Below are 245,079 nucleotides of genomic sequence, written 5' to 3' on the forward strand. Positions count from 1 at the left end.
TCGGTACCCAAACTAACCCAAACAGTGTGACAGTCGCGGCGCCTAATTGATGCGACCCCACGGGTGTCGATGCACATTTCACCACCAACAACGATAAGGATGTCACTAACTTGGGGACCCCCGGGAACAAACAAGCGAGTATCACATGTGCCGAGTGGGTTGGGTCGATGCTGGAGTCGAGGACGGGCCATCGACCGCACACGGACTGGGGAGCATGAAGGCGAGCAAAGCAATCATGGCATGCGCAGAGTGGTTAGGAGCGGGCGTTTCCTGGCCACAAACCCAGGCGCCACAAGCGAAAGCCGCAGCACCACCACCACCGCGAAAGGAGTCGGTCCCTCGTGGCCATCGTGAGGTGAGAGAGCCGCGGGGAGCTGAAAAATTGCATTAAGAGCGAGCCTAACTCACTCCCAGGTCCGCACGCCACACACTGTCCGCGGTCGTCCCACGCCTACGACCACAGCCACGCGTTCCGTATCGACGACAGAGGTCTTCTTTATGGTCCATTCTAATCCACCGGCCGACGGTGGAGCTGGAGTCGGAACCGGCCTTGACGGCGCCAGCGCCGGCGCCGGCGCCGGTGGCTCCTTCTCGGTCCAGCATCAGGTTAGGGCCCTGGGCATGTCGCTCACGGGCCCGGTGAGCTCCCCTGCCGGGACGTTGTCCGATGAGGCCGCCAAGAAGATCCGGAAGCCCTACACCATCACCAAGTCTAGGGAGAGCTGGACCGAGCAAGAGCACGACAAGTTCCTCGAGGCGCTTCAGCTGTGAGTCGCCTTTCTCTCTCGTCGGAGTTCTTGTTCTTGTGGTTCTTGGTGGAATTTGGTTAATGGACCTTTTCGTCCTTTGGGACGTCGACTTTTCATTTTGCAATTGGGTGGAGTGGATTACGACTGGTTATAAGCTGAGATGTATGTTGGATCTTTCATTTGTTTCTGCTGCCTTGATACTCTTTTTATCGTTCCCTTTTATCTTTTTGTTGATACTGGCGCCTAATAATATAAAGGGGAACAAAACTCTCGAGTAATGGAACATAAATTTAGCTGTACAAGTAGGTAGAATAAGAGCATGCCTTTGGTATCATGTAGACCATGCAGCTATAGATACTCTAGGTGCCTAATTCTCATGCTTTTCTCCTGATTGAAAGGGAAAAAGAGATCAGCCAATTCTTTTCCATTTCAAGATAATCCAATGACATGTATTTCTTCACCCTATCCAATGATAATCTAGGTGCCTTTTTTTTTTTTTTCTTTTTTACTTTGATAAAAAGCAACCGGCAATGGCTGTTATTCACTTTTCTTATTGATCTATAATGGATCTATAATGATTATTACAGCGGCTGTTAATTCAACACTTTTTTGTGGCTGAATAGGACATCTACATTGCTACTTGCAATTAGTTTATTTTCATATGAGAGCAAAAGTTCACTTTACCTTCGAATCTGTAAGTTGAGTGTCTTTTGGACACTAGACAGGAAATGTATTGGAGGATCAAATTCCAACACCTGGATAATATCCAAAATTTTTTGAAAACAAAGAGTCAACTACGCTTCCCCTATGGTTTTTTGTAAGAGATTTCTAGATTGTTAATTATGGCTTCTAAGTGAAATTGAAGTGATCTAATGCAATAATTCTTTGTGACCATGTCTTGACAAAATGAGAGCATATACATAATTGAAAAGTTTCTAGCATGAATTTCTGAGGCAAATAAGCATATGGAACTAACTTCCTTCCTACCCTAATAAGTTATTTGCCTGAGCTTTGATTTATGGAACCATTGGTATGCAAAAAATAAGGAAATATGAAGAATGTTGTTTTTAACTGACATCTTTGTTTGAACAATCACTGGGATCAGGACTGATAAGTATTTTGTATTACTAATGGCATATCATATATGGGGGACGTCGAAGACTCGAAAGTACATGCATGACTTCACAATCTTTCTTGATTCAAGTGCAATGCATGATATTTACCTCTGTCAAGTTGTATACAATATAGCTAAAATGAATGAAACCTACTTCTGTGGGTGCAATCTCTTCTTTCTTGAAGATAGATTGCCCATTTGCAACACAGGGTACTTCTGCTTTCTCAAATGCTGGGAGTTAAATCTTTAAGACTTGTCTTCTGGTCTTCTGATTTTTGCAGTTTTGATCGTGATTGGAAAAAAATAGAAGCTTTTGTTGGCTCAAAGACAGTTATTCAGGTAATTTAAATGTATAACAATTTTTAGGAAATAATTAGAGCTGGAAAATTCAAAAAATGCTACTAATATTAAAAAATGAAGCTTGATATTAGCTTCTCTCAATATGCAGCTTAGATACTTTAGTTCATTAGTGATTCTCCATGGTACAGCTCATGTGGGCTAGAGACAAGAATAATAGTCTTTTCTTTGAAAATTTTTGACTCCTCAAGTTTGATGCTTCTTAAATCCAATATTTCCTGCGTGTTGTTCGATGTGTTTATGTGTGTATACTTCAATATGTTCTTGTAATGGTGTCTTTTGATTACAATCTATGGAGAGATGCTATTTTAGCCTTTAAGGTGTGAAATACATTTCCAGTGATGCTTGAGCTACCATGAAATGAACAAATAAGAGTGATATAATATTTTATAGGGTATCTATATAAAGAGGGATTAATTATCTAAGAATACAAGAGGTTAAATGAGCAGTTTATGAATTGTTCTTAATCATAAATGTGTTTTTTCATATACAGTGAACCTCGCTAGACTTACAAGGCTTGTGCACTTGGCTGCTTTTTTTTAATCGGATGATCAGCCACCTAAAAACTACACAGATCAACTAAGCATTTTTTTTTGTAAATTTATTATCATAAACCTCATAGAGGATTTTTGTCTTATTATAAACACAAAATAGCTTTCGTTATAATTTTTTAAACTCTCCATCTTACAAAGATTTTGTTTTCTTAGGAGAGACTAGTATGGAAGTGGAATATTTGTTCTGAATCAATGCTATGATTTTGATGTTAAAAAATCTCCATCCACTTACTGTCACCAGTTTATGCCTATTATCATCATCATCATAATACACTCTTTGTTGTTAATGCTTTCAACAAAGGTTCGTTGTTTCGGGTATAGGACCCATCTTGATGATCTATTGGACTGGTACGTACTGGTGTATCGACACATAGTACGCCGGTGCATATCAGTATTTCAGTGAGGAAGAAAAAAGGGAGAAGATAAAGGGACGATGGAGGAAGGAAGAAGGAAGAAGAGGAAGCGATGGAGGAGTAAGGAGGAGGAAGAAGAAGAAGAAAGAGGAGGAGCAGATGCAGTGATAGCATACTTGGGAAGCAGTAGCAGTGGTCAGGTAGCGACGGGAGTAGTGGCATTGTACACGAGAAGAGGGCTCACATTTGCGGACCCTAATTTATTTATTTTTCTTTTTTTTAATGCTGAGTTGGATAGGGTCCTATCACTTTTTATTTCTTATTATTTTAATTGGACCGCCCAAAATGGAGGTCGTCCGTGTATCGGCCCATGCTCGGACCGGTACATATTGCCCATACCATACCATGTCAGGCAATACAACAATTGTTTCAACGAACATCTTAATGTGTAAATAATTTCATTATGTCCTTGCTTTTTAACATGTCTTGTACCAAATATTTGACTGCATCTTGTTACACTTTTTTATAACCATCCATTAGTTTGCCTTAAAATTCTTTTAATAACTTTGTCCAACATGAACAGACTAAAAAACTTCATCTATAGTCTTTAACCAAGTGTGGCAACTGGTGAGACCTTTCATGAATCATTTGTAAGTTTAGCATTCCTTGTCACAAATTTTCTTTTATCATCCATGAAGCTGCTCTCTAGTTATGTACTCTATGGAATTAGTTTTGCCACCATCAACTAGTTTATCAATTGTACTTTGTAAATTTGGTTTTAGTAAAATAACATCTTTCATCTAGGCCAAGAAAAGCTATCAGAGCCACCCACAAAATTTTCAATCCCCTGAATGCTCAATCCATGACAATTTTCCTGTATCTTTTAGATCAAATTTTATTATGTTATAGTCCTTAACCAAGTGTGGCAAGAGCTTTCTGAATCATTTGAAAGTTTAGTATTCCTTGCCACAATTTCCCTTTTATCATCCATGAAGTTGCTCTCTAGCTTTTACTTTATGGAATTAGTCTTGCTACCATCAACTAGTTTATCAATTATACTTTGTAAATTTAGTTTTAGTAAAATAACATCTTTCGTCTAGACCAAGTAAACATATCCGAGCTACTTGGAAAATTTTCCTTATGTAAAATAATGGTTAGCACTTTACCCCAAGAAATGGCAATCTTCCTTGTGTATGGATGGCACATGGGACCTGTTAATTTTTTCAGAATTGTTATGACATATGTTATCCATGTTCCATGGTAATACTTTTAGTCACTAAGTTTAACTATGGTTGATTTTTTGGGTATCATACAAAATTTTAATTTAGATCTTGTATATAGTGCTTTTAATTCATTTTATGTGCAGCTCAACTACTAGATGGACTTTGTAAGAAGCTGCAAGATATAATAGGACCTTCAAGATATCCGAATTGATTAGTCCAATTTTGTAAATTTATCATCTTTGTTGTAGGTTCTGGATCAGTGAGATTACACCGAGGCTGTTGTCAAAAGACTCAAAACTAGGCTAAAAGTACATTTTGATTATTTCATTTGTTTGCATCCCCTGTTTTGGTCCTGGAATAGGTTATTTGATCAATGTGAGAAACAAAAAACTGTGTGAAACAATATAACATTGACAAACCTGCTTGTTACTTGTTTTCATGTATGTTGTAGCCTAAAGGCTCAAAAAGCTGGTTCTTAAGTTGATTATTTTGTCCCAGTGTTTTCATTGATATTTGGCATATATATAAGTGGAAATTGTGTTAAAGTTTTTTAGTGTTGCATTTGGGAAAAATCTGAAGTTAATATAAATTTATAATTGAACTTGCATCATCTCAACTAAGATTAGAACCTCTATATGCAGATAAGGAGTCATGCACAAAAGTACTTCTTAAAGGTCCAAAAGAACGGAAACGGTGCACATGTCCCACCCCCTCGGCCCAAGCGTAAAGCAGCACATCCATATCCACAGAAGGCCTCTAAAAATGGTTAGACTTTTGAATCAAGGTCTCTTTCATGTAATAATGGAAATAATCCAATTCCGCATTTTTAGGCATTGCAGCTCCTCCATTAGCTCGACCAATTCCATTGCAAACTTCATTTTTGCTTGAACGAGGCTATGCTCTTGGGACAGATTCATCTTCCAAGCTCAGAAACTCTACTACAGGTGCAAAGTTCTCTTCCTACGTATTAGTAGATACACTGACCAAAGGGTTTAAATTTTGTGGTCTATTTATCTATAAACAAAGGGATCACACACAAGTAATTGTTATTAGTAGTTAGTACCCCTCAAGTCACTACACATTTTAATTGAGGATACTAATATGTAGAAGGTATAAAGTCTGGAGGAGCTATTGTAGTCGACAATTGCTGTTCAAGCAGCACCGGAAGCCCTCGTGGGTCTCTACCAAATTGTGAGAAAAACTGTCAAGGGAATCAAGTGCCATCACTTCGTGGTGAGTACCATTTTGCATGAATTAGATAAACCTATAACAATATTGTGCCTGAATTGATGTCATACTGTCAATTTATTATTGCTAATTTCGTATGAGATCATTTTGTTTGTTGTTTGACATGGTTCTGAAAGGTGTTAGCCTTTATAGCTTTTAACAGTTGAAAAACTTTGCTGTCCTCACTTGGAGAGAATTGAATCCAACATATGATGAGCATAGACCAAGATCCTGAGCTAGTGGTACTCCAGCTTTAAAAGTTCTTTTTTTCCTACTCTTAGCTGTTGCTGGAAAAAGAAATGAAGTGCACAGTGCACAGTGCACAACATTTAACTAGAGGCTGCTGAAAGCTCATACTTCTAACCTTGACACTTGCGATTATTTTGTAACACAAAATAGTCACAAGTGCCATATGTCCAGTAGATTATTTTTGTAACACAAAACAATGTTGCAAGCATCAGTTTGTTGTGTGGTGAGATTGTCTCGTTTGAGTTTGTCATTCTCAAGATACGAAAATTGTTGTCTCTAGACTCTCTACAAACAAAAATATATAGGATCAAGGAAAACAAAAAGTGAAAGGAGAAATAGGCATTTAGACCAAGTATAGACCGGGAAAACAGAATTCTTCCAATGAAGGTAATTATAAAAAAAAAATGTATATGAGGTATGTGTAAAATCATGTATAAGGAATTGAATGCAAGTCAAGTTTTAGCACCATTGCTAACACTGCACTGGGACATGATGCATTGATTTACCTGGTCATTAGCATTATCTTGTGTTACACTTAATTCACCATAATTTTGTTGCTTTTCATGAAGTTGTCAAAGATATTCATTGAGAACCTTTCAGCAATTTTGACTAGGCATTGCAGAATTCCAATCACCAAAGCTTCTTGTATTTTTCTCATTATTTCCTAGAGTGGATTCTGGGACATTCTTGTTGGCATCTAGGTGAGTTACATACATGCCTGTAGAAGACCTGTGGCTTGGGAGCCTACTGATGTAGAAAAATTGTTAGGAGGATATCCTACATGACCTGCCTAGCTCATCAATATTTTAGAGGATATTAGAACTTGATCACTTTTCGGGAAAAATATTATTTGAAGAAGTGAGTACTTGAATTTAAATGTTCACAGAATCACATGAAGCATTTCCTTTTGAGTTCGCTAAAACTTAAATTCTTAAGGGTTATACAAAGCCAGCTTTGAGTAATAGATCATTAAGAGATAACCATAAATTTAGAACTGCCTAACAGCCGAAGTGAACTATGTGGTCAAACTTGTAGCTAAACATTCTAATTGTGGATTTTTCTAAATTAATTTGTAACAGTGTTTTTTGGATATATTAATGGGAGGGTAATATCACACAAACTGGGATACTGGCTGTGTTGATGCTTACCATTCGAATATTTGTCAACTAGGTACCTGTACAGGATCTTGTGCCATGTCAAGGTTGTGTTGACATACACTTGCAATGTGATTGGTTTTTGCCAGTTGATATAGGGCACATGCCAGCTTGTGCTAAACAATAAGTACCAATCTGTTCCAGGACTGGTATTGTAACAGGACATTCAATGGCTGTTCCGACCAGTATGTTCTATCCACCAAAGGAAACGTATAACACCAGTTCATGCAAAGGGAATTCTTGATATCACACTTAACTAGCTTATATAATGGTTTGCTTCTTAATGGCTAGTCAAATAAATTTTCACATCTTATGGGGAATTCAGTCAATCAAATTCTGTATAGTTGCTGTAAAGGCTTGCATAAAAAATGACAATCCAGTGCACATGTTCCCTGCCAATGTAGGGTTTGGGAAGGGTCAACATGCACAATCTTATCCTTCTCATGCACTTTCATATTCTACTTTTTGTCGGTTAGGAGCTCAAAACAGATTTTTCATAACATATTGCAACAACCCCTTTAGACTGTATCGTTGATGGTTCAATTTGCAATACCTAATTTTAAGTTTATAATGAAGCTGTTTAACCATGTTGTATTCAGAAATTTGTTTATGTTACCCTTGTGGCTACTTCTTCTGTTTCTGCATACAATGATATAAACCTTGGCTTTTACTTGTGTTACTTTTTCTCTTTGTATATGAAGTTGTGCCAGACTTCGTTCAGGTATACAACTTTTTAGGCAGTGTTTTTGATCCAAGCACAAGTTGCCATCTACAGAAGCTAAGTGAGATGGATCCTCTTGATGTTGAAACGGTATGGCATTTACTACTGTCAGATTCCATCTGCTATCCCATACTTGTAAGAGTAGAAGCTTCAAAGTGTACCTAGTAATACATATTACCTGATGAACTTAGTATCATAGTTATTCATTGTGATTATCATTAAAATTCTTTAACTCCGGAGTGCAAATTAGAAGTTCATGGTAAATAAATTTCAATCCGAACAGTGTTTCCAAACCTGTGCATTTGGGGAATCTATAAGACCATAACTAAGTGAACTTTGATGATTAATTTGAAGGTTGTGCTTCCTAACTTGAGTTATAGTCTATGTTAATTAAAAATAGAAGTCAAAATATTATGATTCTAAAATTTTAAAGAACTCAAAAAAGATTATAGCTGGGGTCATCTAAATTAAGAGCTTGGACATCTGTTACAATCAAAGTTCCTGTGAAACATGGCAGTTGTTCTTTATTTTGTGCTTATGTAGGTTAAAAGTTAACTATAAACTTGATTACACTTCCTTAAGCTATGATTATGATTTTATCTAGCACTTGATGTTGAATAATCTCTTCTTAGTACAAATTCAGCATGTAGCTAGGCACTATAAATAGCCTCTTAACTCTTGTTAGCTTGCTCATTGTGGTGAATGCACTACCATAACAGAGGGGATCAAATTTTATTTAGGCATTCCTTCTCTCCATTAATGATTAATCATCTTTTACCTAGTAAATGATCTCATGGTCTAAATGTATGAGTTATTGTTAAAAGTGCCACTTATGTTATCTGCTTTTTTCCACATGTTTATTATATATCTAAATTTCTTTTTATTTAGTATCTTCTTTGATATCCTACATTATGCCTTTAAATTTAATCTCAACTTAGATCTGCATTCTTTAATGTTTCCATGCAGAAAAGTCATGTTATATGTTTGCTTCATTTAATGTTCGTCTGTATTTATTTAAATGTTTCTCTGTTGGGGGGATGACTAACTGTTTTATTTCATTTTCTAGGTTTTACTGTTAATGAGAAATCTCTCTATCAACTTGACAAGTCCTGATTTTGAAGACCATGTAAGTCTCTTCTCTATGATCAGTTCATCTGTGTACAGGAAACTAGATTATTTTATTCCTGTTCTTATATCTTTCACTGCCATGCATGTTTGGAATATGTCCTTTATTATTGGGAAGATTTGATGAGAGCAATGATCATGACAGTCACATGTTTATTAAAATGTATAATTTTATATTTGAGCATCACATGCGGGGGACATCTCTTTGTCCATGGCATGAGGCAGTATGACTGGAGGTGCAATCCAAAATGTGCCCAATGATGGTACTCCTTTATGCTCCAACAAACATCATATGACTGAATGAATAGGTCATGCAGGAGTTCCCTGACAAAGTTGTGTCTATTGCTACATAACCTGAAACTGTGTAGTTCATCATATGCAGAATGGTCTGAAATGCTTGACACAAGAATTATTTAATTTCTAAGATTGCGTGGCTGAGTTCATAACTCTTCATATGTGGATACAAGAAAAAGTTTACTTATAATAGAGAGTTGTTACCCGACATAGCGGAAATTTCACATGACGAGGAGGTTGCTGGAGACACATGCTGTATTAGTTTCGTATGGCCATGAAAATTGAAAAAGTAAACTTAAATTTATAGTATTTCTCATAATCTAATAGTTTAAGGCTTTAAGCATGTGTTATAATAGTGTCCAATCACCTATTTTGATTCCTTGTCTTGTTTAGTGTACTTCCCAGAATTCCTTGCAAAATGGTTTACCATTTAGTGTTGTATGGAATGACATAATTTGTATCATGATTAGTTCCTGCTTTGGTACGTATAGAACTGCATTTCAGTGCTTAGAGTTTTTTTCAATGCCATAGAACAACATTATGATATTCAACACGAGGAACAACTATAATTGTAAGCATACCCTGTACTTCCTGGAAATATTGAAGGCTTATATATCTGTTATATGTAAACAAATTTTCATCTCTTACACCATGTGGAGATCCTTATATGTGGGCATTTCTAATCTCAAATTTCGAGGGGCATAGGGATAATCAAGAAAGGATCTTGTGTATTTACACTTTTGCAAAACCTACCTCGTGAATTTACAGTTCATGAGGAATGTCTAGATGCAATCTTGAGTATTCACATTTCTAGAAAGCCCATCACTACATTAACGTACAGTTTGATTCACGCAGATAAAGCTACTCTCTACGCATGGTTCTGATCTGGTGGAACCAAAACCAGCCAGTGTTGACAATCTACTTATCGCAAATTAACCTTTGAATGCCTTATACATGTAAGCTAAACTATAGTTTGTACAGATTGTAATATTCTGATGTTTCTCTATTTCTTAAAAGAAAAGGAAGCTGTGTTTCTCAGTGATAGATATGTATATTGCAGGGTAAAATATGTATGATGGTCTGGCTTCCGTAGCTATCACATAAAAGATGTATTTGACTGTTCTTTAGCATTCAAGGAAAGTTGCCAGCTCTGGAGTTGACAAAGAAGAATATGCCTACATTGTTGCTGTAGGTTTCATCCAAGAAAAAAGCCTTGCTACTGGTGTATATTCACAATCTCACTGTAAGTGGTTATGGTGATGTTGCTCTCCTTTCTACAAATTCCAATCCGTGAAGGAATTGCTAACCACACCTTCGTTCTGAGATCTGCTTACTCCACAAGAGTCGTCTTGCGGAGCCGACATCCCTTGTGCTGCACCCAATGTGCTTGTGAAATAGCCTGCATAGACCATCTGGTTTCAAAGCCCTCCATGGTCGGTCTTCGTGGTGTTTGGTGAATGTAAAGTCGGTCTTCGTGGTGTTTGGTGAATGTAAAAAGTTTTTTTGCACTTTGGATCATGTTGGATTCTCGTTTCTTAGTTTGTGGTGGTAGTTCTTCCTATGGGTGCCACAGCAATATTTGCCTGTGGAAACATCATTAGTTTTCCGGCGGAATATCTGTTTTTTATGTTACCCTAAACTTGCAGCAATGTCCCAACTATAGGCCACAAGAAACAACCTGAATATTCTGACCTCCAATTTATTGTCGGCATCAGTTTTGCAGACTTGTTAAAAACATCATATGCAGAAACTTCATCTCTCTCTACTAAACTTATTTGATTTCGAGTCTGCAATGTAGTAATCATATCGTGGAGTCTTTACAACTGTACCTTATTGCATAGTGACGAGTGAATCAGAGGTGATAGCAAATATATTGATGACTAATCACGCGAGCGAACAAAAGTTCAAGGTAGGTCGTTCGGAGTTATCTTTTCTTTATCGCTTATGTGGATAAAATGCTCAGGAAGGATATTAAAGTAGTTACGGATTATTCCCTCAAAGGTCAAATATAAAAGGTAATCATTGGTGTTACGTCTCGGGGTTCTCTTAAAAAAAAAAAAATCCATACCCACTAAGTCCTCGGTGATTAACTTGATTGTTAGAGGGATCAAGTAGGAAAACTTCTCGTGACATCGATTTTAGTGCAGGCGACATCTTGGGAGCTCGATGCTTCCACCTTAGAGTCATCTCGTAGCTACTTCGGACACTCCTACGTTTTTGAGTTTGGATCACATCGAATTGACTCAAATGTCGACGATGATTTCCCCTCAATATTTTGGTGCTAGGCGGGCTTGATATCACAGGAACGTCCACCTATCAATCACCCCAACAAGCGCTCTAGTGATGAGGCATTGCCTTTGATCCATAACACTTTTTACTCAAGGGGGATAGTTTTCGTCCTTCCCTCACTTGAACACTCCACTTCGATGCAAACACTAGTTCAATGACCTAAACCATTCACCCCCGGGGATGCCCTCAAGCCACCTACATGTCCTCGTCGATGTGTTTCTGAACCTCAACCAGTATGTGCATACGCTAACTGATATGATGTAGGTTATTGCCTTGCTCTTGCCTCTATTAGCCTAGCAAACAACGCCACCATCTCTGCTGCAATCATTACCTCAACCGCCACTAGCTCCGGCACCCATTAGGATTTTCTCGCTTGATGTAGTGCTTGCATCTCAAGATCGTCCAAGGCCTATGGAACTGTCGGTTGAGGGAGCGCCTCGCTCCCCAACCATAAATTCAGTGCACAATCGCACCACCGCCCCATCCTGCCCGAATATGAGGCCTAGTTGGCTTATTCGATGGATGACTTCTTGAGGATCCAACTACGACAAGTAGACTAATATCTAGAAGAGATGCAGCGAGAGTTTTAACAATCCTGAGGGGAAAGGCTGGACAACCCCACCTTCGGTCAATCCCTATTCACTCAAAACATCCAGGAGGAACCAATCGCAATGAACTTCCGCCTCCTATCACTAGAGTCCTTTGATGGTAGTATTAACTTGATAGTGCACACTACCACCTTCCATGCCCAGATGTCGTTGTATAACACTTTGGATGCCCTGATACACTGTGCCCTCTCGACAACGTTAAGAGGCTCGACATGAGAATGATACACTCACTTGAAGCCCCTCTCGATCGGCTCCTTTGCTCAGCTCACAAAAAAGTTCAAGCTTTACTTCCTCGGGAATATATGCCCGAGGCTTTCAATGATGATGCTTCTCAGACTCAGGCAAGGGGAAGGAAGAAATACTTTTTGACTTTATTACTCGATTCACTAATGAGATCCAAGGTATGCAAAAAGCTCATCTATCACTTGTAATATATACTTTCATGATGGGGCTCAAGCCCTATCACTTTTTCTGGTCATTGGTAGAGAGGCCATCGATGATGGTGCTTGTGGTGCTCCAGAGGGCCAACTAATTTATTATCATGTAGGCAATAGTCTCAAGTAAGTGTGAGGAGATACGTAAAAGACCGAGATATGAGCGACTACCATCAACCCCGAGGTTACCACGACGAAGAAAAAATGGTCGACCTGAGCCACCTCACCCAAGTTCCTAGTCGACTCCCTTAAATAAGTCTTTTTTGCAAATAAAGAAAAAAGAGCTTTTAAAATATCCTCAATTGATGAAGACACCACTAGAGAGGAGAAACGAATTCAAGTACTATCGCTTCCATTGTGATTATGACCACGATACAAAGGACTATCGCAATTTGAAGGAGTAGATCAAGGAACTCATTCATCAAGGACACTTTGGGAGGTTTGTTCGAAAGCATTGGGAACCCTCGCCTTGACCTTAAGAGCCGTTAGAGAGACATATCAAAGTTATCATCGGTGGATTTACCTCGGGAGAAGATAGCTCCTTGGATTGCAAAGCCTACACCCAAGATACCATTGGAAAGCACTTGAGGTTCGAAAATAGCTCGAAAAAAACCTTCAAGGAAGAAGAGATTGAGTACCTTGACCTAAACCATGATGATACCCCGAAAGTTTTCGGAAGAATGATTAATGCCCAAATAAAGAGGGTTATAATCGACATAGATAGCTCTATCGATATAGTATACTTTGGCACTTTTTAAAATCTTGGGCTCTCGACTAACGATCTCACCCCTATGACTTCTTTATTGATGAAGTTCACCAGCGACTCCATCTCCCCTCTTGGGACAATGAGCCTGCATATCACGTTCGACGATAAGCCCTACTCCAAAATGGTATAACCAAATTCATGATGGTCAATATCCCCTCAACTTACAATGCGATCATAGATCAACCCACGCTTAACAAGCTAATGGTAATTGACCTATAACATGGTAATGAAATTCACGACAAGGACCGATGTTGGAGAGCTGAGAAGTAACCCGAGAGAGTCGTGCCAGTGCTATCTGATGATGGCCTCTCTACCGAAGAGGGCCCAGCCCGAGGCACTATCGATGGACTTTCGAAATTTTCCCAAGTCCCTCTCACATTCGGAGCTGATAAAGTCATTGATCGAGGCACCCCTAGACAAGGCCTATCCCGATTAGGTTGTCAAGATCAAGGCAACACTTCCCAAGGACAAGTATAACTTACTAATTTTCTCTGGGAAAATACAAAGGTGTTTGCATGGTTGTTGAGAGACATGCTAGGAATCGATCCAGACGTCGCCTAACACCACTTGGACATCTCTCTCAAAGCTCGATTGTTGAAGCAAAAGCCTTGTAAGTTTATTCTTGATCTCCAATAAGCGAATAACATTGAAGTAGACAAGCTGTTTGGAGCAAGATTTATTATCGAGGTATAGCACCCCCAGTGGCTTGCTAATATTATGTTGGTTAAAAAGTCTAACAAAAAATGAAGGATGTGTATTGATTATATTGATCTTAAGAAAGCATGTCTGAAGGACAACTACCCATTCCTTCAAATCGATCAACTAGTTAATGCTACCTCGAGTCATGAGCTCCTCACCTTCGTAGATGCATTTTCAAAATATAATAAGATAAGGTTGGCACTATAGGATAAAAAATATACCTCCTTTATCACCAACCAAGGCATATATTACTATCGAGTCATGCCATTAGGGTTTAAAAATATGTAGATGGTAAATAAAATTTTTAAGCACCAGATTGAGAGGGACATTGAAGTGTATGTAGATGTCATGATTGTTAAAAGCAAAACGATAGACTCACATTTTACAGACTTGGTCGAGACATTTTAAGTTCTAAAAAGGTTCAATATGTGCTTTAACTCATCTAAATATGCTTTCGGAGTTAGCTCGGAAAAATTTCTCTATTTATTATTCACTAGAAAGGAATATATGTCAACCTCGAGAAGGTGCGAGATATATTGGAGATGCACCCACCTTGGTCGATAGTGGAAACACAACAACTAATAGAGCAAATAGCAACACTTAGCCAGTTTCTATCCTGATATAATGATAAGTGCCTACCCTTCTTCTAGGTATTGAAGAATCCAAAGGGCTTCATATGGTCCAACGAGTGTTAGGAGACATTTGAAGAGTTGAAGCACCACCTCACCCAGTTGTTATAGCCCTCTTCCTTCACTTTGGGTGAAACTCTAAGCCTTTATCTCACCACCATCGAGCAAGCTATTAGCTCAGTATTGGTGTAGGACAACTCAGGAATCCAGAAGCCTATTTGTCATGTCAACCATGTCTTAAGCAAGTTAGAGGAGAGATACCGCACCCCACCCCCCCCCCCCCCCCATTGAAAGGTTGACATTTGCGCTAGTACTAGTGACAAGGAAGATCTATCCCTATTTTTAAGTACATGCCATATATGTGATCACCGACCAACCACTTAAGTAGGTTTTTTCTCGATTTGACATCTCGGGACGATTTTTAAGGTAGTCGACAAAGTTGTGCAAGTTTGACATCCGATGTGTCGAGGGTTACCATAAAGGCTTAGACATTGGCATGTTTTATTTCAGAGCTGACTCTCTCACATAGGGTTGAGTCAACAGTCACCCCCCCTTATTGTAGACCTTATTCGTGGATGGTTCTGCCACCTCAAAAAAGGGCGATGCCAAACTTGTCTTGAAGGGTCCAAACAAAAAAGGTGTATGAACAAATTCTCCAATTCAAATTTAAAATCTCTAACAATGGGGCTAAGTACGATGCACTTCTCTTAAGGCTTTGACTACCCCAAAAGCTTCAAGTCTAAGACCCGACGATATATAATAACTCGCAACTACTTGTGAGCTAGCTTGAAGGGAGCTAGAGGTTTGAGATATGACCATGACCAAGTACCTCACTGAGGTATGGAGTCTAACTCATAGCTTCTCCCGACTCAATGTGTTACAGGTCCTTTGTGCAGAAAACGCCCAAGCTGATGCACTTGTCAAATTAGCTTCTACTCGAGCTTTGGGAGAGGGTTGGCCATTGGTTGAGATGCTGCCGACCCAAACCATTAAAGTGTGCGATGTGTCTGCAATCGAGGAGGAATCGAGCTGGATGGACAAGATCTTGCACTACAAAACAGACAGGACACTCCCAACTAACCCTAGAGTGATATGAAGAGTGAAGCATCATCAAGCATGATATTGTATACTCAACAACCATTTGTATTTTAGATCCTTCAGCCAATCATTCCTCTGAAGCTTGACACCCTAAGAGGGTGAGAGGGCGCTCGTCGAGTTGCATGAAGAAATTTACAGGGAGCACATAAGTAGGCAAACTCTTGCATTCAAAGTGCTTCGGCAAGAGTTCTACTAGCCAAGGTTGTGCAAGGATGTAATAGCCTATGCTTGGATACAACACCAACCAGTGGTCCCTTTGAGTTCAATCGATTGCGCATTACCCTTCTCCTAGTGGAGTATGGATCTCCTAGGATATTTTCCCCCTACCTCGGAATAATTGAGGTTCCTTATTATGGGAATAGACTATTTCACAGAATGGGTTAAGGCCAAGAAAACGCAACCCACGTTAAGAGAAATCTGTTACGATGAAAATACGGGTCGAAATGTACTCAAGATGAAATGTGTGAATTAGGAAAACTTGACCCACACCAAGAAAAGTTCATCACAACGGAAGCACAGGATGAAATATACTTGAGGCACGAGTCGAAAAAACCTGACCCATGCTAAAACAAATTCGCCCGACCAAGGTGTGTCCTTTTAACATCATGAAAGGATAGGTTGGCAAGAGACTTAGCAAATAAATAAAATATTACACTCCGAGCCCCCTAACAAGAACCCCAAAGTCACCTTGTAAGGAAAAAGATCGTGAAAGCTACCATGTAAGGAAAAAGATCAAGGTCACCTTGCCCATTTGCCCGTATGGACAAAAGTCTGAGACAGACCCTTCGGGGCTATCTCTCCCCTATCGACCACATGAACAAAACACTTTGAGAAGAATATTAAAACAATTACATATTGTTCCTTCCAAAGCCAAAGAAAAAAGATAATCCCCGATGCTATATTGAGTGGCTCTCTTCTTAAAAAAAACCCATACCTACTAAGTCGTCAGTGACTAACTTACGTCAAAAGGATTGAATCAAAAAACTTCTCCCGACATCGATCTTAGGATAAGCGATGTCTTGAGAACTCAATGCTTCCACCTTGGAGCCACTTCGGATACTCCTGCACCTTTAAATTTGAACCATGTCTAGTTGACTTAGACGTCAACGACGATTTCCCCCAACATGCGATATAGTCATCGCCCCTCGAGTCTAGGAGGTATCTCCAGACTTCATGCATAGCGAGGAGTGAACCAGAGGTATGATCACGTAGCACAAGATGATGCTCCAGTTGAATATCTTTAAGCAAAATGAATGGTGATGAAATGTAGGTGCCAAAACAAATCCGTCAACATGCAAAATTATAAAGCAATCAGTGGAGTTGGAACTGGCACAATTAAGACACTCGGAAAGCTTTAGTGCATGATTAGGTGCAAGGAAACTTGATACAAACTGGGGATATGAATTCCACGCACAAGATCATTCAAAATTGCTTCCAAGTAAACAAACAGAACAAACCAAAAATAAGGATCAGTGGTTTCACTTAATGCGATTCCCACAAGGAGAAAGCATTAATCGAGCCATCTAGTAATACCATCTTCATTCAGCACTGCAATAATCTCGATGCTTACATCCAAGACAGCCTGCATAACGCAAAAACAGTCAAGTCTCACTAAATGATACAACACAGTGTTAACTATTCAAAAAGATGCAACATGGGCCTGCCATTTGCCAAAGATACTATTAGGCCACTGACAAAGCCAGTATCATTCCATCCACCTTATTAGATAAAACTTGCAGTGATTAGCTCATCGCTCATGAAGCTCGATACCCTAATTTTTTTATGAACAAAATATATAAAATGTTCTTGGCTCTGGCATCATCATATTTGTGTACCAGTGTCATGCATATGGTCAAAGCTTAAACACCAGAAAATTTGTTCCACCAGCAATTCCCATGGTAGAACCATATTTATAGCTGACATGCAATTGACAAGCTTGCACAATTGCATCTATCATCCATAATAAAACTTCATTCAAAGATGTAGAAGATCTATTGAATTAGGTTTTTAGGTGTGGTTGAAGTCCAATTTCAATTGGATCCAACCCATGTAGGGTTCTAGGATGTAGAAGATCTTCAGAATTTCGTTTTTGGGTGCCTGTTAACGGCCAACTTCAATTGGATCCAACACAGTTAGGCTGTGGGTCCAATGGGATAAAAACTAATTTGGCTAACATTATATAATCTAATCTGCCCTGTGCAGGTCCTCAACATATGCAAGTCAATTCTTATCAAACTCAAGGTGAACATGCAGACCTATCCTATCACAACCCAACCCAATGGGATTATCTGGCCCTTTAACATGTTGAGTTTGATCCATTAAATCAAATTGTATAGGCCCAAGGACACCTATCACATCGTTAGAAGCAAGTCTTTACTTGCTCCCAATGTGGGATTACATTCTAGGGTATTTCAATCTCCTCTCAACAATTAGACATCCTCATCAAGAGAACCAACAAACAGAACAGTATCATATCCTAACATTCCTTTTGCTTCGTCTACAGGTAATCCTTTACTATTCAAGCCCCTCACCATACCTAAATATCAAACTGGATCAAATACTAATTGTTGCAAGCAAACCTGATGGAATAACAAACTTGTTCCATAATACATAAGCCCACCCATCCAGGACTAAGCTCTACTCTCAATGCAGGACTAAATTCTGAGGTGTTATATTTTCCCCTAAACTCTGTGATGTCACATATTCAGTAAGCACAGTAGCATTAACATTATGCAAGGCTGATAGGAAAATGCAGGAAAAGCAATGCCACCATAATAATGGATCACAGAGGAAGAGAGACATATAGGAGGCAGAACGTTTAAATTGTAGCATGCTTTTAGATGTAGAGAAGTTATAGACTAGGACTTGGTTTAATTGTCGCTTGCCGTGATGAATAAATAACATATTACTTTCAGACAACGCATGAACATTTATAAGAAAGCAACCATCTGAAACTTTTGTATACAACATCATGGATATCTTTCTAAATTCTAAAAAATGGACATGAATCAGAAACCTCTTCAATTGTTACAAAACATCACATGAAAAATAGTTGGTTGTACATTGCTGTCTAAGGCCATGATTACACAAAATAGCATTTGAATTTAGATATCATTAGCATCAATCTAATGCAGTTCAGACAAGAAAAATCATGCAAATTATAGACAACTTTCAAATTGCTCTAGGTGCCTTAGATGAGTCCTAATTATAGATCCAGGCATGCTTCTGAAATATTGAAAGCATGTTTAATTATCGTCTAATACTGAGCACAGTTTATAGCATCAGACCTATTAAAAAATCATTGCAAAAATATTGATCCAGTCCATTTGCACTTTACCTAAGCTGCAGTAGACTCTATGCAGTTTTCTGGCCAAAAGTGGGGTTTAACTCTCATTTTAAAGGAAAAGAAATAATTACATACCAATGGATTTCTGCAATTGACAAACTTGCATTGTTCCAGAACTGAACCTTCCAGCATCCAGCTCTCCCGCACATCGAAACTATGACTTGCAAATATGAATTCCATTTTTCTGTTAATCTAATAACACAGGATACATAAGGTTAAACCTAGCAATAAGCAAAGTAAAGCAAAGGGACAAGCACGGCCAGCATAACAAATATACTAGAAAAACTGACTTAATAAGATATGGGACAAAGAAAAATTAGCAATCATAATTTTTCATAGGAGAAATCACAAAATTCAGCAGTATTAACATATAGATCATTTTCATGAGAATGAAGCTAAAATTAACTTGATTAAATTAACGTATAGGTATATGATTTATAACCTGTTTCAACTTTATTAAATCAGTTCTTTTTTTATTTATAACTTAATCACGAACTTAAATCAGCACAACTGGCTAAAATTACCTAAACTCCCTAAGATTTGAAAAATCTGAGACCCTAAATGAAAGTATCAATAAAATGATTGCACCAAAATGGCTGACCAAGAGTACTGACACTGATAACAGAGTACAAAATGTAAAGTTAGTTGCTCCAACAAGATATGAATGACTTATTGAATTGTATAAACTATAAAAAGAATGTGGAAAAGAAAATGAGTATGGAATTAATGTTCTTGAAAAGACATTTATTTAGGCCCTAGTTGATTGCAGATCAAAGGAAGGATATAATAAAGAAAAAAACACAACGGGAGGATATAATAAAACACAAAAATTCAGAGAAATTATTTTTAAGTTAGATGATGAACTAATTCCGATGAGGGAGAGAGGCATTGGACCGTCCTTTTGATTATCTTAAGTGAGAAGTTGATCAACAAGTCTCCTAACATGGTGGCTTCAAGAACATTAGATTTTCAATAGTTTGATATTTAGATATTAGATGGTACTATTTAGGTTTGGAGAAATATATGACAAAAAATTAGAAAGATCTTAAAACTCACTCCAAGTCCTCCGAATTCACATGAAGGGAAAATCAGGGCCTCACACCATTGGTGGAAAGAAACGTTTCATTCATTCAGATCTTATTACAATCCCTTTGTCCTTTATATAGTCCCCAAGTGCTAATAATAATAATAATAACAACAACAACAACAACATATCAAGACTAATCAAATAAATTATATTTTTTCTAGGAAAGATAAATTTCTATATTCATCTTGACAAATAATCTTTTAAAAGTATTCCATTTTGATAGCTAACTGATATTTTTCCTCTTTTTTCTTCATTAACTAACTTCTCTTCTTCTTGATTAATTTAGGATATAACAAATGTAGAGATGTTGTCATGTGGTGACATGTAAGATTTCCAGTGAACCCTTTATAATACTAAAATTCTTCCATAGTCATAGAATAAGAATTAAATCAAAATTATAAAATATTAGCCAAATCCTGAGTCCATCAATTCTAGGGATTCAGGATGATCCTACTTCTTTCCTCGTCTAGTATAGCCCTGGAAAGTGTCTCCACTAGCATCAACTCTCCACAGCTTCAAGGCATTCATCTCTAATGAATGGATGATGTTGTAGTGTGTCAGATTAATGCCATTCCGCTAAATGCATCAGCAGCTTTGTTCTCATCGCTAAGTTGGTGCGTAAGGATGAAGCTATACTCTTGATGAAATCCAACCTACTGAATATGTTGTGGCCTTAGTTTTCTTTGAGACCGAGATATTGCAAGGCCTTGTGATCAGAATATAGAATAAATTCTTTTGGCAACGAGTAATGTGGTCAATACCTTAATGTTTGTACGACTCCTAAAACTCATTGTTGTAGGTGAATTTATTTAATTGGGCTTCATTTAACTTCTCACTTAAAAAGGTAATGGGGTGACACTTTAGGTTGTGCTATTTCAAAAATAATGCAAAGACAAATAAAGAAAAACTTCATTTAAAAAGAGCACCCAGAAGACTTGAGATTAATTTTGAATCCAATGACATCTTGGTTATCGGTGATGGTATCATTGTGTTCCTAATAGGTTAAGAGCTACTCAATTACCTCTACTTTTCACTTCATGTATCATTTCCTCTCTATCTAACACAGAGTGAACAATAAACATTACAACAAAAAACTAGTAGTAAATGATAAATACAAGAATTGCACTAAACAACAAATGCAATAACAATGTCTTAAATATTGTTACAATGGTCATAGTATATGTCCTTTGTTTTTCACTCCATCTAGACTAATTCTGCTTCCACTCATTCCCTTTCTTTCCATTTTTAGTGGCTGCCAAACTTGCTGGAACTTGCCAAAATCAGTCAACACTAACTGAATTTGATTAATTCAAGTGATTATGACGAATTTCTAACTATAACACTGAGAAATCTACAACAAGAAGTATATTGCACCAGTTACTCTGGCAGTACCGTCCTGATGCAGGGCATTATAGAATATTACTACAGCATCACAGGTACTGTAGAAATTACTGTAGCTGATCCACTATCTTCATTTGATTGGCAGATAGATGTAGTATAATGCCCTGAGACGATCCATTGGGAGATATATGTAGTATGGAAAGGTGTCCATAACCTTCCCCCCCGGACCTACCCCCCAACCTAGAGTAGCTAGGTGCGGAAGTAAATACTATAGAATTAAGTTCAATCCTTGTTCATACATGGGTTTCTCTGGTACGAAATGAGCCACTTCAAATAGGTTCATTGCCCCGGCCCAGAATACGATTAATACTATAGAATTAAGTTGGAACATTTGAACCATTAGTTATAGTATACTATAAAAATAGTGTATTGATGATTGCAATATCCAATAATGCCACTAGTTCTCTATGATATACTAAAAACAAGGTAAACATTCTAACCTGCAACAGTTTACCCCCAGCAGCAAAAGATCGCAATCCGAGTATGTCCTGGATAAATAGCAGTAGAGAAGCTGAGTTCTATTCTATATCCAGAAGGGAAAAAGTTAATACATAGATGAATTAAAAGAACAATGTTAAACATTTCCAGAAACTACCTTGCTTTTAAAAGCAACAACAAACTGCGCAGCAGGATCCCTTTTTGTTACATTGGTGACTGTATCAAGGAACCAACCACCTCCAGGAACCCTTTGTCTAGCCACATGAAATCCTGAATTACCTCTTGCATGCAAGGCTACAATGAATCCATCTTTCAGCCGATCAGGTGATTTACTGTTAAGCTCTGTGCTTAATGCCACTTGCTTCCCTGATTTTGTTTCCATCATTGGTTCAAAAAGGCACATTTGCTTACTTTTTGGATCCTCGGGAGAAGCAAATCTAGAACTGGAACTTAGTAATTGATCCCTGCCACTTACGGCAGTATCATCACCACGATGCGAATTATAATTAGTATCACTTTCAACTGCTGAAAAATCATCTGATTTCTGCTGGGATCTACGTCGAGCAGGTCTCTTCTTACCTTTCCTACCAGATCTACTGCACCTCCCTTCAGATCTAGATCCAGTGTTTTGAGATATACCTGAACCTTGGGATTCCTTGAATTGTTGGATACCTTTTGTCTTAGTATACTCTGAACTCAAATGGCTCTCATCTGTCTGTTGCTCACAATCTTGAACCTGAAAAGGACTTTCTTTTACTCGTTTCTCTGACTGCACATCTTCGTAACCAGCTTCGCTCATGTCATCCTCATCAGAAACAGCAATTTCTGGTACAACTCCTTCAAAGATGAAAGATTGCAATATTGTGATTGCTTTTTCTCTTATTTCCATCCACACTTCTTCACTGTAATCTGCACTTCGAGGAAGAATCAACACGTTTGGCATCTCCCTTACCTGAAATCAGTCAATATATTGTGCTAGTAATTTCTCACCAGAAAACTGATATCCACCTCATCAGTTAGACTCTCGAATTGGAAAAATTACAACAGAAATGAAAGAAAGGGAGGAGTTAGGGTGTCAAGCAATAGGCTTACAGCCCACTACAGTTGAGTACCAATAACCTCCACACTTCCACATCAACCTATTCACACCCTGCCCCAGCCAGCATCAGTGTAGGACCACTGATCTCACTTTCCTGCCATCTCCTCACACCTGCCATCTATTAGTTGCTCATTATTGCCAAAAATACACCCAAAACCATCTACCAAAAGAAAAAACTCATGTTCTTTAATATATTAATTGCAGCTAGTTATTGACAACTTTAATCTGTTTCTAGTGGAATTTCTAGCTCATTCACCAGCTAGCCTTTCACTTTTAATTTGCTATGTTTGCATTTATTTGTTGATGAGATCATATTGTCGTCCATATACCTACCATTAGTACAAATCTTGGGGCCCTCCATAATTGGTTGTTTGCTAAAACACAGTGCCTAAAGTACTTTTAGAAAATTACATTCTGATATTCAAATCCATTTTCATCTGAGTTCTCCAATTATTTAACCATGAAAAACATGCAAAAAAAAGTTTACATATTGAGATTTTAAGAAATTGCAACTGTGATATCAATTTCTCATCTTTCAACTCTTCTCATCAGTGATGGTTATGAGAATGGCAAGTTGGAAACCATATCAGCAGTATAGTGGAAATGGTGATGGCACTAATGGACTATGATAATAGTGGCAGAAATGGTATGGCAATGGTATTGCTGATGAAGGCAGCTGTTGTAATGGAGTCATAGAAGTAGTGGTAACAATAGAGATTGCAGTGGTGGCAGCAGCAATAGCGATTGCAACAATGATGGAGGTGATAGTGATGGAGACCCTTCATGTATTGCCTTTGGAGTCTTGACTCCATTACATGCCATGATGTGAATACCGTCATGGAATATGAGATAAAACTCAGTGAAATCAAAATAGGACAAACTCGAGTATATGCTAGGAATCATTGTAACTCAGAGAAAAGATATTTAAGACTCGAATAATCCAAATATGGTTGACAGATTATTATCAAGTTAGCTCTGGTCACCCATCAGAAACCCTCTATAGCTGCAACCTAGACAAAAAATAGATTAGACTCAACCATTCCAAATATGATTGATGGAATTTGATCAAATTAGCATTTGGTCACACATAGGAAACCCTCTGTGGCTGTGGAGGAAATGAAAAGTAGGTGGAGGAGATGAAGAGAAAGAGAAAAACCTTCACCTTACCGCCACTACTGTCCTGTTGCTACAAATGCCCACTGCTGCAAGGTTACAACCCATGGTTCTTCAATGAGAAAAAAAAAAGGGGGGGAGTGTGAGAGAGAGATGTATTTTTATCAGAGAGGAAATCTGCCTCACTGGATTCAATAATTTTGGTTATCCGAATGTGATCCTCTACCATACTGCCATCCTATTGTCTGCTGAAAAGAAGAAAGAAAAGCGAAAATAAGAAACAAGAAAAATAAAGAAAAGAGGAAATGAAAGAAGAGGAGAAAATTAGATTAAAAAAAGAAAAATAAAAGAGAGAGAAATAAAATGAAATATTGAAGATAGTGTTAACATTTAAAGTCAACAAATTAACTAAAAAAATATTTAAATCAAAATAAAAAATATTAAAATATCATAATTATTTTCAACAACAACAAAAACGTAAGTCTCAACTAAATATCATAATTATTGTAAATGAATTAAAATATGTATCTTTAACTTTTTAACCTAGAAATGATCCATCCTAAATCTGAACCCTCTCAAGTGATAGTGATGGTGGTGGTGCAAAGGCAGCAAAGAATTGCAATGATAGCAATAACGAATGACCACGACTAGCAGTGGCAATGAAGGTGATGGTGATAGAAATGAGTGGTACAACAAAGCAAGGTTTTAGATATTGATTGAATATCGTATATTTATTGGTCGGACCAAGTGCCAAATATCAAAACATGTAGTTTGATATATATATATATATATATATACCATTCGTTTTTATTATTGTATTCAATAAATCTATGCACCCAATATACTTAATTTTACCAGCTCAATATGATACCTGAACTTGCATTGGACTAAAAATCTTACCACTGAGTATAGTAAAGAATAAACTTTTTGAAAAATTACCAAAACCTATTCAAAATCAGAATACTACAGTTTATGATCTTGCTACATAATTTTCAACTTTCCTCTAAAACGTTGTGGAAAGCTGAAATTTTTTCTGACTAAATCTATAAATGCGCCCGTAATATCACTGACATTTCAGCTCACATAATTGCCTCAATATATATATATATATATATATATATATATATATATATATATATATATATATATATATTGCAAGATTGTTGCACCAACTCGAGATCTGATCTATTTCTTTTAACATCAAAGAACCTAATTTTACAGCAAAACACCAAGATACCATGTCAAATTTGTGCTTACACTTATCCTAAAATTCTAACCTATCAGCCAATAGACAATGATACCACATGGTTGAACTAGCTTTCATGCAACATAGGAGCCATGTTCTAGCATTTAAATTCCTATCATGTAAATATAAGATGCCACCAACAAAAACGTTCAAGAGTGGAACAAAAATATCAACTCCTCAGGCACAAGACATCATACATTTTTCTGAAGTTGCAAACCAACCAATCAGTTGAGCACTCAACCCACACAACAAAAAATGAGAGAAACATTACATAGAGTGAAAAGTTAAAAACTCTACTATGAAAAAGATACAATGAGCCATCCTCATCTGGAGTGTATTGTGAAAGATGGTTTGATGTAAGCTAACAAATTTACGATTAAATAATAACAGCTCTAAGGCATAATAGAATTCAATAATAAACAAGAAGCTATACTAAGTAGGTACAATAAAATCTGAAGCTAATCACTGGAAGATACTGTTTTAGTATTCATACCAAGTCAAAAAATTTCTTCAGACCTAAATGCCCTCATGAAATGAGAAAACAATTCATACCCTAAGTGTAATGTTCATACCCATGCTTCCATCCACTGTGGCCCTTCAACACCATCTAATGCACAGCCAGCTATAGTACCATCAATCAAGAGCTGCTTTAGTGCACAATCATCTATTAGTTGACTGCTACCCGTGTTCACTACGAATGCCCCTGTGAAAGCAAATCCCTTTCCTTGAATAAAAAATATTACAAAATGCTACAATATCATTCAAATTACTCCTACTAAATTAAAGGAAGAGATCTGCAAACAACCCCAGAAACCAGCATCATGACAGGAGGAAATGAGAGAAGCATAAAGAATATCACATTTACCTGGCTTTATGTGCTGCAAGCATTCTGCATTTAGAATATGCATGGTATCATCTGATAGCGAGCAATGAAGTGAAACAAGATCACTTGCCGCCAACAGATCATTGAGAGTGTCCATTCTTCGAGCAGCAGCAGGGAATGCAATTGAAGACCGTCTGGATTTTCCATTCACCTATATAAATGTATAACTAAAGATTCAGACAAAGACTCCAGATACTGATTTCAGAAACAAAACCCTCATACAATTCTTAGCAGCAAACTGGAAAAAACATTACTAGTAGTTTAGCTCATATATCTTACCTATGAGGGATCTAGTTTAACTTGCATATACATATATATATATACATATATATATATACATATACATATATATATATACATATACATATATACATATACATATACATATATACATATACATATATATATATACATATACATATATATATATATATATACATATATATATATATACATATATATATATATATACAGCAATTTACAATATGAAAATGGAGACATATAGAATGAACTATAAACAATGGTCAATTGCTACATCAATCTAGTAACAAGTTGAATTAGCAAATAAAATAATCCTTATCGAACCTGCTATCTGTTCCATTTTGAACAGCCGATTCCCTCAGGCAAAAGATACTAATGAAGCCATCCTAGTTTATGATCACCATGGCAGAATCTTTCTAGAAAACAATGCACAAATGTCACGGACAAACTTCGAAACAGGATGTTTGATGTAATGCTTATGTATGTCCGTGTCTTTTGGCATGTTCATGCCTTGTACAGCATGTAGAGGGGCGGCCGAAGGCTTGATAGTCCCATTTTAGTTGGGTTGGTGGCCTCTTTAGACTTGTAAATAAAGATTATGTCATGTGGACACGTGCGAGAGATTTTCGGTCTGTAATGGATCATTTTACCCTTTGTTGTGCCACTGTTCAGAGCTTGTAAAGTCTGTTTGTAATTTGCATTGTCTATGAAGTGTTTTTCGGAGATATTTGCTTGTGGATCCCGATTGAGGCGTTCTCTCTAACCCGTTCTCTCTTTTGGTGGTCCTAAGGGACAATGGGAGGCTTCGGGGAGGCTGACCTTTGCGGACGGACACGCAAGGGTGCCGCACGACTTAGGCAAAACCAGCTAAGTCCGTGACACAAAGGCATGTAATCTCAAAGATTGGAATTCAAGTGCAATCAAACACAAACAAGATACTTTTATAACAATATGGCATATCTCTGCTTATTTTCAAACACGGGAAATATTTCTCAGCTTGACTGCAGATGATCATCACTTATTACAGCTGATTTATTGTGCTTATTGAGAGCAATAAAATGTATTAATAATATTCTAGCATGAGCTTGAAATATGTATTTTGATACATAAAAAGGCTAGTTAAAAGGTACAGAGGAAGCCTAGTCAGAGAACAAATGACCCATGCCTTAGATTGATGAGGTACTCTTTTCACCAGTAACAATGCCAAACTTATATTTCTGCAGTCCAGATTCTTCTTTTCCTATTCATTCACCTAAAATCCAAAACAAGAAAACCACACCCATAAAAGGAATGAAAACATAAAAAAGGAAAGGGAACCCTCAAAACTGGGCTTCTTCTGGATAGAGAAGCAACAATATCTACTTGAACGTCCAATTATTCTGACTTGTTTCCAAGAACTATTGCCATTTGCCCTCTTTTCCTTTTGTATTGGTAATAAACTACACGTTCCAGAATCCTGCATAACAAAACCGACAACTAGATCCTTTGCTATATTACCAATATTTTGTCAGATAAAGAAATATTTCGTCAAAGGGCACAAGGAAATCCTATCACCGGCTAGGGGAGATTAGCAAAATGACAGCTTTATATAAGAAAAGTGACATTGGGAAAATAATTAATTACTAAATCGCAAGACAATCAAAATTAGTCTTGGTACCTCGTGATGGAGATCAAAGTAGAGGACGCTCATCTTGAAGGCCAGGCTCCTAGTGGCCAAGCACCGGGCAGAGGCGGACCTCCCAATGATCCCAAGAACGAGGCCGCGGCATCGGCGCATCCCCCGGCACAGTGGCTGGATGGATCCAAGCCAGCCGGAGGCGGCAGAAGACGAGGAGGAATGGCGGGAGAGGAGGTGGGTTCGCCGCAGGAGGCCGAGGAAGAGGGCCATGACGGTGTCGGCAACCTCCTCCGCGCGGTTGGCGTCGACGTGGACGAGGCGGAGGCCGAGGTCGGCGGCGAGGGCGGAGTCGACGGCGCGGTCCGGAGAGCCGAGGCAGAGGATGAGCTGCCACGGGCGGAGGCGGCGCTGGGCGGCGCGGGGAAGCAGGGCGAGGGAGTGGATGAGGACGGCGGTGGCAGACTCGATCCGGCCACTGGAGAGGCCGGGGAGGCCGACGTACTCCACGGCAGCAGCGCCGGCGAGGGCCTCCCGCTCCAGGGACGGGTCCTCGAGGCAGTTGAGGGAGACCACCAGCGGGAGCTCCGCCGCCATCCGATTCGGATCCGACGGCGATCGGCCCGCGGCCCGGTGGTGCATTCTGTTTCTCTCTCTCTCTCTCTCTCTCTCTCTCTCTCTCTCTCGATCTCTAGATCTCTTCTCCGCTCCATCTACTCATGTACTGCATCTAATAAATGGAGTAAACACCGCCGGCTATTAATGTGGGCCGTTGATTTTTCCATCCATGGTTCATCGTCACTTGAGGCCCGTTTGCTTTCCAGAAACGTGAAACCAAATTACGGCCTTCTCCTTGGCCTTTCGATCTAGAGAGGATCAAATTACACCCATCAAACTTGTTCGTGAAAACGGAGAAATCGATTTTGATGGGTTTTCAATTGGTTCTTCAGCGGCGTGGGGAGGGAGGGGAAGACATCGACGGGGGAACTGCCAGGGAAGGACAGCTGAAGGAGAGTCACGGGTGGATCAGAAGTGGGCTCGACCCAGCAGAAGAACAACGAATGGATCGATTCGCTTAACGCCTGTCTGTGTGGTGGTACTACTGCAGTCAACGGATTGGGTTACGTTCAAGTGAGTGCAAACGATCTGGATGGATAGCTGAGCCAATTTTAGACTCAGGTTTAGATTCGAAGACGATGAAAGGTTGCTCGAACATTCTTCAACTAAATTTGGACGTTTAAACGGTTAGGAAAGGACCCAAAATATGTTTTGACATTCTCTCTTACGAGCAAGTAGGTTCGAAATTGAACCTAAGGGATCAAAAGTTTCGACAAGAATAAAACAGAATTCTGTGCCAACATACACGTAGTTCTTTACACGATACAAACCAAAACAACCGATAAAAGGAATGAATTTGATTTCTCAGACATTAATTGTTGATGATTCACATCTATTGAATCTAAAGTGACAGATCCTTCCAATTATGTTACACTGGTATACTCTCACGAACTCTTTTGGCTGTATGTGGATGTAACAGAGAGAACGATGTTTATTTGGCAAATAATAATCGAGAAGCTCGAAATAGTGGATACATCGAAAGACTAATTCATTCATCGGTTCGGACGTGGAGATAGAGAGGAGAATGGAGAGGAAAAACGCAGACACTACTCATTCTTCTGGTTAATTATTATAGGCTGGGTTTCGCTACGATGCAACACTACTCATAGCTCAAATAGCTCTTTAGTTTCCTCTCCGAGACACAACAAATAAAAAGAAGATGACAGTGACATGGAAGGCAGAGGCAGCAGAGTTATGCATGGAGACGTCATTCCAGAGTGCCAACCAGAAGAAAAGGGCTTGCAGACAAACAGAGGCGGTACTGTCACAAGGTTGAACAGTAGCAGAACATTACTTTCAGAAATCATTGCAGCAGTACCGCACTGGATGCTCACTGATGCTACCAACAAAATTTACAGCTACTCCCACGAATCCTCGTGTCCTTTCTTCGCAACCAAATTCACGGGGTTAGACCACCCACGCTCCCTCCACCTCGACCACTAGCGTACTTTAATGGAATACGGCAGTCTCATCTTTCGAGTTTTGGTGGCTGAGATGTGGATTTACCACTAACAAGAAGTAATCAACACTAAGATCATTCATCGAAGAACAGAGATGATGGATAACAGTGATTAGACGCGCAGTGGTTCTGCTTGTTAGAGGTTCCGACGAACGGCGGCAAGTATGCCGTAGTTGTCGTGGCCGGTGAATACTTCTTCCCATATCTCGGCAAATGCTCGGAGGATGGTATCATGGTGGCGAGGTGAGTTGAGGGCAAGGAAGCGGCGGAGCAGCTCCCGTAGCTCCTCGCCGTCCACGATCTCCTTCTCGACGATCATCTGTAGCATCGATCTCCTGAACTCCCCCAACGGGTCTTCCGTCTCCTTCACCACCGCCACGCTCTCCTCCACTCTCCGTCCTCCAGCTCCTTCGCTGCCGCTCCGCTGATGCCATCTCTTCCTCTCCTCTTCTTTGTCATCGGTGGGTCGGGCAGTGCATCGTCCCCACGACATGACATCCTGCTCCAGCTCGTTGAGCTGGCGCAGGAGACCAGAGAAGCTCGGCGTGCTGGCGGAGCTCCCCAGCTTCGCCTCCTCCTCCCAGTAGGAGGAGGTGGAGGGGGAGGTCAAGGTCATGGTGTCCGCAGACGACAGCTCCCTGGCCCTCCGCGTCGTCAGTGTCCGTGTCGTGGATTTCATGTCGGAGCTCGACGACTGCGACGCAGACACCGACACCGATTTGGAGTCCTTGCAGCCGCAGCGGATGCCCACGAAGGAGCTGCTTCTCCTCTTCTGCGTGCTACTCGTACTCATCATCCTTCTGGTAGCTAGCGATCTCTTCCGATGAACGCGTTGCAGTGTAGGGGGTATTTATGCCGGAGGACAACCTCTCTTCTCTCACCCCTGCGTCACTGCCCTGTGGATGTAATCATCTCAGTGGTATTCCTTCCTCTCATTTGGAAAAATGGTCCCTCCTCAAAGTGTGGTGTTGACATGATGATTTGCTCAGGACATACCGGACGTGTCCGGTTCATGTTTGGTCTGCACACGTACTTAAATGACCGGGAAATGATCAGACCATGGACAACTCGAGGGGAAGGTTTGATGGTTCCTTGGACTCCTCTTCTACACGTTTCTCTAAATATACCCTCTTCGGATTGCTAATTCCGCTTACTGCACGAAGATTTAATTTATGAGAAGGAATAAAGTCTGCAGGGAGAACACTGAAAGGCGAGTATGTAGACGATGAACAACGTGCCACAACAAGATAGAGAATTATCTGATCCAAATTAACTACTCGAGAGCAGTCAAAAAAGGCCGCTTCACTTAGAGAATAAATATGCATTGCGTTGGCTAAAGCAGAAGCTTTGCATAGAAAAACCTGCAATCGAGTATGATGGTTTGCTTGAATCATTATTGATGGAGAGGTGTACGAAATCTAATAATGTTGATCGCATGGGCGATGCTACCTTACAAATCAGCTTTTCAGAATGCACTTGATGAAATGTGCCAACTAGCCAGCCAATGTATCAGAGCGAGATGCTCCTGAAAGGGCAGCATGACAAGTACTCAGGCTCGCTTGCTGCTACAACATGTTCGTGATGTCCTGACAAGAACAGTTGGATTCTCAAGTTGAAATCCTATCTTTGAACACCTCTCACATTGCGGAGATATAGTTCAGATTTATGCAGACGTGGAGCCATCGTCAACACATCATGCATATACTTTGTCCATTGCTCTTGATGCGACCTTGCTGGATCAGTGGCTCATGATACAGCTAAGCTATACACCTATATCGGACTTCGATTTGGTACACTAAACGATGACATTTGCACTATGATAAGGCAGCAGAGGCGGATGCTGTCCCAGTGCCATGTCACCCCTGAATTTGCTTGTCTGCTTGCTAACCTTCAGGGCTGATCTGGCTTGTGAGGTGACATCCATCTTAGATGCACGTAAGTATATTGAGAACCATACCGACGTGACAAAGGTATCTAAAGGAATGACACGATATGTAGGAGAACATAGATACTTATGATATCAATGCTGATGAACCAGGAGCAAGTATAGGGAAAATTATGTGCACTGGACCTACATGATGGCGGCGGGGGCGGCGGCGGCGGCGGCCAGTCTAATTAGGGGTATGCAGCTGAGATTAATTGATTACATTATAGCGGATCCAATCTATCATAATGGACAAGCTAAGTTATGATGCCTGCTTCGACCAACATAAAAGAAATCTTGAGCTGTGTGTCCGACAGTAGGCTCCTTCAGGTGTAGAATGGCCGAGCAATGGTAGGGACAGTGTACTCGTGTTTTCCTGTCTTTGGCCAGCACTGCGATTTCAATCTTTTCCCTTCTTTTCTCGAACATAGTGTCTCTTGACTTTAAAAACGTATAAATAATGTAATTAATTGCACAAACAATTAGAATTTCGCAAAAGATATCCAAATGAAAAAAATTATCAGAGATTTACATCTTAGCGTTGTACAATTGTCCTATTCTTCCATCCTTGTTTTCCTCCTCATTTTTCCAATTTTTATTGCAAAGAGAAGGGTGAGCAACATAATAGTGGCTTTGGTTGATCTAAGCCTGTAGGCAGACTTGACCTAACGTAGATCAACATTCAACCAAGATTAAGCTGCTAATAAATTGTACTTCGATTCAATAACCAAAATCCTCGGTGATAACAAGATCACATAAGGATCAATTGATCAATTTAACTGAGACAATTGAATCCAACAAAGCTCAACCTGAATTCCATCCATTTACCACCAGGTTACAATGCAAAAAAAAATGAAGAAGAAGAAGAAAACATAGGTGCCCTATAATACTTTGGTTCTGTAACCAAGAAGAAAAGAGTATCTTTGGTATTCCATGCAAAGAAAGCTGTTTGCTGAGCAAGAACAAAAAAAAAATCTCAGGAATCAGTTACCGCGATAACTCTTTTGCGACGGACCTACATCTGCCAACATTTGAGATAGAACTGAAAATGTAGAGTTTCTCATACATTTAGCTAGCACAGACTGTAATCTTGAGTAACCTATGATGCATAAAAATGCTGCCTCCTGTCTCCTCAATTCTTTTTTTTTCTTTTTTGGAAATTTAAAGAATCAGATTTATAAACTGATAATTTTAAGCAGTAAAATAAAATTCCAGTCATGATCAAAGATATGGACAATATTATCACATTCTGCCATCAGAAAGGCCCTGTATTTTGATACAAAAGAAACAGGAAACCTACCAACCGCAGCTTTATGCTTGAGGACAAGGCCATCCATTTTCCTGGGAGGATGGATCTCATCGCACAAGGACCAAGTAAACTGTAAGCCACTTTGAAGCCTCCTCAGTTCTAAGAGTTTGTTTCAGTCTTCCAGACAATATCTTTCAGGCCCGAAGAAAAATTCTTGTAGAACTGCACAAAATTGGTCATTTTCATATTGCATACATGGAAACTCAGAAAGCAGAAGAAAAATAATCTACTACACGTTTAACATGCCTTGTGAAACTCCAGTGTGTCACCTCCAGTTTTACGAAGCTCAACCATGTGAAGAGAAGGAGCTACCTCAAAAACCTACAAGTAATTATAAGATCCAGTAGAGAGATGATTTACCAGTATCTCAATAGGTATACCAAATTTCTTATTATATTACAGAAAGGACAATAAAATTGTTCTTTTAGGTGCTTGTTGCAAACATCATCTAAGAAAGCAAGTTATGTCCATGAAATAACTCTAGATCCAATTAATTAGCTAAAACTTTCAGAATAAGAAGTCTGCCAATTTCATACATCATCTCAATGTGCCAAACTTAACCAAAGAGGTAACATTTTCGAATCAATGAATAATAGAATAGGGAATTAGTTTTGCTGGAACAATGTCAACATTAATGATTGCAGACACAACTTGACCTTTAAATATGGAGCTGATAGTCTCAAATTCACAAATATTGAAGTTATCAGGAATTGGAAAGCTAAAATACTGCATACAATAATGTTTTCCAAGACATCTAGAAGTTCCAGAGATACATAAATCAACCATCTGATATAACCTTTGCATCCTCATGTGCATGCATAACGGTACTTAAATTCACAAAGAGAAAACTCAATCTTATTACCTCTGTGGCTACTGATAGGTGGCCTTTCCGTCCCGACTTGTCACCTTGTAATTTCATCTGAACAGAAGCAAAGTGAAAATATGTTAAGCTCTGAACAAAGTTGCATATATTCATGGTATCTGTTGCATGCATAAAACTCGATTATGTGTGCTGATATGTCATCTCACCTTGTAATTGTGTTTGCGCACATTAAAACCTAGAGGTTTAGCAGCTTCCTCTATCTTAGACATAATTTCATTTGGAGGGCACTGAGAAGTAAAGCGTGTTTCCCTTTTGACAAGACCCTGAAAAAGGGCATCATAATGGCCATATTGTTATGCCTTTTAAAAAGGAACTGAACTGATTTGTCAATCATCCACAGAACAATATATCCTACAGACAGGCAAGGTTGTAGTAAAGCATGATAGTTGGAGACAACAACTCAAAAGCTAATCAAACCTTACACGTAAACCAAGCAAATCTCTTCATTTCCATTGGAAGGAAGACACTGAAACAATTAGCTCATCTAGATCTATTTTTGGTGAGAACCACTAGAAGAAGCAACCGAAAGCCATTGTCAAAAAAATGTGTATTTTCTTTTTTTTTCCAAAAATACTTATGCTTCTTTCCCGATTTCTAGACAGCATTTAATTTATTTGTTTGCTGCTTTCATCAGCAGCATTTCGAAATTCACAATAAGTGCTCATCGCAGTACCTACAGTTATAATCAGCTTCTTAAAGGGATAATCAGCATTGACAACAAAACCTAGAACAGAAAGTGTTCCAATAATTACACGACAAATAATAAGGCCATAAGAATGTACCAGCTGCTTTTCAAACAAATTTCCCAGGTTGAAACCTTGTGATCGGGAAATAAGTTCAAATGCATTCATTGATTCTGGCTTCTCTTTCTTTTCTGTTACAAGATGTTCCTGCAAATGGTAAAACAACAAAACGAATGGAGTTAGTGTGAGAATCTATTATGACTTCCACTGTTTGGGATCACAAACAAACACAGAATTACCAAACGGGCCCAAAATGCTGCAACCAAATTTTATGTCCAGGAAAACCTTTAGTTAAACATGTGCATGTGTACGTTGATGTTTAGTGCTATTCTGGTGTACATACTGGGAACATTTTTAGTATTTGATAGCAAACTAAAGCTACTGAACTTTTTAGCAATTACCTCTGAATTATTGAAGACAGCATCAATATCATCAAGGCTCACATCTTCGCCATGTTCAAAATATGGTGGCTTATATCCTTTCTTGAACCATTCATCTGCTAAAATATTTGAAATTGTAATTCTCTGTACCAAAAAGAGAAAACAAATAAATACAACTTAGAATTTACTTGCAAGCAACAAAAAAGATTTGCAATCTTTTATGTGGTCACTAAAAGATTCTGCATTTATAAAATGTAAAAGTAAATAAAATTAACATAATCAGTACTTACAGTATGAGGATTTGGGTCTAGAATACGTGTAATTAATTTCTTTGCACCAGAAGAAAACCAGGCTGGAAATAAAAATTCTGCCTTAGAGATCTGCAGTGTAGGTGGATTAAGATGACGTGATACATTACTTGGAAGAAGGAAATGTTGCTCTTATGATACAACAGTTACCTTCTTGTATAAAGTTACGAGATTTGGCTCATCAAAGGGCAAGTATCCAGCCATAAGGACAAATAGTATTACACCACAAGACCATATATCTGAGGCTGTACCATCATAACCTTTATCATTGAGAACCTAAAAAAATGAAGTCCACCATTAGAAGCTTTATTTTCTGCCGTGCAATAGGGTGCAAATGTGCTCTGTTCAAGGAAGGCAAGGGAACAGATATACCTCAGGTGCAACATAATTAGGGGTTCCACATGTGGTATGTAACAGCCCATCCTCCTAAGACACCAAGAATATTCATTAAAAGGGACCCTCAGGTGCAAAACGAGTAGAACTACTCAAATGACTAATTAACGTATTTCCATGACCATTTAGAATTTAACAGTTCATAATGTTTCGGAAGATTGCTCACAAACACAACACTTACCCGTATCTGTGGTGCAAATGCACTTAATCCAAAGTCGGAAACTTTTAGGGTACCATAAGAATCTAAAAGCAGATTTTCTGGCTGCAAATAAGTGCAAAGGCTCATAGATCTTGCCTTATTAACTCGGTAACTAACAAAACATATTAAAGTTCTAAGATATCCTGAATAAGCAAAAAAAATAGAGCATCAACATAATGAAATAATCAATCAGTAAATATAATCATACCTTTAGATCTCTGTGGTATACACCTCTACTATGGCAATAATCAACTGCATTGATGAGTTGCTGGAAGTATCTTCTTGCCTCATCTTCTTTTAACTTTCCATGATTGGCCTAGAAATTAAAAAACCTGATTTTGTCAACAACAAATAGTAACTTTTATTTGAACAGAAAACATATATGCAAATATCTATTGCAAATACATTCATTTAAAACTTGAAAAGCTCTCAATATCAAGATGCCATTAGATTAATGCATTTGAAATGAAAATGCACATCAAAGCGTAGCCTCTGATTTTTATTTTCAATTTTCCTTCCAGAAAATATTAATATCTGATACAGGAAGTCTCTTACAACTTTGTCAAAGAGCTCGCCTCCATCAACAAATTCAAGAACAATGTATATCTTTGTCTTGCTAGCCATCACCTGGAAAACAAAGGTGTCATAATCAAAGGCATAATATGCTAATGCATTAAAATTAAATGAAGACAATAAACAAGGCTATTGAAATGAATATAATATGAAAAAAAATTAAAAGTGTACAGCCAATAGAAAGATAATCAGAAATGCATACAAACAAACATAGAAATGTATCTAAAGAGTGACAGATATGGACTCCACATATCTGAGATCTTTGTGAAGGAGGAGGTTAAGACTTAATGGGGCAGGTTCATATTTTAGACACACATAATGGGGCATCCACATAAGTGCAATTATCTTGAATTCACAATGGACTAATATGCCAACCTACAGGAATATAAAAAAATTTCAAGCTATCTACCAAGTTATCAAAATTATCTTCTATAAGTTGGTAAAATCAGATTCATAATACCTCATAGATTTGAACAACATTTGGATGCTTGATCAGCTTCATGGTAGAAATTTCTCGTTTTATCTGCAAAAGGCAACAGAACTTTCTTATACACCCTGCACGAAGTGGAGATCAACCCTCGAAAAAGATGGGTAGTGATTTTTGACAAAATAGGTAGTAACTTCCTTCAGAAATATTTTACCAAAAAAAAAATAACTCAGTTTTTGTGTGAAAAACTTCAAAGTTTCTTTTTTCCACAGATGAGATAAGAAAACAATTAAGTTTCTAGATAGTGTTTTCAACTTCGAGCATAGGTTTTTCTCCACTTGCATGATAAACATTAGATATGTTGATACTCTGTGCATCAAGATGCATGTTGAGGAGCTATGGATGGCAGGGATATGCAAGCACAAGCAGAAATACTTGCCAACCCTAACTACCAACTGAAGGCATGGAAAGTGGCATGATATGCATGCAATCTGATGTGGTAAAAGATGCAATCAAGGTTAATTATTAGAAATAACAAGTTGCAATGTTCAATTGTGAAAATGACATATTGAAATAAGGGTGGTTTTAAAATGGTCACTTTGTGTGTTAGTACAAACATGAGTAAGTATATTGGAGACTGTAATACAAAATTCATATCTCGACCTACTGTTGTAGTACAACAATAACTAAAACTTTAGAGGCCTAAGACAAGTCCACAAGTTGAAGGCTTATGTTTCACTAGACCATTCTTGGACCTAGTTTGTTACTGAAAAGATCGGCTAGCTAATATGGAGTGCTATTGGGTTGAGCAATAACATAAATTGGGCAGGCAGGTTAGTGACATTATGCACTTGCATCAGCAGGAATTGCAACCAAAAATAAGGCCGATAAAAAGCAATCACTGGTCAGTTCATTTTAAAAATTCCAAAAATATATCCAGAATCAAACCATCAATGCCTTCTTTGGATTTGGAAACACCGATGCCAAAATGATCTATCAATTAAAGAATGATGACATCTTTAACATGTTTCTTTTTAGAGGTTGATTGAAGAATAATAGAGACTGATGTGTAAGAATTCTTGGGCAATTTAACATTTACAACAGTACAAAATACAGCCAATGATGAATCCTGGACATTGTATTTTGTCTTACATAAAATGAACCAAAGAAAAATGATTCAACAATGCAAAAGAAACTATCAAAATGGCAAATGAATCAAAAGAAAAATAATTAATACAAAAGAAAATTTTAAAAATGGTTTTGAACAAAGAAGAAAAGCATAGATGAGCAATCTAACATACATGTGCAACCGTTTTTGTGCCATAACTGTGGCAAATATGTTAGACTATCTGTCTCTCTAATGTCTATTGGTCTATGCTCCTAGACCTTCACTGTCTAAGATCTTAGCCTTGGTTGTTAATGCTTAAAAAAGTTAGGGAAAACAGAAAGTGATTAAAGACAAAAACTCATGCCTCAGCAGAGCAGCAGCCATCAGTGAGTCTCAAAACAACATCACCTATAATCATAGAAACATAACAGCACTGCACTTGCTTTCGATTGCTTCAAGGTGCTTTTTGTGTATGTTGAGAAGATCAACGGTTCAGGATCCCCTTTCTTTAAAGGAAATATTGAGCCCAAAGCCCCATATGGCATTTCACCATATTCAGGAACATCCTAAATTGGTTATGTAAACACTGGAGTTCTTATAACCATTCTGGTAATTGAATATGGATGGAAGTATCAGAACCTCCAGAGCATAATCATAGATCTCGGGAAGAATAAACATCAAAGAAAACATAATCTGTTCTTCACTTAAATTTTCCCTTACCACATCTAAACAAGATTTTACACATTCCCAGGAACATGAAACTACTAGTAATGAAATGGTTAAGGTTACTAACTGCAACAAAATCAAGAAGTACAAGGACGAGATACCAATAGATGGCATATTTCATGTAATAACTATTAATATTGAGACATTTTGGATGCGGTCTTGCTTGCGATCTTGACATCACATTGATATATGCATTTAACATTTTGCAGGGCTGTAATCCACCTTCCAATATCCACTGCCCTGTTTCCTTTTGATCTCTCCTCGTATTCACTGATTCAATGAGGGGTAATTCCCAACCAATCTAAAAATAATAATAACAAATTCCAATCGGTCGAATAAGCATCGGTTCTAGGCATTAAAATCCACTTACGAATCAATTTTCCATAAATCAAAACACTTGAGAATCTCCAACCCATTCCGCTCCAATAAGAAACACCAAATCCATAAACAAATTGCAAGACACCACGCAACGTCATGAGTAGACGAGATAGGCTACATCACATGTTAAACAACAATCTAATCCGTTCTATACGAAGACAAGAACGAGAAGGGGATCACGGGAATCCACACACGTCGCATGTTAACAAGGAACCGGGAAGCAGAGCGGTTAAACACGAAAGAAGCGGGGTAGCTCGCGAACCTGTTCGACCATCTTGTGTCGGAGGACCTGCTGCTTGTCGAGGATCTTGATGGCGAAGCTGTTGCCGGTCCGCACGTCGCGGGCGTACTTCACCTTGGCGAAACTGCCCTCGCCCAGAGTCCTCCCTAGCTCGTACTTCCCCACCCGGGTCCGCGTGCCCACCCCTCCCCCGCTCATTCTTCCTTCCTTCTTTCCTATTGCTCCTCCTCGTTTCTATCCCTTCTTCTTCTTCTTCCGATCGTGTCCTTCTCTCTATATAAATACCTGTGTTGCGATCGCCTTGGAGCGACGGGGAGGAGCCTGAGGGGAAACCGGAACCAAAGCAAGGCCGGAAAGGAACGGGTGGATACGCAGGAGTTTATAAGCGGAAGGAGGGATGATCGAATGAATCGAGGAGGGCGCATGGGCGGTGGGGTGGGAGAGGGATGGGGTCCACCCCACATGTCCCACCAATAATTTCTCCGCCGCAATTATTCGCTGGAGACTCATCGATTGAAACCGGTCCAACTCGTTGAGTCCGCCTCGCCCCACTCGCCGATCTTGACTCGTTCATTCCACTTCCTTAGTTGATTAAAACACTTATTAATCAGCAAAATTGATTACGTTGTAATATACTAAAATTATGTTTTCTACCCCTTCCAATTAATTAAGTGGTTGGGATTCTCTCGCGAAGCATCTGATTTGGTGTCATATATAAATAATAGATATATAATATTTTGAAATAACTATGAGAAAATACAATTTGGAATTAAATTTCAAGTGTATTTGAGTGCCTAAATTAATTAGATTTGAAAGCTTTAAATAGGTTGACAAATATGTGTACGTTCGAGGCACTGTGTCGATTCAATCATTGCGATTTGAGTAGTCTAAGCCACCCAATAATACGTAAGTTTCAAGAAATTTAAAGATTGGGAACACAGGCCAAATGTGTAAGTCTCAGAAGGTAAGGTTGGTGATGACGTCGGGAGATGTTGGGGAAGAGAGGAAGAACGTGCAATGATTGCAAACTTACAAAGGTATCGGTCACGATCTCAGCTTCCCATTTGCGTCTTTCAATTCACTGCCATCTCTGCTTAGCTTTCCGACGTCGAAGTCGACGCGTCTGTCTAATCCGGTGGGAGCCGCCGCCGAACCGGCAACTGTGACAGGGATGAATCCAAACCCACAGTTTCTTCCCCTATCATTTCGTTCAATTATAGATTTCGAATGGGAATAAATATATTGAAATCAAGTGAAAAGAACTATTTGATTTAACTTCTGCATCGATCTTTTCTTAAAAGATTTATTATTATTTCAAAAGATGAGTATAATAATCCTCTTGAGCATGGAAGATAATTTTATCGAAAAATACTTTCTTCCAATACTCATCCATCTTATTTAGCTCAACAAAATTCACTCGAACGATTCTTACTCTAAAAACATGTGCGGATCTGATCTCCTCGAATAAGACTAATAAATCACTGATATTATGATGAATAAAACCAATTCACATGTTAAAAATTATATTATATATAATCGATTTTTAAAGTATACATCTGCGACCAATACACAAAGGAGAGGAATTAATATCCTTTAATATAAAACCAGCTCCTCCATATTGACCATCACATTGCTTGAATTATGCATATTCAATTTTACTATCCTTATATTTTTGAAGGAGATCAATAGATAATAGTAATTGAAAACTCAATGTTGCCCCCTAAGGAATGATGTTAGCCATATAATCAATCCCACACAACTTTATTAGAACTGGGTCTGCATATTGAGAATTTGGCATCAACTCTAAAAGCTATCATAACACAGTAGTCACCAAAGTTTTCAATATCATGTTATTTTTTAGAAAGATTATTATCTCCATTAATCCAACCCTCAAAACTCAAGAATTACATGACCGAAATTGAACCCTGAAAATGCTCACTTCAATTCATACAGATTTAAACAAGTTACAATAATTTTATCATAAATTATGTTAATTTATGCTTCATATTACTTTTCAGATGATTTATCAAAAAATAATCATAATCATGTTCACGTAAATAGGCAAATATACAAATGATATGAGAATGTCTTGATGCAGATGATCACCAAAAGAAGTGGGCATGAAGACTTTTCAGAAAGAAAAAAAACTCTGCTTTTCTCTGTTCTCGAAGACATTTCGGCTGCTCAAATTGGATGGCAGAAGCCATGTGGAAGTCCACCATAAACTTAGCTTGAGACCCAATACAACAACAACTCCAGTCTTTGCAGGAAGGCAATGCCTCCCTAAACACCAAATGGGATTTCCATCACCTCCCCACCTACATTTCTTGTTAATCCATTTATATTTGCAGAATTTAGCTCACCCAACGATGTACCACTAGGAAACTTACGATCTACCGTGCTATATCTGGATGGAGACCTTAAGGTCCTGAGAAGCTTCTTAAGAGCATAAACTGCACAAACAGCCATGAAAATTCCATACTTTTTATTCACCAACTCGAAGAACGAGAATAGTTGGCAGGAAACAAGGAATGCAGCAAGTCTGCTCGAGTCCAACATGTAGTTACTGATGGCTTCAGTGTTCTCTCATGGGAAACAGCTTCATAAAGGTCTTCAGCATGTGAATCTCTCGACATTTATAGCGCCATTCGATCATTTCTGACATGAAAGACACCACACTGATGTGATGTGATCATCATTTAATGCTTGCAGAAGATGCGTTTGCAGATCAGTTCACGCGGCTGGAGAAGATGCGTTTTCTCTGATCATTAAGTATTTTATATGATAATGTATATAACTACCTTAATACTTATTATTCTTATAGAAGAAAAATTATTGTAATATATCATAAAATATATTTAGTGATTTGATATTTAAGTTTGATTACATCAAGTCCTGAGATAAAATTTTACAATCATAAACCTTGATTAGTAGTCTCAAAATATATTATAAAATCAGTTTCTATAATTAAATATATATAATAATATTTTTTATATTTTTTTCTTCAACTAATAAATATAAAATAGGTTTCCTACTATCGAGATAATTTATAGGAATATGTGAGCATATAATCATTTGTTCTTTTTAAATATTTTATTACTTTTTTATAGTCATTTAGTGCTTCATTCTTATATAACTTTAATGTCTATCTAATATATCAACTGTAAAATTAATATCTGGTCTGATATAGGCTTAAGCATATAATAGACTTTTAACTACTTATACATAATAAATATTTTTTTATCTAATTCTTTTCTAAGTCATTTTAAAAATACTTATTTTGATTTAAATTTTTACCTATGTCATTTGTTGAATAAAGATGTATGATAAATATCTTTAAGACTCAGATAATATACCCCTAAATATCCCTGAATATATATTTAAAATACTTATTATGAGATAGTTCTAGATCATTGAAATCTATCCTTGAATATCTTAATATCAATAACATAAGATACCTCATTTACATCAATTATCTTAAAATTTTTAATGAGAAATTTTTTAGTTTGGTATAATATCACTATTATGAGGTAAAATATTATCCACATATAGACCAATATAATAAATTAACATATACTAACTTTCATATATAAACCTTGATTAATAATTTTTTTAAATCTGAAAAAAAAATAATGATATTATAAAACTTTATATATCATTGTCTGGATACTTGTTTAAGATTATAAATGGATTTCCTAAATTTACATACCAAAATTTTCTTTCATTTTCAATAGAAATCATATAGGCTAATCCATATAAATCTAGATCCCTATCTAGTAATTTTTTTTTCACATCCTGTAACTCAATTATAATGAGCCACTAATATCATGATGATTCTTAATAAGTTTATTTCAAAATATATATATTTTATTATGATCGATATATTCTTTATAAGTAAAACCTTTGACCATAAATTTGATTGTTATTTTGTTCAATATTATCATTTGAGTCATGTTTATATAATAGTCTCCTTTATAATTATTGTCTCAAACAACACTAGCACATTAATCTCAACTTTTTTTTATTATATTATATCACTTTTCAATTATTACTTTCTGTAACTTATGAAAATAATAAGAGATCCTTTTGATTTATATGTTATAAAAAATGACAGATTTCCTTTCGCTTTGAGATTTCTTAAAACTATCAATTATAATTATTTAATAAGATAATTAACAATGACATCAACATGATAACTATAATTATGATAAATCATAAATCATATCTTTTATGTAAAAGATAAATATTATTTTATAATTTTTAAGCATATACATGTGAATGATCAAATAAGCATCCACGAATAATAATTAGATTTTTAATTATCATATGAAAAATTATAAAATAAAATTATAATTAATATTTTTAATTTCTTGTGGAACCCTTAAACTAGTCAACTCTATTTAATTAGGCAAACTCAGAATTGGGTTACTCAAATTAGACTCATAGATTTAGACTAACTATCCAGTCAATTAGGCCTGTCAAAATAAGTCGATCAAAGTAAAAAATTAATCAAAATTTGACTTTCCCTGAATTCGATCAAAACTTGATCAAAATTTGACTTTCCCCGAATTCGATCAAAACTTGATTAAGCGAATCTAAATCTAGTCAATTAGTCAAAATATAATCATGATAAAGTTTGATTAAAATATTTGATTAAAATAAATCAAATTAGTAAAAAATTATTAATTTCTAAACTCTTCTTCTCTCTTTCTAGAGATAGCAATGAATTAAGAACAAATTGGGGATGAAAAAATACATGTAATCTTTTAATAACTAGTTATTTGTCTCTAGAAAATCATGTCTTTATAGATGAGAATAAAAAAATCTAAAATGATAACTAAGAAAGTCCTTATGATAATCTTCTAAGAAAGCTTTTCATATCTAAATATATCTCAGTGGATGTCTGGAGTTAGTTCTCCACCGTATGCAGCCAACTAAGAGGAATAGAAGAAGCGGGGAAAAGGGTGGCCTGAGGAGGAAGCTGCCATATGTGCGGAGGAAGAGAATGGTGGGGGCAGAGAGAAATGATGTTGAATTGATGGCGGTCATAAAACTCGCTTGTTGAACAGAGGAGGGGTAGTTGGGTGGTTCAACTCCCTGACTGCCGCTTCTCCTTCAGCTCAACGCCAGGCTTGCCTGGTTCTATGCACAGGATGGAGAGTATCAGGGCACACGAAAGGCACAGTACCTAATAATCATTATGGAAATAAAAAACAATTACATAAACCAATTTCCATAGATTCTCAAAGTAATTTTGTGTGTGAAAATTTTCTAGTAAACAAATGGAATGATAGCTCGACGGGTCTTCGGATAGTTCTCAAATTTGTGATGGTACCATCTATGCGTTTCGGCAGCTGCAAATGTCAGATTGGATACCTGTCATCAAATAAAAATTGAATGCAGTGGTCAAAGACAGGAAAAACAATCTTTCTGAGATTTGCATACAATAAAACGCACTTTTATGCACGCCAAGCATACTCAGGTTTGGCTTGGACACACACAAACATGAAGAGAAACCATACTGTAATATCAAACACACTCAGATTCAGCTGACATACCACAAACATGAAAAGAAGCCAAATTGTAATATCCGATCCTCCGCTTGCAACCAGGATTCCAAAATATATGATCTGCAAGGCACAGAAGAATAAGGAAGGTCCATGAAAAGGAAGAATATTGGACCACCGAAAGAACTTTATACTTCCTATGAGACTCAACATATAGACACTTGTCTTCCAACATACCAAACAAAATGGCCAAGTACTTGCATCTTAATCCAGAGCAATGATATTATGGTTTCCATCTCGGTTCACTCATTTTATCACCGCTGTTATAGCAAAAGTCACATTGGCTGAGACCGATGCAGACGTAAATACCATGTCATGTTTAGATATAATCAGTACCATTCATTACGACAAAAAATGAGGCACTGCATCCAGCATCTAGTTCTATATAATGGAAGTTCAGTTTGATCAAGCTATTAATACATAATAGCCAATGATAGCCTTCTTCTCTAGCACAAACAATTATGCATCCAAATCTCAACTTCCCTCCCAAAAACATTCTATTAGTCTCTCAAAACTCTCTCAGAAAACTTTGAACTTGTTCCCACATGGAAAATCTGTGACAGGACAGCCAAAAGGTGAAAGTACTTTTACGAAGACGTCTTCAAATGTGAAATATTAATTCATAGCTATTCAAAAGTCATCGTGTTCAAAACATCCAATTATTTTTTTTTTAAAAGGCATCAATTCAATTCACAATCAACTACTTGGTTGTGAAGGCAGTTCCATGACACACGTCTACAGAATACATGTACTTGAACTAAAACCTAAAACAACATAAATGATTGCAGAAGCCAAGATATGAAATATTCAATATACATGACACTAATTTGAGTTGTATGCACTATCACTACATGTTTATTTGAGGAAAATATGGTTAATAATCCCACCATTGTAACGAGAGGAAAACATAACGCACCAGGAGGACCAGACGAGATCAAGATGTCCATACATGTTTTCTGTAAATTCAACCAAACCATCCTCATATTAAGACTGTCTGTTAGCACAGGAGGCATTTGTGGAAAGATTACTATTCAAAAGGTATCGAGATGATGACACTATGAGGGGGAAAATATGCAATTTGAGGCTTCTAGGGATATGTATGAAGAAAAAAGATCCTATATATCACCATCCTAATCTCTTTTATTATTTTTTTCCAATAACTACATTATAACATTTTCTTAAAACTTCCATTCCTAGAGACATTCACTGTATGTATACACTTGTTAAGAATTAATATGTCAAGAGGTTAAACAGGATTAAAAACAACTGATGTCAGTAAGAAATCTTGACTAGTTACAGGACAAGAAGCACGAGAATTACTATTTCAGCAAGGTAATGCGGGCATGAAACATATCTGAACCAGTCACCATAAGGGATCACATACTCATCGGCTCCTTTGTTTTCACGCAATGAACCCTGTCAAAAATTGAGATATCAGCAGCATTTCTTATAGAATTCATATTATGCATGATATTGGGACTTTTCAAAGACTCGGAATTAGTGGGAGCCTTATGCACTTGGTCATCTTTTTTTTATGCATGATATTAAGACTGAAGAAAAGACAAGCAGATAAAGTCAATTATAAGTGAAGAATGATGGCATAATGGAAGATAAAATAGATCTACAATATAAAGCATGATACTATTAATTTAATACTTGATAATTTATCTATGATCACAAAATAAAATAAAATAAAATAAAATATAAGTGGTACTGCAGAGATAAAAACAGCTTATTGATCTGTCCCTACTTCATATAGCAGCAAATATGCGCGCCAAGTTTATAATCAATATTTCATAAGTTACTTAATAGTTAGTCGTAGACAAGAAAAAAGAAAACAAAAAATCAACAAAGTTGGGCCCTGCAGCAACAGTTATCCACTAATACTTTCCTTTTCCTCTAAAAATATAGTAATTACTAGCCGACTATAAATTGATTATATAGTTGTTTCTAAGCATGTTATATGCATTATGCCAAACACAATAATTAATTTGACAAAAAATGATCTAGAAACTCATTCAAAGTGGCTGGGTTGAGGGACACCAAGGTAGTAGCAAAGGCAAGCCATTGCGGCACAGCAAGGCAAGTGGCAATTGCCATTACTCGTGGAACTGGTAATCTTTCCATGTGCATTAAGTAATCCATCCATGATCCATTTTGGCATGGTATGACAAGCCTCATAACTATCAGCATCAGAGTGTTGGCACATCCTAAACATGGATGATATATGGCAGACTGGCAGTAACCCTAAGCATGAGCAATTACTGTACACAATGTTATTTTAATTTCATACAATCAAGAACAATCATTTAAAGATTGAAGAGAACAAACATTTCAAATTTTAGAGTTACAAAATTAGCTTAAGAATATGAAGCTTAAAGAGAGCTGTTTTATCGATGAATAAAGGCATCTTTAGAGTACAAAAAACATAAGAGTTTACGACCAGGCTGATTAACTAAGTCCTCATCTGAATGCTGCATGCATTGACATATATATATGAATTAATGAGATTTTTGACAAACATTCCAAGTAAAAATAAGATGATGAGTCTAAATGCCAAAATCATATATGAAATCAAATACTATCAATACAGGCAAACTATAAGCATAATAAATCCCACATACAAGAATTGCATGACAACGAAGCTGATGTAGCCAACCCCAAAGAAAGATAACAGCACCTATCCATTGACACCATCCTAGATAAAGAAGAGGCTTCAATAATTCCAACCAGTCAATTTGAAGATCTGGCATTCTATCACGGCCTTTTACGATAAACTCAGCTATCTGATCACGTGCATAACTTAATGCCTCAGAAGCACAAGAGATACCAAGCGACAATGGTGCCCCTGTATAATACCTAGCATAAAAATTATATAAATAAACACATTTTAATTTTTTGTATTATCTTAGTTTACTACTTTCACCCTAGAAAAGCACAACAACTTAATTTGTTGAATGGAAATCTGATATTAATGTTGGGAAATTGCAAACATCATCGATTATAAAAAAATAATCATAGAAAAATATATACATTTTTACAACAACAACAACAAAGTCAAAAGTCTCAACTATTTGAGGTTGACTACATGGATCTTTTGCCGCCATTGAGATTCGTAAAGAATCATATATTTAGTTAAGTTCAGAATACTTAAATATTTATTTATAGTTTCTAGTTTCTATTAAAGTCCTTAATAGAAACTATAAATAAAGATTCAAGTATTCAAAACTTAATTAAAATCTAAACTCTAAAAAAAATACACTTTTTTAATATTTAAAATCACCAACTAGGTCTTAGGCATAAGAACCCAATAAATGTTGAAAGAAATAAAAAATAAACATCAGTTAAAATATCACAAATTAAACATTTCCTTATTTTCTGGAATCAGATACTTCTGAATATTTTATCCTATAGAACTACTGTATTATTCAATATTAGATGAAGATAGAACAAATTTTTAGGCATCATCAGCACTCTTTCATATATCCCAGGAAATTCTTTTCATCAGGAAAACATAAAGGTCTAAAAATTGGAGGACAAGAAGAGAAAACAACAAAAGTAGATTAAACAGAATTGTATTCAACTGAAATGCAATACATGGATATTCTAAATGCTAGTTGCACTTTGGCAACAAAAATTGCCAACCAATTAATCATGCACAAAATGTAAATTTGTTTGACACCCATCCAAGATACAGCAATTGGCATAATCCGAATTGATAGGTTTTAAAAAACAATCTATATCTAGAGAAATAAGAACTCAAGAGAATAATATCCAAATAACAGTGACAACTGAGCATAACCCAAGAGATAATTATTTTTATATATGGTAGTTTGCAACCATTAACAAAACAAAAAATCCATAAAGAGCAAACTTAACTATCATAAAGTACATCAAGGGATTAAGATGCACCGAGCTATTTTATAAAGGAGTCGTAATAATTAAAATAGCATCGTTTAATTGATTAGAAGTATCCAGTTAACTAACCCAAAAAAAGAAGCAACCGAAGAGATGAACAAGGTACACATAAGAAACTTAAACTCTTGACCAGATAAGAGGCAAGATGAAGCTATTACAGATATAATCTTTATGGGTATCCTACCTGCATAGGTAAGTGTACATTAACCCTCCTTGGGCTCCACACTTGAGGGAACTTTGTGCACTTGGCTGCCCTTTCTATCATGGTTCATTTTATCGGTTTGTACCGATGTATCGATCAATTATCGGTGCGGTATGTATTAAGTTATACCAAGCATACTGACACATGGTACACAGGGGGTGTGCTAATGTACCACCCATACCGGTCCCATGTCAGAGTGGTACATACCGTCCATACCGAGCGGTACGCCACAGTATGATGAACCTTGCTTTTTATCTTTATGAGTATCCTAAAAGACCTAGATATGCAGGCATAGTATTTGTCATATTTAGATTATGTACTCTGCTCCAAAACCAAATATGCACTTGATTGTTGCTACTTAGTTACTCATCCTTACTTCTAGTGTCCTTTTCCAACACAGAACAGGATTTCACTAAGAATTTCTAAAAGAACCCTCCTAATTTTCTCTCTTAGAAATAATCTACAAGAATCTTACAATCCATAAGGATATTAAACAAACAACAAAGAACAAGGGTTCATAGTACTTACAAAAGCCCGGTTAAATAGCCAAGAAAGTGCATTCTGGCTGATGGACTATAGTGGAACACATTTAGTGTCTCGTACAAACGTCTGAAGACCTGAACCTCCATCAATAAAAGCACAAAGACTGTCCTCCAGACTTGGTACTTATGCTCCATGGGGGTAGATGAAACTTTGTGAGAAGAAAAGATATGTGATCCTCCGATCAAGTGACTGGCAACTGTCGAGTAGCTTAATGATTCAGATGCTAATGGTACCATTTTTCTATAGGCATAGAACCATGTAGAAAGTGCCAAGGATGTTGTCAATGCTAGAGACCACCAATAAAAATGCAAGAAGTATCGCTGTGGGACGGTGAATTTCTGCTGTTCATTAAAAAGGAAAACTTTGAGATAACTAAAAGCATACAGGACTAAAAATCTTCTGAATTCAAGATCCACCAAAGTTAGATGCATCAAGTGTCTCTAGAGAAAGTGTACCTGTACAATTCACTAAAAAGAATGAAGCTTACTATTCATAATTCCTTTTTTTACTATTGACTATCCCTTTAAAAAATAATAAAATATTATTTTACTATTTGCATAACCGATTTTATCTTTTTTTTATTTTTTTTTTCTTCCCCGCACCCTCTTATTTCATCCTCGTTGTCGATGCCGCTCGTCCCCAATGCCGTCCGACCCTGCTCGTCACCCCTTGATGCCGTCCTCCACGGAGGAAGAGGAAGAGGAGGAGGAAAGTTCATAGTTTAGAAATATTAAAAACAAAATAAAATTATAAATAGTAAAAAGGGACTGTAAATAATAATTTTCAAGATATTTGACATAAGCACACAATGCAAAACTGAAAACGTTCACATCCAAAAGCTTCGCAAGGATGGAACGCGATAATTATGATTAAGCATGTCAAATTGACATTTGAAATCGAATCTTGCTTTTCCTAAGAAGCCCTTATTATCTCAGTGCTAATTGGTAGCGTAGACTTTTGACAGCCTAATCTGTATTTTAAAGGTCACAAATTTCCCTCCTTCATCAACGACCGACATCGAAAAGAGGACAAAACCAAATAAACATCCAACCTAAGAAACAAGGCTTACGGTGGAAGAATTCATCATCGTCTTTCCTCTGGCGGCAAACCCCATAATCATCCGATGTAGGAAACCCACTGGCCGTATCGGGAGGGAGACCACGAGTATGGGCACAGTCGCCGCGAGCCACGCGAGCCGCAGCAAGGCCGTGAAGCCCAACCCCAGCATGGCGGCGGCGAGCGGAGAGCGGCGAGAGGGGCTACGGGAGACCGGGGAAACCGATCTAGTGGTAAGTACTCCGACAGGACAAAAACCGGGTACGGATCCTCCACTTTTCGCGAAGATCCGATCCGTAACTGATGTATTAAAAAATGTGTTACGATCTACAAATATCACGTGCTACTTACGTACCCGTTTCTTGATTGTTGCTTGTGATAGCCTATGGGATCCACACGGTGGATCCAATCAGTTATCAGGTAGCTGTGAGAGCACAGTGTCTCCACAGGAAAAAGCTTGTCGGGTCTGCTGGGGTTGGGGTCCAAGACCCGTCAAAGTGGACGGAGACAGCGAGCGGAGGAAGGAGAGTTACGTGGTGTGGCGTGTGAGTCGAATAATCCCATGCGTGCACGGGGAACAGCATATCACAAGGGAAAGTGAAAAGGGCAAAAGAAAAAGGAAGGCAAGAGTGGGAAGCAAGAGATTGAATTGGAATGGGCATTTTATCTTTTTAAAAAATTATTACCATTGAACTTTTAGTCAGTGACATTTCCTAATTGATTTTTATTTAGTTTTTTTTTTTCTTTCATCACCCTCCATCACCACCATTGCCCATTGCCCTCGATCGTCACTACATTATGATCATCATTCTTCCTCATTCTCGTCTCTATGTCATCACGAGATAACATCGATTACCCTTTTTTGTTAATTCCTTCCGCTTCTCTTTCTCTATTTATCTTATGATATGTTGGGTGGATGAGTGGGAGAGGAACGAGGAAAAAAAGGAAGAGAAGAATGTCACAAATGGTTATTGTATTCCTGTAATACTTTTGTCGATTAATCTTTTATTGCTTTTAAATGTTTGTACATATGTTTGGCAGTGTGTTTTGCTTTATTTTTTATGTTTTTGTTTCAAAAGTATAAGTAGGAATAGTTTGCAAGGTTGTAAAGTGATTAATCATCAGAATAGATAAAATTATCTCAAAATAATCTAATTTTCATGTGCAATAGCCAGTTTTCTATAGGTTAATGTGAAGCAAAATATCACTATCTCAACACCCTAGAATCTCTTGGGTAGCATGAGACTGGATGAGGGTTTTGGATTGTATTAGGTGTTGATTGGATTCACATGGTTTTGGATAGTGTTGGGTGGTTAATACGTCTGACACCTAATGACCAGTCATTTGTGGACTTCTGATTATTCGTTTACCTTCTAAAGTCATTATTTTTTTCTTCATTTCTCATATATCAAGTATTCGCTAGATTTCTTCATAAGATGTTGGGATTTATTTATCATTCATTTTCGAATTAATCAATTTATTCTTTTACAGGTCCTTTGGGACTTGAGTGAGATTGTAACTAGAGTGACCCTTTGTAGATGGATAACATAAAGACATCTCACGAACTAAGTAATTCAAACTAAGTTTATAATAGGAGGAGAAAAAGATAATGTACAAGAAAAAAAGAGAGGATGAAAGAGACAAGAGGATGAGAGAGAAAGAGAAAAGGAGAAGACCCTGAGCAGAAGGAAGGATATGGCAAGAGAGGAGGAGGAGACGATAGGTACATGGAGGGATAAGTGGTAAGAGAGAAGTGGGAGGTAGAGGGAAAGAGAGAAATAAAGATATCACGGGGAAGGATTATCCACGAGGAAGATTAAGGGTGGTGTTAGTCGTGTTAGCGGCTACTAGCGATCGAGGGTGATGGTGGACATAAAGGGGTATTTCTCATAAAAGTGACGAAAGAAAATATCCTAAATAAAAATCAATTTTAAGGTAAAATGTCCCATTGAAATTACTATGAGGCATATTTATTAGGCTGTCGACAAATAACAATATGCTTAGATCTTTAACGAGGATTTCGTTTTCTTCTTAATGGTCACTACTTTCGTTATAATGAGATAAATAAAGAAGCAATCAGGGACTTGTCAAAAAAATATTCCGTGATTAAGATTGATAATGCCACATTAGTTGAAATAAATGGCAACAAATGTAAACACTAATTAATAATTTAAACTTAAACCACATATCTTGCATCTATAATCACAAGAAATGACAACAATTGTAAACACGAATTAATAATCTAATAATGTACTAATCATTAGAATTGAATCACTATCTCTACGAACTAAAAAAACAAATACTTTTTTGAAGTGTCCTTATGGAAAATGAAAACTATATCTTCTATAGGCTCCTCCTCCTCCTACTCCTACTTGTCCAACTTAAACCATTCAAGAGTGCATTAACTAATCGAGATTAAACCATTATGCAATCAAATTAGGTACACTATTTAATGTCTTTTCGTCATCATCAATTATCACTGGTCAAAAATATTTAAGCAATGTATAATTCGATTGATAATTGCTTTTTGTTTAGTAGATATAGAATTCGAAAGTTTGAAAACAACCTGATAAAGCAGAATATGATGTTTTACTGTTCAGTATAGTTGTGGAAGTAATCATTTACGAACGGCAAATGTTTAATATTACTATTAACAAAACATTGTGATTTATAAAAGTGAAGAGGATAACTTTCTTTTTTGCTCTAATTATGTTTCCTTATAAAGGGACTCAGTTGTGAGAATACAAAGACGTGTATGTTTTCTAAACGAGTATACGGTGATAATTATTAGGAAAGATATTATCGAAAAAATAAATATCTTAATAATATGTTATAATAATTTTAAATTATATAAATTATGATAATATATTATCATGATCCTCTCAATATTTTGATAATATACTATAATAATTTTAAATCATATAAATTATGATAATAATGATGATCATGATCTCACATGATATCCTATATTATGAAATGATTTAGATGAATATTTTATATTTATTATTGATTGAGAAAATCATATAATTATTATGTTTTATAATATATTGTGGATATAAACTTATATACGCTATTAATAGATATTCAAGCTAGCCATTTCTTTCAATAATATGATTAAAATTAAATTATTTAAAAAAAAAAAGATAATAGCATAATTATACTTGAGAATCACATCTTTGCGGCCTCTAATCATTGTTTTAGATTTGGCATGCCAGTTAGAAAAACCAATGATTTGAGATTTGAGTTTTGGTAATACTCCTTACATTAAGAAATAAAATATAACTATATATATATGTATGTATATAATAGAAATAAAATAATAATAAATAAGACGACGATAGGAAAACAAAAAGAACAAAAAGAATGGGTGACGATGAGAATTCATTTTTCAGTGGAATTCAAGATTTATAGCTATGATTGATTATAAGTAAACCGAGAGCTTTAATTGATTATAAGTCGACTACACAAACATTTTTAATTAGACATTGGAAAAAAAAAAAAATAGATTCGCGATTCTCACTCATAATAATAATATGGATTCGATAATTGTGGTAGATTAAGACTAGTGGTTTAAAATAATAAAGGAGTGTATATTATCGGAAATGATGCAACAACATTCGATTTGGGCTAAAACCATCCAACTCGATTCTTCTCGAGTTGTTCTTTCTAATTTTATTTCAATTAGAAGATTAAGACAGTGTTTCTTCCTACTTAATAGACTCTGCATCGGCGAGCAAAAGGATGCACAGTATCTCATGTTCAGGTGAGAGTGACACTTGCATGACTCGATGCTGTGTGTTTAATGGCAAATGCAGAGGTTCCGATAGACGATGATGTAATATTGGGAATGGTACTCCAATGAGAGAGGTCCACTACGCCCTCAGCTTATTAAATGTATACCTAACATGTTGTTTTGTATTAAGAGCAGTGTACACCTCTCAACCTGTCAAGTTGGTTTCTGACATTTATGTAATGTGACCATTTGTTAATTTGATGGATATCTTAAAGAATCTAAATGGGTCTTCAGTCATTAATTTAAGAACAATGGACGTAATGGCAACTTATCCCCATATTCCTACCACTTTTATAAATTATCTAATGAAATGATTTTGAAGGATCATAGTATGGTTCTGAATTCGAATCCTGTTATTATTATTTATTTATTTTTAAATATAAAAAATAATTTTTATGACCAATGTAATAGAGTGAAAGTATTTAATCCATTCTCACTTCAACACCAACAAGCAATTTCCAATTAGAAGAGTTCAGTTTTACGCGTGATACGAAGATTTTTACTAATGTTAACTCATTTACCATCGAGGTCGACACCTAAGTTGGTTCTAGGTCACCAACCCCAAAATAACGTCGCGGGACCTTTTGATGTGCACCACATCAATAACTGATGGCAATCGTTCTGTCTTATCAAGATCAAAGAATGATCGTATGGTTTATCTAATCTCATTTTGAACTCGTCAGTAAGAAATCCTAGGGATTAAGTATGAAAAAGAATCAATCAGCTCACGCTAAGGAGGAGATAATTCTCTACACACTTACTAAATCTTACTGTTTACATTATTGTCTTCTCCTCTTTATTGACTTTTAAGCATCGGAGGGAATCATAACATGATCACGTAATCGTGAGACAGACAATCTCTCGGAGACACTCAGACGACTCACTCCCAAGAAGGAATCTTACCATCAAGAAAATACCTCAAATCGCATATTCAGTCATCTTGAACGAGATGCTCATCGATGGGATTGTCTCCGACTAGATCGACTATATAATTTTATCTTACTAAATCTCTCGTAGAAGAGACACTTGAATGAAGAGCAAACTGGATTCATCTACTTCAAACGAAAGAAGAAAATATAACCAAAATATCTGCATCTTAAATGGGACTTTAAGAAGTTTTGGTTGTGAGGTGGAAGAAATAAAACCTGCAGGAACTCTTTTCAGGCCACAGTTTTTGGTGGGTCATTATTCCAGAAATGAAACCCCAGTAACAATAATCCATCTTTTGCTGAAATAGACTTCCTTGATCGTTGTTCCGGAAAGACATGTCCTTTTTCCCCTCTTTAAGTTCTGGGTTTGTTTTGCTTCTCTGTAACCTGAAATGTTGTCTCTGTTTGATAAACAAACAGCATTTACTTTTCTCTCTCTCTCGCTCCGTCACTTTTTTTCTCTGCTTGAGAATAGCATGATTATTTTTTATAGATAAAGCCACTGAGTCCTTCTGGCTGTCATCTGTCATGTTGGGTGCTTGATAGCAGTTTACCGAGGCTAACCAGTCATGATTAGAGACTGCATCATGGAACAACCTCAAAATCACTACACCGTAAGGAGCTATACACTATTCTAATGAATGAAGGTGAGATAGATGCCAGGAAATCTATTGGAAAACGTCGTATCTAAGGTGCATAGAAAAGTAAAGATAGAATGAAATATAGGGAGCTCGACATGGTTTATCTACGGAGGAGATGGTGGACAGATAATGCGACAAATCACCCCCAAAGTTGGCTCCTTTTCTAGCGTTTTAATCTGGCTTACGCCCTGCCATTTTCTTCCGTCATGCACAGCTTGTCCACAACGGAGCCACCCAACGTTGTCTTTGTTTTCTTCTCCACCCACGAGGACGAAGGACCACAGGCATTTAAGCTGTCACTGCACTTCTATACACTGTGCATTCTCCCTTTTGTTTCATTCTTTTCTTCTGCTCCTAACTCGGGTTGGTGATGGTGGGCATGAAACATTCAATGCTCCCACCAAGCACAAGCAGCAATGTCTGGTCGTCACCACCACCACCACCAATTCCACCCACCCACGCATTGAGTTCTGACGCCCGGAAAGAGAAGTAATATGGATGGAAAGCCAGACAGAGAGACAAAGCCTGGGCCTGTACCACGTGCTTCCTCTTCCTATTTATTACCTCTTCACCGGCGGAACTCCCCACCAATTCAATACCCCTTACCCACTCGCTGTTGTTCATGCTACTGCTCGCGTTATGCTACTACCCAACGGCCACGCCGAGGGCGGTGACCGCACCCCTCCCCGTCGTCGTCGCCGTTAGTGGAGTCTTCTGGCCTCGCGGATGGACTGACCGCCGTCTAAAATGAGAATCTGCCGTTATCTATTTTCCCTCGTTGTCGTTGTCGTCGTCTTCAGCGGGTCGGCGCCGCCGGTGGCGGAGGCATCGACGTCGGAGAAGGAGATACTTCTCGAGTTCAAGAGCAACGTGACGTCCGACCCCGGCGGCGCGCTCGCATCGTGGGTCGCCGCCGGCGACCCCTGCCGCGACTTCGCCGGCGTGTTCTGCAACGACGCCGGGTCCGTGGTGAAGATCCTTGTCCACGGGGCCAACCTCGCCGGGGCTATCCCGGCCTCTCTGTCCGGCCTCGGGTCCCTTCAGATCATCTCCCTCTTCGGCAACCGCTTCTCCGGCGGAGTGCCGCCGGAGTTCGCCGCGATCCAGACGCTCCACAAGCTCAATGTCAGCCGCAACGCCCTATCCGGCGGCGTCCCGGGGTTCCTCGGCGGCCTTCCCGGCCTCCGCCTCCTCGACCTCTCCTACAACGTCTTCTCCGGCGAGATTCCGGCCGCTCTCTTCAGCCAATGCGTCAAGACGCGGTTCGTGTCGCTCTCCCACAATGCCCTCTCCGGCCCGATCCCCGCTGACATCGCCAATTGTTCGAGGCTGGTCGGCATCGACTTGTCCTTCAACAATCTTACCGGAGAACTGATCCCTCAGATCTGCGAGCCGCCTGACATCAACTACATCTCCGTGAGGGACAATTCGCTGTCGGGAACCGTCACCGATAAGATCTCAATGTGCCAAAGCCTCGAACTTTTCGATCTCGGCAGCAATTCCTTCTCCGGAACGGTGCCTTTCAATCTTCTTAGCCTCCAAAATCTTAGCTACTTCAACATGTCATCTAATAAATTTCAAGGGGAAATACCAGAGGTTAGTGTTTGTAGTGAGAAATTAGGGTTCTTTGACGTCTCCGGCAATGAATTGAGCGGTGGAATTCCACCGAGCATAGCAAATTGTGGAGCGCTCAGGTTTCTTGACTTAGGGCTTAACAATCTCAGCGGAAGCATTCCGCTGGAAATTGGGAGCTTGAAGTCGCTCTCTGTTCTTAGGCTAGGGAACAATGCTGGAATCGGGGGTTCGATTCCTGCCGAGCTCGGAGGGATCGAGTTACTTCAGATTCTGGACATTCAAAATCTTCAGCTCTTCGGGGAGATTCCAATCACCCTGAGCCAATGCAGATTCCTCCTTGAGCTGTGAGTTATCGCTGGGAAATTTCTCCTAAATCGTGAATTCTTTTTATGATCATTTCTTTAGACAATCAATGAGTTCCAGTGCTGTGATTTTGCAGGGATGCATCGGGCAATCGCTTGGCCGGAGGAATCCCAGACACCCTCTATAACATGACCTATCTCAAACACCTCGATCTGCACCGGAACCAGCTCAATGGGATCATCCCCCCAACCCTGGGCCAGCTCTCAAAGCTTGAGTACCTCGATCTTTCGGAGAATTTGCTCACTGGAGTGATACCTGACTCTCTTGGAGGTCTGACGTTGTTAACTTTCTTCAATGTGTCTTACAACAACCTCTCCGGGGCGATTCCTTCTGCAACCACGATCCAACAGTTTGGACCTTCGGCGTTCTTGAACAACTCATTACTCTGTGGGCCTCCGCTGACTACCCCTTGTTCTTCGGGCAACGTCTCTCGAAGAACAAGACTATTGACTGTCCCTGCTATTATAGCCATCGTTGCTGCTGCTATCATACTTATCGGCGTCTGCATTGTCACGGTCATGAACATCCGGGCATATGGGAAGAAGGTAGTGGAGGAAGAGATTTTGGTTTCTGAGAGCACTCCTCCTGCTTCAACAGGCTCGAACGTGATCATTGGAAAGCTGGTTCTTTTCAGCAAGACTTTGCCGTCTAGGTATGAAGACTGGGAGGCAGGAACCAAGGCATTGCTCGATAAGGACTGCATGGTTGGTGGTGGATCCATCGGCACTGTGTACAAAGCCACATTCGAGGGTGGAGTTTCAATCGCGGTGAAGAAGCTCGAGAGCCTAGGCAGGATACGGAACCAGGAAGAGTTTGAGCAGGAGATTGGCCGACTTGGTAGCCTCGGGCACCCCAATTTAGTTGCATTCCATGGTTACTATTGGTCATCCACTATGCAGTTAATTCTATCAGAATTTGTTCCTAACGGAAACCTATATGATCACCTCCATGTTTCTCGTCGTCTATACTCGGGCAGCGGTAGTAGCAGTGGCAGAGGTGAGTTGTTGTGGTCTAGGAGGTTCAATATAGCTATTGGAACAGCAAGGGCTCTTGCATATCTGCATCATGACTGCAGGCCCCAAGTCCTGCATCTTAATGTCAAGTCTACTAACATACTTTTAGATGAAGGGTATGAAGCAAAGCTATCGGATTACGGGTTGGGGAAACTGCTACCGATCCTGGGTAGCAATGCTTTAACCAAGTTTCATACAGCAGTGGGTTATGTTGCTCCAGAACTGGCTTCTCAGAGCTTGAGATATAGCGATAAGTGTGATGTCTATAGCTTTGGGGTAGTTCTACTGGAGATTGTGACGGGGAGGAAGCCGGTGGAAAGCCCAGGGGCAGCTAAGGTGGTGGTATTGCAGGATTATGTTAGGGGAGTGCTGGAGGATGGAACAGCATCTGATTGCTTTGATCGGAATATGAGGGGTTTTCTAGAGACCGAATTGATTCAGGTACTTAAGTTAGGGTTAATTTGCACTTCCGAAGCCCCATCGAGGAGGCCAAGAATGGCAGAAGTTGTGCAGTTTCTGGAGTCGATCAGACCCAGTTCATGATCGGACTTTGCAGGGTAATCATGAATTGGGTATTTGATGACTAATTGATGAAACAGGAGACTGGATAAAAATCCCTCAAAGCCATTAGAAAAAATTACATTCTTTTTTATTTCTGATTTTTTTTCTCTGATCACAATTGTCATTGTATTTCCATGTGAAACTTCAGATTTTTCTCGGAGTAAAAAATATTTTTTCATTCGTCGCAATCTATTCAATAGATTCTGCAGATAGGAGTAAGCATGGTGTTCAAACATTCATTTCCACTAGTTGTTATTGGTGGAATGAGCAAGTACATTTTGATGAAGGTACAGCTTAATCCCCATCTTGTCTCTGAGCCTCATTTAGTTTCCATGTGGAATCAACTCTGAAAGTTAATACTGTAGCCAATGGCAAGAGGCAACTTAAGTTGGCATCGATTAATCTGCTGTGCTGGTTCCTTCAAGGCTCACTGTTTTGCTTGCTTTTACGGTACACTGTAGTAATAGAGCATGACACTGCCTGATTGATTTCAACCAATGCAAGGACACATCATGCATGGTGGTGATCAGTCTGCTTTCAGGCATTCGATTCAGAACCTGTAGTGAAGCAATAAGAACAAGATCAATGTTCACTCTTATTCAGGTGTGCATCTATCCGCAGCCTTGGCATGTTCTCTTCCCAGCTCGTGCCATCAAAGTGAGGAGCAGCCGCCTAATCGGGCATCGCTTGGAAAGCTTCTTTAGGAAGGCATGGCCATCTTTCCCAGCTTTGGCAGCAGAGCCATGGTTTTGGGAGGAGGTAAAGCATTGGGGCATTTGGACCAGTAATCCGCGTCGTTCTCCAGTATCCGCAGTTCCGGGCCACGGATGGTTTCCTCCGTGTGCCTCAGCCATGGATGGTCCAGTGCACACAGCTCATCCACGCGCAGAATCCAGGCGCTAGATCGAGTCCGTATCCTTGGCCACATAATCCAATCGACGTGAGCTGGGAAATTTATTGGCACAATCTTGTCGTTTAATCCGTATTCTCGGATTCCATACTCCCCAACGGTTTTGTTTTGTGTGCTTACAATCAAAAAATCATTTAGTGAGGTAAAACGTTGAAGACGATCGATGTTGGTTCCACTGATGGTTCCACTACAAACGTAAAAGTATGAAGCTGAATTTGTTCAATCAGACTCGATCGTTTTCCAGTATATTAGCATAAGTGCTGGGATGAAGGAGTAAAGAAATAAAAAATAATAATATAATTAAAAGAGAATATTTTTAATAAAAAAAATCAATGTATTAAACAAGAGGTAAGATACAGAACATTTATAAAATATTCTTAAGTACATATATTCTTTTATACTTCGATACTTCATGAATTATAGTCCTATTTATAGGACCTAGTGATAACTATCTTATCCTATTATTTCATCCATGATTGAGTTATGTGTAGGAACTACTATATGACTTTAAGATCCTGAGCCACTATTTAGAATATATCTATAACTATCTAGAACATGACAATTATCTATATAACTACTATGAATCAATTCTTAATGTTCGCCCTTGATTCTTAGTTACATATACTGATTTGAGACGTAAGATAAACATGCCTCTGAATTGGAAACGACTTTGTGAGAATATCTATAACTTCTTTATATGTTCTATAATACTTCGTTGCTATGGCTTCACTTGCTATAAGATCCCAAATGAAATGATAGTATATCTCTATATACTTCGTTTTTCTATGAAATGATGAATTCTTTATATTACAATTGTGGCTTTGTTATTACGAAATATTTATGTTACTTCTTTTTTTTTCTTGATAAAAATTTTAAAAAAATCTTCTAAGTGATATTGCTTGACAGATTGCTAATATTAAAATTACATATTCTGCTTTCGATGTCGATAATACAGTTGTTGTTTGCTTTTTTAAATTATAAGATATAGCTCTTAATCCGAGACTAAAAATACTGTCAAAAGTACTTATTCTATTATCTAAAGCTCATGTCCAATCACTATAAGTGAAACTAAATAATCTATATTTAAAATTATGAGAATACCAAATTTCATAATATTTAGTTCTAACAATATAATGCAGAATTCGTTTAACTCCAATATAATGTTTGCTTAGGCTATACATAAACTTGGATACTACAGTAATAGATAAGGTAATATCTAGTCGAGTATGAGTTAGATAAATCAAATCTCTAACCAAACTTTTGTAGTATCTTATATTTGTCAAATATGTAATATCTTCAAGTTTTAATTTCTTATTTACATTTATGAGTGTTACTGTAGCTTTATAATTAATCACATTAGATTTTTTGAGTAGATCCATTGTATAATTTCTTTGTGAAATAAATTTTTTATATAATCATTGCTTCACTTCCAACTCAAGAAAATAGTGCAATAGACCTATATATCTGATATTTCAAACTTATTCATCAAGCATTTTTTAAATTCTACAGGTGAACTCATGTATATAGTATCATCAACATAAAGGCAAACCATAAGAATATTATATTCACCTTCCTTCTTGAAATAAAGAGTAGGTTCATTATTGCTTCTCTTAAATTTATTTTAATAAAAATAATAATTAATTTTACTATACCATGCTCTTAAAACTTGTTTAAAGCCATAAAGAGTTTTTTTTAGTTTATACATATTTTTTTCATGTCCTTTAACCAAAAAAAACTTTCGGGTTTAACAAAAACCTCTTCTTGTAAATCTCCATTTAAAAACATAAATTTTATATTAAATTGATAAATAGGTCAACTCAAGTGAGCAATTAAAACTAAGAAAATTTTCACGATTTTAAATTTAGCAACCGGAGTTAAAGTATTATTAAAATTAATACTTTGTTGTTGCTTTTACTATAAGTCGAGTTTTATATTTTTAGATACTTCGATCTGTTTTATATTTTGCTTTGAACACCTATTTTAATCTAATAATTTTATTTTCTTTTGGTAGATCTATTAGCTTCCGGGTTTTATTCTTCTCAAATGACTTGATTTTCTCTTTGATTACCTTTTGTTATTCTTCTTTTACAACTGTTTCCTTAAAACTTATATGATCTAAAATAAACAAAACAAATATTGAATCATAATTGGTGATCTAAATTTTCTTAGAGGGGTTTTATCTAAGGAATCATTTGATGAATTTGAATTGTTATTAGGTGAGGTAGACGATGAACTTGTTGGAGCAGGTTTTATCACTTGATTTTGTAGAGTGTTTAGTTCTGTTGGAATCTGAATTTATATTTCATCTTCGTTAGTCTCACAATTCCAACTTGCCCTTTCATCAAATATAATATTTCTGTTAATAATAACTTTATCACTAATAGGATTATACAATCGATATGCTTTGGATTATAATGAATAACTAATTAAGATATATTTTTTAGATTTTTCATCAAGCTTGTGATGATTTTATGAATTTACCAAAGTATTATCAATGTAACAAAAAAATTCTTAGATGGCTTATACTTGGCTTCATATCATACTAAGTCTCAAAAGGAATTTGTTTCATAATAGTCTTTGTTAGTGAAATATTCAACAAATAAACTACTGTTATAACTGCTTTTGCCCTAAACTGATTTGGAAGATAGCTTATCATTTTATTATGATGTATGTGATATTGTTAATTCTTTATGAATATTATTTTCTTCATAAAAATAATTAAACTCATTAAATAAAAATTCATCACCTCTATCTATTTGATTTAATAATTTTAAACCCTTAATGTTAATATGTCCATATCTTAAATGTCACAAATTAGAGTCATTCTTTTGAATTGTAATAACATACTTTTTAAAACATCAATTTGAAAATCTTATTTTATGTCATTTTAATCAAACTAGATTTTTTTTTATTCAATAAACTATCATCAAATATAATTGAATATCTATAATATATCAATTGTCTAATGCTCAACAAGTTATGTGATAAATTAGGAACAAAAAAATATTATTAAGGTGTTTTACCTTCCTTTGACTTGTCTTCACATCAATTATTCTTTTTCCTTCCACTTAGATTTGTTTATTATATTTAAATCTAAATTTTAACTTGTGAGTTTTATATGTAACATATGATTAGAATATTTACTATAAAAAACGAAATATTATTTAAGATATCATTAACTTATGAATGAGTAAACTTATTACTTTCTTTATTTTCCTCCACATAGCTTGTTGCTTTTCTGTTTTTCAGCAATCTACCTTCATGTGATCAAACTTTTTATAACAGTGACATTCAATTCCACTCATGTAGTTTTTCTTTATCATAATTTGATTATTTTTATTCATTATGCCCATCAAAATGTCATCTTCCACTTCCTTTTTCATTTCTTTTACCATGAAATCCTCCTTTGCCACATCCTCTTCCTATAGATTTTTTGTCTTTCTTTAAAGTAGAAGACTCCCCCTCGACTTAAAATACTTTTTCTTTACTTTTCTTAATTGACCTGTTGAACCTAACTAACTTAATGTGCTTACAAGGAACATATTAGTTCATTAAATAAAAATGTAGATAAACCTTTTGACTCCTCAATTACGGTAATTATATGATCAAATTTTAGAGTTAAACTTCTCAAAACTTTTACAATGATTATAATCATAAAGGTATTCACCATAAGATTTCATTTTACTAACAATTTTAGTTACTTGAGAAAGAAAATCTTGTACTGATTCATTACTTTTCATGAATAAAATTTTAAACTCATGATGAAGGGTATGAAGTTTTAGCATAACCACTCTTGATGAGTCTTGAAATTCATTTCGAAGTATCACCTAAGTTTGCTTTGAGATTGTCATTATTATAATTCTTGAGAAGATTATCTCATGTATTTGAATCTTTCCTTTTATTCTCTCTCGACCTAGTTTTTTTTATCTAGATCTACTTATCTATTCTCTATTAAGTCCCAAAAATCTCGAGACTTGAATATATTCTTTATCTTGATATTCTAAAATTCCTAACATTTGCCTAAGAAGATAAGAATAAAGGGTTAAGATATGGAATTGTCATTGAAAGTCATAATGCTCCATTAAGATTGAAACTTATCTTTGATACTATAAATGTTAGGGATGGAGGAGTAAGAAAACGAAAAAAATAGAATACTATGATGTAATAAAAGAGAATGATTTCAATCAAAAAAACTAATGTAGTGTTAAAAAAAAATATAAGACATAAAATACTTATAAGATATTTTCAAGTATATTGTTTTATAAATTATACTCATATTTATAGGACCTAATGGTAACTACCTCATCTCATCATATCATCTATGATTAAGCTAACTGTAGAAACTACCTTATAACTTTTAGATCATCAGTCACTACTTATAACATGTCTATAATTATTTATAATATAATAATTATCTAAATAATTAATATTTAAAATATGATTATTATTTAAATAACTAATATGAATTAATTCTCAATTAGATTTAATAATAACAATAACAACAACAACACTAACGAGGACGAGGAGTAGATGATACCGATGAGATCGAGCCATTTCTCTGTTTCTCGTTTCCAGTACAGTCGATATAATCAAACTTTGGGTTCTCGTGTCAAACTTCGTCGAGTGTGAGGTTAGCAGTGGCGTCATCAAGTCATCAAACTTTGGGTTGCCGTGTCAAACTTCGTCGAATGTGTGGTTAGCAGTGAGTCTCCGACTTCCGATCTCCATCCTCTGCTAGTTTTAGGCTCACCCACCGCAGAGTTATCGGCAATCGACACAGAACAATGGCAGCAGTGTCGGCGACAACAGGGGAGGTGAAGCTGTTGGGACTTTGGAGGAGTCCCTACGTGACCAGGGTGGGGATCGCTTTGAACCTCAAGAAAGTAGGGTACGAGTTCGTGCAGGAGGAGGTACAAGGGCAGAAGAGCGAGATCCTGCTGAAGTCCAACCCTGTGTACAAGAAGATCCCCGTCCTCATCCACCAGGGAAAGCCCGTCTGCGAGTCCGCCATCATCGTGGAGTACATCGACGAGATTTGGACCAGCGAGCCTCCCATCCTGCCCTCCCACCCCTTCGACCGCGCCGTCGCTCGCTTTTGGGTCACCTACATTGATGACAAGGTTGGTCTCCACGCCTTCCCTTATGGCATCCATTTCAACGTGCTTAAATATTGAATTTGATGTGGCACTTAATTCCTTCGTTTTCTGGCAGTTGCTTGCGCTGGTTAGGACTCTCGTTTTCGGAGCAACCGAAGGGACGTCCAAGGCAGAAGTAGCAGACGGAGGGGCAGAAGCTTTTCAGCTGCTGGAAGAGGCTTTCGCCAAGTGCAGCCACGGGAAGGAGTACTTTGGTGGTGACACCATTGGCTACTTGGATATCGCCCTGGGGTGCTGGCTGGGGTGGATCAAGGCGGTGGAGGAGGTGAGCAACATCAAGTTCTTGGACGAGAAGAAGGTTCCGCTACTGGTGGGATGGGCGGAGCGCTTCTTGCAGAACGAGGCAGTGAAGGGAACCATGCTGGAGGCAGACGAATACGTACAACGTGTTAAAAACCTTTCAGCGTCTGCTCGTTAACAGAAGTCGATGGTTCTTCGTGAGCATGATAGCGAGCTGCTAAATTTCTGCAAAGGACGTTTAATTGGCTGCGAGAATTGCAATCTGCTTTCTTCTGGCTTGTTGGCATCAACAGTTCACTGTAACTCGCAAATAAAAGACATTTGGTCGATAACTATTTCGCTCTCCCAAGCGCAGTTGGGTTTATGAATCTTCCTTGAGAAAAGTCTGAAATAATAAAGGAAATGGAACCATTATTTTCCTTATTTTCTTCTTTCTTTCTTGAGCTGGCTTTCTGCTTATAATTGAGTTAGTAGATGGGATTGTCTAAGACACATCTTTATTAGGTGTAGAAAACTATATGCAAATCCAAGTTCTCAATTTAAAGCATGAATCAATATTCTCATAAATCAATCTAAATATTAGTTTATTTTCGATGTAAAATTAAATTGAGATGTTACGATCACATAATCTTTTGCTCAAAATTTTGTTCTCTTTTGCAGCAGCAACTTTTGAGCCATACCTTTTACAAAAGTATTGCATGACTAAGGCAAAATCAATTAAATCATTAATATCCTTCTTGGTGACACTTGTCTCAGTTGATCATGTTGCATGGTACTGTTACAAAAGCATCAGCTGTCTTGCAAACATTATCATCTTGTAGGAAAGGAGATGTTCGATCTTCTCCACCAACACGATTACAGAGAAGTAGGCAGAAATGATAGAACTTCCCCTTCGCTCTAATCCAATGATCCATGATGGAGTATCCGTGGCAGAACCCACGGTTGCGGTGTCAAATCAAACCAGATTAAAGGCTCGCAGTGGTTTGTCACACTCCTACCGACCTCAGAATAGATATCATTTCACGGCACAAACTTCCCGATTTCCATCCACCCATAAATATTATATTTAGGTCATGACGGCCAGAAATCAACCACAGGAGTAGATAGATTAAAATAGTCATCTCGAGTTGAACATCCGTACGAAACCGACAAGATGGAAATACGGTAGTCATTCGTATATATGCATAGCCATCGCAGTGTTATTGGCAATCGGCACAAGCTTGTGCTCTGATCTATCGCTGAGGCAAAATGGCAGCAGCTGCAACAGGGGAGGTGAAATTGTTGGGGCATAAGATGAGCCTCTTCGTGACGAGGGTGGAGATCGCTTTGAACCTAAAGAAAGTAGGGTACGAGTTCGTGCAGGTGGAGGTACACGGGCAGAAGAGATCCTGGTGAAGTCCAACCCTGTGTACAAGAAGATCCCCGTCCTCATCCACCAGGGAAAGCCCATCTGCGAGTCCGCCATCATCGTGGAGTACATCGACGAGATGTGGACCAGCGAGCCTCCCATCCTCCCCTCCCACCACTTCGACCGCGCCGTCGCTCGCTTTTGGGCCACCTACATCGATGACAAGGTTGGTCTCCACGCCTTCCCTTATGGCATCCATTTCTACGTGCTTAAAGATTGAATTTGATGTGGCACTTAATTCCTTCGTTTTCTGGCAGTTGCTTGCGCTGGTTAGGGCTCTCGCTTTCGGAGCAACCGAAGGGACGTCCAAGGCAGAAGCAGCAGACGGAGGGGCAGAAGCTTTTCAGCTGCTGGAAGAGGCTTTCACCAAGTGCAGCCACGGGAAGGAGTACTTTGGTGGTGACACCATTGGCTACTTGGATATCGCCCTGGGGTGCTGGCTGGGGTGGATCAAGGCGGTGGAGGAGGTGAGCAGCATCAAGTTCTTGGACGAGAAGAAGGTTCCGCTGCTGGTGGGATGGGCGGAGCGCTTCTTGCAGGACAAGGCTGTGAAGGAAGTCACGCCGGAGATTGACGAATTCGTACAATATGCTAAAATGATTTTAGCATCTGCTCGTTAAAATTCTATATGACTTGGGTTTCAGTTTGTGATCATTGTGGGTGAGATTTGGGTTTATGTTTTCTGCTGGTTTGTAGGAATTGCGCTATGTTGTTGGCGTCCGTGTTATTTAACCAAATAAGTTATTGCCATATGGATGATTTTGACCAAATGAAATATTATATTGCATGGCGACCAGAAATTAACACGAAAAGAAGAGAATGGGCAGATTAAAGTCGCCATCCTCGAGTTGAATGTCAAACATTTCTTGGCGTATACGCAACGACAATATCCTTGGAATATATATATATATATATATATATATATATATATATATATTATATGTGTGTGTGTGTGTGTGTGTTGGACCAACACAGGCTTGTCCTCCAGTCTATGACGGGAGCAGATGGCAGCAGCGTTGGACCTTCGCCCCTTCGTCATGAGGGTGGAGATCGCTTTGAAGCCAAAGAAAGCAGCGTACGAGTTCGAAGAGGTGGAAATATTTGGGCAGAAGAGCGAGATCGATAGAAGATCGGAGATATATATGATATGATAATTTTATATTTTTATATATTTCATTTTTTAATGAATTTATTATTTAAAAATCAATTATAGATTTAAATATATGATTTGATTGAGTAATATTAGTGATTGATGGAGAGTAATATCTCCCTTTAAACCTATATAAATATGTAATACTGTAATGAGCTTTCATAATAAATTTCTCACTTTTTCATATTATCAAAATTTCTTTTATCTTTTCTCTCTTCTCTCTCTTCTTTTATCATACTCGGAGATCGAGAGTTATTGTCGTCTCCTCTGCCCCCTCACATCACTTGTATATTGTAAATAGTGATCCCTTAATGATCTGCAATAAACCAACCTCCCCTCTTGCTCCATTAAACCCTTCTTCAAGCATGAAGTCTTCTCCTCACATCACAGTAGATCTATCAGCCTCAGTTTGATCTGTTGCCCTCTTGCGTCTTGTTATCACCGTCGACAATTTGCCTCTTCTATAATCTACAAATTTGACTTACCTCTTGCACCTTGCTATCACCATTACCAATCGATAGATTTACCACTACCATCAACCACAGGTGACAGCAATCGACTAATCATTCTCCTCCATTGATCGTTCTTTTACTCCTTGCTCACTAGATAGCAAATACTCACAGAAATACTGATCAGCAACTACTGATCCACAGTGCTCAACTAATTGTCTTCTGATTTGATCTACTCTAACTCAATGGTACTAGACCTCCTGTTCGTGCCGGGTGCCAACTACTTATTCAATGATAAATTGTGCAGCATCCAATTCAACTACATATCTGTCATCTTCCTCCCTCAGCTCTACTATTCAAAATTATTATTGTTTTTCTCGTGAAACAATAGTTCATCTTAATTTATAGGACTCATATTTGTTAATGCAACAACTTTAATCCCTTTCAAATTCTTCAAAGGTGATAACTATATATTTTGACGAGCATAATTTACTAACTTCCTCTTTGGATATGATCTGTTAAACTACTTAGTTATCTACCAAAAAAGATCCAAATACTTTGGAAAACTCATCATAACGACAAATTCTAATCACCTTATTATATAATTCATCTAAGCCTTAATCATTGATTCCATAGCACCACTAATATCTTTGTGTATTACTACAGTAGATAGTCCAAGTTATGAATCACCCTCGCCAATCGCTCTTGTGCTCTCATGCTAAATCTTTTATCTACTTTGATTGAAAATAAGAAGAAAGTACTATTGTTATTTATATATAAAATCTAAAAGTTATTAAGGATGACTTGATTTAATATGTTATTTTCTGAATGACGAAGAAATCATTGTTCATATGCTCAATAACCTAGGAGACGAATATAAAGAATTCACCGTAGCAATTTGGGCATGTGACTTATTAATGTCATTTGAATAACTGTATGGCAATTCGATTGGTTATGAAACATATCTGATATAAGAAGAGAGGATGACGGGATCAACATCACAGTTTAATTCAATCAAAAAAAAAAAAAGATAATATAAGTAACAAAAACTTCATAAAGAACTAAACAAAATGCCTCATGGACAAATGATAACACATGGAGCTATCATCCTCCATTATACTATCAAAGCAACAACCATCGTAGCAAATCCAAATTAATCAACTCAGTAAATAATTTTAACTATAACCATTAGTAGTTATAGCATCCTAATAATGATAATTAATAAAAAATCATCTACTAGCTCTATGATAAAATTGGATACATAACAAAAGTTTGTTGGTCTCGACCCAAGTCTGTTGTTATATTTAATTAGTCTTGAGCAAACATCATAATTACTCAAACTGTTCATCCAAGTAATTGAATTGTTAACTCCGATACTTCCTATTATATCACTTCTGATTTATAAAAATCTATAATAAATATAGAAGTAATGAAGATATCATCATTGATGATAGTAATGAAATTTTTATTACTCACATTAGTTCCATAATACTTAATTTATGTATAAATATTTGTATACCTGATGATGTTGTATGTACATCTCATATTAAAAAGAATTTTATTTTTATTTTTTAATTTTATAAATCAAATAACATATCTATTGAGTTTTTTCTTGACTTATTTTTTATCAATGATCTTAGCATAGGGGCATCTTTAGTCTAATGTCAAAAAAAAGATAACATCAGTGATCGTCAGCTTCATAAATCACCCAATCAGTAACTCTTACTTCAGTTATTGCTTCAATCAATATGTGGCATTATCACATTGGTCATCCATCATCCTTTATTCAATAATATCTAATTTCTCGTTACTTCAATCGAACTTTCAAATCAAATTGAATTGCAACTCATTATGATGCTTGCCTTAGTAATAAAAGACATAAACTAAATTATCTATACTAATGTTTAAGGTTTTATCTTAACCATTTTCTTTGATAATTTTAGATTTTATGTCATTTTTATAAATTACTTTACTAAATATACATGGTTATATCCTTTTAAACATTTATCTGAGTCACCATAGTCTTTACTCGGTCTAAAAAGGTGGTCGAGAATATCTTTTAGACTATCGTTAAAATAGTTTACTCTAATAGAGGAGGTGAATATTAAACTCTAATAATTTATATTTTGTTATGTTGTATACAACATCTTAAGTCACTATCACACACATCTCAACTAGCTGAGTCTACCAAACGAAAATATCGGTTGAAACTAATTTCACCCTTCTACACTAAGCCTAAATATTACTGACCTTTTGGTCAGTAGTTTTTTAAACTATAATCTATCTCATTAATCGAATGCATACCCTAATCCTATAATACTAATCATCATTTGAAAAACTATTTTATAATTTTATAAAAATCTTGAACTTTTAAAACCTCAAAGTATATTGTTATTTATGTTATTTCTGACTATATTTCTATGCTTCATACAAGTTAACATCAAGATCCAAGCCTTGCATCTTTATTAGGTACTCCACCGAGCATAATATTTTTCGGTGCTATGATCCTCAAATTCAAAAGGTCTTTGTGTTATGTCAAATTATTTTTGTTGAGTCTATCTTTTCATATTAAAATCTTACTTCTTTAGTAGTACAAGTCACGATAATAACCATTCATCATTATGTTCATACGAGTACACTTTAAATCTCATCAAGCATATCTCCCACCATATCAACCAATAGTTCTCTAGACCTATATTTCTTTATTACTCCTGTTCAACGGCACCTCACCCCCTTTGAAAATTCTTTATCTACTTTTCAACCAACTTATTTTGCAATGCCCAATGAAGCAACACCCTCATCATCATAAATGATGTCTTTGTCCTCTCCTAGGCTAAGTGACACAGAAGTGCATGAGCCTGATCAACTACGTGTCACTAACTCTTCATCAATTTTTATACTTTCAACACAACCCAATAATATTATCGAGCTTAGACATTACATGGCAACATGCTCCAAATATAATATTTTTAAACTACATCAAATCCTTGATCTCTATGCTGCCACTAGTTCTCCACTCGAGCCTACTAAACTTAATCATTACTCAAGCCTAAAAATCTCTACACTAACATAAAATCATGTGTGAGGAATGTGATATCCTATTCTATAATGACATATCATCACATATAAAATATCATCGGGTGTTAATGAATATTTCAAATTAATCATAACCCAGATGGATTTATTGCTAAATATAAAGCATATCTAGTAGTCAAAGGCTTTACCAACGATCTATTTCAAAGGGATCTTCAATCCAATTACTAAATTAATGATAATTTGACTTATTCTGAATTTGGCTATTACTCAATGCTAGCGTATACGCTAACTAGATATTAACACTTTATCCATTCTCAATATCCAACCTATATTTATAAACTATGAAAAACTATTTATGGACTTTACGAAGCTTTAACAGCCTACTATACTTAACTTGATTTATTTTTTTATGTTAATCGATTTTGTCAATTTTACATTTGACACCTCTTTATTCCTAAGACAATAAAAAGGATGTACTATATATCTACTAATATATATCGATGACATTATTATCATAGATACTAGTTTCATGAAAATCAAATAATTCCTTAAGTAATTAATAGATCTTTTCTCTATTAAGGACCTAAGAATTTTAAGTTATTTTTTTTTGGAGTGGAAGCAATGCATATATCTTTTAAACTTTTATATCTTAAAAGAAGTATATTTGAAATCTTTTATTAAAGATGAACATGCGAATTGTCAAAGAAATCGCCACCTCACTTTCCACCACTCAAATTATATAATGACAGTTCTACTACGGATCCCATACAATAACAATAATTGCTTGGTTTCTTGTAGTATTTATCTTTTATACATCTAGATATTTTATTTATAATTAATAAATTATCATAATTCATACATCGACCATCGATTATGCATTGGTCTATACTAAAATGTGTCTTATGGTATCTTAAAGAGACTCTCAATCATATACTTTTTTTTTTGTAAATACTTATAACTTCATCTTTATACTTTTGTCGATGCTAATAGATAACACTGATGATAAAACATTTACGTTAGCTTACATTAACTTCATTGGAGCAAATATGATTAGCTAGAGTTTTAAGAAATGAAACATAATTGAAATATCCATCACTGAAGTTGAATACCGAGCCATCATCATCTTCGCGAGTCACCAATGAGCTACATGAACTCGGTATCACCTCTAAATCCATTCCTATAATATACTATGATAATATTAGTGCCACTTACTTAAGCGCTAACCTGATATTCGATTCACGCATGAAATGCATTGCTATCAATTTTTACTTTGTCAAAAATCAAGTTATCAGACATCAACTACGTATTTCTTACGTTGACACTTTTGACCAACTAGTAGATTCCCTTACAAAGCTTTTTGCTCGTAGGATATTTCAATTACATCAGTCCAAGATTGACATCCATTACGGGAGCTCAATCTTACAAGAACATGATAGAAGATAATAACAAAGACAAATATGAAATGATAACTTTATATTCTTTATATGATATAATCATTAATTAATCTATGATTTAAGGATTAAACATATTACTCTAATGAATAAAATTAATTATATTATTTTAAAATTTATATAAATACATATTATTTCAATAAATAAAATAAATTATTTTTATAATAAATTTCTGCGCATAAGATCACAGGCCTCATCCACCCGGGCAAGCCCATCTCCGAGTCCATGGTCATCGTCGAGTACGTCGACGAGGACAGGACGTGCGAGCCCCCCATCCTCCCCTCCCACCCCTTCAACCGCGTCGTGGCTCGCTTCGGGGGAACCTACATCAGCGACAAGGTATATTTAAGCCTACTCGATGGATGCACGAATTTGTACGTGACGTAGAACTGCCTCTTGTCTTCTTTCTACAGTTTCCTCATCTGGTACAAGGATCTTGAAAGGAATCTCGGAAGGGACGCTCAAGGCAGCAACATCAGCTGCTGGAACAACCTTTCGCCAAGTAAAGCCGAGGGAAGGACTTCTGTATGCCCATAAATATTCTGCTCGTTGAGGCTCTTCTATATGCTTCCCTAATTCGAATATCCAAATCTCATGGCTTAGGATCGTGTAAGCACTACGACAAACACTACAGCATCAGAATATCTATGGGCATACAGTAAAAGAAAAGACAACACGGCAGTTTCTATGTTTGTCTTCTTATGGACGACATTGGTTCGTTCGTCGGAATTTTTAGCTGAAACATTGAAGCTCACATGTTTCTCATGAAGTTTGCAATGACAAAATTAGCTCGACTCGGTTGACTGATTCCCCCTCCGTGAAACACACCGCAAAAGAACAATATAGTGGACTAAGAAAACGACAGTGCGGCGGGGGGATTTCCAAAGCAACAGGAAAGAGCCACACGAATCCTCCTTTTTCTTGTACACCTATTGCTTTGTTGTGTCCGACTGTCCGTCAAACACCTGTCCCGCACAAGACACTTCAATCCTTATTTATCGTTGCATTCTCTACAAGCAACATCTTCACTTGAAGCCCCCATGGATTTCTTCTCTAGTTTCGTCTCTCTCGCTGCTGCAGTAGTAGGCCTTTTGTTGCTGGCGACCCGCACCTGGAGAGCCCTCAACAGCAACAGGAAGAGATACCCTCCGGTGGTCGGCACCATCTTCCATCAATTCCTCAATTTCCGAAGGCTTCATGACTACCACACGCAGCTTTCTGTCAAGCACAAGATCTTCAGGTTGTTCTCACCCCTCTGCCACCAGATCTACACCACCGATCCCGCCGTCGTCGAGTACATCCTCAAGACCAACTTTGATAACTACGGCAAGGTATTATTGTAATCTCCCGACTTCAATGACTAGTTCTCATCGGAAACTTAAGCAATTATATTCCATTTTAGTTCAATAATTAATAAAAATTTAATTTCTTATTGAGATTTTTATTATAAATTTTAGGATATCTCTATTGGCAACTGTTTTATTATTTACAATCTCATCTTAATAACTTTTCATATTTCTAAGATATCCTGTGCATGAAAAACATGAATAATCAAATTCAATGATATGAAGATCGAATAGGAGGAAGTGAAAAACAGTTTTTTATATTTTTAGGATTTAAGATATTAAGTTATATACCCAAAAGATGATATTTGTTTTATTAGTTTTTTAATGGTTATACGAAGTAAGGGGTTACCAAAGGGCAATCTCATAAGTTCTATTAATTAAGATAATGACAGCATAAGACTTGGTAGATTAATAATCATGTTTATCCTAATTCGATTCAGGGATGGTATAACTACGGAAACATGAAGGATTTGTTCGGAGATGGTATATTTGCAGTAGACGGTGACAAGTGGCGCCACCAACGAAAACTTGCCAGCTTTGGCTTCTCTACAAAAGTCTTGCGAGAATTTAGTGGTGCTATTTTTAAGCGTAACGCAGTCAAGCTTGCTCACGCCCTTTCTTCCTATGCCACTTCCGATGAGAAGTTTGACATGCAAGTAAGTATCAGATCCCTTCTTGTTCTCAGAGGATCCACATGTATGCTTCTCCCGTTAATCAACAAGTCAACGTAAGTGCTTGTGATCTGCAAACGTCAACAGGACCTGTTGATGAAATCCACCATGGATTCCATATTCAAAATCGGATTCGGAATGGAGTTGAACTGCTTGGATGATTCTGATAACCGCGGAAGTGAATTTGCCAAGGCATTTGATGTTTCGAACGAGTTCATCATGATGCGATACGTAAACGCCTTTTGGAAGGTCATGAGATTTCTCAACATCGGCAGTGAGAAGACTCTCAAGTCAAAAGTCAAATTGGTCGACGATTTTATATACAAACTGCTACGCATCAGGGTGGAAGAAATGTCAAACGAAGGAAGTGATTCAGTGAGTGAATCCTTCAAGTACACCCTTCCTTTTGTGGATGATCTGAGAGATGATTAATCACTCTTTTTGTCATAATTACAGGAAGGGAAAGATGATATCTTGTCGAGATTTTTGGAGGAGAGCAGAAAGGATCCACAAAATATAGATTTAAAATATCTGAGGGACATAATTCTTAACTTCGTGATTGCTGGAAAAGACACCACGGCAGGCACACTGTCGTGGTTCTTCTACTCGATCTGCAAGAACCCACCGGTGCAAGAGAAGATCTATCAGGAAATCAAGGAAGTGATCGAAGCCAGTGAAGATGCAGGTTTTGATGCATTCGCGGAGAGCATAGATGACGAGTCACTCAACAACTTGCACTATCTTCATGCCGCCCTCTCTGAGACACTAAGACTATATCCTGCAGTTCCCCTGGTAAGTCAAAATGATAGAGAACGTTGACTGTTGAAGCACACTAAGTATGTATGAAATGCAGGAAAACAAGGTGTGCTTTGCTGATGACATTCTACCTGGAGGCTACAATGTGAGGAAAGGTGATATTGTGTTCTACCAACCTTACGCGATGGGAAGAATGGAATACCTGTGGGGAAAGGATGCCGAGATATTTCGCCCGGAGAGGTGGCTGGATGATGGTGGTGTATTCCAGCCCGAGAGCCCCTACAAGTTCTCAGCCTTTCAGGTGAGGAAACATCAGGATATTAGGGTTGGGCCTTCTCGAGAAAGCAGCTTGCATGCGTGCTGATCCAAATCTAAATGGCTATGTTTCATCGCAGGCTGGTCCAAGAATTTGCTTGGGGAAAGAGTTTGCCTATAGACAGATGAAAATATTTGCAGCGGTGCTCCTACGCTTCTTCAAGTTCAAGCTTGGTGACGAGAAGAAGGATGTTGAATACAGAACCATGACGACTCTCCACATCGATCAAGGCCTATACCTCCAAGTACTCCACAGATAGAATACGTGTAGCATACTTTCTCCAGAAGTATATTTAAGCCATGTATCTGCTGTAGGGATGTATTTGGAAATCTAACATCGACGAGCAGTATCTAAGGTTTCCCTTAATTTTTCTTGGGTTGACATGGATTTTGTGATTTGTGATAAAGATTTTGATCTTCCATTAAATCACTTTAATTTGTGCTGATTTTTTGATATATTCATTCTGATCTTACTATTTTTTAAAGTTGAAAGGTCTTTCCCCAACATTTATATTTCAAGAAGGCCAATTTGTGGATCCTAAAGCACAATTATAAGCAGCTGACTTTGACTCCGAGTCTACTGGTCGTTTACGAAGGTGATGGCATCACAAAAGCTGGAGGACTAAAGCAAACATTATGAAAGCTGACCCTACTTTTTCTCAGCCAGTCATTGATATCTTTTGTTTTATTTGGGGGATTCGGGCATCAAATAAGTGTTTAGAGTTTTGATCATCTTAAACAGTGATAAAAAAGTTTCTGATCAACGAATCCATATAAACCAACTCACGTCGAGTAATCATAAAGTTTTCTTCTTCCTGCGTGACTAAGCCGTCACATGATGGGTTTTAACACCATTATTACACAATTCACCCACATTAAATCTTTCTGTAACATCTCGACCAATGACTTTACCAATGACTTTTGGGCAAATGTTGGGCAAATGTCTAAAAAAAAAATCTTAAATATTTATTTGGTTTTTCGTAGAGAATCCTCCTTTCAGTTTATTCTCATCGTACCTTTTTTTTTTTTTTTAATTTTAAATAAAATAAAATTATTCCTAAGTTTCGACCTTCAACTCCACCTCATTGACCACTATTGTCATACCCACATTTATCGATTGTGCCCTCGTCTATTATTAGCAATTGTAATTTCTTTCTCGTCTATTATTTGACGAGGGTAAGAGCGACGAATCGTAAGTGGCCACAATCGGATAGTAAGATAAAGGTGAGATTAATTTATTTTTTATAAAATAAAGATTATTATGTGACAATAAAAAATATATATTATGCAAGAGAAAAAACAAAAACTTGTGATTTTTTTTTTATTTTTATTGGTGGCTCCGCTTATCACACTCGGATATCATATGCAGGCTAAATTCCCAACCGACACAGTAGTAGCCGGCTTCTTCACCATGGATTTCTGCCTTGGTTTTATCTCTCTTGCTGCTGCAGTACTGGCCGGCCTTTTGTTGCTGGCTGCCTGCACCTGCGCAGTCCTCTTCCGAATCAGCAGCAGCAGATACCCTCCGGTGGCCGGCACCGTCTTCCATCAAGCTCTATACTTTAGGAGGCTCCATGACTACCACACGCAGCTTTCTCGCAAGCACAAGACCTTCCGGTTGCTCTCTCCCCTCTGCCACCACATCTTCACCGTTGATCCGACTGTCGTCGAGCACATCCTCAAGGGCAACTTCGAGAACTACGGCAAGGTACGCAGCTCGGTCGACAACAAACAATTAGCGGTGCTTCGATCGTAAATCGCAAATCAATGTTTTGAAGAAACTGTTCTTCTTTTCTGTGTTTAATCATAAATCAATTCATTAAAATTTAGTTCTTCAAAGATCTTTGTATCTTTCATCCTCCGTGAACCCTTTTTCCCATCCTTAGTGTCTAATTTAACACAGAAATCAAATCATCGAGACCTTTTTCCTTCTCGTTTACTAAGATAGCAACATGATATAAGAACTCTGTATTAGTAAATATCTACTAATTCTGGTTCAGGGATGGTATAACTACACAAATTTGAAGGATTTGTTTGGAGATGGTATCTTTGTAGTGGATGGTGATAAGTGGCGTCACCAACGCAAGCTTGCTAGCTTTGGGTTCTCCACCAAAGCCATCAAAGATTTCAGTGGTGCTGTTTTCAGAAGTAACGCAGCCAAGCTTGCTCATATTATTGCTTCCTATGCCAACTCCAACGAGAAGTTTGAGATTCAAGTAAGTACCCAAGTCAATTGTGTTCGTCTCCGCAGTGAACTGCTTGTGATCCGTAAACGTCTACAGGGCTTGTTCATGAAATCCACAATGGACTCCATATTCAGGACTGCGTTTGGGGTGGAGTTGAATTGCTTGGGTGGTTCCGATCATGCCGGCAGCGAGTTCGCCAAGGCATTTGATGCTTCAGGTGAGATCATCACGCTGCGGTACATCAATGTCTTTTGGAAGATCATGAGATTTCTGAACATTGGCTCTGAGGAAACTCTCAAGAAAAAGATCAAAGTGGTGGACGACTTCGTGTACAAACTGATACATCTCAGGATTCAGCAAATTTCAAGCACAGCAAATGATTCAGTACGTGAATACATACTTCTATGCACACTCCGATCTCTCTGTTTCGTTTGGACGAATCCACCTTGTTAATCTCTGTTATGACAACAGGCAAAGAATGAAGACATTTTGTCAAGATTTTTGGAGGAGAGCAAAATGGATCCACAAAATATGAGCCTCAAGTATTTGAGGGACATAATGCTTAACCTTGTGCTTGCCGGAAAAGATAGCACCGCAAGTACGCTTTCATGGTTCTTCTACTTGATCTGCAAGAACCCCTCGGTGCAAGAAAAGATTTACCGGGAAGTCATGGAAGTGATTGAATCTAGCGAAGTTGATGCATTTTCGAGAAATATAAACGATGAGTCCCTCAACAACATGCACTACCTTCATGCCGCCCTTTCAGAGACACTAAGATTGTATCCTGTAGCTCCAATAGTAAGTCGATCGAAATAATGTTGATATCTAAATGGTATTGTTCCAAATTAAGCGTGCATGAATGGTGATTGCTGAATCATACACAATGCAGGACAATAAGGTTTGCTTTTCCGATGACATTCTACCTGGTGGCTATAATGTCAGAAAAGGTGACATTGTGTTCTATCAACCTTATGCGATGGGTAGAATGGAATTCCTGTGGGGTGAAGATGCAGAAATCTTTCGCCCAGAGAGGTGGCTGGATGATGATGGCATCTTCCAGCCTCAAAGCCCCTACAAGTTCTCAGCCTTTCAGGTGAGGAAACAGATGAGTACTACAGGACCTTATGCTTAATTTCCATTCTTCTCAAAAGACAAGAGTAGCATATATGCTGGTGTATCGATCATTAACTTCTTCAGGAGAAGGAAGGAAAATTTTAGTAGACTCAAAGCTCAATACTGCATGTTCTACACGGTGTTTAAGCCCTTATATGCCATAACAGTTAGAATGACAGATAATTTTCTCTGGTGATCGAGCTGGTTCATGAGTTCTCTTTGTGTTGTTTCATTCAAGGCTGGTCCGAGAATCTGCGTGGGGAAGGAGGTGGCCTATAGACAAATGAAAACATTTGCAGCGGTGCTTCTGCGCTTCTTCGAGTTCAAGCTCAGTGACAAGAAGAAGGTCGTCCATTACAAAACTTCCACAACCCTTCTCGTAGATGAAGGTCTCAACCTTGAAGCACTCCATAGATAAAACTTATATAGCTACCAATTTGGGCAATGTCATATGGCTCACATTGAACTTGTTGTATGTGAGAATACGCATAGAGTTTCACTCTTCTCTTGCCTATAACAATGTTTTACAATGACTTTGTATTGGATAAATATATTATCTCTGCATCGATACATTTGGTATATCATTTGTGCAATACTTTGTTGCAAGATTAGGTCCACATATAAAAGTTTAATCAGCAAGCATACATTGTAGTTCTTAGGGGAAACGTCATACATCTTTGGCGTCAAAGCAGTTTTTGCTTACCATTTGCTTATGATTTCAGAATTACTATTATAAATAGAGTAATGGCTTTATCTTACCTTTATTATAGAGTTTATCCTATGCTAATTAGTACTGCTAAAGTTTTTTTTTATATGTGGACTTCCATTTATATTTTATGTCTATATTTTTGATATTATAATTATTCTTCTTATGATTGATCGAAGAATTTATACATCCAAAACATTGATTGATGTATCAAAAGATTATCCAATAATCAATATCACCGATAAAATTTTACCAGTGATATTAATAATTAATATCACCTATAAAAGATTATCCAATAATTTTTTTACCGGTGGTTAAAAAAATAATAATTAATAATAGGATATTAGGATCAAATTTCGCTTTCACCCCTCTATTTATTGTGATCGAAGAAATCCTTGCGGAGAAAAAAGAAAGGCAAGTTTATAAGATTCGTGCCGTGCACGGAGACTAAAGTCTCTGATTGCATCTGCCGTTCGATTTGGGGCCAAAAAGGTAATAACGCATAATACTGGGAACATCGGCTAAAAATAGTTGCAACCGCAGACATTAAGCGCAGCATCCGAAAGTGGAATTGGGCGTAATCTGTAATTAGATCCTTATTGGATTTAGATCCTCCAATTTGGAGAGGTGGGAGGACGCAAGGAAATGGCGACTCCCGGCGAGAACGATCAACAGTCGAGGAAGAGGAAGAAGAAGACGGCGGTCGGCAAGGAGATCGGCGGGAGGTGGCCGCCCGTCAAGCCCAAGAGGGATCTCCAGATCAACCGCCTTAAGGGCACCAACCTATTCACGGTTTGATTTCCCTTCACCACCCACGATGAATCTTCCTTTATCTTCTCATGCTCTTAATTGCTTTTTTTTTCCCCTTTGTGCTGTCTTGATTTGTGTTTTGATACTCTTTTTTATTTATTTGCCATGTTTCTTGGATTGTGGAGGGTATTATTAATTGTCTTGAGAAATAATGAATATCAAAAGAAGCCATATATGTGTAGTGATTGTTGTGAATCCTTTACCCAGTGTATTCTACATGAAGAATATCATGTTGTCTAGGTGTACTTGGAGCACTTCACCTACTTTGATTACATGGGACATTGCCAATCTAATACATATTGGTTAATCATGCACCGAACTGAACCATTTAACTATTGAATTACATTCGAGTGGGCATTTGTTGTTTGTCTTAAGAAGTTTTTGGTAACATGAAGAGATGTTCTTTAAAGCACTATCATCAATTGAATCTCCTTTTGCAAATACTTTTCAGATACCAAACTTCTTCACTAGTTCTGAATCAAAGGCCTTCGTTCGAGCTGCGGAGTCTATTGGCTTTATCCACCAAGGAAGCCTGGGTCCAGCCAAAGGTGAAGCCTATAGGGATAATGATCGGATATCAGTCACTGATCAAGGACTTGCTGAAAGCATATGGCAGTCAGGCCTTAAAAGAATATTTGATGATATTAAACTTCAGGGAAAAGTTGCTATTGGTTTGAATCCAAACATTCGTTTCTACAGGTTATGACCGAATCTTTTTTTATGTTTCTTCTATCTTTACATTATTCTGTGCTCTTGATTCTACATTCATTCAACATTAAAAGAAATAAAATGATCTTTCCGTAACCTTAGTAAAGGGTTCCTTGATGTCTGGACTGCCACATTTTGTTTGAAAGAAAAAATGTCATTCATGTCAAAAAAAAAAAAAAAGTCGCAAGAGAGATTAGGCAAAAAGCTTACTGTTGCAGCTTAACAAAAAAAAAGGAGAATCCATTACTTCTACCAAAATTTACCAAGTCACAAGCTTCAGAATTAGCGTTCCTAGGCAGGTGGTCAATTTGAACAACAGATAATTTGGCTAATAGAACTCTAGCATCAGGTAAATAGCTAAAAGATGCCAAGTGATTTCAGCAGTACCGTTTACAAAATTGATAATGTTCAGTGCATCAAGTCGGATCCATAAATTACTCCAGCTTACCCTCTCTGCATGTTTGAGGGCTGCTAAAAGAGAGAGTGCTTCCACAATTATGGGAGTGCAAGCACTACAGTGGACACAACCAACAGGACTGTGTTGCCGGTTGTCGTGAAGATGAGTTCCAATAGCTGTATGGAAGCCAGGCGAAACCATCAGATTCCAGAACGCAGTCATAGTAAGCGTAGTTTGGGTCATAAATGTTAGGATTAGTATCCCTAAACCCCTCAGAAAAATGACTGTCATGAAGTCATTCATAAGAGCCAGTGCTTTGTGTACTAAAAGTAGAGGTTTGGACTGGCAGTTGTGAGATATGACTTTTTGTATTAAGCCATAGACACCAAAGGAGTACGAAATAAGTGAAAGAGTCCGTCTGGAGGTTGTTCTGTCAGTTCCCCTTTTTAACGGAATCCACTTCATGAGAATGTGATTGATGGTGTTAAGCTTTTGATGAAGGATAAGCATGGGATTAGGTTTGGAGAAAGTAGACTGGAATCCCACATTTTGTTCCAACTAGACTTGCAAACATAATTATTCCACAGGATAGAGAGTGATTTGTAGTGTTTGCTATTGCCGTTCAGTTGGATGGTCCAGGATTTGCCTCTTTGGGGGTCTTTGTTTGAAGGAAAATTGTTGATAAAACAAATTAATAGTGAAATACAATGAATGTAGACGTATTGGAGAATTTACATATGAAACCACGAGCATTAGGATATGGTTAAGGTTCTTTACTGGATGTACATAATGCATTTATCATGGCAGAACTATTAGTTATTATGCAAAATGTGTAACTTGTTTTACATTCTTCAGATATAAGGTGGGCCAGCGGTTTGGTCGACATATTGATGAGAGTGTTGACCTTGGAGGAGGACACGTAACACAGTACACCTTATTAGTATATCTCACTGGCAAGGGCAGCAACCACGACACGTCCATGCAATCTCTAGTCGGAGGGGAGACCGTCTTTTATGATCGAGGAATCGTAGAGGAGGTATATATCAACCATGGACTGGAGACAGTAACCTTTCCTATTTCCTTACCACAATGGCATTTACATTTCCTTTGCGATTTCTTGTTCTTAGTGTCATAAATGTCCAGAAATTTAAGAGTGATGTTCTTTATTGTGTTCCATGCTGATTGTTCTTCATTGCAGGTTGCTCCAGAAGAGGGAATGGCTCTGCTCCACATTCATGGAAGCAAATGCATGCTACATGAAGCCCGTGTTGTTACAAAAAACGTCAAATATGTGTTGCGTTCCGATGTGGTTTTTGCCTGATGCATCCAAAACTAGTCCCTTTGGGTAAGGCACAGGCTTACAAAGCTGATCTTTCTCTTTTCTATTGGCTCGAGAGTTAATTTGTTGACCTTCTCCTTTCTATTTACTTCATAGAAGAGTGGTGAAACTGAGTCTTTTGAAGCTTCGGCATGGTTTGCAGGAACAAACTCAAGTTGCTGTTATATTTATTGATCATGCTTATATTGCCTACTGCAAGCGAGAGGATCATAACCTACCTACTGTCTATCAGGCATTGAGACCTGCGGCCAGGGGATCTTTTTAAGAGTGGTGATGTGGAATGCAGATTTAGAGAAATGAAATCTAAGCTGCCATCATGCGATTGTACCCAACGAGACTTATGCCCTTGGCATTACGATTGATGTTTCTCTTGCACAACTTGAGTTTTACACTGTGTAACCTTGCATGGATAAGGATTTTTTTTTATCCCAATCTCTGCCTCTGCTGTCTCGTGTCCTCTTAATCGAAGGCATTTCCCACCCACCTGCTTGGTTGCAGGTCATCTTATGTCACACTTATCCCTCTCCAGATTCCAGATCCAAAGCTTACTCCCAGTACTACAGGATTTCACATCTATTTGATGTGCAAATGTCTCCCATCTCTGATATTCCACATGCAAGCTGAAATGGGGGTACAGCTCATGCTAAGAAGAACATGGTCAAGATCTAGTTCCTGCTCATAAGCTATTTGATAAGGCTTTTCCCTCTTTTTGTTCTTGAAACTGCTGTTCCGACACGAAAATAATATAACTGCAATTTGTGGTAGGAGAAACTTCTGATATAGGGAAATGTGGGATAATATGAAGAGTTAAAACGAAAAAAAAAAAATACTAGAAAATTGTCAAGAAGTTTGGGAGAAAAGAATGGGCTCCAAAAAGAATACCGAGGTTGTGAAACAAAATTAAATTGCTACTAGAGCGAAATTGACAGCCCTGCCAGCGTATGTTATCTAAAACAAGCTCAACTGTTCTTTCGAGTCATGTCTCATAGTTCAAAGCAGCAGAAGCTTGGTAAAAGAATGAAACTCCTATCGACAGGGCTGCAGTCGGATATTACAATTTTATGCATGCCTTCTTTTTTTTTTTGAGAAGATGTGAATGACTAATAACCCATAGAAAAGAGAAGTACAAGAATTTGCAATGTCTCTTCACTGAAAACATGAAGGGAATCATCCATCAATCCAAATTGGTGACATGTAGCTTCTCCTGTAGAATTAAGGATACCTAATCAGCACATTAGCATATCAACAAGGATCACCTTCTTGTGCCTGCTATGTAGATAATTTTTGTACATCCAATTTCCAGATATAACTCATACCTATGATGTCACAGGTCAAACATTGATGACAGAACAATAATAACACCGAACAAGTATTACTTAACGAGAATCAAATACATGTTCCGGAAATACAAAGAGTAGAAAACCAGCATCCGTCCTCCCTTCCAGGATAAATGAAGAAAAAAAAAACATACGATGTGCAGAGGGAGGGTAAAAATAATAATTTAAGTGCAAAGATTTGTGAGCTACAAAGCGGTTTCTATGAAAAACACCGAACATATTAGACGTTCAAGGATTGATATGGTCTGCTGCACATACCGTACATGTACTGAGGCAAACAAGTAGGACATCCATTTAAACAAGACATTTATCCACTGGCACAATCATCAAAGTGCCCAATATCCACATGACATCCACCTGCAAAAGGCAAGGACATCCCGAGCAAACTCTTCAATGGTCAAAAAGCTAGTTAGATGCTTCTAAACATCAACACTAGTTTGTCTGCAGACTCAGAAAAGCCATCTCGTCATTTAGAAAAGCCATTTGCCTGACCATTATTTCAAGATTTTCGAAGCTCCTTGTTACTTAAAAAGCTGGAAAAAATGTAGAAAATATTTTTTTGGACAGAAAATAGAACCTATTCTGGAGGGTCCCAAGTCCGATTAGTGTATCATGCCTAAACTGAAAGCAGGAAGGTCATCGTCTTCTACTTACCAGAATTGTTTATCTTGCACGACTACCTGATGCTGTCATCTGTTTAGTGGTGGAGAGTGACATTACTACTCTACAAGAATTTGCAAGATTTCTCCACAGTTTGGAAGGTTTTAGGCTGTTTCCATGGTTTCAAACTTGGGATCACCTGTTGGACTCTAAATAGAACCTTAGACTGAGACTTTTTTTTATGTGGCACAAAGGAGGAATTTGTTTCTTCTGTATGTTGAATGGGTATGTCAGTACTTTGTTTATTGCAGTATCAGAACCTGGCAGGCACGTTAGATTCATGTGACATCAAAAAGCATGTTGATTGCTAAAATAGGAGAATGCTGGAAGTAGGTGTTTTAATGTACCATTGTTCTATAGGATGTTCATCCACAGTAAATAAGAAATGGTTACTGGAAAAATTATTTGGAAGGTCTTGCAGCAAATAAAGTACAGATCTGTCTCCAGTTGGTCTTAGTGAATTACAAGACAATTTCTCAAAAGAAAAGTTTGGATTACTGATGATAGATGTATCATGTGCAATAGTGAAATGAAATCATGTGACCATCTGTTAATAAGGGGTGAAGTGGCAGATGAGGGTTTGGAGTTTCTTTAAAATCTGTACCAGTGCACCTCCTATGTTCTCACTGGTTGAACAACAGACAACCTAGAGAAAAGCTTCTATTTAATGTGTTCTCTTGTTGGCTGGGATTCTTTATCTTTGACATAACGTGGGTGTTACCCATGAAAGTCAACAGGTGCTTCTGAGGAAATGTTCAAGGCCAGCCAAGCTGAAAGACATGGGTTTAAGCTACTGGTAAAGATGCTTGGCTTTGGGTTCCAGAGATGGTTGCCTGCTGTTGTAGGGTTCTCTATTTTGTTGGAGTTTTGTTGTTTCATCTCTTTTTTCTTTCTCTCTCTCTCTTTTAGTTCCCTTATTTTCACTTTCTTTCTTGTTTCTACCTCCATCTCATTCTTTTTTAAAAAAATTGATAGGGTAATTATCCCATCCTTCAAAAAAAGAAAATTTGAACAGTAGCTTTAAAATATTCTTTTATCAACATTTCCTTTCCCAAGTTACAACCACAACTTGAGTTTCTACCTTCTCATGTCACTGAACACATCAAATAAAAAAGGTCTAAAAGCAGTTGCAAAGTTCATGCAGCTAGGAGGTCAAATAATGCTGAGAGTACAAGCATAGCACATACAAAGAAATTACAATTTTTGAAATTACAAGTCATAATTGTCAAATAGCTAAGCTAGATGACTTCTTGTCATGACCCAACCAATGGGCAAATTGATCCATGACCCGACCCAATAGGATAACTAATTCATAATTTGATTAAACCTAATATATTGGTCCAAGATGTTAAACACAAGTTAATACTAGTATATGTATTAGACTTTTAAAGTCAATCTAAATCTTTGTCCATTTCTGATGTAGGATTAAATCAAGTGCTGGATTTCTCATAGAAACTAAAAGAATAGTGTAGGTAAAAACCAACATAACAAATTCAAGAAAGTTCACTTTGTCATTTTTTAGTTAGCATATTGAATGTTTCATATAATTCTCAGAACTAAGCATTCAATTTCCTTGACTTTCTAGGCCAGAGGCATATTAATATTCAAAAGTACTTCGAAAACATATTAAAAAGATAAAAGTATTACTCATGTTATTATTTTGTCAACACGTAGGTTTTTAATTTCAATGTGTACCGCTCAATAAGGGTGGTACATACCGGTCTAAGAGCTTCTCGACATGCAAATTGCCCGTTACTAGGCGGTACCAAAGTTTTGAACTCGATACAAGGCTGTATCGGGTGAAAGCGAAAAGATCAGTCTTCCAACCTACAGACACAGACACAGGGAACATTGGTGCAAGCAGAGTCCCATCGTCAAATTCCCAACCCAAATCACAGCGACGGAGAATATTAGTTGCAAGAAGAAGAAGGGGATTAAATCCAAGGTAAAGAAAGAAGACCGAGATCGAGGAGAGATCGTCGTGGCGACGCCGAAAGGAGTCCCATCAATCGACTGTAGGGTGAGGAGATGTTGCCGCACTGTCACGCACTTAGCTAGTTTTGCCTAAGTCGTGTGGCACCCTTGCGTGTCCATCCGCAAAGGTCAGCCTCTCTGAAACCTCCTATGGTCCCTTAGGACCTACAAAATAGAAAGCGAGTTAGAGAAAGCGTCTCACTCGGGATCCACAAGCAATCATTTCATTAAACACTTCATAGCCAATGCAAATTACAAACAGACTTTACAAGCTCTGAACGGTCGCACAACAAAGGGTCCAAAATGGTCCACTACAGACCGAAATCCCCACAAGTGCCCACATGACACAACCTTTATTTGCAAGCCTAGGACAACCACCAAAACTAAAGAAAATGGGACTGTTAATCCTACTACAAGCTCTTTATATGTTGTGCAAAGCATAAACAAAACCGAAAGACATGGACATACATAAACATTACATCGAACACCCCATTTACAATTTTGTTCGTGACAGCACGACAACGACGAGGTGAAGTGGCTGGTGGAGGGCATCATCAGCATCCAACACAACGCCTTTTACATGCACTGTGCCTTCCTTGGAACCCAATCCCATTATGATGCACTAATTGCTAAACCTAACCTTCACCAGTCGCCCAATGTTGTTCTGCTTCTCGTTTGACCCTAATCTCCTATCCTTTGTTAGGATTCCAATGACTTGAAGGATGCGCTCAGGTACTTGATGCAGATGCTATCGGAGTTGCAGACCTCTCTGCTCTCCCCGCACCCCCGCACAAATACTACGAACTCTGTGAGTTGGGATATCTATTTGATCTTGCTTGTAGTGAATGCTACTTGTGTAGAAGCTGGATCTTAATGTTTTTCTTTTCCAGGGACTAGGAAGATATGCGAGCGAGGGTTTTTAGTTATTTTAGGCGTACCATCGGTACACCTCGACACGTACTGTACCAAGTAAGGCTCAATACGTTGGTACGAACCGAAATTGTGAACCTTGATCAATACTATGTATATATAAAAGTAAACACGAGTCACAATCAAGAATATGCTCAATGCACATATGATGGTTGAGGCAAGAATAGCTAGTATTGTGAGACTTATTTACTACCTAAACACCAAGGTAATCAACTGTGACAATGGTGACACTGAGAGATACAGAGGAAAAGAAAAGAAACACAAAAAGAACTTTGTGAGACTAAATAAAAACAAGGCAACATTCGATATTAGAGATAAGCACACAACAAACAATATCCCAATTTGAGTCCAAAAGGATGCAGGCAAAGTAAAGAAACTACTTCTATAAATTGATAAAAGTCATACTAGATAATCAATAATAGAGAAAAAAAATCTAGGATGGCAAGTTATAGGTATGTTTAATACAGGAGTGAGGATAGAGAGAAGTTACTTGAAAAACAAAAGCAAGTAATAGGAACTCATGATTTTGTTACTTTTATTAGCATTCGAGAAATCATATTATCACAGGGTCACGTTTCACAATTTAATGAATTTTATACTTATTTGATGGGACGGTTAAGAGATCCTACTAAGATTTGGAAAAAATTTGGAAACAAAATTAAATATGTCAAACTAGCTCATTCAGCAAACTTTACAAAACAAAAGTTTGATAAATGGTGAAAAACATTTTGGTTATTTACACAAGAATGAAGAAGATATTAAAAGATTTGGTTATTTACACAACAATGAAGTAGATATTAAAAGCTAGAAAGATAGAAGAGAGACTTGCAATAGAAAACACTCAGCATATGCTAACAATAAGTTTCTGTAATGTACATATTTAGTGATACTATTGTCTTAATTAATAAGAAGAACCAGATATTACCTTAAATCAGCATTAGAGTAAGAAGCTCTATGTAATCTGCAGCAGAATAAGTTAGAATAAGATGAAAAGTATGGAACACAATTCGATTTATATGCCATGAACTAAGACAATTTGAGATAAATTCATAAATACCAAAAAAGTAAAAAGTTTCATATCTGTAACTGAATCTTCAACAAGGGAGATTAAAAAAGACAGTGCACATTGGATGAAAGTAGTTGGTCAACATGGAGTCATGTACCTTGTGTTATGTGCTCACAAATGTCATTTAGGAAACCAGATAAATTTTTTAAACAACCTATGAATCAACAAAAATTGGACGTGTAGTAATGACTACGGATCTTTGAAATACTACACTTACAGATCTAAGATGAGTTCTTAAAATTGATTACTTTGATGTAAGTTCCCTTTTTATTGTGTTTAAGGAGTCTTAGACAACCTAATACATTAGATAATTTACTGAGAGAATTTTTTATCATAAAAAAATTGTAAGCCAAACGATCATAAAATGAAAACCGAACTATGTGCTTCCCCATAATTTCCATAATAATTTTGATATTAAATTATAATTACAAATTTTCTTCCCTCACCACCAAAAGATAAAAACAAAAACATCTAGGTTTCTTTATGATGTTTCACATTGGTGTTGGAATAAAAATATTCCACCTTTCAACAACCTATAAAGCCACTACCAAGCCCTACCAGTCCTAAATTATGAGTTCAAGCTAGTGCTAGCTACAACATGCAGGCTAGTTTATCCTCTGCTAGTCAGCTCCTTTTGATCTCCAAAATAGCAAGTGATTCTGTTACAGAATGACGAAGGCCTTCTAAGCCCATTTCTAGTCAAGTTAGAACGCAGAGGGCTAATCAAACATCCTCTCTAAATCTTATCAATAATATATTTAAAATTTTCATTTTTCTTGTATATTTTCCTATATGCTCATGCATCACTTGTTGACTCCAGCAACTTTTATGATTTTCTGATATTGCCAATGACAACATTATCCTCATAGAAAGGATGTTTATTAGCTTTCCAAGGGGAGCTGACCATTTTGTAAAATTTCTCAAGTACAGCCACACAACAATACCTTCGAGCAATCTAGTATTTTCACGGGTGTCTTTAATAGTATGACAACATCTCCTATTGTCCAGTATGCACTTCTCTCTTATTCACATTAATCTGATCATTATGATGTTCATAAACAATCCACGATGACAGAATCCTCTGTTTCATAAATCTAATCTGATCATGATGATGTTCATAAACAATCCATGATGATAGAATCCTCTGTTGCACTAATAGACCACAAACCAATTTCGTGCACACCTTTTGAAAACATGATTGTGGACATGCACAAGCATGTGGCAGAAAGACATCAACGAACCAATGTCACCATAGCACAATCTTCATCAGATCCAACTAACAAGAGTGCTACCATTTTATATCATCAAAGAAGCCTTGATGCCTCTACCTACTTCATAACCTGAAGAATTTTCTGGAGGTTCAAATAAGTCCTTAAATCATCCTGGAAAATTCACAGGCCTGCTGAGATTAACAATGGAGCACCAGCCTAGCAACTATCAAACTCGTACATAATCTGTTAGGAGCTGTTCAGCTGTTGGAAAAAGTGCTATCCATTTTATATCATCAGTTAAGCCTTGGTGCCTTTACCTTATTTATAACCTGAAGGCAAGGTTTGCAATTTTGTCCGGTACAATACAGTTTGGTAAGGATGGTATTTACTGGTCCGATGACTTACTGATATTACAAACCAGGGTAAACTGGATGGTATGCCTGGTTCAAAGCCTATACTACCCGCTACACTCAATACAGGACCTATATTGGACAGTTTATTTGTTTTTTCAGCCATTTTTTCAGGATTTTCTTGAGGCTCGATATGTCCTGGTGTGTCGACACTGAATACACACGGATCGGTATGGTACCGCTGTGAATCCTGACCTATACACTATCGGTACACGAAATTGCAAACCTTGCATGAAGGATTTTTTAGAAGCCCAAATAAGCCCTCTAATCATCTTGGAAAACTCACAATAGGTTGAAATATTTTAACCAGTACGTGGTTAACCCTACACATAATTTGCCGGGAGCTATTCAGCTATTAGAAAGCATGCTAGGGGTAGGTTGCTCAAGCATCTAATATCTCCTCAAGTTCTAAAGCAACGGAAGTCAATTTTGCCCACCATATAAAATTTGGCTTCAGTAAGTGGTGATAAACAAGGGCAACATATAAATTCAATCAATTCCTAATTGTTGAATGTACAAATCATAACGGTGACTAAACTTATTTTTTATGACGTAACATCTTTCCAGAACATGTTAAAATAATGGACAGCAAATTCAAAGACATATATGAACAATAAGATCCCCACCCTTCACCTCAGAGTTAGGATGGATGCAAGGAACAGAGAATTGTTGAGCAAACAGGTGAGGGTTAGTCTGGCCTCCTCACTAAATGATATTCTACTTTTCATCTTTAGTTGAATATACATTTTCATCGTTATATTTTAGCTTGTGTTTCCAGGAATCCCTAGAGTCCGATTATGAGCCTATCTAGCATCTAAGATTCTTAATATGATTATAACATAGGGTAGCCATGTTGTTTAACTCCTAATATTAATATTTGGAGAGTTCTAGTTGTCTCTTTTTGATAGGATATTGGAAGAGACAGCATCAAGAGACAGGATTATCAAAAGAACATCATTTCTCACATAAGACCTCATATTATAAGCTAGCTATATATGTGGTTGTAGGCCCTTGAGATATGGTTTAGAATTTATTTATTTTCTTTACACAAATAGTAAATTAGTTTAGAGTGGTTAATTCTATTCTCGTGTTTTATCATGGGAAGCCGTTTCTCCACCTCAAACTAAAGAAATACTTGATAATAAAAGGGTTAGATCCTGTCAATTTATACCCCAACTGCTGCTAGACAGCACCAAATACATCCCATTACTCCCACAACTCTCCCTATCCCACAATGCCACTGCTTCCCAAAACCATTTCAACAACACATTGTCCTAAATTTTCTAACAATAGAAGTCCTATAAATCAGCCTAAAACATAATCCAAAAGCCACAAAATCCAAATGCCTGAATCTAATTGTCAGTAAGATTGAAAGAACAATTGGAAACAAGCTGAATCCATTACTCGGTTGTATTATATATGTTCTGTACATATCCTCTAAGCTTGTTTGTGTGATACTATTGTTGTAAGCATAAAATCTGTAATATGCTATATTAAATACGGAAATAATCTTTTATGCTAGGATTGAAATCAAATAATTAGATTTGGTTTAACGATGCATACCTTTTGATGTTATCTGAAAAGATATCTCTGTTTGATCTGCAAAGCACCGTCTTTAATCTAAGATCGTTATGAATCTGTAAAAGGAACTAGATCCTTCTCCTCTCTTCCTATCTTGTCACAGGACTACCTAGATTGATGGTTAGGGAGAAGAGTTGAGGGAAAGGCTGTAATCCCTCAACTGAAATAACCTTTCTATTCCTCTCGTTTCTTTATTGTCTTATTGCTCAGTCCCTAGAGGTTCTATCTATTTATAGGCGAGAGCAGAGAGTCTAGGATAAGTCATTAAAAGAGTTTCTCCCATCAAGGTTATCTCCTAAGGAATCCTACTTTAAGTTGACTTCTTTTCTATTGACCAATATATTCCATCAGAATTCAATTAGTTATATTATATATATCTTATCCAATTATAAATGACCACAAAATCTAACAATTGTTACTTAGCATTATGCTTATAACTTTACAATCTGGTAATCAGTATTTGTGTTTTTGTTCTCTCTCCATTTCTCAGCTTTATAGAGCAAACTTCATGCTTGCCATCCACATCGTATGTACTTAAACTCGTTACATAACTAAATTTACTTTTACCTACAAAGAAACCCAAATGTCTTAATCATTGCAAGAGGGAAAACATGTTGACCAAGCTCATAAGCTTTGTCAAAGCTACAGTTTTAAGGAATTCCTAATTTGCCATTAGTAACTAAGAAAGCCAAGTAAAACAAAAGATGGAAATTTTCCCTTCCCAAGACCTATATTTCAACAAGATCCACTTTGAAGGCTCTTCTTTTGCTAATTCTATCATCACTAAAATATACATCAAAAAGACAAATAGGAAGTATTGCTCTAGATCACACAGCAATATGTATTGATTGATATTTATCAGGCTGATGAAAAATTGACGTCAAGTCATATTATTTATCTTCTTTTCCATGATGCTGCATGCTATATACAAATGTATACTATAACCATTGTATGAAAGAGCACAACATATGTTAGATAAAAATATAAAATTATCATGCTATACAAATAACTATATATATAGCAAAATCATATCAATTTATAGAGAAAAAAGTATATCAACATATCATGGCAACGAAAGATAAGAAGTATGAAAATGTTAAGCTTCCTTTTGATTGGTGAATCTTCACACTGATAATACTGGTTATACTAATATTTATACATGTATTGTATGATGGAGTTGCAAATGAAAACAAAATAATTACAATGACTTAAGATTATATATCATACATATAAAATTTCAGAATTGACAGGCTGCAACACACCAAATAAGAAGAAAGAAAATCACTTGATGAAATTGATTCATTGATTTCTCCTCGGTTTATCCAGCCGATTAGCATCATGAATTCAATTTGTAGAAGAATTACCTGATGAAGCATTTACAATCTTTTGACGTTTACTTTCCTGGTCAACTTCCACTCTTAGTCCCATTCGAGAAATTTCAGGTGTAATAACTGGTTCCTTCTGCTCAAGTTCAGCTACTTTGTACTGGTTTTCTAGATTTCCATCCAGCAAGTATCGCACTGACAATGTTGCCCATTCTCTCAATAAAGGCCAACATCCATCAATAACACACCGTCGCAAGAGCAAAGAGATTCCATCTTGCTTTCTGATATCATCTTGAACCTGCTTCCTTCCATGTAGGAAATTGCAAATGACAGAAACTACATCTGTCTGAAACCCTACGTAAGGACAAACTTTCAAATATGTGGATGTCTGTATTGCCCAGTTCTTAGTAATATATGTGGGATCCAGTTCTCGAAGAAATCTTAAAAGAAGTTGTAGGAGGCCTGCAGATAGCAGTGAGTTAGCAGGGTCCTCTGCAGCTGGCAAGGAATGAACCTTCCAGCAACATATATTCCTCAGAATTACAAATGAGTACTTTAGAATATCAGTTACAAGCCAACAAGTGGGAGAAACAGAATGGCTTTGGGACCTAGCATCAACAACTGAAGAAGCTTCTTCCAAAACTTGCAGAACACTTAGAGCAAAATGTTTGGAAATGCTGTCAAGATATCCAGGCCAGCCAGTCAAGTAGTCTGATAGTGTTTCAAGTAGGAACACTTGCGCATTAGAAAATTTCTTATATGTGCAGTCAACACCACCGGAACCATCCAATATAATTGTTGAACTTAATCCCTGAAACACTCTGGTGAAATATGTTCCCTCCATACATGCTTTACCTAAGAGCCAATAGAAGTACTCCTCTTTATGACAACCTGCAAACCAGAACAAATCATGGAGCCAATATTTTAAATAAACAACTACCACTTCACCAACCTTGTAGGTATCTTTCACGATGCTGGAAAGAGAGATGCCAGAAAACATAATTTGAGATGTGTCAAAAAGTCCATGATTTGAGGAATATAGGCAACAACGAAAAAATAATTGGGTCTGGCAGCATCTACTTCTAAGCAATTTGAAGCTTCATACATTCTGGACCTAACAGCATTAGAACAAAAATCAAGCACAGAGATGATTTTAACTCGTACTCAGAAAGCCACTGCACTGTATTGAACTCCTCCTCATGCAAATTCTTTGCCCAAGATCAGTAAGATTTAGAAGTTAAGTTTCGATTCTTGAATAATAGACTTGAAATTATGCAAAACAAATGAAACGGACCAAAGAAAAAAAAAAAACAGAAAAGGTAATACCTTGTTTGTTTCAGACAACAACCTAGAAACAAGTTTAAAGAAGATAAGAATAAGACATATCTAGGGTTCAGCGCTTAATGCCAGCAAGATTTTAACATCTTTAAGAAAGATAATATGGTTTAGAAAGATTTTAAATTTGTGAGAAAGAAAAGGCAGAAACTGACCTCGGGACATGGTGTAGACGATGTTCAAGACGATCGGCAAGCCTCGCCCGGCATCACAAAGCTCTCCCAATCTCCGGCGCCCTCCCGTGGCAGAACAGCACGTATCCAAGACCATGCAGAGGCTATTGCACACCGCAGGGTCGGACATCGCAGCAATTTTGCGGAACCAGACGGGAAAGAACCGGGCCCAGACGGCGGCGCGGTGCGCCTCGCCGGCCGAGGCGACATTGCCCAGCACCTGAAACACCGTTCGCACTACCTCAGTCGACACGGGGAGGCCGGTGAGAAAGACGGAGGCCAACCTATCGACGCCGCCCGACTCGACGAAGGCGTCCTGGTTAACTGTCTCGTCGGCGCAGAGGTTTCGGACGAGGCGGAGGCGGGAGATGAGGACGGGCGCGGTGGAGGAGGAGAGGCGGCAGAGGACAGCCGCGAGGGCTCCGTCGGCGTTGAGCCGAGCGCGGCCAGCCGCGGTCCTTGATAAATTCACCAGTGATTCCACGAATTCCACACGATCGTAGTCGTCAGCCGGGTGCTCCATGGCGAGGGTATCCCCTGACCCCTGGGCTCCGTGCCGTGCTGCCGTGAAGCCCTTCTCGTCGCGCGCTTTTGCTTGGTTGTCTCGGAATCCCTCGCCCGAGTTCGAATCCGAAAAACGGCAATTTCTTCAGAAGAGAATAAAAAAATGCTCATACAATAAAATAAAATAAAATGGTCGGAAACGCACCGTGGGAAACGGAATTGAGACTTCGTTTCCGTCTCTAATACCTAAAGAATTTATTATTTGAATATGCCGCTTTAATTTATTTTACATTTGCACGCGTTAGTCTCTTGAGTCTGCGCCTTATCAAAATGCATATAGTTCATTTGGTGCTTATAATGGGTAGGTTTATGGTTACATTAATAGCATGGATGATCAATGATATGAAAATAATAATGTTATCAGTACCTCATTAAAAATCTCATGATTAATATTTCCAAGTGACTGACACTTTGATATCAAATAATCGATACATTAGTAGTGTCAATATAGATGATTGATATCTTGATACCACGTTTAAATACCGAGTGATATGACTATGATATTTAAACATTATCAAATATCCCCTGCCTCTCATGTATTTTCTCAAACATTATCAAATATAACATTCTAAATATCATACTATAAAAGATCCTCTCAAATATATTATTAAGAAGAGCTCCTATTTTGTTAAAATTTTTGGCGTATTATATTATCGAGAGTACTCAACTCTCGTTCTAACTTAAATATTGAAAGGACTTTCTCAGAAATATTATTTCTAACATAGTTTATAATATTTGACATCTTTTATATTCGATTATCCTTCATATTCTAACGAGATAAATATAGAATAAGACTATGATCGGCTCCAACTATATATATCATATAATTAAATTTAATTAATATTTAATATTTTATTTTATTTTAAAATTTATTATGATTGTGTCGAGAATTAATAGAAGTTTTATTTTTTATAAATAATAAATGATGAAGTTAGGATTCCAATCTTACACATTATGATACACCGAAAAAGTTTACTAGTTAAGCTATCTGACATCTTGTATATCACCACCAGACTAATGTTTAAAGTGTTAAATATATATTATTTAAGATTTTTTTTCAACCTTTGGTAAGATTATTTGGTACAGACTAATATTTAACGTATAAAATATATTAATTTAGGCTTTGAACCCTCCTAAGAGGGTTTAGTATATTATTATCAGACTAGTATTTAATATATAAAATATATCAATTAAGATTTTAAACTCTCAATTTTAATAAGAGAGTCTAGAACACTATCACTAAATTAAAATTTAAGATGTTAAAAATATGTTAGTTGAGGTTTCGAACCCATAATATTCGATAAAAATCTTTGGTAAGAAAGTCTGGTCAACCCCATCAGATCAATATTTAAAATATTATTTTTTTTTATTTTAAAACAAATTAAATATATTATTATTAAATTAGTATTTAAGATATAAAAAATATTCGCTAGATATCGATTCCTCCATCTTTAATAAGAGGATACCTAAATCATTTCATTCGGTATTTCTTTATTACAAAATGCTCGTCTTTGATGCTGTAACCACTGACAGATGTTTGGCCTTTACCCGACCACCATCGTACTCGGTCCCACCTCCCCTCTTAGTTACCCCTACTGTGGTTATTCAAGACCGAGAGAGAGTGCGGTGGTGCCCACAAAGGAAAATAAATAAGAGTCATGATGGCGGTGAAAGAGACAATCTAAATCGACCCTTTTTGTATCAAAATAATGTACGACTGTTTTCTCAAATCAACTTTCGAAAGGCCACGTCTAATATTCCAAAAATTATCTTTTAATTATTTCTTGCTAGTTCCAGACATCTGTCAAGAACGCTGTTGTCGTTCACAGCACACGTAGACAAACACACAAGCCTTGGATTTGACAAGTCTTCTTCTGTCTCACGCATGTCCTTATCACCTGTTCTGTGTTTGCTTATGCTTAAGACCTAATTAAAATGGTCCCTGGAAAGGCCTCCGCCAGCTTCCTGTCCTGTTCTCGATGCAGCACTTGCGAGACGACCATGCCGACTCGGAAAATGTCATTCCATCCATATACATATATTTATAACACGTCAATTTGGTTGTTCTTGTGCTTCGTTTTCAATCAATCATGTCTCTAAGATCCCAACTAAATCTAATAAATCTATGAACCCGAAAAGACGATCCATGCTCACATGTTGTCATTGGATTTCGGATTTTCGACCCGTTAAACAACTCTCTTTGTTCCTCCGTTCTTGTCATCTTGTTATCAATATCTTGCTGCTTCCTTCGTTGCACGCCATGCTTTGATCTCGAGAGTACTTGTTTATGGTTTTATTAATAGTCTATCAAAGAGAAGGAATCATAGACCATCGGAGTAGACCGTACATATTTACTATTTTCGGTAAATCCAGGTAGATATAAATTATATCCCCATGTTCAGGCTCATTCGTCTCGCTGGTACAGCAGCAAACAGGGAAAGGGAGAATCAGGATAACGGCACTCCTGTAGGACCCGTTACGTCAACCAATATAGCTTGGCGCTCCCATGTTTGATGTCTTGGGAGGGACGCGGACCTTGCCCTCGTCGAACGCCAAAATGAACGTGCAACATCACGGCTCTCAGATCTAATCAGCCGCCAGTATTTCACAGCTCACCGATTCTTTCGTACTTCCCACGTTACTTATTCTACGATTGGAGGTATCGATCGGATCCCACAACCGCGTCCAATAACAGGGAAGGTAGGTGGACAACAAAGACGCATAAATAAGACTTGCAGCAGAATTCAAATGTCCTGGCTATCTATTTTCACCCTCATTTTTTTCTCAGATCACGCGCATTACCAATACGAAGACCGCCGACACCAGGAGAGGCGAGCGTATACTTTGCAACCACATGACAGAAGTTAGCTCTCACGCCACCTGACTCCCTCGTGGAAATCCACGTCACGTGCTTCTCGAAACATAAAAAATGAAGCTCCACGTGACGTGGCACCGCCTCCGTATCCGAGATATTCTCCTCCCCAATCCCCTCCATACCTCACGCCCCTGTTCGCTGTCTTCAACCACCAAATAGGTTGTTGCAAGGTGCTGTTATTACATCTTTACCGGTTGCTTAGTGAAACCGTTGCGGTGATACAGCTTTGAATCATTCTTCCCGGACATGATGATGCACATATTTATCATTTATGTCGATACAGCTTGGGCTTGATTGATATCTTTGAGATGTGTGCAGATGGCAACAAACGATGGGAGTTCTGTCCGCTGATGCTACGTTTCACCAAGTGGAGGGTGGGATTTCCTGGGACTATAAGGGCCACTATTCGAGACAAAGCTCCTGTATTCAAGGGTGACGATATCAACTCTGCTATAATTGCCCCCACAGGGAACGCCTTTGGGTGCCACCGCCACTGCTTCCCTCAACCCACTCTGCGCCTCTGCGTTTCATTCAATCCTCAGATCCGGTAGGTTCGATCGATGGGTCTGACGACGGAGAACGGCTCCACGGCAGCCGGGAAAGAGGCCTCCGGCCTCAAGTTCCTCATCTACGGCCGCACCGGGTGGATCGGCGGCCTGCTGGGCGGCCTCTGCACCGAGCGCGGCATTCCCTTTGTCTACGGCGACGGCCGCCTCGAGAACCGCGCGCAGCTCGAGGCCGACATCACCGCCGCCTCCCCCACCCACGTTTTCAACGCCGCCGGTGTCACCGGCCGTCCCAATGTCGATTGGTGCGAGACCCACCGCGTGGAGACCATCCGCGCCAACGTCGTCGGCACCCTCACCCTCGCGGACGTCTGCCGCGAGCGCGGTCTCATCCTTGTCAACTATGCCACTGGGTGCATCTTCGAGTACGATGGCGCCCACCCCCTTGACTCTGGGGTCGGGTTCAAAGAGGAGGACACGCCCAACTTTGTTGGGTCTTTCTACTCCAAGACCAAGGCCATGGTATGTGATGATGCCTTCCTTGACATAAGTGATACGCCACCTTGTCGCTATAGATCTGACTGTCTTCGTTAGGATGCATTAAATCTGTGTGTCAGTTGGTTGAGATCTTGAGATTGAGGACAGCAGTATATGGTTTGGGATTATGGACATTGATAGCTTGCAGGTAGCTGAAGGAGTTTTCTGACGCGAATGAATCGTGTTTAAGAAACAATTTGTTGATAATATCCATTTGGGTCAAGGATGATAATGTCGGTAGGTGGTACTGGGAAAGCTGGTGCACTTCGAGATCTGATCGGACCATATGTACTATAAAGCAAGAGTTAATCTAGCTTGGGATTGATGCAATGGAATGTTTGTGTTCTTGCAGGTAGTGTATGGGATCTAGTTGATTGCAGTAGTGATAATAGTGACGGGTGTGAATCAATAATGCTGGTTAAGTGGATGAATCAAATAGAATCAGGAATTGAGGAAAGAGGAGTGACTAGGAAGATATGAGAGGGCCACCATTGGGGAAGTTGTAGTCCAAGCAAGATCATGCATATCTTGCTCGATCTCAGTTTAAATTATTTTTTTGTCGTAACTTTATTTCAAGTTTGGTTTACTTGTTACATAATTGTTCTCATCTGTAAGCGAAATTTTAAGTTGAGCTGAAATTGAGCCTGAGTTGAGTGGTTCGCTGAGGTACATCTTAATCATGAACCAAATTAATGCATCAAAGAACCGGATTTTCTATTTGATATTGTATTGAGATTTTCATGTTCAATTCTAACTTGATGTATTAATATATTTTTAATTTATATAGATGTTCATAAATTGTACAAAACATATCTTTATGTGAAACATGTGTTCATAGATAAAATTAAGAACAATATAAATAAGTTATATAAACATGCTTTCATGCATCTGATACAAAACTTAAGTATTCAGAGTCTAGTAGTTACTAATTGGACTTGTGCCAACATTGGTCGGTTGAGCTCCTTTTGAAGCTTCATTTTCATAATGTGCTTTCTCCTACTCCTGGATCTATCTTTAATCCATGCATTTAGCAGTTATTTCTGCTGATCTTTGAGTCCTTCCTTGATGTTTGTCTTGATTTATAGTTAAATTCTCTAGCTGATACTTTTAGATGATGCCTGTTGCTTGTGGTATCGTTGCATTTTCCTTCACATTGGAGATTGATATTATCCATTGTCTAGGAGATTGCTTCCAGATTGTGTATTTAATACATAAGATGAAAACATGGATAACCTGCACGCAGGGCCGGGCAAGTGCTCTTTCCAATTTTTATGCCTGATTGTATTATCAACATCCCAACATTACTGTTATCTATATGAGTCGCAAATAGCAATGACTTAGATGCATCTGATCTTTAGAAAAATAAAGATTTACAATTTTGGTAGGCCCTGAGGTTGAGTTCAATGGTGCTTGAGTTAAGCAGCCAATTTAAGATATACCAGACTAAATCATATTGATAGATACACTTAAATCTTACCGGATATGAAGATAATTTATTTGAAGCCACTTGGTGGATTGACCATTGCTTCTGCAATAAGTTCAGTTCTTCCCTCTATTTTAAATAGGTTGGTGCATTTACCATGGTGCAATATATTTGTTCATTATTTGTTTCACTATGTTTTTTTTCTAGTACCACCATGCAATGTGTGTTATCGGTTGATCCTATCAATTTCTTAAGGTGTGCATCTTTGACAGGTTGAAGAGCTGCTGAAGAACTATGAGAACGTGTGCACCCTCCGTGTTAGAATGCCGATCTCAACAGATCTGTTAAACCCTCGCAACTTCATCACCAAAATCACCCGCTACGAGAAGGTTGTTAACATACCCAACTCCATGACCATTCTGGATGAACTTTTGCCTATATCAATTGAAATGGCAAAGAGGAACCTCACTGGCATATGGAACTTCACCAACCCTGGTGTCGTCAGTCATAACGAGATCTTGGAGATGTACAGAGACTATATCGATCCAAAATTTACGTGGAAGAACTTCAACCTGGAGGAGCAGGCAAAGGTGATCGTTGCCCCCAGGAGCAACAATGAACTGGATACCACCAAATTGAAGGGTGAGTTCCCAGAGCTTCTGCCCATTAAGGAGTCGCTGATCAAGTACGTCTTTGAGCCAAATAAGAAGACATCCATGGCCTGAGCGGTTGGTCTCTGTGGTTTTCTTTCTTTTTTGCTTCAATAAGGTAGTTGTTTCGGTTTGTTGGGTCAATGTATTCATCAAATGATGAACGTGCAATTCATATTTAATTACGGGTTGTTGCCTTGTGTTCTATCACGCCTTGTAGTGGGAATGATGAAGAGAAGTGCGTGTTCAAGCATTATGTGCCCCGTTGTTGCTGTTATGTATATCGCAGGAGCTAGCGAGGGCATTGCGAGTTATGCACCATTTCAATTATGGTTGTTTTCGTTGATGGTGGGAATTAGCTCAGAACGTGGTATTTGGGTTTCTCGTTTCCAAGAGTAATATTGCTTTTGCAAGTGGGCTGAGGTCTGAATAATTTATACCTCGAGTCGGTCTCCGTTTACCCATAATATCCAATAGGAATCAATTCCAACTTATTTATGTCTCTCATCGTTCGAAGCCTTCATTTACCCATATTATTTGTCTTTGTCACCTCAAGCAACAGAGCGGTGGAGTGGCCGAGAAACGTGCCTCGGAGATACTGGAATCAGATCTCGAAAAATTCACACCCATACATCCTTTTCTTCAATACCATCGCATGTTATAATTGTTGTATTGCCCAATCATCCTCTATGAATCATTTCTTGCACCAATTCCTCGATGCACCAGAAGCATCAGTAGAATTCAAGATATGGACTATATACATCATCAATGGGTGTATATAATACGTATACATAGCTGCAATTGCAAGTGGACAGACCCATAGATCGGCACCGGGGAAAGGGAGAAACCATTCATGGATCAATAGAGATTGTTGTATGTGAAGAAGGTAGCAGAGATGGAGGCTAGACAAATTAGCAGAGAAGGGAGCAGGGTGATGTTTAGGATATTGTCTTCACCAAAATAACCAGCCAATGTGATTGTACCATCTGCAACCACCCGGGCCAAGGTTCCTGCTTCCGTCGAGAGCAGTCCGCCATTGTAAGTTCCACGGGCAAGTCGAGTCGACATAACTCGAGATAGAAGTGATAGGTTAACGCCTGGATTGGAGTTAATTAAAGATGAGACACGAAGATAAAGCAGTACATGAAAAAAAAAAAAAAAAAGTGCTCTCTAACAAGTGCAACGATTACTACTGGAAAATGCAGTAGTTAGTGCTTATGGACACAAATAAATAAGGTGATGTGATTAATTCACTACCCATACACGGTGCAATTTGTAAAGCAGATATTGAGCAAAGGGATAAAAGGAAAGCACAAAATTAAAGCCATCACATGACTTTTTTTATTCCTATTTCTTGATGTCCAACTAAACATATGAGGTAAGAGATGTTCACCAGTACATATCAATTAAGTCTTAAACTCAACAGGTTCAATGTTTCATCATTCTGCAAGAACTAGACATCGTACAATGCAGTGGATGGCTTAAGGACTCAGAAAAGAATAACCATGAGGTATTGCCAAAGTCGATGAAATAAACGCAAAACAAAAAGCATGCTTCTAATAGATAAAACTAAGTATTAGATTAATTCAATGAGCATGAAGAAGTAGACAAACTTACATTTGTTGTTAAAGAGATACTCTCAGTGCTTAGATTTAATCATATGTTGTGAACCTCGACAATTTTGTTATAGCATATAAATGAAGTAGGTTTAAATACTCTCAGTGCTTAGATTTAAACTAATTGTTAGAAGATTCCAAGTTGTCCTTGTTATAGCATATAAATGAAGTAGGTTTAAATAATAAATATGAAGTGGAACTGGTTCATGTTCTGCAAGGAAAGGTTACAGTAGCTTCTCAAAGATCCCTTTTAAAGCCGCAAGTCTGGTATTTTCATGGGTGCCTACACCATAAATTTTCACTATGTATATTATTCTGCTTGTGTATTACCAAAATTTCCCTCTTATCATTCCTTTGGAAGCTTATAGCACTACATTTGTCAATAATTTGAATAAAATTTGACAGCCAAATTACTTGCACTGTTTACATCAGAATCTAGAATAGGCTCCTACTAAATCACCATATATTCTTAATGAGAAACAGAGAAAAATACAAAGGAAATAAATATTGCAGATTCAGTTTTATTTACTTTCATTTTTAGCAGCAATCTAGTACCTTCAAGAACTTCCGCAGACACGAATGTGATGAGTGCTGAGCTGACATATTGTGGTACAGAGTATGAGCTGGTCACACGAAAGCTAAAGATTATACCTACCAGTACTATAATTTCAGATACCAACAGAATTTGCCTGCAAAATTGATATAAATTTAAATTAAATAAAAACTTAAAAATTGAAAAGAGAATACTGAATCAAAGTATACCAGACACAATTGAAAGTTGAAACTATCAAAGAGAGGTCCTTTTGGTAATTTTGCTAGACAGACAACAATTCAGTGCATGGCTTTATTTTCAAAGTGATTTTATTGGATTTGATGTGATTTTACTTTCACAAGTAGCAGCAGCATGTTAATTTTATATTCATCAGCTATTCTGACATTTGTCGTTGATTGATGAGAAAAATAAAAAGAAAATATTCTAGTCCCTAATTGCAGATGGTGTCAAGGTGGTTGGTTGAGGAAAATATAACAATTTTACATTAGCTTCATAATACCATGGTTTGTTGCAGGCTGTGCGATAAGCCTGCCTGCAGGTCTTTGGACCTCAGAGAGTCCCCAGAGGTCTCTTTTGAGGTGTAATAGAGGTTTAACTTTAAAAAAAAAAGAAAAAAAGAGGCCCTCTTTCCACTTCTAACAGCTATATTCCCTTTCCCTTCCTGTTCACTCATCCTTGCACTCTTGAAACTAACCATCATCAATCAAAAGATGGATCAGTACATGTCAGAGCGAACATGCATATATTAACATCCTAATTGCTCATAGTCTGTGTATAATCAAACAATAACAAATTATTACCATTTATCAGAGCAATATGGCAGAAGATTTCATGATCACATTGGATACTGAAGAAAAAAAATCCAGAAAACACAGTACTAAGAAACTGAAGCAATATTTACCCAACTTTATCTCTTTGCATTTTAATGCATAAACAAGATGATAATTTTGCCTTGGTTACCTGTCCTCAAACATGTTGGTTATGTAGCTTCCAATTATTGCATTTACTGGAAGAACTGTCAGACCAAGAATTGCTAGAAAAATTGCTACATTACTTGTAGACCAATTAAAATATATTGTGGTAACGACGCTTGATTCTGAAAGTAAAATCTCCATTGCATATTTGAGCATGAAGTAGATCATCAACTGGACCTACAAAATCAGAAGTAATTATGTGATTACAAACATTAGCAATTGATTTTTTTTATTAAGATTGAAGCAAGATGTACAGGAAAGAACCAGGATTTTGAAGGATAATCATAAAACAAGAATTGTTACACTCAATTTTCCGGGAGATAATTGAAACTTTCATAATAATAAGAAAGTGAATATTGTAAACTTTGTTCCCACTAAGACTTCAATTAGTGCTCCATGAAGGGTATGAAGAACCTTCTAATTCATGTTTGTCACTTGATTGACTCACTCCCAAGAAGTATCAATTCCTGAGTTAATTAAAAATGATGAAACTACTTAACATTCGACATTCTAGGATGCCTTTTTTTATGGGAGATTTTGCATCATAACTACATCTACATCACTTGTCACTCTGACATTCAATCTTCAACTCAAGCATTAATAATTTAGAAAGAATTTTTATTTTTCTTTGAATTATTAGATACACCAAATTATAATAACAGTCCTTGGATATTCAAGTCTTCAACTATAATTTCATCAAAGAAATGAGATTCATGCTAATTAAAGTTACAATTTTTAGAGTTCAATAATTTGATGTGTTAAAGATCCTCCAGCAAACACAGTTAATGGCTTGAAAATTTAAGCAACAATCACAATTTTTGGGAATACATTGCTTGTTGTGTATTTACCCAAACAAGACATTTCTAGTGCTAGTAACATATGGAGGTGCCACTTATAAAGTGAAAAACAGGAAACAAACCTTCACTGATGGTGTCAGTAATCTGTATGCTGAAGCAATTGAAGTTGCAGGACTGTGGGACGACTCATCAGAGGCTTCTTCTCGGTCATCACAATCTTGGTCTTCATCTTCGTCTTGTTTTTCATTCTGACTTATAAGAAGAGGTTGTGCAAGACCATTTTCCGAATCTGGATGTCCTATTTATTGTGAAAACAATACTAAATCATGAAGTTTTCATAAATTATGGAATTATTTGCTTAAATTTCATTTAAGCATTAACATTATCTTTTATCATATTTACTCAAATAAATATCAGATATCCAAGTAAGGCAGACCATCTGATATATCAAGATAAACTAGGATCAATTAACTATACATACATGCATGACAGATTTATGCAAAAGGGTTACAGCCATTTTTAGCTGCAAAACATGGATGATTCAGGTTGCTTACTGTATCCGATTCGATATGTCATACTTCTTTGATATGTATCAGATACTTCCTATACATAACTTGTTTTTATTACTATTGGCTTTTATTATACTTAGGGGATTCCTTGTGGATACTTCTTCAATATATTTAACTTTTCTTTGCATGTTGGTCTTTTGATTATGGACGAGACATGTATGACTATGACCATATTGTTCTGTCCTAGATTATGATTAATAATATTAAAAAGAATTATGATATGTTTATTGATTTACCATAATTTCATATTATCTCTATGTCATTCTTGAATTATTATTTTCTATAATAATTTCTTTACTAATTTATGCTAGTAATTAATTGTTATTATTTATCATGATTTATAATCAGATTAACACTAAAAATAAATACTAGCTCTCTGTTACCAAAACATTATAATTGTTATTTATCCATATCATATATAACTTTTTCAGTGTATCTGTATAAACTTATCATATTGTATTGGTATCCCAATTCCCAAGTCCAAATTTGTGCTTCAGAGATATTCAGGAAAATGTATATGCACCATAGAGTAGCTTTAACAAGGATCCAATGAAGAAGATACTAGTGAAATTTCCTAATGAGGCCCTAGAGAAACAATGAAATTTCCTGAGGAGCACCCAGTTTATCGGTATACAGAACACAATCCTGTTTCACTCTCGAAAGAGGACTTATCTTCCAATTAAGCCCTTTATCAGGTCTATAGAAGATATTAAGTCCACACAGGGGGAGCGCACTCAACTATCATTGGTTCTCTTTTGATGGTATAAAGAGCACCGAACAGCCACCGTTCAGTCTCTCTCCAAAATTCTTTCCACTTACCTACTCTTGTCCCTTCCTCCCACCCAGATCTCCCTCCAATTATTTTAAACTATAATTCAGACCTCTTCCATATTCAAGCAATAGTTGAAAGGGAATCCTAATTTCTCAAGGAGAAAGTTTGAATCAATAACCGACCAGATATTTCTTCAAAATTACATAATTTATGCATGGTTCCTGCAGACATATCGTATCAATTTATAATTTCATCACATCGAGGAACCCCATTGATCCATCATGGAATCACAACAATTATTTGGTGGTAGGATCAGGTATATGATCTTATTAAACGATCATTTATTTTACTTAATTGCTTAGATGACTCTTAACTCGTTTTACATATTATATGTATTCTTTAGATATAGTTTGTGTTTCTTTTCCAAAATATTATTTGATGCAATATTTATTGCTTTGTAGACTTAAACCACTTTAATTATATGCATTTTGTTTCTATTTAACATTAAAAAGTAGTCAAGAACCATAAAATATGATTCTCTTGGGTGTTGGCTGACAAAAACCAACTTTTGAGTCACATGCCAGCATATTGTGTTGGTATGCTAGCTTGTACCAACTCGTACTGGTCAGGCCATGGAGAAGCAAGGGTCCAATACATGAAATTGAAAATCATGGTTATAATATTTACCAAAATGTATTTTCATGAATGAGAAGTGCAGCAATTTAATATTGATGGTTATTTCTCTAAACTTTGTAACTTGTTACGTTGAAGATCTTAAGATGTGTTACTTCTTCAGGTTGTATGATCATATGATCCTCTTAGGCCTTGATTCACAAATCCACTCCTATATAATTCCAACATCACCATATTTTCTTTTGTGGCAAACCATTTGGAGCCAAACTCTCATCAATTGGTCATGTTCTCAAATAGAAGACCTTCCCATCTAAGAAGCTCCACATATGACATATAGTTTTAACTTTTCAGGGGTCATAAATTCATCCAAGCTTATATCACTCGTACAATTTGCCACTAGAAACAACATGCACCGATGTGTGACCTTCTGCAACTAAAAGAAGGAAAAATTGTGGGTACCTCAAATTTATTTTGCGTCAGAAATATCTTATCAACATTCACCTCAAAATATATAATATATATAGTTGACATGCTCCCTTATTACTCTCTCTGACAGCTACTTATGCTCTTCTCAGGCATCCTTCTCTAATTGAGCCACAGATGTTGCAGCCCAGCGCTTTTATCCAAGTAGTGCAGTGGCAGACAATATGGTATGCACCCTACACCTGTGAATAGAGAGTAACCCAGTCCCTAATCCTTTTTATTTTAGGATTCAATCAATCCAACTAGGTCAGTCATAGTGCCCTCAACTTAATCGTCTTTAACTGTAGGTATTTTTCACCAAATATTCTGATTTTCATATAATTCCATGGTGTCAATGAGAAGTTCCAAATTCAAACGTTTTTTTTTTATTTCGCCCAAACTTAACTCCTTTCAATAGGCATAAACAAAGGACAGTAAGGACCATAATGATTTAGTTGACAAGTCGGTGACATAGAATTCATCTTTTCAAATCATTATACTTTCATATGCGGTTATTTCAACATCTAACTTAATCTGAATTTTGGATTGGAATGCTCGACAAACTCTTTTAAAACAACCACAGAAATTTAATCCTCAGGGCATGGATCATCTACTCTTTGTATGTTCCCTTGGTAGCTAATGAAACTACTAAATGCTGTGATATTCAATATTAAATTTGGCTTTTTGTACTGAACTAGCACATTTATAATAAAAGTTTGCTTACCAGTATGGGCATCCTGTGAAACATGGCTCTCTTGAGTGTCATGAGCTGGTTCCCTGAAAGATATCCACAGCCAAAATAAATATATAAGCCATGCTAGAGCCATAAGCCAGCCTGGCAAGGTAGTTTGATTGAATGTGAGGCCATAAATCTTGAAGTTTGTTTGAAGCAACCCAGCAATGGCAGGGCCACAAGCCATTCCAAGAGCACTGGCACTAACAAAACCTGCAGAAGCTTTCATTCGAGTTCTAAGAGGTACACAGTCGCTTATGTAACGACGGTTTACAGCCCTTGCAGAACCAAGCCTGTAGTTTTTGTAAATTTCTCAGTACAAGATGGTCCTCATATCAGTCCAAAATGCATGATGAGGAGTTATAGTAGTATATTAACCAATTTGTTAAAAAAGAAATATAGGCATGCTTGATCATCTAGCCAGTGAAAACCTTGCAACAGATTCAAGTTCTTCTTTAACAACTACCTTCAGAGATGAGGAGCTAATAAGCAACTTTAATGAGCCAATAAACACAGCAATAAATTAGTGAGAAAATGGATGAGCAAAAAAGATTTCCAAAATGCAGAATACGTTTTCTTCAAATTTATAAAAGCCAATATCTGAATATGAATTTATTTGGAAATAATCAATTATGTTTTTCCAAATGAAAAACCTTTCACTAATAGTTGCCAAAAAGAAAATAAATCCAAGTACAATTTTTTCCAAAGTTCACAAAATATGACAGTAGTTAGTTCCAGGTTATTGGTGGCACAGGTGTTTTGGTATGCAGCATGAACTGGCTTGGTACCATATTGCTCACATTCCCTCTGTTTCAGTTAGAAACAGGTCAAAATTTGGCCTAACCATAGTGAGGGCACTGGCATGCATGGTTTGACTCTCTTGACAAGGAACTCCTTAAGTCAGCCAAAATTTCAAATATTGGTAGGTTCAGCATATTTATTATTTGTTTGTTTGATTTGTTTATAAAAATTATACCTGATACTTATGAACCATTTTTGGGAAACATAGCATCTTGGAGGCATATATGTAAACTTAAATGATGTAAGCAAAAGAAGTTCTATATTAAGAAACCACCTTTTAGTATAACCTCTACTGAATGCATGCTATATGTGTAACCAAGGAATATCATAGAAACTGCATTACTAAAGAATGAAAAGTAGAAAGTATGAATATAAAATTCTGATCACTTTCAAGAAAAGGAGAAAAAGAAAGAATTGCTTACCCACATAAAAGGCGACCAATAAGAAGAATTGCTATTGAGTTTAGGTCATAAGCCAACGCATATAATGTATTTCCCATCAGAAGCATAATGCTGCTAAATATGAGAGGCCTGAAATATGACTTATTTGACCAAGCACTAAAATAAACTGAAGAGAAGACTTGTGCAACAGCCATTGACCCAATAATTACACCACAGACTGTTGCTGCGGCTCCAAGGCTCAGTGCATAATCATCTGCAGTCGGGACAATAATATATGTGTTGGCCATATATAGGAAAGTGTTTACCAGGTTCAATAATAGAGACATAAAATGGTATTTCTGCTCATCAACATCAGCTTCTGCAGCAGTAGTTATATCTTCTTGAACAATAAGTGCATGCTGTCCAAGGAATTGAAGGAAGTTTGTTGAATGTGTTAGCTTGTCCACTGATGCATTTATTTGGTCGATGACAGGGTCCTGCATTAATGCATATTAAGGATTTAATTTTCGCAGAAACATTCAGTTACTAAGGCTTCAAAAGATTTAATATCAAGTTTAAAAGAAAAAAACCTTTATAACAATAGATGGCTGATCATAAATGGACAAGTAGCTCCCCCGACGAACATTGAGATCTGCAAGGTTGCGAGACAAAGCTCCAACAACAGCACCTATTCCCTATTTATTCAAAAAAGTGATTAGGAGAACATAATAATACTCGTGGAAAACATTATTTATTGCATATTCTAGTTAGTAGTATTATTCATGCACTTTATAGGTGACACAAAAGAAGAATGGGCAGATGATAAATCTTGAAGGGACTAAATGGACAAGAAAGAACTAAGACATGAACTCAGGATAAGGCTATTACCACATGCTTGAAGACCTGCTGCAACTGGGAATATGGATGGTTTGCTCTACTAGTAACATAGTAATCCGTGAATTTATAACCAAAACGTTTGTCAAACTTCTTCAGTATCTTACGAAGACCAGTAGCATTCATATCAACAAACTTAAGGAGCTTAATCAGATCATAACCTACTGCTCCATATGCCTCTTGAAGTTCAAGTATCTGGGATATATCTGGTTGCTCTAAGAGAATGTTGCGCTTCTTCGCCAATTCCTGAATCCTGCTAGCAAGCAGCCCTTGTTGTTCCAAAAGAAAAAGGACAATCTTTTCAATCTGAAGAGAAACAAATGATGACGATGAACCTTGCAGTAAAGCTAACTGATGACAAGAGAACTACCACAATATCTTGACTAACAGATACTGCAATGCAACAGTTCTAAGAAATGTCCAAAATCCAGAAAACACCCCACTGAACTAAAATTAATCTACTCATGGAAATGGACAAATCAATATTCATATGTCTCTCGCAGTCTTCCACATTTTCAGTAGCAAAATGACAGAAATACCATGTTCAGAAAATAGCTATTAATCATATGGTATATATCTTATCATGAATATGGTCTACATATAAATCAAGAATCTAAATAAATGAAATTCACAAAAATTTATTTAAAATTTTTCTTGTGGGTTATTTACCTCTGAAATAATGGTTCAGGTATTAAAAAGAACAAAGTTAATTAGGTGGTAACGAGTTTCACGCATATTCACCAGCAGATCCTAAGATTACTATGAGGGGAGATGAGATGCTTCGGTGTTTCCAAGTTGACTGTTAATTTTCCTTCTATCACATACTTCAAAACCTTAAAATATGATACATATATACATACATCCTAGTGCTAGTGTTATACTGATAAATATCCAGCTAAAGCAAACTAGCAAATGCAACTAACTAGTGTCTTAATTGAGTAAACAAAAGGGCTGTTTAAAACAAAGCAAGTGAATGTAAAATAATTCATAAACTTTGTCTATCTCCTTCTCAGTCAATTTTACAGAAATTTTCATGCATCACAAACAGCCTTCATTCTCAGTTCCATTGAGCCTCTCACAGTCACTTTTATGTTGCTTCTTGCCACATCCAGACCGACTGCTTCAATCTATGCAAAACACCATCCTCGCCAAGTACTCCTCCCTTACTGCAGCCATCAGATCTAAACATCTCCATCTCTTTTCCTCTTTTCCATACTCCCATACATAATGTAGTTTGTCAATGCCTCTTTTGGATTGTTGTCATTGTTATTTGCCTCTTCTTGATTAAACATTCTCACCACCTGAATTTCTACCCTGAACAAACCAATCACAAGCCTACACCTTCTCCTATAAAATCACTAATAGTTTTGGAAATTCTTTTGTATGCCAAATGATTGAGAAGCCAATTCACAAAAAATCCTTATCATTCGGTGCATTTCAACAACTGATAAAATGATAAAACATTCAGAACGGACCATACGATGCACCAATGCATTTACTGTTAAAATAAATATAAGTTGAATATAAAACAAATACTGATTCCTTGTACCTGTTCATCTAGCATCCTTGAAAACTCTTTGAGAACCTGTTGAAGTTCTCCTCCTGCCTGATTATGCTTAACATACTGCTTCAATTTCTTTTTCATTAATTTGTAGTTGATGTAGTATCTAGAAACACCAGAAGAACAATAATTCAACTTAAAGAAACTCTGGGAAACATGAAATGGTTAAATATGAGTATAAACTCTTTTTTTTTTCTAAAATATTTCTAGTAATATCATTGACATAATTGATAGTCCACCATAGGGACTAAAGAAGCATCAATTGGTGCCATATAGCCAAAGCAACTACAACAAAGGCTATAAGATACCAAAAGGTATATGTATTATATCATAAGATGGTTTGTCACATTTTTTTTCTAGAAAGCATAGTGAAATGAAAGGCTATAAGATCAAATTATATGCTATTGCCCACTTCAACTGAGCAAATAAACAATATCTTATATGAAAAGAGTGAATATGTAGTTCATAGCTGCCTCATTTTCTTTCATCATTCAGTGTTAAAAATTGGAAGTCAAATTGACAAAATAGATAATCCATTAGGAAATGGTTTTATTTATTATATATTTTTCAGAAGTTATGGAACAGTGTCAAAGAAAGCTTCAATTTAGGAATAAAAGCATACCCCCTCCACTCCTGAACTTGATCTGCCATTAATTTCTTTCCAAAGTTAACCATCTTGATGTCAAAATTGTGAACCTAGAAAAAAATAAGTAAAAATTTATACAAAATGTCATACAAACATTCTAGCAAAAATCTAAGCATAAGACAATCTTTAAAGGTACGCATGTAATGTTTTGCAAACAATAGATAGACAAATGTGCACTATGGAGTGCCATAAATTTTGGATATTTTTGGATGATAAATAATTGATAGAATGTTTCACCAATCCATTGTAGACAGGAAATTGGATGATTTCCAATGCATATTGACATAAATATTATGTGAAATATATATTATCACTGTACTTCTGCATCCATACAGACATTTTGAGAACTGAAAAACCAATATGAGAATAACTAGCTCAAAAAAGAGATTAAAATATTTTCGTATAGTAATAACTGCTTTAACACTATCAGGCAACACCCAAAAGAGCAACCCAGCGCATGAGGTACCCATAATCATAGGGTCTGAGAAGTCAAATGTCCTGAGCCATACCCTTGCATTTGAGGGTTTCCATGGCTCAAATGCTTAATACCAAAGTCACAAAAAAAGCACCCTCTTTAGGGTGCAAAGATTCACCATAAGGGCTAACCAATACTTAGTTTGAAATTAAAATGTGTCTACTCAAGCTTTTGGCCTTTGATGAAAACAGAATGATGAGCAAACTCAAATAATATCTCTTGAGCAAGTGCAGGATATATACCGAGTAGCACACAAAAACAACATAAGTTAGTCAACTCAATTTCTTACCTTTTAGAGAATATAATCTTTTTTATTTGGTTTTTATAAAGAGATTTTCAGGTTTTGTTTCTGTAATCTGGCAGAAACAAAGCAACAGGTTCTACAGTTGAAGCGTCTAAGCAGGAAAGGATGCTTTACAGTGACAGGAAGTAGTCCCACATGCGGCATTTACAATATGCCATTAACCACTAAATACAAACATAGCGAGCTTGACAAAATCATTTAGCCATACAATTTTTCACGAAAAACTAATCAACTATATGTAATATCTCTGTGATAAAAAACATAGCAAGGCTATATTCAATCACAATTTATTTGCCTCTACTCCAATCCAGCAGAAAGACGAGTAGTTTATCAAGCAATTTGCTAACTGACTAAGCTAAAGCTTTGCTAGAAATGGTTAAAGAGCAATGACACTGAGAAAGTCACGATGAATAGGACATAAACAGAGTGTGGTGACCACACGTACCAAACGTCAGTAGTCTTTTTATGTTTTTCGCAGACTTTCGTAAGTAACAGCAAATGTACCTAGCTAGGCCTCATGTGAAGCTATTATCTTTATTGATTCAGTGGTGCTTTTAACCATATTAGTAAGAAGGTAATACACATTGAGCTACTGCCTGACTCTATTAACAAAATTACCTCAAATATTGGTTACAGAATAAATTTAGTAATAGATAACTAAACTTTAAACTTGATAAGGATATTTAGTACCACATTAGTTGAGTTAGGGAATTAATGGCTCATAAGTTTGTCGAGTCACCCTTGTAAGTATGCTCATCGCCTAAAGTGGATAATTCCTCACGAACCCACGAGCTGAACCAATGACGAATCGACCAAATATTGACTTATCAACCCTTGGATCCCCCAAGAGAGGAAGCACTAATAAGGATATTTAATCTTACACCCATCGTCCAAAATTAATAATTCCTTGTGACCCTATGAGTCACACGAATGGAAGACAACTGTCTAACTTAAGATTATGGGAACGAAAATAAAGTAGAAATGAGTCTCTCCCTTGTATGTTCATCGACAAGGCAAAAGAAAACTTATAAACACGATTAGTAATAGTCTCGCAAGGTGGTGGGCTAATTACATAGCCTTTGTACTTGGACCATATTAGCATCACAATTCTTGAACTTAAAAAATTTTATATTAAAAATTTTATAATTGATGAAATAAATAATCTCATTTGTCCTAACATCGTTAGTTGTATTGACGAAAAACATAACATGTGACATCACGTGTTAGATCGGTGCGAAAGTAATAGACAAAGAGATAATTTCAACATTCTTTCTATTTTCAACCAAAAGATAATTTTGACATCCCACATGTTAAAAACGAAAAAAATATTAAAATTATCTTTTTGATCATTACTTTCGTGTCGATCCAACCGGTGAAGTCACGTGTTGTGTTTTTCATTAATATAACTAACGACATCAAAATAAATAAAATTTTTATTTTTATTTTTATAATTATATAAATTTTAATATAAATTTTTTAAATATAAATATTACGATATTAATATGATCCAAATATAAGAAATAATATGTAATTAGTCTGAGCTGACCGATCGTTAAGAATCGAACCCGTGATGTAACAAAACAAACCTTTATGTACGTTTTACTGATATCTAATTGCTACGTGATCGGAGAAACCCCGGGCCCCACATGTGTCCCAGGACAGGTTCGAGCCTTCTCCAATAATAGAGCAGGTTAGATCAAACTGCTTACAGTAAGCATGTGGGGAAGGTACTTCTCGGCGCCAACATCTGGGTTATACGTGGCTTAAATTGCTTGTAGTCTGACAATGAAAAGATGACGATGAAGCAAGCGGCCCAGAAAAAAGCGAAAGATTCGTACACGCATTATGTACTGTTCTGAGACAATTGGCTTGTCCAAACCTAACGGTCTTATAGTCAAATTACAACTAAACTTGGCTGAGATAATCATATGTCGCACTTTATAACATAAATTAGTTTCAACAACATAATTTTTTGGGTATAATTTATCGTCCTCAATTGCGAGACTTCGATAGCATGTTCAAAAACAAAATATGACTTCAAAAGATATAGATCGTATATATAAACCCTTCCATTGACCTATTAAAATCCTGGCAGAGTCATATGACTGCAGCAACATTTATTGCCTTGGGTCGGAACTGGTAGCACGTAAAGTGGAGGACGTCGGCTTGATGGCAGTCGTACGTCTTGGGAGGCAAGGAAAGCTCACTGCGGTTTTGGGCGTTCGACCCTGTCCAACGGCATATGGTCTGAGAAGATGACGCGAGCAATGCTTCCAAGTAGACGAGTCTAACCTCTCGCCCGTCCGTCCATGTTAAAATCAAGGGTTACTATCGCGACTCGACGACCAGTATACCAGATTCGGTCCAATTGGACCAGGATCGATCAAGTTCTCAAGATTGACCCGGGATTGATTTCTAGGCTCAAAAATGATTGAACGCGGGTGGTTGTAATCAGTGATGCCTAGTTTTGAACCGATTCAATTTCGAGGCTGTATCGAGTGGTCGATAAGTTTGGATTGTAGATGGAAATAGATGAAACCCCGGATGGCAGATAATACCAATTTAGATTGTAGTGAGACGATTCTCAATCTGAAGATGCTAGTAAATCCCACCAAAACGAGAAGAGAAGACGAAAGAGAAGAGTAAAATGTTTCAGATCTATATCCTCGGTGTTCGTTTAAGCCGTTTCAACAGATCAAAAGCAAGCGCAAGAAGCATTGCAACTGAACAAACTCGAGAAGTCGAAGAACTTGACATATCTTATGCAGAGGAACTTCAAACAGTACCTGAGACGAGATCGGAGCCTGGTGGTTGGGGCCGCAGCAGAAGGGGTTGATTAGATGACCATCAGCAAGAAACAGGAACCCGAACGATTCGTATACTCCTAAAAAGGCCACGACTCCATCAGAACAGCGAAGGCAAATCAAGATTCGAACGCAAAAGAGCGCGAGGAGAGAGAGAGAGGAGGCGCACGAAACGAGCCGCACTTGGCACGGAGAGATTTGAACGGAGACGACGGACGACTAGGCGGTGGCGTGGTGAGCTTGGGGAGGCGTTCGAGGCCTCTCCATTTATAGGGCTCGTCCGCCGAACCGCGAGCGGATGGGAAGGCTGGGGGGTGGAGGAGTAAGTAGACAAATAAGAAATTTACACGTGTAGCTGTCATCGGACGAGGCGTGAATCTTGACGTAACTGGGGACGGTGGGGGGAACATTTTGGGCGCGAACCGTTCTCGGAAGCACTTGCTAATTTTCGGCTGCCGTTATAAGTTCACATATTTCATTTTATATTTTTTATTTGATTGGAAAAAATAAGTAGGTAAAAATGATGTTGGACTTATGAGCATCATCCATCTTACTAAGACATTTATTCATATCTGCATCTTCAAATCCATACCCTTATATTCACTAGCAAGATCATATATCATAGAATAGAATGAAATATAATATAATATCTTTAAAAGATCCATATAAAAGGTTCTGGCTAATATAACTTATAAATATTTTAATAATTTATCACAAGATATTAGACTTCAATTGCATCTTCCTCATTTACCCTTTAGAAAAAAAAAATCATATGATGATATCAAATTTTATGTGTGATTTCTTTCTCCAATCATATGATGATATCAAATTTTATCGGGAAACTTAACTTTTAGGTTTATAGGATATGCTAGACAAATTCACCTTGTAAGTTAAGCCTATTCTTAATCGAGTTTCAAAGTATAATAAAATCATCATGATAGTATAGCATGTGTGGATTATAGAAACAAGAATTCCCATCCATCGATATATGGATGGTAAATATGTGTGTGTTATTTTGTTCTAGGATATTCGGATTTAGATTATTTAATGATCTTGATTAGGCAAAATATTGATATTAACAAAAAAAAAAAAAAAACTAAATTTAGCTAGCATTATAGATAACCATCAGAAGAAGAAGAAGAAGAAGAATTCTGATGGAATGACTATAATGTTGTAATAAGATGTTGTTCATAAGTCATCTTTCAATCTAGATGGCGAAATCTCTTAAGAATTTTGTAATCAATCAAAATGTGGTCTAACCTCTCCTCAAATTGAAGACTGGAAAGTATCTGACCTCAATAATTCTGAAATTATATATGCATCTGACGGCCTTGAGACATAGAGGCAAAGACTTCAAATTACTTGACGTAGCTTACAATGATCGCATGACTTGTTCATGCTGTCGTAAGGAAAGCAATAAGTGAGAGTAATTAGGCACGTTCTTTGTCTTGGGGGACCAAATAATAATTCCATTCAATAGCCATCTCTCCATATCGCAATCAGGAGAAAATTGAGACTAAGGAAAACTGTGAGCTTCCAAGTCTTAATGAATGTTTACAGACTTTTGGTGTAGTAGGAAAAGACATTTAAGTATCAAATTTTGTTTTCATTATCATTAAAATTATTATTAGTCATGGTTCATATATCATTGTTAATTTAAATTTGTGGGGACATTTCCGAATGCAAACAAAAAATCATTTCACCAAAAAGGATATATAGATTTTTTTATTATATTAAAAAATTAGATTATTTTATGTGCCTCTATTGATTACACACACTTTCGTATTAATCTTAACTTGTTTAAGGAAATGTTAACATATATCAAGTCGGACATCAATTCAACTCGAAAGATTAATCTAAGTTAAATGAACTATCATCTCAATCCTTTTTTTTTCTTTTTTTCGATGCTATAGGTTGGATCACTCATTTGCGTCTATTTACGCCATTTTGACTCATCTTTATTCAGTCAAACTATAGCTCCACTAATTCAATCTTTTTTTTTTCTTTCAATTATTCAAGTCAAATTTTATCTGTCAAAAATTAAATAATGACATGTTTAAGTCAAATCAATCAGAGCTAATATATATCAGATCAAACACTAATTCAATCCAAAAACTTATGGATCAAATCTAGTATATATAATCAGACTCTTTTGATCCTTAGTTATATAGAACCATCCTTTTAGCCTTCTTAGTGTTCATTGGAATGATCATCATACAAACCAAGAGGTAGGTTGTCCACAGAAGGCTAAGATCGAAGTGTGATCTTATCTTCGTCAGAGATCTTTGGGAATGCAAGAATCTGTCTTTGCACATACAACAATGACAAGGTCCAAGTACATACACAAAGTCTATATCTCACGCGGGAAACATTTGTGTCCTTTAGTAGGTAATGGTAACAATGTGGCACAAGACAATATGACGGGGAGACATGGAAGGCATGGGCTACGTATTGTTTAAAGAACACCTTGTTGCCTTTCCATCAAAATACAAGATACATGAATGCGAGTGTGCTGTACTCATTTGGAACTTGTTGGAAAAGAGAATGCTGATGCTGATGATCCATGTGACGATTGGCATATGAAGCCTCAAGCTTCACTGTGTAATTGCCTGTGGTGGAGACTGAAGAGTTTGTCCGGTTCATGGAGCTGACGCTGAGTAAAGCAGCTAATGTCCACCACCAATGGAGATCATGGTGCAGATGTATGAATGCGAGTTTTCTTTGGTGGCCGATCACTCCCGTCACAAACACAGTGACAAGATTCCTATGGGGAACAGTAACGCCATTGGAAGCCTGAAACAATGTAGAGGGCACGTCATCGTCTAGGGACCGATAACGATGGATTGGGTAGCTTCATGGTGTGTCTCAGCGACCACAGCCACATGTAGGAGCGATGCCATTTGAGACTTTTCTTTGTAAGTTGCAACGTGAACTCTCAGTATGGATCAATGGTGAAATTTTTTTCAGAGTATGTCAATTGCAAAATTAGGTAAAGTGTCGAAACGACTCGCTTGGAGACCTGTATCGATGATAGAAGATGAGAAAATCTTTTTATTTTGTTGAGAGAAAATCTTTCTCTACTGTAATTTTCTTCTCTACTACAGCTTATTCCTCTGCTACAGCATTGCTATAGCTTTTTCTATTACTGTAGCTTTCTTCTTTACTACAGCCATCGTCATCGCAATGATATCCTTGACAGAGCACATCTCTCTCTATTCTGTTGAGAAAAATCTTTTATTCTGTTGAGGAAAATCCTCTCTTCTAATATGTATAAATAGGAGAGGGACATGTTAATGTATTGAAGCTAAAGTTATTTCAATTAAGCTTTTTCATTTATTCAATAAAGTTTCTTCGTTCTTATCTTCTATTCTTTCCATCATCGGGGACATGTCGGGTTAAATTTCTCTAATGATTCAATCAACTAAGAATCTAAAGGACTTGATCAACGTAAATCTTAGAAAAACTAGATTAAAAAGTTTGAATGATTTGAATTAAGAAATGTATTTTGTATCTTTTATAGTATGATGAAGAGCTGAAAGAGATTAATTAATATATGTATGAAAGAATCGAAGGTATAATTATGGATCTGCGATTCATCAATTGTAAGTAGCAATGTGCTAAATCTAAAAATTATGAGTTTACTTTAGATTCTACCCGTTGAGGGTGGATACTCATCTATTATTACGAGTCAAAGTACTCATCATCGATTGACACTCGTCAAATGTCAATCAATTCACATCATATGCAATATGTTTTCCAAATATTAAAAACCTCCACATATATAAATATAAGTATCATTCAGATTATTAGTTATTTAAGTTAAAAACATAGATAAAACTATAGAACATCTAAACTAACATTGAGGTTTCTATCATCATAATGAGTTTTTAAGGTTTTAACTAAAGAGTAACTTAGTGTAGCTAAAGAAAATTAACCTGAAAATTCGACCAAGTAAATAATGTTGCCAAAAAAAGTATTTACATCGTAGCAAATTATAGGAGCCAATTGATCGTTTTGGTCTCTTTTGCATTTTAGTGCCATTGTTATTGGATAGAATGTGTGTGGTCATGGGCTCGCCCATCCCTCCATGTGTTATTCTTATAACATACATGCATTATGATCAACTTTTCCAATTTGAGATTTTTCTTTCGTGTTGTGTTGTAGTATTTTTCAGGTTTCAATATATGGAATACGATAGAGTTTAATCCGTACCGTTCAATAGATTTCATAATAATAATAATAATAATTATTATAATAATTAAAAATTAATTTTGATTGAATCTTATATTTTTGTCTGAATAAAGTTGCATACTAAATGTCTCCGGAACTTAACTAATAAATCTCTTTAGTCTCAGTCATTTTAAAATTCTTGATCAGAATTTTTTTAATTTCATATAATAAATCAAGATTACTATTGATAAATAAACTATCATTTATATATGAAATTAATATAATAAAATAGTTCTCACTAATATTTAAATATAAATATTAATCCATAGAGTCAAACTGGAAAGTATACAATTAACTCCTCACATAAGTATAAATTCCATCTTTATTTGTGTCTTTCTCAAATGATTGGTCTCATGGAGAGGAGCTGCTCTCTGTTGATCAAATAAGTCACCGCTAATACTGCACCTTTCACACTTATCTATATGGTGATATAGATAAATATATTTTAATTAATTAAGCCGATCAATAATTAGATTACTTATGACAACTACAAATAAACCACGCAGGTAGAGAGATGAGAGAGCACTCACGCTTCCCATCCCCCATCTCATCCTTAAAATCCGTGTCTTCATCAAGAACTCTTTCACGTACGGAACTTCCATTAACGAAGCGGCAAACAACTCTCCCTGCTCTAATCAATTCACAACTTCTTCGTTTTACTCGGTTGCATGACACTGATACAAGTCCCACAGTCAGACTCCATAAAAAAGAGAAGGAGGAGGAGTAGGAGGAGGAGGTTAATTAACAACAGGTTTCATGGACTCCCATATCTCGCAGTGGTGTGAATTCTCCATCTACCTAGGTTTTGAGGGGGTGATCTTGATGACGAGTCCGGGGAAGACGTCGTCGGGGTCGTGGATGTGCGGGTTGCGCTCAACGATGAACGGGTCGCCGCACTTGTCGCTGATGGTGTGGAGCGTCTCCCCTTCACCGACCACGTAAATCTCGTCGCAGGGCCGGCGGACCAGCGGCCCGCAGCCCCTCGCAGGCTCGTCCAGTTCCTCCGCCGTCGTCGGGGGGCCCTCACGCAGCGAGCTTAGGAGGACGAGGGCCACGAGGGCCAGCGCGAGGTACCACGACGCGGCGTCGGCGACGGCGATGACAGTGGCCAGGGACCTCCTTGCCGGCGAAGCCATTCTTCTGGGTTTGGAGAGACGAGGAAGCAAAGTTGGACACTAGTTGGGATGTAGGTAGCGGTATTTATGGGGGGCGAGACGGCATCCATACGGCGTGTGAGCTCTAATGGCGGGGTCTGTTCGGGGTTTGGTTTATAGAGAGACAAGGAAAGTGGGATGCTTGTTGTTTTGGAGTTACAGTCACGTAACTGAGAGGCGAGGGGGTTCTTCTGCATGGGTAGGGGTGGGGGTGGTGTTGGTTGGCGCCACCACCGCAAGATGGCTCCCCCATTTGGTGAAGTCTAATCCTCCAAGTAGTGCTTCCTTTTGGGATCAAAACCATGGAGATGAGGCAATTCAAAAGCAAGAGGATGAGTGAGTGACAGAGGTGGATGCCATTAATTTGATGGTGGATCAAAGAATGAAAGCGTCGTGTCATAGTCTTTGGTACTCATTATCATCTTAAGAAAATAACATTATCACATCATGATGATGCCCACTATTTTCTCGAGAAAAAGATTATGATGTCCACGTAGCCCATTCCACTACATCAAGACATAGATGAGGCGGATGCACTTCATCTCTAAACATTTTTATGATCATCATCATCATCATCATCATCATCACCTGATGATGCGAAGTAGAGAAATTGTTTGGGCACCAACGTAAAGCCTTTCGGCGCATATTGGAGTCATCATCAACGCACAACACATTGTTGCACGGCCCCATCCATCTACTACATCACCCTATGTATGAATAGATATAAGCATATCATGACGTGAATCAATAATATAAAAAGATTTAAATAAATTATAAAAAAAAATAAGACGTGTTAGTATTAAATATTTTGAACTCACGTTTTAGCTTCAGTAAATTAACGATGAATGAGCACAAAATGAGTCTATATATACTTTAGAGAAGAAATGAAACCTGCTTAGAGACGAAGGGAGCTTCCGCAACAACGAAGCTACGTGGAAGTATATGGCCAACATGCATGTCTTCCTCCGCATGCCCTCGCTGAACTGTTCTCAAATTAAAAAAGCCAAAACAAAAACAAAAAACAGAAACCTGGCAACGACACTGATCACGGTGGACTCGACCAGCTCGCACTTGTCAGCGGCCACCGTCCTACCTTAGCGCATGATCCCTGTGTGGACTCTGAGTAGGTACGGACGATCAACCACAATGACCCAATCTTATTAGTTTATTAACTGTTGTCCAGAATCATACTTGCCTGCACATACATTACTGGCTAAATCTTACAGCAGCTCTGGAATCTTAAACTAGACGACAACATTCCAACCTGGGCAATTGTTGGGCGGAGTGTAGACGACAATACCGAGAGCGTTTTGGTTAACCTGATGAATAATCTGCACAAGGAGAAGGAGCAGCGAAGTTTCAGTGGGTCGATGAGTCGAGTCCAGTTCAGGAAGTGAGATCTGTGCCATCTTTGATGCTTCGGTTCTGGATCTACTGTTGACTTGGAATTCTATCTAAGATCTTACTTGGTTGACTTGCCACTGTTCTTGATGCAAGTTCTTTGTACTTGTGCAAGCGAAATGCACATCCAATCATGGAAATGACTTGATTTCTGCTTGAGAAAGCAAACACGAAGGAAATCTGGAGTTGAGATACGAAGTACTACGGCCCAAGTGATGGGGTTATCGTCATCGATGCACTGGTTTTCCGGTAGGCCTACTTTGCAACGTTGGAAGCTATGTTATTTCCTCGTGATCGCATGGCCTCATCGTCTCCTGGAGCGGAGGGGTCCATCCATCGAGACCGCGAGATCTTGTCGTGATTCGTGCACGACTCTGATGGTGGCCGTGGATGCGTCTTCCATTTGAGCTCCGGCGGATGCTGGGAATTAGATGGGGTGACTTTTCATAGTTTATTTCTTTCACTTCTTAGACGCATTCTCTCTTCGACACCGCACGTGTCGGGTAACTTTTCCGATGTATAAATTGGTCAATGATGAGACTATATTCTTTTTTCCTTCTCTCTCATTTCTTTTAATCAAAGCATAGATGAAGGATACGGACCGTAATAGTAGACGACGATGGTTTATATTTCCCTTTTAATAAAGGATATCAATCATCCCAACACTTTCGATCATAAGGCTTCTCATAAGAGAGAATGTCTGTATGTTGACGTATTCTACCTACATAAATAATGGTGATAATGTTTTACAGTGTGTGCTCTCGGAGTCCGTTTATTTTTCTCGTTTATTTAATGTTATACATACAAGAACAGTATCATATAAATAAAAAATAAAAAAACATGATTAATTTATGTAGGTAGTCCTGTTATCATCACGTGTAATAAGCCTCCTCTTCTCCACCATGTCAAGAGCTTCCATGAACCTTCCCAGCATTACGAGACAAAAAAGTCATCGCCCTCCTGAAAGCCACGCATCGAGAGCGTCCCGTGCTTCATTGTACGACCTTTGGACGCATGTATCTTAATTTTTGTGAGATCTTGATAGCTACATCCATGATTTGAAAGCACTGTTTCAACAGTGTAGCCAAAGCACTTATTGGCTCCTATGATATCATCTGTCAGTTCTGCCTATAAGTAAATTGGTCCATAGATATAACACCATATGCATGCCAAAATGTAAGTAGCTTTTGACGCTTCATGGACTACTAGTCTGTCTAATTGATTAGTTGGTCATGTGAGACAGAAATAAGAAGGGAAAACCAGTCTTGAATCCATTGTTCACATCCCCAAACAAAACATGACTAGTTGCTGTCATTGCCACAATCGGTTGCACCCCACCTTGGCCTGTAGCGTCCAATGACTTGATCCGATCGACTCGTGTATCGAATTTTAATTTCTACATTGCCAACCACTAATTCTCGAAAAATCATTGAACCGAGTCAAGATTGATGGACTCGATCAGATCTTATTCAAATAATCAAGTTTATCGCTGCCGTGCATTATCGGCCGTGTGCGGAGATGGCGGTGACGACGAGGACAGCTCACCGACCGCATTCCCTCCCGTCCCATAGATCCCCACCGTCGAAGCTCATATCGTACGTCCCGGAGCGATCGGGTACCGAGTCGCAGCGCCCCCGCACGAGCGCAACGCAGCCACGAAAACATCGGATCCGCTGCTCACAGGTGCACCACACGTGCTGCGTCCCGCCGCACCTCGCTAGGCGACATATTAATCGTTTTTATCTTTCGACGTAATAACATCAGGCTGGTTTTTTTATCTTCTTCCGTTGCACCTCTCGCCACTAAATCTCGAGCATGGAACAAACCATAAATGAAGCACCAAAATTCCTTTTTTTACCTTGAATACGTTCACTGAAAATTAATAATCTCTTACCTATGGTTTCCAGCCTACAGTTTTTCCACTGGAGGAAGGATGCAATCATGGGGCCAAAAGGGTCGCTTCCACCTCCAATCACTAGTGTGGTAGAAGGACGAGTACCGCACGAGGTGTCATTAAGAATGTAATCACGTAAAGCATTGAGCGTACACACTTCGGCCATCGGGTATTAAAACACGGCCGAGAGAGCAGCGATAGCGGAGAGACAACCGGCGTCCGCCGTGCCCTTGCTCTCTCTTCGCTATCGATCTCTTCATCTCTCTCTCTTTGATTCTATTTTCGTGCGTGTTTCCTCTGCTTCATTATAAACTAGCAAGATGGATTCCTCCTTCCCTCCATTTTTTTACTCCCTGTGTGGCGCAGGTTGTTCTTCATCTGGAGATCTCCGCCTTCGAAGCTGCGTCTCTCCTTCGCCTTCGACCCTCCCCCTCCCCGTCGCCCCTTAAATACCTTCGCCCACTCCCTCCTAACCACTTCCGCTCTCTCTCTCTCTCTCTCTCTCTCTCTCTCTCTCTCTCTCTCTCTCACACATCTTGTGTTGCTGATACGACTGGTTATAGATGATGGCTCAGAAGCCACTAATGCTCAAGGATTACCTTGAGCTGGAGTGGAATTCCGAGTCCAGTGGCGCTGGGTTCCGGTGCGTCCCGCGTCGAGCCAACGACGACGCCACCGTACGTTACCTACTGGAGGCGGACCTCCGCGGTGGTGGGGGAAGGAAGCTGCCGCGGACACCATCCATGAGCGCTTTGACGAAGATCTCCGCTGTATTCAACGCCGTTAGGCTTCTACCCTTCGCCGCAGCCGCCTCCTCCTCCCCAGACTCTGGCAGATCCAGGCAGGAGGGATCTCCGTCAAGAAGCCTCTCGGAGAGGCTGAAGGGAAGTTTCTGGAGAAGGAAAGGAAAAGAGGGAGAGGAGAACAGGGCGAAGGTGAGGGACATCGTACGTCTGAGATCGTTTGAGGAGGAGACTGGCGACGACCGGGCGTCGTTCGACTTCCCGTCCCCGGTCGTCAGCAGCTGCAGCAGCTTCTCAGAGTCCGACTCCTATGGCTCGGGCTTCCTTCCGTCCTCCATTGCCAGTTCCGAAACCACTGACGACGCGGCCACCACCGACACCACCGGAGACGTCAAGAAGCACTCACCGCGAACAAGCCCAAGTCGCAACACCAATGGGCTGAACATCATCGCCGAGGTCGCCGAAGCGAGCGTCGCCGGCCACCGCTGGGCGGCCAAGGTGAGGGGTTGTTATTTTATTTATTGCGCTTCAATTATTTGCACCCGTCGCACCTCTCTCAGTAATCAACATCAGGGCCCCACGAAATGAGCGGTTGAGATGGTTGATGAGGCTTGGGTCCCGCCTCTCAGCTTTCCACATCACCGTTTGTACGGTGGTCCCGCTCCTTTCACAACCCCTTTTCTTACCTTTACCGCTGTTTGAATTTGACGCATTCAGACTTTACAACCGCGAATTCTCTGTCTGCCCTTTCTATCTTGCTGAAGCAAGAACCATATAGGCAGTGGTGGATGAGAAACACAACCAAAACGGTCCCTGAAATATCGATTGAAGTGAAAGTTGACAAAAAGAAAGGGCCAGTCTTTTAATGGTTGCGAGATCTGTCGTCTGCTTTATATAAAAAGCTGGAACTACACGGAGTTGGTCGGTGGATGAGGAGGACCTGAGCCAAGCTCGAGAGGTACAGTAGAGTGAAAAGCTTTGTAGTCTTTCACTTGGTCTACGACGAGTCATGGTGAGTACAATTAGGCCAAATCTACGGGTTTTGTTGGACGGTTGTGGGAATTCTTTTTCTTCCAAAAGTCGATGGATGAGGTCCGCTTTAGAGGTGACCTCGACCGCGCGTGCTCCGCTTTTTTTTGGCTTTGCCGATGCACCAATTCGAACGCCCACGTCGCCTTGGCCTTCGCTTCACGCCTTCATCCGTACCTTCTTGTCTTTTCATGAATCATTCTCATTGGCATTTTCACATGCGGAAAACAGGCAACGGAGAGCCAGAGCGAGGAGTCGCCGGAATGCCACTCGGAGGAGAAGGAACAGCTGAGTCCGTTGTCTGTGATGGACTTCCCATCCGAAGAAGACGAAGAAGAAGAAGAAGAGGATGACACCACGTCGCCTTCCTTCCATCACAGCCTCGCTAAACTCGAAAGTACGTGACTTATCTTTCTTCTCTACTCGGATTTAAAGTTGCAGTGTCATTTCCGTCGGCTCAGTACCCAAAAAAGCAAGTTGTCTTCTATTAATCCATCTAGAAAAGCAGCCATGTCGATGGCATATATATGTAAATATATTAGAAGTTGAGACGGTGCTCTCAGGCGCCTATCGCCACGCACTTGCCGTTGATTACAAGGCAACTTGGGTCCTTGCGTTCCGCCGGAATCTTCTCCCTTTGTCTTTTGACCTGTGGACGCGAGCCCAAAATGCCAACCGCAGCCGTAAATAATAATCCCATCCTGTTCCAGTCTTCTTTATGATCTTATTATTCGTCCCTCGTTAGATGGTAGGTTTTGCCTCACGTGCTTCTTCAACTACAGTAAGGCGTCCGACAAAGAAGATGACTGTTGCCCCTCTGTATATGTTGGTAAAATAAGAACAGCTCGCTGCGACACCTAACGTGGATGGATCGTTTGTGGGTACAGGAACGAAGCTGCAGCTGTTGCAGAAGATCAGACGGTTCGAGTGCCTCGCCGATCTGGACCCGATCGATCTCGACCGTCACTTCGCCTCGTCTGATGACCGCTCCGAATCCACCGACTGCGTCGCGTTATCCGACGTTGACGAAGAGGAGGCGGACGTGAGGGGCTTACGAGAGAAGAAGGCTTGGGGCCTACTGGGAGAACTAAAGAACGACTTCCACGTAGGCCCGGGAACGTGCGTCGAGAAGGTCTTGGTGGACTTCTTCATCCAGGGGCTGACCTCCTCGGGCGACGACGCTGTTCCCGGCCGCCCGTCCTGGTGGAGGAACTCCATCCTGCGCCGTGATCCGGCAGAGCGGCCGATGTTGGAAACTTCGAGGGATTGGATCGAGGGGAAGGGCTGCCGCGATCTGGACGACTACCACGGGGAGGCGACGCTGAGGGAGATGGAGAGGAACGGGCGGTGGATTTGCTTCGAGGAGGAGGAGGAGGCGGCGGATGTGGAGGACCTGGTGCTGGGGTCCCTGATGGAGGAGTTGGTGGTGGACTTAGCATCAGATTGAATGAAGATTCCAACTTGTGGTGGCGGTGACGGCTGTTGTAATAAATTAGTTGGTGAAGTCGTTGAGGAAGTTAACGTTCCATATATGTCGCGGGTACATACAGAGGCAGAGGGAGGCTGCAAAGCCCGCCAATTTTGGGTGACGAGAAGACATCGAATGGCGGGCGGCAGAAATGTTCTCTATACATTTCCAATTTGGTCTCTACCTTCTTTTAGGCCGCACGTACTTGGAACGACGACTCTAATTCGAACCATTTCAATTCTATTACTTTGCTGGCGGTGGATTTGGCCTAGCAAGAAGGCTTAGCCCCGGCCTTATTAGCAATCCATGACAAGCACTCCTTGAACTCCGACGGTGGCGTTATGGTCGTATAATTGGCATACCTACATCGACCCACCTCTTGTACTTTCATCAGATTTCAGGAATCAATCAGACTTGCATCAAAACTTCACTGCTGAGCGTGAGGCATTCATGGTCTTCGGAGTTTTCATCAGATTCAGCGAATCGATCGGATTTATTGTACACCATATCTATTTGGTGTGCAAAGAGAGTCCCCACATCAGATTCCTGTTCTTTCTTCGTAGATCTCGCGCAAAATAAACCCTCGACCAACCACGCCTTCATGCGGACCTTCACTCAGATGGCCCCATGAAGCTGCCCCTACTTCACCTTCTCGCCAAAGGATGATGGGACAAAACCTTTCTGCCTCGGGTCGCAGGGCGGCCGCCGCCGACACCCAACCACCGTATCTTCCTTTACGACTCACGCCATTCTTTGCTACCTGGAAGTCGCCTTGACACAGACGGATAACATGCACTGTCCTCCAACAGCTGCCATAGATGTCCGATGTATGTCTTCGGCAAAGTGCGGTCTCTTTCAGATCCACGTCTGGGAATACCGCTACCACTGTTGAAGGCCGGGACAACCAAATGACACGTGAATTTTCTTACGAATGGTGATCCTTTGATGTCCGAAGTCGGAGATGCATGTTTTCGATGTTACATGAAATGGATCACATGTGCAAAGTAAGGGAAAGAATTAATATGGATTGGTTTCAGCAACTCATGATGATATCAATGGCAGTAGTACAGTATTCTAGGCATGGATGTATTCATTAAAATTGCCAGGACAAGAATGAAGGACTCAAAATCTATATCTTATTATTTTTTATGGTGTTAATTGAGCCTAAGGACTTCAAATATCTATCATTTCGACGTAGATGTTGTTATAATAGCTTATTTAATTGTCTTCTTTGCGAAGGATTACAACTCAAGAGGCTTATGCTCCTCAAATCTCGTTAGAAAGACATAAAGTCGTTTATGGATAAGTTTAAGAAGTGACTTTGTGTGCCTCATATGGATGTCATCTCTTCCAAAACTTGCTTTTAGTTTCTCTCTCTTCTCTCTGTATCACCGTAGTAACATTGTCGAGCTTTTGCGTAAATTGCACTGAAGCGTTCAGCGATCTCCGCTGGTGTGGGTCCTGCACATTTAATTGTCTCCCGTGGGCGGAGGATCCATCTGGGGGAAGACTTGATCCGAGTACGTAAAGCTGAACACAGCCTTTTGGAGACCCCAATGGGCGGGGAACATCTTAACGTACGTGTGGTGTTATTATGCGCGTCTTTGATTGGGGTTGCAGAGCTTCATCCATGAGCAAAAAGATGCGATCCCTGTATGCTTCCGAGGCCTTCTTGCAGTCACAGCATTACCCGTGTCGTCGCATTGCAGACTCATTATGTGGAGGGTTTCACATTCTGTCAGAAGAATACCTGAACACAGCTAGTTTTGGCGAATCCAGCTTAAGATTTTACTCTTGGAGTTTATTGCCGAAGCAGAGTTTTACCGATCCTAATGATTTCAGAATATTTTCGACAAGACTAACCCAAACTGATATGATTTGTTGCTGCACTTTCTGATACTTAAGTGCTTTATTTTGCATGTTTTTTTATTCGAGGGAAAATAAATAAATAAATAGATAAAAGTAGAGCACTCTATGGCAGTGGAAGTTTATCTGCACATGCAACCAAGAAGACAAATAATAATATATCAATTCCCATATGCAATCTGGTAGAAAGGAAAACATTCTTTCCCAAGATTAAGGGGAAATTTGAACCCTACGGACTAGCGTTACATGTATGTAATCTCCATGAAAATGAAGCCCTAGGGAAGCACATCATGAAGGTGTTAGATAGGTGATATAAGCGTAACTCTTTGTTTATTGTGCTACGACAACATATATCTACGGATAGCTCCACAAGCTCACCTCCTCGGAGAGCTCCGGCGGGTCATCGGACCTATGCGGGCTTAGCCTTGGTGGGCTCATCAGCATCCCCTCGGCCATGTTCACCAACAACTGCGGCATGTCGAATATCTCCTCCTCGTCTATGTAGCTCCCTGGATGCTGATGGGAAGCAGCAGCAGGCTTCGGCACCAGTGAAGCCGCGGCCTCCGCGGCCGCCGCACGAATATGGGTCGGAGAGGCCGAGGCTGGCGCCGGACGCGAGGCGATCTCGCCGGGGAAGTTCAGCACGGCGTCGGTGCCGCGCAGCGCATGCGCCGCCACGTCGTAGGCCACGGCCGCCATCTCGGCGGTCGGGTACGTGCCGAGCCAGATGCGGCTGGCCTTGCGCGGCTCGCGGATCTCCGACACCCACTTGCCGCTCCGGTACCGGATGCCGCGGTAGCTCAGGTGCCTCCGGGAGGCATCCGGCCGCATGCGCGTCTCGCTCTCGGCCTGCACCGCATTACCTCCCTGGTCACAACAAGGCAACAGCTCGGGGAGTCGAGGTGGGGATGCTCGGCCGCCCTCCACTGCACGCCAACAGTGCACGTGGGGATGGCCGTGCACGTCCGAAGGGCGTTCAGCCATGCATCTGCCGAGAGCAAAACGATAGTAAGCGTTAAGGGGACAGTTCACGTGATCATGTGGAGTCGTCGTTGTCAGCTGCGTGCTGTGGGATTGCGCTGCAAACGGATCGGGACGAAGGGGAAGTGAGAGAGGGGATTGAAGAGCAGCATTTAAGGTGGAAAGTGAACGAGAAGGCGACGGTGGGATCAGAGGAAGCGTGGGGTTTTCGCAGGAAGGGGCAGCAGCGTCAACGGTGTATGATTTTGGGTGGCACGCGCTTTGGTTTTGGATGTTGGGCTAGCAATTAGCTGTTATCCTCGGAGCAAATCCAGCCACCCGAAAATAGGTTTTTAATGTAGCTCAAGCTTATACTCACCTCATGTCAACCATCTAACCATTAATATAATCTTATGTTAAGTGCCACTTGTGATGTTTATGGAGTTGTTTACGTGCTAAGCCACTTTTAGGCGTCGGTTGATGCTGTGGTCAAATTGTCTTCCGCCCGTATGAGGCGGTGGGTGAATCTTTTATTCGTTGCTTTGGGTGGTCTCAACAGAAATAAACTTTGAGCCAATGAACTCCTAAATATATTTATAATTTGAATTTATTTTTATTTTTGTTATATATAATTTTATGATGGTGTTTTCTATCCTACTGTCAATATTTTTTTATTATTTGTATTTATTTAAAAAATAGACTACAGCAATCGATTTTTAAGGCTCTTAAGACAACACCCAGTGTGCCCTTTGCAAGCTTATACAACACATCAGTCAGACATATCTTATCTTAATCGCAGCTGATTTATCATTGTGCTCAAATCGCAGCCGAGAATATATGGGTTGGTTCGCTCGAGTCAGTGAAGCTTCAGAAGTCATGTCAGTCATGGCGAGGAAGAAAATTGCATGCTTATATATGGATAAGAAAGGCCGATCGAGGTCTGGGAAAGGTCTTCGTGTGACGGTGCAAGTAATATAACCTCGCTGTCCTTTTACGTCCGACTCATTTCACGTGCTAGGAAATCAAAAGGAGAACAAATCCAACCGATCCTTAAAATGTCCGAGTCAAATGGCTCAACTGAGTCGAAGGACAAAATAGCGTCAGAGTTGCACTTGGAATGGATGCGTTCGATATCCATTCCCCCGTCAGTGTGCAGGTGATGTGGGACTTGAGGACCGGACGTCGAAATCAAAGCGATACGCTGAGAAAAGTTAGGTGGACAAGGAAGATATTGCCTGTCCCCTCTCCGTTGCTTCGTCTGTAGTTCGGGAAGCTAATCAGCACGCATTTGCTTGCAAGAACATCGTGGTGTAGTACTTGGAAGGAAGGAGCCAGGTAGCCGCCCCCTCCTCCTGCCTTTGAGGTAAAGATCACGCGGACGGAGGAGAAATATATTGTGAACCAACCCATGGCGGCCGGCCTTCTCGTCGCCAACCACCCCCGATTCTAGAGGCATCTGGTCGATTGAAAGCGAGCGGCGGAGCCAGCGCAGCGGAGAGACACGGCGAGAAAACCACCGCTGCCCTCGCATTCGATCGCCGAGCGACTCATCGACCTCCACCACTCTTGCGGCGTCGACTGAGATAACGAAGAAGGGAGAGAAAGGACAGGGTGAGGCCGCCGGAAAGTTGTGATGGAGAAATAGATGGAGAGCGAGGACAGCAGGTTGTCGGCAAGCGACGTCGGCTATTATAATTTTATTGTGATTTATAATACCATTTTATGTATCTACATTATTTTTATATCTACATTATTTTTATGTTTCTACATTATTTTTATACGCACAATACTACACAATACATGATTTATAATATCATTTTAGTAAATTTATGTATCTATAATTCTAACGGTGTCGGTCTGTCCTCTCTAAAATATTTTTCTGATATAATATAAATATTTTTTTTATAAAATCTATATGATAATGATATGTTATTATGATCTTTTAGTTATTTAGAGAAGATATATTATAAACCTATTATCATTTTTTATGATAATGAGGTGTAAATTGGATTATGATTCGATGATTTTTCTCACATTCAGTTTTTTATGTAAAAAATTTAGAGTCTTCCAAAACAGTGATACCAATTTACTTCTTTTCATTATGCTTAAAATATTTGAAACCTAACCACAGCAAAATATAATACTTACAAGTTAAATATGAGTTATATATCTAATTCATCTAAAAGCTTGTAGCGATATCCATACTAGATCCAGCTGTTGACTAGGTGGGTCCCTTTTGGCCTCTCCGTTCGCCTTGGCTGCCGCACCCTCGGTGAGTCGACTATAAAAGACGCGCGTCGCACGCTCAGCCGTGCCGCGGGACTTGCGGGGCCAAAGACGAGATCGACACCATTGGATCGGTGGGTGCACGAATCTGACAGTTCCGTCCTTCGACAACGGACGCTTTATGCGGTGTACGCGTGTAGTCCCGTTGAGGATCCGAGTTCAAGCGACGCAGCAAACGCAGGGAAAAAGAGGTGTCGCTTGAAAACGTGGGCCCCATCTAGTTATGGGGTGACGATTGGAAATGTCGCGTGAAATGTAATCCGTATCTTTCGGTGGATCTGCCGAGAGGTCGTCCTTTTCCCGACCTAACCTCCCCCCTTTGCCCTCGAGAGTCCATTTCGAGTCGGCCTAGGGTTTCGGCCGTCACTTCGCCGATAAAGAACTGCTTCGATCGCAGGTAACAATTTCCTCAGAATCCATTGAATGTTTCGATCATGCTAATTTCTCGTTATTTTCTTCGTTTCTCATACGTATAGATCAAACAAGTTCTTATCTTTTTTTTACTCCTATCGATAGATCATCTGTGATTTCTCTGGCCTCAGGTTAATGACTTGATCTGTTTACTAATGTTCTTTTCCTCGGCAATATTTTTGCATCCTTCTTTGAGTCTTCTGATCTCTTTTGGCTGCTATGTTTTTCGTCGGATGAATTTCGGATCCTAACATGGAACGCTCTGCTGCATAAGAGTGTTAGTCGTCATATCCCCAAAATTTCTTGTTCCAATATTTATTTAGCATTATGTCTCTGAGATTTTCTGCCGAAAGGGAGGTTATCACCCTTGAAATGGTCATCTCTGGGTTCTCATTTCTTGTACCTGATGAACCTTGGTATTTAGATCGAGATCAACCTGCATACAATATCTAGCATAGGGCTGGATATTATTGCAAGAAGTGCTTTGCTCCCACTGCTTAGTTTGAGACGAACCGACATACACCATCTAGCATAGGGCTGCATCTTATTGTGATAAGTATCTTCCTGCCACTGCTTAATATGAACCTTGTTGGAGCAGAATATGAAATGCTTTGTTTGTGGGGTTCTGTTTCTCTCTTAGCTTTTGCTTTTGTTTGGTAATAGTATAGCAGAAGAGAGAAAAAGAGGGAAAAAGATGGGCCAGGGTCTTGCAGTTACATGCATGCTTGAAGTAAGAAGGTTAGAAAGACAACAAATGGTAGATTTGCATAGCTAAGCAATGAACTGCCTGAGTCTTGGATGGGTGAATTTGCATTAGTCAGGTGCAAACAAAGGAGACTAGAGAGGCAGGCATTAGAAAAAGATAATATTGGGAAGATGAATGAGTTGGTGTGTTAAATAATGTTGAGAAGGATGTGCCTGAATAGATAAATGATCTATCCTCTATATCTTAAGTAATTAACACAATTAATAAATTATTATTAACGAGAGATAACTATTGTTAATGAGAATTAGCAGGGAAAGGGGCTGAGCTGTGATTTTCTTGGTTTACTTGATCTCATTCTTAAATTTTTTTTGGCGATTTTTATATGACATCAAATTTCAATATGGTGTTGTAACTCATGATAATCTGTTAGCAGAGAGGATACATGATTATCACTTCTTTATGCACTTTAAATTAGGTAATTATTTTTATGGTAGTTGTACTTCTATCATGGACCAAGATTGAATAACATTATTGTCTTAATCCTTCAACTAATGACTAGATCAATCCTGTGTCATACGTGAGGATTTTAGTGGTCTACTGTTTTGGCAAAACTTTACTATTATCATGGTTGGCTTTTTTTATTGATATGGTTATCTTTTTTTCTCCAGATTTAGGTTCTTGTTGCTAATTAACCAGAATGTCAAGGTCGATTTTCTGTGGAAATTTGGATAATGACACTCGCCATTCTGAGCTTGAGCGGCTTTTCAGCAGATATGGGAAGGTTGACAGGGTGGATATGAAATCAGGTAACTTCCTATAATACTGTTGTATGACACCAGAATTCGAGGGTTTTTTTGACACATTCTCTGAAGCCTTTTTCTCAGACAATTGTTGTTACAGTTGCATTGATGCAGTTTTTGAACTATAATCTTTGGATGATAAATTAGTGTAACCACAAATATGCATGTTGGAAATGGTGCTGTTTCCGTTCGTGGTTCTGGGGCTGTCTGCTGGTCAGCGTATAGTTAGCATTTTATTATTCAGTTTGGTTTCCTGGGCCAAGTGGATCTGCAACGAACTGAACTTTCCTTTTCCTCATGATCCAGCTTTCGTTGCAGGTTCTAAGTAAGTAATATGCACATATGCTTCTGACAGCATAAATTTTCTTTTGCCATATCTACGAATCTGAATGCTTGTGTGGATTGGCCTTGCACATGAGGGCATTTTCAATAAAAAAAATTCAGTTACATCATTATATATTTCTTAGTGGCATTGGGAGGCAAAAAAAGAAAAAAAAACAAGAAGTTATTATGTCCTCTGAATATGCTGTGATGTGAACTTTCGGTGTGTATGATATCAAGAAGGAAGACCACACATGAAGTTGATAATTTTTGAATTATGGTCCCGGTTTATGCATTTTGAAAAGTCCCCACACATATTGACGTGGGACAGAACTATTGTGAACCATTCCACATGGTGCATAGTGGCAGGAGACCTGTTTTGAGGTTTCCTAGGGATTTGGAATCAGGATAAGTTTAAGAAAGCAGTATGTTTTTGAAGGATGATCCTCCATACTCAACAATTTCTTTGCCGCAGGAATATATTGGAGAATACATGCTCTTCTTGCTTGTTGGGCGCATGCATTCAACAATCCTTCCAGCTCGAGTTCATATTGCCTCTTTCCAGAGAGCTGATCCATTCCGCAATTCAATCGCATTTCATTCACACGGAAACATTCTCCACAAGACTATTGCCTTTAATTTCTCGTGAACTTTGCCCAGCCTTCCATCCCAACCATGTTTCCATCCTGAACAGCCTGGCTGGAGAATATGTATGGAGGAGGACTCTCTGTACCATGGCCTACCACAATACCTGTCTTTTGGACTAATGTTCTCTGACGTCATTTAGTTACCAGGTCTGTTTCTTTTTTCTATGGTCATTTTCTAGCTCGCTCTCTAAGAGATAGATGGCTAGATACCGAATCTCTGAATGGGTCTGCCGGAGGCCCTTCAGACTGGGTTCACTTAAGAAGGATTAGCATGGAAAGGTAATATCAAGTCAGATAATTTCATGATAAAATATATTTTACCATGCTTCCACTATTTTGTAGGGTTTGCTTTTATATACATGGATGATGAGCGTGATGCTGAAGATGCAATACGTGGACTTGATCGGCTAGAGTTTGGCAGACATGGGCGGCGGCTCCGTGTTGAGTGGACAAAGGCAGGGTGCTAGCAAAGCCTATGTTTTTGGTAGATGATTAAGCATGCTGACCTTAGGGGATAATAGTATCTCACTCATGGAACTTCTCTCTGCAGCAAGAAAGGAATAGCAGAAGGTCTGGCAGTTCAAGAAGGCCTTCGGCTAACACAAAACCTTCAAAGACCTTGTTTGTCATAAACTTTGACTCAATCAACACCAGGACACGGGATTTGGAAAGGCATTTTGAGCCATATGGAAAAATTTTGAATGTTAGGATTCGAAGAAATTTTGCCTTCATCCAGTTTGATGCTCAGGACGATGCAACAAAAGCACTAGAGGCTACCCACATGAGGTAAAGTGACGTTACATTCGGGTTTTTCGATTCAACAGTGTAAATATTATATATATTTTAATTCTAATCTATCTTTTTGTTGATGTAATTTATCTTCGAAATCCTTTTTCAATTTCTCTTTAAAAGTATTTGTGATTGAGCGCATGTTCATCTTTTTGCATATACTGGTGACCTGGATGATCTAGCACATCCTAGCTTCATATAACATGGAAGTTAAACTGTAGAGATCTGTTTGCATTCCGCTTGAAGCTGCTATGATTAAGATTCATATAACCATCATCACTGAACTAATCATGGATCAGTTACTACTTACCATCAATGGTCTGAGACCCCTTCACCGAGTAAGATGCCTAGGAGTTAAGATCGTTGAAGTATTTTCTGGATTTCAGTCAACTTTTTGGGTAGGGTGTGGGATTACTTGTTTATGGTCTGTACCTCATAACCAGTTCAATTTTCTGTACTTGTTTTATTGATGACTTTTGCTTATCATTCATGACAGAGCAGCAAGTTCATAAATTTCTGCTTATCAGTCCATGAAGTTAAAGTTCACAATTTCTGCTTGTCATGTGCAGCATCGTCCACCATTTTCTGATTCATAAGTTTACCTATTGACTACGCAGTTAGTAATTTTACATGTACTTGTTGCAGTGAATTTTACGTGTAGCTTCTTATTTAACAGAAACAAACAAAACTCATTCTACAAACTCATAATAATGAACCTGATTTGGAATGATCTGACTCAGTTGCTCTGAACTTACTTGTGGGTTTTCTTTATTTTCTAATTCATTGGACAACCAGCAAGCTGATGGATCGGGTGATCTCCGTCGAGTATGCAGTCCGTGATGATGACGATAGAAGAAACGGCTATAGCCCTGATCGGAGAGGTCGGGAAAGGTCAAGAAGCCATGATCGAGGACGGTCTTCAAGTCCTTATGGTAGAGGCGTGGAGAGGGCGAGCCCCAACTACGGTCGTGCTCCCAGTCCATATGCCAAGGCCAGGGAGAGGGGAAGTCCTAGCTATGAAAAAGCTCAAAGTCCTGCCGATGATAGAGACCGCAGGTGAGTAGTGCTTGGTACCGAGTCCCTTTAGTGTTGCACCAGTTTTTCGGGATCACTGTTCTTGCACAATGTCAAACTACTATTTTGTTGGTGCAGTCGCTCCCCATGAAGGCAGGCAGTATCTGAAGCGCTCGGTTCCTGTTGATCCCAAAAAGTGTGTTGTTGTGCAGCTTATCCCAGTAGATGTTTGTTTACTTTGCCATGATCAGAGGTCCCCATTAGATTGTGTGTGATGACTTAGCTTATCTTGTTTTCTCATTAGAAAATAGGCAAGGGAAGTGTTTTTGCACTGTACTTGTCTTTGACACCTTGTTCATTATTTCTGGCTTCTATATAACACTCCGATTTTGTTTCAAGAATGTCATTGCCTTGCGGTAATGATATTTGGGTGAAAAATTTTAATTTCTAATTTATTTTATTTTCAATCAAGTATTATCAACATATTCATGAACAATTGTGTAGATTTGATAGATAGAAGATAAAATGAAGAAAAATGATATATAGTTAAAAGGGACAATATAATTAATATTAATGGTGCAAGGAATGAATATTCAGTGGGATACCTAAGAAGATTTTACGATAAATTATATAACAATGATTGAAATTCTTTTCATTTAAGTTCTGTACAGTTATCGGTGATGATAAAAAAAAAACTATGCAGCGGATTTGAGATATGAGGCAGCTGATTTGTTGGGATTATCAGGGAATTGATTTCCTGTCCTGTTAACATTGGAACAAAAACATAAAACTTATAGGTCTGATGTTGAGTCCTGTTGGTATCATCAGAACAAAAACATGGTAGGACTGAAGCAATCATTATCCACAGTCAAACAGAAAAGCAAAATCTGTAGAAGTTCCGAGGCATCACTGGGAAGTATAAAAGCATCAAACTTTATCAGATTGTTGTTGATGTCAGATCAAATGTAGGGATCAAAATAGGGCAAAACTGATTAGAAAGAAAGAGAGTTCAAATGGCCTACTTCATCTTTAATCCATGAGGCGACACAATTTTCCTTGTTGTTGTTGAATGCACATGATCCAAATTATTTGCTAGCTTAGGGAAGCAGAAGAAATATCCCTATATAGGAACCGACTTAAATGAACAGTTTGGAAAACCCTCCGACACCCCAGTAAATAGCAACTCCAGTATTTGGACAACCCTCTCCCCACCTCAATAATTATTATTAGATGCAACAGAAGACTACTACAGTAGCATTTGAACTACCCACTCCCTACCCCCAATAATTATGATTAGATAGAGTACTCTACAATAGTTGAAGAAAGTACTTTTACTGTGGTGGAGGTACTCTACAATAGTTGAAGAAAGGACTTTTTCATGCTTGGAATATTTGAACAACCCCCTCGCTGCCTCTCAATAGTTATCATTTGATGCGACAAAAATAATTGAAGAAAGACAACTTCATGTTCTACAGTAGTTGAAGAAAGGATCACGTGTAACATGTTCTCAAATAATAGTAAGAAGATACTATTAGTCCAAGATTAAATCAAATAGAAAAAAAAACTCAAGATGATAAACTTTATTGAGCTTCTCAGAAAGAATAATACTTATATATTTTAAACAACTCTTAGATTTTATTTTACTTGAATTGATCTCTGTATGACTCTATCTAATCTTATTTGAAAGATAAAATATTAATTTGAAATCTTCCTAAATATATTTTGATTTTTTAAATTAAGATTTTTTTATCCTTACAAATCTATCTAATCTTATTTAAAAGATAAAATATTAATTTTATGATCTTTCAAAATATACTTTAACTTCTTAACACTCCCTCTTAAAGTATAATTTTATATATAAGTCCTGACTTGATTTGTAGAGTTTTGGATCACCTATAGAAATATGATCTTGATCAAAATATTCTCCAGGGTGCATATGAATATTACCATCCTTTTTTATACTATTTGGAAATCTATCTGAATCAAATTGCTTCATTCGAAAACTTTTAGGACCATCGAGAATACCTCTTGGCTCATAGTCTGATCTAAATTTACTAAATGAAAGACCATTGAAATCTGTAGCTGGACTTTATACAGAAGGCACAACATCTATATGATGGTCGAATTCAAAATTAGGCTTGTGCAAATTAGAAATAGTACCAAATTCCTTACAGAAGCCTTGACATAATATCCCAAGTTTCATTTTTATGAATAACAATCATTTCTTTATTCATGGAATCCTCTTATACCTTAAGCTTCATCAAAACAAGTAGGCTCAAGATCATTAGTTGATTAAGAAATGAAACAGTGACATATGTTTACGTGGTCCCCATCTCTGCTAGTTTGATAATTATTATTTTTATCTTTTCAATATTAAAATTTTCTCTTTGTGAAAATTATAACTCCCCTTATCACTTTGCTCTATTATTGGTGACGAAGAAATAACATGAGTAGATATAAATGAGGAAGGAGATGATTAAATATATATCACTTTCATTATTGTAATTGATATTTTCAAAAGAAATACTTATGAAAGATAATAACAAGAAACTTTATCAAACACAACATCTCGAGATACTATATACCTGTGTTTGTGTATCTATATATTTCTAACTTTTCTTCCTTTCATCATAGCCAATAAAGATACATTTCTTGGCCTTAATATCAAGCTTGCTTCTCTGGTATATGAATATAGCATGGAGAACTAAATATTCTGAAATGTATTTGCAATAGAGAAGAGATTTTTCTTCATACTTGGAATATGGTAAACACTCTTCAATATAATAGGATCATTGTCTTCAGCTGATATTATGATAGTGCCTTTCTTTTTCACTTGATGAATAATATTATCTATCATAATAATTATATTATTATATTTATATTGATAAAGATTGATGAATTTGGTACCATCTCCAGTGAGACGAAGACCATATCTTGAATCAATAATCCAGTTATTTTCAAAATTGATAGATGTCATGGCCTCAATAATTTCAGCTAAAAAGTATTTGCCCTAATCTTCAATAGTAACATTAGAACAATCTTCTTTATTTGTAATATTTTCACATTTAATCATTATATTCTTGATATGGCCTAACTTATCACACCTATAACACTTGATCTTCTTCAGATTTACATTATTGTTTAAAAAGAACTCTTGCTTACTGTTAGCATCATCCTTTGAAAAAGACTCTTTATCATTATTATTATTATCATTCTTTTTATTTGTTAAAAATGTATCTTCATCTCTCATGGAAATAGAAACTCCCTTTAATGAGCTAAGGATTCCTAAGAAGCAAAAAGAATTTTCGACTCTACCCAGGATGGTTGTTGAACCCATCCCTCAATAGATGTAATATAAGGAATATATTATTTTCAAAGATCACAAACAATATAACGTCTTATTCGTGTATCAGAAATAGTCTCATTTGGATCTAAAAGTAATGTATTTGAATATAAATGTTTAATCTTCAAAAAATAATGAAAAATTGAGAGATCATTTTAGATAGTATTTGTTAAATCATTTTCCAAATACTAAAGTCGAATGATGTTCTTTTTATTGAGCAATAAAAATTCAGCTTTTACATTTAAAATCTTCCATCTCTTCATGGCATCTCCATTTGTATTATCTAATGTTGTTATTGCATTACCACCAACCACATCCCATAAATCTTCCCTTAAGAGATAAGACTCCAAACAAGTCTTTTAGATCTTATAGTTAGGCTGATTGACAAGTTCAATACTAAATCTACCAATTCGACTATAATTTTTATTATTACAAAAGATTATCTTCTTCACCAAGGAGATTTTGAAATATAGATTATCACCCTTGTAACTCTGATACTATGTGAAGAAAGAGAGGATCACATGCAAGTGTAATCTTTTCTCAAATAGTAGTAACAAATTATTACTAGCCTAAGATCAAACCAAATAGAAGAAATAGAAACTAAGGCGGAAATGAAAAATTTTATTGAACTTCTCAAAAAAAAAAAATCTTATATATCTTAAATGACTCGTACATGACTTGAATACTTAAGGCTTGAATTGATCTAAATATGTAGATGTCACCTATTTATACATGTGAAATACAAGAATCTATAATCTCTACAACTCTATCTAATCTTATTTAAAAGATAATATATCAATTTGAAATCTTTCAAAATATATTTTAACTTTTTTAAACTAAGAATTTCTTATCCTTGTAAATCTATCTAATCTTATTTAAAAGGTAAAATATTAATTTATATTCTTATAAAATATATTTTAACTTCTTAACAAAACAATCCCCTCTACCCCCTCCTAATAATTAATGATATGATATAACAAAAGATAGACTCATTCATTCTCAGTTAAACAAACAACATACCCCACCCAATAGTTATGATTAGATACCGCAAAAAAATTTAGACTTTTATTCGATCTCAAGATAAGAATTTAGATTAGGATGAAGAGATTTATAAATAAGGATGAGAAAGTTTGAATTAATATAAATAAGCATTCATGAATGACTTAAGGTAGCACAGATAGAAAGTATTCCTCAATCATTGTACTATCTTTTTCATTTCCTCGAAGTTCTGCCGAAGCCAACACCTTATCCTCATCCTCCACTCTTACACTTCAGCTATGCATATGGCATTCCTGGTTGCCATGTTCAGTGCAGTGTCGGTGGTCGTACTGGCGGTTCACTGGGTTTACAGATGGAGGAACCCAAGGTGCAGCACCGGAAACCTTCCGCCTGGCTCCATGGGTTTGCCTCTGCTTGGCGAGACCATGCAATTCTTCTCACCGAACACCACTTTCGATGTCTCTCCCTTCATCAAGAACAGGATAAAGAGGCACGTAGAATCAAATCAAAGCGTCATCACTCTTGCACTACTTCTTGTCTCTTTACACATTTGATGGATGCACTTCAGGTACGGGCCAGTGTTCAGAACCAGCTTGGTCGGCCTGCCTGTGGTTGTGTCCACCGACCCGGAGCTCAACCACTTCGTCTTCCAACAAGAGGGGAGGCTGTTCGAGAGCTGGTACCCTGAGACCTTCACCGAGATCTTTGGCCGCAGCAACGTGAGCTCCTTGCATGGATTCATGTACAAGTACCTCAAGAGCTTGGTTCTCAAGCTCTTCGGTCCCGAGTCCCTCAAAGAGCTGCTGCTTCGTGATGTGGAGACGGCAGCATGCGCCAATCTCTCCTCGTGGTCGCGTCTGTCGAGCATCGAGCTGAAGGAAGCCACGTCAAATGTAACCTTTTTTCTTGTAGATACATTTCTGCCAGTTTCTGATTACCTCACCCAACTGTTCACAGATGATATTTGATCTCACTGCCAAGAAGTTGATTAGCTACGAATCTTCGTCTTCATCTGAGAGTTTGAGGAAAAATTTTGTGGCCTTCCTACGAGGACTGATCTCGTATCCGGTGGATCTCCCAGGCACAGCTTATCACCGGTGTATGCAGGTAATCGACCACTTTCCTTTCTTTGTTTGATTCCAGTGTCTGGAAATGAGTATGGATTCTCTTGACATGTTCAGGGAAGGAAGAACGTATTGAAAGTGCTGAAAAATATGCTTAAAGAAAGGCGGAATTCTCCATGGAAACAACATGGAGATTTCTTCGACTGTGTCATTGAAGAGCTGAACAAAGAAAGATCATTGATAACGGAGACCATTGCTCTGGATTTGATGTTTGCGCTGCTCTTCGCGAGCTTCGAGACCACATCTCTGGCCCTCACGCTGGCCATAAAGTTTCTCACGGACCACCCAAATGTACTGGAGAAATTGACAGTACGTTTCATGCACGTACTGTACCCACAGAGATCGACAAATTAGACCGGCTATCTTTTTGATCATAGAATCACATTTGCAGGAAGAGCATGACACAATACTAAAGAACCGAGAGGACCCAATGACAGGAGTGACATGGATGGAGTACAGATCAATGACATTCACATTTCAGGTGAGCTTTTGACCTCAGAAATTGAGGAGAAAATGTATGACATGAACTAATAAATCAATGGGTTCTTTATCCTGTTGAAGGTTATCAATGAAACAGCGAGGTTGGCAAATATAGCGCCAGGGATCTTCAGAAAAGCACTGAAGGACATCCAGTTTAATGGTCGATCGATATCTACTGTGACATAAATCTCTTCTGATCCACACTTGTTGATCTCGAGGTCTCAAAACCCAGACTCTGGTTTTGCTACAGGATACACAATTCCTGCAGGATGGCGAATCATGGTGTGTCCTCCAGCAGTGCATCTGAACCCTGAGATATACGAGGATCCACTCACCTTCGACCCAAGTAGATGGAAGGTTGGTGAACCAGTCCAGTTCAGTTTAATAGCATGTATGCCAACTGCCACTTTCATGTTAAGATTGCTAGTGGTTCTGAGAGACATCCAGCAGATCCGTCATCTAATTTCAATATTCATATCCATGCTAACAGTGCTAAAAGATTGCATAGATTATTCGGCCCTCAGATTTGCTTAGCTTGCTCTTTTAGTAAACAAACATGTCAACGTGACTTAGTGATCAGCAACAAAGGTTTTCTTCTTGGAAGAAAGTTTATATATATATATAGATATATACACACCTCATTCTGCATTACATGTAACAAGAGCTACAGAGGCCATGTCCAAGATCTTCCTATCAAATAATCAATGTTGGTAGGGTTTTAGCTAGATCTACTCTGTTGCACCCAAGCACATGGAATTCATGGAACATCTCTTAAGTCAGCCAACTCATCATGGGATCAAGTCTGGCTCTAAGCCAAGGAAGAAAACCTTTTTGTTGGCACGCAGGAGAGGCCAGAACTGAATGGTGGGTCCAAGCATTTCATGGCTTTTGGAGGGGGCATGAGATTCTGTGTGGGCGCTGAATTCGCCAAGCTGCAGATGGCCATCTTCCTCCATTGCTTGGTGACCAAATACAGGTACAGTTTGGCCCTACCTTCCACCATTTTTCTTTTCTTTTACATAGTGGAAATACGTTGGCCATGGTTAACAAGGCAACTGCATGAGCTTCATGTACACACTGACAAAGCCCATTCCCACAATTAATCCATTAGCATTAGCAGCAAATCATGCTCTCCAAAATGCACCATTTGTTCCACGAGTTATAGAAGGATTTCATGGCAAGTGACCATGTTTGAGAATTATATGATCCTGGATGAAGGCTGCAGAGAGATGTTTATCTCGCAATGGCACCATATGATACTGCTCGTTTTGTCTGTAAACCTTTCATTTATTTGTAATTCTGCTTTTGTCAGCTGGAGGGCAATCAGAGGAGGAAATATAGTCCGAACGCCAGGATTAGGATTCCCAAATGGTTATCACATCCAGCTCTTTCCCAAAGCTTGATGATCTGCAGGGAGATGGCTTAGACACAGATCAGTTGTAAGATATGTATAATAGAGAGTCTAAATTTCCATAGAACAATTATATTGTGGTCTATAGACATGGCTGCTGGTGGCTCAAGAACTGTTGTTTGGGACCTTCTCCTCTTCTTCCTCATTGCTACAGTCCTGAGAGAAGATTTGGTGGTTCCATCAAAGGTACCTTCTGTTCTCTGCAAGTGTGTAGTGTGTGCAAACTGCTGTTCTGTGCGGTCCACTTGAGAAATAAAATCTTGAAACTTTGTGTGTTTCGTAGCTGAATTTGCTAAAATGGAGGATATCTTTCTAACATTGTTAGGTAAATATATTTATGCAAAGAATTTAATCCAGGAGGAAATTATTACTCACCCGGAAACAGCCATAACCTCTCCTGTGATGGATTAGAAGTCAAAACCTGCCTTTCTTGTGTGCAGAGTTTTTTACTGTGTCAGGAAGCATTTTCCATATGCCCAATATGCTGACCAGTACTTGCATTGAACAAGTGTCCTTAACCCTAGTAAATGAGCTTCTTCTACGCAGTGACAGAGATCCAACTGTGTTTGATGCCCTCTCTAGCACAGTGGGTTTACAATAATTGATTTGCATACAAGGTGAATTAAAAGAATTAAAAGGAATAAAAAGCTAATTTAACAGTGTGGAAATTCTAAAAATATTCATACATAGTAACCGACTTAAATGAACAGTTTGGAGACACTGTTATGCTATTAAATAGGCAAATCATTATTGGTTCATCAGATCTTAAGTGCGATTGGACTGAATTTTGACATGTTACAGGGAAAATGAACTTATCAGGCTTTGAACTTAATTACTAGTAAAAAACATAAAACTATTTGAAAAATAGGCAATCGTTCATCAATAACAGTAGCACCAACTAGAGAATGTATTCCCCAACAATCGAAGTCCTTAAATAAAAACTACATGAGCTAATAATTAATCAACTCGTGACTGTAAATTGTGAAACTTTCTTGACAAACACATAGAAGGACAATCACATCTTGTGCAACTTTTTTTATAAGACTTGTACCTGAAAATAAAAAAAACATGACAAATCACACAAAATGGACATTTTTATTTTTCACTATCAGGTGATTCATATACTATCATTCTACTATATCATGTCAGAGTACCACATCTGTAAGTTACCTAATAAAAAAAAAAAGGCTACATAATTATATTTGGATCGCAGAACGGACATAACCCATATCATTTTCACAGCACAAAATTATTGGGAATGCACTGCATCAAATATTTAATATGGTTTAGTTAAGCCTCCTCCATAGAACTTCCACCTTAGAGTAAACTCACGATCCTATCTCTACACCCTTTTTTTCTTCTTTTTATTTCATTACGTTTCACTGTCCATCAAATAAATGAACACTATTATACTTTGGTCATCACCCGTCAGGTAATTGACCTTTTAATTTTATTGAACCCTAATCACTAGTTCAAAATATTTAAGTCCAAGTTAATAGTAGCACGCCCATCACCCTCGTATATGTCAATCTAATTTGTTTAACCCACTTCCGATATGGATTAAATTGGGGTGTGACTATCACACTCTGCACTACATCACAGAATCTCTCTTTTACCATTCGGCTGCAACCCACAGGACCACCACATACAAAGAAATTATTTATAAGCCCAAAACCACTAATAGATTAAAGACAACCCTCAATAGTTTCATTAAAACCCAAAAGCTTCATTATTAATACTGAACAACTTTAATTATCTTAATGCTAATAACGATCCTATTATTATATTGACCTCAAAACTCAACCCGCCCCAGTTGATCTGACTCGTTGTTTGGGATTTCCAACACAATTTGATCAATTCCTACAGGTGCAAATGACCGATGGTAGTTCACCTCGTGAGAGATTATTGCTCGTGTAACTCGCAAAACCTATTTCTACCGTCGGCCTCAACCTTCTCCTTCTCAACATCGGCTTCACAACGGATACTGGAAATCAGCCCCACATAAATCCGACAAGTTAGGCCAAACTCCTATCTTTGTGATTCCAGTTCTTAGTTCATTGTTGCAACCAACGCTGCCAAACTGATCACAACTACCGATCAAAACCAAACAAGGCACATGAAATGACCAAAGGAAGTAGAACAAAAGGTCAGTGACAATAAGTACAAGATTCACGAAAAGTGGATAGTTAAACCCCAAGATGATGAAAGAATACGGCCAGTGATCTCAAAATTACACAGCATCGCCATCCGATTACGATGTGAATTCAGGCGAACAAATTTGCAACAGAAATCATAAGTCGAGGAATCAGAAGTTATGGATAAGAATAAGTTCATATATCCGAATCTCATAGAAGGTTGATCTATCGATACTAAAAGTCTGGGATAATAGGGGAGAGAAAGAGCGTCACCGTCGAAGGAGAGGAAGAGAGAAATGGATTCGTCAATAGGGGACGCCGCGACCGCCTTCCCGACGACTTCTTCCGTTCCGTTCGCTGTGCTATTTATTTGTTGTGTGCGCGAAGCCTTTCAAAATAATACAGCGATGCTTTTTCCCCATTTTAAGATTACCTGCTTGTCTACCTGACTTGGGACTGGAACGTAAAAATGGAGCCCACCAGGGACAATGTCCGAGACTACTCTGCCTCCAATAGCAGGACCGGTAAGCGATGACGCATCAGAAAGCGTGTTGTTATCCGGGAGGGGCCGCGCGATCTGTGCCATCTCTCGGTTTGGTGCGGATCGCATGAATAGCCACGGGCAGCGATCGTCTCTATAGATGACGTGTCACAAAAGCATTGACTTAAAAGCGGGTCCCGGCTAACATTCATCGCGATCTCCGACGGTGCGATCGTCTCTATGGGACGCTGTTTGATGGGTGTGCTTCGTCCCGTCCCGCCGCGTGGTTCGGGTACGGTGGTGGCGTGGTGCTTGAGTTGCTTGTTTCGCGTTGCCTACGCATCATGCATGACGAATGCCGCTTTGCCTATCTGAATCACCGGTTCGATCTGACCCGGTTGAGTTGCGTCGGCCGAACAAAGAGGATAGAATCGATATGTAATTCCCAAAAATAGTTGCTAATGGGAGAAAACCCATTTCAATTACCATTCCAGGAGGATGTCCGGCCTCTCCCCAAAGATCTCTGGGCTACAACGCTCGGACCGGGCTCGACCCGTGCGCGCAGGTTCTGGGCCAGGCTCTAGTCCGGCCTGCCGAGACCAATACGTGCATTGCACGTGCTATAGGCCCATAACAACTAGGATTTTTTAGTCTTACAAAATTTATCGAATAAAATTTAAAGTGAGTAATAATTATGAGTAGTATAATTATCGAATCGTATTTTCTTGGATTTCACCGGCTTCTCGTAATTAGGGCTCGTTGTGTGCACCTTCACCTTCTTCTATTTGTAACATATTAAGCATTGTATTCTTCTTAGATTATACCAATTTCTCTAAATAGTCTTGTAGTTCGTGTCTTTGTTATCTTTCCCAAAGGCGATATTTTATCTGAGAAGTAAGAAATGGGACACTCGAAATATGTTATGATTTTTGAAGTTTACTATTCATGATTCCTTTTTATTATTATTGATATTTTATTTAAAAATTATTAAAAAAATATATTATTATACTATTTTAAATTTAGTATTATCAATTTTATTTTTTATATTTATTTCTCTTACAATCACTTATTTTTGCTAATGTTGTTAGAATTCGTTCGACCTTACTTGTGGATCTTTGATGTCACCTTTTAAGAAGAAAGAAGAAAAAAAAAAAAAAAAGAGGGGGAGGAGGAAGAATAAAAGGAGACGAGACGATGAGGAGAAGAACGAGAAGAAAAAAAAAGATAACATTTATGTTCATTTATATAAAAATAATTTAAAATAGTAAAAAATTAAAAAAAAACATAAATAGTAAAATAAGAATATAAATAGTAAAATTTTAAAATAAATTTAAACTACCATTTTCTCTCTATCAACACCTTTTTTTTTTGAAAAGGTCCCCAAGAGAGAGAAAAAAAAAGAAAAGAAAAGCACTAAGAAACTAACTCTTTCAACATCGAGGAGTCTACCACCAATAGACAGTAGTTAATACCGAATTACGAAAATTACTAAAAAGGTAGTTCTTTCAACATTAAAGAGTCTACGAATTACTTTTTGGATCACAATTCATCCTACTATATTAAATATAGTCAATTTACAATTCATCAAATTAGCAAATACAGCAGAATACATTGTTGAATGTTCTTAAGATATTTTAGTCGTGTATCAATTTGCAAAAGCGCTTTATAATACTCTGTTATAGGATCATGTTTGTAGAAGATAAGAAGGACATGCAACCAGTCACTACTTCTATCTTTCCATGAAGAAGTAAAGTTTGGTCAATCTACAACCACATGGCTGTGAATGAACCACATCGATATTTGGCATAGGAGACAGCGTTGGTCGTTGAGTTTGACAAAGTGTTCTTAAAATAAAGGTAGGTTTTCAGTTCTTGAAGGTAGAGCGCGGTATGAACTTTACGACAATAGCTTGATCTATCTTCTGACCATTTTAATATTTAATCTCTTTGCTTTCTTGGGTAACAGCAAAACCAAATCTACAATGGCTTATTCTGCTTACATTATGCTTTGAACAGAAGCCTCGCTGCTTGGTTAAGCAATCCCATGTCATGGATGACCTCTTCGAAGGGTATTAGAAACCACTGGAAATGCCAATCGAACCTTTTTGCCACCAAGTGGTATTGCTTTTCTTCCCACAAATCTAATCTTCTAGTAGTAGCATATCCAATGCAGAAGCTAAACCATATCATGCAAAGTGCACATTGAGGTCATGGACTTTGTGGCCTCAAGACAGATTAATTTCTACCTATATATTGATCTTTTTTTGTTTTTTGTTCTTATGGTGTTATCATTTAGTGATCTAGTGAACGCTGGAGTATATTGCTTTTGAATCATGGAAAATCCAAGAGGTTGGTGACGGGCAACTGATCCAAGTATTCTATTTTGATATCTCATCTTTGAAGAATTCCAAGTGTTTTAAGTCGATATCTTCTCAGATTCTTGCGTGCTAAATCTTTAAGAATCTAGGAGTTGAGATTGCGTTAGCTGGTTGGAAAAACGAGAGAGAAAAGGTATCAGCTGAGATGGCAAACTTGCCATGCCTTCATCATGAGAAGGAAGATGAAGGAGCTGAATCCAGTTATGCATTTTAGTTTTGGTCAACTCAGCTACTTACATCAAGGAGTTGGCTCCTATTTGAGAAGATCGACTAATTGAATGTGTCAGCAGCATACCTTCCTCGCATGTTCTGAAAGCTTCTTCTCTGCTTCTCATTGCGTCTCTCATGCTACAGTTTTGCATGATCCATGCTCAATATATAAACATCAGCTGTCCCCTGTGTGTCTGATGCAAGGAATTAGTTTTCTGGCACAAAGGATGCTTCTTCTGGAGCAAAATTTATTCTTAGATCAGAATAGAAAATTGGGATTGCAAGTCCTAAACTGGTGGTTGCAGGAAACAGAGTGCTAAATGCACACTTGATCTGAAAGAAAACTTGGTACAACGACACCGGTGCAACACCTTAATTAGTCTCACCTCCAACTACTGTACAGCTCTTCAGCCACACAGGAGGAGTAAACATAATCCAAGTTGTCTTGTGTAGTACTTTTATTGCATTGAATTGTGGTTAGCATCTCCCTTGAGTTGCTTTAAGGTTGTCTATATAATCAACTCCTTCAAACTCTGCAGCATTTGAACCCGCGCAGCCCCCCCCCCCACCCCAATAGCGAGGACCCCAGTAGTTAGGATTAGATGTAACTAAAGTTAAGGATTTAGTTTGGTACCCCTCAATCGAATGAATTATTGGTTGGTATTTTGATACGTAGATGAGGATGGGGAGGTTTGTGGATGAGGATGGAGAAGTTTGAAGTAATATAAATGAGTGCTCTTGGATGATTCAAGGCAGTGCAGATCGAAAATATTCCTCATTCCTTTTACTATCTTTTTCCTTTCTCGAAGTTCTGCGGCAGCTCATCCTCGACTCTTCCACTTCAGCTATATATACATATGGCATTCCTGGTTGCCATGTGCAGTGCAGTGGCGGTGGTCGTACTGGTGGTTCTCTGGGTTTACAGATGGAGGAACCCGAGATGCAGCATCGGAAAGCTGCCGCCTGGCTCCATGGGTTTGCCTCTGCTTGGCGAGACCATGCAGTTCTTCTCGCCGAACACCACTTTCGATGTCTCTCCCTTCATCAAGGACAGGATAAAGAGGTACGTAGAATGAAATCAATGCATCATCACTCTTGCACTACTTGTTATCTCTTTACACATTTGATGGATGCACTTCAGGTACGGGCCAGTGTTCAGAACCAGCTTGATCGGCCTGCCTGTGGTTGTGTCCACCGACCCGGAGCTCAACCGCTTCGTCTTCCAACAAGAGGGGAGGCTGTTCGAGAGCTGGTACCCTGAGACCTTCACCGAGATCTTTGGCCGCAGCAACGTGGGGTCCTTGCATGGATTCATGTACAAGTACCTCAAGAGCTTGGTTCTCAAGCTCTTCGGCCCCGAGTCCCTCAAAGACCTGCTGCTTCGTGATGTGGAGACGGCAGCATGCGCCAATCTCTCCTCGTGGTCGCGTCTGTCGAGCATCGAGCTGAAAGAAGCCACGTCAAATGTAACCTTTTTTCTTGTAGATACATTTCTGCCAGTTTCTGATTACCTCACCATACTGTTCACAGATGATATTTGATCTCACTGCCAAGAAATTGATTAGCTATGAATCTTCGTCTTCATCTGAGAGTTTGAGGAAAAATTTTGTGGCCTTCATACGAGGACTGATCTCATATCCGGTGGATCTCCCGGGAACAGCTTATTACCAGTGTATGCAGGTAATCGACCACTTTCCTTTCTTTGTTTGATTCCAGTGTCTGGAAATGAGTATGGATTCTCTTGACATGTTCAGGGAAGGAAGAACGTGATGAAAGTGCTGAAAAATATGCTTAAAGAAAGGCGGAATTCTCCAAGGAAACAACATGGAGATTTCTTCGACTCTCTCATTGAAGAGCTGAACAAAGAAAGATCATTGATAACGGAGACCATTGCTCTGGATTTGATGTTCGTGCTGCTCTTCGCGAGCTTCGAGACCACATCTCTGGCCCTCACGCTGGCCATAAAGTTTCTCACGGACCACCCAAATGTACTGGAGAAATTGACGGTAAGTTTCATGCACATACTGTACTCACAGAGATCGACAAATTAGACCGGCCATCTTTTGTATCATAGAATCACATTTACAGGAAGAGCATGACACAATAATAAAGAACCGGGAGGACCCATTGTCAGGAGTGACATGGATGGAGTACAGATCAATGACATTCACATTTCAGGTGAGCCTTTGACCTCAGAAATAGAGGAGAAAATGTATGACGTGAACTAATAAATCAATGGGTTCTTTATCCTGTTGAAGGTTATCACTGAAACAGCGAGGTTGGCAAATATAGTGCCAGGGATCTTCAGAAAAGCACTGAAGGACATCCAGATTAATGGTCGGTCGATATCTACCGTAACATAAATATCTTCTGATCCACACTTGTTGATCTCAAGGTCTCAAAACCCACACTGTGGTTTTGCCACAGGATACACAATTCCTTCAGGATGGCGAGTCATGGTGTGTCCTCCAGCAGTGCACCTGAACCCTGAGATATACAAGGATCCACTCACCTTCGACCCATGGAGATGGAAGGTTGGTGAACCAGTCCAGTGTTGAGTTTAGTAGCATGTATGCCAACTGCCACTTTCATGTTAACATTGCTAGTAGTTCTGAGAGATATCCAGCAGATCTCCCACTTCAATTACATTAGTGATTCCGTCATCTCATTTCAATATTCATATCCATGCTAACAGTGCTAAAAGTTTGCATAGATTATACAGTCCTCAGATTTGCTTAGCTTGCTCTTTGAGTAAACAAACATGTCATTGTGACTTAGTGATCAGCAACAAAGGTTTTCTTATTGGAAGAAACACACACACACACCTCATTCTGCATTACTTGTGACAAGAGCTACAGAGGCCATGTCCTAGATCTTCCTATCAAATAATCAATGTTGGTAGGGTTTTAGCTGGATCTACTCTGTTACACCCAAGCACATGGAATTCATGGAACCTTTCTTAAGTCAGCCATTTCATCGTGGGATCAAGTCTGGCACTAAGTCAAGGAAGAAAACCTCTTTGTTGGCACGCAGGAGAGGCCAGAACTGAATGGTGGGTCCAAGCATTTCATGGCTTTTGGCGGGGGAATGAGATTCTGTGTGGGCACTGAATTCACCAAGCTGCAAATGGCCATCTTCCTCCATTGCTTGGTGACCAAATACAGGTACAACATCGCCCTACCCTCCACCATTTTTCTTTTCTTTTACTTGGTAGAAATATGTTTGCCATAGTTAACAAGCCAACTGCATGAGCTTCATGTACACACTGACAAAGCCTATTCCCGCAATGCCAAGTAATCCATTAGCATTAGCAGCAGATCATGCACCCTGGTCAATATGTTTCATTTGTGGATGTTGGCTAGAATGAATTCATTGTTGGAGGAGGCTGCTGGATACAGTTAACCGCAGATTATACAAACAGGAGCAGTCGAATTCATTGTTTGTAAGATAATGTGTAGTGTGTAATCCATTCTTGAGGATAATCCAACAAAAGAGCTGTACTTTAAGTGGAAATGTGGCTGTCCAAAATGCACCATTAGTTCCAAGAGTTATAGAAGGATTTCGTGGCAAGTGGCCATGTTTGAGAATTATATGATCCTGGATGAAGGCTGCAGAGAGCTGTTCATCTCGCAATGGCACCATATGATACTGTTCATTTTGTCTGTAAAGCTTTGATTTATTTGTAATTCTGCTTTTGTCAGGTGGAGGGCAATCAGAGGAGGAAATATAGTCCGAACTCCAGGATTAGGATTCCCAGATGGTTATCACATCCAGCTGTTTCCTAAAGCTTGATGATTTGCTGGGAGATGGCTTAGACACAGATCAGTTGTAAGATATGTATGATAGAGAGTCTCAATTGCCATAAAACAACTATATTGTAGTCATTAGACATAGATGCTGGCGGCCCAAGAACTGTTGTTTGGGACCTTCTCCTCTTCTTCCTCATATCTACAGTCCTGAGAGAAGTTTTGGTGGTTCCGTAAAAGGTGCCTTCTCAAGTCTGCAAGTGAGTAGTGTGTGTAAACTGCTGTTCTCTGCTGTCCACTAGAAAAATAAAATCTTGAAATTTTATATGTATTTAGTAGCTGAATTTGCTAACATGGAGGATATCTTTCTAACATTGTTAGGTAAATATATTTATGCAAAGAATTTAATCCAGGAAGAAATTACTACAACTTTAATTTTTTGCAGGGATAATTCTACAATAAAAGATAAAATCCAGATGCCAATGAAGCTAGCTAGATTCAAACTGCACAATACTGTATCAATCTGTCTTCCTGAGCTCGAGGTTGATGATGAGGTGGTCCACGGCACACTGTAAAACGAGTGTGGTCATAACACGCAAAGGATGGAGCTCTGAGCCAACCTGTCCATCTTCCTCGACGAGACATACATGCGTCTTTGTGTTCTCGTGGGTCCTCCTGAAACTATTTGTCTCAGCTTCCGCCACCATCTTCTTCCTCAAGAAATGGACTCACTCGGAAACAGCCATAACCTCTCCTGTGATGGATTAGAAGTCAAACCCTAACTCTCCTGTAGCGTACTGCATGCAATAATGTTGATGTGCAGAGTTTTCTGACTGTGTTGTGAAGCATTTTCCATATGCCCATATGCTGACTAGTACTTCCATTGAAGAAGTGTCTCTAACCCTAAAACATGCTCTTCTTCTACGCAGTGACGCAGATCCAACTGTGTTTGATGCCTTCTCTGTCACAGAGGGTTTACAATAATTGATATGCATACAAGGTGAAGAAAAATAATAAAAAGGGAAAAAACGAAGAAGCTAATTTAGCAGCGTGGATGTGATCTTCTCTAGCAACTCTAATGTCTAATTATAATAGATTGATAGTTTCCTATAAGGTTAACATTATCTCGTCAATTTTGGAGATCATATATTTGTGGATTTGTTTGAATTCCATTAATCGAAGCCTTACATTAATTCTAAAAATGAAACTTTTGATACTGAAATAAAAAGGTCAAGTATTTTTTTACAATACAAATAGTGGCGTTCTACATAAGATATGGAGTACATCACTACATTAATGACCTCAGAGGAGTGCCATTTGCTAGGATCAATGTTTATTTTAGTTGAACATTTGTCCTTCTCATGTGCCTCACTTGACAGATCCAAGAAAACCTACATTAAATATAGCCATTGCCCAACTTAAACAGTGTCACTTGCAAAGGGATAAAACCTTGCAACATCAAATGGAACGAAAGTTTTGACTCCCTTCTGCATTGGGTCTCATAATAAATATGGCACTGGAAATATGATCTCTCCCCATTTCTGCATACTAATAATCTTAGCTATTTGTTTGAGGGTGTAGAAATCATGCAGGCCACGGGTTTGGGTGGTGCGTTTTGTCTCGTCAACTCCAGGCTCTGGCATCCGACTGTAAGCAGCCTCATCACCGGAGGTGGTGAATTGACAAAGCCATCCACCATCTGCACTGTGGATCAGAATTAGGTCTGTGCAGAGAGTTTGACACGGCTCATCATGAGGATGCATAAAGTTGAGAAGAAGTTACGTGACCGACCAATCCTTATTTTCCTCTCCTCCAAAGTTATAAATAGTTCATGCCTGTCTTCTTTTTGTACTTGTCAGCAACCAGCTTCCTTCTTTCAAGAGAAAGAAGGTTCAGCATCATGTCTCTTGGATCAACGTCTTACTCTTGAATCCGTATGAGATGATGATCCATCAGAATTTGAATTGAGACCTTAGAAAGATTTATATCGGTTCTATTTTGTTATTAAAATAATTAAATAAAAATTATAAATATAATAAATAATTAAAATAAAAAAATATTATACTCTTTGGCTCTTAAAAAAAATAGTCCCATGAATTGTCATATCTCAATCAATGCGGATAAACTTTTAATGATATTTTTAAATTGATCTTATTTCTTAAAATCTTTTTTTTTTCTTATTAACGATCTGAGTGATTTTTTACATAAGATAATTTTTTATCGATGATAATTAACTCATATTTAATGATATAGGAGAGATCAGATGTATATTTTTTTAGCATTCTTACATGGAATAAATCATGCATATCATAAACAATTGAAAATAAGAATATTACACATAAGGGCAGGAAGAATTTGATCAAATGCTAAAGTTAAATGGTATATTTAATCCAAAGTTATTTGATAATATATATTGTAGATCTTATAATATGATAAGTGACCGATTAGATTGAAATTATGGTGAATGTCCTACCAATCTTAGATCGCATATTTTTATAATCATCAGTGTAGATCGAATAATATATCTTATTCGAACCTCTTGAGGTTTAGATAATATTTTTATCATCACCGATCTTGGAGGATCAAGTCCTACCAAACACATCAGCCATAATGGGTGCGACATATTAGCAATTCTTCATATGACTAAACAAATTAAGTGTATAGAAATTTCTTTTACTAACACAATCAACTAATATTTGGATAAACATATTAGACATCTAAATCTTCTTCTTCCTCCCTAAAAGTAGTTTCTTTGCGCATTTGGGCATAACACAATATTATATTTATTAGTCTCTCATATCTTCGACATGTCTGCTGTTTCGTTCTCATCCTCAGCATCCTCTGTCAGTATTATTCTCTTATTTAATTTTAGTACAAATTTATGTTTAGACATTTTTATTAAACCTGTGATCCAATCAACTCATTCTAAATCGGCTCAACCAATCGATCGTTCTATTTGATTCTCGTAACCATCGGAGCTATGATCATCAGTATGTCGCCTCAAATACACAGCTTTCACAGTATATGTCATAAAATGAAATAAGAGAAGAAGAAAGTAGTAGACAAAATTACAGGGCATACACATCCGTAACAGTAAGTACCGTCACGTACTCACCAAACAGCAGGAGGTCCCAAGCCACCACAGCCCTCCGATGCCGATCGGGAACTCCTAGCTCGCCTAAGAAGCTTCTTTACCGTCGTAAACCTCACGGACGTTGATGTCCCGTCGCGAAGCGTAGAGCAGAGAGAAGGGGACCAGGAGACCTTTGTGGCTTAGCGGGAGGAAGGAAGCGGCGAAGCCATGGACTGACTGGCTTCCTTCTCCGGGGCGATGTCGTTGGTCCATGGCGCTCGATCGTAATTTTCCGTTCATCGAAACCCGGGAAATAATTATCACTCCGGTCAACATCTGGGGCCCGAGGAATGCTGGTTCGGTGCATGGGGTGGGCCCACGCCTCGGATGTGGATGGAAGAAGTCGCTCCTCGAAGTCAGCCGTCCCCACCGTCTCTTCCTCCCTTTGGATTTGATACGTATTTTGTTGTCTTGCCTATTTTATCGCTTTCGATCGAGTTCTCGGGGCGCATGTTGATGGGGAGGAGAAGCAAACAAAGGAGATTGGGTGGGCGTACCAGCTGTTGGGCTCCCCGTTTTCACCTCTGCCTGCTGTGAAAAATCTCGCCTTTTGGTTTTGAGCAGCTGGAAAAAGGTGAAGACGGCAGAAGGTGGGCGACGCCATCCCCTTCTCCTCCATGCTCCGATTATTTTATCGGAGGGTTGGAGCTTTTTGGATTATCTTTTGCGGGGCGGATGAGGAGAGAGTCAACCGACCTCTTTCCACTGATTTCTTTCTCTCTCTCTCTCTCTCTCTCTCTCTCTCTCTTCAGTCATTGTGGATTTCCTTTTGCTTTGATCTGTGAGGCCTCGTAGTGTCCACATGTGAGCGGGAGGTCTGGTTTTATCTTCCACATCCATCTCCATCGAGACCAGCTCGCACCAGTCCCTAAGCCTCCTAAAGCTTTGATCTTTGGGCGTTTTGGAGGAGGGAACTGCATGCCTCGGAGCCGAGAGCTGGCTACTGTTCTGGTCTTGTTTTCTTGTTCTTCTCTCGATTTGGCTTTCGGTGAGGAGCTCCGAGGGTGCAGAGAAAAGAGAGGGAGAGGGAGAGGGAGAGGGAGAGAGAACGAGGCGCTAGCTTTCCGCTTGGCTTCCTTCTCTTTTCTTTCTGCCCTTCAGCACTGGGATCGGGATCTAAAGGCATTTGTTCATAGCCAAACTCGATCATCTATGTTTTTGCCTCCGCTGGTCTCTCCTTCAGATCTTTTCCTCCGTCTTCTCCTTGAGTTTTCTTCCCTCTCTCCCCTTTTTCGTTGAACTGATCGTGTCGTGTTGTATGCCCTCGGGAAACTGAGAAATTTGAGTGGGAAAAGGAGAGCAGTCATTAGATCTACTGCTGCCATCGCTAGTCCCTGCAGAAAAAGGAGCCGCTTTGAAGCAGCAGCCGCGAGTCCGAAGAGCTTAGGTTAAAGAATATAAGAGACCCGATCTTTTAATGAGTTTTAGAGGATTGTTCGACGGCGGCTCCGGCGGCGGGGATCGTGTGGTGGCCGATGCGCCGTACCGCAGCTCCATAGCCATGTCGGCCGGCTCCATCTCTCAGCCGTTCCTAACCTCGCCGTCTCTTCCCAATCCGGTGTTCAGTTCCCCTGGCCTCTCCCTCGCCCTGGTAACTACCGCTCGCCATTTCTCTTTCTCCTTGCTTCGTGTAGAGATTCTACTGACATCCCTTTGGTGCTTCCGCCAGCAGACGAACATGGAAGGCCAGGGCGACACCGCCGTCGCAGGAAAAGGTGGAAGAGGCGAGCCGGATTCCTTGCGGCGGAGCAAGGAAGATGAGAACGAGAGCAGATCAGGAGGGAGTGATAACCTGGAAGTAATATCCGGTGACGATTTTGAGCAGGAGAACCCTCGCAAGAAGAAGCGATACCATCGCCACACCCCTCAGCAAATCCAAGAACTCGAGGCGTAAGCAATCTATGCTTCTTGCTTGCTTCCATTGGTCGTTAGAGCTGATTCACTAAACAAGAAGAGGGCAAAAGAAGCAGTTAGTTAATTACTACTTTGATCCCCTAACGATAGGCTCTTCAAGGAATGCCCTCATCCCGATGAGAAGCAAAGGCTGGAACTCAGCAAGAGGTTATCCTTGGAGGCCCGCCAGGTCAAGTTCTGGTTTCAGAACCGGCGAACTCAGATGAAGGTTATCATCTCATTCTTTTCTCCTAGCTAGCTAATTTGATCCCTCTATGTTGTTGTATCTTGCTTACGCGCTTGGAAGCTGACTGAACCAGACTCAAATAGAACGCCACGAAAACACGATCCTTAGGCAGGAGAATGATAAGCTTCACGCCGAGAACTTGTCGATCAGGGAGGCGATGAGGAATCCCATCTGCAGCAGCTGCTGTGGGCCGGCGGTGCTGGGGGACGTCTCGCTCGAAGAACAGCACCTGCGCATCGAGAACGCCCGTCTGAAGGATGAGCTCGATCGAGTTTGCTCTCTCATCGGCAAGTTCTTGGGCAAGCCTATTTCAGTATTAGCTGGTCCGGTCCCTGTCTCGATCTCGAACTCCTCGTTGGAGCTGGCGGTCGGGACGAATGCTTTTGGCGGTCTGGGCTCGGTGGTTACGACAACATTGCCTCCGGTAGCTGATTTCGCTGCTGGGTTGTCAAGCCCGCTCGGTACTGTCGTTACTCCTGCTAGGAACGCTGGCACAGGAGCCATCGGTGGTGGAGCGGATAAGTCGCAGGAGAGATTTGTACTCTTGGAACTTGCACTCACTGCAATGGATGAGCTGCTGAAGATGGCTCAGATGGGGGAGCCTCTTTGGATCCCCGGCGTGGATGGAAGCAAGGAGACACTGAACTATGACGAGTACGATCGCAGTGTCCCTTGCTGCATCGGCGCCAAGCCCATTGGATTTATCTCGGAGGCGACGAGGGCTACCGGCGCGGTGATCATCAATAGCTTGGCACTGGTGGAGACCCTCATGGATGCCGTAAGGGTTTAGCTTCTATCATCCGATTCCTTGTTCTTGCAGTATTCTTTTGTGCTTACGGTGCTGCATTTGGTTTTTCTTGGTCCTCGATTCATGAGCAGAATAGGTGGGCAGATATGTTCCCTTCGATCGTTGCAAGATCCACCACCACGGGTGTGATTTCCGGTGGCATGGGTGGGAGTAAGAATGGATCACTCCAGCTCGTGAGTTCATGGCATTCGGATGTTCGTTCGTACGTCCCACCTTTTTCCGCTCACACTCATTTCTCATTGCAAACGGATCTCCTGTGTGGACAGATGCAAGCGGAGCTTCAAGTTCTGTCACCGCTGGTTCCAGTCCGACATGTTCAGTTCCTTCGGTTCTGCAAGCAGCTCGCTGACGCGGTTTGGGCGGTGGTCGATGCCTCCATCGATGGAATTAGAGACAGCCCTTCGGCGCAACAGACCAATTGCCGTCGGTTGCCTTCGGGCTGCGTGGTGCAAGACTTGCCCAATGGTTATTCGAAGGTATGGAGTTCAATTTATTTTGCTGCTGTAGTACTCTCTCTGTCTCTCTCTCTCTCTCTCTAGGCATAAAGCTTGAGCTTCCAAATCTTACTTGGTCATTTGCCTATTTATTTATGTTTCTACTAAGTGATGGAATTGTATTAGTTTCCAGTCTCTGCTTTCTTTATGCTCACTGCTTGTCGTGTTTCTTTAGAGTTTTAGATGCTTCTCTCCCAGTCTCGATAGCATCACCCCTGAGTCGTTTACTATCCGCCCACAATTAAATCATGATTTGTTCTGCTAACCATGTGGCTAACACCGCTCTCACATCATTATTCTACGAGAAGGGTTGCCTTCTGTTTCCTATCCCATTGTTTTTCCAAGTCCTCCTGGCATACTATGGAAATCTCTCTTAATGACCACACTCTTCCACCCCCTCGTCTTTTGTGCAAACTCCTCGTGAAGGTGTCTTCATGGATTACTTCGAGATATCATGTACTTGAAACAATTGGTTGCTGTTCTACGATCTGTTCCCCCGGTAACATGAATCATGTCAACATCTTTGCATGAGCAATGAGCAAGCATACCACATGAACACTTCCATTATTGGCTCCATGTTACTACACTTCTGGCATTTGTCTAACCTTCTGAGTCGAGTGTTATTTGGTGGGCAGTGAACTATGTGCAAAGTTTTGTCAGGTAAAACAGTAAACTAGTGTGATAACAAGGTGCAGGCGGTGGCACTGTAGACAATGGTAGCGGACACAAGGCATTAATGAGCTACCCGACGCTGTGGTGCGCAGGTCACATGGGTGGAGCACGCGGAATACGACGAGGCTACGGTGCACCCGCTGTACCGCCCGCTGCTGCGCTCCGGCATGGCGCTCGGCGCCCACCGGTGGGTCGCGGCGCTCCAGCGCCAGTGCCACTCCCTGGCCGTCCTCGTCTCCTCCTCCCTCCCCCCCGGCGACAACACTAGTAAGTCCCAACACACAACAAGCGAGGAGGTGATTTGAATTGGAGAGGGCTTACCCTCGGTTGTTCTCTCGCAGCGATCACCCCGAGCGGGAGGAGGAGCATGCTGAAGCTGGCGCAGCGCATGACCGACAACTTCTGCGCCGGAGTGTGCGCGTCGTCGGCCCACCAGTGGAACAAGCTCCGCGGCGGCGTCGACATCGGCGAGGACGTGAGGGTGATGACGAGGCAGAGCGTGGCCAACCCCGGGGAGCCACCGGGCGTGGTGCTGAGCGCCGCCACCTCGGTGTGGCTCCCCGTCGCGCCGCAGCGGCTCTTCGACTTCCTCCGCAACGAGCGGCTCCGGAGCCAGTGGGACATCCTCTCCAACGGCGGGCCCATGCAGGAGATGGCCCACATCGCCAAGGGACAGGACACCACCGGCATTGCCGTCACCCTCCTCCGTGCTAGCGTCAGTATTTACTCATACCTATATATTTTAAGTACATTTTCTGTAATAGAAATGGAGTCTCTTTTGCTGCCTGTCTTTATTACTTTGCTCAGATGGTGAAAGGTCCAGGAAAAATATTAGTACTGAGCACTGGAAACCCTAACCTTCCGGTGGCGGAAGCACCGTATACAGGGAAATGGATGATAGATACGTGAAAAGACGGTTTGCAGATTGACATGACCGAGTGACGTTCTATTTCTGTTTTGGCGTCTTCTGACGACCCTTTTTCCAACCCTTGTGCCGCACTCTATCGCTGGCTCAGTGGCCCAATGTCTTCTCCATGATTCTGCCATAATAATTTACCCTGTAGCTTCTCGTGAAGATTTACGTTTCGGTGATCTGTTTTGCACCAGGCGGTGAACGCGGACCAGAGCAGCATGCTGATACTGCAGGAGACGTGCACGGACGCGTCCGGGTCGCTGGTGGTGTACGCCCCGGTGGACGTGCCGGCCATGCACCTCGTCATGAGCGGCGGCGACTCCTCCTACGTCGCGCTCCTCCCGTCCGGCTTCGCCATCCTCCCCGACGGTCGTAAGGCGGTAGGCTCGCTCCTCACGGTCGCGTTCCAGATACTGGTGAACAGCCAGCCGACGGCGAAGCTGACGGTGGAGTCGGTGGAGACCGTGAATAACCTCATCTCCTGCACCGTCCAGAAGATCAAGGCCGCCCTCCGCTGCGAAGCTTGAGAAAGGAACCTGTGATGGCTGTCCTGTGGGCCGAGTCAAGGACGAACCGCGTGGCGAAAAGCGTGGCTAAGTGGCAAGGAAGCATGGAAGGAAGCACCGGTAAACCCTAACGCCTTCAGGGGATGTGGGTAAACCTTAACACGGAGCCACGGTGGTGGTGGTTCGGGTGTTGACTCGGTCTAATCGACGCAATTGCTGCGTGTAGTGTTGCAGTCACCCTCGTTTTGGTGGATATTTCCTGTCTGACATGGAAACGAAGCAGGTTTTAGCCTCGTTTGCAGCATTTTGAGCGTGTATTTTGTTGGGTATATTCCACCAATTTGTCTGTGATCTTTATTTATATTATACTATTGGGATACATAAATAAATCTAATGATTGAATGTAGTTTGATCTCTAATCTCACGTTTCAAAGATTAGACACTTTATGTATCGAATATATATATATATATATAAATTTTATTATTTGTTATTTACAGATATATCTTATTTGACCTGACGGCCGCAGGGAAATGGTTTGACAGCCCCGTGGCCTCGTCACGAGTTCCCATGTGGCATTTAATACATGGCAGCTCATTACACAGTCGCATTAATGGCCGGGCGTGACCCTTCGAACGCGTGCCAAGCTCCTCATCGCCTCAGCTTTCCTTGCGGCCTCCAAATGGGGCCAAAGTCTTTCTCTCCTTTTCTCGCCATCGTAAATCATAAAGATCAACAGTGGATGTGATCGTTGTCAAAACCATGGTATTAATGATTTGCATGAGATTAATGCATAGAACCCGCCAATGTTTTGTGAAATGCATCATTCTCAATTTAAAGGTATAATGAATGATTGGAAGGACGGTATTCAAAAACCTCGTCATAATATAAAAACTATACCATTTGGCTGAATTAAATGAGGATTTTTTTCGTCATTGACCGGTCAAACCAATCCTACATCAAATATTCCTATAAATTAGCAGGAAGTACCCTTTTATATATATATATATAATCTATTGATCACAATTGTGGCCATTTGGTTGACACTGATAACTTTTAGATAGTGGGCTTAAACTTATAATACCTTAACGATATTGTTGAATCTCAGATTTTGATGATAAAACTAATTGATTGTGTTTAGATGTTTAATTACATTTTGAGTGATGCAGGTTTATTCGATCAAGATTAGACAGTTAACGTAGGAGGAATTGACGTTGCGTCGGAGGAGATCACGTCAGGATATTGGACGGCAGAATGCTTCGGATGTCGGGCATCGGGCCAAGGAGAGCGGAATTGCGCTAAGGATATCGAGGTTGCGGAGGTCAACCGTCGATTGGGCAACAAGCTGCAAGAGAGGACGATGCGTTGAAAAATCAGACGAAGCGCCAACCAATGACGTGCCGGGCAATAGAATGTCAATTCGTGTTGTAATAATTAAATAATTGTCTAGATCGGAGTAGAGTTTTAGTTTGTGTGTGCAGGAATAACTACGATAATGATAAAGACATAAAGCGAAACAAAGTGTCGGAGTCAAGCGCGAAGGATTCGTTGGGAATTCGAGAGTTTGACGGAAGTCCGAAGGTTCGTCGGGAATTCTGCCGGAACTAGCCGAGAATGAGTAGGGAGCTTGCCGAAGGGTTTTTCGGAAGCTCGCCAGAAGGTTCATTAGAAGTTCGCGGAGCTTGCCGAGAAAGATTGGAGCTTGCCGAAGAAGCTTATTGGAACTCGCCAAGATCAAATCGTAAAGTTTAGGAACTTGCCGGGAGTCCGCAGAATGGTTTCCGAGAGTTTATCGGAAGACCGTCGGAAGTTCACCGGAAGCTCGCCGGAAGAAGTTTTGACTTACGGACTTTGTAATAGCTTAGGGAATGTCTTTAAATTCGTAGTTAGCATGTTAATTAGGGTTAGGATTAGGTGTTAATCTTATAACCCAAGTAGGGGCCAATTGGGCCCGAGTTTGGATTGGTTTGAGCCAAGTATGGAGCCCAACTAGTGAGCTAAAATAGTGTAGGCGGTGGCACCGCCCAGAACCCGAGAATTAAGCGGTGGCACCGCCCAGCACCCGAGAGGTCCGACGGTGGCACCGCCAGCCTCGAAAACCCAAGAGAATTCAAAATTTGGAGCCCAAATTTGAATCCTCTTGGGGCCTATGAATACCCATCATTTCTCAGCAGAGAATACAACTTTTGCAAAGCAATAGATTGAAATAGAAGCTTTAGCAAAGTCTTAGAAAGTCTTGTTTTCAATTGTTTGAGTGTTCACCTCATTCTTTCTCTTTGAAAATGTGTAAGAGAGTGAACCACTTGTAAAAGGTTGTAAGAGAGGTATTTGTCCTTCCCCTTCAAAGTGATTTTCTAGTGGAAGTTGGGAGCCTCATCGAAGAAGGTTTCGCAAGTGGATGTTGGTCGCATGACCGAACCACTATAAATCGGTTTGCGTTTATCTTTTGTCATTTATATTACTGCAAACCATCTTCACTTTGAAGCTCTACTTCTTTGTCTCCTTCTTACGTATGCCTTCAAGTTAAAATGCAATCGAAACGGTTTCAAACGAAACATTGCTTTTATCGTACGAAGTTTCCGAAAGTATTTAAATCGTCGAAAGTTTATCGTACTTTACCGCTGCACTAATTCACCCCCCCCCCCTCTCTTAGTGCCGCTTCGGTCCTAACAATTGGTATTAGAGCCCGGTATTTCTCATTTCGGATTTATACCCGAGAGAAATGGCTTTTCATGGCTTTCAAGAGGGCTTTTCGGTTGTTCGTCCACCGTTGTTTAACGGATTTGACTACACTTATTGGAAAACTGGAATGAGAGTTTTCTTGATCTATGAATTTGGATTTATGGAATATTGTTGAAAACGATTTTCAACTTCCCTCTAAACCGATGAACGAATGGTCGGATTTGGAGAAGAAGTATTTTTCTTTAAACGCAAAGGCTATGAATGCCTTATTTTGTGCTTTGGACAAAAATGAGTTTAATCAGATTTCTACGTGTGAAACGACTTTTGATATTTAGCGAACACTTGAAATCACGCACGAGGGAACTAGTAGAGTCAAAGACTCGAAAGTTAACATTTTATTGCATGATTTTGAGCTTTTTCGAATGCAACCAAGTGAGACTATAGGCGACATGTACACTCGTTTCACGGATGTCGTCAATAATCTAAGAGTTCTTGATTAATCTTTTTCGAATTTTGATCTCGTAAGCAAGATCTTAAGATCCGTTCCAGAAAGGTGGGATCCTAAAATAACCACAATACAAGAGATAAAAAAATTAAATGATTTTCCATTAGAAGGGTCATTAATGACATATGAAATGACACTTTTGGGACATTTTGAACCTGATGACCACTTGAACCACCTTCCAAAGAATAGGAAGGATTTGGAACTCCGGACAAATGAATACCACTTGAGCGATGACTCAAGTGATAAGGACAATGATGAACTTGAACTTCGAACACTAAAACTTAATAAGTTTATTAAACAAAAATCTAAAATAAACAATGAACTTGAACGGAGGATGAGGCCAAAGAAGAGGAAGAAAACCAAGGATGAATCAAGAACTTCCAAAGGTGAAACGACGAATTGGGCTTTGATGGGCTTCGACTACAAGGTAAGTAACTCAACTCTCATGAATTATTTTGAAATTACTTGAAGTTTTTTATGAGTGCTTAATTTAGATAGTAGGAATAGGAAATAAAAAAATTTATTTTTCAAAAATTATATCATGTTTTTCTTTATAGCATCTTTTGAAAAATTAAAAAATTTGATTATGAAAAGTATATTGCTAAGGTTTCATGCATGTTATGTTTTGAAATGTTGAATGATGTATGCAACATTAGGGATGATAATTATATGATATGTGATAATGCTTAGGATTAATCCGTGAATGTGTATCTTGATGATTTTATGTCATGCATAACGATCATACTTATTAAATTTCGAAATTATGCATGATGAATCATTTATCGATTATTGAATTTTACCATAATGAAAGTGTTTTATTAATCTTTGTTGTAATAAATCTTACACTTTTGGTTTTAAACATGATATATGTTTTTATTTGGCATAAATAAAACAAAATCATATGTTTTGAAACAATCGAAAAGAGGAAAATATTCTTGAAAATTATTTTGATCAATCTTATTGATTTTGATGAATCCATTTGTATCGTCTTTGTGAATCTCTTGGATTTTGATAATGATTTTGATGATTTAAATTTGAATAAATTTTTATCGAAATCATGATTTTGGTCTCTTAAAATTTATAACATAAAATCCTTTATAAATCAAGATTTCTTACTCTTTATTCTCTTACATTTTGAGAAAATTTTCAATATGAATCATAAGTGTTCTTATGCATGAATTGAAATATTTTTCTCCTACGTTTCCTTTTGTGATTTACTAAAGAGAATATCCTTTTTGAAAATTCTTGACTTAAAATTTATTTAAAAATATCTTATTATTTGATCTCCTAAGATTTTCCTTTGATTATTTATGAGGAGGCTTTTCAAAGAAATCATGTCTTTTGGCATTCACATATTCTAATATTTTATGGTATGATTTTTATGTAATTCCTTGTATTAATGAAATGTTTATCTCATCACCCAATTATTTTCTCCTTGATATTCCTTATGTGATGATATGAATACATGAAATATTCATTAATTTGTTTTGATGAAAAAGTTATGATGATGAATGGTAGGATGAAATTTGACAAGTTAATACCATCATGATTTGAAACATTTATGATTTGAAATTATGTATGCAATACTTTAACGTATGATAATGATGCAAGCAATGATGAAATATTCATGATAAAATTATTATTTTGATATTCATGACTTGAATCTTTCTTTCCTTTTGCCAATGACAAAGGGGGAGAAAGAGTTGCTAATGTGCTATCTTGAATTGATTTAAAGGGTCATCTCAAAAAGAAATTAGGTAGCTTGCACAAGTCAAGAAAATGTAAAAACTTACAAATCTTTAAATTTGCTAGCTTGTATGTAGTAAAACTTACATATCATAAAAATTGCTAGCTTGTAGAGAAGCAAACAGTTGCTATCTCAAGAAAAGCAAAAATGCTAAACTTACAAATCTTTAATTGCTATATTGCATGATGATAAAACTTGATATTATATTTTTTTCATATAATGTATTAAACTTTTTATCTCTAAACACTTGATACTTGGAATATTTTAAAATGTGATCTTGATAAGAATATTTCAAGTTGCTCTTTGTGCTATATCTTTTCAAATGAATCATGAGCCTTGATATCATATATTTCATAATATAGAAATAACAAGATTTTTTTGCCTTGTATGCCTTATGTGATGATTGTACATCAATTTGCTTTATTATGAATTATATGAATCTTGATTGTGAACTTGTTAAGAAGAATTTTAATGAACCATGAATCATATCTTTGATATTCATGAATTGATCCTTATTGATATATTTCATGAATTCTTTGCATATTTAGCTTGTTGAACGGTTGAAATTTTTAGCCATTGAGTCCTCCCTTTCTTTTTGACTTTGATAAAGGGGGAGAAGGTTTTGCTAGCTTGTGCATTGAAAATGAAAGTAAACTTCCTAGCATGCTAAGGAAGTAAAACTTGCAAGCTTGCACTTCTCAAAAAGAGAAGAAAGATCTTGCCTATCGAAAGAAGCAAAAAGTGCAAAACTTAGAAAACTTGCAACAAAATTGCTCTTGCCATGCTTTGTATCAAAAATAGGTTGAGATCCTTAAAAGCATCGCATTAAATTTTTTAGTGTATCGCAATGTATCACATATATCGTAAATTGAAGTTTTTGAGACTATTATCATATCATGTTTAACAATTGATATCTTTCATTGATATGATAAATTATCATCTAATGATGTATCACATAATGATATCATGATTTGCGATTGTATCATGTGATCCTTTGTGAGTTTTTACATTGATATCCTTCATGAAATGATTTCTTTACATTATTGTCTTGTATGCATCATGTGATGATTGAAATATTGATTGATGCAAAGTTGATGAAAAGTCTAAATCATTGGTTCCTCTCCTTTGTTTTGACATTGACAAAGGGGGAGAAAGTTATTGCTAGCTTGCACACTTGAATGAAGAATTTGCTAGCTCGATCATTGTAATGAAGAAATTTGCTATATCAAACATCATAAATATTGTTACTTACAAAGAAAAGCAAAGTGCAATCTTGCACAAAAATTCAAGTGTTGAATTGCCATGATTGAACTTAAGAATCTTGCTATGCTTTTGTGCTTATATGTTGTGATGAAAATCTAGCTTCATGTTGCAAAAACTTGCATATCTTTTAAAATAGCTAGAGCTACTTCTCCTTTTTTGTTGATGACATAGGGAGAGAAGTATATTGATGACTTCATGTATTGAATTGAATATTTTATATATTTGTATAATGGTTTAAATGTTTTTCATAACATGTGATGAATGTTACTTGGATTTAGGATAATCCAAGTGCTCTATCAATGGCATATTGATAGTGGGAGTTTGATTAAACTCCGGGGAGTTAAGGTTAACTCCATTAGTCATCAATTAGTTGTCATCATAAAAAAGGGGGAGATTGTTGAATCTCATATTTTGATGATGAAACTAATTGATTGTGTTTAGATGTTTAATTACATTTTGAGTGATGCAGGTCTACTCGATCAGGATTAGACAATTAACGCAGGAGGAATTGACGTTGCGTCGGAGGAGATCACATCAGGATATTGGACGGTAGAATGCTTCGGACGTCGGGCCAAGGAGAGCGGAATTGCGCCAAGGATATCGGGGTTGTGGAGGTCAACCGTCGATTGGGCAACAAGCTGCAAGAGAGGACGATGCGCTGAAGAATTGGACGAAGTGCCAACCAATGATGTGCCGGGCAATAGAATGTCAATTCGCGTTGTAATAATTGTCTAGATCGGAGTAGAGTTTTAATTTGTGTGTGTAGGAATAACTACGATAACGACAAAGACATAAAGCGAAACAAAGTGTCGGAGTCAAACGCGAAGGATTTGTTGGGAGTTCGAGAGTTCGACGGAAGTCCGAAGGTTTGTCGGGAATGCTGCCGGAACTAGCCGAGAATGAGTAGGGAGCTTGCCGACGAAGCTCATTGGAACTCGCCAAGATCAAATTGTGAAGTCTAGGAGCTTGCCGGGAGTCCGCAGAATGGTTTCCGAGAGTTTATCGGAAGACCGCCGGAAGTTCGCCGAAAGCTCGCCGGAAGTTCGTCGGAAGCTCGCCGGATGAAGTCTTGACTTACGGACTTTGTAATAGCTTAGGAAATGTCTTTAAATTCGTAATTAGCACGTTAATTAGGGTTAGGATTATGTGTTAATCCTATAACCCAAGTATGGGCCAATTGGGCCCGAGTTTGGACTTGTTTGGGCCAAGTTTGAAGCCCAACCAGTGAGCTGAAATAGTGTAGGCGATGGCACCGCCGGTACACTGTTAGTGTCAGACACTGACAGCCGGTGACACCGCCACCGACAGGCGGTGGCACCGTCGGCCTCGGAAACCCAAGAGAATGCAAAACAATAGATTGAGATAAGAGCCTTAGCAAAGTCTTAGAAAGTCTTGTTTTCAATTGTTTGAGTGTTCACCTCCTTCTTTCTCTTTGAAAATTTGTAAGAGAGTGAACCACTTGTAAAAGGTTGTAAGAGGGGTATTTGTCCTTCCCCTTCAAACAGATTTGCTAGTGGAAGTTGGGAGCCTCATCGAAGAAGGCTTCGCAAGTGGATGTAGGTCGCATGACCGAACCACTATAAATCGATTTGCGTTTATCTTATTGTAATTTATATTACTGCAAACCATCTTCACTTTGATTCTCTACTTCTTTGTCTCCTTCTTACGTATGCCTTCAAGTTAAAACACAATCGAAACGGTTTCAAACGAAACGTTGCTTTTATCGTACGAAGTTTCCGAAAGTATTTAAATCGTCGAAAGTTTACCGTACTTTACCGCTACACTAATTCACCCCCCCCCCCCCCTCTTAGTGCCGCTCCGGTCCTAACAAATATACGCTTAAGTATTTTTTATCATGTAATAATGAGAGAATAAAATACAAATTAATCGATCAGTGTTCAAGAACGACTAAGAAACCACATCCTAATCGCAGATAAATAGAAGTGTGAAAGAATAATTGATTTGTTAAGCTGTTAAATCTAAATAAATAATCTAAAAATATTTAAACTTATTTTAATAAATAAAATAATAATATTTCTCAGGTTGAATTTCTCTGACTCACGCCTAAGACGTTTTGTCTTGTGCTTTCCAATGTGATGAGCTTTTTACTTATACAGATTAGTTTTTTTTTTTTTTTTTTTTTTTTTTGACTCAAACATAACACATTTTATCTTTTGTCTCTCGTAATGGTGCTAGATTTTTTCTTACACAAATCTTATTTTATTGATTCAGATACCTTATACATATTTTACTTTTCGCCTCCCACCTTGATGTTTAGCTCATTATCTTATCATATGTTAGTATTCTCTAACTCATCAAATTTGTTTGTCTTAGTCATTATATTTTTACTTTGTTGTATTGTCCATCCGACGAGTTTTCTATTGGATGTAGATGTTTAATCGAGTTAGTATACTTTTTTTTCAAGTAATAGAACTTTTTTCTCAGTTTGCAGTGCTATATATATATATATATATATATATATATATATATATATGTTCAAGACATAGTCATCTTGACTCCTCCTTAAGAAATATCTTAGGGATTGAACTTCTTTAATTTATAATGTATCATGTCTATAGTAGCATCACTCTTTGTTTTTTTAAGACGATAAGTTCCATCTCGAACAATTATAATAAATGATATTTTTTCTATAAGTGAAAACTTATGAATACCTTAACCTACTGTTAGATATATATGTTTAAGTGTTTTTTGCACTGCGATATTGAGAATTAAACACAAATTAATCGATCAGTTTTCAAAAATGACTTTGAAACCATATCCTAATAGAATACAGTTAGAAGTGTGATAGGATAACTGATTTGTTAAAGTTGTTAAATCTAAATTAATAATCTAAATCGGAATTTTAATCTCTCGTTCAATCCACCGACCCTTTCCTCACCGCTGCCTGAGCTGAACAAGTTTCCGAGCTCAGCAGAAAGCAGCAGCGTCGGAAACAAAAATAGCTGAAACACATGCACTGCTGTTGATATCAACTCAACAACAGAGCTGCTGAGGAGAGGGAGGGCTAGAAGAGCAACCGCGCTGGTCATGTCGAGACCACCGACACTAGATTTCACGGTGGTCGGTATCGATGGAAGCGTAAGGGGAGGGAACACTAGTGGTGCGTGGGGGTCTGCAAGGGCCACAAGTGAATTCTTGTGGTAAACTGCGTTAGTGCACCTTTTTTAGTATTTGAAGAAGCCAGTGATCCTTTCAAACCCTCGTAAGTTTGAGAAGCACTTTGTAAGGGCCGAACACCTAAAAGTACTATGCTTTTTCTTGTAAAGATAACTCGAGTATGATCCTTTAGATGCATGCTTTTACTTTTATCTTTATCCCAAAGATGAATTTGGTGCAAGCTTTCTCTAAGTTTTAAGTATTATGTTTGATCAATTATATTAAACGTTTGTCAGCATGTTTTTGACCACTGCTCAACCTAACATCTGATGTCCTACTAATTACAACCAATGCAGATCCATTGATCCTCGAGCTTAATGATGCATCTGTATGGAGAGTTAGATGATGAAGAAGGGCTCAAGCACCCAAGAAAAAATGAAAGACGATCTGCAATCGACATCTTCATTCTGTTCTCTGTTCTTAGTTACAAACTTGGCAATTAACATAAACACCGAAACTCCCTTTCAACTTATGTACTCTGTACAAGGATTATGTAAACACCTTACTGGCTTGTTGTAGGCCATTCATTAGCACTAGGCCCCATTTAGTACCAGAAAAGGAACCTGCAATCTACAAAGAACATCTTTTCTCAGGAAGTTATCATGAACTGCCACTCAGTGGCCTGCATTGATGCCAAATATCCGTACTTTGTGCATGTTAGGCAATTTGGCAATGACCAGCACAATCACTGCAACTGTATTCAGGAAAAGCATCGGATGCCGGTAATCAGTTGTGTGTGAGGCTATCAAGTACCTGGAAGAAGAAATCGACAAATCACTCGATCTTTCAAGTAGCAGTTCAAGGCACCTAACAATAATTGCGAGCAAGACGGCAGATACCATATAGGTTGGTGAATCATTCTAAGATTTATAAACTTTAATCAACAAATGCAATCAAAATCCACACAGTTCTTTCAGTCTAAAGCTCCGTTCATACTTTGATATGAAACGAGAAACTCATGCAAGCAGTTGTTGCAACTTCCAGGGGATGGGAAACAAGCATGGGCAATCATTGCTTGCCAAATGGATCAGAGAATTGTCCTTGTATTTTATGATCAATAAGGTGAGAGTTATGACACCAAATTATGTTTACCTAATAGATAACATCTTATATCCATGATAAAACACCAAAAGATCTGAAATCCAAATTGATCGCACACAACAATAATTAATTACAAGTATATATTGTAGGAAGCAGCTTTGGTTGATATATATCATTAACAGCAATACATTTTCTTTCCATTTCTCCTTTCTCTAAAGTTTTATAAGGATCAAGTTTTAAATCTTGCTCTGAAATTTTATTCAACGATCGGTTGGACCAATATAGTACTGGCGTAATGACCTGTACCACCTGATACAATCTACCAGTGATAACCAGTATGTATGTATCGGTCCAACCGGTATTTGAAACTTTGATATGAATCTACCAAGAAGTTACCTACTTCTCTTTCATACAACTAGTTCTTAACTACTACAAATCAAACAATCTGAAGCCTTTCAAAGATACATGAACTTTAAGAGGCCAAGAAAGATCAGATTTTGTTGCGTGATTTGTTAACTCATTTAAGAATAATGCAATCAGCTTCGATTACTCTAGCTTTCTGTAGGTCATTATGAGTGCCATAAATTACTCGTGAACACTCATTTCACATACGTGCTATCAAATGAGAGCAAGATTGATATAAGAATACTTACAGAACAACAGGGACAACAGTCAAGAACTTCCGATTACGTGTAAGCTGTTTGCCATTGTCTATCTGCTCCCACCAAGTCAAGCTATTGTAGATTCCCTGGTCATCAGAGAATGGTGTTCCCTTCTTCCAATGGAAAAAGTGGTAGGTTATCTGAAATATGCAAATCATCAAAATATATAAAAGATTCAAAATATCAAAAAATGATCAAATCATTGAACCATATGCTGGCTAGATTTTGTATGAAACAGAGGACAAAGAATTATTGAGATGAACTAAAATATGAGATTAAATGATACTTTGTCTTGCATTTCTCATGACAAAAAACTGCAGTTCTGCAAATGAATCGTATGCGCTGCTGAGTGAAACTCCAAGGGAAAAAAAATGCAATAAAGTCACTAATCAATGACTTAGCAGTATAAAAATACATCAAATCCAATCAGCTGAAATTTTTGGTACATAATTAGTTAGTTATAGACGAGCAGTACAACATTCTGTGATTACCAACTAAGTTGAACCTCATTGAGAACTCAGGACCCTTGAGCTTAAGCTCCGAAGTAGCAACATAACATTACAAAATTGTTACTTTGGTGCGAAAGCACCAAGTAACCCTTCAAATCGCCTTCAAATTCACCTGTGTTCTATTTGCAAAAACCAAAATGTTCCATATCTATCATGAACAAGCTGCTTAATCAGAAACCTAGACTCATCCACCACACCCTAGATCGACAAAGATCACCTTTTTTGGCCTTACGCGCACAAAATAGAAAGAAAAAAAAAATCAAAACTGATACTATTATTCATAAGCTCTTCTTTTGAGCTTCTTGTTACCCTCCTTATACTCCCAAGGTCGTAAGCATAAAAGACGCAGGATCTCGATTGAATCCTATCCAGACCATGTAAGCCTTCCTTCGTTTTTTTCCCCCAACTTTTCCGAACCTAATAAAAGGAAATCACAAAACCTAAATTTTTTGACCCCGGGAAAACTGCGTAGTTTGGGGATCACAATCTAACCAAAGATGAAGGACCAAAATAGCTGTTTCTAGTCATAATTAGGACAAGAACAGCTCCATAAAAAATCCCTGACTTCCCTAAATGATTAATGATTAACCCAAATAGAGACAATCAAACCCAAGTGCTCAAAAATCAAAATTTTCTGCCATGCAACGATGGCCGACGGAGAACAAGAGAGAGAGAGAGAGAGAGAGAGCATACGGCAAAGTGGACGAGATTGACGATGGTCCAGGCCGTGCCCGGGTTGCAGCCGAAGATGGAGAGGAAGACAAGCCAGGAGAAGAAAAGGATGAGGATGTAGGTGGTCCAAACCCCAGGGTACATGAACCACTCCGTGTTCTTGTTCATGTCCACCGGTGGCACCGCCTGCACGTAGAGTTTCGCCATCCACGACGCTGTCCGCCTCCCTCGCCCTCTTTCCGATCTCTCAGGTTCGGGGGATTCCGTTCCAGCGAGTGAAGAGATGGGATTGGATCGAAACCACAACAACGGATGGATTCGACAGAAGAACGTACCAGAGAAGGCAGGAAAAGGGCAAACCAACTGTTTCTACATAAATAGAGAAAAGATCGGAGGATGTGAGAGACCGAGCGACGGGTGGACCGATTCCGGTCAAAGTTCTCGGTACGCCTGTCTCAACGGAGCCAGGGAACACGATCCTTCGTCCAAACATGGACGGGCGGACCTCACACGTTTACATTTCCTACGCGGGACCCGTCTTAGAGAATTGCGTTCCCTGTCTCGGGCGACCCTCCGTGCGAGGCCGGACGTTGCCGCACGTGGAAACATCGACATCTCGCTCGAGCATCCTCCGGTCGGAGTAACAAATCATATACAATAATAACTAACAATTCGAGTTAGTTGAAACATCGGATTTAACTAAAATTTTAATAAAATTAATAATAAATTAACAATAAAAATCTAAGACTTTATAATTAATTAATTAATTAATTACATCTTATACAATTTACCTTGCAAAATATAATTGAACCTCTTAATAAATAAATATGAACCTTATAATCACTCATTAGATGATTATAACATTAATCAACCCATAAACATATGAAACTCTTAAAACAAATCTTGATAAGTAAAGATGAGGTAGGATTCACATCTTTCTTAGGATCTTGAAGATCTTAACGAGTGAGCGAGTCCTCATAGATCATAACTGTAAAAAGAAATTCGAATGAAAGATTTAATTTTAATATCTCCCAACTCCGTGTCGAAACTCTTTTGCATCTCATGTCCTCTCATGCTTTTTAAATACAACAAAACACTATAATATGATCTCTTGGAATGATTGTCATTAATCGTTCTTTTTTAAATATATCTTTGGTTAGTTAGTAATTATATATTTTTTATTCTTCCATTGAAGAAACTATTAATTATATTTTTACATTCATTTATTGAGATTAAAAGAAATTTATGCCTTGATGCATTAACTAAGAAAATTTTATGTATTTATTAATCATCTTAGTGTTAGATTTAGATAATTTCTAGGTATGATTACTATATCAATTGTGTAATCCACGTTAAAATTAGTGTTATGAGAATATATCATTTAGGTTCGAGTTAGTTTCACGTGATTCTAATTCGTGTGTGTAGGATTGTCTAACGTGCCTAAAAAGTGAAAATACCAAACCTCTAGAAGATTGTCAGAAGTGTCAATTGCACTAAAATCAATATCGAAAGAGATTTTTTGAACTATGTTAATAAATATAGTAGTTAATAATTAAAAAAATGATCCATTGACTATGTTAAAAATAAATTTTTATATATGATAGTAAAAGAGCAACATATTTTATGAAATATTCTTTGGGAGATAATTTTTAATCATCTTTAACAATCTTGATCTTGAGATAATCGCAAGTATAGTGAGATATGCTTATACTTTGACATCAGTGATATAGAATATGATTATATAGAATGTCATCTCAGTGCTATGAATAATTAAACCAAAGCAGTTCTAGATATAAAAAGGCAAATCAACCAAACAAAATTATAAAGTTTATTAGACTCAGGAACTAAATAAAAATTAGTAATCGATCGTTGAGGACCAATGATGCCAATTTTTTTTATTTCAGAGTTGAAAATGAAACTCTTTACAGTTTTATCAATAGCATAAAAGTTTTCTTCGAATAGATATTACTATACTTGTTTGTATTGTCGATCAAATTCCAATTATCATTCCAACCCACTGACTAATTAATAAACTCTAAACCGAATTATTGCTTATTGATACTGCTTAAAAAAATCCCATAGTTAGTGGACAAAATCAAAGTTGTCACCACAAGTACAAAAATTTTCTATCACTCAATAGCCAAACTTACGAGAGGGCTATTGAGTATCGATAGAGAATCATCCGCTCTCGATGTTATAAGAGGAATATCTCATGTATTCTTGCTTAGGTAAATTCCTGACCAGGATCATTCGGATTAAGAAAGAAAGAGTTCTCTAGGAGAATCTGATTAGAGCGAGACTCGGGTAGAAATCATATGGGCATGACAACATCATGCCTGGTATACAATCTCTGAGGCATTAGATAGAAAAGAGACTATATATATATGATAACTGAGGATAGATAGGTCCAAAGGATTAAATTTTCTTGTATCGTTCTCGGACTGCAGCGTAGTGGCCTAGTACGTCTATAGTCGATGAGTCAAGTGAATTATTATGAAGATAATAATTCACTGAGCCAAAAGGAGTTCTGATAAGTATAAGTCACGACCAGCTCGATATTGGTGCAAGAGGTTCACACACATATGATAAATATTGCGACGAGTAGAGATTCAGATATGAGATATCCGTTGGAGCCCATGAATTATTGGATTCTATGAATGAGATTTAATAAGAGCCAATGAGATATTATTAGGTAGAGATCCACTAATTTAAGAGGCTTGGGTAGTTAAATGAAAATCCAATACACAACAGGGCAGGATCCATTAGGCTAAGTTGATAGGGAGCCTCTATAAATAAGAGGGAACCAAAGGTTTATATGTTAGGCCTTTTTGGCTACCACATTCTATTCTCCTCAACCACCAGCCTTTAATTAGGATGTGTGGAGATTTGGACAGTACGCTAGAGAGGAGGACAGCTGACCTCCTTCATTCTCTCTCACAGATCTATAGAATTTCAGGGATAAATAATCTCTTTAAGTACAACACATCTCTCATATACACGTGTGTTTCGATTTTATAATTTTTGTACATCAATCTTCACATGACGATGAAATCTTTTTGTAAAAATATGTGATTTTTTTCTTTTGTTCTTTCACTGTGCATGTGATGTCGCCCCTAAATTTTTCTACATAATTATTGATGGTCTCTCTATCAATGACTAAAAGAGTTAAGAGGGCCTATGCCCCATTATTAAAGTATATATTATAAGGGATAGATGAACATCTACTATGCCTCGAATCTCATTTGTGAATTGAGCAACAAAGTCTACAAGTGTTTCTTTCTCCCCCTCCCTGAGTTCGAGAAGTGTTACTACTGACGACCCGAGGGCATATGTTTTCGAGGAGGTGAAGTTCAAACTCCCTCATCAATTAGGTGAAATAGTAGATGAAAAGCTACTTTATGTGAGTATACCATTCCAGAATCGAGCCTTTTAATGTGATCGAGAAGGCACACATTAGGATGTTTGAGGTACCATATAATAACATCTAGGCATAAAATGCTGCAATGTGCTTTATCGAAGCAGTGCTACCATTGAACATTTTTAAGGATGAGAAACAAAAAATTACAAATTAGTTCCTCTTGGATTTTTTTTGGGTGAATGACAATCAACGGGGGTCCACTAACATCTCTTCTTTTGATTGCTAGAACTTTTAATATATCTCTTCCAAATAATATATTTACCACAGTTGGATACGTAGGAAATTCTTTATTAAGTCCACTAATCAGGTCTCGGATTCAAACGGGGAAGAATGAGGCCTTAAATTCCACGATCAGGGATCGAAATGCCCCCTTAACCAACTATTCAATAGGGCTTAGGTAATCCTAAGATGTTGGCACCACGTTAGGTGAGGGACTCTTGGCGGGTGCCTATGGCGATGGAGCTGAGAACTATGACTAACTTGGTGCCATCACTTGTTTGACCGAATGGGAAAAAAAGCAAAGTGACCAAATGGGGCAAATTCCTATTAGCATTTGTACATGTTGATTCAGGGTTAAAAACATTTCGGTGGCGATGAGAAAGTGACCCCAGGTTGTCCATGGGAGTGAGAGGCCTCAATCATTGAATATGTGCTAGTATCGCATTGGAGTCTGCATTGAGGTGCATGCACTAATGTGCAAAAAAGGTGACTAATGCCTATATTGGGCAAAAGTATTATGGGTTGAGGGCAAAGCCTTTTCAGTCGAGCGTTCATTAAGAAGATCGATGGGTGAGAGTTTCTACAACATCATACCCTCATTTTAGTGCTAAAAATATTATGAAAAGATGTCGTTATGTTTGAGTCAACTCGGCATCATTCAAATCAATGTGTGTAGGATTGTCTGAAGTGCCTCGAAAGCAAAAATACTAAGCTCCTCGGGAGGTTGTTTGAGATGTCACATGTACAAAGATCGAGGTCGAGAGATGTTTCTCAAGCTGGTCCCTGGTCCCTTTGATGCTTAAATTAGTAACCTTAGGTAGACGAGTGCAATGACTAATGGCAAAAATATGATATGTTAAAAGTGAGTTTTTATGTCTAGTAAAGAATAAATGATAATATTATATGAAATATTCTTTAGAGGATAATTTTTAACCATATTTAACAATCATGATTTGATCTCTTTTCCACTTAGATGAGAAGGACGGAGGCACTCGATAACTGTTTATCTTGGATCGATGGTCAGACCAATGAAGGCCAGTTTTGTCTCTTCTTCTAATTTGAATATCATAGGACACATGTCGTATAATGATTGATTGATAATATTTTTCATGGTAGTCACTATATTAAATAATTCTTAATACTTTATTTATAAATTTTATAATATATTTTTATTTAACTCTTACGAATTAAAAAAATTATCTCGTGTGATGAAATGCAGACTCATTTGTTAAACATTTATAATAATAATAAAAAGGAAAATAAGAATAAAATCCTAACAAATAATTGCGAAACCCGTCTTAGTTTATCCTCGGTCCGGGTCGGACCGCCTCGGCCCAATAAATCCATCCGTGTAGTAACCCACGGCCAGACTCTGCTTGCATCTCCGAAGGAGAGATGACGCTTTAGGAGTCACGCCACCGTCCGATGGGGAGATGACACCGGGATCGCCCATCACACTTGTCAATCCAACGGCTCGGGAAACCTCAAACCTACGTGATTCACACAAGCAGAGGTGTTTGGGAACGCTCACATACACAAACAAATTGGTAAGAGTCAAAATTATACTAACTGGTCATCCGTCAAGGTGGTAGATTTCAATTACGCAATGACATTTAAAATCACAGGATCATTGAGATCTTTGACTTGGCTACTTAGGATGGTCCCGACGTCACCCTAAGCCATCTCCATCTGCCCATAATCCATGCACAAGCTTGTTTGCCGGCTGCCCAACTTGCACGCAATAGAGTCCCGAAGGTACCACCATCCATCTACTGTTCCATTCCAACACTCACGTCCAGTCTTACCATATCTTCTTCTCTTTGGATCAAAATCCAGAGAAGCTGACATCCACAAAGGGACTCGTCGTGGTGGACATGACGTGGTCGCTACGGCAGTGCACATCATCAGATAAAAAAAACCCCTTACCTTGAAACAAAGGCTGTTCATTTGCACCTGAAACCACGCCATCTTTTATCAGAGACATGCTCTTTGTGATCGATGAAGAGATAGTATCTTATTTCGTTCATCTAAGTTTACGGAAGAGACATGTGAGTGTTCGATGAGATGATCTCATAAGGAACTTGCAGTTCTAGAATTCCCATTCCAAGCATCATATAATACACTTTGTGCATGTTTGGGTGCTTAGCCTGGGGAAAATGGCTAATGAAAGCCCATCTTTACAGCAAAGTTTGACTTGGTAGTAGGTGCCATGCATGGTTTTACATGAGGTTAATTGTCGACACCAACTTCATCAGATGTATTCATGCAGACTTTACGTTACGTGTGTAATAGACGCCAGTATCACAGATAGCATATTTTAAGCAAAAGAGATATTTTCTTTGATGTGCAAGATTTGGTGGCGTTGCAAAGGAAGCTATGCTAATCCATGCTTCACCCTGAGTACATTGCAGAAAACTTCTTTGAGGCACACTCGAGTTCTTGCACTATGTAGAGCTTTCTTGGGAGAAACTGTAATAATATAGAGTGATGCTCTTATTTAAATATATGCATACTTCTACCGAGTCGTTGCTTTGAAGATCTACTCATCTTTTAGCAAGAAAAGGAGATCACGTCTTACGGCATGAGATAGTTGTGGGTCATACAAAATCTCCCAAGTGCAAGTGGAATTCGTGCTGAACACAGATGATGCAGGTTTTATACTATTTACTTCCACCAAACACAGTAAACTTCAGGAGCTACATGAGCTAATCATTTCCAACCCTTGGCTTATGGACTATCATGTCATATTGCAATACAATTACTTGTGACAGCAACAGAAGAAGAAAAACTTGCAATCTTATCCGCTCTTTTGCTTATATGTTGTTGTAGAACACAGGTAATCAAAATCTCTACTGTAGTCATAACTCTGTAGTTTATTATGGTCGGCTTACGAAGTATATGTTTGTAGCTTAATTTAAGGCTTTTTTTTCCATGTAGAGAAAATAATGGCAGAGTCGAGATGTTCTAAGCCTTTAGATACAAGTCTCTGCAGGTAAACAAACTATAGTTCATTAATGAGGCAGTACTACCAGCTCATGGAGCATGCAACACTCTGCAGTGAACTCACATGGGGTTATCTATTTTCTTTGCTGTGGTGTCATCCACAACAAGCAACACCATGCTTCTCTTTTCACCAGCTCTCTTTCTGCAAAAGAGACTGAGTGATAACACAAGGAGAGCAGCACTTTCTGAGGCCATTGACCTTGCCGTGAACGGCCATGATGAAGGAAGGGGGGGGGGGGGGGGAACACTTCCTGAAGCTTGAGGAGACAAAATTATAGGGCTTGATGCTCAGAATAATGGGGACACCTTTGTGCTTGCAGCAACAAGTGGTGGACCCCCCCCCAGGCTTTGCCCACCCACAAGTTGATCATGGTGGTGTTAGGGTTTTCCCCAGACCACCACATCCATGGCATAAGTAGGAAGGAAAAGAAAACTCATGAGGAAACCCTAGCAATATTATTCCTGTGGCAGGCTCTCTCAATCATAGGTGAACAAGTATGATTGGATTAGCAACAACAAAATAATCACTCGAGTGGAGCCCTTGAGATGTCTAAATAATGTGCTGCTGTTGGAGTGCCAAGTGAGATAGAGGGAGGGGGCAACTCCACCTTGGTTGCAGAGATCCTTACTGCTCGAAGGACTTCTTTTTCCTCCTGTTGTTAGGGTTTTTTCCTAGGCTACAGTTCTAGTCAAGATTCCTATATTGTGTGGGGCTTATCATATTAAAGGGAGAGGTCATATCTCTTGGTCTGTGAGGGAACCGGTGAGTGGCACTGTCCTAGGCAGACATTATGCCTTATGATGCATGATCCCTACACTTTTATGACTGTGGACCTTGGATTCCATAGCCACATAGCTTTAGGTTGTGCCCCATAGATAGAGAGATAGATAGTTACATACATACTCGTCTTTGTCGAGAGAGAGAGAGAGAGAGAGAGAGAGAGAGAGAAGATCTCGACAGTTTAAGGCAGTGGTCTATGGAGGTCCCAAGAGGAATAATACGGTTCACAGACAGAGAACAAAACACTCAAAGATAGTGGAGCAAGGAGTACTGAGCTGTTACCGCTTAATCTATCATCTTCTTCTGTGGGAGTACAATCCTAACTCACTGCTCCATGGAATACTTTTATCTTGTTCTTTCTTAAAAGTATAAGAGTTGGGGAGTTTTAGATTTCTTTCTACCTGAAAGGAAGTGAAGTCCATAAAAGAAATCTGCACAAGGAATACCGAGAGCCTTTTTTGCTTCACTCTACTCTTGTAGGGGTTCCAACTTGGTCGGGCTTCATTATCAACCTAAATAGTACCCTAAGGACATTATGAACTCAGCTTTCAGCAATTAAATTCCAAATGACTGCTTTTTTCCTTTAATATAAACTGTGCCACAGAATTCTATGATCAGATCGTGTCCTCTCCGAAGGGTTTTGATGGAGCCCCAAAACTGGTCGAATGTACCAACTTCATTATGGAGAAGCTGACACATTTATCTCCTCTCTCTCTCTCTTTCTCTCTCTTAATTATCATTAATTAATCAAATAAATTAATAATAAATAAATAATAAAAAATAAAACAAATAAAACAAATATTGCCCCCTCTCTCACTCTCGCTCTCCCTCCCCGGTGGGGTGAGAGTGCACGGAAGAGAAATCCCCTCGCCAAAACATCGCCGATCTTTTCCCGTCTCTTTCCATTATAACGCTCCCGACCGCAACTGGAAAACCGGTGTCTTGTCCGGGCCCGGTTCACCCCGCGAGCTACTTGAACCGCTCGTCGCTCCCTCCCGCAAAGGAAGAGGGAGAGAGAGTGAGGCGAGTCTGAGAGCAAAGGCGAGTGCTTTAGGGTTTCTTTGCTGCTGCCTGTCCCTTCTAGCACTCTTTCTCTTGTGAGCTCGGACCGACGAGTTGGTCTCCGGTGCGGCGCCGGCGTTGCCGGATTTGAGATAGCCGCTCGCGGGGCTGTGGTGGTCGGGGAGTGCTCTGGTCTGGAGCGTCGACCTCCGAGATTCGGGGTAACGACCGGCTGTGATATCTTAGTTTGTTTGCATTCGGTTGCAAGATTTGGAATCCTTTCGGATTTGTTTTTGCTGTGTCTGATGTGAGCTTGCGAGGATCTTTTTGGGGTGGGGGTTTAATTGAGGCTTGTCTCTGCTCTCTTGTGGTTTCTACCTAATCCCAGACTCATGGAATATGACATGAATGGGGATGAGTTCTCCAGTTAAAACCAATCCTTTTCTTGTTTTTGGCATATTAGGCATTGTTCAGCATTCGTCCTCATTGACATGTTTTTGTTTGTCGATACATGTATTTTGGTAGAGTGTTCGATGGTTGAAAGAGAATATTCTTTATTTGATGGCGAATTTGACGGTATCGTCTTTGGCTTGCTTTTGATGGATGGCTTTCCTCTTTATACTACAGTAGCAAAAAATTAGCTTTGCTCTTTCTTTTCCCCCTCCTGGTAAAAGTTGCCTCTTTTTGCCAAAGCAACGTAAAGGAAAACGGATTGTGGTTCTTCTAGGTGCCATCGGTTCTTGATCTGCTCAAAACAATCTTCTTGCGATAGAACCACCACTAGTGTTCCTTGAAAACTTTCAGATCTAGCTGTCACTGTGCGTTTGTGATGAATTAACTTGCAGAAAAACTGATAAGATCTTAGAAACACATGCTCGGTGAAGGGTATTAGCAGCTGTATTCTGTGGTGGTTTACCTGCATTACACTTTTTTTTTCTCGGTTTCTTGTTGCAGTTGGGTATCAACAATACAAAATCTGTTCATTTTTCGTGATCACTGCTTCACCTGAAGTGCTTGATCAGTACATTGTATCGACAATTGGGTTTTTTCTCTTACTAGATTTTCAGGACTAATATGATCTACTTCCTCTTCCAACAAAATTTGAACATCTAAATATTCTTCCTATACAGCTTGGTTATTGTCCACCTGGATTTACTAATTTTTTTTATGGATATGTATTTTTGTGAGTAAGTTTGTGTTCAGCTTTTGTGAAAGTCACTAATGATTTCTGGTGATCTATGTCTAATAGTTGCAGAAATAGTTGTTGTTTCCGACTGCCAACATCTTTTTCTGTTTCTTGTGGCACAGAATAATTGGAGACACTACAAGTGAAAATAAAATGGACTTGTCACTATTCTCATAGTTGAGATTTAGTTTCAGCCATCTCCTCTGCCCAACTGAAATTGTCCCAGGTAGAGCTGGATACCTCTTCGTTAAGTTGCACAGATGTTTTAGCATGCTTATATGCTTAAAAAAGGATGTAAGATTTCTTTGATATTTCTCTTTTGTTAGCACATAATAGATTAGAGAGTGAAAGTTGGAAGGTTTGAACAATTTTCTACAAGCATAATAATACATATGCAGAGCAACTTACATACTTGCAAGTCAGATACGTATACAAATTAAACTTCACATTGTGTTGAATAACTTATCCTTTGTTTATCTATCTTTCTCATCATTGTAATCTTTTTTCCAAGCCTTAAGAAGTGCTATGTAGAAGAAAAATGTTTGTGTTGCATCTTCTATGCTTGTGCTGAATATTTCTCCATCTAAAGTTTATGACTAGTTTCTTTTGTCAGTTTCTATTTGCATTAATCCGATTGTCTTCATGCTTAGTACAAATCTACTATTTTTTTTAATTTTTACATTAAATGATTAAGGCTTTTTGCTGAACTTTATTGAAATTGCATCATAACTTTTTTTTCTTCCCCTCCTGTTTAGTATTTACTCCGACCATGTTTTTGATGCAACATCATGCTTAAACTTTTTGTAGTTCATCAAAGGTGCGGGAATTCTGCAGACAGATGGTTAAGCAAGTATCATATTTTGCCTGGTCTCTTTGTTTCGACACTTGCAGATGCAATTTGAATGCCTAGTTGCTCAACCTCAATTTTTTTTGCACTGCATTAGGTGTATGTAACTTGTGGATGGTTCAAAAGATCAAATATGAACTCTAAAACAAGGCATAATAAAATAAAATAGAGGAGAAACTGTTTACAACTGTATTTCAAATAGTCTTCATCCACAGATGCAATGTTTAGCATATGGTTGAAAACCTGCATATATTTGAAAGACTGTTGGTTTAGCATACGGTTGAAAACCTTCATGGAATAAGCAGCCTTTTCTTTCCTTTTCTTTATTTTGTTGGAAGAAAGTAAAGGACTCAAAAAGAAGAGAGACAGAGGGGTTGTCCTCCATGTAAAAGAAGACGGCACTTGGTTTTTCCTCCGAGAATTTATTCTTTCAATATTAGCAAGTTATCTCAACAATGTGGGTGGTACATGTCTGTCACATTAAATTAACATCACTAGTGGATTGAAACTGCATCATCAGAGTTACTACAGTATATTCAATTTTTTCATATACTGTAGCATGTTGTAGAAACTTGATAAATTATCATTATCTCTGATACGGATCATGATTTGATATGGTTTAGGCCTAACATATTCCTGATATTTGGAGTTCGAATCAAGTCAAGTGCTCACATCGGATAATGGAGAGTGTGACAGAACAGTTCCAATATGTAGATAGTCATGAAGCAATTGAGTTTTGCGATCAGCATGGAGCATTTGGTTTTACAAGTTCTTCTGGAGATGCTTATTCTTGTTATCAGAACACCAACTCATTCCATGAAGCCTATGGAGAACAGTTGAGTTACCCAAGTACTTTAGGAGGGCAAGCTCTGGCGCCCAATACTTTGGGATCTTATCATGAACTCAATTCTCATAAAAGCAGCATGATTGCTCATGTAGTAGAAACCCCATTAACTTGTTCTACTGGTGATTCTAGAGACTTCTACAACTCATTCCAGAATACATCCTTCATGAGTAGAAATTCCGCACTTCACCTCACACAACAACATAATGCAGCCATTGTCCAAGCTCAAGTTCAGATGTCACCTACTACCAAACTGCTATCAGTTTCTCATTGTCCAGTAAATTCAGGTGCAATGTACTTGAAGACAAATAGTTGCTCTAACACCAATGTCAAGCAAGGGCTGTCATCTGGTATGAGAATCACTTTTACTAAAATTCAACTCTTCCTTTTTTGCTGTATGAATAAACTGTATGAATCTTGTGCAGATTCTCCATCATCTAGAAAATTTGTATTAAATGATTTCATGCAAAGACCAAGATCTTCCGAGATTGTCAAAACTTACATTTATGGTGCAGAGAAGTTACCTTCGCCGCTGGGTGATCTATCTGGTGGCAAACCTTCTGGCCTTTTGTCCTCTTTTGCTTCAGAACACATAGATGATTTTGCCACTACTGATCCAGATTTGAGTCCTGAAAGTTCTTTGTTGTTTCATTCCAAAGGTGTCCCAGTGACTCGCCAATGTGATCAACAATCCGAGCATGTTATTGATAATACAACTGCACAAAACAATGAGAGGGGTGTCAGGTCTAAATCATCTGCAGCTAGTTGCAACATGATTACCTGGTCATCTGGTAAGCAAGTTGAGAACTCCATCTCAGCTGCAGTTAATTCACTGGTGTTAGAAAATGATAGACAGGACAACTCTTCAATATCACCTATGCAACTACTTTCTGACAATAACTTGTTTGATGGCATAGAATTCGATATGAGGCAAAACAACTTTGGGCATGACTTGTGGGATGACGTTACAATGCCAGTTGGCCGTAACAATTGTTCGAATCGTAGTGCTGGTACTTCAAATTGCGTCTCAATGATGGAGATGGCCTCAATTTCTGGTACCGATAAGGGGCTCTTCTCAGAGTCTGGTTTTCAACAATTACTTGATGCTATAAACGGTGATCATGTTCATAAAGCTCCTGCTCACAGTTCTGGTGCAAAATATGTTCATCCAATATCTGGTTCTGACTTGGAGAATCAATGTTCTACTAGTTTGTGTGGTCCTTCAGTGAACAGATATCAGGTTCCATCCGTAGTTCTTCCTCCCATAAATGGTACATCTGGTTTGTTGTTGCCATACTGTAATTCTGAGGTTATTCATGGATCTCCAAAACATGAAGTGTCAAACTCCAACATCTGTTCATGGATTGATGATAGCTGCAGTATGAACACTGAGGGTTCCGTTCTGGATCAGACCAAGAAGCCTGAAGAAGCTGCAAAAGTTGTTAAGAAAAGAGCAAGACCTGGTGAAAGTACACGGCCGAGACCAAAAGATCGACAACAGATACAAGATCGTCTGAAAGAATTAAGGGAGCTTGTGCCTAATGGTGCAAAGGTACACTCAGAATTTGTTCTGTAATTTACTCAATTGGCTGCTATATTTGATCTGCTTTTTTGTATATACCTTTCTTTGACTTGACAGTGTAGCATCGATGCTTTATTGGACAAAACAATCAAACATATGCTTTTTTTGCAAAGTGTGACAAAATATGCAGACAAACTTAAGCAAGCTGATGAACCCAAGGTACAAAATCTGGTAGCTATATTCTTAATATAGATATTCTCATTCCAAGCAATATTGATACAAATATTCTCTTTTTTTTTTTCACTCCCTAATTATCTCATTATGTGAATGTTGTAGATAATCGGTGAGGAGAGTGGTGTTGTCTTAAAAGACAATTCTGGTGGTGTTGGTGGTGGTGCAACCTGGGCATACGAAGTTGCAGGGCAAACAATGGTCTGTCCAATAATAGTTGAGGATCTCACACCCCCTGGCCAGATGCTAGTCGAGGTAACATAACATCCTATCTAATTTTTTTCAGACCTACTTCTAAGCATCTAAAAACTGGACATATCATTTACTGCAGATGCTGTGCGAAGACCGTGGACTGTTTCTTGAGATAGCAGATATCATACGTGGATTCGGCTTGATAATCTTGAAGGGAGTAATGGAAATTCGTGAGCGTAAAATTTGGGCAAGATTCTTGGTCGAGGTAGGTTTTAGTTGAATTACAAAAGTTCGACATGCTATATATATCCCATGTTCACCAGTTAAACCTGTGGTTTTATTCCACTGTAGGCAAACAGGGAGGTGACCAGAATGGATATATTTTTGTCGCTCATCCAGCTATTACAACAAAACAGCTGCTTGCGATCCGGTGATCTAGCAAATAAGATTATCGATAAAGGACCACCATTGTTCTCTGGTTACCATCAATCTCCTATTGTCAGTTCCAGCTAGTGTATCTGAGAGACTGCAAAGAAAGATCTACCACATGTCTAAATTATGGTTATCCTGGAAAGCACTATACGGAGGCAGGCAGGCAGGCAGGTATCGACACCATGGAAGATTGCAAGGGTTTGCAGCAACACAAGTGCATCAATGAAACGTGGATCCAGCTATGGTATGATGTGCCCACAGGATCATGGGTCTGATGTAGGAATTGAGATATTAGTTGCTATTAACCATGTAAAGTTGTGAACACTCTGACCTTCAGGTATTAATCTAACCTGTTTAGATGATGGAAGCTGGTGTTGAACATCTGATATTTAGCTGAATTTTGATGCTTTGCATGGGCTTATCCCTTTGTTCCTTGAGAAAACTAAGCTGTGATTTAAGATCTGTAATCATAGATCAATTCAACTCTCGGCACACTGCTGTTTAGTGAGCAACAGCTTCCCAAGAAAAAGAACAAAAATATGAGAGCAAGCACGACTCGCGGTAAAGTTAACGGGCGCTCAATTAGTGGGCCAGGCGGCCGCCTTCACTTCGGCGCGGGACAGGCGGCCGCCGGATTCAAATCGGGTCGAGCGAGCCCGATCACTCAATCTGGGCCTAACCTGGTTCACTGGATGTCGTTCGATCGAACCAGATCAACTAATCTAACCCCCTTCCCCGCTCACGCACGCGACGAGACGACCCCTGGAAACCTAATCGGCGAACCGCCGCGGCGGCAGCAGCAGCAGCGTCTTCCTCTCCATTGAGCCGTCTTCCTCCAGCGGGCTCGTCGTCGGTATATCTCTCTTTCTCTCTCTCTTCCTCCTCCTTCGCCGTCGCCCACTCTGCCGCAGCGCTCTTCCCATCCCCCCCGCCGCCAGCGTCCCCTCTTGTTCGCCTCGTGGCAGCCGTCTTCCCCCCTTCCTCCTTGCACCGACAGCCTCCTCCTCCTCCTCCCTGCGCTAGCGGCTTCCTCTGTATCGTCCTTTCAGCCCCGTTGCAACTGCTTCGTTTAGAATATTTTTTATTATTGCTTTTTCATCTGTATCCTTTTTTATTCGAAAATATTTCATAAGTTTCTTTTTTCTATAAACTTATTATTTGGTTTATTATAAAAAAAAACTGTAATCAAATATCGATCTATATGTTTTATATTATGTTAACATAATTCATTTCTGGAGTCGACAGTGATCGACTTTATCAGATCCGAGACCGAACCGTTTACGGCCCATAGAACGCGCTCTGTCTCGGGTGAGGCCGTGCATTCCAGAAAGCTCTCGTCGAAGTCGGATGAAGAGCGAGCGCGAAGTGGGGGTGTTGCAATCCTAATTCGTAGCAGCGTGCAGAATTTTTTCTTTGATCGAAGATGGATGAGGTGGTCATAACAGAATCTAATCCTTCCAGTTCTGGGTCTGATACGAGGATTATATGCCGTGTGTGAGTTCTTCCTCCTTCACTTGAAATTTCATCATCTTTTTTGGTCTTGGATTTGATCGGCAAGTCAAGGCCTTTCCTTGATTTCAAAGTATTGATTCTTTCGATTCAATTTTGTTTTTCTTTCTGATGAGTAGAGCGGAGAACGGTTGTAAGGTAAGAATTTTTAGTGAGGTGGTTACTGAGGATTTGATGGGCCTGTTTAAGGTTTCTTTTATTTTGAATGGTTGCCTATGTTGCTTTAGATTGGAAATTTTATGAATATATGGTCTGTACTCTGCTTGGTTTTTATGATTGTAATGTTAATCATTAGTAACAGGGATTTTGAACCATAAAATCGGCCAATTTCTTTTTCCAAGTTATCTCTAGGAGCCTGAAGTTAACATGCTTATCATAGTCGTGGTTGATACCAATGTTATTTTTTTTTGTATCATCTTGCAGTTGCCAGAAGCAATTTTCTCAGTATACTTGTCCTCGGTGCAATTCTCGCTACTGCTCTCTTCAATGTTACAAGGTGAGATGACAAAACAGTGTGTAACCCAGTGTGCAATTTATTTTCGATGTAAGTCAGTAGTTTTGTTAGGAACTATTTTATGGTACAAGTGTAGTGATAATTACTCCGGTAACATATTACTCTAGTGATGGATTTGAAGGATTCTTTGATTTTTCTGAATCATGTCCATCAAGAATCATGTCCATGTGTGAAGTTGATGTGGGTTGTTTGTTGTGGAATCAAGATGGAATCAAGGAGTTGCTGAAGATATGCTGATTCCATTATTTCCATCTATTTCTCGAAGATGCTTCTCTAAATCAATCTATGCCATTTGCAGTAGTCTCAAACTTGTGTGAGCATTGTCAGATGATCTTTGTATGCTACTTTTCTTGCTTGTGCTTTTCCATGCCATCCTCTCAATTTTCTTAATAGTTGTAACTTGGTCTAGGGCTTAATGTTTAAACAAGCTTTACGTGTGTGGTAGGTCCAAGCTTCAGACATGCCTCAAAGATAATCTTCAATGCCACCTAAAATTTTTAAGTAGGAACAGCCAACTTTGAGTTCACAAATTTCATTTAGCAATCATCTCTTGTCATCAATCCTTCATGAAACTAATGTTGTGCTGCTTAGATGCTTAAGTTCTGACACCTAAGCTTAACTGATTTATGTGAATGCTATGAATGCCTTTTTCCTTCATATTATTGTGACTTATATGTAAGGGTTCTTAAATATTTTTGAGGTATGGGTGTCAAGCTTAAGTAGAAAGTAGGTTGGATGGGATAGTTGATGGTAAGGGTGTATATGCGATAACATATTTGGCAGCAATATTGTCAAATGAGGGCACGTAGTTGGCTACCTAGGTGTTTAAATGGGCTTGGATACCTAACCCAATGCCCCTTAATCTGAGTTAAGTGAGCTAATTTCAGAATATTCATTTCAGCATGTTTGTCCCTTGAATGAAGGCACAGCGCACAATGCTTGGCTGAAACAAGTTTTTAACTTTTTAATTTTTTTTTTTCTTTAGTTTCATAAGGTCACCAACTCTCCAATCTCTTGTTAGCCTTAGATTTTAGGTTTTTAGCATTAACTTCTATAGGGGCCCAGCAGGAGTGGGAGATCCTTAAGGCAGCGGCAAAGGATTGAATTGAAAACTAGTAGGGATTTGTAATTTGGAGTAACACCTAGCAAAGGCTTGAAGTAGACACTTGTAGGGACTTTGAGCCTATTGCTTTATATTAAATCATTCATCGTTTTAAGCTTTTCATGGTGGTGGTGGTGTGTGATATATTACATGTTTGGATTAAGGAAACTATGATTGTGTTTACTTATTTTTATTTTTATTGTTATTGTGTTACCTTGAAATGACTTTTTAAAGACTGAACTGCCTGAAATTTAGAAGATCTGTCTAAAAACTTAGATGATTCCTAGGCATCTAAGGACTTTGCTGCCTTAAGGGCTTTGTTGCCTCCAGATCACTTTTGACCACCTTGAGAACCATGCATGAAACATGAAAGCACACACAAACAAAACTCTACCTTATGTAACTGCACAACCACCCTTCATGTTCCAGATTCCTGTTGTTCTGTCAAGAGGAAAAAGTGTTCTCTCTAGATGCATTCATCTTAGTGGTACATGAGTTGTTAAATCAATGCCACAATTGTTTTTTAAGAGTATGAGCTTTCTTTGGTTGAGATCTAAAGTATCAAACATGATTGTCTCCTCACGACAGAGGCACAATCTTCGCTGCACAGAATCTTTCACGCGTGAGAATGTTATGGAGGAGTTGAAACAGGTGCAACCAGATGAGGAAACAAAGAGGAAAATGTTGGACATACTCAAGCGGTTCCACTCTGAGGAAGAGATGAGCTCTGATGATGAAGAGGGTACGTGATTAACTAATTCACTTTACTTTAAGGGATCTTATTATTGAATCATACCATTGAACCCAATTCTTCTGGTTTTTCCTTGAAGTTCATTTTCATTTTAGGATTATTCATTTTCTCATGTGTAATATTTATGTGATAAAATAGAAATATCTTTGCAAATCAAATTAATAAAATATTCGGCTCAGATAGTGGTATGTCAGAAAAGGAGAATAATTTTATAGATGATGGCTGTATATTGTTTCTTAGTGGCTTGCTAATTTAGGTGTTTTATGGTACTCGATTCACCTAGGGCCTGAACCAAAACTTGGTAGGCTTATTAATCCAAATGGAGATCATACCTGAAATTTCTGGGCGTTCCCTTTGTAATTGGATCTGTACACATTGTAGTTATAGATTAAGGATCCTTATATGATCTGGTAAGCTTATTAGATCTGAAAAGTTTTACACCTGAAATTTGATTTTTGGTTTTCAAGTTGTTGGGCTTGGCTTGATCAGAACCCCATTATATAATAAGAGGATATACTATATATGTTATTATGATTAAAATTACATATAACAAAATTCTATGTAATTATAGTTATGAACATGGCCATGTGGCTACTTAAAAAAATCAAAGATAAAAATGATGGCCTTATCTGATTTGATATACACCATTAATATTTTGTCATATTACTCACTGTAAAGGGTGTCAAATAGGTGTGCATAGTTTATTTTTGCATGTACGAGTATCCTGCTAACCTGATTGTAGAACCAGAAAAGATGTTCTTGGTGAAAATTTTCCAGACTCAGTATATATGTTGACTATAAACTAACTACATTTTCTTTACCTTGAGTGTTCATGTCCGTGTATGATGTGATGCCTTTGATCTAGATATGCAAATGTCTGAAATAAAATGAAAGGGAAAAAGGAAAGCGAGAGGAGCAGATGTTCAAGGAAAATTTGAACTCTGTTATGTCTTGTACTTGTTTTAATGCACATATCTAGATACTTATGCTCATATAAGCACCCTACCTTTTCGTACATAAATGCTCATTACTGTACATTATTATACAGAAAGACTAACTGGTGTGCCTGACTATAAATGTGGCACCATAGCAACAAAGACATTTCATGTAGCACCTGAATGCACCATTTGAGCTGACTGGCAGAATAATAACTAATTCTCAAACAAGAGAAGGAAAATAGAAAGGTTGCATTGTTCTTCCTGCAAATTGTATGCCTATGCTGCTTGCAGTTTGATTAACTTTGAATCAAGTCATAGCTGTTTTTTTTTCTTTTTGCAGAATCCACGCTATCAGAGGAGATCATTCAGAAAGTTTTATCTGGTATGTCATTATTGCTTCCTCTCATAGTCGTTCATAATGCACAGTCCTCTTGTTTGAGTGATCTGCTTATTTTCAATTTGTAGGTCAAGAAGTCATACTTGAAGATTTATCTCCCGAGGAACTGAAACAATTTAGGAGAGTTATAGCATCCGGAGAGCTTAGCAAACTTATTGAGCCATGGACCCCTTGGTGGAGACAGCCTTCTGCAAGATCTATATCGCTTAGCCCTGAGGGATGCCAGCTTGTTAAGCCAGTTGAGCTGGCAAATGGTCCTGAAGATAACATTGCTGAGAATCCAGTCGGCCCAGAAAGTCCGCTGCCACCACTAAGGCAGTTGATACGCGGGGACCCTTCTCCTTTTCTAGCAGTTCATGTGGTTGATGTTCTGTACAGTTACTGCTTTACTCTTCGCCTTTACAATGGGGACTGGCATTCTGATCCCTTGGGTTCTGCTACTGTGGCATTGGGCATGTCGAAAGTCATGGGTGATCTTGGGCGACCTGAGACTGTGGCAGAGGCACTTGCAGCATGCTTGGAGGAAACATGCTCGCCGGTCTATAGACACACCGGAGGTTTCAGTTTTGGGATTGGACTTGTTGATGATGTTGTTTGTCTCCTTTCTTTGGGGACTAATGCTCTAGTCTGCTTGCTGTGTGATCTGCAAAGGCTTATTCAAGCAGGTGAAAGAATACTCAAGTCTGAGAAAATTGGCAAGACAGAAAGAATAGATACAATCAGAAAGCTAAAGTCTGCTGACAGGAAGGTGTCTTTCTTGATGTGCTGGGTTCATGAACAGCCAGCAGAGGTTTGGTCAACGGTAGAAAATTTTGTTGAATTGGAGAAAACTTCTCTTGCACAATTGGATCATGGAAGTAAAAATTTCAAAGATGAAAGGAAAGGGAAGCAAGGATCAAAAGTTCTCATTCAGGAGGTTTAGAGCATCCTCAATGTAAAGAAGCTTTCAACAATTTAGTGCTTCATTAGCTGACTTGCCATTGCTTTTGCACAATCATTTCACCAGTCAAAGGAGGGAGTTCATAACTATAAATTACATGTTTTATGCTTGAGATCGTGCATTCCTGATTCACCAGCAACGTGTTCAGGTAGGGTTACAAGGATCTGTAAACTGAGTAATCTATGTCATTCTCATGCAGTTGTTTATCGTGACTGATAATTGTCGATATTTCCTTTGAATGTATAAAAATTATGCTGCAACAAAAAATGTTTCTTTAAGGAACGAAAGCAGGAAACAAAATAGAGGAAGATTTTATGCATCAGTTCTGAAGGCAGAGAGAAACTGCCCAGCTAACACAATGATCACAAGGACATTCTGCCTCAGGATGGTGCTGAAGCAGGAATCACCTGAATTTTAACAGTCAAACTGTTCATGGTGATGTGTTTTCCGTCTGATACATACAAGTGCTTAATTGCTTAGAGCATATGTTCAAATTCACCAAGATATGGTTGAAGCTGTCTCCCGCAGATGCTCCCACCAAGATATGGCAGCCTAGTTACTATTCTAAATGATGTTGACAATTGAAGTTGAACACAGGAGGTCTTACATTCTGAATCTGTGCCCTTTTCATTGTAATGAAACACAGGTGAGATCTCATGAAGCTAATCGATCTGTGTATGGCACGAAGGTTTCAAGTTCTAACTATTAATACACGTATACAAATCACAGAATACTGTTCGAAAAAGGTGAGTGGATCGCATGATGAAAACATGGTACAAATCGGTTAATGCTGCTGCATTGCACTGCCTCAAACCTACTGCCTTTTTCTGGGGTGGACGTAAACCAATTAGTGGGATTTGCCTCATAACCAACATGGTGATGACACCATAAGATTTCTTGTTTCCAATTAAATCCCTTGTGCTAATTGAAACAGCAACAAACTCTCTTCCTATTTCTATCTTACTAACGACTTGCTTTTCGGTTGGAATAAGTAATTGGTCTAGAAGTGGGCTCCACTGAGCATCCTCACATTTGTTCTCGAGGCCGGTAGGTGGGGCGAGCAACCCACAAACGAGTAGGTGGCATTCTTGCCATTGATGCAAGCAGATTCGGGTACGGATACAACCCGAAACTAACCCGTTTTGCATGCAAGCGGCTGCCGGATCCATCTTTATAATTGCATCCGAAGCCACCCGCTAGGAGAAAGGAAGAAAAGGAGACGAAAAGAGAAACCCAGAACAGAGACGGACGAGTCGAGTCGAGTCTCCCCTTTCTTCCTTCCGCCCGAGAAACCCTAACTCCCGGATAATAGGAAGATTGGGAATCTTTGCGGCTTTGATCTCGACGAAGAAAGAAGCAGCAGCCATGGCGGATGGATTTGAGGACAAATTGGCCTACTTCCAGGCCATCACCGGCCTCGACGATCCCGACCTCTGCACTGAGATCCTTTCCGCCCACAATTGGGATCTCGAACTCGCCATATCCTCCTTCACCTCCCATGCTCCCCCCTCCTCCTCCGATCCACCTGCCGTCGCCGCCGCCGCCGCCGCTCCCGCTCCCACTCCCGCTCCCGCTCCCCCTCCCGGCCTAGCCTGGAAGATCGTCACCCTCCCATTCTACGTCGTCTCCGGTGGCGTCCACCTCGTCACTGGCGCCGTGGGCCTTGGCTTCTGGATCGCCGGCGGCGTCATGTCCCGGACGCTCGGTCTCCTTGGCCTCGCCGCCGCGCCCCGCGGCCAGGAGGGCGACCGCCTGATCCCCCTCTCGGCCTCTGCGGCTGAGGCTGCAGACTTCGTTGCCGCCTTCGAGAGGGACTACGGAGGTGCGGCAGCCGACAGCAAGCCCCACTTTGTACCGGAGGGGTTCATGGACGCCCTCCAGCGGTCCCAGCGGGAGTATAAGCTCATGTTCGTGTACCTGCACTCATCAGAACATCCAGACGTGCCGGCCTTCTGCGAGGGATGCCTGTGCTCGCCTGTCGTTGCTGCTTTTGTGAATGAGAACTTTGTGGCTTGGGGCGGGAGCATAAGGAGGGAGGAGGGTTTCAAGATGAGCAACAGCCTCAAGGCATCGAGGTTCCCCTTCTGTGCCATTGTCATGCCCTCCACCAACCAGAGGATTGTTCTACTTCAGCAGGTGCACCAGTTGTTATTGTTCTTCGTTTTTTTACTTGCCATGTAAATTTATGCATTTGCTTCTGTTTATCTCAAACTTGATAGTATAGATTGGGGGAAGAATTTCCCCTGAAATTACGAACGGATTGTTGTCGTTGTAAGAGAAAATGACACTTTTTTTAATCGCAGTCTGAACGTAGGCCTTCTTTGAGAATGCTTCACATTAAACCATATGACAGATAGTTTGAAGTGTATATTTGTGGCTTATGCTCAAGATCGCTTTCTCACACTTTCTGTTCTAGAAGACTAATATATTCTGACACATTTTAATTCTATGAATGTCAATAATTGACAACAACGTTAATGACAAGCCACAATAAATGTCAATAATTGATGTTAAATTACTTATGTTGGGCCCATTCTCTTTCAAGCACAAAAGGTAGTTGACTTGTTCTTTATCTTATGCTTGTTGGTGCTCGCTAGACCGATGATGTTAAAAGATAGCATGGTTCATAGTTGACTTTTTCTGTTTCAATATTTAAGCATTATGTTTACATGGAATAAAATGCAATTTTTACTTATTTTCTTGTATACATTTGAGTGATGCCACAATTTTTTCAATGTCTTTCCAGTTGTTGCCTCTTATACTACACTTTGCAGATTGAGGGCCCAAAGTCTCCTGAAGAAATGCTTACTATTCTTCAACGTGTGATAGAAGAGTGTGCTCCTTCATTAGTTGCAGCAAGACTTGATGCAGAAGAGCGACGAAACAATCAACAGTTACGAGAGGAGCAAGATGCTGCATATAGAGCAGCACTTGAAGCGGATCAAGTATGTTGTGTCTTTGGTCCAATGTCTGATTCTATGAATCTGGGGATATCATAAGCAATGCTGTTTTGCCACATATATCTTTGTAAATCTTGCTTGCATCTAAACACTATAAATCTTTTATGAAACCAGGCTAGAGAGCGTCAGACGATTGAAGAAGAGGAGAGGTTGAAGAGGGAAGCTGAAGAGGCTGAAAGGAAGCGTAAAGAGGAAGAGGAGGCCTTGGAAAGAGCAGCTCGTGAAGCTGCTGATAAAGAAGCTGCTCTTGCTAGAAGGCGGCAAGAGAAAGCAATGTCACTTGGTGTTGAGCCTGATAAAGGACCGGATGTCACCCAAGTAAGTATTGTGTAGCTATTTAGTGCCTGGATTTATGTGTTAATTTTTTTTTTTGCCGACTTGATTATTGGTACATTCATATGTCATAAAAATGGTACAATTAATCAATGTCTAGAATAAACTATTGCAAGATGCCTTTTTCAAATTGTTACTCCTACCTTTGGAATAGTGATGCTAGAACCTGTTAAACACAATACTTTTGACATTTTTTATATAATAGTGTGCTGCAAGGTATTAGAGAGAGAATTTTCTTACTGTGTATGTTGAACTTGTTTTACTTTTAAGCGATTATTATATTAGAAACAAAATCTATTTGTTCTCACCTTACAACATGTTTCTCGTTGATGCGAGCACTATTACAATGGATACAAGAGCAAGTAGCATGTGACTGGAAATCCCAGTGCTGCTCATATAATGTTTTGGTCAAACAGGACTGGTGATCGGAGAAACTAAAAGCAAACAAAAGAAAGAGAAAATTTAAATTTATGCTAATATTATGATTCTTGCCTAATCCATCATAAAAGTATTTTGCTTGGTTATTGTCATGTATCTTTTAGGAATTTTACCAATATAGTTGTCCAGAAGATCTCAAATGAAAGAAAGCAGAAAAAGGAATAAAACAAATGATTACTTATTGGATAATTATCCTTTCTGTTTACTGGACTTTAGAAACCTGTAAAAGGTGATGCTAAATGTAGTGGATTTGTCTGCCAGCAGTTGGTATACATATATATTTTCAATAGGTTGGTATCACTTTATGAGGTTCTTATCCAGTAGTTTTCTAATGAAATTCATAATGTCCAATTAAAAGCATGATGTTTCAATCGATGCTAGTATGCAGTTCCCAGGCATCTGAAAAGTTGGTTATTTGTTTCCAGCTAGATATAGGAGCCTTCATTTTGCTTTTTTATGAATTCATTGCTGATGGAGATTGGTCAGTGTAGAACATTTTATGTTTTTTTTAGTTATTTGAGCTTTTTTGAGAATATAGTTAATTATAAACTAATTTAAACTGGTCTAACCTTGATGGGAGTATACACTACTGACTTTTTTGAAAAGGAAATTTCTTGAGCATAATTGAAATTTATGTTGAACATATATGAAATAGTTTGAGAAATTTGGTGAGTTTCTGGAACATAAATAGACCTATCTTGTAAAAGGAAAGGTTATGAGAACATCTACATATTAGCTCTAATATAGCTGTCACTATCCTATGCATTGAAATGGAACATAATGATGGTAATCATCTAGTGGAGTCAGATATTAGGAATTGTTGGAAGCTAGTAGGTCGTATGGAGTATCACTAGATGTGAAGAAGGCCAGTATTACAGAACAGATAGGACTGAAACTTCCTGGGTCAATCAAGTCAAGGTTCAACAGTTTATAGAAGACGCTTAATATGCACGATGGACCATTAATAAGCCCAAACTCAGTGTCAATCATCCATACAAACTGTTCATACAGTCTACCTGTTTTTTCAATGGTGTTTCGGTGGTTTTCAGCAGTTTCCTATGCCTGTCTATTGGAAAAATAATCATGTAAATACCTTGACTAGTCTACCAAACTCCTTTGAGTCATTTGGTAACATTGCTTGTTTCCTACTATTTCTTGTTTAGCACAACAAAAAAATCTCTGCCAGAAATAAATTGAGTAGATCTTTGTAATTATTTTTTGTTGTTTGATTATCTTGAAAGAAATGTACATATCCAGTTAATGTGCATATTAACCTTGGATATAATGTAGTTATTGTTCCAAATGTGTGGACTGCATCATCAACTTTGGTTAATAGCAACTGCATAATGGGTTGGGATACTCGATAAGGAGGGGATAGGAGAAGAATCATTAGATGGGACATGCAGAAAGTAAGGGCACATTTGAGGGTCTTGTACAGTTCTGCAATCAAGCATGAGTATTTGGAAGTTAAAAAAATCAGAAGGTTTGTACATAGCCATTTTGGTGAAGAGAAGAACTCATTAGGTCAGAGCGTTGGAAATAATAATAGGTAAGAGTAGCGATCAATATTATAGTAAGCAGGCTAACTAGGAGCAGGGAAGAGCACTACTGAAAGGACTCAAGATGCTTTTGAGTGTGCTGGTTTTGAGCAACAATATCTTGATGCAGCCCAATCAACTGTCTTAATAAGTCTATTCTAGAGTTAATACAAGTCATAATTTCTTTGAGTTTTTGAATCAAGTTATATGTTTATTTTAGTTGATTTTTTATCTTAAAAAAGATCTTTGTCATATTCTAATTGGTGGTCTTACTAGTGTTAATCATGAGTCTTATTTGTTAGGCTTTAGATAGGACTTGGAGTCTACTATAGGATAGGATTTAGTTTATCTTTCTTTTTAAGTTGTCCTAGGTCTCAGGAGACTGCAATAAATAGTGAATTAAGTTGTGTTTTTGAAATTTGTTATTTAAAAATTTATTGTGTTTGCTTGTTGGCAACTGATCTTCCTCTTATCTTTTATTTTCACATTCTTCTTCTATACTCCTATTCTTTCCCTCTTTTCCACCATCAGATTTGTGCTGCACCAGATCTTTGTGCCAAAATCTTGTTATGATATGCTTCAAAGTGATATCTGTTACTACAACATCATAATTCCCTTCCTGTCCATCTCCAGTTTTTGATATGTATGTCTATGCAAAACAAGTTATGCTCGTTAAAAATCTATATAATACTTCACATACATAATGATTTTTTTTAAAAAATTAATGAAATAGTTGTCTTGCATCTCTTGCTCCTCTAAGGGAGGTGCTGCGGTGACATGGTAAGGTCGATTTTTTTTCGTGTCATGGAAACAACCACTCAGTTTGTAAGGGGTAATGTAGCAAATATTGACCTCCCCAGATCTTGCATTCTTGAAAACCTTATGCACCACAATGTCCCTTTTTTTTCTTGCCCTTTGTACTAAGTCTTTTTCTATGTTTCCATAAAGGCACTCATTTGTAACTATCAAATTATCATAAAACAGTTGCCTCTTTATTTTCTTTTTCTTAGCAATTTCTTATGGTGTTTGAAAGAGATTATGTAACCGAAGTTAGTGGTTTTTTATCCTCCTTAACATTTCTTGGAGAATTGCAGAGAGGTTGGTAAGAGCATTGCTTTTACCTCTCCACTTCCTTGCCTTGAGGGCTGCATGCTGAGTGAAGTTTGAATTAGTTGGTAATTTAAATTACTGAAGTAGTTGGATAAAATAATGACACAATCCATCAATGTTACTACTTAAACATGTACAAAATGTTTGTCTTTTAAATGTTTGTTATTAGGTGAATAAATAAGTAGTTAGTAGAAATTTTAAGGTTGATTTGAAGACTTTATTTAGTCATTCTTTACTGGGTCTTGAGTTTCATCTATCATTGGGATTGATTGATCCCAATTCAAGCACCATCTGAGTTTAGGTTTTTTTGACTGAATTTGCTGAATATGGTCAATTGAAACATTGGCTGAAACCTTGATTATGTTGATACTTTCCATTGAAGTTTCTATTTCAATCTCTTCCTAAGACCATGAATTCAACCAACCTGAATAGATCTAAACTGCTAAAACCTGACCAGAAACGTGAGACCGTTTAAACCACCAAAATCAAATCACTTTCTGGGTTGTGAAAACCAAAATTTATGTGATCAAATTATGATTGATCATGTGATGTTTGGAAAAGTTACTTGTCTAATTTATTTGAAACCTGTACAGGCAAGTGCGGTACCTGCCGTACTGTCCCATGCCCATCCTTGTAGATGCCCGGTACATGCTGGCATATTCAGAGAAATTGATGTGTGTCAAAAGTAATAGTTTATTCTAAGCTATGACATATGATACATGATATCTATATAGTGGCATGATATATATATATATATATATATATATATATATATATATATATATATATATATATATATATATATATATATTCATGCTGTCAGATTATGCCATACTACATAGGGTGCCTTGCTTGGAACATTTTCTGTCTCCTATTTCTTAGTTTGTATTGAACCTTCTGGTTTTGGTAAATAGTTTGTTTAGAACTTTCAGTCCAACTATAATTCATTTAGAATATCGAGTTCTAGATTAAATGCTGCTGTTAAATGCTGATATGTTTGGTTTTCTGCATGCACCTCTGTAAGCAATTTTGACAATAAATCTGATGCGGAAGTTGCATTTGTTATTAGGTCCTTGTTCGATTCCCGACTGGAGAGCGCAAGGAAAGGAGGTTCAATAGTTCGGCTACAATTAGCGCTTTATATGACTATGTTGATTCATTAGAGTGCTTGAAAGCTGAAAACTACACACTGGTCTCGAATTTTCCCCGCGTTTCCTATGGTCCAGAAAAGCATTCATTGACACTCAAGGAAGCAGGTTTGCATCCACAGGCAAGTCTTTTTGTTGAGATCCACTCATGAGAGTTTAAGCTATCGAGAAGATGAGATCCTGATCATCAAGCCTTGGAACTCTGATATGGCCTGTAGATACATCTTTTCCTTCTAAACAAAGGAAAGGGAAACTCCATCTTTATGAACGATCACTCAAAATGTATTGTAGGTCATATTCCTCGCTGTTAAATATGATCCTTAACGATGAATTAGTTTCTATATTTTTCCGTCAGTAACAATAAATTTTGGTATCAGGGCCGTGTGTTTCAATTCAATCAGCTTTCTGCTCTATTGTAAAATTAACAGCCCTTTTATATTTTTTTGATGCATCGGTAATCTCTATCGTAAATTTAACATCCCTTCTCTATGGAGATTTTAATTGTTGCTTGGGCAACAATCGAAGATGCAATTCCACTTCACTAAATATGGTCACGCTTACTTTTAGATCCGTGTTGTCTCTGCTGAGACACCGATCATTAACGTATCTCAACCGTTCATATGGATCCGAATCCGAATGCGCCATGCGTTTATGTGGCCACACACCCAAAAAAACAATGGAGCTCATGTCACGTGATACGCGATCAGCCGACCCTTTTCTAGAAACTTCACTTGCCGATCTTTCTCAATTGCCTCTTCCGTCGAGGGTTGTTGACGGTTCCGAGATCGTCTGCCATTTTATGGTTTCTTGTTTCATTTCTTGGCTTGGATGATGGCAGGGATCGACGCCGACGACGAGCGCCGATCTCGAGGTATCCAACCCTCACCGGGCTTCTTGCTTTCGCATGGAAGCGATTGCCTTGGACTCTGACCCTAACTATCCGTTCTCTTCCCTCTCAGTCTTTGTCGCATTCTTTTGTCAAGAGTTCTTGAGGATTTTGAGATTTGTTCTGTTTATTTGTTTTCTTTGGTCGGATCATTCTCATGGTATTAACCCTACGTCATCGAGTTCTTCTTCACGTGAGCGGTTTCTTTGTTTGATTTGTTGGCTTCGATGATCGCAGCGACCGAAGCCAACATATTTAGCAGTGCTGATGTCTCTGCTGCCTGCTTCTTTATCGAAGCGATCGCTTGGAATCCGGCCCTAACTATACTAATTCTGCCCGCTAAATCTTTATGCCTTGTTTGTCTTGAGTTCTTGAGGCTTTCGAGATCTGTTATTGTATGTTTGTTTGTTTTCTTTGATCGGATCCTTCTCAGGGTATTAACCCTTCACGTAAGTGGTTAATTTGTTTGATTTCTTGGCTTGGTTGATTCTCTCTGCTGCCTGACTCTGGCCCTAGCTTTCCCATATCTTCCCTCTCGATCTTTATCGCGTTCCTTCTTGAGGGTTTTGAGATATGTTCTTGTGTGTTTGTTTATTTTCTTTGATCGGGTCATTTTCATGGTATCAACCCTTCGTCACCGCCTACTACTTGACGTAAGCGGTTATTTGGTAGCCCTTTGTTTTCCAATCTCTTCTTGATTCTTATCTTGCTAGGCCTTTATAATGTACAGAGATTCGTTCGTCCATGGTTGTGTTTGTTTATAGGATTATGTGCCGTCCGAGGGATTATTGCGCGCAATCTGGTTTTGAATCTAACATATAATGCTTTCTTCTATGAATTTGCGATGAGCTAAGGACGGTCTTTTCTGTTGAGCCTGTTTGACGTATAATATTTGTAGTTTATGTTGTTGAGGTAGTATTTTGATTATTGTTTTGTTGTCTTCATTTTGCCTGTGAGATCTTTCCATTTTAAATAGATGTTATATAAAATTGAATATCTGTGATAATCCTTACATTAAATATACGGAGGTATATTTAACGGGCACGTGATATTTGTGAAATTGGGAGGCGTACATCGGAATTTGGTGGATCTTTGACTTCTTCTGTAACCTTCTTGAGTACGTGTTTTCGTTGATTCATTTTTTAATTTGGTTGAGTGGCCCGTGAAGAGTGTTTTTTGTGGGCGAATCGAGGTTTCTTGTTCTTTTCGTGGGATCGGATGATCTTGTCGTATCGAATTTTCTTGCTTGGGTTGATTAGGGTCCGATGGTCCCCTTCTCTTTGCCTTTCCATTTTTTTGGGTAAACGAAGTGTATAAATTCCTTATTGGCTTTACGTTTCCTTGTTCTTGAGTTAGGTTGTTCTCCAAGTTAAGCTTTGATCTGTAATATAGTGATAATTCTATATGCTCTTTTGCTCTTCCTCGTGCAGGGTTAATTTAGGGAGGATCATAGCCCTGATCCATCACTGATTTTTTGCTGAAATCATGAAAAATTAATTACTAATAAATCATATTTTGCTTCCTGATTTGTCAATCCACATCATCATCTGTTCATTTTGGGTTGCAACAGTCATTTGCTGGTGACTTTGAGTTGATCATGATGAAAACACATGAACGTGCTGCAAATTTTGCGCTTTTAGGTATGATGCATTTTTCTCATTCTCTAGCTCATGCTGCTTTAGCCTTTTAGTTTAGATAATTCGGTTTCATTTACATGTGTGCCCACATTGATGTTCTCGTTGGTTGATCAGGCATCTCTTTCATTTTAATGAAACAGTTTTATCTGTTTGATTAATGGCATAGAAGAAATATTATATGTTTTTACCTGAATTGAACTATTTCGATCTGTAGAAATTGGTTTTTTTGGTGATATGCTGCTTCAAATAAATTTCAATATTTACTTGTTTGTCAACTGATTGAATGTCATTTTTTACTTCTTGAAAGCCATGATAACCATAAGCTTCATAGACATGGAATTGATTCAAGCATGAGATTCTATTTACTGTTTTGGTATCAGTTTCAATGATTGATTGACCGGTACTATTTTGTAATACTGTAGAAGACAAAAATGCATCAATGAAAAATATAAATATGAAAACTAGCAGGAAAGAAGAACAGTTGGGGCATTACTGTGATTTTGTGGGTAATTAACGAAAAAAGTAATCTTGTTTTGATGCTGTCATAGTTGATTTATTGACTATTTGTTTCAGTAATCATCTGATTTAATGTGTCATGGATGCTTGCGGCATTACTGTGATTTTGTGGGTAACATGCATGATGGCCTTCTGTGGAGCTCTTTCTGGTATTGGCAAGATTATTCCCCCAAAAACAACGCTATATCGAATCAAGGTCGGAGTCTCTTAAGAGCTCTTTCTGCCAAAACCCATTGTGGGGAATTGGAAAGGCATACCAGAGAGCATGAGAATTGGCATCTATCAGTGACAAAGGCCTTTGGTTTCGGGGGATTATTATGCCATGTTATTGGAGCTGGTGGTTCTCACTGATGCTTTTCAGTTAAGAATATGAGGGTCCGCGAAAAGGATATGCATGTGATGCACATGTGGAGTGGAATCATTTGTAAAGCAAGAAATGACTGGGAGCAATTCATATCTTATCAATGTTACTATGTGATGCAAATAGTTGTGGATTTTTGGCCCACAAATCATCTCTAGTGTCGACCAAAAGAAAAATAACTCATATCTTTACGTCACGTGGAGATGCATGCATGCATTTGAAATTTGGCTCTTAGATGCATGCATTCAATTCTAACACTCATTTGGCTTTCAGATGCATGCATTCAATTCTCCATGCTTGTAGAGCTTTCAGATGAGCCTGTAGAGCTTTCAGATGCATGCATTCAATTCTAACACTCATTTGGCTTTCAGATGAGCCTGTAGAGCTTCACCTGCTGGCATTAATTTCTCCATGCTATCTCAAGTTCTTAAAGTGTTTGGATCATTGGATCCATCCCTGCTTTCTGTTTCTGTATGCATGCCACTGGATTTGGCTGCAATTGAACTGCAACATACATGCAAGCCACCTTGGAATGCTTGAAAGCGGGGGCTGAATCATTTGACCACACTGTACATTGCTCAGGTGGGAGAAGAATGGCGACAGGATTAAAATATATTCAAGTCAACACATGTATCATTAACTAAAGCCTAATGATTCCAAAAGCACATGGTGGAGGACGATCTCACCATTTCTTGGATGTTCTCCCTCGTCAATTCTAACACTCAAAAGAAGAGACTATGATTAATCATACCAATTGTAAACCAAAAAAAAGGAAATACTCTGATTATTGCGAAGAATTTGCATTTATTCAAAATTATTTTAAGAGAAGATGTTAGTGTATTGTTGGAATAAGCTAACACTAATAATCTTCATTAACGAATCAAAAGGGAAGCTTTCCGTAAGTACGTACTACTACTCAATCATGCATGCATGCATAAGGTCGATTGACACCATGCAATATACTAATCGTTTGACTTGAGAGAAAAAAAGGGGAGGGATTAAATAACATGGTTTATGTCTCCTCTCAGATGGCCTCATCGACGCCAATGATCAAAGTAATAATGCATCTCAATATCACGGTCGATTTCTCCATTATTGACTACACCAACACTCAAAACATTATGAATCTTATCTATACCTCTCTCTTACAACTCATGCTGCTTCATCGTATATACACAACTTAATTTGTCTCAGACCCAATTTCCCGGTCAAGCTTCTCTATTTCTCTAAAGAAAGTACTCATCTCAGAATCAATAGGTTGGGACGGACAAATCACAAGATGAAAAGGAGTTGTCAGCAAAGATATGCTCGACTGCACATATTATTTTGTCATGAAACCATGGAAAGGGACAGGAGAAACGTGCATGTAACAACATCTAAGAGGAGCACAAAATAATCACATCAAAGTGGAGGGAACGGGCGCCACCCAGCCCGTTGACCCATGAAACCAAGCTGGTTTTGGAGGCAATCATTGAAGAACTGAGTCGAACGAGGAGTAGGAACTCGATGTTCCTCCCATCAAATGTATGGAAGTGGAACGTCGGTGGTGTGGTTGTTGACTAGAACGAGAAAGAGGAGAAGCTTAAAAGAGATAGTTAAGAGCGTTTCTTTTAATTATGCATTTAGCTAGATCCAAACAGAAGAGCGGATCAGCTCATGTCTCCTGGGCCTGTCGATCTCGATCCGTAATCATCGAATGAAATGATCCGACCCATTTAATTTGACTGGCGGAATTATGGGTCGAGTATACAGACCCGCTAGCAAGTCGGGTCGGATCTAAACACAACTTTAAACGTTTTAGGAGGGCTGAGGCAGTGAATAGGGTTTCTGTGAAATATTTAGCTTGTTTGGGGATCTAAACACAACTTTTAATGATTAGTTGGTCTTCATACTTGTGTCATTATCCTAAATTAGGTTTGCTGTGAAATATTTAGCTTGTTTGGGGAAACAATCAAAGATCATACGAGGTTGTTTCTCGTTTGAGAGATGCATTGCATGTGCTTGAGCTGTCCGAGATGTCTAGGGTTTGATATGTTTTTGTGGTGTATGGTGACTTGTTATTTTGTTTCTTTTCATGTAGATATCTGTTTATAATTCGTTTGCATCCTCTTTTTTTATTGTTCTGAAAGTGAAATCACTTGGTCCTTGGATGTTTCTGCTTCTGTTTCTTGTCGTTCCGAACTTGGCTCAGTCCCAGATACTCTTCCAGGTAGAGATAAACAGATCCATTTCTTTCCTTTGTCCTTCATCGCGTTTACAGTAAGAGAAACGAATACGTTGCAGGGCTTCAACTGGGAGTCGTGGAGGCAGCAAGGCGGCTGGTATAACTTCTTGAAAGACAAAGTCGCTGATATAGCCAACGCTGGAGTCACCCACGTCTGGCTGCCTCCGCCCTCGCACTCTGTCGGCGTTCAAGGTCGTTCCGTGATTCGTATTTGCCGTCGTGATCACTCTCACATGTTGACCGAGTTGGCCTTGGTCTAAACTATTCTGAGACTTCTCCTCTCAGGTTACATGCCGGGCCTCCAAGTATGGGAATCAGGATGAGTTGAAGGCGCTGATCGGCGCTTTCCATGACAAGGGAGTCAAATGCGTGGCCGACATCGTCATCAACCATCGTTGCGCAGACAAGCAAGACGAGAGATGCATATAGTGCATCTTCGAAGGCGGAACCGATGATGCCCGCCTCAACTGGGGTCCACACATGATCTGTAGGGACGACACACAGTACTCCGACGGCACCGGCAACCTCGACACCGGCGAGGGCTTCGCGGCGGCTCCCGACATCGACCACCTCAACACGCAGGTCCAGCGTGAGCTCACGGACTGGCTGAATTGGCTCAAGACTGACATCGGCTTCGACGGGTGGAGGCTCGACTTTGCCAAGGGTTACTCCTCAAGCATCGCCAAGATCTACGTCGAACAGACACAGCCAAACTTCGTGGTGGCTGAGATCTGGAGTTCATTAGCTTACGGAAACGATGGGAAGCCAGCATACGATCAGAATGGCAACCGCCAAGGGCTGGTTAATTGGGTTCAGCAGGTCGGAGGCCCAGCGACGGCCTTCGATTTCACCACAAAGGGAATACTACAAGCTGCCGTGGAAGGTGAACTGTGGAGGATGCGTGATCCCCAGGGGAAGGCGCCCGGCATGATGGGGTGGTGGCTGGAGAAGGCTGTCACCTTCGTCGACAACCACGATACCGGTTCGACGCAAAGGTTGTGGCCTTTTCCTTCTGATAAGGTCATGCAAGGCTACGCTTATATACTCACGCATCCGGGAGTCCCTTCCATCGTAAATATGCTTCTACCTAACATTCGATTCAAATAGTTTCATAGCCTGACGATTATATGTTCGTGCGTGCAGTTCTACGACCACATGTTCGATTGGGGATTGAAGGAGAAGATAACTCGGTTGGCTAAAACCAGAACACGAAATGGAATTCATTCGGGTAGCGCTCTCAACATTCTGGCCTCTGATGCTGACCTCTACATGGCAATGATCGATGGGAAGATATTGACAAAGCTAGGCTCGAGATACGACGTGGGGAATCTCGTTCCTTCCAACTTCCACGTCGTTGCCTCTGGCAATGACTATTGCGTGTGGGAGAAGAGATGAAGACGATGATGATGAATCATGGAAGAGACTTTTCGCTTCTCTTTCGTTAACGTTTCTCATCTTTGTAAGTCTATTTTAGTGTGAAAGCTTGGGTGCTGTTGTTAGCTTTAGAAAAAAGATGGTTTCATTGTGATATTAAATGGAATCATGTTTACATGCAATCCATCTATTTCTTTGGAGCACCATAGATAGTTTTTTTCGCTATGAAATGCTTATAAACTTGGTAGTAACATATGTGACATCAGAACCCTTTTTTTTCTACAATAATATATTATAAAATTTTGGTAAAGAGTTATCGAAAATATGATAAGACTTAAAACAACTATCTCAAAAAATCAATTTGATTTTATGCTCGAAAGATCAAACATAAAAACTATTTATTTATTAAAACAATTAATGAAAAAGTATAGAGAGAAAAAAAAAAAAAATTGCATATGAGCTTTATCATGGTTCGCCTTACTAGTCTATATCGATGTATCGATTAGTTATGAGTACAATACATATCGAGCCATACCAACTTGTACCGAGTGTACCAACACATGGTACATAGGGAAATGTCGATATACTGCCCGTATCGATCTCCTGTCAGACCTTTATATACTACTCATATCGAATAATATGCTACGGTACGATGAACATTGGCTTTTATTGACTTATAGAAAGCCTGTGATAGGGTTCTTAGAGATTTATTATGGTGAGTTTTAGAAAAGAAATGTATATTCACTAATTATATTGATATTATTAAAGATATGTATAATAATATAACTACTGGTATTAGAACTATAGAAAGTGTGTCTAGTGAATTTATTATTAATATAAGATTACGTTAAAGATTCTCATTAAGTTCCTATCTTTTCACATTGATAATGGATAAACTTACTAGTCATTTACATAATAAACCTCTCCAGTAAATGTTATTTACTGATGATATTATCCTAGTTGATGAGAGCCTAAGTGAAATTGATTATAAACTTGAACTACGAAGATATGGAGAGATCGATGAAGACATTATTCATTGAATAACAACATGATGGTTAAAACGACAAGGGGCATTAAGAGTCTTGTGTAATAATCGAATACCTTTGAGATCAGAAGAAAAGTTTTATAAAGTAGTTGTGAAACCAACAATACTTTATGAATCTGAATGCTGGGCAATTAAGAAATAACATATATAAAAAGTTTGTGTTGCTAAGGTGAGAATATTAAGATGAATGTGTGTAGTTACTATGAAAGATTAGAAAAGAAATATTTTTATTTATGAACAATTAGTAACGTCTCGATTGAGAATAAGATGAGAGAAAATCATTTAAGATGGTATGAACATGTGCTTAGGAGACCTCTAGATGTAGTAGTTCGAAGAGGTGAAATGATTAATGTTAGTGATACGAGGAAAGATAGATGAATATCTAAAATGATTTTACTAAAAATTATAAATAAAGATTTAAATATCTTAAAATTAACTAAATATATGATTTTTTACAAATCTCAATTATGATAAAAGATCTATGTAGCCGACTCCAAATAGTTGGGATTTACGACTTTGTTGTTGTAATAACAATCTGCATTTTGATGAATGATAAATGCTCACAAATAAACATGTTAGATAACTAACAATTGTTGTTACATGTGTTGTACAAAATATATTATTGATATACATACAGTTAGATCACATTGTAGGCATTAGAGTATCAGGAAGCAGATATATAAAAAGAGATGTGTAAACAATTGATATGTTTTCTTGTACTTGCAAAAACAGATGTTTGTTTTTGTGTTTGCATTTTTTTATTCTGATATCCTTTTATTGTTGTATTTTGCTTAATGGTTTCTTTTGTTTCATATGCTTCTAGTGGGGAGTTGCATACAAAGTTTATGGTGAAGAAGATTAGAGGATTGCCCTAGAGGTAGTATTCTACAATATTTATCTTTATATTTAATTTGCATTCGATATGAATTTTCATTTTTGGTAAAATACACATTCCATTAGCTTGGGCTCTTCTTATTAGATTGAGTTAGACATTATATCAAATGTAAGTTTTAACAACTACAGTTAGACATTATAACAGTATTGTGTCCGACTGTAACCACACAGATTAATTCCTTCTTGCACGAGTAGCTATTATGAGGTTGAATTTTCTCTATGCTAATTAGTCTAGTATTGATATCAAAGGATGTGTTTGCTTATAGTAAATTATATTTTTGAAACACATGCTTCACCATTTTTTTTAATCTTGTGTAGGGTTTGGTGTACAAAGAAAACAAAAGTTAGTTTTCGGATTTTTTTTAAGCTTCTCATGTAGTAAGCCTTGTGGTCATCACCATTATTGGCCTTTACATTATTGTTGTTGTCATCACTATATCACTACAATGATAAATCCTACCATTGCTCCTGTCATTGTTGGCTCCTAGGTTTGCAATACCGAATGATACCGCCCGTATCAGATGATACGTAATGGTCCGTCAGCAGATCGGTACAAGGACTGCCCACTACTGAGCGGCATCATCGATTGAGGTGTTATCGTCGTTGATTGAGGCGTTATCGTCGACGGTGACCGAGGGAGAAGAAAGAAGAGGAAAAAGTGAAAGAAAGAAATAGGAAAAAAAGGGAGAACATGAAGATCGTCGCTCTCCTCCTCAAAAATTCAATTATCCTTGGTTATATATGATTAAGATCCATCATCAATAATAGAAACGAAGCCATATCTTAGAGATCTAGTAGTACTTAGAAAAAAATCTCTAATATATAGTTTTAATCACACCGTCCCATGCTTGTAATGCATATCTTTAATATTATAATTAAGAGCATAAAAAATTAGCTTGTTAAGGCTGACCTTCCTGAATTGGTAGTCCAAATTATCAATTTTTTTTTTTTATGTTTCATCGGCGTCTTCCTGTGATCCATTTTGACTCCTTCAAGTAACATCTGTCAGTTTATTATTTTGCTTTTGTTTCTCATGACATTATAATGACTCTTAACAATTTCCCCCCATTGGTTTTTCCATACCTTCATTTTCTGCTACGAGTATCACCATAGCATATCCTCGTCAAAACATATGATCAACATAATTCACCATCCATCAGTTCTTTTGAAAACCTCAATCAAAAGCATCATTGCCAATCCTTTAATTTGATCCCCACTTATGGCCTCGTTATTTCTCTGCATATCACAGCACTCACTGGATTAACCTCAGTCTATTACATGATTACTGGATAGGCATATCAAACCTGGCATGTGACATGGTGTTATGACTGTTTGGAATACAATCAGTCTCATGCAAAGGACTTTGTGCTGTATCAATAGCTCTATCGTTCCATAAACATATCCTACATTTGATCTTCTTCACATATTAGATTGCCTCCTCAACATCCAGGATAGGCATCATTTTGTTGCACACCAACCCCAAAAAGTTGAGACATTATAGATTATTGTTGTTATCCTTGTATATCATCTTTAAATAAGAAATGATCAATTCAGCATTTGTTCTAGAGATTGTATTTCTGCAATTGCCAACGGAAAATATGACTAATTTTGGCAATATTCTCAAGCACTATTTATCTGAATTATGATTATGGTCCTAACATTTACCTTCTCAAGCACTAATTTTGGCAATATTCTCAAGCACTATTTAATTTTGGCAATAAAAACTAAGAATTGTTTTTGTTGTTTCTTACATCAGTGTTGTATGGTTAAGTGAAATGCCATCAAAGATTCGATATCAAATTAGCTGGAAACTGGATTTTCCTTTTTTTTTTTTTTTTTGTGCTTCCGCTTCTCTCCTTGCCTTAAGGGCCAAGTTCATGTTGCTTTAGGACTCTCTTTGTATAAAGAGGTAGTTCTTCTATTATCCTTCTTAGGACATTCTCGGAGTCTCTTAGGTAGAAAAGGGGACAAGCATCTGTTGAACTTTAGAATCAACCCCTAAGTTTAATGTGAGCATGGACCAGCTCAGAAACCTAGATATGTCATCAATGCTAAGGCATTATGATAGTCCTTTTGCTTCTGAAATGGTGATAGAAGAATCATCTTACTTTAGGTTGTCATGATGGTCGTCAATTTGTTGCAAAGATTTTGATCAAGACATGTGTAATCTGTTGTAAATATTTATATTTTTTCGAATCATGAGGGAGAATGATTCAATAGAAGGGAATTGAATCTGAGGATTCTCTAATAATGCAATCATGGAAAATGTTATGTAAAGGACTCATTTTGAAGGGAATATTTGATCTTTTATAAATTATAAATTGTGATTTATTTATCATGATCCCTAACCTCTCTATCCATCTCTGGCTATCCGACAGTGCTTTAGTTTATATTTAGTCATTGAAGATACGAGTTTAAACATTCTTTGATTTGGGAAGTCATAGAAGCCACATTGGACTGTTTTGTTTGATTATGTACCCCACATTTAGCAGATTAATATGAGTAGGAATTGCTAGCTGGTGGCATATGTTATAACAATTTGAAGGGGTAAAAGAAAACAAAGAAAAGCTTGTACATAAAGTTGCTATCTTTGATAAAATGTTTTACAGTTTTGCTTTGTGTTATGATTTTATATATGATTAATCATAAAAAGGTGTTGATAATTCTTTTCTTTAAGATAATCATATGCCGCAAATAGAACTACAATAACTAATTAATGCTTTTTTGTAATATTATAAGATTTATGCCTTTTTGAGTATATGATGATTTGTCTTCTTTATCTGTTCCTTCGAGAGCTGTGATGGTCCATATATCCTGGTGGTTTGGCTGACCTCCCATCTGTTAAGTGTGTCATTGTTGCTGCTGACAATTCAACTGCTTTTGTTAAGTATTAAAATGCATCTGTGTTTGTAACAATTATCTACAGTTCACCATTAGGAAGCTTTTTTGTAATGAGAAACACATTCATGCCTTTGAGTTGCCTCCGTTTAAGCCAGCATGCCTTCTGGATTTTCAGGCTAAGGAATTAGGCTTTGGTAGTTCTTTTCCCTGCGGTTTGTTTTAACACTAATGCAAATATTTAGTGTTGTGTTAAACTCATATCACGTCCTAGACACATCACAACATGGAATCTTTTTGTGAACTTTGGTAATTCGCGTGATCATTACTAAATTTTGCACCTTTGAGAACATTTGGATACTACGATTATCCTTTTTTGTTCTCCAATTGGTCATGTTGATTCAGGTTTCCAACAGTCATCACTACTATCATTCTTCTCACTACATCTTAGTCATGTTACAACATAATTTTTTCTAATTCAAAAAATTCTGAGAAACAAAATATGTTTAACGTTTATGCCTTTTATTTGATGATTTTATCTTTTATATCTTTTCTTTCAAGAGCTGAGGTGGTCGATGCACTTGAGTTGTCTCCTTAGGCAGCAAAAAAAGTCTCAGAAATAAAAAATATTATTAAAACATTAACCAACAACGAAAATCTTTTGAAACGTTGAATATAAAAGTTTGAAAAAAAATCTTAAAACCTGATAATCTTACTCGTTATCTTTATAAAACATGAAAAATCGGGAAAAATGGCAAAAAAAGGGGAAATTTTATGTACCAAATTTCTAGAACGAAAGTTTGACGATCCCCATAAAATTATCTTTCACAAACGAAAAAAAATTTGTGACGATCCCCATGGTCAACAACACTTAAAGGTTGACCTTGAACTTGTGCTTTGCAAATTGACCTTCAATGGATCAAATTCAGAGAAAAAAATTTTGGGCAGAGGTATAATAATAATGTAAGAATTAATCTACCATCTAGAGAACAAAATTTCGCATTAGTCCAACCGATTGCAATTAAGAGTGTTTCTATGAACGAAATTGACATGACCTAAAGCAAAGGCTGGATTTCATCTTTCTTAAGGCACTCCAAATGCTTTCATATTCTAATGATTGACAACACTTAAAGGTGATTATGACATGGAACTCCTTTCATAATGCTTCTTATGTACTCCAATTCCCATTTATCTTCTTCAACATTCACCTCCAAAGCATCTGCGCTCCTCATTACATCCAACTTTATGAAAAAATGTCACCCCTAAGTTTCTAATCAAATGGAACACATTATTCATTTCCACCCTCATGTAAAATACTCTAATGACCACCCAAAAAATCCACCAGATATATTAGTTAGTCAATTGTATTTAAATTATGCATTAAGTACAAGTAGGTCAAATGATTGATTGTGGTTCAAAATAAGACATCTAGTAGACTGACATTAGTGATAAGAATTTTGAAGGATGAAGGAATACGTTGACTATCTCTCATGTGATTGATTCACTGAGGTATCTTGCAAAAGTTTATTACCCCTTAAGCACAAACCTCATGCTTTCTACGATCATATTAGGATGGAAGCAGTAAGCATTAGTTGAGCCATTATGTGGCCATAGGCTGCCACGGTCCTCCCTCCCTGTCACATACACCTACTTTTGGGCCTGTGTTTATATATCAACATATCTTCCACAAATAATTAGGTGGAGAGCATAGTGCAAACTACATCAAAAAGATAAACTAATTCAAAACTTCATGCAAAAACTTGTTTGAAATCGTTCTTCTTTTCTATCTTTTTCACATATACTTTTTCTGTTGAGTGAAAGAACTATTTCAAGATCGAAGTATGCAGAAGAAACTTATTTTAGTCAAATAAAAATTCACATCCTAGCCACGTTTTCCATCCGGTCAAGATGAAAAAAGATCAAAAGCAAGAACTGAGTGGCACAACAGATCAGAATACTAAGCACGAGACGAGGCATATCTCACCTTGGGACCAGGATCGGCGAGGAACCAGAAAATCAAGATGATCGACCGAAGCGAAGACTCATTCTTGCCCCGGCGGAGGGGAATACAACATCCCATCGCGTAGGAACCTACGGCAGCAGAAGCTTGGTTCAGGATCTAAACCGTGCTTTCTAGCCACAACAGATCAAAAACAACAAACACCAGACAAGGCCTGATTTCACCTTGATATCGATGGTGTCTTCTGATAGAAATAATAGAAGATAAGAACAAATATTGAATGAAGCTTTATTGAAGTAGAGAAACTTTAGCTTTAGCTTGAATCTATTAACATGTTCCCTCTCCTATTTATACAAATTAGGAGGGAATCATGCCCCCGCAAGATGGTGCTCCTGACAAGGATACCAATCTTGAATCGATGCAAAGAATTGTTTACAAGCGAGAGGCTTCATGAGTAAGATAAGTGTAGATCGCTGCTGCTGTTGTTACGATTGCTGTTGCTGTGATGGCACAGGCGTTCCTTTCATTCTCCTTAAGTCTGTCGAATGTTGACAGATCAGCGAAGACTACTGCGGTGAGGAAGATGAGGATTGACCACGGAGCCTCTTAGGAATGCAACGACGTTGGTCGCTGGCCGAAGGATGAAGCTTCACTTTTCTCAGCGACGTTGGTCGCTGGCCGAAGGCAAGAGCGAAGCTTCGCTTTTCTCAACGACGTTGGTCGTGGTTGCGATTACGACGGCTGCGACGTTAGAGAAGAAATCTACAACAATGTTGCAGTGATGCTACTACAGCAAAGGAGGAAACTGCAACAGAGGAGAAAGCTGTAGCAAAAGAGGAAGCTGTAGCAGAAGAGGAAGGAAAATAGCTACAACGAGGAAGAAAGGTGGGGCAGTGCTAATGAGCAGCACTAGAGATGCCGTAGCGGAAGGAAACGGACGTTGGCGTAGAGTGGCAACACCAATGATGAATTGACAGCGAGATGAGAGCTTGCTCTAGGCAAGCGGCTCTGATACCATGATAGAAATAATAGAAGATAAGAACAAATATTGAATGAAGCTTTATTGAAGTAGAGAAACTTTAGCTTTAGCTTGAATCTATTAACATGTTCCCTCTCCTATTTATACAAATTAGGAGGGAGGATTTTCCTCAACAGAATAGAGAAATTTCCTCATATAGTTAGGAAAATCTTATCTTCTATCATCTTCCACCTGCTCGCCCGAGGTGGCGATCAAATCAAGATCCAACACCAAAACAAGAACCGAAAAATCAAGAAGACCAAGCACGAACACGAGCAAGTCTCACCCGGACATCGGGAATAAAGTGAAACCGGACACTCCGACGATGATCGACCGAAATTCGGACCGTGTCTCTATCAAATCAAGATCCAAGACCAAACCAAGAACCGAAAACGAAGAGAAACAACAGATCAAGAACCCCAAGCACGAACACGAGCAGGTCTCACCTGGACATCGGGACTAGAGTGAAACCGGACACTCCGATGATGATCGACCGAAGCGAATTCGGACCACGTTTCTATCAATTCAAGATCCGAGACCAAAACAAGAACCAAAAAAGAAGACAAACAACAGATCAATAACACCCTCACGAACACGAGCAGGTCTCACCTGGACATCGGGACTAAAGTGAAACCGGACACTCCGATGATGATCGACCGAAGCGAATTCGGACCACGTTTCTATCAATTCAAGATCCGAGACCAAAACAAGAACCAAAAACGAAGACAAACAACAGATCAAGAACACCCGCACGAACACGAGCAGGTCTCACCTGGACGTCGAGACTAAAGCGAAACCGGACACTCCGGTGATGATCGACCGAAGATAATTCCGACCATGTTTCTACCAATTCAAGATCCAAGATCAAAACAAGGACCGAAAACCAAGACAGGCAACATATCAAGAACACCAAGCAAGAGCAAGTCTCACTGGACATCGGTACTAAAGTGAAACCGGACACTCCGATGATGATCGATCAAAGCGAATTCGGACCATGTTTCTGTCAAATCAAGGTCCAGGACCAAAGCAAGAACCCAAAACGAAGACAAACAACAGATCAAGAACACCAAGCACGAACACGAGCATGTCTCACCTGGACATCGGGACTAGAGTGAAACCGGACACTCCGATGATGATGGACCGAAGCGAACCGGATTTGTACCCCCAACGAAATCGAACGCGCCGTCCTGCCGCTCTCCCTCATGGGAGCCAGCCAGCTGGCTGCAGCTGAAGAAGGCCACATCCTCCGCCGCGGACGGCGGAGGGCGATCCCCGCCGATGAGAAGGGTGGGAGAGGAACGACGGTTTGGGGGGCTTCTTGATCTGGTCGTCCAAGAAAACGAGGGAGGGAAAAGGGCAGCGGTTTTTTGGGAGGCATCTCTCTATTTATAGCAAGCACCCCACGACTTGTGTACGGAGGACGAATGACGTGATGGCTTCAAAATGAACGGCCGTGATTTAACGGGATGATGACAGTGCATACCGCCACGCGTAATCTCCACCTTTCCCCTCTGTCGAAAGGAACGCAGATGATTGTATCGAAATAGATAATAGCAACAACGTTACCGGCAATTACTAACTATTTCTTGAGTAAAGCTTTTGTCGATTATTAATGGCGTCTTTGTGTTCTCCCACTAAGCTAACGAGCCTCCTCCCCACCCGGCGAATGGTCAGACCACTCTGTCTTTTCTTTAATGACATGTGAAGTTTGGACTCATTCTATAAAGGATATGTTTAACGTGTGTGATTTGGCTTAGCTATTAATTTACTTATGAGCATGTAGTGAATAACGTGATTGACAGTACGTTTAATTCATGGACTACACTGCAACCAAAAGAATATAGAAGAGTGAACAGAGGAGACGGGAGGAGTCACACATGCACTGTTTGGTGAGCGTCCCTCTTCGGTCCTTAATTGGACCGGGTTTACCCAATAAATTGGAGTCCATTCAATTGAAAGCTTCGCTGGCCCTCATGCAATCAGTTCAAGCTCCTCCTCTTGAATGATTGGTGGCAGGGGACGAAACGTAGACGGTTCTTGACATGGACGAGCAGAGGAGGTGGGAGGAGATGCCGGTGGACTGCTTGGTTGCCGTCTTCCGGCGGCTCGGCCTGGACGACCTCTCCGTCGCGGTGCCCTTCGTCTGCAAGTCCTGGTTCCGAGCTTCCATGGATCCCGGATGCTGGATGGTGCTCAACTTTCATCACCTCGACTTCCTCCCCTGGAGCAGCTTCGCCAGGCGGTTCATGGCGCAGCACGCCCTGCGCAGCTTCTCCTTCTCGGGATTCATGAAGGTGGCAGTCGCCCGGAGCCACGGATCCGCGGTGGAGCTCAGGTTTCCTCTCGTGTTCGGCGCATCTCTTCAAGACCTGGTTTATGCTTCGATCAAGTGAGTGGATTCTCGTTTTCCTCGCTGCCTATCTCTGTCTCTCCCTCTCTCTCACGCTTGGAATCTGTGTCTTGGCAGGTGTCCAAGATTAAGGATTCTTTCTTTGCCTGATCTTGCGTTGGCGGATGAAGCCCACATCCCGGAGATGGTGGGCAAGTGGAAGGACCTCGAACGGCTCGAGATGGGAACAAAGCCATCGACTTTCTCGACGATGGTCTCCGAGATCAGCCGCAACTGCGGCAACTTCACAGCGCTCAGGGTATCTGGATCGATCAAGAAGGAAGACGCATGGGCGGTGGTGAACTCTCTTCCGGAGCTCAAACATCTGGAGCTGAGCAAGTCGTATCTGACCAAGGCGGAGCTGATGGTCATCATGAACGGGTGCAGGAAGCTGGAGAGGTTGAGCGTCAGAAACTGCCTCGGTTTCGAGGCCGACGAGGAGGTGCTGAGAACGGGATCGGGCATCAAAGCCTTTGAGCACGAGGGTTCAAAGCTTCTTGATGACAGTGGTTATGAGACCGATGAGCCCGATTACCATGATTACTTCCTTCTGCCTCACTGCTCCTGTCACATATGAAAAAGGCCATCAGAAACGTCTGCCAAAGGAAGACCGATGGCAGATTTCTTGAGCTCTCGTCTTGCTTCTGCTCCAAGTTCTCGTTTCTTGTTCCTCGATTTGCATGTTTATTGCGATTGTTATTTGGTTTTTTTGTGTGATAGAGATGAGTCTGAACTCTTGTCAATGCTGCGTTTTTGCCTTAACATCCATCCAGAAAACGAAAGTCAACTACTACAGGTAGTAGTTAACATTAGGTATTAAAAGCATGAGAGGGATTTATGTGTAATTTTGCGTTAGTTTGACCACGTAATTTGGGAGCAAAGAAGAAAGGTTCCAAATTAAATATAATGGATTAGATTAAATCCATGATTAGATCTAACCCATTAATCTAAAGTTCTAAGGCTTTCATGCTCGCATGACCAATTAAATCTAATGGATTTGACCGAGTGGAGACTTAGATTAGCTGTAGAGTGAGGTTTTGCTGTAGGTAAATGTTCTGTAAATTATGGAATTTCTAATACTTAATTTACCTTTAAAAAATCCATTTTTTATTTGTTTTTATATGAGTTTAATATGGCCAAACATTTTCCATGTTTTCAGTTTTATACAACTAAAAAAAAAAAGGCAACAAAGACAAGCCTCTTTACATTGATCATTGCTAAATTGTATTCCCTTTCACTAATATATTTTTATACATTTAAATCCTTCAAATGATTTAGTAATTTTATGATAGTTAGAGAAGACAGGTTCTAAACCTATTAATCCTACCCTAATTTTACATTGTTGATTTTGGATGATTCATAAAAATTAGCTTGATCAATTAATCTTGCTTACTGGTAAATATATATTTGTTTACTGCATTGTATATTTTTTGAAGATTAACGGATGGACGTTGCTACGACATCATATCCTTCTTCTAATGTCAAAATATTAGAGAAAATTATTTCAAACATGAAGAAGTAGGGGTGTCTAAAGTGGCTTCGAGGTTTTGCTTACATTAAGACATATGTCAATAGAGGTTTTCCGACCTAATCCCTTCTATACTCAATTTACCTCGAGATTCTTAATAGGTATGGATTTCTTTTAGAAAGAAAGAGATCTCTCGGTGTAACACCGAGAATTAGCTTTTATATCTAACTTTGGAGAGGATAATTTGTAACCGTCCCAACATCCCCCTCTTAGCATTTTGTCTGGGCGATAGGGGGAGCAATCCCAAATTATTTACCTTCAACTTTTGTCCATATGAGCAAATGGGTGAAGGATAATCTGGATTCTTTTCTTTCATTCATGTGGTGGTTACATGTTTGATGATGATTGATTCTTAGCATATTCACTATGAGAATAGATAATTAGAGAAGGCAAGTTCTAAATCTAATAATCCTACTCAAATTTTACGTTGGTTTTGGATGATTCATAAGAATTAGCTTATCTTGCTTACCGGAAAACATATATTTGTTCACAGCATTATACATTATGACATAGCCATTTATGACCATTAATCTCTCCTTTTAGTCCTCCACAAGAATCAGGGTAGTACTGGTCCTGCTGTCAAATGGCTATTCCAGTCATCACATTTACTTGTTTGTTTGTGAGAAAACATCACACAAAATTGGCAATTTATCAACTATCAGCTGATCTTCTTTAAGAGAGAGAGAGAGAGAGAAAAAAAAAAAAGTCAACACACAACATACAATCAACAATTTGTGGTCAACATAGGATGAACGAAGGCCTGTAGAAGGTATGTGTCTGTAAATGATATAGTGTGAAGGATGTCCGAAGTTCCCAAAATGTGGCATCCAAATTACAGGTGATGGACATCCAATCTTTGTGCTTCTCGAAAGAGGACCATTAGGGACAACTTGAAGCATTATATGTTTCTTTCTGATCTTGAAATACTGATGGATTTGGATAACATGCATCTTTGTTTGTCTGTCAACATGAGAAACCAAGTATATCACATACTGACCACAGAAATATGGCAGCAGAAAAGTTCACGACCTCAGAAGACATCAGATTCCAGCAATGCATCAACATCAGTCTCCAAGTAGTGCCAATTCTACATCCTTCATCTTTAGGCAGCAGTGATGCTTCTTACTCCTTAGAAATCGAAGTCAAGAGAACAGAACAGCAGGTGAAGACCTTGCAGAACTCAGTAGTAATTCCATTAATGAAGTCAGAATTTAGCCTAGAAACAGTGTCAACACTGATGTAGTCCACGAAAAGGGACACTCTTCAAATGCTCATGAGGAAAGAATTGGAACAGAGGAGATGGAAGGCGATGCCTTTCGGTGCTTCTGCAAAGAACTCAGATTGCAGAGGAGCAGAGAGCTTCGTCCGGCAAAGCGGCAAGGGATAATGCCGAGAAGCCTTCGATTGTTCAACAGCGTAAAGATCTTCTATTTTCTAATAGAATTTATGATCCACATCAACAAAGTTGACACCTTGAACATTCTTGGGATCCATAAACCATTGTTGCACTTAAGGTTAGAACAGTCATACAGATGCTCGAGCGTTATGTTTACTGGAAGAACGTCCACGCATAACCAAATAAAAGACGATGAAACAGGGGAGGAAAGGCGATGGCTTTTGGCCTCCTACGCGTCGAGGAAGCCGGTCTTCTGCAGCACGGCGTTCCTCACTCGTCGGAGATCCCTTCCCTTGAGGGTCCTTCCCACGCCCTCGAACACCGAGAACGTGATCTCGTTCGATCTCGCCACGATAACGTGCGGCGGCAGCATCCCCTCCTCCTCTGGCTCCTCCTTGTCGGCCTTCTCGTCCGCCCAGCCATCCTCTTCCTCCCATCCATCCAAGACATCAGCTTTCCGCCCCTTCCTCCAACTCGGCCACGCCGGGATGTTCACCGGCGCCGATTGATGGCGGCCCACCATCCCAACCACCGAAGAATCCTGCGCCTTCCCCGCCGGCACCGCTACCGCTACCGTCCGCGTGGACCTCGACGTCAGGCGCCGCTGAAGCACCAGAGGGAGCCCGTCCTGCGCCAGCGCGGCTGAAAGGCCGTTCCTTTCCGGACCGAAGGGATGGAGTCGGCTGGAAGGCGAGCAGGAAGAATCCGGGAGAGGGCTTCGGACGAGATTCGACGAGATGGAGGATAAGCCGTCGAAGGAATCACGCTCATCGTAGGCGGTGGACCAGACCACGTCGCTCTCGTCGAGCTCGAGGTGGAGTACCGTTTCGGAGTCGGGCTGCTTGAGGATGCCGAGGAGGCGGAGGGGGGATGAGGAGGATGACGGCGGCGCCACCGATGTCAAGGCTTCCTCTCCCATCGTCCGGCGGCCTCGCTCTTCTTCCCCACTGGGCATCTCTGGTTATATCGTGGGGGTGTAGATTCATCGTAAAGTTAAATAGTACCGGAAGAGCAGCGCACGCGACACGTCAGCGTAATCGGGTGGGTGTTCCTGCGATTTGCTCTCTCTCCCCGTAAGCCAAACACCATTTCTTTGGGCTCACATCTTCATATTCTTTAGTCTAATCAATAATATACTAATTATTTTTTATCAAAATAATTGCTAGTTGGATACGATGATTGGCGCTGATGAGATGACTGCCAACTTTTACTATTCAATATATAATATATAATACTAAAAATTATTTAATTATATATTTATTGAGGAGTAGGAGAACATAAACACATAAATCCGTCGTGTCATCATTATTTTTAATATTTTTTTTAAATTCATATACTCTGAAAAAATAAAATATCGTCTAAAACGAATAATTTCTTATGAACCAATTTACATTCCTTCCTTAATTTTTTTTTAAATTTAATTATAATAATTTTAATAGAAATAAATAATAAAATAATATTTTACCAAACAATAAATAGAGAGTGATCTTTACAAATAATAAGACAAAATAAATAAGCTTCCTACGTGAAGAGTCATTGTGCAGGGACCTTTATTGGAACTTTCCCATTCATGATATCATGCATAAGCTCTGCAAATCATAAATACTGAGTAAAAACACACATGCGTAAAGATTCTTTTGTACTATTTTAAGCAAACAGATGGTTGAGATTAAAGTGGGATTAATGACGGAAGGAATTCAGAATATTCCGTTTAATCCTATGCAATGTATCCTTTATTAGCTTGCATTCCTTCGTACATCCATCCTACTAATCTTTTAATCCTAACAATTCGATGCAGCGTCTCTACATAGGTTCAGTAATGCCAATATATCATGTTTAGGGAGATTTGAAATCTTAACTTATCTAGTAAAAATCTTTATTGTGTATCTGAATCTTGTCTTCGTCACTCTTATGAATGAATGAAATAGAACAAAGGATTTTGAAGGGATTATTATAATTTTTAATATGAATATTAGATCAAAATAATCGAACATAATTAATAGTTCTAATATAATATTTTAATTTGTCATGTGATAAAGTGAATCCTCGAGTCCTTTTACAATGTAGTTATTAGTGAATCTTTAAGCCGTGGTCAAAGTGTCAGCATAGTTTGATCCAATCTCGAATGCGTAAGATTGCCCATGTGGATATTAGGGTGGTGGAAGTGAGCGTTAGGTTGGGTTGAGTTCAGGCCGTATTGCCTGCTTCTTCATTACTAGCTCTTACACAAATGTTGGGAGGAAGATTTTTCGACTTAATCCATCCGAAGGTTAAATTAGCATTGAGTAGAATAAGGGTGAGTCGAATGCTTGAAGTCTCTCGACGTTGGTTAAGAGGTTGGCTTTTATACCTGTGAAGGAGGGTCGATCGTATATGGTCCTTTATGCCTATCAGCTCCTCGAGAAGATGGCTCATACCCTATGGACGAGTGTCGATCGACCTATATGAACCCGTGTCGTGCGACACGATTCCGAGCTTTTCGAAATGGCTCCACGGTATCGACTTGTACGATGTCAAACAGGGGCGCGTGACCACCACGTTTGGCTCCGAGGTGTTATGCCACCGGAGGTCCTTTGTTGTCCCTATCGTGATAGTCATCTACGGTCACATGAATAGTATTGAAATGTGTCATATCAATTATTTCCCTCTCTCAAAGAGACATGCATCGGATTCCTCCGAGGATGGTGCCGAAATGTTTTGTATCAACAGTGTATGACTATTATATTGAAGTTGTGGTTAATGTCAAAAATAATTATATTTATTATTCGCTCATGAAGTCGTAAAATCGTGTGTTGAATCTGGAGCTACCGTGCAATGGTTCATTGAGACAGCTCCTTCGTTAACTTTATGTGCTGGAAGTTATATTTGACCCATGTACCGATGCCACACTATCACCTTTATAGATTTCGAGCTTAGACCGAGTAGAACTGATGTGTTGAGCAAGTGGATTTCTTATATCGATCCAGTGGAGCTAACATGTGATATTTTCGTCATCAACTCCAATATTTTGTTAAAATTCCTGTGTTCTTTTTTATGATCACAATTGTAGGAGGGATAATACTGATCAAATCTTAAAATAAAAAAAAAAATCTCGATTAAGGTTTTACCAAAAGACATATAACCGTATTTTTTTCTTTCTTATATTTTATTATTTTTAGAATATTCTTTGACAATTGTTCTCACAAACTAAACCTAAACCAGAGTCTTGTAACGAAGAAGATGCTGATCCTGTGGCAAACTCACCATCATCCACTGGCAAGGGTGGCTCACATGAAGACAGACAACGTCTGAAATCACCATCTGATGCAATTAGATAAGACCTTGAAACTTTTGTTTCTCACATCTTTTCATATGAAGATGCCCACTACCTGACACATCAAATCAATAGTCTGCGTTCCCCAAACACTGACATATGGTAAAGCTATGCTATGCTCTCTCATGCATGTTAGACAAGCTTCCACCCAAACCATACAATGAAAAGAGATTAGGCTCTCTGGTCATCAAACATGCAAACTTTAAGAGGTTTAAAAAGAAAAAAAAAATCATCGTAACTATAATGGTATGAATTGGGATATGTTTCATTTGTACATCTAATCCACTCGAGTGACTCCACTGTGGCAATGCAGCCATATTGGCTAGTGATGGCATCGGTGTGTGTGTGCCTAACTGAAGCGACTATTTATGCTTCTCAGAAGCAGAAGCATTGTAGAGGAATCGAATTCAGTTGGAGAATTGCAAACAACTAAAACTACAAAGATGGTACAAAGGGTAAGAGAGAAGGAAGAGGGGCAGAGGTCATTCAATTTTGTCATGAAGGGTCACCACCAAGTGATGGGCATCATCCAAGAGCTTCCACACATCCAACTGCCCTGCCATACTATTGCATTCCCTTAAGATTTCATCCATACTGCTATACTTCTCTATGATCAACTTCCTCCTCTGCAGCACCGAGGCTGCGATGGCATAGAGTAGCAAGTCATCGGTGGGAGGGGCACGTAGCCTTATCCTCGCCCATACTGAATTTCCAATCCGTGCTCGAATTGCCGCCTGATCTGCCCACATCACCTCCCACAAGCACAAAGTCTGCTCAAAGGTTAGCTCTCTTCGGAACATGACCACAACCATTCGGTACATGAAGAAGCAGTCCTCAGCTTGAAGCTTCTCCAAGTGCCTGTACAGGTGAGAATCCTTGGACTTGATGATCTTGGAGACAATGTTCAGTTGTCTCTTTATGCCCACCTCATCAAGCCTGAAATTGTGTCTAGCTTTCTTCATAAATCCTACAAAGCACCAAAAGGCCTCATGATCGTCCTCCATGACGGCAAGTATGGGAGAGAGAAGGTCGCTCATTCCTTGGCAGTAGCCAATTTCAGGGTCATAGAGTGCATACGCCTCGAGTACAGCAACCAACCGTGAAGCATGGTACACTTGGCATGGCTCCAAGTGGTCAAAATCTTTGAGACCAACAGCATTAGCAAACTTAAAAGCCTCGTCCTCAGAGACTCCAGCTTGAACTGAAGAATAGTATACCCACTCAGCATTAGCTCGGACAGCATCTAATCGCATGATACGTTGCCATGTTGCAAAATCCTCAGCTTTTGGATCCGATCTATTAGTTTCACCCATGACTGAATCAATCTTGGAAAGCTTAGGATCAGCTTCACTGCACCCTGTTGAGGAGAGCATCAAAATGCTTGCAGGTTCTTCATCAGTGGACTCACTGTCAGAAGAATCTGTATCATCTGCAGATGCATCTACATGAGTGATTCCACTTTTGTCATCTCCTTCCATTATAACTAAGCTGGAGGCAGGTGTTTCCTCATGCACCTGCTCCATGGTGCCATTACATGGGCTTCTTTGTTCATCGGAGAATGATTCCCTGGCACTAAAAACCTCTTCAGAGCAAGTGGAATCACATCTCTGTATAAAACTGGGACTGTCTGAATAACTTGTTTCAATTATTTCATTTAACTCGATTTCATCATCATTGCCGTGATTTAACAATCGCCAACATCGTCTCCTTAGTTTCTCATATTCTTTTCTGTAAAAAAATGGAAAATATAATATGTAAGTTGCCTTCAATCCAGCAGGTTAGGGTAAATTTGCTTAGTACCATTAACCATTCTATATCTGTATCCAGGACAAACATTGATGAGGAAAGATAAACTGACAGATCAAGAAAGGAACCTTTGCACCAAATTAATTAAGAACAGCTTGTTACGGGCAAATTAAAACAAGAGAAGGAAAATAAGGACCAAGTTAGCTTAGGAAATAAGCCCAAGCAAAAAAATAAAATCTCGATCCAATATTGGATATGGTAACTATGGATGGATATAGTACCAGGATACCAAAAGGTATACCAGCCTATTCCACCCAATATAACTGGAGAAGAACAAAACATAAAAAAACAAAAACACAAAAACTTAACAATCAGTACCAATCTATATGGTCCAGTACTGATTCTTGGTTAGCCCAGTAAAGACCAATCCATGATAACTAACACAAGGGAAATTTAATTCCTTATGCCCAAGTACCTCTTTTGCACTCGAATGGCATTTCTTTCAGCCTTTGAACTCTTCAGGTCGTAGCTGCACAACAGAATAAGGTCAAAATTAATAAAATGATTCTAACATCTCCACAGAAGATCAAATCAGTTCTAGTGCCCAAACAGACAGTAATTTATGGTTTGTAAAATGCCTCAAGTACACAAAAAGCCACATCAAAAACCAAGAAACCAGTACGGCAACTTCCATTTTCTATACTTATTTCTGCTTATTATATAAGAATGACACCAGAGTATGCAGCTTCTCAGATATTAATGTATTAGTGCTCAATAAGATGCCAACAAAATTTTAGCACAAGGACTGTATTACCTTCTTAGGATGCTATGACCAATTTTACCCCACTGGCATTGTACAAGAATAATGATAACCTCTATTTAATAACATTAAAATAAGAATGGGCAGATAGATAAGCTAAAGACTATTGTAGAACAATCAGATATTTAGGATGTGAACATACACTGTGCCACAAGCATCTGCCATATTCAAATATTAATGCTGGAAATGTTATAATATTAGTTACTATACTATTTGTAGTGGTAACAAAGTGCTGAAAAAAATATGAAGTTCACGTCCCTAAGTGTAGCTTGTGCAAATTAGGTGACCCAAAAGTGTCCATGTATAAGAGATTAAATCCAAACAGAATAAGAACAATTTGGATGATTCAACCTAAATAACAGCCACAGATCTGGCCACAGCAGAGCAATGATAGCTGATAGCCAAGATTGAGTTTTCTTTACAAAATAATCATGATCATGCCTCTCATAGTTGAAGTCCCTGATTAATTAGATTGCACATGTTCCATGTCATGTAGGACCTCCTTCAGGTTACACAGAACTAGGAAAGTAGCAGGCGGCTGCCCTTCTTTCCTAAAACAAACGAATAACAAATAGGATTCTGACCATTTCCCATAGTTGACTGAAATTAGAACCACTTGACCCTCCTTTTCTTGTGTTCTTAACCTAAATCAGAAAAAAGGATTCTAAATATAGCATTCTCGAGTCTCTTTAACAAGATAGAAATAAAAACCTATGAGAATTCCCCAACAAATTGGACACATATTTGTAAACCCAAACTCAAAGTCTCAAACCTCAAACTAAACTTGTTTGAAGACCATCACGGAACTAAATTTTTATACAACTATCAAATTGAATATGTTGATATTGCACAGAACTTGTGGCTATGCCCCTGAACAATTTCACCTGACCACCTATTTGTTATCCATATATGTTGGATCACGATCAGGAATCGCTTATTCTTTTGCTACTGTTGGTTCTTAATCTTTGTGGATAACTTAAAAGTGATTTTCTCACACATGATAGGAAATCCTCCATCATATATTTTCATACAACTCAAACAACACAAATTCATGCTTCATACCTAGAGATTGTCATAGAAAATAGAATTACAATTTTCTTATTCATATTATTTCTTCTTATTTCAGAGAGAAGAGGGAGAGAGAGAGAGAGAGAGAGAGAGAGAGAGAGAGAGAGAGAGGCAACATAACCACTGGGTATCTGCATTCATTGATGCAATGGAATGTTAAGTTCCAAAAAAGAAAAAATTACAACAAAGCTTAGAAGAACTAAAATCTTATGTTTTTCTATTTAATCATTTATTTCCAACATAGCCGGAGGGCAAAACTTTGACACTGCAATAAGGTTGCTCCTTTGCAACAAAAGGGTCAAGGGTTTGAGCCAGAAAATCAATCACTTTGTTTGCAACAGTATTACATAGTTCAACCCTCCCAAAAATTAGTGAAGATATCATGCACTAGATCATCCTTATTATGAAATTAAGAACCATAGCATCAAGGGTTCAATTCATGGAAAAAGCCTCCTTGTAAAGGTTACATGTACATAAACAGGTGCTCCACAAACATTATATTGGCATAAGCCCTCATGCTTTGGACAGTCCTTTTACACAAGAATAAACAAATTTAAAAGTGCAGCATTTTACAGGAAATTTTACAAAGAATTAGTTGGATCTCAGTTAAGCCAACCACACATACAAACATTATAAAGTTAGCCACATGACAAGGTATGGTAATAAATAAAAAACAACGCATACTAAAGGTTCATTAGGTGTGGGCATGCACATTCGTAGCTACAATGTACATTTTGTCGAGAAATAAACTTCAGATATGAACTACAATCATCAGTTAAACAAGTGACTAAAATTTAATATAGAGTAAAGTGTCTGGAAGAATTAATAAAAATTTAATCACAGAAAAACAATGATAAAAATTAAGTAGTACCAGAATAGATACAAATTGAACCCTATCTTACAACAACAATTTCAGAAACAATGAATAATAACATTTAAAAAGATGGTTTAGAATCTCACACTCCAAGAAGGAAAGGCCAGACATCAGCCCTGATGCTAGGATCAATTCCCTGAACCATAGGTCATATAACTGAATCAGTGGACCTTGGTCAAAATGGGCCAGACAGCTAAAATATAAATTGATCAGAAAGAGACAATGTTTGCTGGATGCTTACAGCACGGCGAACTTTCTTTAGAAACTTCACCCCTCCATCTCGAAGCTTTCCATCTGGCATGAACAAATTGTTCCACTGCTGCCTAGTAAGTGCATGCTTTCTTTTCCTTCGAGACCATGGTGATCTAAGGCTGCCTCTGAAAAATTGCAATATTACTTATAAGAACCAATGAAGAATGAAGAAGGGTGGTGAACAAATTAAACAAATTAAATAAGTAAGATGGTCATTATACTACCACTCCTCCTAGGTGATTTTCAAAGACAGCCAAGTACAACTGTACAAGGTTAAGAAGTCAAAGCCATGAATTGAACATAGGTCATAAATTAGATCTACAATTCCTACACAGAAAATACCAGATTACTGATGGGAGAAAATTTAGTAGTTCTCTGACTGCTAGCTATTCTTTGAATTCCATCATTTAATAATTCAACTGCTTTAGGAATTAAGTACCAGGGATGTCCAATTGACATTCAATCAAATAATTCTGCCAAATATCTCCTTTTCTTGACTTTAGGTAGTTCTTTATAGATGAACATACAGTGTTCTTTTGCAATGAACTTTAATGCTTCCTACTAGGAGATGATTGTAGACAAGACATTAACCTTAATGAGAATGTTAAAGATTCAAATAAAATAAATAGTGAACCATAGTGCTATGTTGTGAAATAATGATGAGTTGGATGTATGTACCACTAAGAATAATCACTATTCCGGATAAGATGTTGGGAACTGAATAAAGTAAATACCAATGATGTTAGAAAAGCTCTAATAGTCTCCTAAGGTATTTAAACTTCCTGTGATGTCGATATGCTAGATTTTAGCAGTAGCATTTGCTCTTGAAAGGATCGATTTGACTCCCACGGCAACATGCAGAAAGAAAGGGCTGCCATTATAGCAATTTGATGATATATTGTAAGGATGATCCAATCAAAAACAGGCAGCAAGGCCAAATTTGACATGAATGTTATATAAGTGAATGAAGTGATAACAACAGTGTTAAAAAAGCTCTAATAGTTTCTAAGATATTCAAATTTTCTCTGATGTATATATGATATATTCAAGCATTAATATTTGCTTTTGAAAAGGTTGCTTTGTGTCCCAGAAACAACACCAAATAGAAAAAATTTGCTGTTATACCAATTTGATTATATATGGTTAGGATGTTACAATCCGAACAGGACATGGCAACAGACATAAGTATCACAGGAGCTCCCCAAAGGAGAACTGAGATAGATAGTAGAAGATGTCTGATTTACTTGACAACTTACAATTTTATCACACAGTCTAAAAAGTTATACTAGTGAAAATGTAAGTGCCATATAAACAATAAGTGGTAATAGAGCTCGTACATACATAGTATTTAAACAACGGAGGCCAAAATTACTTCTCTAAAATCTTCTTAAAATGAGAAAGACATCAACCACTGAGGACAAATCACTGTGATAATTAATCATTAAGCATTTATCACTAAATAAAAGAGAGGGCAAAATAGTAGCTTCATATGCAGGAGATCATTCTTAGGTTACAGCCAGCAAACCAAGTAAACTATCTGAGCAAATTAGTATGGAAGACTAAAATAAAAAGGAATTGAGTGGCCAAAAGGAATTATAGCTCCTAGTCCTTCTTGTTCTTCTGTTGTTCAATTGCGTTTAGAGACAAGATATTACAGGGAAGCTGATCTTCTAGTGAAAATTAAGAAGACAATCAAAGACATGGAACAAGAAACACGTTATGAGAAGAGGGAAAAGATAAGGGTGACTCACCGATCAGGAAGAGGTGAGGAGGCAACAATGAGAAGCGATCTCAAATGGATCCATGACGACTTAGGCGACGACGACGATGGTGAAGACGAAGAAGTATGGGATCGTCGGAGGACACTCATCTAGAAGCTTCTCTCTCACTCTTCGAAACACTCGATTTCTACCCTCCTATTTCTCAATTACTGGGGTAAGGAACTAGAAAGCAAGCGCCCTTTGCTGTTTACCTATGAGAGGAGACGACGAGGATGGCGGCCAAGGCGAGTCCCGCCACGGCCATCAAGCCGACCGTCACGCCCTCATGCCACAGCCCGCCTCCACCGTCGCCGCCACAGATCCACGCCCCGTCGGCTCCCACCGCGCTCCCGATCCCGCGCTCCACCAAGCTCCAAACCACGTAGATCACCCTCCACCGCCCCGCTGCCTCTCCGACGACCCCCCGCCGCCTCCTTCGAACCACCAGTCGCAACTGCTCTGCTCTCTTATGTGTATATATCACTCTCTGTGCAGACCGAGAGGAAAGGGGAAGTTGGACCACGAGAGACAGAGAGAGAGAGAGAGAGAGAGAGGGGAAAAAGAAGCTCGGTGGGTATAGGGAGTCGAGAAAGGAGGGGAGACTTCAACTTTTGTATGTTAAAGAGAGGGGGAAATGAGAACATGTGCCGATGGCATGTGAACACAATCTACAAAAGAGGTGAGTGGGCGGAAACACCGTTCTGTCTTCGCTCTCTCTCTCTCCGCTCCTTCTACCAACCTTCTTGGAATTAGTAGAGGAAATTAACCCAACCGCGGGCTTAAGTAGGGTTAGCCAAACCCAAATGAATTAGGTCATTGATAAATTGACGATTATGTTAATTAATTTGTTGTTGGGTTCACTCCAATTGGACATAAAAAATAATAATTATTATTATACATCCATTTTGGAATCGCTAAAGAAACCATTTCTTTAAGGACACAAAAAAATATATTTCCAAAGAGAATATATTTCCAAATGGCTGGATGAAGTTGGATCCTCCTTCCAGTTTAGCTGCAAGCAAGTAGGTCATCTTCAACAAAGAGGACTTCACAGAATAAGGTGCCTTTCCCTTCTACAAATATGCAACCAACAAAAGAAGGATCACCAGAATGAACTATCATGAAGGACATAACCATCACCACCAAAGTCCAATGGCAATGCCAGCCCTTGGGGTCCAGCTTTGCTCCTTCCATCCAAACTCCCTCATCCCAACACTCAAAAAGAGAAACAGAAACATCAACTTGAGTTGAAAGAGATTCCAAAGGGTGAAAGAAAAATGACTAGGGAAAAAACAAAAAACACAGGGAGACAGACTCATGTTCTGAGCCACACTTAAAGACATAAAGAAATAGCATAAATGCTCATTTTAGTTAATCTACTAGTGATGGGAAGACAGCAGTGTCAAAATGGTAAGCAGAGATAATACACCACCTATGTCCAGGCTTCTAAAGCCAAAAATCATATTTGGTTCCATGGCAATGTCCATTCCATTAATTTGGTGGGCTAAAACTAGATAAAACATGAGATAAATTTTATCATACTTGCATTGCTTACAAGAAAGAAAACTAGAAACAAGCAAAGAGGGGGAGATTTCATTAATATTGATGTTACAATAAGCAGGCTAAGGCAGTAACATATCAAGAACCCAATTATCAAAAATGACAGTAATAGTGGCATCATTACCAATAAATCTCATAGAATCATATGTGAGGTGTTCAAGGGCCTGAAAAAAAGTGCCAACTCTGGTTGTAATTAGAGGAGTACTATATTTGCTGAGGGTTTAGTGGGTCATAATAGGCTTCAACACTGTCAACCCAAAAGTTTTGGTTAGATGAGTTGGATAAGTAATAAGAGATTATTTTGATCTTAAGGGAGAACTTCATAATGTGAAGGTCCCTTAAACACCTACTTCTCCTTCACATTTGGCCAAGGTGACAGTATTTTAGGCTAAAAGATGCATTTCCAAAGCTTGGGTTTTAGAATTCCAAAGGAATCTCTTGACAGATTTGATGATTAAGATGATGTTGAGAGAATGTAAAGGAGTGGCATTAGGACCGATCAATTAGTTTGAGAAAAGAGTGAATCCTATCCATGATAAAATTTACTCAAAATAAGCTGAATAAAACTATTCATTGCAAAAGTCTAAATTTTTCTATGAGCTATAAGAGCACCCGAGTACTTTTCGGGGATTAACCATCTTCAGTGTTAAATATGTGGTAGATATTTCTCCTAACTTCATGCAAAATATGCCAAGAGAAAATTATTTCTGATACTAAGATGTTAATCTTTTGATCGGTAAGAATCTCATGGATATTAAAAATGTCAAAAACCGATAAATAAACCTTTTGATGTATGTCGTCGACATACATCTTAAAGGTCAACATGATAGCAGCTTGAGAGGGAAGGAACCACTATGCATCCACAAACTGAGATGCCACAAACATTCATTTATGATCTAACACACTCTTTGTCCAAATCTTAGACTGTCTTTGGAGAGTGACGGATCAGTGTGATGGGATAAAAAAGGTTCCCCTATGACTTTTCAATTAAGACAGCATGTGGCAAGAGTGACAACCCATTGACAATGAGAAGTCTTGAATTAAACCTCTTCTCTCTTGACATTTTTTCATCAGTCGGACCTGAATCGATTGCTGGAGTTCTCCTGCTTGAGCCAACTTTATCATCTCATCGAGTATTATCCTGCAAGTTGATATCATCATATGAAAGGTTGACCACATGTGAGGTTCATCTAGTGAAGATCATAATATTGGAGGTCAAGCAAATCGAAGATCAATCACATCGAGTGTCGACATATTGACGGTCAATCACATCAGAGGCTAACAAATTAAAAGTCAAAATTAGGGGCCATTACATCGATTATAGAACTTCTACTCCTATATGTTCAGCTACCTCGACGAACAAAAATGACTTCATTTATCATTATACATAACACATGCTTTCTACAGAAGAAAAGAGGATTGTTTACTGTAATATAATTATAAATATCTAGTTAAAGCATGAGGCTCCAAGGCTGATTTCTGTATATTCTGATCAAGAAAGTACTAATATTAGCAGGCCATGGATTGGCTCTGGTGTTGCTTTGCTTTTAGGAGTCACATTACTCCCCATTAGCCATGAGCAATGCATAGTTTGATAGCATTTCAAATTTGCTTCAATCCAAAGAGTAATACTCTTTCAAATCCAATTAACCCAGAAAATTTTCACCCCTTCCTACATTATTTCACCTGATTTACTTGTGCTCAATGAATAATCCAATGGCAAACCAATGAACGAAATAAGTGTCCACATACCTATTCCAAGAGAAAGCTTGACTTCAAGTCCACTGGTGAGGCAGAGACTCCACATTCCAGCTGAAGTACCACAACATCTTGGGTGGCCCTGACACCATAGACGATGGCCAACCTCTTACCTAAAGTAAAAGAAGAAGTGAGTGAGGGCAGAATTAGAGAAGCAAAGGCATCCAATTCATGCATGTGTGTCGGAGAAAGTACAGAAAGGTTGAGGCCAGCAAAAAGGAAAGGAAGGTGGTTGTCAGCCACACTGAAGTGCTCGCCGCATATCCCGGGAAGATGCCGCCCGCTGAGGAAGAGGCAATCCATCTCATTCTCACCCTTCATCACTTCAAACAGTCAGCGGTGCTGTGGCCACCACTAAGCCTGTGGCATAACCTGCACGATTATATAACCATCTGAGGAGCCATCTCCATCCTCTCCTCTAAAGAGCAAGTAGAAGACCATGCCTTATGTAATCAAGGCAGGCGGCGCGTCCATCCTCGCCGACGACGACGGTGGCGGGCTGGTGATGATGCGCCGAGGTCGGTGGTGGTGGCGTCGATTGCCTTTTGGTAGCATGTCTTCACTGCTTGAGATGCAAGGAAGGATTGGCACCGAGTGAAATGTACGTGGCTTGCATCGCTGTTTCCCACCCTTGGTAGGGCAACTTGTGACCTTTGGCATTCCATCTTGAACTTGCAGGCAATAAATTACATGCTATGTGTCTTCTTTGCTCTTTGAATGCACAATAAGCTCTACCGCAAGATGATTTGGTGTTCTTCTTGCCTATGCTGTGCTATGCTATGCTATGCTTAGATGGATTTAACACACCATCAAATGCCATCACCTTGGGACGCAGAAGCAACAGCGCTTTCCCATGGTGCTGCTGGCTATCATCTGCGAAGGGATCGTGTGACGTGCATGATCGTTGCACATACAAACTATGAAAGACCACTTAGTTAATATACGACGCAGAGACGTTCTGTCTCCTCAGAGGATGAAGCGATTCATATCACCACCGCACGTAAATGTATTGAATTTAATGTTACTCCAAAAAAGAATTATTCTTAGTTTAAGGAAAGAAAAAAACAAAAGAAATGCATTTTTATAAGGCACGTGTCAGCATGCTACATTAGAATGTAGAGTATCCGTAAATAAGCCATCACATGATTCCACAGAACACAGGCTGCTACCGCTACAGAGATCCACAGAGAGGAGAGTTCCAATCTAATCCAAGAGATGCACCATATAACATGATGGAGGTCAGAACAATTTGAAAGAATATAAGAGACCAACAACCTGCTGCTATCCCAACCATTTGACACAGGCTATATGAATTTTACCATCGTTGAAATCCTTAACAAGTAAATAAACAAAACAATAAGCTCAGCTTAAAGCTCGGTGGCCTCTCCGACCAAATTTGCATGGTGCAATTCGTCCAACATTTTCACGCTTGAATATCAAATCAAAAATATGGGATTTCACCACTGCTTCTTCCTTGTTACAGCAAATTAGGTCCCCGATGCGAATCAAAATCAATATGATCTCCAAATGCATGTGACGAAGCAGCATTAAACCCGTAGGCATCATAAACATCGATGCTCATCATCTCCGGGTCTGGTCCTCTGTATCCTACCATTGGGGAGGAGGACCAGGGAGCTGGCGTTGCTGGTTCCGAGCCCGAAAAATCTGCGTTCAACCCAGAAAGAGATGGATTCATGGGGTTCTGCGGAGAGTTTCCTGAAGGCCTTCTGTTACTAGAACTACCCGTCTGCAGTAACGGTGTTGATTGTTGTTGATTCTTCTGGGGAGGTGATTTGGGCCGCAGACTTTCAATCTCTGAAGTAGTCATCACAAGATGTGGAGCATCAGGTGGTGGGTTTCGGCCACCACCTCCCTGCCAAACCTTCCCATCCTTGTCAGAAAAGTTTCGAACATAGGCCTGCAAATTTAGGATGGTTATCAAATATCATGATGTGAAATGCTAGGTAGGATGCAAATTTAGGTTCATCGTGTGAAGAGTGTGTACCTCAGCGTTAAAATTAGAGGACGATAGTCCTTTTCCTACTGTTAGCCAGCCAGAGCGAATGTTATGGTCTTCACCGAAAAGTTCAAGCCTTCGTCGGCCCAGTGCAAAATGTTCAATAATCCTATACATATCCTCTGGCTTTTTGGTTGAACCTGCTGGAGGTGGAAAATAAAGGTAAAAAATGAGACAACAAACACAGGATATGATGAAGCTCCATTCAACTAAAAGTAATAGAGGAAAGATATTCACCTAAGATTAGTATACGTTTGACCTAAGATTTTACCATTTCATGTAAAGAAAAAGGATGACAATTGATGACCAGCTGATGACTACATACATGAAACTAAGGTTTCTCCATAACCATTCAGCATAATTCATAAACAGATTTATTTTGCTAATTTGCATTTTTGGTCCACAAGCAAACTAAAAAAATTAATACACAAATATTGATGAGACAATAAAACAAAGTTCGAACAGTTAAAACACATGTATCCAACAAAAGATCAACAATAAATGCAGCATACTAGGGACTGACAGCTGGATACCGACAGAAAAAACTAGAAGAAGCATGTTTCACTTCCAAAGACGAGCTTTTTTTGTGTTGAAGGACACAATTACAAAGCACAAGTTTCTCTTCAAGTTTATCTAAAGAAATCAATCACAAAAACATATGTGGCCACATGTTCACCACAATAATGAACGTTACAACTAGGTATTCTGAACAACACAAGAAAATGCAATACTCAGTAGAAAACTGACCATCAGTTGGTTCCTCAGCTATAATAACATCTGTGTCGATATTGGCATGGATGATATGCCCATCTGTGCTACGACGAACAGTTCCCTTTATGCCCATCAAGCAGTGTTCCTACAAATTATAAATGGAGCAACATTACTATAAGAAAAATGTAAAGAATTGGCAAGAAGATAAATAAGAACCTGGATGGTAAAATAACCAACCTTTGAATGCTGAAACAGTGTGCGAGAATCATGCCTCAGACCTGGAGTAGCATTCTTCTTGTTGGTTTTAACCCAGCAAATGTCTTCACACCTTCGAAATCCCCACTACATAACAGGACCATCAGATACTAAAACATCAAATATGAGCGTTCATCAAGGGGAAAAAAGAGACTGATATGATATCACAAAAACATACAAAGAAATATAATCTGCACATAAAGTGCCTCCGGTGCTTGAAACAAGCATGAGCATGCTCAGGAGAAACACAGTGAACTGTGTCCAGTGTTGCATACAAGGTTGCTCTCACCCCTGATAGAGTTTGAACTCACTTGTGAAGAGTGTTGCATGCATAGCAACAACAGTACAGGCAAAATCAATAGCTGGTACATACAAAAGCCGAGGTAAAAGACTTAACACACCTTTTTCAAACATTGACGGCCCTGTTCCAGGCCCACACCATCACCAACCCACAGGAAGATGAACGATGGAGTGTCAGCTATTGCCTGATTGAAACAGTAAACAATAATTAAATTCCAATTCATCGTATTTCAAGAAAAAATAATTTGGGCATGATCTAAGCAACAACAACATGCAATAACATTGGAGCAAAAATGAAACTAGAAGAACACACCTCAATCTTAAGATTAAGTATCTCATCAAAAGTCCAGTACTCTAAGTGGTCGGTAATACCAGGAGCCCGGTGAGCATATTCCTCCCAAGGAGGATCCACAAGAATAACATCAAACTTGGTGCCAAAAAATTCAGGAGAAAGTACATGTTCACGTAGGTCACACTTATAATACAAGGGTGGTGAAGCTGAATTAGCTACAATCTCATCTTTCCTCTGAATAAGCTCCCTCAACTTGGGATAGTCCTCCACAACACTAGTAAGCTCCAACTCCCTGATGAAATTCTGGGGTCTCATACCAGTGTCCACAAAATTTTGAGAGTAGTCATTCTGTTCTCCCCTTGACGGAGCTTTACCAGAAGGTCCACTGGTTCTTGGTGGTGCCCAACCCATCGGAGCTTTATCATGTGACATTTCACGACCACCTGGCCCTATTGTGTTAAATCCAGGAGCAGATATGTTAGGCGGAACTCCCCTAATAGGGCCAGGTTGATTGAAATACATTGAGTGACCAAGGCCAGCTCCCATATTAGTTGGAAACCTCGGTCGTGTTGGCCCAAGGGGTGGGATAGGAGGAAGGTTGGGTGGGGCAGCAAGCATATTCATATCAACACCTCTAGCTCCTGGCCAAACAAGTGGTCCTGGAAATGGGGGGATGACAACACCAGGTCCAATGGGTGGTGGTGGAATATGGGTCATATTTGGTCCAATTGGCGGCATCGGACCAGGTGGCAAGCCCAGGGGACCAAAGGGGGGACCCATCATTGAAGGTTGAAGTCCAACACGTTGAGTATCTCTCCCATTTAATCTTCCTCTTGCTCCTCTCGCTGGTTTAGCACCTTTTGGACCTTGCTGAGGACCCCTATTTAAAGAGCCTGTTCCCTGGTTGTTCCCAAATGAAGATTGAATATTACTACCAGGACTCTGGCTTGCACCAATACGGCTAGAGCTCATAGCTCTCTGGATCCTACCTTTCCCAGCCTGTGAATCAAGAGAATTTCTTCCGGAATTTTGCTCTATAGGTGAGTCATCATCTTGGAACCTCTCATGTAAATCATCCCCAAAAGCAGAAGCAGTTTTACCCCTATCCTCAGCTAAATAACCCCATTCCTCATCACTAGCTCCAGAAGCAAAATCCTGTTGTGATCCCAATTCTGCTTTCCTTGCAGGAAATGTTGAAACCGATTCTTCCCTTCCAAAATCTAAATTTTTATTGGGCCTGATTTCTATTGAATCAGAACTCTCATTTCTGTTGCTAAAATTTGAGGAGACTCTCACACTTTCAGGCCTACTTCTGGTATCTTTTCTGTAACCAGGCCTACTGTGAATATTGTCACTGTCTAATCTTTCATGCTCACGCCTATGCATATCCCATTCTTTTGTATGTCCAAAGTCATCCCCATCTATTAAATCCTGCCTGGTCTGACTTCTCTTCCAATGATCTTTAGATGTCTCCCAGTCTCTATTTTTGTCACTCCAGGCACCCTTAACACTAGTGCCTCTTTCATTGTCAGAATCCGAAAATCCTCGATCATGCTCATCAAACTCTCTGTGATTTCTTCCGCTCCTCTCAGGACTGCGAGACCTTTTATAACGTCTGGAATCCCTCCCACCTTTACCCCATGTGCGTGAACGCGCATCTTCATCCATGTTGGACTTATCCCAGTTTTCAACTTCATCGCGACTACCATGTTCCGAGTTTCTTTGTTGCCTTTGCTTCTCACCTTTCTCACTAAGTTGCTTCGAACTGTAACTATGGGTATTTAGTTCTGCATCTTCTGTTGATCCAGTAGATCTTTCTCTCACCCTTCTTTGCCTATCATCTCTGACAACATTTGACTTAGTTTCATGAGAGGCATTAATCACCCTACTTTCCTCATCTTGTGCTTCTGATCTGCCCCAACTCCTGCCCCTTAAATTATCCTCCCTCCTATCATCCCTGTTACCAGACCTACTACTTTTCTCACCACTTGCATCCAAAACCCTACTTTTACCCTCTCCTGAATCATTCCTAAAGTCTAGCTCTCTGTCTCCATGAAGCTCATGTTTGCTGTGCTCTGAAGCTTTCCTGACCCTAGAATCAGATCTGTCTGCATGACTGCTTTCATCTGCTTTCCTGCTGGTCTCTACCTCATCCCATCTCCTACGTTGCGGGTTCTTTTCCTGCTCATTCTGTCCTTGATCTTTTTTATCTCTGCTGCTCTCTTTCCTTTCAAGATACCTTGAGTCTCGGTCATGTGGTTTCTCATTCTCACCATCACAAGAACTGTCCGCTTTGTTTCTTGTTTTATTATCAGAAATCTCATGACCAGAAACTTTCAGACTCGTTTTCCTTGGGAACTCCCCCTCGTTTCCATCATCTCTCTTCTTTCGGGTGCTCTCCAGGTCCCTATCTCGATACCCATCACCAGATCGTTTCTCAATTCTCTCATCTGCATTCGTTCGTGGGAGCTTCGAGCGTGAATCCCTTCTCATTGAGTAATCATCTTCATCTCCACTACCAGCAGACTTCTTCCTTGCATCATTCCTGTCCTCCAAAACCTTCCTTCTTCCGCTGTCCTGTTCATCAATTTCTTCTATATCAGCATGCTTCCTCGACTTGCTGGACTTGTGCTTCTTCTTATCTGTGCCTTCCCAGTCATCATAAACTTCCATTCTGCTGCTCCTAGCCTCCGTAATCTCCTCAAAATCTCTCTTACTGCGACTCCGACTGGATTCAGACCCTTCCATTTGCAGATGACCTTTAACCTGAGTGGGTTCAATGGCACATGACTTCTAGACAAAGACCTGTTTCAAAGAAACCTCGCAAGAATCAATCAACTATTAAGAAAGTCTTCATCTAACCAAGATAATGCTAGTTATATTTCTGATTCTGAGACCAGGAAAACGGGGAAAGAACAAATCTGAAATGCTTGCTCTTCCTACGCAAATAAGTCCCGATCACGAATCGTGAAACCAAACCCCAATTCCATGCGTACATCCACCAGCAAAGAGAAAAGATCCGACTCTATCGAGTTCCTCGGCTACCCTAAAACCAAGCCAAAATCAGAAACACAAACCCTATCTTCCCCAATCAACGCAAAAGCGAGTCCAAATTTCTTCTCGCAGAGAAGTTTACCGATCAAAGTTCGACCTTTTTTTATTACAAGTCAATCGAAAACCCTAGGATTCTAATCAAACAAAGTGCACTATCAAGTCAAGAAATCCAAAGAAATTAGGAAGGAACTCTAGAAAAGCAAGAAACCAAGTGACAGACCAAAATCTAGAGTTCTCGATCGATCCGAGACGAATTTGCGCCATCCTTGGGCGATAAGGCAAGCGCATCCACCAAATCGGAGGAGCAAAGGGTCGAGGGAGACGCTTACCAATTGTGGTGGGGATAAAGCGTAGGCTTTCTCCGGATCTTGGTCGGCGCCGGCCACTCTTGAGCCCTGGAGGACGCCGCCTGCGGGGCGAGAGGAAGGGCACAAAGGAATATCGATGATACGAAGAATACGAGATACTAATGTGTTTACGAACGATTCACGGGCGGTTTCGCAAAAACACCCTCCGGCTTTATAATTTTGCCGATTCGCGACGGTTTCATGTATTCCGAACGGTGCCTTTCCTTTTCTATAATCACAATTCTATCCTCAGTTAGATCAAACCAAATACTACAATAGTTAGGATCACTAAACCAAATACTACAATAGTTAGGATTACTAAACCAAACATAGAATAACTCTAATTCAAATAATACTATGATCCACTTTGATTACTTTAAATCCTCAATAACCTTAATTATAATTATTATTATTATTATATATTTTAGGTTTTGTCAAACGATTTATTTGTGAGTTTTTGAGCGATTTTAGATGAAAATTAAAAGTTATTTAGATATATTTTAGGTAATTTAAAATCCTCTTTTTTTTTCCTCACTTAATCTTAAACTTATATCTACCATTTATTAATTTTATTACTATATTTATTTTTATTTGTTGTAAAATAATGATAATAGAAAAAGTGTGACATTCTTAGTTACAATTTATAGGTTTAGAGTGCTTTTATCATCAAACCGACATACTATAACCGAGTTTATATTAGTTTAAATTTTCACAAATCTTAATTATCAACATTATCATATGTTTCGATGTAATGATATATTAGACAGTTTCTAAAACGATTTTGAATGGAATTTAAGAAGAAAATTAACCATGTTTGGTATATTTGAAAATAAAGGATGATAAATTTTCTTTTTTTTTTCTTTTTTAGTTGGCATTAAATTTAGGTTTTTATATATTTTTTTAAAAAAGCTTATTTTTAATTGAAAATTGATAAAAATGTTACG

General features: G+C 38.8%; 29 protein-coding genes, 1 long non-coding RNA gene and 1 pseudogene across 61 annotated transcripts; 18 read left to right on the forward strand and 13 right to left on the reverse strand.

Moving 5' to 3' along the window:
* Positions 1-247: 247 nt before the first annotated feature.
* Positions 248-10,658, forward strand: LOC135673469 (protein REVEILLE 8-like). 7 transcript variants are annotated; one of them, XM_065182460.1, is made up of 9 exons: positions 248-767; positions 2,145-2,202; positions 4,992-5,115; positions 5,190-5,294; positions 5,461-5,583; positions 7,682-7,791; positions 8,768-8,827; positions 9,976-10,076; positions 10,181-10,658. In XM_065182460.1, exons 1-8 carry the CDS (start codon positions 499-501, stop codon positions 10,054-10,056), a joined length of 930 nt encoding a protein of 309 aa, XP_065038532.1. In that variant the 5' UTR covers positions 248-498; the 3' UTR covers positions 10,057-10,076; positions 10,181-10,658. The 7 variants fall into 7 exon arrangements, 6 of the variants coding, with proteins under 6 accessions (XP_065038532.1, XP_065038533.1, XP_065038530.1 ...); XM_065182461.1 differs by having other exon boundaries at positions 249-767; positions 5,181-5,294; positions 7,691-7,791; XR_010513372.1 differs by having other exon boundaries at positions 252-767; positions 5,181-5,294; positions 5,458-5,583; positions 9,962-10,076.
* A 6,326-nt stretch (positions 10,659-16,984) lies between these two features.
* On the reverse strand, positions 16,985-28,855 carry LOC135673470 (C-terminal binding protein AN-like). The gene is made up of 7 exons (XM_065182463.1): positions 28,175-28,855; positions 26,239-26,407; positions 25,946-26,076; positions 22,073-22,867; positions 21,918-21,965; positions 19,065-19,181; positions 16,985-17,225 (listed from the first exon to the last, which is right to left on the reverse strand). Exons 1-7 carry the CDS (start codon positions 28,772-28,774, stop codon positions 17,154-17,156), a joined length of 1,932 nt encoding a protein of 643 aa, XP_065038535.1. The 5' UTR covers positions 28,775-28,855; the 3' UTR covers positions 16,985-17,153.
* A 1,167-nt stretch (positions 28,856-30,022) lies between these two features.
* On the reverse strand, positions 30,023-31,332 carry LOC135674939 (transcription repressor OFP8-like). The gene has a single exon (XM_065185204.1). It carries the CDS (start codon positions 31,003-31,005, stop codon positions 30,346-30,348), a length of 660 nt encoding a protein of 219 aa, XP_065041276.1. The 5' UTR covers positions 31,006-31,332; the 3' UTR covers positions 30,023-30,345.
* A 2,019-nt stretch (positions 31,333-33,351) lies between these two features.
* LOC135673471 (CBL-interacting protein kinase 9-like) lies at positions 33,352-40,223 on the reverse strand. Of its 2 annotated transcripts, XM_065182464.1 has the most exons (14): positions 39,823-40,223; positions 37,382-37,444; positions 36,904-36,975; positions 36,557-36,664; positions 36,331-36,411; positions 36,129-36,182; positions 35,907-36,032; positions 35,739-35,828; positions 35,470-35,592; positions 35,108-35,215; positions 34,472-34,588; positions 34,305-34,361; positions 33,689-33,763; positions 33,352-33,604 (listed from the first exon to the last, which is right to left on the reverse strand). In XM_065182464.1, exons 1-14 carry the CDS (start codon positions 39,997-39,999, stop codon positions 33,542-33,544), a joined length of 1,314 nt encoding a protein of 437 aa, XP_065038536.1. In that variant the 5' UTR covers positions 40,000-40,223; the 3' UTR covers positions 33,352-33,541. The 2 variants fall into 2 exon arrangements, with proteins under 2 accessions (XP_065038536.1, XP_065038537.1); XM_065182465.1 differs by lacking the exon at positions 36,331-36,411 and having other exon boundaries at positions 39,823-40,163.
* A 4,747-nt stretch (positions 40,224-44,970) lies between these two features.
* On the reverse strand, positions 44,971-51,316 carry LOC103984650 (polyprenol reductase 1). Of its 10 annotated transcripts, none has more exons than XM_065182470.1 (8): positions 51,101-51,240; positions 50,634-50,699; positions 50,017-50,369; positions 47,993-48,227; positions 46,689-46,784; positions 46,256-46,324; positions 45,360-45,431; positions 44,971-45,177 (listed from the first exon to the last, which is right to left on the reverse strand). In XM_065182470.1, the coding sequence occupies exons 3-8, from the start codon at positions 50,265-50,267 to the stop codon at positions 45,073-45,075; spliced, it is 828 nt and encodes a 275-aa protein (XP_065038542.1). In that variant the 5' UTR covers positions 50,268-50,369; positions 50,634-50,699; positions 51,101-51,240; the 3' UTR covers positions 44,971-45,072. The 10 variants fall into 10 exon arrangements, 8 of the variants coding, with proteins under 8 accessions (XP_065038542.1, XP_065038541.1, XP_065038540.1 ...); XM_065182469.1 differs by having other exon boundaries at positions 50,017-50,372; XM_065182468.1 differs by having other exon boundaries at positions 50,634-50,711.
* Positions 51,317-56,717: 5,401 nt separating this feature from the next.
* Positions 56,718-60,159, forward strand: LOC135673472 (probable LRR receptor-like serine/threonine-protein kinase At1g12460). Its single transcript, XM_065182471.1, has 2 exons — positions 56,718-58,369; positions 58,465-60,159. Exons 1-2 carry the CDS (start codon positions 57,198-57,200, stop codon positions 59,942-59,944), a joined length of 2,652 nt encoding a protein of 883 aa, XP_065038543.1. The 5' UTR covers positions 56,718-57,197; the 3' UTR covers positions 59,945-60,159.
* A 5,363-nt stretch (positions 60,160-65,522) lies between these two features.
* Positions 65,523-66,691, forward strand: LOC135673473 (glutathione S-transferase U18-like). Its single transcript, XM_065182472.1, has 2 exons — positions 65,523-65,992; positions 66,084-66,691. The coding sequence occupies exons 1-2, from the start codon at positions 65,657-65,659 to the stop codon at positions 66,444-66,446; spliced, it is 699 nt and encodes a 232-aa protein (XP_065038544.1). The 5' UTR covers positions 65,523-65,656; the 3' UTR covers positions 66,447-66,691.
* A 792-nt stretch (positions 66,692-67,483) lies between these two features.
* LOC135673474 (glutathione S-transferase U18-like) lies at positions 67,484-68,428 on the forward strand. The gene is made up of 2 exons (XM_065182473.1): positions 67,484-67,842; positions 67,934-68,428. Exons 1-2 carry the CDS (start codon positions 67,756-67,758, stop codon positions 68,294-68,296), a joined length of 450 nt encoding a protein of 149 aa, XP_065038545.1. The 5' UTR covers positions 67,484-67,755; the 3' UTR covers positions 68,297-68,428.
* Positions 68,429-74,762: 6,334 nt separating this feature from the next.
* On the forward strand, positions 74,763-77,306 carry LOC135673475 (cytochrome P450 704C1-like). Its single transcript, XM_065182474.1, has 6 exons — positions 74,763-75,093; positions 75,549-75,764; positions 75,867-76,154; positions 76,236-76,571; positions 76,633-76,836; positions 76,931-77,306. Exons 1-6 carry the CDS (start codon positions 74,803-74,805, stop codon positions 77,108-77,110), a joined length of 1,515 nt encoding a protein of 504 aa, XP_065038546.1. The 5' UTR covers positions 74,763-74,802; the 3' UTR covers positions 77,111-77,306.
* A 915-nt stretch (positions 77,307-78,221) lies between these two features.
* On the forward strand, positions 78,222-80,728 carry LOC135673476 (cytochrome P450 704C1-like). The gene is made up of 6 exons (XM_065182475.1): positions 78,222-78,558; positions 78,851-79,066; positions 79,133-79,420; positions 79,508-79,834; positions 79,926-80,129; positions 80,388-80,728. The coding sequence occupies exons 1-6, from the start codon at positions 78,262-78,264 to the stop codon at positions 80,565-80,567; spliced, it is 1,512 nt and encodes a 503-aa protein (XP_065038547.1). The 5' UTR covers positions 78,222-78,261; the 3' UTR covers positions 80,568-80,728.
* A 673-nt stretch (positions 80,729-81,401) lies between these two features.
* On the forward strand, positions 81,402-84,541 carry LOC135673478 (uncharacterized). 4 transcript variants are annotated; one of them, XM_065182481.1, is made up of 5 exons: positions 81,402-81,647; positions 82,117-82,364; positions 83,626-83,806; positions 83,969-84,115; positions 84,209-84,541. In XM_065182481.1, exons 1-4 carry the CDS (start codon positions 81,501-81,503, stop codon positions 84,089-84,091), a joined length of 699 nt encoding a protein of 232 aa, XP_065038553.1. In that variant the 5' UTR covers positions 81,402-81,500; the 3' UTR covers positions 84,092-84,115; positions 84,209-84,541. The 4 variants fall into 4 exon arrangements, with proteins under 4 accessions (XP_065038553.1, XP_065038552.1, XP_065038550.1 ...); XM_065182480.1 differs by having other exon boundaries at positions 84,234-84,541; XM_065182478.1 differs by having other exon boundaries at positions 84,252-84,541.
* A 1,043-nt stretch (positions 84,542-85,584) lies between these two features.
* Positions 85,585-96,741, reverse strand: LOC135673477 (uncharacterized). Its single transcript, XM_065182477.1, has 4 exons — positions 96,094-96,741; positions 94,643-95,494; positions 89,936-89,971; positions 85,585-85,803 (listed from the first exon to the last, which is right to left on the reverse strand). The coding sequence occupies exons 1-3, from the start codon at positions 96,632-96,634 to the stop codon at positions 89,937-89,939; spliced, it is 1,428 nt and encodes a 475-aa protein (XP_065038549.1). The 5' UTR covers positions 96,635-96,741; the 3' UTR covers positions 85,585-85,803; position 89,936.
* A 3,243-nt stretch (positions 96,742-99,984) lies between these two features.
* LOC135673480 (bifunctional dTDP-4-dehydrorhamnose 3,5-epimerase/dTDP-4-dehydrorhamnose reductase-like) lies at positions 99,985-102,873 on the forward strand. Its single transcript, XM_065182484.1, has 2 exons — positions 99,985-100,578; positions 102,289-102,873. The coding sequence occupies exons 1-2, from the start codon at positions 100,111-100,113 to the stop codon at positions 102,739-102,741; spliced, it is 921 nt and encodes a 306-aa protein (XP_065038556.1). The 5' UTR covers positions 99,985-100,110; the 3' UTR covers positions 102,742-102,873.
* Positions 102,874-103,401: 528 nt separating this feature from the next.
* LOC135673479 (SPX domain-containing membrane protein OsI_17046-like) lies at positions 103,402-117,917 on the reverse strand. 2 transcript variants are annotated; one of them, XM_065182482.1, is made up of 12 exons: positions 117,810-117,917; positions 117,623-117,720; positions 114,034-114,107; positions 113,400-113,517; positions 111,845-112,156; positions 111,547-111,651; positions 110,999-111,453; positions 109,767-110,068; positions 106,729-106,904; positions 105,796-105,986; positions 104,838-104,971; positions 103,402-103,763 (listed from the first exon to the last, which is right to left on the reverse strand). In XM_065182482.1, exons 3-12 carry the CDS (start codon positions 114,084-114,086, stop codon positions 103,525-103,527), a joined length of 2,085 nt encoding a protein of 694 aa, XP_065038554.1. In that variant the 5' UTR covers positions 114,087-114,107; positions 117,623-117,720; positions 117,810-117,917; the 3' UTR covers positions 103,402-103,524. The 2 variants fall into 2 exon arrangements, with proteins under 2 accessions (XP_065038554.1, XP_065038555.1); XM_065182483.1 differs by having other exon boundaries at positions 117,824-117,879.
* A 4,585-nt stretch (positions 117,918-122,502) lies between these two features.
* LOC135674940 (uncharacterized) lies at positions 122,503-123,150 on the reverse strand. The gene has a single exon (XM_065185205.1). It carries the CDS (start codon positions 123,004-123,006, stop codon positions 122,665-122,667), a length of 342 nt encoding a protein of 113 aa, XP_065041277.1. The 5' UTR covers positions 123,007-123,150; the 3' UTR covers positions 122,503-122,664.
* A 3,597-nt stretch (positions 123,151-126,747) lies between these two features.
* Positions 126,748-129,805, forward strand: LOC135673481 (uncharacterized). The gene is made up of 3 exons (XM_065182486.1): positions 126,748-127,560; positions 128,323-128,488; positions 128,979-129,805. Exons 1-3 carry the CDS (start codon positions 126,883-126,885, stop codon positions 129,536-129,538), a joined length of 1,404 nt encoding a protein of 467 aa, XP_065038558.1. The 5' UTR covers positions 126,748-126,882; the 3' UTR covers positions 129,539-129,805.
* A 1,729-nt stretch (positions 129,806-131,534) lies between these two features.
* Positions 131,535-132,541, reverse strand: LOC135674941 (ethylene-responsive transcription factor ERF027-like). The gene has a single exon (XM_065185206.1). The coding sequence runs from the start codon at positions 132,407-132,409 to the stop codon at positions 131,780-131,782; it is 630 nt and encodes a 209-aa protein (XP_065041278.1). The 5' UTR covers positions 132,410-132,541; the 3' UTR covers positions 131,535-131,779.
* A 2,387-nt stretch (positions 132,542-134,928) lies between these two features.
* LOC135673482 (serine/arginine-rich splicing factor RS41-like) lies at positions 134,929-139,826 on the forward strand. 2 transcript variants are annotated; one of them, XM_065182487.1, is made up of 6 exons: positions 134,929-135,068; positions 136,457-136,594; positions 137,899-138,011; positions 138,107-138,342; positions 139,141-139,401; positions 139,498-139,826. In XM_065182487.1, exons 2-6 carry the CDS (start codon positions 136,486-136,488, stop codon positions 139,508-139,510), a joined length of 732 nt encoding a protein of 243 aa, XP_065038559.1. In that variant the 5' UTR covers positions 134,929-135,068; positions 136,457-136,485; the 3' UTR covers positions 139,511-139,826. The 2 variants fall into 2 exon arrangements, with proteins under 2 accessions (XP_065038559.1, XP_065038560.1); XM_065182488.1 differs by lacking the exon at positions 134,929-135,068 and adding an exon at positions 137,385-137,703 and having other exon boundaries at positions 136,456-136,594.
* Positions 139,827-143,882: 4,056 nt separating this feature from the next.
* LOC135673483 (cytochrome P450 87A3-like) lies at positions 143,883-146,994 on the forward strand. Of its 2 annotated transcripts, XM_065182490.1 has the most exons (9): positions 143,883-144,191; positions 144,270-144,594; positions 144,659-144,808; positions 144,883-145,134; positions 145,217-145,306; positions 145,387-145,465; positions 145,556-145,662; positions 146,151-146,281; positions 146,618-146,994. In XM_065182490.1, the coding sequence occupies exons 1-9, from the start codon at positions 143,980-143,982 to the stop codon at positions 146,706-146,708; spliced, it is 1,437 nt and encodes a 478-aa protein (XP_065038562.1). In that variant the 5' UTR covers positions 143,883-143,979; the 3' UTR covers positions 146,709-146,994. The 2 variants fall into 2 exon arrangements, with proteins under 2 accessions (XP_065038562.1, XP_065038561.1); XM_065182489.1 differs by having other exon boundaries at positions 146,151-146,994.
* Positions 146,995-152,485: 5,491 nt separating this feature from the next.
* LOC135673484 (cytochrome P450 87A3-like) lies at positions 152,486-156,637 on the forward strand. Of its 2 annotated transcripts, XM_065182492.1 has the most exons (10): positions 152,486-152,982; positions 153,061-153,385; positions 153,450-153,599; positions 153,674-153,925; positions 154,008-154,097; positions 154,178-154,256; positions 154,347-154,453; positions 154,953-155,083; positions 155,621-155,925; positions 156,111-156,249. In XM_065182492.1, exons 1-9 carry the CDS (start codon positions 152,777-152,779, stop codon positions 155,709-155,711), a joined length of 1,431 nt encoding a protein of 476 aa, XP_065038564.1. In that variant the 5' UTR covers positions 152,486-152,776; the 3' UTR covers positions 155,712-155,925; positions 156,111-156,249. The 2 variants fall into 2 exon arrangements, with proteins under 2 accessions (XP_065038564.1, XP_065038563.1); XM_065182491.1 differs by lacking the exon at positions 155,621-155,925 and having other exon boundaries at positions 156,111-156,637.
* Positions 156,638-159,300: 2,663 nt separating this feature from the next.
* Positions 159,301-164,737, forward strand: LOC135673485 (homeobox-leucine zipper protein ROC5-like). 3 transcript variants are annotated; one of them, XM_065182495.1, is made up of 9 exons: positions 159,301-160,389; positions 160,468-160,688; positions 160,803-160,920; positions 161,012-161,716; positions 161,818-161,919; positions 162,013-162,222; positions 163,005-163,179; positions 163,254-163,627; positions 164,020-164,737. In XM_065182495.1, the coding sequence occupies exons 1-9, from the start codon at positions 160,216-160,218 to the stop codon at positions 164,350-164,352; spliced, it is 2,412 nt and encodes an 803-aa protein (XP_065038567.1). In that variant the 5' UTR covers positions 159,301-160,215; the 3' UTR covers positions 164,353-164,737. The 3 variants fall into 3 exon arrangements, with proteins under 3 accessions (XP_065038567.1, XP_065038566.1, XP_065038565.1); XM_065182494.1 differs by having other exon boundaries at positions 159,345-160,389; positions 160,471-160,688; positions 161,818-161,940; XM_065182493.1 differs by having other exon boundaries at positions 159,351-160,389; positions 161,818-161,940.
* A 9,342-nt stretch (positions 164,738-174,079) lies between these two features.
* Positions 174,080-176,956, reverse strand: LOC135673486 (uncharacterized). The gene is made up of 3 exons (XM_065182496.1): positions 176,609-176,956; positions 175,398-175,546; positions 174,080-174,456 (listed from the first exon to the last, which is right to left on the reverse strand). Exons 1-3 carry the CDS (start codon positions 176,792-176,794, stop codon positions 174,318-174,320), a joined length of 474 nt encoding a protein of 157 aa, XP_065038568.1. The 5' UTR covers positions 176,795-176,956; the 3' UTR covers positions 174,080-174,317.
* A 7,884-nt stretch (positions 176,957-184,840) lies between these two features.
* LOC135673487 (transcription factor LHW-like) lies at positions 184,841-190,626 on the forward strand. 4 transcript variants are annotated; one of them, XM_065182499.1, is made up of 9 exons: positions 184,841-185,231; positions 186,319-186,422; positions 187,667-188,237; positions 188,313-188,435; positions 188,547-189,439; positions 189,527-189,628; positions 189,746-189,895; positions 189,972-190,097; positions 190,184-190,626. In XM_065182499.1, exons 3-9 carry the CDS (start codon positions 187,724-187,726, stop codon positions 190,343-190,345), a joined length of 2,070 nt encoding a protein of 689 aa, XP_065038571.1. In that variant the 5' UTR covers positions 184,841-185,231; positions 186,319-186,422; positions 187,667-187,723; the 3' UTR covers positions 190,346-190,626. The 4 variants fall into 4 exon arrangements, with proteins under 4 accessions (XP_065038571.1, XP_065038569.1, XP_065038572.1 ...); XM_065182500.1 differs by having other exon boundaries at positions 184,842-185,231; positions 188,313-188,678; positions 188,805-189,439; XM_065182497.1 differs by having other exon boundaries at positions 188,313-189,439.
* A 256-nt stretch (positions 190,627-190,882) lies between these two features.
* On the forward strand, positions 190,883-196,627 carry LOC135673489 (uncharacterized). 2 transcript variants are annotated; one of them, XM_065182502.1, is made up of 6 exons: positions 190,883-191,117; positions 191,510-191,758; positions 192,197-192,269; positions 193,978-194,131; positions 195,419-195,460; positions 195,544-196,627. In XM_065182502.1, the coding sequence occupies exons 2-6, from the start codon at positions 191,688-191,690 to the stop codon at positions 196,395-196,397; spliced, it is 1,194 nt and encodes a 397-aa protein (XP_065038574.1). In that variant the 5' UTR covers positions 190,883-191,117; positions 191,510-191,687; the 3' UTR covers positions 196,398-196,627. The 2 variants fall into 2 exon arrangements, with proteins under 2 accessions (XP_065038574.1, XP_065038575.1); XM_065182503.1 differs by lacking the exon at positions 190,883-191,117 and adding an exon at positions 191,147-191,298.
* A 988-nt stretch (positions 196,628-197,615) lies between these two features.
* On the forward strand, positions 197,616-204,339 carry LOC135673488 (plant UBX domain-containing protein 10-like). The gene is made up of 4 exons (XM_065182501.1): positions 197,616-198,551; positions 199,190-199,360; positions 199,490-199,693; positions 203,864-204,339. The coding sequence occupies exons 1-4, from the start codon at positions 197,781-197,783 to the stop codon at positions 204,092-204,094; spliced, it is 1,377 nt and encodes a 458-aa protein (XP_065038573.1). The 5' UTR covers positions 197,616-197,780; the 3' UTR covers positions 204,095-204,339.
* A 266-nt stretch (positions 204,340-204,605) lies between these two features.
* Positions 204,606-214,624, forward strand: LOC135673490 (alpha-amylase isozyme 3C-like; annotated as a pseudogene).
* Positions 214,625-217,559: 2,935 nt separating this feature from the next.
* Positions 217,560-220,259, reverse strand: LOC135673491 (uncharacterized). Its single transcript, XR_010513381.1, has 2 exons — positions 219,142-220,259; positions 217,560-217,808 (listed from the first exon to the last, which is right to left on the reverse strand). It is a non-coding gene; the product is annotated as an uncharacterized LOC135673491 (long non-coding RNA).
* Positions 220,260-220,614: 355 nt separating this feature from the next.
* LOC135674942 (F-box/LRR-repeat protein At3g48880-like) lies at positions 220,615-221,827 on the forward strand. The gene is made up of 2 exons (XM_065185207.1): positions 220,615-221,084; positions 221,163-221,827. The coding sequence occupies exons 1-2, from the start codon at positions 220,738-220,740 to the stop codon at positions 221,659-221,661; spliced, it is 846 nt and encodes a 281-aa protein (XP_065041279.1). The 5' UTR covers positions 220,615-220,737; the 3' UTR covers positions 221,662-221,827.
* Positions 221,828-224,092: 2,265 nt separating this feature from the next.
* On the reverse strand, positions 224,093-225,050 carry LOC135674944 (protein S40-7-like). Its single transcript, XM_065185208.1, has one exon. It carries the CDS (start codon positions 224,961-224,963, stop codon positions 224,238-224,240), a length of 726 nt encoding a protein of 241 aa, XP_065041280.1. The 5' UTR covers positions 224,964-225,050; the 3' UTR covers positions 224,093-224,237.
* A 2,481-nt stretch (positions 225,051-227,531) lies between these two features.
* LOC103984626 (rab GTPase-activating protein 22) lies at positions 227,532-234,251 on the reverse strand. Of its 2 annotated transcripts, none has more exons than XM_065182504.1 (5): positions 234,054-234,251; positions 232,071-232,206; positions 231,916-231,965; positions 229,543-229,596; positions 227,532-229,049 (listed from the first exon to the last, which is right to left on the reverse strand). In XM_065182504.1, exons 1-5 carry the CDS (start codon positions 234,104-234,106, stop codon positions 227,804-227,806), a joined length of 1,539 nt encoding a protein of 512 aa, XP_065038576.1. In that variant the 5' UTR covers positions 234,107-234,251; the 3' UTR covers positions 227,532-227,803. The 2 variants fall into 2 exon arrangements, with proteins under 2 accessions (XP_065038576.1, XP_009400436.2); XM_009402161.3 differs by having other exon boundaries at positions 233,833-234,197.
* Positions 234,252-238,355: 4,104 nt separating this feature from the next.
* Positions 238,356-244,251, reverse strand: LOC103984625 (N6-adenosine-methyltransferase non-catalytic subunit MTB). Of its 2 annotated transcripts, none has more exons than XM_009402160.3 (7): positions 244,118-244,251; positions 240,756-243,539; positions 240,544-240,627; positions 240,125-240,229; positions 239,924-240,032; positions 239,165-239,319; positions 238,356-239,077 (listed from the first exon to the last, which is right to left on the reverse strand). In XM_009402160.3, the coding sequence occupies exons 2-7, from the start codon at positions 243,480-243,482 to the stop codon at positions 238,637-238,639; spliced, it is 3,621 nt and encodes a 1,206-aa protein (XP_009400435.2). In that variant the 5' UTR covers positions 243,483-243,539; positions 244,118-244,251; the 3' UTR covers positions 238,356-238,636. The 2 variants fall into 2 exon arrangements, with proteins under 2 accessions (XP_009400435.2, XP_018682015.2); XM_018826470.2 differs by having other exon boundaries at positions 238,522-239,077; positions 239,165-239,316.
* Between the last annotated feature and the right edge of the window lie 828 nt (positions 244,252-245,079).

The sequence above is a fragment of the Musa acuminata genome, chromosome BXJ1-5 (genome assembly GCF_036884655.1).
Source record: "Musa acuminata AAA Group cultivar baxijiao chromosome BXJ1-5, Cavendish_Baxijiao_AAA, whole genome shotgun sequence".
NCBI lineage: Eukaryota > Viridiplantae > Streptophyta > Magnoliopsida > Zingiberales > Musaceae > Musa > Musa acuminata.

Coding starts and splice junctions, on each gene's coding strand:
- LOC135673480 (XM_065182484.1), top strand. CDS start 100,111: ATGGGTCTGACGACGGAGAACGGCTCCACGGCAGCCGGGAAAGAGGCC. Junction 100,579..102,288: donor ACTCCAAGACCAAGGCCATG/GTATGTGATGAT, acceptor CATCTTTGACAG/GTTGAAGAGCTGCTGAAGAA.
- LOC135673483 (XM_065182489.1), top strand. CDS start 143,980: ATGCATATGGCATTCCTGGTTGCCATGTTCAGTGCAGTGTCGGTGGTC. Junction 144,809..144,882: donor CTTATCACCGGTGTATGCAG/GTAATCGACCAC, acceptor TGACATGTTCAG/GGAAGGAAGAACGTATTGAA. Junction 145,307..145,386: donor CAATGACATTCACATTTCAG/GTGAGCTTTTGA, acceptor ATCCTGTTGAAG/GTTATCAATGAAACAGCGAG.
- LOC103984626 (XM_009402161.3), bottom strand. CDS start 233,951: ATGAGTGTCCTCCGACGATCCCATACTTCTTCGTCTTCACCATCGTCG. Junction 229,597..231,915: donor TGGCCTTTCCTTCTTGGAGT/GTGAGATTCTAA, acceptor TCTGTTGTGCAG/CTACGACCTGAAGAGTTCAA. Junction 229,050..229,542: donor GCCATTCGAGTGCAAAAGAG/GTACTTGGGCAT, acceptor ATTTTTTTACAG/AAAAGAATATGAGAAACTAA.
- LOC135673469 (XM_065182456.1), top strand. CDS start 499: ATGGTCCATTCTAATCCACCGGCCGACGGTGGAGCTGGAGTCGGAACC. Junction 5,584..7,681: donor TCAAGTGCCATCACTTCGTG/GTGAGTACCATT, acceptor TTGTATATGAAG/TTGTGCCAGACTTCGTTCAG. Junction 7,792..8,767: donor ATCCTCTTGATGTTGAAACG/GTATGGCATTTA, acceptor TTCATTTTCTAG/GTTTTACTGTTAATGAGAAA.
- LOC135673477 (XM_065182477.1), bottom strand. CDS start 96,634: ATGGAGCACCCGGCTGACGACTACGATCGTGTGGAATTCGTGGAATCA. Junction 95,495..96,093: donor CGTCTACACCATGTCCCGAG/GTCAGTTTCTGC, acceptor TCTGGTTTGCAG/GTTGTCATAAAGAGGAGTAC. Junction 89,972..94,642: donor GATTGTAAATGCTTCATCAG/GTAATTCTTCTA, acceptor ATTCTGCTGCAG/ATTACATAGAGCTTCTTACT.
- LOC103984650 (XM_065182466.1), bottom strand. CDS start 51,259: ATGCTGGGGTTGGGCTTCACGGCCTTGCTGCGGCTCGCGTGGCTCGCG. Junction 46,785..47,992: donor TTCGTTGTCATGCAATTCTT/GTATGTGGGATT, acceptor AATTTTTGACAG/GGTTCATTGCGTGAAAACAA. Junction 45,178..45,359: donor GGCTTCTTTTCATGTTTGTG/GTATGTCAGCTG, acceptor ATTTGATGACAG/GTATCCAATCTGACATTTGC.
- LOC135673479 (XM_065182482.1), bottom strand. CDS start 114,086: ATGGTTAACTTTGGAAAGAAATTAATGGCAGATCAAGTTCAGGAGTGG. Junction 105,987..106,728: donor TACTGACACCATCAGTGAAG/GTTTGTTTCCTG, acceptor CTGATTTTGTAG/GTCCAGTTGATGATCTACTT. Junction 103,764..104,837: donor GTCTGCGGAAGTTCTTGAAG/GTACTAGATTGC, acceptor ACTCCAATCCAG/GCGTTAACCTATCACTTCTA.
- LOC135673475 (XM_065182474.1), top strand. CDS start 74,803: ATGGATTTCTTCTCTAGTTTCGTCTCTCTCGCTGCTGCAGTAGTAGGC. Junction 75,094..75,548: donor ACTTTGATAACTACGGCAAG/GTATTATTGTAA, acceptor AATTCGATTCAG/GGATGGTATAACTACGGAAA. Junction 76,155..76,235: donor CAAACGAAGGAAGTGATTCA/GTGAGTGAATCC, acceptor TCATAATTACAG/GAAGGGAAAGATGATATCTT.
- LOC135673478 (XM_065182481.1), top strand. CDS start 81,501: ATGGCGACTCCCGGCGAGAACGATCAACAGTCGAGGAAGAGGAAGAAG. Junction 81,648..82,116: donor AGGGCACCAACCTATTCACG/GTTTGATTTCCC, acceptor AATACTTTTCAG/ATACCAAACTTCTTCACTAG. Junction 82,365..83,625: donor CCAAACATTCGTTTCTACAG/GTTATGACCGAA, acceptor TACATTCTTCAG/ATATAAGGTGGGCCAGCGGT.
- LOC135673484 (XM_065182491.1), top strand. CDS start 152,777: ATGGCATTCCTGGTTGCCATGTGCAGTGCAGTGGCGGTGGTCGTACTG. Junction 153,386..153,449: donor TGAAAGAAGCCACGTCAAAT/GTAACCTTTTTT, acceptor TACTGTTCACAG/ATGATATTTGATCTCACTGC. Junction 153,926..154,007: donor ATGTACTGGAGAAATTGACG/GTAAGTTTCATG, acceptor TCACATTTACAG/GAAGAGCATGACACAATAAT.
- LOC135673486 (XM_065182496.1), bottom strand. CDS start 176,794: ATGGCGAAACTCTACGTGCAGGCGGTGCCACCGGTGGACATGAACAAG. Junction 175,547..176,608: donor TCAATCTCGTCCACTTTGCC/GTATGCTCTCTC, acceptor TGCATATTTCAG/ATAACCTACCACTTTTTCCA. Junction 174,457..175,397: donor ACTGTTGTCCCTGTTGTTCT/GTAAGTATTCTT, acceptor TTCTTCTTCCAG/GTACTTGATAGCCTCACACA.
- LOC135673471 (XM_065182464.1), bottom strand. CDS start 39,999: ATGAGCGGGGGAGGGGTGGGCACGCGGACCCGGGTGGGGAAGTACGAG. Junction 37,445..39,822: donor GACACAAGATGGTCGAACAG/GTTCGCGAGCTA, acceptor TGCCTTTTGCAG/ATAAAACGAGAAATTTCTAC. Junction 36,976..37,381: donor ATGTTGTTCAAATCTATGAG/GTATTATGAATC, acceptor TTTGTTTTCCAG/GTGATGGCTAGCAAGACAAA.
- LOC135674942 (XM_065185207.1), top strand. CDS start 220,738: ATGGACGAGCAGAGGAGGTGGGAGGAGATGCCGGTGGACTGCTTGGTT. Junction 221,085..221,162: donor CTGGTTTATGCTTCGATCAA/GTGAGTGGATTC, acceptor GTGTCTTGGCAG/GTGTCCAAGATTAAGGATTC.
- LOC103984625 (XM_009402160.3), bottom strand. CDS start 243,482: ATGGAAGGGTCTGAATCCAGTCGGAGTCGCAGTAAGAGAGATTTTGAG. Junction 239,320..239,923: donor AGCTGAGGAACCAACTGATG/GTCAGTTTTCTA, acceptor TTCCACCTCCAG/CAGGTTCAACCAAAAAGCCA. Junction 239,078..239,164: donor CCTCTAATTTTAACGCTGAG/GTACACACTCTT, acceptor CTAAATTTGCAG/GCCTATGTTCGAAACTTTTC.
- LOC135674941 (XM_065185206.1), bottom strand. CDS start 132,409: ATGGCTGAACGCCCTTCGGACGTGCACGGCCATCCCCACGTGCACTGT.
- LOC135673481 (XM_065182486.1), top strand. CDS start 126,883: ATGATGGCTCAGAAGCCACTAATGCTCAAGGATTACCTTGAGCTGGAG. Junction 127,561..128,322: donor GCCACCGCTGGGCGGCCAAG/GTGAGGGGTTGT, acceptor TGCGGAAAACAG/GCAACGGAGAGCCAGAGCGA. Junction 128,489..128,978: donor CAGCCTCGCTAAACTCGAAA/GTACGTGACTTA, acceptor TTGTGGGTACAG/GAACGAAGCTGCAGCTGTTG.
- LOC135673489 (XM_065182502.1), top strand. CDS start 191,688: ATGGATGAGGTGGTCATAACAGAATCTAATCCTTCCAGTTCTGGGTCT. Junction 192,270..193,977: donor GCTCTCTTCAATGTTACAAG/GTGAGATGACAA, acceptor TCCTCACGACAG/AGGCACAATCTTCGCTGCAC. Junction 194,132..195,418: donor GAGCTCTGATGATGAAGAGG/GTACGTGATTAA, acceptor TTCTTTTTGCAG/AATCCACGCTATCAGAGGAG.
- LOC135673472 (XM_065182471.1), top strand. CDS start 57,198: ATGAGAATCTGCCGTTATCTATTTTCCCTCGTTGTCGTTGTCGTCGTC. Junction 58,370..58,464: donor TGCAGATTCCTCCTTGAGCT/GTGAGTTATCGC, acceptor GTGATTTTGCAG/GGATGCATCGGGCAATCGCT.
- LOC135674940 (XM_065185205.1), bottom strand. CDS start 123,006: ATGGCTTCGCCGGCAAGGAGGTCCCTGGCCACTGTCATCGCCGTCGCC.
- LOC135674944 (XM_065185208.1), bottom strand. CDS start 224,963: ATGCCCAGTGGGGAAGAAGAGCGAGGCCGCCGGACGATGGGAGAGGAA.
- LOC135673488 (XM_065182501.1), top strand. CDS start 197,781: ATGGCGGATGGATTTGAGGACAAATTGGCCTACTTCCAGGCCATCACC. Junction 198,552..199,189: donor GGATTGTTCTACTTCAGCAG/GTGCACCAGTTG, acceptor TACACTTTGCAG/ATTGAGGGCCCAAAGTCTCC. Junction 199,361..199,489: donor CAGCACTTGAAGCGGATCAA/GTATGTTGTGTC, acceptor TTATGAAACCAG/GCTAGAGAGCGTCAGACGAT.
- LOC135674939 (XM_065185204.1), bottom strand. CDS start 31,005: ATGATGAGTACGAGTAGCACGCAGAAGAGGAGAAGCAGCTCCTTCGTG.
- LOC135673485 (XM_065182493.1), top strand. CDS start 160,216: ATGAGTTTTAGAGGATTGTTCGACGGCGGCTCCGGCGGCGGGGATCGT. Junction 160,390..160,467: donor CTGGCCTCTCCCTCGCCCTG/GTAACTACCGCT, acceptor TGCTTCCGCCAG/CAGACGAACATGGAAGGCCA. Junction 163,628..164,019: donor TCACCCTCCTCCGTGCTAGC/GTCAGTATTTAC, acceptor GTTTTGCACCAG/GCGGTGAACGCGGACCAGAG.
- LOC135673487 (XM_065182497.1), top strand. CDS start 187,724: ATGGAGAGTGTGACAGAACAGTTCCAATATGTAGATAGTCATGAAGCA. Junction 188,238..188,312: donor CAAGCAAGGGCTGTCATCTG/GTATGAGAATCA, acceptor AATCTTGTGCAG/ATTCTCCATCATCTAGAAAA. Junction 189,629..189,745: donor AGCAAGCTGATGAACCCAAG/GTACAAAATCTG, acceptor TGAATGTTGTAG/ATAATCGGTGAGGAGAGTGG.
- LOC135673476 (XM_065182475.1), top strand. CDS start 78,262: ATGGATTTCTGCCTTGGTTTTATCTCTCTTGCTGCTGCAGTACTGGCC. Junction 79,067..79,132: donor ACGAGAAGTTTGAGATTCAA/GTAAGTACCCAA, acceptor AAACGTCTACAG/GGCTTGTTCATGAAATCCAC. Junction 79,835..79,925: donor TGTATCCTGTAGCTCCAATA/GTAAGTCGATCG, acceptor TACACAATGCAG/GACAATAAGGTTTGCTTTTC.
- LOC135673473 (XM_065182472.1), top strand. CDS start 65,657: ATGGCAGCAGTGTCGGCGACAACAGGGGAGGTGAAGCTGTTGGGACTT. Junction 65,993..66,083: donor TCACCTACATTGATGACAAG/GTTGGTCTCCAC, acceptor GTTTTCTGGCAG/TTGCTTGCGCTGGTTAGGAC.
- LOC135673474 (XM_065182473.1), top strand. CDS start 67,756: ATGTGGACCAGCGAGCCTCCCATCCTCCCCTCCCACCACTTCGACCGC. Junction 67,843..67,933: donor CCACCTACATCGATGACAAG/GTTGGTCTCCAC, acceptor GTTTTCTGGCAG/TTGCTTGCGCTGGTTAGGGC.
- LOC135673470 (XM_065182463.1), bottom strand. CDS start 28,774: ATGCACCACCGGGCCGCGGGCCGATCGCCGTCGGATCCGAATCGGATG. Junction 26,077..26,238: donor CTTGCAGCACATAAAGCCAG/GTAAATGTGATA, acceptor TTGCTTTCACAG/GGGCATTCGTAGTGAACACG. Junction 21,966..22,072: donor TTGTTGCTTTTAAAAGCAAG/GTAGTTTCTGGA, acceptor CTATTTATCCAG/GACATACTCGGATTGCGATC.
- LOC135673482 (XM_065182487.1), top strand. CDS start 136,486: ATGTCAAGGTCGATTTTCTGTGGAAATTTGGATAATGACACTCGCCAT. Junction 136,595..137,898: donor CAGGGTGGATATGAAATCAG/GTAACTTCCTAT, acceptor ACTATTTTGTAG/GGTTTGCTTTTATATACATG. Junction 138,012..138,106: donor TCCGTGTTGAGTGGACAAAG/GCAGGGTGCTAG, acceptor TTCTCTCTGCAG/CAAGAAAGGAATAGCAGAAG.